Genomic DNA, 288,358 nt, shown 5'->3' with positions numbered 1-288,358 from the left:
GTGCTGTTCTGTCAATCTTCTGCCAATCTACATTTTTCGACGCAACTTTTGTTTTCAGGTACTCAATCACTTTATGGTACATGCTCATTACCCTAGGCGATTGTGCACCTCTGTCCCTATCTCTTTCTGGTTCACTTGTTGGCCAATCTACAGTCCTTTTACAATCTTCCCACAAATCTGCCAGAACTACAATTTAAAAAAAAGTATTCAGGTCTTCCCAAAGACATTTTGCAAGTTTCACAAATCTATCTGTTTGTTGATACCATTCGATCGGTTTCTCTCTTAACTTAGGGTAATCATCCGTAAAGGATTGAATATCGCACCTGTGCCATGGTACATGGACAAGTTTTCCCCCTGCTGTTTCTCTCATTGGTAACATGGTTATAAGCTCATCATTCTGTTGTACTTTCTCCTTCTGATCTGGGGTACTTTCTTTCTTCTTATCCTTTTTCTTAACCCACCTACTCTCCCACTTGTCTAAACATCTCCAAACCTGCGTGATTTGCAGTATCGCTTTAAGGTGTGTTTTCATTCCTGCAGACCTCATGTGTTCAAAATCTTTTGCCTCAAAGTCTAACCTGTAACTTCTGCTCAAGTGCTTGGTTTTACTAATGTCTATTTTGTGTCTGTCTGCAATTTCTTGTAACCTCCTGTGTATGCTGCTTACTTCTCTTGTAATTCTAGGGCAAATGTTTCTCAGCTCTTCTTCTGTGTATGATTCTAACCTGTTCAGACCCATCGTTCCCTCTACTAGTTCATCTGCTTCCATGCCCAATCTTATTCTATTCAAATATTCTTCTCCTTTCCCGCTGGGTGTACTCTGTGGGGAGTTCAGGCTGTTCAACCATTGCGTTAACTGTTGTGCGTTTAGTCCCATTAATGTGGCATTTACGTCTACTGCTACTGATGGTTTCTGTAACATTTCTGTTTTTGAAGTTAGCAGTACTATTAGTGGTGGACTTGACCTTACCACAGTTGACGGAGCACAAATTGGAATTGGACTAAATTCCAACAAAGACCCAGATCTATTTGACAGTGTTCCTACCGGAGTCGTTTCTTGAGTATTTTCTACGTATCTCCTTCCTGTCTCATTTTGTGTCATTACCCCTTGATCGCTTACACTTGGCTTTGCCTGTATATATAATGGTACTGGCGGACCTACAGTGATAGGCAGAGATATTGCGTCCGGATTCTGTCTGTTCCCCAAATTCTGTGGCATGTTAATTCCCACATTATGGTTCATCATTGCTGGCATGTCTAACTGGTTTTCTGCTGTTTGAATGTACTTCGGCACTCCTTGCACCTGCTTTTGAGGCATCAAAATTTGTGTTGATTCGGTTTGAATCAATGTCGGTCTTTGGTAATTCTGTCCTCCATGCACCATTAAATTAGAAGTCATTTCCAAATTATGCTCCTCATAATAGCGCCTTTGAAGCTGTGGCTGATAATCATTGACAGGTTTCATTTTAGCCACGTCAGGATATATTCTCTGAACTTGTGGTATTTCTGGTGTAAAAGGCATATCGGGACTACTTTGCCTCTGCGTTATTCTCAAATTCGTGGCCACAGTACCCTGTATTGGTTCCGGAGGGGCAGTACTAGTGCTTGGGCCATTTACGTTTTCCTCATATGGTGGTGAACGGTCATTTAGCAATTGCAGAATGAACTCCTCATCGTCCGATTCGTCTGACCTTTTCGAGTTTCTATTGTTTTCTCAATCTCTGGACTGACTCCTGTTTGTTTTATAGGTAGCTTTCTTTCCTTCCAACTCTGCTTCGTCAGTAATTGCTGGAACCAATTTAATTCCCTGCAATATGTCTGATCTCCAAACCTTTTGAGTACTATCCCATCTAGCATCCGCTAGTGTCTTTTCTACTTTTCTCACTCTTGTCTCAAATTTCTTTTGTAGTTGCTTTCTAGCCATTTGTTCCCAAATTGCTAATGCTTCAAACTGTGCTGGTCTTGGAGGTATTTTCACGTCATATAGCGCAAATCTTAAATTCTCCAAGATTCTTAGGTTAAACGTCCCATGGATGGGAAACGCTACACTTCCATGCTTTTCTGTTAATTTACACCATTTCTTTAACCAAAGACATGGTGCAACACCCTTTTCTTCAATCACGATGTAAGCTGGTGTACCCTCAGGCGGTGTTTCTTCTCCTACATTTGCTTTAATATATACATCTCCCCTCAAGGCACTCTTAAATGCTTTGGAAAATTTCATCTTTCCGTCTTTTATTTTCTCAAAATGTAATCAAGAAGTGACTTTAATTCCCGGAATACTCTTCGCTTGCCTTTCCCCACCAATTGCACTTCACGGACTGCGTACAATCCGTGTGCAACCCTTCTCACCAGCCAACCTATCCCAGCGCGGCTCCTAGTGGCGTCCCACCCACACACTAGGGCTGACAAAGTCTTGCGGCTTGTCCTCCTTTATTCAGCTTCACTCAAAACTAATTTCTGCAATATATATCGCGAGCACTAACCAAAAAGAAGAAAACAAATCTGTTGGTTTACTACAGGAAGGTAATACAATCGCTTCAGAAACCTTAGGGATTTTTCACTAGCCTCAGCAGTTATTCCATCTTTCTCGGTTTCCCACTTTCGCAAGCAAAATTTGACCCGCAAACTTTACTCTCAACTGATCAATTAACTATTCTCGTGCACCTTAGAATTTGTCAAATCTCAAAGTCGAAACTTTTCTTTCATTCCTCAATATTCATACTGACTCATTGACCACGCCCGATCCACCTATTAAATCGAACAAACTACAACATCAATAAAGTGTCTCATACACTTTTCAACATACTCCGGAGTCTCTTGACCTCGAAGGGCCCGTCTCAACATCAACAACCACGTGGACAATTTTCCCTGCACAAAGCGCTACACTCATATGAAGTTCGACGACTTCCCTACTCTCACACTTTGGAGTATCACTCCTCTAAATTTTGATTGGAGTTCGTAACCCCCTAAAATCCTCGCAAACTTCACAATTCATCTGCGGCATAAGCTGTGCAAGCGCGAAACCCTAACTTCACTCATACTGTCACTAGAAACACCGAAAACATTCTCACACCTCCATTTCCTCCATTCGCAAGCTCCAAGATTCCAGGAAAGTCATTGGGGATTTAGGGCATCATCATCTCTCCAACTTGTTTTATCAAAGAAAATTCTAACTTGAATCCGTCTATTGTTCGGATGGTGTCCCAAAGGACTAAACCATCAAACTTTGCTACCATGTACTGATAGCGCGTCCAATCCTTATAGATTACTTATACTCGGACACGCCAGAGGTCGGTGAACCTTTGGACCAAGTTGGGTTCTCCTCATCCAAGAATAGTCGGATCCCTCAAACCAATGATCAATAATCATTTATAATCAACAACCAAGACTCAATTAGTAATCCAACAACAAATTAGGAATCAATAGTAATCAGTAATTTGACACACCATGACTTTTCAGTCATGAATAATCACACCTGTTTATTAAAAGTTAGTAAGTTTATTTCCCTATATTAACATAGCTAACACAATATAAGTAAGAATTCAAAATCAAATGATATACGTATACGAACATTACTAGCTGTCCATAGCGACAGAAGAAACGCAATCTACACAAAATCTGGATTATAATGCACTCGGTTATAGCAATGCAAATCACTAATATAAGTAACTGAATTTGACTGATTGCATACATCGGTCAGCATAACAGGATTTCTATTTAGCATGGTGCATCAAATGAATACCTCAACTAACCTCTGATTAGCATTGGCATGTGGGGCTTCATGCAAAATGAATTTAGTCAACATAAATTTAGAAAACTTCTAGCTTGGATTCTGTCAAAATAAGCAGTTGGTACCTAAGAAGGAAAACACAATGCATAATACATTTTATCCTTTTATAATTACCAATTACAATCATCATTCAAGGTAAGTCTTCGTCCTTCAGGTACCGGTTCGATCAGTATGGGGCAGACTTCAAGGGGGCAAAGTTTAAGGCAAAGTTTTCCTTGCAGCAACAAGGAAAATGAGGCAAAAGTTATTGTATGGGCAAGACGGGGTAAAGTTAAAGTTAAAGTCTCTAGGGTGAGAATTCTTAAAGTCTCTCTCTCTCTCTCTCTCTCTGGGATAGAGAAAAAGCATCAAGGGGTCATCAAAATGGCTTCTTGTATTTTGCTTCAAAATGGCATCAAAGAAAATGGCTGACTTCTCTTTGTTTAATGGGTTTAAGTAAGAAACGTTCCAAATTCTTCAGGGTCTTCCATTGGAGGGTCCATAGGGTGGTTTCTCTTTGACCAATGAATAGTGTCTTTCTCTTAGCACTCATTTATGCATAAGGTGTCCTTGGAGTTTTGGAACACAAGTAGCAACAACGTTTGCCAATTATTTCTGTATCAGTGTCTTTATTGTCTGCACCTGCAGAAACTGACCTTGCTTCAAAGGGGATGAAACGTGCCTAGCACGAAACCTTGAGATAAGTGTATTAGTCATTCTACTAAGAAAAATACAGCCTTAAAGTTTAAAACACGTTTTGTTAATACGAGTGAAAACCACGCAGTTAAATTTGAGACCAGGCAACTAGGCCAAATCCTCTGCTAAATTTAAGCTAAGCATATAACAGTTTCAACAAGAAAATCATAGAATACACCTGCAATTATGACAGATTACTACATTGTCGATTCTTCATGATTAATTAAGCTCGTTTATAATAATGGCGACCTACTCCGTGGGCACATTTTCCCACATGCATTATTTTTCTTTGCTAAAATCACATTGCCTTATACGATTTTGTTACATGATATATGAATATTTGTTAGTCTTTCTTTTTCTGCTTCATCACTCCTCATCGAATTGCTGTACCACACATTGTCCTGCTAAGCGTGGCTGATACACTTGTCAGCTTGTAAGCGCGTTCATCTTGTGCATTTACTTCTGCCTCTTCTGTTCTAGATCGCAAGAGCAGGTAACCATCCCTGACATGTCCTGGCTCCTCTGTGAAGAGTTGACATACAGGGCTCTGCTGGTATCTATCAGAACTTGAGAGTATCATACTCATGAAACCACAAATTTAATTCCAACATATATGGTTGTTGCAGTTTAGAGTTCATCCTTGTCTCTTCTTCCTCACCCCAAACACTTTGTGGTGCATGACTTCAACACATGGTGTTTTTTTTGTGTGAAATTTATGGTGTTGCAAGTTATCATGGGCAAAGAGTTGACTTCAAGGCAATCCATGCCATTTCACATTCCTGTGGCCTCTCTGAAGCCACAGATGTTATGAATGTTGAATTCACTTCAATGTCTTAACCCGCACTTAATTATTGGGAAATATACAGTGGCCAAACAGTATTCATTGCACCTCGTTTTTATGGACGAGACAATGGCCTTGGACTGCATCAACTGGTCAACGTTATGGCAACTCCTCATCAAGATGGGAATGGATGTGGCACTCGTCATTCATTTGTACCAAAGGCAGGGTCAGGTTTGGTAAAAATGGGGAAGTGTCTGATGAATTTACCATTGGACGGGAAGTTCGTCAAGGGTGTGTGCTCACCCCATTGCTGATCATTTTATATATTAACAATCTTAACTCTGGGCTGATTATGTGCACTCCAATGTGCCCATGATAAATGGTGCACCCCTTTCTGCATTACTTTCTGCAGAAGAGGCGCGCTAATCACCCGTACACCCAAAGCTTTGCGCTTAATAGTTCAGTCTTTTGTGCAATTTATGGCAGATCTTGACTTGTCGACCAATTTTGCAATATCATTCACAATGGTTTTAAGCGCACACAATTGGCACCCATTAGATTTGGTTCAAACACCTTATTTAGCACAAGCACTTTTTCTTATTGGGGGTGACCTTAAGTTCGCCTGGTTCCTGGGCTCTGCACGTCCCACACAGTTCGGCTAAGCTATCTAGGGTAGTTGGCTCTCTTCTTAGTTTACCATTCCTGCCTAGTGGCAGAGCACTCATACCCCTGTTACAGATATACTCTGCCCAGTGTGTACCAATTTCACCTTAAGGGGGTAGAGATTTTCTGAATTGGTGATACTACCACATTCCAGCGGGAATAACATTGGTTTTTAGGAAAATTCTAATGGTTCCCATATCACCCCCCAGTTTATCTGCCATAAAGAGTTGGCCTTGATTTGAGTGACCGTATCCTTACCCGTCCTCCCCTTTTGTGGCTATCCATCTGGAGAACGGAAGAATCCTTATTCACTAGGGACATAATCTCTGATTGTCTGGCCTGTGATAAAGGATTTTCCATCTCTTGGATGGTGCATGTCAAAAGATCCCTGGAAGGTATTCGCCTAACAGATATCTTTTCTGATACAGCGTTAAGTGTTGTTCCAGGTAGGAGGCAGGTACAAGCTTTAATGTTAGGAAAACTACAATCAGAGAGGTTAAGCTTGGAAGCACAGAAATCAACTGTGAAATGTTATCTGTGTCTTAATGCTGGGATCGCTCCCAAAAGTTACTTGTGGACCGTCAACGGGGGGTAGGAACGTTCTTTATTATTTCGTTTTACAGCCAGCGCATTGAAATATTCCCTTTGTTTTCCACTGAGGTACAAGTACAAGCTTGATTTCAGTGTATGCCCCTGTAATAACACATCCAAAAAATCGAAATTAAATTTCCTCTTTTTTTGTGATTATGATACATTTTATGATGAAATGTTTTAAGTACCTTTTAGGAAGTTAAGAAATCTTAGACACTGAGTGCAGGTCTACCGTCTTTTACAAGGACTGTCTGATGATGAGACTTGTCTTTCTGTAAGCCTGTTTCTTCCTGCCACAGTAGGATCCAGAAGCACAATGCACATTGATTAATCATTTTTTTTATTGGCCTTAGAATAATCATAATTTTACAGTATTAAATAAAAACAAGATAGAGACAATACAATGCTGCCTGGACACGTGAAGCAACATCAATTAAAGAGATACATTATGAACAGAAGATTTCCAATTCCAAATAAGTAATACTATAGAAGTTGTGCCAAACATTTTTATAACTCACCTCCAATCAGTGTGAAACAACTGAAATGGTAAACCCTCCCCACCCCAACCACCCTCAGTCAGACTTATGTAATATGGTGCTTTGCACGTTACAAACAGAGTAATTAACTCCATTCTATCTAGTATAGCCTTTAAAAGTTAATTATTAGCAGGAACAGCTCATGGTGCAAATGAGGGGCGGGGTGCCATGCACGCAGGTGAGGGTGTGGGGGAAATTCATTAAAAAAAAAACTTATCTGAATCGTTGCTGCCGCCGTCACCACCTTGCTGCTCCTCTCCTGCAAACAGGCAGCAGGCACAGGATCCCAGCCTGCCCTGCGGCCAGTCCTGACGCTGCTCGTCACAGTCTGTGGCCCTGCCCCATTTACCAAAAAATGATAATAAACATAGCTTATTATTGTTTTTTGGAAAAAGGTTTGCAGCTGCTGCGGCTGGCGGAGGGGCAATGCTCCTCTGCCCTAGCAGAGGAGCCGCACCTGAGTATTAGGCCCATCAACACTGTCCTCAGTCTGTTCACAACCCATGATCATACAGTCTGTGTGGGGTGTATGCACCCCCTCAGCAACCTATTTCCCCACACATGCCCATCATCCTTACACAGCTATGGAGAACCCTCTTCCCCAAGCATGGCCAGCTTGTGCGACATTACGCCCCAGAAGAGAAGGTCTTCGGTTACCGTTTCATCCAGTCTTGTCCTTCTCAGACGTGGCTCTTCTGCACCTGCCCATTCAAATGCGTCTTTTTTCCAGGTTTTATCTCAGGCGCCGTGCACTCAACCAATGTATCGCCATATGCCTTTTTGCCACTATAAGGCCTAATTGAGCAAATTTCCTGCTTAGCTTTTTTCGTCCCCGTAATGCCAACAAACACTGCTTAAGTGTGAATGCAATCTCCCACCCTGTGATGGTTTTTATGTGCGCCAGTATTTCTGCTCAGTAAGTTTAATAACTGAGCAGTTCCATGTCACATGAAGAAAGTCAGCATTCGGCTGTCTGCAGAAAGCGCAGTCAGAAGATCTGGTTGGGTAAATATTGTGTAGCCTTTTCGGGGAAAGGTAGGTCATATGAACAAAATTATATTGAACCAGCTTAAACCTAGGGTTAAGCAGCGGCGGCTACTCAATGAGGGTGGAGTAGCATCATCCCCCTCCCGCCAGCAGCGGCAACTGCAAAACGTTTCCACAAAAACGATAATAAACTTTGTTTATTATCGTTTTTGGGGAAATGGCGCAGGGTCACGGGGGTGACGAGCAATGAGAGGGAGTGCTTAGCACTCCCCCTCAGAGCACATGTATGTTTGGCCGGCAATCTCAAGCCGGCCAAACACACATGTGCACAGGGCTCTCTCCAGCCCAGCAAGACGTTTTCTGGGCTGGAGACGCTGGGCTGGAGACAGCCTGCAGAGGCTCTCAGTCTGCCTGGGAGCACCCTGGCTGGGCACTCCGAGCCAATCCTGACACTGCACTGAGCAGCTTCCTGATTGGTGCAGGGCAGGCTGGGAACCTGTGCCTAGAGGCAGAGGTGAAGAGCAGCGCGATTCTTCAGGAGACAAGTTTTTTATTTTTTATTTCCCCTCCCCCTGCGCCCGCCCCACCCCGTCACTGTTGTGCGAGCCGTGACTGGTGTTAAGTGCAATACTTTGTAGTGTTTCTTGTATTTTACTCCACTCCTTGGTAGTAATAGGCTCCTTACTGGCTTGCCTCCAGACCTCATCAAGTTGGAGTGATGGCTGTGGCCTATCTGCCCATAGGGCAGAATATATGTGCATGATTAGTTTGGGACCTCCTGCCATGGTGATCAGTGTTAGCAGCATCTATGATGGTGCGGGAGCCTTCGGGAATGATGGCCACAGCTCTCTCGCAATGGCTGCAATCTTTGCATATTGCAAAAACTGTCCTCTACCCAGTCCAAATGTATCTATGGCATCTTGGATTGTTACAAAGAGTCTCCCTGGAAACAGGTCAGACAGCATTAAGCACTTTCCCTCCCTCCATCTTTCGATGGACATTGTTTGAGCAATCTTCACAAAGGAGCGTATGATCCATAGATCGAGCTCAGGGGTGAATGGTGTCCACCGCAATATACATCACACTACTCATTCCCACAGTGTACATAGCTGTCGGAATATGTAGGGAAGTGTATCACTTACATCTGCACCAACAACTGACCCAATTGGTGACCCTCATATGTACCAGCGAGCAGAGACCTTTCCCAGCTATTTACAGTGGGCTGTTTGTTGAATCTGAGAAGCCAGATAATATAGCTTGAGATCCGAGAGGGCCATGCCTCCCTTATCCAATGCCTTTCACAGAGTAGCAAGCCCAATCTTATAATGTTTACCAACTGACAGCAAGTACACCAGAAGTTTATTTACGTTTTTAAATACCTGGTGAGGAAGTTCGTAGATGGAGCAAGAAGAGCATACAAACATCTGTGCAAAATAGCCTTTTTATTAGGGCAACTTTGCCCATAAGAGACAGTTTTAGGGAGTTCAAAAAGGCTATTGATGGATGAAGGTTGAGGATTACACAGCCGATGTTCATCTCATAGGCCTATTGTCGACCACAAGTGACATAAATGCCTAAATATTTAACACTATCAGTTTTCTAAGGAAACCCAACCTCCGGCAAGCGGTGTGTGGGCGGAGTTTGCAGCCGCTCTATGGGAAATATAACTGATTTTGTACTGTTGACGTGCAATCCAGAAAGCTCACTCAATTCATCCATAACCTTTAGTAGGATAGGGGCTTAGCATTCTGGCTGGCAAAGATCCACCATATGGCCCACCTGTATTCCCCACCTCCTCAGTACCTGCTGTAGACAACAAGCCCGGGGCTCCATTGCAATAGCAAAAATCAAAGGTGTAGGGAGCTGGGTTCTGGTTGAAGTGCCCCCACGACACTTTTTGCCTGGTTTTGGATGCAACTTTGACTGGAAACCAGGTCCCCATTGCCATTGTTCCTTCCCTAAAACATGCCACCTGGTCACTCGATCCCCAAGTGACCGGGCCTTTCAGCCCCCTACAAGCACCTAGTAAATAGTACCCCTGGTTCCTGGGGCATGAGTATTAGAGAGGGCCCCTGAGAGCTGCAGCACAACTTGTGCCACTCTGAGGGACCCAGCACCAACCTTAAGCAAACTGCCATTGCGGCTGCGTGAAAAGGTGCTCCCAAATTTGAAACACGACATGGCACACAGTGTGTGTGCCATGTCTGCTAAACACTGCATGCAATATGTAAGTCACCAATATAGCAGCCCTTGTAGCCCAAAGGCAGGGTGCAGTATATTACATCTGAGAGCACAGCTTCCTGAGCAGATATGCTACTGCTATCTCTATGTCGATTTTCAGACATGATAAGTGCACAGGAGAGCCTCTCTAAATGCATGCCTTCTGCTGAACACTGGTCATTACGAGTTCCCCAGCTACATAATGGCTTCTCTGAATCTCTGGACATTCCAGGGCAGGGAGCTTCAAAGGCCATCCGGCTTTGTAATGCAACCCAGGTCTCTCCAGATGGTGGAGATGACCACCACCCTGTCCTGACCCCACTGTTGGCAGCAGCACAGGTGAGAAAAATAGTTAAATTAGGAGGAGTGTCCACTTTATTCCAGTCCCACACCTAAGGTGAACGAGCTGAAGTGGTCACTACTTTTAAATTCCTCTATGTTGTGTGCAAGGAATTAGGCCAATAGGGTTAGGGCTGTGCCCACCTCCCTAAGGAAGTGATCATAACCAGGATGTAGTCACCCTAAAGGGGAGTAGCGTATTGACTACCACCTGGCACTCCCTGTAACACCCCTAAATTAAGTAATTAGGTGGCATCCCTGAAACCTGAAATCAGATTCCTGTCGACCTAAGAAGAGCTGGACAACACAAAAGTCACCCTCAGAAAAGACTGAAGACACCAACTGACTTGGCTCCAGCTCTACTGGCTTGTCTGCAGCCGTCAAAGAAACCTGTGCCCACAAGACAACTTTCCTGCATCTAGGACTGCATCCTAGGACTATCTACCTTCAATAAAGAACAAGAACTCCTGGAGACAGCAAACCTGTCCAAAAGAAACAACTCAAAAGAAAAAAGAAGTCTACCGGAGGAACCTCAAAACCACCCCTGGAACCACCTCTGCGCCCAACGCTCACGGCCTGAGTCCAATTAGCCCTCCAGTCCAGTGAAGGTTCCCCAGTGCTTCTCATCCAGAGTCCACAGCAATGTCTGCAGCCTAAAACCGAGGGCCCCACTTGACGGCGACCTGCCCGGTAAGCAGTTTCTGATGCCAAAAGACACCCCTGCACCTGGAGCCCCTGGGCCTTGGGGAGCTAAGCATTGGTGTCCCTATGACCCCTGGCATCTACTTACCTGGGCAGCTGTGGGTTGACCTCTCCCAGCCCCCAGGCCAGAGCCTGCAGCCAGTTTCTGATAATGATTTCCTGAATTGAATAACACTGGGAGCCCCAGGCTGTGTTGATACACTACAACCGGCTGCCCATGTGCTGCTTTGTGGCCCCCCGGTGATTGCCTCACCCTCCGGAGACCAACGTCTGACACCACCTGTACTTACCTGGAGCAGTCCCCCCCGGTCTCCATTGACTAACATTGGGCACTGATTCCGACTTTTGCTGTGGGTGCACACTTGGTACCAACCTGAACCTTGCCCGGTGCTAGCCTGAAACACTGAAGACAGGGGTTGTAAGTTGTGTACTTACCTGAGAAACTGCATTTTAGTTTTCCTTCCATAGGATAACATTGAAGACTCTGAAAATTGCACTGTCGATTTTAGAAACAGCAAAGTATTTCTTATTTAAAAATTGCTTACCTTATAACGAAGTTCTTTGGTTCAAATTATATATAAAAGCAACTGTTATTTTTCTAAATTGGTCTCAAATTTATTCATTGAGTGTGTGTCTCATTTATTGCCTATGTGAGTACAACAAATGCTTAACACAACTCCTTGATAAGCCTAGTTGTTCTCAGACAAGAAAGGCATTATGCCTATCTATTTCTGCCTTTGCAAACATTTGGGGACCCACTGGACTCTCTGCACAGTGTACTTAATTTTGGTACACTATATAGAGAGCCAGCTTCCTACAAAAGGTGATATAGACCATTCCTGTCTCGTCCCGTGTTGTAGATGTACTTCCAACACGAATCGTCCTGTCCTAACTCTCGCCACTGGGTGTATGTATAATATTTGCGTCAACATCAAAAGGGGGACAGGGAGGTTGATGGTCCAGTGTACGATCTCCCAACTTACTAATTATACAAAAATGTGTACACTGTTTCAAGGGAGGGATAATCTACGGGAACCTTCAAGTTCAGGAGCAAGAGCCCTCACAATCCAACTGGATGTCATGCTTCATCATCGGGGTGCTCCTCGTCAGACCGCCACTGCAATGTCTGACGGGCTCCCCGTTGGGGGGCTCTTTGCCAGAGATCTTTTTAGTGGTGACTGCCTTGGTGGGAAATTTCTCAGGAGAATGTTACGGTCAGGCACTGTTACTGGCAGGAGAGCAAAAGGCTAAAATTGGTTCTAAACCCCGAAAACCAACACTGTTTATTGTACCAAAGAGAAGGGTTAGACCAAGATTAAAAACACAATGAAAGTGGTAAATTGAGAAATAATGCTCAAACACTTTCGTGGATGAGAAGGGACGGGGAGATTATCACGTATCCATTAAATACTGGTCAATGTGTTTCGGGTCCAGCGGTCTACAAAGATCCTATGACGCTTCTTCAGGACCATCATAACAAAGGGACTTCTCCTGACCCATTGTTAGAAAATTCACTAATAGGTCTAACTAAATACACAGAAATAATTTTTAGATGTATTAAAAAACAGTCACTTACATTGAGGTGTACTGTCAGTCGATCAAAAAAGAACAAAAAGTTCGCCCTAGGAAAAATCATAAATTAAAATAAACATAGGCGGTCATTCCAACTCTGCCGCCCGCCAGGCGGGAACCGCCAATCGGCCGCCATGCGGCCAAAAGACCGCTGCCGGCATTCCAACATTCCCGCTGGGCCGGCGGGCGCTAACAAAGTTAGCGCCCGCCGGCCCAGCGGGAATGAGGCCGCAACACAGAAGCCGGCTCCGAATGGAGCCGGCGGTGTTGCGGGCGTGCGACGGGTGCAGTTGCACCCGTCGCGCTTTTCACTGTCTGCTAGGCAGACAGTGAAAAGCTGGCCGGGGCCCTGTTAGGGGACCCCTGCTCTGCCCATGCCAGTGGCATGGGCAGTGCAGGGGCCCCCAGGGGCCCCAGGACACCCCTTACCGCCAGCCTCTTCCTGGCTGTGAAAACCGCCAGAAACAGGCTGGCGGTAAGGGGGTCAGAATCCCCAGGGCAGCGCTGCTTGCAGCGCTGCCCTGGCGGATTCGCCCAGCCGGGGCAAAAACGGCGGGAAACCACCGGCCCCGGTTTTCCGACCACGGCTTTACCGCCGCAGTCAGAATGGGCTTTGAAGCACCGCCAGCCTGTTGGCGGTGCTTCCGTCATTCTGCGCCCTGGCGGTCCAAGACCGCCAGGGTCAGAATGACCCCCATAGTTTGTGCCAACGTCACCCGTGCTAAACCAGTGAAAACACAGGGTGACATCCCATAATGCAATGGTGTAAGCAAGGTAATGTGCTTACCGTCCCCAGTCATAGGAAGGGCTCCTTGGGAAGGAACAGGCCTTGGACGGTCGCTACTAATATCAGAAAAAATGAGAAGACCAAACATTAATAGAACTATAAATCAATTTGAATAAGGTCAAGACAATGCATTACAGTCATAGGTATGTCAATGGCAGAACAAAACAAGGACTAAAAGCAATTGTTTGGAGGTGTAGGCATCTCAGGCATCTAGTGCTGCCTGTTGGTCACTATCCTTGCCTAATTATCTACATGATGGCTTCAGATAGTATCTAAAAACATATTGGGACTGCAAAACGCCAAGCGACTAGCACACCAGGGCTAGAATATCAACAGTGAGGAAGGCAAAAATCATTCATGTTAAAAGTGGAACACGTTAGTGATTTCTGTTTTATGACACCAACACGTGGCCGCCACAGGGGTCCCTGAATCTGCGCCATGCGGTGAGAAAAAACCGTAATTGCCGCAACTGTTCACAGATCGGTCATGTGAGTCAAAATGAAAGCCTCTAACCGGCTTAGAGATCATGAAAGTGTTAGTAGGAAATGCTCGTCGTTCTGGAATACATAAAGTCATCAAAAGTGCAGGTAAAGAAGTACTCACTTATGCGGTGACTGTCCCTCAGTCTGGAACCTACCCCGGCGTGTTCTCCCGGACTGAAGAACGCCGGGCGGCAGAGTACTTATTTAAAATATTTTGGGGGCGCGAGATTATCCCGCTTCCAGATCACGTGACATCATTAATGGAGATAGAGGTAGGGTACCTAGCTTCTAGCTCAGTCACAAAAATAGAGGAAGGACAAACATTACCACGCTGATAAGGCGGCCATGATGGAAAGGGAAAATAGCGCCCGATTTTGAAATACAAAGGGCGAATAGTCCCGCATTTCAATCCTAGAATCCTAATAAATTCAAAGGATAAAAGGGAGAAGGGAAAAAGGGGCAATGAAAACCCACCAGACAACCAGATCTGTGATAAACGTGTCATATCAACAGTGAGGAAACTAAATTAAAGTAGGCTCGTCTACCCATTTACAAAATTAGCAAAGAGGAGTTATATTGTGTAACATCCATACAGTATCAAGATGGATGACATGTGGCCATTCATGATCTAATAGGTCAAATGGGGATCATATGGGGAAACATTGAGTATGAAGATATATGGAAGGAAACTAACAAGAGTGTGGTCACTTATACATACTAGAGACCCAATGTGACTAGATATAATTATGAAGACAATGCAACCCAAGGGATGTCGTCATTCAATCCGTCTATATTGGTACGGAGTTTAAACACCCAACTTTGTTCAAGCCTGAACAAGGGATGCGAGGAATCATGTCTAAACTTAGGGGCATCTAGGATTACCCATCTTAAATCGTCAGGACTGCGGGGTGCTTCCAAAAAATGAGCACACAGTTTAGTGGTGACACGTCCACACCTGATATTACTACGGTGTTCATTTATTCGTGTCTTAACATGTCTGATAGTCATCCCAACATATCGCAAGTCGCAAGGACATGTAACCATATAAATGCAGTTTTTTGTATTGCAGTTGGTGTGTTTAGTGAGCCGCCATTGGCCTATTGGTTCCAAATCAAGACATTACAATGCCCACAAGGATAATGACCCACCACAGGAGGAAGATTCCAGAGTGTCGTTTGTGTATCAGTCTGAGGTCGAACTGAGGGGCGGGTATGTATGATTATATCCTTGATATTTTGAGATCGCTTGAAAGCAAAGAGAGGTCTTGGGATCGTTTTACCGCCGCTTGTTAAAATTGACCATCTCTTGTTGATTAATTTTTTGATGTCATTAGATAGAAGAGTAAAAGTAGAAACACAGGTCAGTCGCGTGTTGCTTTCTTTTTTGTTTACATGAAGTAGGGCTTCGCAGTTGTTATTCCTAGCTCTCTTACGAGCTTGGTTAACAATTCGCGGCGGGTATTGCCGTGCACGGAGTTTAGTTTGTAAGTCACCGGCTTGGGCTTCATACACATATGGTGAACTACAGTTTCATCTTAACTGTATGAATTGTCCAAAGGGTAAGTTGTCGCGTAAGGAGTTTGGGTGATGACTGTCGTATGCAAGTAAACTATTGCGGTCTGTGGGTTTGTAATATGTACAAGCAGACAATTTACAGTTGCAAATAGTGATCAGGAGGTCTAGAAAGGAGACTTCCGTGGTTGAAACAGTGGAGGTGAATTTCAGGTAAGGATTGAGTGAGTTGATCGAGTTAGTAAAAGAATCAATGTTGGTCAGGGGACCTTGCTACACTACCAAAATGTCGTTGATGTAACGACGCCACAGCTTAATGTGATTGAAAAAAGGATTGGTAGCTGAAAGAATAAATTGTTTTTCAAAGCTGTACATGTAAAGGCAGGCCAAACTCGGTGCAAACGTACTACCCATGGATGTACCTCTAATCTGGTGATAGTACTGATCTTCAAACTGAAAAACAAAATTCTGTCATGGCTAGTGTTGCACATTGCATTATGAAGGTAATCAGAGAAGACAGATTCCCAGGGCTTTCACGTAGTGCTGTCTCCACTACCTGTAATGTTGCCTCCTGGGGTATGTTAGTATACAGAGCCTCAACGTCCAAGGTAATCAAACCATGGACTTCCACTGTATTGTTAATGGTCTCAATCAAATTCAAAACATCTTTGGTGTCTTGTAAATAGGTGGAAAATCCCCTTACAGGAGGCTGAAGAAAATGATCACAAAAGATAGACAGTGGTTCTAAGATGGAACCAATCCCAGACACTATAGGGCGTCCAGGAGGCGGTGATTTGCCTTTGTGAATTTTAGGGAGGCAGTAGAAATACGGTACTCTCGGGTTAGCAGTGTCTAGAAAGGACGCCTCCTTGGGGGAAATCCAGGAATTGTTCAATGCTTCTTCAATCATGGTTCTAATCTGAGTTTGCAGTCTATGTGTAGGATACCAAGTATCCCCTATCCCCATTTCCTCTAGGACCTGCCAGATATAGCCCCATCCCACGGAGTCAAACACTTGTTCAATATCAAGAAAGGTGAGCGCACAGAGATCAGTCGTCACCTCAGGAGCATGTAACACATGGGTTCGGCGACATATATTATATAAAGTATTCCTTCAAGGGATAGAGCCGGACTGATTAGTGTGGAATAATCGTGCAAATATGGTAGTTACCTCGATGCCAGGACATGGCTAAGAAGTTTTTGATCCACATTCAACATAGATAGCGGCAGATAAGATTTCATCTCTAGGGGATCCTTCCCTAACTTTGGGATCATCACAATGAGTGCTTCCCTCATGATATCAAAGAACATTAGTTTCTCCAAGGCCTTCATATACAGTTTTACCAGTTTATCTGCTAAGAGCCCCACAAATGCCTTGTAGAATTCTGCCGGTATTCCATTGCCTCCTGGCGACTTGGCCGTCTTTAGTGCTTCAATAGAGCTCAACAGTTCCTGCTTAGTCAGTAGGGCTCCCAGAGTTTGCCGCTCCTCAGATCCAAGCCTGGAGAGGCACATATCCGCTGGAAGTCCGAAAGGTCAACATGATCGGTCTTGTGGGGTGTCTGGTATACACTCTGATGGTGGGCTGTGAAAACCTCATTGATGGCCTTTTAGGTGATGACTGTCTGTCCCCTGTCATCATGCAGCATTACAATCAGGTGAGGTGTGGACTCAGATTGAATTAAGCGAGCCAGCAGTTGACCCACCCGGTCCCCCTCCATATACAGTCTTCTACGCTTAGTATGTCGGATGTGCCTACCCAGTTGATCCCATTTCTGGCAAACGTGATGGCGCTCTCTGTCCCATGCAGCCATCCTGTCAGGGGTGTCATTTCATGCCTGGTCAAGGAGCACCAGTGTGTACTCTTCCTAAATTACTTATTTCTCCAACACCCCAGATGCCCACTGTTGCTGCCATACATTCACCCCGAACCACCACCTTGAAGGCTCACCATTCTGTTGCTCAATCCTCCCAGTCACCCAGTTCTGCGAAAAGTAACTACATCAGACAGTGTATTGTGGAAAGCTGGATCTGTCAAAGCTTCTGTCCGAAGCTGCCACAAGGGCAGCACAGGAGGTGAGTGTGCTAAGAAGTAGGTGAGCAGGAGGGGCGAGTGATCCGACACGTAACATCCCAGATGAGACAAATCCATTGCCTGGTCCGATTCTGTGGACTGAACCAAAAAATAATCCAGCCAGCTGTGTGTGCCGACCGATGGCGAGTAACACAAGTATGCTCACCCATGTGGGTGATGTACTCGCCAGGCTTCCACCAAGTCCATGTTTGCCTGTAGTTGTGCAAGGGCTGCCCTCATATTTGGTTGAGTATCTTGTATGGAGAGACCTATCTATTTCTCCCTTCATGACACAGTTGAGGTCTCCCACCAGTATCACCTCGGCGTCTAAGTAGTCACGAGCCACCAACAGCACCCTGCTAAAGAATGCACTATTGTCATGGTTCAGTGCACACACATTTATGAAGCAGAACCCGTGACCATATAGCATACCTGCCAATGTGACATACCTCGCTTCCGGGTCCATGTGTCTTTGAAAATTAGAGATATCTATATTAGAGTGCCTTGAGCATAGCCGGAGTATGACGCAGCATATACCTGCCCCCTCCATCTTCTCTTTAAATATTTAATACAGTCCCCCCCAAACTTGGGTCTCTTGAAGAAATGCTATAGACACCTCATATATTTTAAGATATGCATGCACTTGGGCCCTCTTCTCAGGTTTATTGAGTCCACTAATGTTTCATGAGAGGAGTTTAGAGTGTGTCCCTTTAAGTGATGCAGCAGACATGGGCCCAACATTCCAGCTGGTGGAAAACCACTGTTCAGTTGTTGTAGTTTCTGAAAGCACCAATAAGCATCAGAAGGTAAATCTCTAGAAAAGCTTGTGGAATTTAAATATTTCCCCATGGTACCCTCCCCTGACACTTACTCAGGTAGGATTAGGAAGACCCCAAGACACAACCCATAGTTGCTGGGTACCAAATCCCACCCCAAACTCCCTCCCTCGCACCCACAACACCCTTAATTAAACTGAATAAAGAAAATAATAAGAGAAAAGCAGAAAAGAAAGAAAAGAGTTAACACTTAAGAAAATAGAGCTAATATGGTTGTATTTACAGCCTAGGATACCAAGTCCTCCAAGAGTCACAAGGCCCCTGAAAGGGCCCCAGCAACCCCCAACAGGTTTGTTCCACAGTGCCACCCATCTGCGAAGCCTAGAAGTGCTGTAGTCCAGTTTCCTTCGAGTTTGTGACATTGCAGGAAGAAAGAGGACTGCCAGCCTGGGGCGATTATGCTTCAGGTATTCCTCACCTCTATCCTATTCAGTAGTTGAGGAGGATGTACTACATTAGAGCAGTACCTCACCAATGCCCAACACTGACAAACCTCCCCCAAACTATGATTTACCTTTGGGATCCACTTGCATTTGTGCTATCACAAAGTGTCAGCAATCTCTTGCAGTTGAGTGAATGAGTTCCATAGAGGGGCTTTCAATAGTTTTGCTTGAAACCTTCCATCCAGGCGGACCACGTATCACCGCCAGCAGAGAGCTCATCTCTATTGGAAGGTTTCCCTTTATTTCTGTTGGATCGACATTCATCTCGTCTTCATGGTTCGTGCCATTTCTGGGTCCACTCGCTGGAAGATAGTACCAGACCTTTATACTATTTAATTGCTGCCTGTGGGTGTCGTGGAAGACAACCCTACCATCACACTGGATCCTCAGCTTGGCTGGCAACATAAGGCTATAGCGTATTTGGTGCTCCCTCATCAGTCCTTTAATTGGCATAAAGCTTCTACTGAGTTCCTGCACCCGGCACGTATAGTCAGTAAATATCAGGCTTTGGTGATACTCAAACTGCGAGGTGGGTGTACATGGACATGTACATGTTGAAGTATAACATCCCGGTCTCTGAAATTGAACAAACAAACAATCAAGGTACGGGGAGGCATACCCAGCCATGGAGAGGTCACCACGGCCAGGTGGACATGCTCAATTGTGAAGAATTTGGAGAGACCCTTTGGCTTCAAGATATTGAAAATCCAGTCCTCAAGGAACACTTCTGAAGATTTCCCCTTGACCCGTTCTGGGAAGCCCAACAAACGTATATTATTTTGCCGTGAGCACGCTTCTGCAACTTTCACGTGTTACTACATCTGCGACGTGCTGCACTTTAGGCACAGCTGCCTGTGGTGACTAGACTTTGTTTATGAAGATGCTAATATCATCTTCTGTGGTTGTCACACTTTCAGATACCTTCCTCAGATCCAGACGGAGGTGGTTGACATCTAATGCAATTGCATCTATTTTTGATTCCAGGCCTGTCCCAGTGCCCTGTCCCATATTTCTGTTGTGGCCCTCACCTGGTTATCGGCCTTTGCTGAAGTCCTCCCACCCTGGGTTGACAACTGCTGTCCCAGTCCTTGGACCATGTAGTAATCAATCTTGTTGGCTTGTACAGATTTGTTGGTTTATCTTTGTCCATTTTGACAGGACTACTCAGTTGAAATCCTCTAACATGCAGGAGAGACTGGGAAATCACAAATCTCCTGGCACCCCTACATGCCTCAGAGACAGCTGTGCGTCCTGTAGCTGTAGTCTAGCAGGTCTGCGCTCTCATGTGTTCAGCAGCCATTTTCAAAACGTAATGGCCCCTCCTCGCAAATCCCACCAGAGTCAACGAGAGATGGGTTCTGGGGTTCAAAAAGGGCTTGGGGGTCCCCTCTCCTTGTAGGTGAGCATGTGGGAGGTACTGATGTGCCAATGTCCAGCCCTCCTGTGTGTAGTATCATATACCACCCTGACAGGACGCTTCGCAGACAATCCTGGGTGAGTGTTAGTGGGCGAGTAACCAGCTGGTCCAGGTGGCAAGGGGTCTCCAACACACACACGCCACCACCTCCAACCGTGGGGATACTGCTCTGCGTGTTTCACCTTCAAAGGTCTCCATGCGGTGCATGGTTGACAGGGGTGGAGATATTAATGCCGCCATAGAAGGAAAAAACATTGCTATCTTAGTAGGGACCGCGCATGTCCTCCGAGCGCATTGTTGGAGATTTCACCTCTGAGTCTGCTTCAGGCCCCCGTCTTCTCCTCGCCAGGATTGGTGGTCCCTGCAGCAGTAGGCCATGAGGGCCGTGAGACCAGCACCACGGTCCCGCCAAACGTGTGACCCTGCCCAACCAAACTAGGCCAAGTGGGCCCGTCACACACAGCCAACCTGGTCCGCAGTGTCTGACCCAGGCACCGGGGCAGAGCGCGCCTTCCTTATGGGTCCCGCCAGGGATCCAGGGCCCGGTGAGTCTCCGACTTATGTTGTGTTTTTTTTCTCTGTGTTAATAACTAAGAAGGGACCTAGCGTCAAATTAACACCCACCACCGCCATCTGCCATTTTGAGCTGAGCCAGCCAGCACTCTTCAAACCTCTAACACTTCTCCCTGCACCTTCTTACCACTGGGTTATAATGATGGGCGCCGTCAGGAAGGAAGGGGGGCCCTCTGTCAGTCCTCTGGTATGGTCACAAGGGGCTTCTACAGCATATTGCAGCAGGTTCAGGGGCCGCAGCATGTTCTGCACTCCCAGCCCTAAAGGACCCAAACACAGTCTTGTCACAGCAGCGATTGCCCTTGCCTCAGTAGTGCTGGGTGCCTCCAGGGTTGCAGAGCGTCCAGTTTTGAGCCCTCAAAGGCACCTGGGACCCAGGATGAAGCAGGATGTTTTGCTTCACTGCAGGAGGAGTAACAGGGCCCGTCTACTCAGCCATTTTGCCAGGCCATTCCCTGCACTTTGATTAATCATGATTGTTGAACTTTTAATTATCTGTTTTAATTGACTGATTTAATCGATTACATTGGTGTACTTTATTCATGCTTCTATGGACGGTTATCAGCCGAATAAAGTTGATTCTGATTCTGATGAATGCTGAATTGCTTTATTCTTTTCAGCTTGAGCCATAACAATTTAGTAATTAAAAATACTCAAATGTCAAGTTACTGTTAAGAAAAACCCAATTTCGTTCCTAGGGTATGCAACTAAATAACACTTTTACATTTTAAAATGTTTAGCATGTATAAGAAATTATGTTACTGGTTGACTGGGATGTGAGCTCTGGCCAAGCACTAACCCCAATCCTTATCAGGGTAAGGCACAAGCACACCCCAAATTCCCCTGTGTTCAGCCCCCTGGCAGATTGGCACAGAGCAGTTAGGCTTAACTTGGAGGCATGGTGGAGCGTATTTGTGCAGCACTTTAAACAGTAAAACAGTGAAAACACCACACACAAAGATCAAACACCAAGTTAGAAAATTAGAGGAAAATGTAGAACTGGAGTTATGAATTTTTAAAGAATAAAGTTGAAAATGTGCCTGAAAGCACAAAGGGGGTGATTCTGACCCCGGCGGGTCGGCGGGAGCACCGCGACAGGCCGGCGGTGCCCCGCAGGGCATTCTGACCGCGGCGGTTCGGCCGCGGTCAGATGCTGAAAACCGGCGGTCTCCCGCCGGTTTTCCGCTGCCCATGTGAATCCTCCATGGCGGCGGAGCGCGCTCCGCCGCCATGGGGATTCTGACACCCCCTACCGCCATCCTGTTCCTGGCGGGTCTCCCGCCAGGAACAGGATGGCGGTAGGGGGTGCCGCGGGGCCCCTGGGGGCCCCTGCAGTGCCCATGCCAATGGCATGGGCACTGCAGGGGCCCCCGTAAGAGGGCCCCACTTAGTATTTCAGTGTCTGCTATGCAGACACTGAAATACGCGACGGGTGCCACTGCACCCGTCGCACCTTCCCACTCCGCCGGCTCAATTCTGAGCCGGCGTCCTCGTGGGAAGGATGATTTGCCCTGGGCTGGCGGGCGGCCTTTTGGCGGTCGCCCGCCAGCCCAGGGCAAATCCCAAAATACCCTCAGCGGTCTTTCGACCGCGGAGCGGTATTTTGGTGGGGGAAGTCTGGCGGGCGGCCTCCGCCGCCCGCCAGACTTAGAATGACTCCCAAAGTGTTAACTAGCTATCCACACACCTCTGTTAATCTTTATTGCTCGATTAATAAAAACCATTGCAATATAATACATAAACCAAACGTTCATTCAGAGCAGATAAGATACAACCATGGAACCATGTGAGTAAATTACAAGGACAATAACTTCTTCAGATTCTGATGGTGCAAAGCTATCACTTTTTTTTTAAATTGATTTCACAATGGCTAACTTTACAGAACTAATTTCGTGAAGCGGGCGTTAAATACGTAAAACTTTTACTGTGTCGAACCTGACAAGCATTGGGGTCTACATGATCTTAAGATGCAGAAAGAAAGAATGAGTCACAACTCTAAGGGGGTTATTACAACTTTGGAGGAGGTGTTAATCCGTCCCAAAAGTGACGGTAAAGTGACTGATATACCACCAGCCGTATTACGAGTCCATTATATCCTATGGAACTCGTAATACGGCTGGTGGTATATCCGTCACATTTGGGACGGATTAACACCTCCTCCAAAGTTGTAATAACCCCATAAATGTTATAACTATTGTCCCAGATCGACCTTGGTCAGTTTCTTTTGAAATAGTTTTAAAAACTTTACCCCCCTGCAGAAAAATGGAATTGAGTCACCCATAAGCCAGATAATAACCGCTGGTCTGCAGGAACGGATGTGGTGTGTTAAAAAGGCAGATTTTAGCAGCTTCCTTCTCTCCGGGCCTAGTGCAGGGCAAATGCAAAAGGCATGCAGCAGTGATTCCTGATGGTGTCCACAAAGGCAGCAGTTCTGGTCGAGGTAGTGCTCTTTCCAGGATGGGCGAGCATCTTTGGTATAAAACAGTTCCATACGATATAGCAAGAATTGTTGTTTTATTCAGATGGAAAAATATTCAGTTAGATAGCCTTGAGGAGATAGGAGGGAATAGGATCCTAGGATTGCCCATGCATGCCATCTTTTGGCTAGGGAAGCTTTATCAGTGATGAGAGAAAGCGAGCGGACTGAGAAATTGACTCATCTCTTAAATTTGGATTTCCCTGCGCCGCTGTTCCAGACATCTTCCATGCCCAGGCTGTTAATAACTTGGTTTAAACAACTTCCCCAGGAGCCTTTTCTGTTACTGTTTTGTTGAGCCTGGACTTCTTGTCAGCAGGAATGGAGTATGGAGGTGTTCTCTGCCAGCCGTAACATCCATGATGCTTTCAGAAACGCTCCCTGACGCAGAAGATCTGATTTGTTAGGCCCATTTCCAGTCTTACCTGAGCAGGGGAGACATTTTTTGGTATGTTAAATACAGCCTTGTAGGTTCTGACTTGGCTACTGTTTAGTGATGAGATCTCCTGGCTCTGCAGCACTTCGGTCCCGTAAGAAATGGCTGGGAGCAACTGGGCTGACAGTTTTTAGAAGGTGTGACCAATTTGGACAATTAAGCTAACTCTTGAGCAGCTTGAAGCTGTAAGTTAATGAGTGGGTCTTTGCCTGGTTTGACAGCAAAGGCATTTCCATTTCAGGCGTGGTTCAAGATGGACTCCCAAATATTTATAAGATTGTACCACCTCCACTTTTTTGTCTCCTAGGAACCAATTGAAAGATTTATAATTGATCCTGAGGAGCCTCATCAGTTTTGTTTTGGCCAGGTTTATTTCTTGACCTTACTGGTCCATGAAGGTTTTGTGTGCCGATAGGCTCTGTTGCAGGCCTCATGGGGTGTGACTTAAAAGTAAAATGTCATCAGCATACTGTATTGTAGGATCTGGTTTTCTCTGGGCCGAGGGCTGGAGGAAGACAGTTTACGGGTGCCAAAACACTGGCGAGTTCTGCCAGGTATAAATTAAAAAGAAGTGGGGCCAAGATGCAACCTTGCTTTAGGCCTGACTTTGTGGGAATTCTTTTTGTGAGTCTTGTACCATCGCCGATTTTAACTCGAACCCAGGTATTGGTGTATATGTCTGTAATGGCCCTTAGCAAGTTGGGAGGAATGCCCCATTGAGTGACGTTGGACCAAAGCCTTTCCCAGGGGATCCGATCGAAGGCCGATTTAAGATCGAATAAGCATGTATAAAGGCTCAATTTCCTGTGGCTCGCCGTTTCCACAATAAGGGAGAGGGTGATTAGGTTTGTTGATGTTCCCAGGCCTGTCCTAAAGCCCGTCTGAAATCTTGGGAGGAGCATGTTCTCGTCAGCCCAGGCTTGCAGGTGATGTAACAGGTAAGAGCCGTATAACTTAGCTTCCACGTCTATGAGCGCTATTAGCCTATAGTTTGGGGTAGGGCCGGATTTCCAATTTTGAACATGGTATGTATAATGCTGCCTCTCCATGAAGCTGGAATGCGGCTGGCATGGGCCCTGGTAGTGAAAAGGGGCAAGAAGTACTGTTCCTGGTACTCTGGATGGACTTTGAAGAATGCGTTTGGGAGCCCCCTCGGATTTCATCTTCCTAATTAGGCCAGCTATTTGGTCTGGTTTCCAGACTAGATCCTGGAAATCCTTATCGGCGATGGCCACTGAAAAGCCCTCTGCTTGCTGGCCTGCTATGTTGTTGTATCTCGGGGCGATTGCTCCCCTATCCGTTTGAGTGGGGGGTTAGCTGTGATTCCACTTCCGCCTGTCAGGCCGTACAGGTTGCGGATATGACTCTCCCACATGGGCGGATTTATCCTATAACTAAGAAAACTTTTTTTTCCCAAGGCCAGGTCATTCACATGCCCCAAAAGGTTTTGCTGTTGGTCTTTTTTGCTCACCCAAAGTAGCTTGGACCATGAGTCTTCTTGAAAAAAATTCTTTGTGGCCCAGCAGTCTGCATGATACTTTTTTTTCATGGACCTCAGGGAGGCTTTATCACCTTGCGCACCCCGCCTAATGGCGTTTGCCAAATTCCAGGCCTGCTGCGCGATTTGTGTTTTCTGTATGCGCAACGCTTTGTTTAACTAGGATTGACTGTCACAAACCCTTTTGGAATCAAAGGCCAAGCGCTGAAAAGGAGCTTTGTGAGCGGTTGGAAATTTTAAAAGAAGCCCGCTGCTGAGCTCAGCCCAATCGTCATTCCAATTTCCTTTAGAAATTGAGTCCTTTAGGTGCTTGTCTGCTATGTTTGTTCTCTCCTGAAGAGACCCAGCTTATTGATACACCTCGTCCATCACAGCCGCTATCCCTGTTTGGCGCTATTTCAATCTCTTGAGGTTGAATATTACTGGGGCTGAGAATAGATCGTTCAAGGTTTGTAATTCCTAGCTATCTTGTCAGTCTGGAACAAGTCAAAGGCAAAGTTCAGGCTGACCGCAATAGAGCGCAATTCCGCTGAATTTTTATCTGCTAAAGTTTGGTGCCAAGAGTCCCATTTGCTTTGGAGAGGGTCGCGGGGAACAAGGAGGACTTTGGGCAGGTGTTGTCATAGTTGCGCAAAAAGCAGGCGAGGCATTGCTGACAGGTGGGCTGGAGCTTTGCATTGGTCATCTCCTGCGGGCTGCGAATGCTGCTGTGCGAAGATATGGACTGCTGTCAGCTTATGCTGATTTTCAGTGCGAGCAATGTAGTCTCAGTGCAAACAGCGCATTTGCATTGGCAAAGAGCCCAAATCTTGATTTAGGAGCCTGTGAGCCACAGCAAGGGTCCAGTACATGAGAGGCACCACTTGGGGGTTAGGAACTGGCCGCAGCCAGGTCCAGGAGCTGGTTGGGGATCCTTTTCTGTCTCTGAGGGTCAGATAACGAGGCAACAGACTAGACCTTGGAGTCACTCTGGGGTCCTGGGTTCAAGGTGGAGTTGCAGGTCCAGTTTGTCTTCCCCAGCAAGAGGGCAGCTGGCAGTAGATCAACACAGCAGGGCAGCAGTTCCTTTAGAGCAGCAGTCCAGCAGAGTGGCAAGCCTTGTAGCAGAACAGCAGTGCTTCTTCCTAGCAGAGTATCCCCAGGTCCAGAATTGTACTGAAGAGTTGGTGCCTGAGGCCAGTATTTATGATCAGTTGTGCTTTTCAAGTGGGGAGAAGCTTCTAGAAGTTTTCCTTTGAAGTCCCAGGCATCCTGCATTTGCTGCCCTGGCTCCAGAATAACTAGAGGTAGTAAGAAGCCCTTGACTAGGCCGTTGATTTCCAGTGGAAAGACTATCTTGGCAGTTGGGTGCATGTCCTTTGGGAAGCCCCTTGCCTGAGGTGTCATAATCTGAAGCAATGTTGCAGGCAGCAAAATGTAGCTGCCTGGAATGCGGACATTAGCAGGCCTGTCACTAAGTTTACCTAACACTCATTTGTCTCAGTCTGTTTCAGAGCAGGAATGCAGTTGCTGAAGACGTACTTGGGCTCTGACAACAGTGCAGTTTGCAGAGAGATAAAGATGGCAATTAGGAGATTCCTATTTTAGACCAGCACACTAACTTTCATGCCATCTCCTCATTTGACCTAGAAAGACACCACAAGGCCTGTTTTTTTATTCACAACAAACGTGGTTTAATTTTAAAGGGAAATAATTTCCCAAAACTGTGGTGCCTTTAAGATCACATGTTCAGAATCACTTGGATTCACATCAGTCGCTATATCTATTAATACACCAAATTGCGTGCCTTTTGTTTGACACGTTTACTTTAAAAGTGTGACCTGCAAGTGTGTGTGCAGTTTTGTGCAAGCATCTTTGGTGGTCACATGACATAGTACGCTCACACGTGCAAAGTCCTAGCTCCATACCCTTAAACAATAACATGTTTAAATAAGTAATTAAGGGCCAGATGTAGCAAAGGGTTTTACCCATTTTGTGTCTATGGGAAAATGTGTTCGTACATATGGCCCCAAATAACAAATGGAGGAGGCAAACATAAAGTGCGGCGCGTCGAACTGTAACAATGAAAGGAACTGGAAGGCCTCATATAATCCACAAAAATGTTGTTGAAAAGGGAGAAGGTGTGAGCTGCTAACTTTGGAACTGAGGACCCAGATTCGAGTCACGGTGGCGGCTCAACATCTCTTAATCCTGCTGTGCCTGCAAAAAATGATTATGTCCTTGTATAATATAGGTAGTTCTTATGTAAAGCCTCCATTATCTTTGGGTGGAGTTTGTGTGCATCTTTTGCTTGATGCGTCTACTTTAAAAGTGCGAGTGTGTGTGCAGTTTTGTGCAAAGCATCGGAGGCGGTCACATGACACAGGATGCTCACGTGTGCGTAGTCCTGTTTCATTAACATTAAACAATAACAGGGTTGAACAAATAATTAAATTTTAAAAAATGGAGGAGGTAATCATAAAGCGCGGTGTGCCGCACTGTCACAATGAAATAAACTGGAATGCCTCATGTGCTCCACGGAAACATGTTGGAACAGGAAGAAGGGGTGGCACAAACACTAAAGCTGCTGACCTTGGAACTGAGGACCAGGGTTTGAGACAGGCTTCAGCTCAACATCACTTAATCCTGCTGTGCCTACAAAAAATGAATATGTCCATGTGAAATGTAACTGGTACTTATGTGAAGTCTCCAATACCTTTGGGTAGAATTTGGGCTACTTAGCAAACCAGTAATTAAATAAACACACAGGGCTGGCACATTTGGTAAACAGAATCCAAACCAAGAAGGGGTGGGAGCCAGCAACAAAAGAGGGGGAAGAGCAAATGTAACCAACACAACAGCCTTGTTTACAGCAAGGCTGAGAGCAAGAATGATCTACAAATGAAAAGGGAAGCTTCACTGAAGAGGAGCAGGAAATGAGGAGAACAAAGTACAGATGAACACAACAAAATGCAATAATACAGTAGTTGGTCCTTGCTCCCAAATAGGCATGACTGATCACTAACAAGGCAGAATTTTTAAATGACACAGACATGAAAAAATCAAATTGACTTAAGCCCACAGAACAAGTTATACTTAATTATATACAATAGACAGTACACTTACTCTGGACCTAAAAAGATGATTTGGGTCTGGCAAAAGATTTATTTTGTCATGTCGAAGTGGCAGTTTAATACAGCACATACAGGTTCTTCAATGACAAGCTTAAGACATATTTAAAGGGCTACTAAAGTGGATGGCACAACAAGTGCTGCCGGCTCACTAGTAGCATTTAATTTACAGCCCCGGGTAGATGTAGAGGACCTATAAGGAAATTGGATATAGGCCAATGTTACCATATTTAGAGGAGAGATCACAAGCACTTTAGCACTGGTTGGCAGAGGTAAAGTGCACAAAGTCCTAAGGTCAGCAAAAACGAGGTCAGTAAAAATCGAGGAGGAAGGCAAAAACATTGTTTGAGGGAAGACCACCCTAAGGTTGGCAGGTCTAACACTATTAATACGAGATACGTGCAAAAAGGACAATGTCTGTGACCATAACAAACATATCAATTGCTTCTCAGAGTGAGCCATGCAGCCAAGATGTTACATGCTACAGGCATAAACATTTCAGGACGGTCTTTTCTGTAGCATAGGACCAATGCAGTAACGCATGATATGTAAAAAGATCTGAACAGTGCAACAAGGCATTTGTGGGCAATGGAACGCATCTTTGTGCAAAAAAGTAAAAAATGCATTACTGCCCCCACCCCCACTCTCCCCCACCCCCCATTTTCAGTTACAAAACACATTGCTCACAGGGCCTCTGTTGCACTGTGAAAAATAAGCTGTAGTTGGAAAAGTGCCTAATCTAAATGTAACATGTAAAGTGTGACGTGCATCTGGCTGGATATATTCAAGATAATGTACAGGCCCTGGTAGTTGTTTTATTAAGAGATAACTTGAGGTAATTGAGTCTGACATAGAAGACTTAACCATTCTCCTTTGCTTATAGGAAAAATGTTCTCCTTGGACTAGTATGACACATTCCGAGCATATAGTTGCAGGGTTAGCCCAAAAATGACCGAGTTAGCCTAGGTCCATAAGGATATTTTTAACATGTGGTGCCCCCAAATAGCTGTCAGCCCTGCCCTAGGATCAAACTTAGGTTTGAAATATATTTCCACATGACAGTTTCTGCTCTGTCGTAGCCAATACAGTACAGGACTGAGCGCAGTAATGTCGGAAATGGCATTAATGCATGAGTCCATGGACAAAGGCAGTAACGGAGTACCAGGGCCCAACTTAAGTAAAGACTGTAGAATGCAATTTGTGATTGCCTAGTCTTAGGGTAGCCCCAAAATTCAATATATTGTATGCTGCACCTGCTGCTTTCTGCCTGTACACTAAGAGATTGGCGCACAATTGTACGTTTAAGTCGTAGTACAGTATAATAATTGAAGCACGAGGCACACTTAAACTCTTGGCCATCTATTATAGAGAGCTTGCTCAAGGCGGGTGGAGGCTGACTTGTTTGCGTGTAATTCAGTTTTTCCAGAATTAATGATCAAGCCTTTCTCTTAACAAATCGATTTCAAGTTCCAGTTGTAACCTGTGCATAGAACTTTGTGTCGGTGAAAATACTTGAGCATCATTTGCAAAGAGGTGTATTGATATCTTCCTGTTGGGCAGTTTTGGTACGTTGGAATTGCTTTTATCGAGGCATTTCTCAAAATAATTCAGGAAATGACGAAATAAAAGTGCTGCCAAACAGATGTTATGGTGCTTCTCGCTTAATGCGGATATAAGTGCCTTTTATGGTGTAAAACGTATACAAATAACATTTATGACATATTTCCTAAGTATAGGGCAATAATAGATGGTGCGAATTTGCACAGCCGATGTAAGCGACTCTGACTTTATTTAACATTGGGAGCACTACTGCTCCTACGCCTACTGCTAATACTACTACTGCTACTGCTCCTACTGCTATTACTACTACTGCTACTTCTCCTACTCCTACTGCTATTACTACTACTGCTACTACTCCTACTGCTCCTACTTCTACTGCTTTTACTACTACTGCTACTACTCCTACTCCTCCTACTTCTACTACTCCTACTGCTACTACTACTAATGGAATTCGTATTCTTCTACTACTCCCACACTTAATAGTGGTTCTATCACTGATAGTGTTTTAAATCTATTATTATTACTACTGCCAATCTTAATTCTACGTGTACGATTTTTCTACTTTTACCACTGTTCTACTCTTCCTACTATTACTGTTGCTTCTACTATTAATAAATCTGTTGCTAATACGTCTACTTTCAGAATTTCTGTTACTATAACTACTATTCTTCTAGTACTACTGTGACTACCATTAGTACAGATTTTATTGGCTTTAGATTGCTTATTACCACAGGTCAGGTTTCAAACATGTTACAAGGGTACATTGCAAGCATTAGAGCTGATCTTTACACATCAAATAGTTTATTGTTTTTTTACCCCCAGCTGTCTAGGCCCTCGTCTGAAAGTTACCAATTACGTTAACATTTATCAACTACATAACAGAGTTCTATACACTAAACTCAATCAGTAAGAGGGCTAGGGATTAGCAGAGTGCACGTCTCGGCAGTTTCTTGTTTCGGATAAGGTATCATTGTCTATATTGGTCATCACATTATACCGTTTAATAGCTCATCACTATTCCAATCATGTTTTTCAGAACTTTTACAGTTTGATTGCTACAATGCAATTAAGTTAAAGCAAACCAAACTACCTTCCAGGGTTTACTGAGTTAGAAGACAAAACTAAAAGTATTTGTAGTGTGAGTCTCTCAATTGCATGTGCTGTTTACAGATTACTGGAGGAGTGGCTCTGAGGGATTACGCCTCTTGTATTACACTCCACACAGGTCAAGTGCAACTCAAGACGTCTGAAATGTTCTCCTCTTATAGTTAATTTGGCACAATTTAAGGGCCCAAGATGATCTATTATGATTATTAAGCTGAAACCTACCAAACAGCACAGCTGTCTGGTTTGCTAGAGACATCTTGGGGACCTTTATAAAGCTTTCCTGGGAATGCATTCTGCCCGTTGCTTACCATTGGCATTGTGGTTTGTAACTCACATTTTCTGGCTTTCTATTTGCTGATTGTATTTGCTTTAGGCGGTCTTGGTTCAGTTCATCCCTCTCGAGGAGCAAAGCCTTTTCATACTACCTCTCCTTGCATTTTTGCATGAGTGCTCTTTTCTGTAAACAGGCCTGTAAGTCATGAGCCTTATTTATGTAGTAGTTGTGTCGCTTTTGCACCATGCAATGGGTGGCAAGCATGACACAACTATTAAATGTGATTTATCAAGCCACGGAAGACCATCTTGCATGACCCTGAGTGGCTTGATAAATCCAGAGTAACACAACGCAGCACAAATCGCTGTGTTGCATTAATCTGCCCCAGGGAGCCATTCCATGGGTGGTGCATGCCATGCAACACCAATGGATTTTGACGCATTCCCAGATTTACCATAAGTTATAGACCTGGGAACGCACCATATCTGCTATGCCTCTATTCATGAGGTTTAACAAAGAGAAATATGTTATTTTTTCTTGTTTTTTCCTCTTTTTATGTATGCTGCATTTTGCAGCGCACACATGGAAAGAGGAAAATGCCTCAGGAGATTATTTTTGTGCAGGAAGGTGTCACTTCTTACAACATAGGCACCCTTGCACCATGGTGCAGGGGTGCCTGAGTTGGCGCTAGGCAGTACATTGTGTTCCAGCACTGGGAAAAGGCAGGAATGCACCATATTATTTTAAATATGACAGATTCCTGCCCTTTCTTTCTGTAAACTGGGAGTAGAGGAAAGGTTTTTTTTCTAGCACACAAAAACATTTAAATTAACTTTGCCAGTATTTCAGAATATATCAGAATTATCAGAGCACAAACAAAGTATATTTTTTGTTAATTCTGAAGTGTGTTTGACACAAATATTTTAATATGATCTAAACAAATCAATGCAGTAGGTGATGCCATTGCAGCCCATTGTTTTTGTGCTGTACAGTTGTAAAACAGCATGTCTGTGCAAGTGTAATGGTCATTTCAATTGAAAATGTGTTTTCTGTAATGGCCTCTCCACTCTACACCTCTCCACTCCGCTGCACTCTCTTCTGCACCAATCCACACCACTGCACTCTGCACCACTGCACTCTATTCCACTCTGCACCACCCCATTCTATACCACTGCACTCTACACTACTTCATTCTAAGCCTCTCGACTTTCCTCTGCACCACTATACTCTATGCCATTGAACTCTATGCCACTTTACTCTATACCACTGGACTCTTTGCCACTACACTCTACACCACTCCAACCTAGGCCACTCCACTCTACTCTGCACAACTCCACTCTATGCCACTCTGCAACACTGAACTCTACGCCACTGCACTCTGTGCCAATGCACTCTACTCTGTACCACTCCACTCTACACCCCTGTACTCTAAGCCAATCCACTGTACACCACTCTAATCTGCTCTGTACCACTGCACTATATGTCACTGCACTCTACTCAACCTTACACCATTACTCTATGTCACTGCACTCTTCCCTGCAAAACTCCACTCTATACCTCTTTACTCTGCCCTGCACCACTTCACTCTATGCCACTTTAAACTACTCTGAAACCATCTACTCTATGCCACTCCATTCTATGCGTTTTACTCCAAACCACTGAACTTTACGCTACTGCACTATATGCCACTGCACTCTACTGTGCACCACGGCAGTCTCTGCCACTGCTCTTTACGTCACACTACTCTAAGCAGCTGCACTCTACTCCAATACACTCCATGCCACGCTACACTACTGCACTGTATGCCAGTCTGCTCTGCAACCCTGTGCTCTCTGCCACTGAACTCTACATCACTCTACTCTGCACCTCTGCATTCTACGCAACTGCACTCTGCAACACCCCACATGGCTGAACTTACTCCTCTCTACTCTACGCCGCTGTACTCTACTCTGCACCACTCTACATCACTGAACTCTATGAAACTCTACTCTGCACAACCCACGCCACTACACTCTATGCATCTCTACTCTACGCCACTTTATTCTACTCTGCACTACTGCACTCTATGCCACTGCACATTATGCCACTCCACTCTGCACCACTCCACTCAGCACCACCACACTCTATGCCACTGCACTCTACTGTGTACTAATCTAATCTTCGCCACTGCATTCTATGATGCTGCATGGTATGTCACTGAATTCTATGATGCTGAACTCAACACAATTATACTGTGCATCCCTCTATGCCAATGCAGTCTACACCAGTCCACTCTAATCTACGCCACTCCACTCCATTGAATGCCACTCTACTCCACTAATCTACTTTGCACCACTTTACTCTGTGCCAGTCTATTCTAGGGTACTAATTGCTATGCCACTTATCTCTACACCACTACAATCTATGCCACTGCAATGTATGCCACTGCACTCTACGCCACTGCACTCTTCTCTGCACTACTATTCTCAATACCACTGCACTCTATGCCACTCCACTTTACACCATTCTACCTACACTACTGTACTATATGTCAATGCACTTTACACCACTCTACACCACTGATCTGTATGACACTCTACTCAGCAACACTTCACACTATGCCACTGAACTCTACAGCACTCTACTTTGCACTACCTCATTCTATGACAATGCACTCTACAACACTCTGCTCTGCATCTCTCTACTCTACACCTCCGAACTCTGCATCACTCCACTCTACGCCACTACACTGTATGGCACAGCACTCTATGGCACTATACCCTACTCTTCACCCCTGTACGCTACCCTACTCTGCACCATTCCATGCCACTCTATACCACTGCACTCTGACGCTCTTCTCTACAGCACTGCACTCTCCGCCACTCAACTATACACCACTCTCTAATCTACACTATTGCACTCTCTGCGACTGCAATCTGCTGCTCTCCAGTCTGTGCTTCTGCACTTATGCCTCTATACTCTATGCCATAATACTCTAATCTACACTACTTCACTCTACGATAGTGCACTATATACCAATGCACTCTATGCCACTGCACTCTACAACACTCCACTCTGCAACACTGCACACTATGCCACTGAACTCTACCCTCTCTACTCTGCACTGTCTGCATTCTATAACAACGTATTCTACTCCACTCTGAATCATTCCACTCTATAACACTGCATTCTGCAGCACTCCACTCTACGCCACTGCGCTGTATGGCACTGCACTCTATGGCACTATACTCTACTCTGCACCACTCTGCGCCACTGTACTCTTCACCACTCTATTTCACTGCACTTTATGCTACTTTCTCTGCACTACTGCATGCTACCCCCCTGTACTTTATGCCACATTGATCTACTCTACACCACTCAGCTCTGCGCCACTCCACTCTGCACCAACACTAACACACTCTACTATGCACCACTCTAATCTACACCACTCTTCAACATTGCATTGGCACTTCTAAATTCTATGCCACTGCATTCTATGCCGCTTTACTCTGCAACACTCAATGCAATTGTACTCTACACCAGCGCACTCTACTCTGTGCCACCCCACACTACTCCACCCTATGCAACTCCACTCTATGCCACTCCAATACATGACACTCTATGCCACTCTTGGACACTCTAGTACACTCTTCGCCATTCCACTCTACCACACTCCATGCTACTCTCCTCTACGCCACTAACATTTAGACATGATGAACAGCAGCCACGTTGGTGTACAACACAGATGAAAATACATTGGAAAAGACAATAGCTATTGCACAGGTGAGACCAATTGGCTTTGCCAATGCTTGTTGATATCTTTAAATATACAGACAGATCATTCCTTCAAAATACTATGGGAATTTCTGCATTCCTTGATGTTCCTTACAGCGGATCAATCAACTCTCCTCCGATCCCCAGACTTTGAATATTTTACACCATTAGGAGATGTGGGGAAGAGGGGCTTTTCCAAGCTGTGGTAATATTTTGTCTGGTTAATATTAACTACTAACATTGCTAAATCTGTCCTAAGGTGTTTAAAGATTCCACATAAGCGCAACTCTACCCCTAGCAGCTCTCTTACACCTGCATACCCTTTGAGGTGCATAGCAGATACTGTTACCAATACTACTTTAAAATTAATAATACTAATGCTGCCATCATTGACAGTACTTAGTTACTACTTACAACTACTAGTAAGCCACTTATTAGAGCTCTAACTTCCCTGTCAATGCCAGTAGGAGGGCTGCACACGCAAAAGCCCTACAAGGGCCCCGTGCCTCTATGGGCCTCACCCTTCCTCCGGTGTCTTCTTTGTCCCATCATGCACTAGCGGCGACAGTTAGGTCAGTTCTGTTTACCGGCTTCTGGCATCAGGATACTGGAGCACGGAGCTCAGTGTTTTTCAGGCCTTTTCTCATACTGTTTTTTCGAACCCGGTTCAATCCACTTTACCCAACATACTTTAGGACCAAGGAGGTTTTACAGCTCTTTTCTGACTGGAACCTGTTATTTTTCTTTTATGTTGAGACCAAAAAGACAGTCTCCACTGATGTTGAGACCAAAGAGTCACTCCCAAATGACACCCAGTGTCAGTTCAGAACCAAGACACTTTCACAATTTCTTTCACAATTGAGGCATTGGTTGGTTTTGCTCCTTCGCCTCATGCGTGCCACGATCTTCTGATTGGTAATATTGCAGGGTGTACGCTCCCACCAGATGTGTAACACCAGTGATTAGTGTATCACCTACTCCTCTGCCACCGCCAGTCTTGCCACATTTTTCACCAGTATCACCTGCTATTCCAGGTAACTCGATGTCAGCACAATGGCCGAAGTCGCCAGTGATCCATCAAGTAACATCAGTGCTGAACTTGTCTGCTCCTAAGAAGACTCCACAAAAAGAAGATCACGCTCTAGAGCTAGATTTCCTAAGAGATCTCGATCTCCTCCAAGACATCATAAACACCATAGTGGGCAGTCAAGTCCTTATAAAACTCCTACAAAAAATGGTCGCTCCCCTCCAAATACATTCTTTTCAGAGTATTACTCTGGCGGGGGCTATTCTCTGGCTTTATCTGGTTCTCCTGGTAGAATATCGCCTACTGAAAACATAAAAACATTTATTGGGGTATTAGGAAGGGGAGGAGCAAAAGTTACCCTCCCTCTATCGACACCTACCACTTCTATATCCGTAATTATTGAGACACTACATCACAGGTCTTTGTCTGGGCCCTTAGTGCCTTTAGTCTCAGAACTTTGGGAACCAGCAATGAAGCTGTTTGTTTCTCCAGCATCTGAAAACTATGTTTCTGATAGGCTGCAGTTTAAATACCAAGCTAATCACAAAACAAAGATGATTGTGGATAAAACTGCCACACTTACTACCATTCCCTTCAAGGGTGCCCCCGACCCCCGGTTAACCGTCACCAAGCACCAAATAGTACATATTTATATAAGAATGAGAGAGGCACTACAGAGTTGCAAGTCGCGGTCCTATCCCTTAAGTGTAGCCAGTGTTCTCCTTTTCAAATGCAGGTTGACGGTCCTGACGTTTTGTTTGTATTAAAAAACAGTCCACTCCCACAATGGTGGTTCTGTGCAAAATACATGTTCTTTATTGACTTTTGCAAAATAAACATATTATGAAGAAAATATGTTTTTTCTCAACACAAAGGGACTTTTTCAGAGCTGTCAATAAACACATCATACAGACAATAATTAAAACCCAGACATATTGTAATCCATCACCATAATATTAACACAGAAAGCTTTACCATTAAAACAATGCCCTTAAGCCAAGCCATACTATGCACCCTGAATTCTAATATTAACAGAACAATTTACAATCTAGGCCCTATAACAAGGAGGAGGCTCACACAGAGTTGTTGTGTCATACTGCTAACAGTTAAACATATATGACTGGGATGTCTGCGATCTTTCCCTGCTCTGTAAATCATTGCAAATACCAATTCTTTCTCTCTGTGTTTTAAGAACCAAGCATGGACCTTATTAATTCCTTGTTTCTATCGAATATGCTGAAACTCAGTATATTATCCAAATAGGTGGCACTCAACTAAAAACTGCTCTTTTTCTCTAACTGTCTTCAATGGGCTATCATTATGTCAAAAAATGCACTTGTTCTTTAAAGTCAAACACATAAACTCTGTCTTAACTTTGATGACTCCATGCGATTGGTTACCTGCCTGCATTTCACCACATTATTACACCCAAACAGTATTATGAGTAGTGATGCTTACCATCTTAATATGGGTGCTACCCTATTGGATAAATTATCTCCCATGTGTTCATGTTTCACTCAAATATTGTAGTTATTCTTTTGCCACCTCTACCTATTCATAAAACACTGGATTTGTTTGTTGGCAAATTATTGTAATAAATGTAATACGTTTTGTATTCATTCATAAGAAGGCACAAGACTGTAATGGGTTGTCATCTAATATTATATTTATAGAGTAAATAGGTGTCACCATTTTGTAAAGATCAAATGACTGTTATACCTATATAAGCGTTTTTGAGGTTCTTGAGTTTTGGGGGAAAATACTCATATCCTTGTGAGCACTAATAACATATGGTCAAAACAACAAGTGTGTGCCATGATCTAACTTTAACCTACGTTTAGGAATATAACGGAATATCAGACACAAGCTTATATATTCCAACCTTGTCGTAATATACACTAGATTAACCTGCTTTGTAAGGGTGAATATTCTGATGCGCAAATGTTAGACCTGACAGCCTTAGGGTAATTATCATCCAACGTTTTGCCTGCCTCTCTTCATTTCTCTGACACTGCTTTTGCTGGTTTTACGACTCTGACCAGTGCTAAAGGACATGTGCTCTCTCCCCTGAACATAGTAACCTTGGCCCCTACCCAATTGGCATATTTAATGTACGTATAAGTCCTTAGTAAAATGCACTACATGTGCCCAGGGCCTGTAAATTAAAGCCTACTAGTGGGCCTGCAGCACTGATTGTGCCGCCCGCATAAGTAGCCCCTTAACCATGTCTCAGGCCTGCAATTGCAAGGCCTGTGTGTGCAGTTTCAATGCCACTTCGACTTAGCATTTACTACTTGCCAATGCTTAAACACTCCTTTTTCTACAGATAAGTCACCCCAGATGTACGCCATAGATAATAAATAGGGTTGGGTGCTATGTAAATAAAAGGCAGGATATGTACTTATGTGTTTTACATGTCCTGGTAGTAGAAAACTTCCAAATTTGTTTTCACTAGTGTGAGGCCTGTTCGTCTCAAACTAGCATTAGAATTGCCCCATATACGTTTAACTGGTAGATTCTGATCTGGAAGGCTTAGCTCTGTCATGTTCAGTATGGCCGAATGGTAATAAAAAATCCTGCTTACTGGTGAAGTTGGATTTAATTTTACTATTTTAGAAATGCCACTTTTAGAAAGTGGGCATTTTTCTGCACTCACTACCATCTGTGCCTTACAGCCTGTCTCCAATCCACATCTGGTCTGTGCTGGTTGACAGCTCTCCTTGTGCATTCCACCCAGACAGCCATAAACACAGGACACCCAGCCACATCTGCATTCATCTGCATACTGAATGGGTGTCCCTGGGCACGAAGGCTGGAGGGATTCTCCCTCACACTTCAAAGACCAGTGGCCTGCCCTAACTCAAAGGACTGATAACCCCACACAGGGATCCTGGCAAGACCCTGTCTATACCAAAAAAATTCATCTTCTCAACTTTCCCCTCATGCTCAAGATTACATTGTAGGTTGAGAAGATGAAATCTTTTGGTATAGACAGGGTCTTGGCCACTCCGAGAGGAGGGGACAGAGAAAAACAATTGAGAAGATTGGAGTCTGAATATATTATTCAGCTTAATAGCCGTTATCCTTGGGGATTGAACAAGGACGAGGAACTTTCTGTTCATATTGGTTAATAGGATGATGTCAAGGCAGGGTCCCATTACAACAATGTTAGGTCAGATTACCTCTTATTGTTTGATTGAAAGGCCTACAAAAATATTTATTTGATGATTCATTGTGTTACAATAGTGGCTCATCCGATTAGTGATATGATTTTTGGTTAAATAGGAGCATTATACTAAAATGGGAAGAGTATATAAAATGGACATTTAAAATGATATTAGAATGTATATTCCTATGGACATATATAAATATACATATATTATAAAAAAAAATAAAAAAAATGTGTATATATAGATATATATCTTCTATGTCTATTGATGATGGTATATATAGCAGATGGGAGGGCCACATTTTTTCTGTTGTATAACTCTGTAAGAAGGGCCAAGGAAGAAGACCGTGAAGGTTGAAACGCGTTGCCCTATGTTCTGTTTTATGGATTTTTGAAATAAATGAAGGCCATTGTTTTGCAAGGAGTGCCAGATTTTGAATTGTTTTTGGCGTGGATTTGAAATGGGTCCTGTGCCCATTGACTGAGCACCAACCTCGATAGGCGAGCCCTGAAAGAAACACAGGATTCCCTCTTTGATGATGATATATATATATATATATATCTATATATATATATATATATATATATATATAACCCACTTGTGGTCGCCATTAGGTAGTTATAGTTCGGACTTAGTTTCCAAAAAAAAAGTTTTTGGACTTGCCTATATCTTTGGCACTGTTTTACGAATCTTCACAAAGTTTTCCAAAAACGTGTGCCCAAGAACCTTCATGTGCAGGGGACATTTCAGGTGATCCATTAAGCAGGGGCTGAGAAAAAGTTGGGGCTCAAAAAAAGTGCATTTCCCATGGTAGTTCTCATAGGATTTTTGAACAAGACTACAGCCCAAACCACTGGACGATATGAAACAAAATTTGCCAGAAAGGTAGCTTTTGGAACACAGATATACTTTTTGATATTTGGTGTAAATCCATTCAGCAGTTTAAGAGTAATTAAAGGAAAAACTAATTTGCATATCTAGAGGTGTGAAGGGTTCACAAATCCTCCTGATCTCATGCAGAGATCTGATTGGCTACCAACACTTCAACTAGAAAGTGTTGGCAGCTATTTTGAGACTCGGCTTCAGCCGAGTCTCCAAAAAAAAGAGAAAAAAAAGAGAAAAAGAAAAGAAAAGGGGGCAGGGTACTGTTACTCTAACGTCCTAGTCTTGGAACAGGGGTTCCCCCAGGTAGGCCATCGGAGCTAAAATGCATTTTTTAAAATTTAACAGTGAAAATCGTGAATATTCCGGAATTTCGCTGAGGATTTAAAAAAACAATCACAGTCTCAAGGACTTGCCTTTCATTTCCCCCCCAGGTGTGCCAGGTCCCGGTGGCATTCACAACATATAACAGGGCCTCCCTCCTAGGGCTTATCAAAGCCCCGGGGACTGCCACCTCTCCAGGGCAATTATTTGTTATGTAGACCGGCACCTCCCTGTGGCTATGTATGTAATGTATGCTGGGGGCTGGGTGACCCTTGTACCCAAGGGACCGCCACCTCCCTGGGGCAATAAATGTTAGGTATGCAGGGGGTCCCATGCAGCCCCGTGCTCTAGGGACCACCATCTCCCAGGGCAATGCATATAATGTATGCAAAAGGACCAAATGGCATCCCTCGTGCCCCAGGGACCATCACCTGCCCAGGAAAAACCATGCACCATGCAGTGGCTCGCACCACCCTCCTGCTGCACCTTGGGGACTGCCACCTCCCCGGTGCAAAGACTTGTAAATCTATGCAGGGGGCCCACACCACCCCCCAGGGACTACGACCTCCCTGGGGCAAATGCATGTAAATCTATGCAGGTATGGGCTGGAGCACCTCTCCCTCCTCCCACCCCTGGACTGCCACCTCCCCAGACAATGAATGTATAAATGTATGGGGGGGCACGCAGCACCCCGAGCCCTAAGGAACACCATCTCCATAGGGGAAATACAACATAAGTAAGGGTGTTGCGCGGCCCCCCTCTCTGAGCTATTTATGGCCCTGGAGACCACCACCTCCCAGGGCCAGCTCCTGCTACCTCCCGAGGTGCCCACCCTTGGGAGATAGCTGTTTGATTTTGTTTGACAGGAGCTGACAACTCCCACCTAGCAAAAGGAAACATAACTCCGCTTTCAGCAAGGGGGAGCTGTCAAACAACTCCCTCTTCCTGAAAGTGGAGTTTTCATCTCTTTACCTGCACGTTAACATGCGCTCAGGGAACAAGATGAAAACATTGCTTCCGCAATCAGGGAGCTGCTGTTTAAAGGTAACTATAACTCAAGCCTTCTTCATGCACTTCTAATTATCCCAGATATTACAGCAATCATTACATCTTTTATAATATTATTGATAATATCACTGTAGCATTTGTTGTAAAATTATTCATTAAAAAAACTGTGCATGGCAGGGGCACGAGTTATAGTTACCTTTGGGGACTAGTTATAGTTACTTGAAATAACTCCAACTACAACAGGCAAATTTCTATGTTTTTAAAATATGAGCCTAACTATAACGTCACTATAAGGTTTTTTTTTTTTTAAGTGAACATTTATATATCTATATATATTTATACCACTAGGTAGTTATGGTTAAGGTCATTTTTACCATAGACTGAGCATTTTTTGTTTTGCCAATAACCTTAGTGCCGTTTGATGAATATGCACGAATTTTTCAAAACTTATACTTTGGTCGGTTCAGCTGCTGTCTAGAAAGTTTCAGTGTGAACTGTCAAGTAGAGGCCGAGACAAAAGATGGGGTCCCAAAACACCTTTTCTCTATTCTATGTCAATGGGATTTTTCAAATTTTTGAACACAAATACAACCTGAAACGCAGAAAGGAATTACACCATATTTGGCAGACAGCTAGATCGTGGTCCCTAAAGCACGCTTTTTCGATTTGGTGTAAATCCAGTCTGTACTTTTGGCAAAATAAGAGTCAAGCAGGAAGTGTTGGCAGCCATCTTGTGACTCTGCTTCAATCGAGCACCAGGAATATATATTTTTTTTTTAAAAGGGGTGGCCAAGGTAGGGACAACCTGACCCCTTAGCACTACTGCTGGGGTCTCAGAGAAACCTCACCAGGGCTAGAAAGCATTTTATTTTAAACGTCAGAAAAATCTGCGAATCCGGATCCACAGATTTTTCCAACTTTTTAAAAGAAAAGGTTAAAAAAAAAGGGTGGTTTCCCGCCCTTTTCTTTTACTGAATCCCCTGGGTTGGTCAGGTCCCATGATTATGCCAAAAATAAGGAGGGGGTGCACGGGCCCCCCGTCTCAGGCTTGCTGAAGGCCCAGGGCGATTATTAGATTGCATATGGGGGAGCTGCACCCCGGGGACCACCACTTCCCTGTGTCAAAATGCTTTAGTTAATGGAGAGGGGTCCTGTGGCTCAAATTAAATGTAATGCGGGGGCTGCCTGACCCCCCGCACACACAGCCCAAGGGACCGTCACCTCCCCAGGCAAAAATTAAATGTAATGCGGGTGCGGCCTGGGCCCCTGCAGCCCCAGGGACCACAACCTCCCCGGGGCTCTAATAAAATGTAATGCGGGGGACTGCCCGGCCCCCCGCAGCTCCGGGGACTGCCATCTCCCCAGGGCTCAAGTTAAATGTAATGCAGGGGGCCACCCAGGTCCCCCGCTGCCCGGGGGACCGCCACTTCCACGGAGCTCAAATGAAATGTAATGCGGTGGTGCCACCTGGCTCCCCGCATCCCCGGGGACTGCCACCTCCCTAGGGCTCAAATTAAATGTAATGCGTGGGTGCTAGGCTCCCCCGCATCCTCGGGGACCGCCACCTCCCTGGGACTCACATTTAAATGTAATGGGGGTGGTGCTCGGCCCAGGCTGCAGCCCCGGGGACCATCATGTCCCTGGGCCTCATAATAAATGTGATGCGGGGACCCCCAAACACCTCTGCAGCCCCGGGGACCGCCACCTCTCCAAGGCTCAAAATAAATATAATGCGGGCCGCCCAGCACCCCTGGGACAGCCATCACCCTGGGGCTAAAATTAAATGTAATGCAGGGGGCCATGCTACCCCAACAGCCCAGGGACTGCTATCTCCACAGGGCTCAAATTAAATGTAATGTGTGGGGGCACCCAACCCCCTGCGTCTCTGGGGAACCCCACTTCCCGGGGATCAAATTAAATGTAATGCAGGGGTGTCTGCCCCCCTCACCCTGCAGTCCCAGGAACCACCAACTCCCTGTTGCTAAAATATAACAAGGAAGGTGTCCGCTTCGGACCTCCGGCCCTGGGGACCACCACCTCCCGGGGAAAATCCCAACATTGGAGAGGGGCCACCCAGTCCCCCCTCAAGGAGCCAAAGATGGCCATGGGGATCGCCACCCCCCAGGGCCGGCTCCTGATATGTCCTGGGGTGATATGTTTGGATGCAGACAGGAACATAGTCACTTCTGGCCTAATGGTCAAGGTCTTTTGCTGTCACTCATTAGGCTGAAGGGTCAAATTCTATTATCTAGTGTGTTTATTTACTAGCGTCTTGACTATTAAACTACTGATGGAACATTATGTTTCTTTCCAATCACATGCATGGGTTGACTGTCATAGGTATGTCTGGAAGCATCACAGTAAGGAGTCACCTATGGTCTAAAGATTATGGTCACAGACCCTCACACTGAAAGTTGAGGGTTTTACTCCAGGTGTGTCCATGATAGTTTTCCTTCTTTAATTTCTTTTAAACTTAAAAAGTTTAAGGTTCAAACTGAAAGGTGATCTCACTTTTTCAAACTGACAAATGTTTCTTTTCAATTTGTCCAGAAATATCTCATTCTAAGTATATCATTCACCAAAGCCTAAAATCTCTCTATTGCTCTCTCCCTCTCACTCTCTTTATTTCTCTCTCAATTTCTCTCTTTCAATCTTTCTCCTACTCACACACCCACTCAGACCCTTACACACCCACTGAGAGACCCACTCACTCACTACCCCACTCAGACCCTCATTCACCCACTCACAGCCCCAATTAGACCCCACGCACCCACTCACAGACCCACTCAGAAACTCACGCACGCACACACCCACTCAGACTCTCACACATCCACTCACTGACCAACCGAAACCTTCACATACTCACAGATCGACTAAGACACTGATGCACCCATTCTCACACCCAGACATTCACACAACCTCTCCCAAACCCAGATACACCCTCTCACACCTATTCTCACACCTGGTGAGACAGGCCTCGGCCAGTGATGTCACTGACCTTGTCATGAATGATGCAATATGTGAGGTCCTAAAAAGTGCTTTACGAGGGTGCAAGTTATAATTAGCTGAGGTAACTATAACTGCTGAATTTCACTGGTTTTGGATATGTGAAATGTGGGCCTAACTATAACATCCCTATAACGTTCATTTTTTTTTTACAGTGACTATATATATTTATATATTTCACAAGGCTATGCAAAAACCAAGACAGGTCAGACATAAAAATAACACAAAAAGCTTTGGGCCTACTTTTATATCTGACCTGTCCTGGTGTGAATGTCATCTGTCGACCTCGATCTCATTGTTACAAAAATGTTTACTCTTCTACACGGAGATAACAAAGGCCCCCGCAGCCACCATGGTGCGGGGGGTCCCAAGGTCCAGGGTGCCCCTCCGCATAGCACCTGGCCTGAGTGAGTCCGGAGTGGGCCCCCTCAATGTTCTGTGCAGGGGGACCACTTCCAGTTTTGTTACGCCACTGCTCCAACAGATGCAAAATAGTCACCAACCAAGCAGTCACCCCTGAGTTTGCAAGGGAGAGTACTCTCTGGGTGCACACTAGCACTTGAATCTTTGTTGTTTCTGGGTCAGTAACCGCCAAATAACAAAGATTTGCAAAGCCAAAAGGTCTCACTTTGCAAGATATTGGTTTTGCCAAGGTGTTTTAGCCATGTTGTACTCCACCGTGGCTGCGGAACAGGAGAGCTAAAAGTTAGTGGTGTAGAGGAAAGTGGCATGGAGTGTTGTATAGTGAAATGACAAACAGTGGAGTAGAGTGGAGTGGCATAGAGTGTTGTGCATTGGAGTGGCACAGACTGGAGTTGCGTAGAGTTGCTGGGATGGACTTTTGTAGAGTGCACTTAGGTAGAGTGCTTCAGAGTATAGTAGAGTAGAGTGCAGTGGCGTAGAATTCACCGGTGTACAATGCAGAGTCACAGATTGGAATGTTTAATAGAGGAGTGTAGTGGTGGAGAGTGGAGTGGTGCAGAGCAGAGTAGAGGGTAGTGAACTGGCATAGAGTCATGGTGCAGAGTAGAGTGGCACATAAAGCGGTGGCACAGAGTGTTGCAGAGTAGAGTGCCATAAGGTGGTGCGGAACTGTGCCATACAGTGCAGTGGCATAAAGTGTAGTGCTGCCGAATGCAGTGACATAGAGCAGACTGATGCAGAAGAGAGTGGTGTAGAGTGCAATGGCATAGAGTGCATTGGCAAAGAATGCAGTAGTGCATAGTACTGTGGCGTAGAGTCCAATGGCATAGAGTGCAGTGTTTCAGAGTAGAGTGAGTGTAGATTGCAGTGGTGTGGAGTAATGTAAAGTGCAGTGCTGTAGAGTAGAGTGGTGCAGAGTGCAGTCGCTTTGAGCACAGTGGTGCAGAGTAGAGTGCAGTGGTGTAGAGTTGGTTGGTGTAGAGTGCATTGGCATAGAGTGTTGCAGAGTATAGTGACAGAGTGCTGTGGCGTAGAGAGCAACAGCATAGAATACAGGGCAAACAATGCAGCATCATAAAATGCAGTGGCATAGATTAGAGTGGTGCATAGTAGAGAGCAGTGGTGCAGATTAGAGTGGCACAGAATGCAGTGGTGTAGGTGGCAGAGAGTGAAGTGGGGCAGACAGGTGCAGAGTGCAGTGCCATACATGTCAGTGATGCAGAGTAGAGAAGTGTAGAGTGCATTGGCTTAGAGTGCAGTCTTGCAGAGTAGTGTCATAGATCACTGTGGTGTAGAGTGGTATATAGTGCATGGGCTTAGACTGGGGTAGAGTAAGGTTGTGAAGAGTAGAGTGCAGTAGTGTAGAGTACAGTGGTTTAGAGTAGAGTGGCATAGAGTGGAGTGGTGCATAGTGGAGTAAAGTGAAGTGGAGTAAAGCAGAGTGAAGTGGCATAGAATGGAGTGGTGCAGGGTAGAGTGCAGTGGCGTAGAGTGTAATGACAGAGTAAAGTGGTGTACAGTGCAGTAGCACAGAGGTCAGTGGTGCAGAGTAGATTATAGTGGCAAACAGTGGATTGGCGTAAAGTGCAGGGGCATAGAGTTGAGTGTTATAGAGTAAAGTGCATTGGCATAACGTGTTTTGACACAGAGTCCAGTAGCATAGTGTGGAGTGTTGCAGAGTAGCTTAGAGTGGAGTGGCATAGAGTGGAGTTGTGCAGAGTAGATTGGAGTAGCCTAGACTGGAGTGGTGTAGTGTGCAGTTCCGAAGATTACAGGGGTATAGAGTACAGTGGCGTAGGAATCAATGTAAGAGTAGAAAAGAGAGAGGCTTAGAGTGAAGTGACGTACAATGCAGTGGCGTAGAGTGGAGTGGTGCAGAGTTGAGTAGAGTGCAGTGGCATGGAGTGGTGTAAAGAGGAGTGGGGGAGAGTAGAGTACAGTGGCATGGGGTGGTGCAGAGTAGTGTGGAGTGGCATATAGTGGAGTTTGCATGATGTGGGAGCCCACTCCCATTATAGACCAGACATTTACAATTGAAATGACCATTACATTTGCACATACAGTTTTACTAGTAAAACTACACAGCGCACAAACAATAATGTGTGGAAATGGCAACAAAAAAAGTGCTTCACTTGTGCGTTCATAACTCTAATATATTCTGAAATACTTGGACAGTTCATTTAAATGTTGTGTGCTAGTAAAAACCCTTTCTTACCCCCAGTATCCAGCATGATTGTCACATAAATCCTGTCACTTTGAAGTATGAGAAAGAAAAATAAGCACCAAGATACTCGGAAGACAGGGCATGACATTTGATTTCTGTCTTTGAATTCGCAGAAATGGGGCAAGATAAGAACAAGATGTACAGGCTTGCTTACAGAAAGGAGCACTTGTGGAAAAATAAAAGGGAAGTCGGTGTGAAAAGGCTTTGCTCCTCGGGAAAGAGAAACTCACCTTAGACAACCTAAAACAAATAAAGCCAGCAAACAGAAAGTCAAAAAATGTGGGCAACAAACCACAAAGCCATTAGTAAGCAACGGGAGGAATGTATCACCAGGAAAGCTTTCTGAATGCCTTCAAGATGTCCCCTATGAACCACACAGCTAAGCTGTCTGGTAGCCTTTGACCTAAAAATGGGCAAACCAGGCAGTCTTCAAAGTGAAAAACTGATAGCTACCAAAGAGCACATGCCTTCCAACCTCACGACATACAAGTAGGAACACATTCTTTACCCACAGGTCCTTCCACTCTCATCCCCTTCATTACAAGATGGAGAGAAATCTCTCCATGACAGAAAAAAGAACACGAGGAATGCTGTGTACCTACCCCGCCCCCACCGGGGAGTACATAACCATGTACTTACCCAGCATTCCTCCTGTTCTTTTTTCCGTGCTTGGCCTCAATGCAGTTCCAGTCTCCGGTCTTCTGCCGATGGGTGCTGTGTGGGTCCTTTGGTCGTCTCTTTGTGGCTGGGGAAGCACGTCCTCTGCTTCCGGGTTCCTGTTTCCTTTGGTGAACGTTCCGGTTGCGATGGAGCGGTCTCCATAATGTGCCGATGGGTGACAGGTATTCTGTTTTATTTTATTTTCAGTTTTCTATGTGTATTTTTGCACAGGGCATTTTATATTTAGCATTTTATGGCCCTCTTGCGGTGCATATTTTTTCTGGGACTCCTGTTAGGGGTGGAGCCTCAGCTGCTTGTCGTTTTCACCCTCTTTTTTTTTGGGGTGGGGGACTTTTTAGGCACTCCTTACTTTTTGCTCATGGTCAGTTGCTGGCTCCTGTCCTTGGAGGTGCTGCGTGTGTCAGTATGGGGAAACACACGTCTAAAAGAAGGCATGTGGAGTTTTCTCCCTTCTCCTTTGCTTCTTCCTCCTCCTCTTCCCATGGGCATGTTCAGAGGAGCAGTAAGAGGAATGGTGCCCACATGCGCAAACTTATTCGAGAGACCTTGTTGAAATTTCAAGTCGCTCCTCCTGTTGTGGTTCCGGCTGGGGTGGCTGCTTCTACCTCGTCCAGTTCTGAGTTGGACGGTCCTTCTCAGGAGGAGCAGAAGGGCAAATATATTTCCAAAGAATTGTTGCCTCCTTTGGTGAAACATGTTAAGTTGAACATGGACTTTCCTAATGTTGAGGTTCCTGACACTTCTTCTGGCTCTCTTTTGCGCCAATTTCAGAGTTCTGTGCCTGTAGATGTCCCTATTCATCCTTGTATTCAGGAATTGATTAAGAGGGAGTAAAAGGATCCTGACAAGATTATTCTTCCACGTTTTATGGCCAAGTTGTACACTTTGCAAGATATGGCCCAGGTGTTGCCGGAGTCAGTCCCAGTACTTTGGGTGGCTGCACGTCCTTGGCTGATCATGCTGTGATTCAGGTTTCGGCGGACAAAAAGCTGGATATGTCCCTGAAGAAAGCTTATGCTGGGACTCATTTGACTTTGCAGGCTGGCATTTATGGAACTTACGTTGCTCAGTGTTTACTGTCAGATCGCAAAGCCTTGAATAGTGCTCTGGATGGGTCCTCAGACTGCTCTGGGCTCATGTCCCTTATTGAACGTCAAGTGGAATTCCTGTCTGATATTTTCTTTGATGTAGTGCGGACATCATCTCCGGCAGAAGGGGCTTGTGTGTCTACTCGCCGGAATCTTGTTCTGTGGGATTGGAAGACAGGTGCTGCACAGCGTGCTTCTGCTTTGCGGCTTCCTTTCCAAGGCAATGTGCTGTTTGGGGCAGAACTGGAAGAGAAATTGCATAAACATTTTAAGGAGAGGAAGCATTCTTCTTTCTGGTCTCCCCTGGGAGATTGACGTTTGTCTCTTTGAAAGTCTCCAGTTCAGGCTCCGTCCAGGCATCAGTTTGTGATGTCACAAGGCCAGTTTCCACTCTGTAGGAGTAGGGACAAGAAGCACAAATCCCCCCCCTCCTCCTCCTAAGTCTCGTTCCTGACTATATGACTGTTCCGGGTCCCGAGGTCAGGGGCCGTTTGCAGCATTTTCTTCCAGCATGGGCTTTAACCTCCTCAGATCTTTGGGTTCTGGATGGTGTTTGCCATGGTTATCGGATCAAGTTTCTGACTGTTCCACTTAGTCCCAGGCAAATGGAAGGCCCTTTGACTGGGCATTGGTTCCCTGCTGCTGAAGAAGGCGATGGTGCCAGTCCCGACATCGGAGCAGGGTCGCGGTTTCTATTCCATAATCTTCTTGGTTCCAAAACATAAAGGGGGTTTCAGGCTGGTTTTGGATTTGAAAGCCCTGAACCGGTTTGTCCGCAATGTCCCCTTCAAGATGGAGACTTTACAGAGAATCATTCCTTTTGTCCTTCAGGGTCATTTTCTGTGCACCCTGGATCTTCAGGATGCTTACTACCATGTCCCAGTACATCCATCATCCCAGCAATATCTCTAGTTCTGTCTCAAGTGGTGTCATTACCAGTTCAGTGTCCTTCCATTTGGCCTCAGGTCTGCTCCCGTGTGTTCACGAAGATGGTGGCTCCCTTGGTGGCCTCATTGCATCTCTAAGGTGTCCATTTATAACTTTATCTAGACGACTGGTTGATTCACGCTCCCTCTCCAGCCCAGCTGGTACAGGACCGTCAGTTGGTGTGTTCCACTCTGCAGCACCATGGGTTTTTCCTGAACTGGGCCAAATGCCAGCTGCTTCTGTCTCAGGCTCTGACATTTATTGGGGCTTGCTTCCGCACAGATCTCAATTGAGTGCTTCTTCCAGTGTCCCGTATACATGTCTCGCAGTCTCTTGCTCTGCAGTTCCTATCACAAGAGTCTGCCCGGGTGTGATTGTGGCTTCGGTTGTTGGGTCTCATGGCTGCAGCAGTCTTTACTGTTCCTTGGGCTTGACTTCATCTCCGTCCTTTGTGGATTCATCTGCTCTCGTGTTGGGATCCTTAAATGCAACTGTACGAGCAGGAAGTTCCTGTTTCCTTGAGAGTTCACAAGGATCTACATTGGTGGACTTTCGGCTCCAATTTGGAGAAAGGAGTTCCTTTGCAACCCTCTCCTCCTGTGGTGTTGACTACGGATGCCAGATCTTTGGGGTGGGGGGCAACCCTAGGTAACAGGTCTCTGCAGGCCTGCTGGTCTCCTCGGGAGGGGAGGCGTTCCTCCAATGGAGGGAGCTCATGGATGTCTTCCAGGCCTGAATGGGGTTTCGTCATGCTCTCATGGGTCATCACTTGGTGGTTCATTCCGACAACATGGTCACTGTAGCCTACCTCAACAACCAGGGTGGGATTCGGTCCCAGTCTCTCAATCTGGTGGCGCAGCATTTGTTTCACCGGGGCAAGCGCTACCTTCAGTCCCTGGTTGCTGTGCATGTGAGGGGGGTGGGCAATGGTGTAGCAGACTCTCTCAGTGGGTGTTTTCCCATTAGCAGAAATTTCTCTTTCCCAGGAGGTGTTTCGCAGGGTGTGCGGGAAGTTTGGTGTACCCTACCTCGACCTCTTTGCTTCCTAGCTCAATGCTCAGGCTCCTCTTTTCTGTTCTCGAGTTCCTCAGTCAGGAGAGTGGGGAGTGGATGCATTGACGGTTCCTTAGACAGACAGGTTGTTGTGTGCGTTCCTGCCTATTTCCCTCATTACCAGGTTTCGGGCCCACCTGCTACGGGAGGACAAGTGTGTGATTCTGGTGGTTCCTTTTTGGCCTCGGAGGTCTTGGTTCCCGGTGGTCCAGTTGCTGTCTGTTCTGGGTCTTTGGTTTCTTCCTCTGCTCCCTTTCCCTCTATGGTCTGTTCCAGTTCTTCCTCTCTGGGAGCTTCAGCTTTCGGTGTGGAAGTTGAAAGCAAGGGTTGCAGCACAAGGGTATTCCTAGGCATTTGCGGTGGCCATTCAACAGTCCCTTAGACTATCTACTTTGAAATCCTATGCTCGGCATTGGGGTAATTTTCAGAAATGTTGTTCTCCTCTTGGTTTGTCTCCATTGAATTTTTCCTTGCCTATGGTTCTTCAATTTTTGTGGGAAGGTTTTGAGAAGTGCCTGTCTGTCTCCACATTGCGTGCTCAGTGGGCGGCTATTAAAGCTTTTTGGGATCCGTGGGGTAATCTCGCAGATTTGGAGGATTTGGTTTCTCGGCTGTTGAAAGGTTTTTCTCTTTCCCGTCCTCTGGTGAAACCTCTTTTTCCTTTATGGGATTTACCTCTGGTCCTTCGTTCATTGGTATCCTCCCCTTTTGAACCTCTGGAAGCCACTGATCTTAAGTTTTTAGCTTTCAAAGTGGTGTTTTTGGTTGCTATCACCTCAGCTAGGCGTATTGGGGAGTTGGGTGCTTTAATGGCTCGGAAACCCTTTTTGTCTTTTTCCGAGGATGGTGTTGTTTTGCGTCTGGATTCGGCCTTTGTTCCCAAGATGGCTTCTCAATTCCACCGTTCCCAGGAGATTGTTCTCCCTTCTTTGCAGGTTCAGTCTCCTGGGGCGGGGATCTGGATTAGTCTTTGCTGGATGTTTGTAGGGCTCTTTTGGTCTATCTTGAGAGGACTCGCCCTTTTCGTAAATCTGACTCTTTTTCTTTCCTTTGGTTCCTCTCCTTTGGGGGAAAGGGCGTCCTCTCTTTCCATTGGTCAGTGGCTGAAGCAAGTTACTGAGTTGGCCTATTCTTTGGCCGGGATACCTCCTCCCGGTGGTGTGCAGAGTCGCTCTACCAGAGGTGTGGCCGCCTCTAGTGCGGAAATTAAGGGGCTCTCCATCTCTGAGATTTGTCGGGCGGCAACTTGGGCTGTTGCTAATACCTTTGTTTCTCGTAGTCTTTAGGATGTGCTGGGGGTTGAACTTAATTTTGGGTTAGGGATTCTTCAAGCAGTTTGCTCCTAATTTGGTGTTTTCATTAAATCACTTTTTGGGCATGTACCTGTGGTTTGCCTCTGTGGTTATTCGATGGTTTTGTCTCTCAGGCTGTGTTTTTTCGGCTTGGGTATTCTCCATTTCGTAATGAAGGGGATGAGGATGGTAGGACCTGGGGGTAATGTCTAGTTACTTACCGGTAATCTTCATTACTTCTGGTCCTGTAATCCTTATCCCATTTATTACACCCCGTCCTTCTTCCCGGACGGTCGGCCTTCGAGTCGGGGCTTGGTAGTTCAGGAGGAATGCTGGGTAAGTACATGGTTATGTACTCCCCTGTGGGGGTGGAATGGGTACACAGAATTGCTTGTGCTCTTTTTTTCTGTCATGTAGAGATTTCTCTCCATTTCGTAATGAATGGGACAAGGACTACAGGACCAGGAGTAATAAAGATTAGTGGTAAGTAACTAGACATTACTTGGAACTGGTAGAGTTGTCTTCATAACATCTCTGGGCTATGTGAAATTTGCATCATTTGCTTTTGCCTAATTGGAAAAAAATCTGCAAAAATGATGTGAAATTACACTGAACGTAAAACCTGCATGTTGCACTATGTTTTGGGCAGTGCTTAATTTGTAAATAAAGCGGTGCCGGTGCTCAAAGCCCTTCTCTTAAACAGGAGGCTGCTGTAATTAAATCTGCCAGCACTGAATTTTGAGGCAGCTAATACTGAAGCCATCTCGGGCCTCTTCAATCCATTTACGACCACCCCCGCCCCTTCAGCTCATCCTGCAACTTTCTACTTTCTCCGTTTATGACGCTTTTTAGCTTTTTAGTTTTTCCTTCTTCCGTCTTTCCCATATGTGTCTTTTGCTCGCAGCAAATGCTTGAGGCAGAAGAATAAGCCCCGGCTCTCACAAATAAGTGCCGGTGCTCAGCACTGGAAACATGAAGCACAAATTAAGCACTGGTTTTGTGGTTAAATGCGTTCTTGTGTCCATTTTGGATGCATTTTGTGCTAAAAAAAATAAAGTGGCAGTGAAAAAAACAGAATTGCCAAGAACAATATTCGCGTTGTTCTCACGCTCCTGCGCTAACATTTTGCAGCAAACGAGGTGGAACTATATCACATGACCTAATGGCATGATTTCGGGAATTTAACATAAGCGGAGGTGAAATTTGCAACATTATGCCAGCCTAAAGGAAATTTCGCTTGGGTCTAATGAACACCTAACTGTGTTATTATACTTCGGAGTAACTATCGCTGTCTAAGTTTTATCGAGTCTCACGAACAAAATGTTGAAATTCAACGCGGACGAAGCACCCGCACCTTGTATTATGGAGCCATTGAGGCAGTGCCTGATAAAATACAGATGTTGGATCGTCGCGTGTTCCCAGGGATGGGCAATCCAAGGAAAATAAACAGCGCAAGCGAAAGACAAGCCGTAATGTAAACTTCCCCAAGGGCCGATAGGCAGTCATTCAAAGTGTCGTTCTATTGACGTCTGCAGACTGCCCTGAGCCAGAAAACTGAAGCCTGGAGAGCCTCGCCGCAACCAAACACACGGGCACCTTGGTACACGCGCACACGCGGTAGCAGCAGTATAATATCTACACAGCTGCGTGCGCAAAGAGACACGAGGAAGGGAAGCATTATACTCAAACCGACTCGAAAGAGGCGAGATCCAGACACATTTCATGTTGTGCGGTTCTTTAAACAGTGTTCACGCTGTCTTGTGGCTGTTTCCGGGTGCTGTTCATCGACGGATCAGTCGGGGAGGAAGGGAGACCGCGAACGAGTAGGAAAGAGACTGTCAGCTGTAAAACCAGACATCAGTCAGTTTTCAGTTTACAGGCCTCTTGGAATAGCTTTGCGGTATCGGCGTAGCCGTAGGACATGGCCAGCGGGAGAACAGGGGCAATTGAAGCCGAAACAGAAAAACTCCGAGCATGCACACGTAGCGGAATACATTTCAAACACACATAGAATGGGCTTTGGCTCCACCCGTGGGATACACTTCTGTCACATCTTGCAAAGGAGGTGAGCTGCTCTTCCGTGACCCTTTATCAGGTGAGCAGACTAGACCTGAATTTCTTCGGGGGGGGGGGGGGGGGGCACCAACCAGATTGGAGTGAACTGAGGTGGTTCCTCCATTCCAAGTAGGTCGGAGTGGCACAGTTACCACACCTCACTGATGGCTGATAAACAGGAGAAACTGAAATCTAAGGTGCAGTCATCAAATGATACAGGAGGAGGCAGTCACAGCATCATGTGCTCCTGGATTGTCAGTTGGTGCCTTCCGTGGCACAGGTCCACACCTACGGCTAGCATTTGACCTGCCTTGTATGTGTTATATTTCACCGTAATCCTGTTCATTTCCAGCTATATTATTTATTTCATGTGTTGCTTTTTATTTATTAAATAAATAGAAAGACCTTGAAATGTCCCTATAATCACAACAGTTACGCTTACATTTAGACAAAATGTAGATGCCCTTCTTACGATATCCATTTCAACTTTGTCTAACAGATTATTTCATCTGCATGAATCTACAAGAGTATTAAACACTTAAATCTCGGTTTCAAAAACCATGCATATATAGAAAACAAATGATGCAACTTGTTAGGAGTTAAAAAAAAAAATCTACCATTCTCTGGCCATTAATATGAGACTAGGAATTAAATTCACAAACATTTTGTATATGTACACTATGCAACACAGCTGTGTCTTAGTTAATGGAAAGCATTGCAAGCAATCATTTTTAACCAACGTAACTAAACTCACTTGATGTCCGGAGATAAATTAAATTAATGTATGTGAATCAATTAAAAAAACGAAAGCAAAGAAACCACATTGGAGAAAAACAAATGATGGAAAGCCAATTGTAAGGAAATACACTTAAAAGTAAATACAAATAAATAGAACACTTAAAGAAACATTTTAAAATAAAGATAATTTTTAGGCGAAATCCAAAATTGCATTCAACTTGGGTGAAGTTTATGACTAATGAGAGTTTTTTGGGTTCAGGGATGTATGATATTTAGGGGTGATAAGTGTTTTTTAGGGGTCAAGGATGGGGGCATTCAGGTGCAGAAAGGGGTTTGTAGGGTTCAGGGATGGGTGGAGTTTAGGTGTGGTGAGGAATTTTGATAGATCAGGAATGGGTGAAGTTTTGGCTGGTGAGGGTTTTTTAGTATTCATGGATGAGTGGGGTTTAGCGGTGGCGAGAGGTTTTTAGGAGCAGAGATGTGTGGAGTTTTTAGGGCAGAAATAAATTTAGGGTTCAGGAATGGATGCGTGTAGGGTGGTGGGGGGTTTAGGGTTCAGGGATGGGTGGATTTAGGCATGGAAAGGGTTTTTATCGTGAATGAATGTGGGAGTTTAGGGGTAGAAGGGCTTTAGGGTTCAGTGATGGATGGACTTTAGAGGAAGTACCTCCAACAAAAAGTTGCAACTATTACCATTACCCCATAAAAATAAAAATACAAAAGCACATTTTGGAAAAAAAGATAGTTTGGTTTCTTCGAAAAGGTAAATGCCACTCATCCTGAAAATTTCCATTAAACAGTTTAGCTGAAATAGACTCATTAATGGTATTCTATTAAATCTTTTTTCTATAACATCACATACAACCAAATTGTATTTGCTGTTTATCAAAACCATGCACTGTTGGCCCATTAATTGATGCCTGGACAGCCCCCAGTCGAAGTATTGCCCCCTAACATAACGGAAATGATGTGCTTAATTAGATTATGTATCTATTTATGATTTTCTATGTCATGGTTCAAACTGGTAAAAAAAAAAAAAAAAAAGAAATGTGCCTTCTAATTTACCAAAATCAATAGCAAAATCTAAAATAAGAGCAGCACAGCTAGGGCTGGACTTCAGAACCAAAAGCAGGCTAGACAAATGCTGAAAACCAGCCCTGCTCGCTTGTACTCCCACATTCTCTCTCTTTCCATCCTCTCTCTACTTCTCGCTTCTCAATCTCTTATGGCTTTCTATCTGCATTCCGTCCTCCTCTCTCCCTTGCTCTTTCTCTTCAAGACTCCCAGTCCCAGTCATGGACGACTCACTGCTAAGTCTGGGGGTGGTGAACACATTGTAAAGAGGACCCCAAGTGAAGAGGCTGGTGAGGCAGAGCCAGTACTGGATGGAGAGCAGAGAAGATACCCTGCTTCGAACCACAAAGTAAAGACACAGAAGGCAGCAGGCAGATGTTGCCAGGACAAAGGCAGCAACAATTGAACAGGGAACTGGAAGCAGACAACCCAAAGAGACAGCACAAACAGGTGCTATGGACCCTTCCCCCACCTATAACGCATACGTTCTGTCTCAGAGAAGCAACTGCTTCCTTTTGAGTCCAAAAGATCAGTGCTGTGCAGCATCTACTGCGTGGAGAACAACTGCTCCCGAATTCACACACCACTGGCATCCTGCTACCCCTTTCTGACAGGTGAGATGGCTGGTGCTTGCTTGCCTGTTGGTGTTTCTGCCTGAATGACCACCTTTTAAAGTGCCTGCCCTACTGCAAAGAGACAAGTGCAAGTACCCCTGGGACACTCTGAGCAGGCCACCACTCTGGATGACTCAGAGTTTCATGCAACAGATAAGATACCTATGGGCATCTTGACAGTGAGTCAGGAGTTCTTGGAAGCTGGAGAGACTGAGAAAGCCAAAGCACACTCAAAGTGTCTTACTCACTCAATGTCCTACTCTGGAAGGGTCACACCGGAATGCCCTGATGCAAGTCAAATTACAGGAACCTGATCAGTTTTGCTTCCATCTAAATACAGGTTGCTCAGCATTAAGCCCTAAGATACAAACGTCAAGCCTTCAATATGCTGCAAGGCACCTGGGGACACAACAACTTTGTAATGCCCTAAGATTCCCTTATCAAAGTACAAGGGAGTAAAAAGGCTCACAATAAGGTGACATTTAGGTCCCTGATGGCACTGTTCCAGCTACATGTCCTGCCAATTGGTTTAAAAAAATGCCTCTATCACCTTTTCAAAGGTTGGTGAATTCTGTCCTTACTGGACTGGCATATTTCTGTCACATACATATATAGACAACCGCATCAGGCAGCTAAAAATAGAGGGTGATAGACTGTCATATGTGATGACATCTTACTTAATGTCATTGCAAGAACCACTCTATGTCAATCTGCTAGGGTCCTGCTGTCAGCGTTAAGGTGCCTCTTCAAGACTGTTGCACAACAGCCGAAATGAGTTTAAAAAAAGACCTGTTCAAAAGTCTTGAATTATGATTGTCATACCCACTCCTTCTTCAAATCTTCCCACTCTGAAATAGTTTTGGTGTGGTCTGAGACTGTGAAGGGAGGGGCAAACCACTACTTTTTGGTGTACTGCTAAGACATCCTTCCTCCTGTACCATACATTCCCTTCTGTATTCATGGCTCGCTGTATTAGTTGGCTTGCTAATCTGACCAACCCTGTCTCTAGCCTGTGCTGAAGGCCACCACAAGCTACAACAACTGCTCCCTGATTGTTGATGAGTCTCCATCCAGGATGCCATTCTCTCTTCTGAACTGTGTTGTGTTTGTGTGTCCTTAGGCTTGGGAACCTGCAACATGCTGTTGGGGCTCAGAGGAATACAAAGGATAAGGCTGGAATGATTCAATTAATCTCAGCCACTGGTGATTACTTACTGCCACATCAAGTCCTGGGTTTTTGGATCATCGTGACACGTCAGACAGGCCGCAGCCATATGCAAACCAGTTTTGGTCCACTTCCCATCTGCACTGGTACACAATCAAGCCCTGACCAGTTTCGTCCTATTGAGGCCTCTTCAGTAGGGTGCAGCTTCGTTTCAGTGGCACAGTGAGCATGGGACCCATGTCTGGGCACACTCCTTGCACTTAGGGTTTTGCACTGAGAAATGCAAAAAAAAATGGGTGGAATGGTTGAATTCTCAGCTAATGGTAATTACTTGGGGATGCATCCAAGGCCATTTGTTCTGCCCATCATGCCACTTCAGACAGGACATAGCCATATGAAAACCACTTTAGGTCCTTCTCAAAAAGGAACAGACGGGGGCAAACTTCAAGACCAGGTCTTCTCTGACCCAGAACACGAGCAATCCCAGACTAGATTCTGACTATTTGGGCCTTTTCAGTATGGTGTAGCTTGGTTCTGGAAATTATTTGGGCCACAAATCACCCTTGGTCCTCCTACAGTTAGAACAGTCCCAACAAACTGTCAGCCCAGGTCTCTCTAAGCAACCCCAGGCCAGTTTAGGGCTGTTTAAGCATTGTAATAGGGTGTAGCTTGATTCCAGTGGCACAGTGAACATGGATGCGATAACAGAATTACGACCACTTCACAAAAATGGGTTTGTGCGGGCTTTGAAAATCCAACAAACTATGAATCAGGCCTTAGACATTATAACTGCAATATATATGCACCCTACACCACCTTCAGCTTAGGCCACCAAGTACACCAGCATCTGTCCCACATACTACCAGATACACTATCTACATCCCTTATCAACATCTACACACTCTACCACCTACTTCATAAATAACTTACTTCACTACTATTGATACAACATCCACTAGCACTACTTGCTTTCTAAACTTCATTAGTGTACGATAACTGTGTCCCTGTACCAACAGAAAGGAAGACAGAACTTTCCCTCCATCTGCCCTATTTCTCTCATTGCTCCCTATTGCTCCCGTCAGCAAATGGTGCTTCTTAAACATTTTTATTTTGTGACGCATATTGTTAATCAGGCCCATCAGTAAATGAGCATTATTTCTCTGCCATATTTTGCCCTTTCCTGCCCCAGTGCATGTTGGTCCTTTTCTTCATGACCCCATATGAACAGCTACAGATCTTTTTCAATAAATGGGATGAACCTACCTGGGGAGCAGTGGAACTACATTTTTTTCAAAAGATGTGTAAACCATTGAACATGATCTAATTTACACCAAGTGGGCAGGGTGTTGGTTGGGTGTCTTCTTTGTATTTTTCATGGATGATAGAAGTTGGGAGAATTCACCTAAATCACCACCATCTACATCCATGCCACCACCTTTAAGTGACACCATAATCTACAACAGTATGTCCTATGTCTTATTTACCCACCTACACTGACCTCCAGCATCTCACACCTGTATGTCCACAGGACTAATGCACTTGCTTGCCCGATACTTATGTGGTACATCATCTTATCCTATATCACTTACTCCGTTCAAAACCACTAACTCCACCACATACAATCTACATAGCCACCATAATTAAAACAGCAATGGAGTGCATATTCCTGTGCATGTAAAAATTTATAATTTGATTATATGTACACATCTAGATATGTATATTTCTTTGTACAGAGATGTATAACTTTTTTATCTTAAAATATATACATAATCTTTAGGCCTGTATTAACAAATGTATATTTTACTAACAGTTAAATATATATATATATATATATATATATGTGTGTAGATGTATGTATATATATATATGTATATATATATATAGAGAGAGAGATTATGTATAAGTGTGTATATTATTCTACACTTAACACATTCATAGGTCATCGCATAGCTTCTATATCAGTTTGATTAGCTGTTGATGAGTACCTGTTTTTATATTATCTATCACAATAGGTAAATGTTATCTTAACTATTTATCTACAAGCATTTCAATATTGAAACACTGAGGAAAGATAAAATAATGTTATGAAAGTACACAAATAAACTTCAAATACTGCAACTCTTGAAAGTCTGTGTTTATATGATACAACTCTAATCTCAATATTTTGCATTCCTTACACACATATACCCTTACTATGTAATCATATATCTATATATTTATTACTTTCGTTCTACTGTAAGAGAGGAAAAAACGATTACTCTCTTGAAAGTTTTACTGTGTCCCCATCACCCCATACCTCTATCAATCTATCTGCTATCGCCACTCTCTGACTCATTCCAAACCCACTCTACTACTATGATCTCCAAAATAACCCTTCCTAGACTCTTCCCTTCTCTACACCCCTGCTCACCCTAAACCTCAGTTTACTACTTATATTTTCTCCCAAACAATCCTACTAAATTCTCCCTCATTTATCTCTCCTTTGATTCATCACAAACTTCATTTAACTACTATGATCTCCCTAATCCCTTTCTACAGACTCTTCCCTCCTTCATCTCTCTTTTACTCATCCCAAACGTCATCTTTCTACTATGATCTCTCACTTAACACTTCTGGATTCTTCCATCCTTTCCCTCCATTATGCTATTCAATCCAACTAACAAACTCACATGTCATCCGCTCAAATTAACTCATACCTCCCTATGCTACTTCTAATACTGTACTTATATTTCCCTATACTATTCCACAATTAATCCTTTTGGGTTCCGGAGTAGGGAGCTACTCACCGAAAAGAGCTTCAATGTCTTGTCAGGAGTAGTAAGCGCTATATAAATACAATTACAATACAACACCTGCTTTCTACCACGTGCAACATTTTCAACAGCACTCCTTTGTCCCCACTACTTACAACCTACACATTTCATCACGCCTTCCATCCCTGCTCTACAGTGTCTACATCTTACACCATACACATATTCGCCAACATACGCCCTTCCTGATACTGCACCTCTGACCTCACCACCACTACTCCATCTATATCCTTTATCTACAACAGGCTAAAATGCCTACTCTTACATTTAATACCACCTCCTACCTCTCTTCATGCTGACTGTCCAGATACTATAAATGTACTGGCAACGAAGGATACATTAAAACACTCTGCACCATATTACCTGTTTTAATAAGTAATTAAAACAGTGATTTATTTGCATTTTCTTAATACTAGTTGCCACTAGCATTTTAATTAAACGTGGAATGCATAACTGTTCACTAAAAAATTCTCCTTAAAGTAACTGATATCATGATCATTCCCAGATGACAACAGATCAGTAATCATTAACATACTGCATCTGCCCTTCAACCTTCGTAAATTACAACTACGCAAGGGGGAAGAGCAAGAGTATTAAGAGCCCCAGTATAAACATGGAAATTGGACTCTAGTTGAGTACCATAGTAACTCCATAAATTATGGGGCAGGAAACCTGAACCCCCTTGTGCCCGATGTCAAGACATCTACTAAACTCATTATAAAGATGACCCTTAACTGCACGAAAGTTATTGTCCTGAATTTTGAAACCAGAAAGGTGTGTAAGGCTGCTCCTGACACAATATCTCTGGCCATCTCTCTCTTTTTCCATTTATTCATTTACCGCTGTGCATTATTTTCTGTCTTCCACATCATCTTTTTCTTTTAATTTTATAAACTTTTCACATTGCAGTAATTTATTAAGCTGTTTATAAACACTTTGTGAGTGTTTTTGATATAAATGTTTTTTCATGAATTGCAAATTCAAGAAATGCCATTGCTTTTCGTATTATTGTACTTACCTCATAATTGCTGATGCTGTTGATCCTTTCGAAAACCTTAGTAACATTTTTGAACAGAAAATAAAAATATGTCTGGCCTATCAGGACTTATGCTACTGACACGATCAGGGTTGGGACAATGTATGGCACGTGATTCATGAGTAAGTTAGAATGCGTATCAAAATAAAACAAAGTAAATGGAGGAGCTCAGCTACTGCCAATATACAAAAAAGATGGCGTTCCGCTCCAAGCCATTGATTGATCACAGTGGAGTCCTCATCCTCTGTTACCAGCATTGAACATATCAACCAATGGCGAAGTTGCAAGCTTTTAAACCTAGTCCCAGATCACATATACAGTTTAAAAAAACAAAATGACATGGGTTGAAAGAATCAATAATAACCTTAACTTTATAAAAAACGATAACATGACTTTTCAAAAAACACAAACAACTTGCTTAGTAATTAAATAACATTTAAATCAATTTCTCAAATTTCAGGAACTCGGTGAAAACTGGAGCATAATTCATGAATAGTATGTTGCATAAAGTGCCTGCAAACACCACACTCTCGTTTGATGCTCCTCAGCCACCCGTGTAGCCTCTAAAGAACATTATCACTGTGCATCAGTTCATCTCCAAATACAAATGAGGATTGAAACCGCTATTCACCTCTCCCAACTGGAGAATCCCTTAGGATTTTAAAAGGACGCTCACACACAAAAATTCACCATCATCGAGTCATTAGCCAGTGCATCTAATGTGTCTGGGTGGTTTCAACAATCCTATGGAGGGAGCTCTTACTAGAGGTATTGCAAGTAGGATCTGTATTATATATAAAATTACCTTAAGTATTTTAGTACAATTTATTCAGTCTGCGGTTACTTGGGCAACGTTTAAAAAAAGAAGATGACAATGGGGATGAAAAAATGATCCCTTGCATCTCAAACAAGAGGGGTCTACAAGTTTCTGCCACCTTCGCCCGGGACAGGTCTCATGGCTTTCCTCAGTACCGCTATGTGACAAATCCCTGTTCTCCTGAGTGTGGGGATAATACGCTACACTAAGTGGACACAGGTCCACTATTTGTGGTTTACAATTGTATTGTGTGTGGGGTGAGTGCATTCATTCATGCATGTCACCGTCTTGCACACCCCTCGGGTCCACTGGCCCTTAATGTACCTCAGAAAGGGGCACACAAAGGCCCAATAGGGTATTTAGAGGCAAGTGGACCCTGTAGTCACACATTCATCAAGGGAACCGGCCCGGTGTTGACCATCTAAGATGCAGAGCATAGAGGATTTAGCAGGTGCAACAGCCAGGCTGGTTTCCTTCATAAATGTGTAACTAGAGGGTCTGTCTGTTCCAGTGTAGCAAATTCTCAGATTTTTTAAAGTCTAAGCCTTGCAAATGTGTTCACTTTGGTTGAGATCAGATTTATCGACTTTGCACAATCCAAGTATATCAGGTGCCCCAGTTAAGCCATTTCCTGTATAGTAGGTGGCCAATGTACCCCAGGTTATCTCAGAAATTCCGCTGATAGTCATTATTCCTTGCAATAAATAGAATCTACCCTTCGTGATATTTCCACTTGGGAATATTTTCGCGTGGCCAGCAGGCCTGTTTAGGCATAAAAAAGTGAAATACCTTAGGCATTAGAGAGGCCAGCTAAGGTCTATGAAGGACAAAGTGGCATTCAAGTCAGAAAAAAAGGGAAGACTGTCACTGAGACCCAAGTGACCATTTTTATACGGTAAAACTGCTGCTGGTTCTCGCCAGAGGGCAGTGCTCAACAGTTTACTCACTGACCCCGTTAGGGCAAAAGAAACCTAGAAAGTGCTCTGGACTTCCAGAGTCTTTTAGACTGACATAAATTAATATCGCCAGCCAAAGATCAAGCCCATAGTAAGTCAGAGGACTGGGAGGGTTGGAGTATTGCTAGGATACTCGCAGTACACCATGTGTATGTGATGGTCTGTTCTAGGGGGTTGCGATGATATTGCCAGTGTCTAAACAAAAAAGGAATCTAGTACTTCACACCACTTACTGACCATATCGCATTGAATGTATGTATCTTGGTGGTATTTGCGTAGACCAAACCAAGCCGCAAGACATTGGTGCACTGAGACCGTATGCCATATAAGTGGTCTCACAATATTATATATGATTTCACTCATCAGTCTTACATTTAAATTTGGATTTATTTTTTTACCTCATCCTCCCCTATAGCCAGAGACCAGGGAGTGAGGGAGGGTTTGGGCAAAAACAGAAATGAGTATGCTGGCCAATGACTAGGAGACCCAGTGAGTAAGAAAGGAGGTGTGGGACATCACATTCCTAGGTCTGTTGTGAATAGGTTGTTTTTTGTAAAAGCCTACAATAGATTGGTACCTTTAAAAAACATGAAACCTACAAAGTCAAGTTCCTTGAGGTAATCGCCCCAAGTCCCTTTCCGCAGCTCTAAGTGGTTTGCTAGGCTGTCTGGGTGGTTGTCAGCAACTGTAATTTTCTGATGTGTCTGAGCTCATGACAAGTTAGCTTTCTCTTCGACAGACCTGTAGCCAAGGTAGGTATGCCTTTCATAAATAAAGTTTCATGTCACTGACTTGAAGATCATAGGGAAATGAATCTTGGATTGATCCTATAAAATTATCTAAGACATTTCTGAGCATGGCAAATTCCAGAAACAGCGAGTGTGCTGTAGTAATCAGGTGTGGTGCACATACAGGTACTACCAGGACAAACAGAACAAGGGCGACGACAAAAGAAAGAGGCAGACAAGAACACACAGCCTAAGATAGAGTGCCAAAGAAAGACAAGGACACTGATAACTCAAGACAGTCATTTTTCTGGTACAATATTTTATTAAATGTGTTCCGAATGAACTTTCTCATGGTATATTAGAAGTGGATGTCTGGAGCCAGCTCCATTTCTGGGCGTGATATGAGGCAGATCTCTTTCAATAGTGTCCAATCACAAACGTACCACCTTTTCATTGGAGCATTAAAGAAGAGGCTCATCGGTTCTTGGCACATAGGTGTAAAAATGGATAGCCGCATGGCATTTAGAAGGTAAGAGGGTGACCAGCACCCCATTACTCACCATATCACAGCATCTGCCTATGACAGCTTGTCCTGAACAACGTATGTATACACAAAGCAGCAGCATTCACCCTAGGGCTGCAATGGAGAGGATCAGAAGTGGGTGTGGACAAGGTGCTGGTAGTAGACCCCAGGCTACTTTTCGACTTCATCTGAGCATGCAAAATTGTCAAATTTAAACTAGATGAAAATGACAAAACATCTACAAATGTAACATCACAATATGTTATGTACAAGTTGTAGTATAATCTGTGTAACATATGATCAGACACGTTCCTCGAACTTTAGGGTTGCTTGCTGTTACATAGCGATGACTTTAATAAGCTGAAGGTTTTTCAATTTCCCCCAGACTCAGGCTGCTCCCTTATGATTAAATGGAAGATTTCGCCACAAACTGGAACATTGCTCGTCACGTGACAGGCAGCTCCTAGCATTGCGTATCCATCTGTGCCCTGCTGGCCCTATAAACTCACTGCCTAGTGCACACTCTTGCGTATCCGTGATAGAACAGCCGCCTTCTTGATCTGCCTAGCTTTATTCCTGAGACTCCCTAAAAAAAATGTGACCATGCCAGGCACTACAGTTTGCAGCCGTTTGTTGCTTGACAAATATAAGTGAACGTCCCTCTAAATATTAAAAGTCAGAGGCGAAGATGGAAAGATATTGGCAAGCTGGTGGGAGTCACTCTGGCAGTTATGTTCACATATAAAAAAAATGAGGATATCTGTAATGGCAGTAAGCCATCTCTGAAAGGGACCATGGTATTTTTGGTCAACACTTGAAAAGCATATAGCCCAATTGTCCGTGGAACACTGCATTAAACCTGCATTACCATTATATGGAAAACAGGAGAAAAAGAACCCATGAAACGTCTAAAATAATTCCTCCAGTCTAACTCGGAACTGAACAAAATTACAGCAAAGTTAATTTGAAAATTAAATTGATTGAAAAAAGTCCACACTCCAAAATCACGCCGAAATAAATAAGAAAAACAGGCGAGACCTAATTTCCTTGACCACCATATTTCTCTGGAATAACCTCAGTTTTGCTTTAAAAAAGATAGAATGGGTTAAGCCGTAAATGCATTGGGGTTTGCAAGCTGAAACACTTGGGAGCAATGTATGGGGCATTCTTATACTGAGACAGAATTACTCAATTTCCCAGTAGGCGTAAGCTAGTAAAAAAATAACAATATTAATATTTGTTAAAAAAAAACGGGAAACATTTGTATATATGTTACACTATATTCCATAGAGAGACTTTTTTTTTTTAACGTTTTGTTGCATTTTTGTCTGTGGAGTGACATGTGTGTGCCTCCCTCTCAGAACTTAGACCCGTGGCTCTGGTGGATGGAGCTATACCAGACAATCAGCTTTTCACAAACTACAATGCCAAGTGAATGAGAGCACATTCAGTGGGTGCGGATGAGGAGCTAAAAATGGTGAGAAAGCATCTGAGAAAAGCAGACCAAATCAAGTGGGGATTACATGGAAATGACAAAATTAAGAGTAAGTGAGCAAATGCAGTGGGGTGTGGTGTTATTACTATATTCTTCCGATTGTGCTGAAGTCAGTTCTCTATGCAGGTCTATGTTGAGGTCTCTCCACCACATGGATCTACATTGAGATGGCAACACGGTTCTGCACCTGCTCTGAGGTCTCTTTAGTGATCATGTGTCTTTGTTGACATTCCTTTGCTGCTCATGTATCTCTGATGGTGTATCAATGCTTGCCATGTTTCCATGGAATCTCTCCAAGGTCCCATGCATCTGTTGTGATATCTCTTCAAAGACCATGCATCTGTTGTGATATCTCTTCAAAGCCCATGCAACTGCATTGAAATGAACCACATGCCTTGACATTAAAACTGTACCACTACGCACATATCTGTGTGAGATCACACCACTGCCCATTCATCTGTTAGAGAGCTCCACATCTGATGTGTAGGTCTATCCATAGGGGCTTCAGTAAGAGGACTAGGCTAGCTCAAAGATATTTCTCTACTCCTGGAAAATGGAGAGGGCCAAGGTCTGCCATTTGGGCTCTCTAGACGTCTGTACTTCAGGGTCCCAGAGTCAGCTTGTGACCCAATAGGACTTTGTGTTATGGGGCACAGTTGGAAGGAGACAAAGACGACCTGTATAGGTTGGTGCTTCAGAGGTGACTCAGAACACATTTCAGCTTCAGGAGTCAGGTACATTTCTGTACTTCACAGATCTCCTAGGCTAACAGAGACCTCTTTGATCAAAGTTCAGGCCCATCAATCCTCAAAACACCAACTCTGAAAAGCAGCACTCATCTCTGTGTTGAAATATTGACCAAAGAAAATGTTTCTTTGTAAATGGGAATATTCATGAAGCATAGCAACATTAGGGCTGTTTGAACGGTCAGTTTCTCTCATGCTTTGGTGACTTCCACATAAAAATCATTATTCGAACCCTATAGTTTTAAATCAGAGTTTCATAAAATAGAGAACAGATATTTAGAGAGGTGAGCAAAGTGAAGTTTGGGGAAAACCTCTTTCAGAAGAACTGACTGGAGCAGTAGGGAAACCTAACCAGGAAGCCTGCTGGTTATGCAGGGAGACTTCGTAGGTTCAAAGAACAATTTGGATCCAGAAATAGTCCAAGAAAACTTGAAGCAAGATCCTAAATCCTTTTCGGCCCCTCCAGGGCTCACATTTTGTACAAGTAGGGAGTGAAAATCAACAGGCACACGGGCAGTAAGTAAACGAAGGCTGAGTAGACAAACTAGTTTCAAGTAACTCAAAGTCCTCAACGTAACATGGAGACCCTCCTCCACTGGTCTTCACAGCAGCGTCCCATTCAGAGGATTCCTCTGTACTTAAGACTCCTTGTTAAAAAAGAGGCGCTTTGTCTCTGTTACTGCACTTATAGATTCAAAATAAAAAAAATGGTCTTGATGAAACTGTTGCCAAAATATACACTTTACACACAGAAGGTCCTCTTAGTGCTAGATATGTACAGAGTCTAGCTTGGCCGCAGCCTGCCGTCATGTGCATGCCTTGTCAGAGGGCATGGTGTGCTTGTGTAGATCATGGCTTCGGACACTTGCCCTTCTTCTCACGGCGCTGCAGCTTCCGTAGACGTCGAGTCCACGTGTCCCGCCACTGAATAACCACGCTGGTCTTATCAGCTGTTAGGCCCTGGCGTTCTGGTGCACCTTCACCTGTACCCATCACCAGGTACTTCCGACTGATCTGGATCTTAGGGCACTTGCATGCCAGATCCTTCATATGAATCCACAGGAAGTTGTCTCCGCGCTTCACCCTCTCGTCTCGGCACTTGTAGACAGACAGCACATTCACAGTGAACTTTGCCCAGTTGCCAATGGTTTCCATGTCCAGCACATTCACTTGGACCACTGCAGTAAAAGGATAGAAGAAGTGATTAAGTGTGAAAAGGCGGCGCAAACTTCTCTCAGACTCAGAGCAGGGAACACTGCTTGCAGTAAAAGGAACTGTGCCCCTCACATTAGTTAAAACATGTATTACGTAGGCAGCAGCAATGCAGGCTCCCCTCAGACATGCAAGTTCAAGCCCCTGCTCGCATACAGAAAAGCTACAGGAATAGCTGTGGTGCAAACTTTCCTCACATTCAAAAGAAATGGACCATCGAGATTGCAGTTGTGTAAACAGAAGAGGCCACAGTGCAAGCTCACCCCACAATCATAGAACCTGTACAATGCAGGTAGGAGATGACCAGCTCTGGCACACAGATCAAGAACAGAACAAGAAGCAGTGCAAGCTCACCCCACAATCATAGAACCTGTACAATGCAGGTAGGAGATGACCAGCTCTGGCACACAGATCAAGAACACAACAAGAAGCAGTGCAAGCTCACCCCACAATCATAGAACCTGTACAATGCAGGTAGGAGATGACCAGCTCTGGCACACAGATCAAGAACACAACAAGAAGCAGTGCAAGCTTTCCTCACAAATGTGGAACGAATGCAACAGAGGCGGAAGCACTAGGGAGTTTTCGTCAAGCACACCCAGCAGGGGCTAGAGTATAGATAGCCATCACTGTAAACTCTCATCCCAAGAAAGACGATGTCACAGTAGGAAGGCACAACAGTGAAGGGCGACGAAGTAAGGGGGAAAAAAAGAGTTGTACGAAATAAGTTACAAAAAGAGAACGGTGACAGAAATAATGGGAGAATGTCAGGGACATGGATGTTTAAAATGAGGGCGAAAAAGAAATGTAAAAGATAGTTTAATTAATTATAAGCTAATCTAGTAGTAAGAAAAACATGTAAAAAAAGGAGTATAGGGACGGTGGGGAGATGCACCATACAGGGTACAACTGCGAGAGAGATGTAGGAGATGTAGTGTATTAGGGTGAGGGTTGCTAAAGAGGTACGTGTGAGGAATAGCGGAGTTTAATAAAGAGCGTGACACATTAAAATCTGATGGAGGTGTCATGTTAACCCAGACATAATCTTGTTATGGTTTAGTGCTGGTGTTCAGAGACAACACAGAATGGGGTTATCACACCCGGCAATGAAAGGAGATATTCCTTTAGCACCCTAGTGTCGTTAGTACATCGTTCAAGGCCTAGGTGTGCAATTGCACAACTAAGCACAGAAAAATTAGTCTCAAATCTCCAGCTCAGGTTACTTAGTCAGTGGCCATGACTGTCTGCACAGGATCACAGGCCACGCCAGGCAACCTTCTGTCTTTATGGACAACACATAGGAGAAACACAAGTATCTTGGCAGAACAGACTTGACCTAAGGATTTGGGCAACGATACCCATTTGGATCACATGGTCATACTAATCTGCATATTTTATGTCCCCTACAATTTAAAGTGAATAACATTCAACTCTGAGGGCTTAAAAAGAATAGTACCAGAAGTGAGGAATCAGAGGTTCAAGCCTTACTACTGGATGTATTTCCCTTTATTGACAACACCAACTGTTCACCATAGGATAAGAGGACTACAGCAGACTCTTTATTTGTGAACTACCAGTATTTCATGCTCTGTCCACGGCAGAGGCAGCTTATTCCTACTAACTACCAGGGGTAGCTAATAACCTCCATTGCCAAAGGACGTGGTGGCCTTCGAGGGGAATCTAAACACAATGATCATGGGACATTGAAACAGTCCCTGAAAGAGCCCAGTATTCCATCACCCTCACACATAAGCAAAAGGTCATTTTTGCATATAGGACTGCTGCACACGCTCACAATTTCACAGACATGCTTGAGAACTATTTAAACACAACAGAGAAGTTCATGAGACACGTGAGAGTAAATTGTTTGAGGAGAAAGCCCCAATTTTAAAGAACGAACGAGAGTGTGGTACCACAACATTGCCTTTTAAATGACAATTTCAGCTTGCACAAAATCACCATGATAAACAGATACAGAGTAGAAGAGGAACTCTATGTATGTCTTCCTTGAATATATTGTGTAAGTCGATAGCTTGCAGTACATACAGAAGTTATATAGCTCCCCAGGTGCAGGTTAATATATTGGATTTGATATTGTGCCATATACAAAAACAACCGAGCATAATATTTGCAGGGAAGAGAGCATAGGAAGATCGTAGAACAAAGACAAATTCCAATGCTCAACCCTGAGGTTCAATTTCCCTGTGGTTTCTCCCGCAAAGTCTGGATAGTGGTTGAGAACAAAAAGCAACAGCTTGCATTAAAAGCTACTCTTCCTCACCATAATCCTTCTTGCAGTATTTCTTCAGGTTGATTTTGTAGTTCCCCTTCGGCGGCTTACAATACGTTTCACAATCTAGGGAGACATAAGAAGCATGAAATTGTAAGAGAGAGACAAGTTATTCTGGAATAAGCTATTCTTGTAGGATAACGGGTGATGTTAATTGCTAAAAGGTGCTGCTATGGAAGCGCTTAGCTTTCTAGACTTACATATATGAGGGATCTTGAAAAAGGGACCATCCAGTGCTGCCCATTAGCCTGTCCTTGGACGGCTGCCACTGTTGACAAGATGGATTAGGCAAGATATGCCTGTCCCATCTACCAGTATTCCAGGGTGACATGAGTTTTCCAGTCACTGCTGTAGGCAAGTGTATAGAGGAAGCAACAGTTTGTGAGACCCCTGCCGAAAGCCGAGTGCCTGGCAAACACTTTAATGCCACGGATGACATCTCTATCAGGAGCAGTGATGGATAGATGATGGAGTGAAAGAAAGCCAGTGTGACCTTTTTTGTCTTTATTCACAATTAATTATAACACGTATAATGTCTTAAAACAGGATACTCCATGATGTAAGGGCCAAAGAGCTCCCACACATTTGAATGAAGCAATTTGTGTCTCAAACCCTCAAATCCCACATGTTAACAGTGTAGAGGTCCATGTCAAAAAGTACAATACACAAACGATTTCAACTTAGCAAGGTGGAATATGCAATAATATTTTGAATGACATACAAGATAAGTACCAAAAAAAACAGAAGAGTATTAGGAGGAAAAACAGAGAAGGACAGATTTGGCTTAGTGATCAGTCTTTGGGAAAGAATCCCTCAAAGGAGTGTATTTAGAGCGTTTAAAGCTGAAATCAAGCTTAGTGTGGATTTCTGAGATCACGGGGACAGTAGTGTAGGAAGTATCCTGTTAATTAGTGCTTCGTGGCTCTCAAAGGTAAGAAGCGGACTCAAAGTGCCCAGTTTCTGGAGCTGCTGACCTTGCAACACTTAATTTGGTTGATACGTTTACACCATACACAAATACTAGAAGGACCACTTCTGCAGTACTATTGAGCCTTTTGCTTAAGATGTTTTTTTTTATCTTACCCTAAAAACAAACTATGTTGAAAATTCAAAAATTATATCAAGGTTTTTTTTGCTGCAGTCCATCCTATCCCGGAAATACTATAATAGACAACCAACAAGTGATAGCAGCAACCCTGTGAATACTTAAGTATTACCTTCCTCAAAGTTCACTTAAAAGGTATTTAAATCCAGGATTTATCTTGGGAAAGGCCTAATATTTTCCTCAAACAGTCGAAATACCTAGAGGCACCTATTGAGTTTTTCTGGTAAGAAGTCGACACTAAGCGTATATTGTGTTTTATTTTCACCCTATGTATGGGGGACCACATCTGGCAACAGTGCTGTTGCCTGACATGCACACCTATTTTCAATCTATGGGCTAAATGACAGACCAAACCCTCCTGCATACCAACACGGGATTACATGCCATAAAATGTGATTTCTAAAGCGCATGTGTACCTGCAAGTTCTCACTGGACTCATTTCCAGAAGTAACGATGAGATGACCACATAATAAGTGAGAGGTCACTGACTGTGGTTAGGCTTTCTGGAATTGCGGGGTCTCTAATTTCTGAAGACTTTCGTCTTCAATAGTTCTCAACTGTTACTTCTAGAATGCAGGGGCTGAAGAATGTTCAGTGTCTCAACAGTTAGGGTTGGCGAACTTTGAATAGTAGGAAGGGTGGACTCCAAATCATAGAAATCTTGAAATACACTGGTATTTTAAACTAAATCCTTGGGACACTGTGAGCAAATAACCAGACAAAGATGCTCTCTGTCTTTCAGTCCATTCAAGAGACGGGATGCTGCGTTCCGCAGTCTCTGCAGATGGGAAATAAGATAAGGTGGCAAACCTAGGAATAACCCATTTGCATTATCAAAGTGGGTCACACCCGAGCAACCACTGTGTGGAAACACCTTCCTCAGTGGCCATGGAGGCTACTGTTTTCATTAAAGGGGGTCGGTCCTTCATGTCCTGATCATGCTTCACACTCTGCACAGCATCATGGTGTTTCTAAGTGATGAGCAGCAGGGGGCACGGCCAAGACTCCAGCGTCCAGCTCTACCCTTCGCTTCACAAAAGTTGTTATGGGTGCTGTGACGCTCATTTTAACATGATTGATCTACTGCAGTGCCTAAGCATGGTGTTGGGAGGCTATGGTTCTGGTGTGCTGTGGTAGACACCCTGGACACGCCGCACCTTCTTGTATTTCGTGATGCCGCACTGCTCGTGGCACAGTCATCTGTACACTGCAGAGACAAAGACTCCATCCCCTTCACACTCTGAATGGCTTTTGTAGATGCTCTTTTATTTTAAGGATTCGGTTTTGGGTTAAAATTCTATGGAACTGAGAAGATTCCAAACCCGCCTTCCAGGTCTGGAGTGCCACAGATTTCCATTCACGTCTTTTTTTTCCTGGACAACGGCACAGAAAAAGACCATCATTCTTGCTGTGTGTAGGCGTCCTTCCCGCCCTCTTCTGAAGGCCTGTATTGGCCTTTTGTGTGCAGGGTTTTGTTGTCTCCTTTTCTCTCCTTTCTTTTTTTCCCGAATTTGCGGCCCATCTTGGCAGCTAGACTCCCCTTCTGTTCGGACAGGGCAAGGGCCTTTGTGTGGAGAATGGAGGTTGGGAGTGATGCGGTGGGTAGAGGCCCTTCAAGAAAAGACACTGGTGCGCTGCCAGCTTTTCACAGACCGCCTGGGCTGTTCTCCCAGAGTGTGAGTGCGTGTCTGGGAGAGACAGGAGGCGTCTGTGTGCGAAAGAAGGCGTCTGCCCTGCTTTTATGTCACTGGGCAAAAAATGGTTAGCCATGGCTCATACATGTTAAACGTGGAAAAGAAAGGTATGTATACGATCGTTTTTTACCTCTTATTTGACCCGCGTGTGTATGCATGCATATATGTCTCAATGTATGGAAGTGTGTGTGTCTGTGTGTCTAGGTGAGACCATTGGTGCCGTGTGTGTATCTTGTCTGTATGTGTGTCTGATTATGTGGAGGTGAGACCATTGGTGCCCTGTATCCTTACCTCTGTGTGTAAGAGTATTTGTGTTTGTTTTTGTTTGTATGCAATAGAGTACTGTGTCTGCTTGCCTTCATAAGGCAGAAGGAGTTTTGCGACTGAGTGGGAGAGTGCCTCATCATCTGCTTATATGCAAGACAATATCTATGAATGTTTGTCTTTTAAACACTATGCATCTCTATATATAAGAGTGTCTAGGTATGTGTGTCTGAGCAAGACTGATGGTGTTTGCGGGTCTGAACAAGAGAAGGTGTCTGAAGAATCGCTTACCTGTGCATCTGAGTATTTGTGGGATGCTGGCTGAAAGTGCTTTTGTGAGACAGAATTCAAGTGCACCCGTCTGCGACTAAGAATTTGTATGAAGATGTATCTTCGCAAGACAATGCTTGCAAGCTCCTGGGTCAGACAGTGTATGTATACATACGTAGAGGCATGCGTCACTGTAAACATTGGAGAATCTAAGAACAAGTGTTTGTGTGCATGATTGTGCCTGTACATGTGTGTCGCATGCCAGGATGGCAGTTCTTTTGTTTCAAGTCCATGTGCTTTCCGAGGTTAAGTATGGTTCTGGTCCAGTGTTAACCACAGTGACACTGCTTTCTTCCATCCCTGCTGGACCTCAGCCTGGGCTGTCCATCATTTCTGTGGACAGTAGAGGGTGGGGTGCCGAAAGAAAATATTTCAGGATAGCAGTTCTGCTCATTTAATCATCCTATCAGCGTGTGTGCAACAATCCCACCACTGTAGTATGGAGGTCGTATGGCGCCATACTTCCTTGTCTGCTTGTGCACCAGTGAGTGATCTAGCTTTCTTAATTTCCTAAAGCCTGTGAAAAGAGCCTTGTGGCAGGCTGGCATTAACAACTTGAATACTGCTCAAATTTTAAAGATTTCCTGAAGTAGCTGATGAGGGCATTCACTGGGTGCAAAAGATGGAAAGAGATACTTCTCTCGGTTCTTGATGAGTTCAGGTGGCAATGTCATGTCGAGAAGGCCGCCTGTGAATGCTAGAAGGTTCTGAAGGGATGCCATACGTCAGCCAAGCTGGATGTGCCTTTTGACAAGAGCTGAGCCATAGCATTTGAAATCCGTGGCACTAGCTTCTGTCGCAGCCTAGCACAGCCGCTTCCGCTAGGCCGTCTTGGTCCCAAGAGGGGAGGTTGCCGACCGCCCGGCATGAAAGCTTTAATTCAGCTTTGGACACAAGGAGATTAGGGACAGACGGGCACATGATTGCTTCACCCAGAATGTATTGAGCAATGCGTTCTAGCCACTTCCAGCTCGGTCAAGCAGAATAAAGTCAGTGCTGGAACTGCTGTGTGCCAAGTGAGCCTGGGCCAGCCTGTCCCTAGATCTCCTACGACCCTCTGCCCTGGTGGCCCACGACTAAAAGAGCGCACAGGAGCATCAGAGTAAAGAGTGCACAAGAATGCGTGGAAAACACCAAATACAACTTCTACAGACCATCTTGACGCTTGTCAGTGAGAACAATGAGGATCTGAACACTATAATGACTGCCAGACTCAGAGTTTATACTAGTAGCACAAAAGCACTATCCAAACTCTCATAACATAATGCCAAACAACTGGTCTGTCACTAACTGTCTGCCAGCACTACAGAGGCGTTGACTTCACTGTCAATGCACGTCAAAAGAATTGTGCTGATGAGCCCCAAACAGGACTCTTGTGACATCACTGAGACCGGCTCTTTCTTGCTGACAAGCACTTTGAAGCACTAGTGCCTTTACGACAATGCTATTATTAGGAACGTTTGCTTGGAATTCCCGAAGCAAAAAGTCAGTGTGTGGTTGAGATTTTAACACCCACAATTTCGATAGGTGTTTATTTAGCTCTTGGGGTGAAACGTCCTGGTAAATGGGACGTTGAAAATATTGAGGCATGCTTATTTTCCCATTCTGTTAAAAGCCACCTGGTTGAAGTTTTGATTTCTATAACTGGGAGCTGATTTGTGTAGTCAAGCCGAACAGACTTGTCTCAAGTTGTGTCCTGGCGCACATGCAAGTACATCTGTGTTGTACCTGGCCCTTTTTACAGGGTCACCCCCAAACGTTTTGCCTTCCTCCTCATATTTTTCTGACCCTCTTTTTTTGGCTTTAGGAAACTGATCACTTTATCACTGCTGACCAGCACTAAAGTGCATGTGCTCTAACTTCTAAATGTGGTATGATTTGCCTACCCCTGATTGGCACCTTTAATTTACCAGTAAGTCCCTTGTACAGTGGTATCCCTTATACCCAGGGCCTGTAAATTAAATGCTTCTAGTAGGCCAGCAGCGCAGCTTGCGTCACCCACAGAAGTAGCCTTTCAAACTTATCTCAGGCATGTCACGCCTACATGCGCAGGTTACTGCCACAGGGACATTGCATCTAAATTCACTTGCCAGGCCTGGAATTCCCCTTTTTACTACTCCTAAGTCACCCCTAAAGTAGGCCCTAGATAGCCCTATAGGCAGGGTACTGTGGATGTAAAAGGTAGGACATATGACTTTATGTACTACATGCAGTAGTAGTGACAAACAGCCTATTTAGTTTCTCAATACTGTGAGTGCTGCTTCTCTCATAGGATTGTATGGGAAATGCCCTAATAAATGCCTCAGTGGTATTGTCTGATCTATGAGGGGTGGCATGGGCATGTTTGGTATGGTTTGAATGGTAGTGAGAAATCCTGCTTACTGGTGTAGGTGGATTTTTGTTACCATTGTAGAACTGCCACTTTTAGAAAGTGGACAATTCTCTGTGCTTATAAATGGTAGTTTGCAGTTTGATTTCATTCTACGTCTATGGCAGAGCGACTGCTGAGCTTTGTGCATACTTCGCTGACAGCCTGTACACAGGGAAGGTGGAGGTGTAACAAGAGTACATCTGCAAACTGAATGGTGTCCTGGGCGGGAAGAGGTAGAGGCGGGGCACACCGGCATCTGTAAAGGTTGTGCCCTGGCCTCACACAAAGGGCTTTACTCCCTACTGATGTCTTGAGCCAGTGCTGGGGGTGAAAGGGGACATTCCTGGAACCGTTAGTACTGGTTGGAAACTCTTCTACCCCTTTTGTGGAAGCTGCGCAAAATGAGTATAAGTACAGGGGCTGTCCCCTACACTTTTAGACATTAATGGACTAATGGACTGGGCACTGGATGCTGCTGGAAAGACCCGCCAGAACCAGCCTTGGGCCTGCTCTGCTGCTGTTGTGCTAACCTGTGACCTGGTAGGTCACAGATGGACTGTCACAGTCTTTGGGCCCTTGTGCTGGCCTGCTTGCTGGGGCCTTGCAGCCCTGTGTCCCCACTGCTGTCTTCAGGGCCTGGGTTGTGGTTCTAGGAGGCTGGCTTGGTTTGTAGTGGTACCTTGGGTACTTACACCTTATAGCAGTTCCAGTTATCCCTTATGAGTGAAATGTAGGCAGTGTTCTAGTAGCTTAGGCTGTCTAGATGTAGCTGTAGCAGAGAAGCTCAGGCTGGACTAGGAGTCATGCAAAGCTATAGTTACACAGTACTTATACACAATAAAAGACAATACTCAGTGTTACCAAAATAAAGGTACTTTATTTTAGTGACACAAGGCCAAAAATATCTTAGAGACAATACTCCTTCTGGAGGTAAGCATTATACACAATAGATACACTAAAGACCAAAATCAGGTAAGTGAGTAGTCACAGAATAGTGCAAACTGTAGAAAATACAATAGAATGCAATAGGCCTGGGGGCAACACAAACCATATACTAAGAAAGTGGAATGCGAATCACGAATTCCCTCCTAGGCAAGTGTAGTGTGTAGAGGGGTGCTGGGAGTGTAGGCAAACACCAAAGGTAAGTAAAGTACCCCACCCCAGTGTTGTGTAGCCATTTTAGTTATAGCTCCATGCACTTTAGTTTAACACACTAGGCCGCTGTGCACTGTGACCTAGATATATTTTATTCGGCTTTGCATTGTTATTTTTACAATAACCAGTTTTACAGTCTTGTTTTATTTTCATCTATCTAACTGTTTTTGCCTAGCCCAGCACTGTGTTCTCAAACAAGACATTCTTGATCACTTTGTGCTTCAGTCAAGGCTACAGTCTGGTACATTGTCGGAGAACGTGGTAGAAGTTTTAGTCTCCAACATTCGTAGAAAATACACATCCTTACGTAGGGACATTTTCTTAGAACATCAGCTGTGTTATTATAAAAACACTTCCTAGTCCCATTCCACGTTAAGAGGGAGATTCCAGCCAGGGAATCACGACTGTATGCCGATTGCTTCGCTGCAGATGCTAACGCAGACTACAGGCCTTTGCTCAGGTATGAGGGTTGATGTCCTCCCGGGGGAACCTGAAAGGCAGAATTAGAGCTTAACCTGCTGAGCTCAGATGATGGCTTAGATAGGAAATAGTCCATAAATCCTAGTGGCAATATGATTGCGTTATTCTTATGCTTCACTCTCCTCGTCACCATTTTAATATTGTCATGTTGTGTCGTCCTGGTTATTGCAGCTCACCCTCTGCTATCTAAAATGCAGTCATTTTATTAAACCAGTCATTAAAACTTATACTGCTTCTTATTGTCATTGTCATTTATATATGAGACCGAATTGTGAATGAGAGAACCGGATGCGACCTGATTGACCACGACTTCCTTGAGAACCCTAACATGTAATGCGCTCGGCTGCCCAATCATCCCTATCTTCTGGCAGAGATAAGGCACTGCTAGTTAGCTGGAGCAAAACCCGGATTTAGAGCGACAGGTGTCACCCACAGTGGGTCAGACTCAGTCTCCCACACCGTGGACGATCTTGCTGCTCAAAATCCAGTAGTCTCATTAGAATAATGAGAGCCTACGTGACACCAGAGTCCAACGAAAGTAGGAGTAAAGTACTGCAAGTTTCCTCAGGACACACTACAAGTCATGGTAAGAGAGAGATATTGCAAGAACCAAGCAAGACTGCAATCAACAAATGGTGGATTCCGGGACCTGAAGACCTGTGAAGAGAGGAGACTTATTCCTGAAGTCACAGAAGATTCCAGGAAGGACAGGAGCCCCTGCCAGCCTAGAAGATGGTGTGAAAGTGGATTCTCCAGTTAGAAGAAGTCTGCAGAAGAGCACCAAAGAAGATGGCTGCGGGTTCCGGCATGGTGCAGATGTCCCATGTCGAGATGTTGGATGCAGGCTGTTTGCATCGCTGGATTTGTCCAACAAGCCCTGGTTCAAGCAAGGTCGTGGTTTGTGTTAAAATAGTGCTGCCTGGACCCAGGAGGGACCTGGGGGCCTCAACTCAGACTGAGGAGGCAGAGTGACCTCCCAACAATGGAGAGAGCCCACAGAAGTTCCTTGCTACATGTACGCCCCCTTATTTGTTCTAATAAATTCTTTTTCTCCCCCCTGTATTAGGGGAGGCTTATCTATCTGCACTCTGCATGATGTTTAGGGATCCTAGGCCCTGAAGAATGTCCCCAGACCTTCCATGGCTCGTAGTAGTGGGCAGAAACATGTCGGCCGTTTTTTAGATAGGCGACCCAGTGAGTCCTCATTCTCACCGAGGTGTCCCGTCCTTGTTTTTAATACACCAGCAGACACCACTATTAAAAGTATAGATCACACACAGGTAACTGCCTAGGTGTTTTTATATTCCCGTAGCTTAGCTGGATCCCACTATCTCCAGATTAAAAATATATTTACGCATTCCCTCCCGTTCTTTTAACGGTGAGGTCGAGTCCGCCCAGGTGGCACTGTCCTACCTGGGTGGGGCTAGGTGGTCAAATGATGAAGCAGGACACTATATAGTGTGTGAGATCACCTAGTCCGTAAAGGAAATACCCCTTTCCCTCACTCACCCTACACAGCACCCACACCGCCCGTTCTTTACACCCAGCGAGATCTAGGAGCCCACGGATAATCTCTCGTGACTGTAGCTCCGAATCATTGGTGAACCCCATACTTTTCTGTGTTGACTTGATTCCACTTCATACCTCTTTCAACCACCACCACCTGACTCTCCCTGTGTCTTAATCTTGCTCTTTTAAGTTTTTCTTCCCTGCTTTCTCCCTTTAGCACTGCTTTTCCATCTTTCTTTTCCTCCTTGTTTGGTTTCACTCCCTTGCTCTAGGTGAAAGTCTGATGAGGAAAAATAAGTGCTTGACTCCAAAACTAAGTGCTGGTGAAGCCCTATCTGCAACCACCAGCTTAAATTAAGCACTGGCTGGGTGGGCACATTCAACATGGTAACCGCACGGCAAACCTTCAATACCTTCACTGGAGACAACATGGCAGCAGCTCCTCTGAAATCACAGAAATCTCCGCTTGTCTGGTAGAAATATCTAGTTATGGCAAGCTTGAGTCTCCCAGAACAGAAGAACACCTCCTTCCACTGTATAAGTAAGGACCTGAGAATTACTTTCAAGGGAACATTGCTAGACTTTCGGTAACTCCATAACCTTGCTTCTGCCCATGTAGCAAATAGAGAACACTTCACTATTCATCAATAGTTGCAGGTAAGGAAAGCGAAAGGTCTTCTTCCCATCTGCTAGTTTAGAATCAGTTTATGAAGGTGGGGCCTTTTTCAATTCAGTGTCCATTTATCCAAAATTCACTTGGAATAGGCCTTTGACCAATATCTTCTGTCAATGTCTTAGAACATCTGTGAAGACTTACCTTATTTAGACCTAAGTGTTTGAGTCCAACGTCGAGAGACCCCCTGTGATAGGTGCATTACAGGTCCTGTTACCTAATCATAACACTTCAGAATGCAGGATATTTCAGATAGGAACCGAGAATGTGTGTCATTTTTGTTGCATCCTAATTCTTGAAAACGTGTGACATCCTTAGTACATGATACTGCATTGCACAGTATATTAGTGCAGTATAATCCTGTTATACGAGGCGTGTGTGGTATGACCCACTGCTGGGCGCTTTAGCACTTGATATCTGGCTGTCATTAATGCACACACGACTTCTGCGTGCCCCCAGGACCATTTCTGGGCACTCCGACTAATAGGCCGCACTTAGTGTTGGTCACTCACGAGCCACATTTTTTATAAAAATTGGTTTTTGTTTCCAGATTTCAATGTCCTTTACTAGGCCTCTGTTGCTTTGGAGGTTGATAGCTTCTGTTTGAGAGCGAGCTGGGAGGCAGCACGGATGGATTTCCCACAAAACTCTCTGCCAGAAAATTAGAGCAAACAAATCCTTTTAGATCCGCGCCCTCATGTCTCCTATCCTAAAGGAAAACAGGAGGCCTGCGCCGAGGCACTTCCAGCACCATGAGAGGAAACTGTCCCCAAAGCCTGTGAGAGGAATGGTGCAAGAGCAGAGCCTGTCAGAAAAATGGCCTTGTCCTGTGTGGGAGGAATGATGTAAGAGAAGAGTCTCTGGCAAAGCCAATAGGTCTCACCTTTTGGACTTTTTGGCTTAACCAATGTTTCTTTTGCTATGCGGCACAGTATACCGAAGCTATGCCGGGTAGCTAAAAAATAACAAACAAAAAATATTTGAGAAGGATGTCTGCATTATAATGTAGTGCGCACATTGCACGTGTGCCCCCATAAAATTACACTGCCGCTTTTTTTAATCTGTTTAGTTAACGATCCGAGCTGGATCGTTAACTGAAAAGAAAAAAAATGCATAAGAGTTCTTGTTTTTTTTAAAGCTGGTCGTGTGAAGCAACACAAGTGTGTGTGGAGGGCAGAAGCAACACACGGCGGCTGGGGGGAATCAAACGGGTAAAAGAGCGTAATGTGATGCAGGCGGGTGAAAATGAAACCGGAGGGAGTGGGGGAGAAGCACAAGAGCGAGCGGTAGAACCACTAAGTTTTGCAGGGGGAGAAGCACACAAGACAAATGGTGGGAAACACATGCATTCTCGTGAAGTGTTTAAACAAAAAGAAAAAAGTAGCACATGAAAATGCAAGCAGTGGAAGGTCATAGTAATGCGTCCATGGTCCTGGAGCAGGACAAACATAAAAAGAGTAAGGATAGCCCACACACAGCTAATGATGACGAAGCAAGCAAATGAGAGTGACAATGATGCCACTAACTAGTGATAACCAATTGATTGGGTCTCAGTCCACTGTAAGATAGCAATAGGTCTTACAATAGAAAGCTCAAGCACTGTCTTAAGTGAGACCTAAAAAGGCCTGTGTAAGTGAGGGGAATGGGGGAAAAGAAGTGTCCCTCAGCAAAAATAATTTGTCCTGTTTTAGAGGGTAGAAATGGTGCAATTGTAGAGCCAGGCAATAAAAAAACTTTGATCTCTGTGCGTTTGTGTTAGTGCGTGGAATAGTGAAAGAGCACTCTCTGTCAGGAAAAAGATCTTGTCCAATGCAACAGCGAGCATGGATGTCCTAAAACAGAGGCCATCACATGTGTGGGAGGAGCGGTGCAGGAGTGCTGCCTAATAAAGAAATGATGGACTAGATTAAAGAAAACTGCTTGCTGCTAAACACAGACAAGACGGAAGTTCTGATCTTCGGCAAGGGCAGCAAAACATGGAATGACTCCTGGTGGCCTTCAGAACTAGAACTCACACCCACTCAGTTCGAACAAGCCACAAACCTCATCACTGACAACAGGCTCACCATGGAATCATAGGTTAACACTATCAACACCGCCTACTTCTTCACTCTCTGCATGCTACGTTAGATCTTAAAGTGGCTACCCCTCACATGTGATGCAACGTGTCACAGGCCCTCATCACCAGTCGACTAGACAACGGCAAAGCCCTCTATGTAGGAATCTCCTTGCAACTCCTGAAAGGACTTTAGACCATGCAGAATGCTGAAGTCAGATTCATCTTCACCCTTCCCTGAAGATCCTGCATCACACCACACCTCAGGCAATTCCACTGGCTTCCTGTGCAGAAGAGGTGCGTATTCAAGCTGCTGACTCATGCACACAAAGCTCCACACAACCAAAGACCCGTCTACATTACCCACCACATAAATTTCCACCGTCAAGAAGACTACGCTTCACCTTCCTGTCGCTTGCCCACACTCCACGCATCCACCAAAGCAGAAGTGGAGGATGTGCCTTCTCCCACATAGCAGCAAAAACCTGGAACAGCCTCGACAACACGCATCTCCGGACCATCACCTCTCATCCAGAATTCCATACAGCCCTCAAGACTTGGCTTTTCGAATGAGCCACTGAGACCTGCAAGTGCCTGGATACCCTTGAGGGTGATTGGTCATGTTTTACACATCATGTTTGATTGATTGAATTGTGTGTGTTTGTGCGAATGGAATAGTGCAGTATATTGGATGGTCTGCTGGGTTATGCGTGGCACAGTGCAAGAGAGCAGGCAAGATCAGAAACCATCTCGTGTGGGGGCAATGGTGCAGATGCAGTACCGGACTAGAACAAGGCAATGTTGTTTGTGTGTTCTGTGTGAGTGCAGGAAATGTTGCAAGATACAGCAAGAAGCTGCTGTTTATCTTCAGCACATTGAAGGACTGTGCCAGTTGTCCCAAAACGGAGACCATCCATGTGCGTTTGGGGATGGTGCATGAGCCCTGCCTGGCTATAAAAAGACATTGCGTCTTTGTGTTTATAGAAACTTATACAAGACAGTGATGAACCACTGCGTGTGCTTGGCATAGTGCAACAGAGCTGGTGGTACAGTGGAAATGACCATCTTGTGTGTGCATTTATACAATGGAACCTGAAGTGTACTACCTTTATTTAATAAAAAAACAAGGTACCACTTTCTGTGTGTGTGAGAGGAATAGAGCAAAAACGAGCCCAGCTCTTGAGAGGGGGGAATGGTTCATGAAACAGTGATCAGTATCAGTGTCCAGAAACAGGCCATTTTGCGAGTGTGCATGAGATTGGTGCAAAAGTGCATCTTTTCCGGAAACAGGAACCAAGCCCTTTGCCCAGGGGAATTAGTACAAGAGCACAATGAGGCCGTTTCTGGTCTGTGTGGAGAGCGAATGAAGATTACTGGTGACCCAAAGAGAAAACATCTCATTGCTTGCAATGGTGTAGGAGTGCTGGCTTTCTAAACGCAGAGTATGTGTGGTGCTATGTAAGGGCACTGGCACTCGGATGCCCTTTTGAAAGACGAAAGTGAATAATAATAAGGAAGAAAATTGTATTTAAAAAATGCAGACAGACAGGAAAAATGTAAAAAGCCACAGAAATGTGGTGTAAAATGTCGAACACAGGAAATGTGGCCTCCACCCAGGAGAGAGGGGGGCAGCACTGAGAGGGGAGCTCTCTAATGAAATAGAAGGCAAAGCAGGATAAAACAGAGCAGTATTTTTTAAAAAACAATCCAGCAACCACAGAAAGAAGATTGTACTGCAGTGCCGAGCTGGTGCCTGCATTAAGTGCCAGGCACTGTCATGCCAAAAGCTTAAGCTCTGGGTGTGACAGGGTCTAGTTTTTAATGCAGGCCCCATCCCGGCACTGCTACCTTGTTATCCTCAACACCGTTGTCTTTTTTGCCACTACCTTGCCAGTAGTTTAATTCCTCAAAAAATACCATCACCTTCATCATGCCAAATTACCCTACTACTAACGTTCTCACTAACCCTTCATTTAACCATTTCATTTACATTTAACTTAAACCTAACCTTTCCCTCACCCTAACACTGAACCCATTTTTTTACTTTATCCCTCCATAACTCAACCCATCTCTTCTTGTCACTTCCACCGAACCCATGCATTAACCCTATCCCTTACCCCTACTCTAACACAAAACCTAAACCTATCTAGTAACCTAATCGTTCCTTTAACCTACCATAACAACTCTAAACCTATCCCTTCTTGTTACCTGTGCCATGGGCCTAACCTTATACTTACCCTTCAACTCCCTTGATAAGATACACTTATAAGCCCAGGTTAAGTTCGAAAGCCAAGTAACTGCCCCGACAGTGCCTGCTACAATACTCAGCCAGCAGCAGGACCGAAGGTGATTCTAGAAGCACGGGCCACTGCTGTGCCCAGGACGTGTTGTGGCCATGTGGAACACCCCACTAAGATCCTAGCCACGGTTTTCTGAATGGAGTAACCACTGAAATCCCAGGACCTGCTACATGGCCCAGCACCTGCATTGCAGAGGGCTAGCTCTATCAAACCCCAGGAAAAAATAGAAGCAAAAAACAGAAATGTGATGGGTGGAATTATAAAATGAGCTTCTGCCAGTGGTCATTACTCAGGGCCACATCCTAGTGCATGATTTCGACCCATTATATCACTCCAGACATAGACAAACCATATGCTGGCCAGGATTGACTCTGTTCCAAACAAAACAAACACGCCCAAATTGTAAACCCAGGTTTCCTGTAGATGAGAACTCATTTAACAGAGACTAGCTTTTAGCTTTTTGGGTATTGCCAGCAAGGTGCAGCTTGAGGCGATGGCGCAGTAAGCTTCAAGCTACAAGGGTCAGCCACTCCTCGCCTCTGGCCTGCTGAAAAATCCTGCTACTGCATGGATTTGAGGAAATCTTAGCCACAACTGGGGACAACGGCCTTGTACAAAGAACAGCGACTACCAGACTCAGCGGCAGCTGAAATAACCGGCCTATTGTATTGTCAGAGTGTGCTAGCAGGCCAATATTACACTGTCCAAGCTCAATCCTTTTGAAGGTAAATCCCTCCTTGTCAAAGGATTTCTAGAAGATTCAGTCAGGCACAGCTGGTTTTAAGCAGTTTGGTGTGAAATGGCTGGAGGCCACCTACATTAAAAGTGAAAATGCAGATCTTGTCCAATCTAATTAACCAACCCAGAAAAGAGTTTCCGTCATTGCCAACCTGCTGCCAGACAGGAATGGGGCAGGGACCCACTGCTAGGGACAGTACAAATCTGCAGCGCAATCTCAGAGGGGAAAAAAGCAGATGTCGTTAACTTAGACTTCTACCATTTTCAGAATTGCCCAAAAAGTTTGGAAATTGTAACATTTGGCATATATTTTCTGTCTTTATATTAAATTTCAGGAAGATGTAAAGCCTACAAATGCAACAGGAAGGAAAAGGAATGATTGGAGCCAAGTAAGTCAGACCACAGGAGCAGTCAACTTAAATGAACAACAGAGCATGAACAGACAGAGGAACTTATTTATTAATAAGGCGGCATGAGTGAGTTGCAGAATGGGATGCGTGGTGGGCATCTTCACTGTGAATCCTGCTAGAATCACTCAGTCACCCTGTGGAAGTTTAATTCTACTATGAAAAACACTAATACAGTACACTTTGGAACTTTTTAGAGCGGTCCATAGCCACCGGTTGTAACTGAATGTGTCAAGCACTTGGGTGTTCTTGGGGGAACAGCATCAGCAGCGGGTTCTTGGATCAAGGTGAAAGAGAGTTGAAAGACCCTGGCATCAAAACTTAGGCTGACGAGATGTGTGAGGTAGGGATAAAGAGACTACATCTAGACACACAAAGGAGATGCGAGGAGTCGGGCAAAGAACCTTAAATTTTTAATTTGCTTGGTTTCTAAACCTAAAGCAATGCTGGAAATAAGTATTCTCCTAGGTCATTGTGGAGAAGGAGAAAGACATGCGGGAAGTGTGTGTGGGTAAATATCCACGTGTCTTGCATACACCCCTACAGTGCACCCTGCTGGGGAAGCCTAGCACTGCACTAACTGTGTACTCTGAAACAGTTCTACTCCCTGTAGCATTCTGCCTTCTACTGCTGGGGGGCTCAGACTGCTGCAATAATGTGCTTTCAAACAGCCAAACTGCTTGCACCATTCCCTGTAGCACCATCTGCAGGGGGTTGGGTGAGGGGGTGGCACTGCAGGGAATCTGAGTTTTAAGACCTCTTCATTGGAATAAAAAATGACATTAATACCCTAGAAGAGGACTACAATAATCAGTTATTCCACTCTGTTTATTTCATTGTATACTTATTTCTGTGGTTCTATCATAGGTTGTGAGATATAATCCCAGCCAACGTTTTATTAGTACTGGAAGACAGAAGGCTTGGGTGGTCATACAAAAATATTTAAGCTGTTCTATCTAAGACACTATCTTATATATTTAAGACATATGAATGAAGGAAATAGGGCTGAAATGCGGGTTGAGCAGCATTGGTAGAGCTAATAGTGCTGCCTTATACTGGACTGGCATGAGGCTCTGCAGGTTAGGATTGAGGGTGATTACGAGATCTCTGTAGGTCTCTACACTTTAATTACAGAGGCAAAGATAACTAAATGTAAGGTGCACTGCTAGACTTGTGTGTGGCTGGGTTTCAGTCCAGACTCTAGGGGGTTACAACTGAGGTGTGTGCACAGGCCGGGCCACGAATGGGTGTGCTAAGTGTCAGAACTGAGATGCACGGGTTGAGTCCTGGGAGGGTGCTAGTACTAGAATAGCAGAAGAAGGATTGATGTGCATTACCCAGTCTTGGCACCGCAATACTGCATAGTCTCTAATGTTCACAAGTACTAAACCTCTGAGAGAAGCTTTAAAAAAAAAAAAAAAAAAAATGCATTTAACTGAAAGGCTGCTCTGGAGTGAGGGCTGCTGGCAGGGACACTAGATCGCGGACAAATAAATCTTGGCGGGGGAAAGAGCCGCTTCAGGCAAAAGCATACGTACTAAGACTTTCTGTCAACTTTCCTGGGTGGTTTCCAAAAAATAAATGGGATTTTAAAACCTCATTTGCAAATATTTCTTTCTGTATTTTTTCCATTGTTCGTTTTCCATGACCAAGTTTGGAGATCACGAAAAAGGTGGTGTTGAAGGCCTGTCTCCTTCTCAGAGGCCCAGTCTGGGAGGGACATTTCAATGGTGCAGGTTCCCTGGGACAGTACCAAGACAAACCCACATTCAAGCCCCTTACAATCATGACTAGTGGCTTACTTGCTGGCTCCTCGGTGCTGGTGACTACAGGAGTTGTGATAATCGCTGGTATCTCTGGGAAGGAAAGAAATACAGCAGTCAGGTAGGAAATCCAGGCTAGCACTAAGAGCAGGTTGATAGAAGCAACTAGCTGCAGCAAAACAGTTTTTACACTGAAAGCACAAACATTCTCCAAGCAGGAAACAATATTCCTTACAGGAAAAATACAGAACAGACAAATGAATACTGCACTATAATAACATTTATATATTTGTGATTTCCTAAGCAGAGCAAGTCAAATTTCGATCATTATCACAGATGGCGGATAGCATCATCCCCACTACTAAACAAACAACTAGAAAACTCTATACTTTAAATATAAACACATGGACACACAACTCACTGATGCAGGGGGCCACAGGCGACCGACTTTGCTGGTAGCCTTTGGCACAACGGTTACAGGTCAGTCCCGTCACGCCATCTTTGCATGGACATTGGCCGGTGGTCTGATTGCAGGTCTTGCCAGCTGCACCAACAGGGTGACAGTCACATGCTGAGTGGAGAAAGGTCAGGTGATTACTTGTGGAATACATATTAGCAGACACATGCACTGTAAATATTTAATCTTTATTTTAAGCCATCAAATAGATAAGTAGATTGATTTATCAATAGGAGTTTCTCACTTTCTTTTTTGCATTTTGAAGGAACTATAGTTTACGTTGTTCTGATGGCTGTGGCCAGTATTTCACTATAAGCAAGGCCACTAAAATGATGGGATTCTGCTGCATTGGTGTTTTAAAAAAAAATATGCTCCTCCCCGTCTCATATATCTAGGGAGTTTGTTTATAAGCACTGATACGATTAGAAGAGGAGCATTTGGCAAGAGTAACTCTCTTTTCAATAATACGCATCCTCTTAAAAAGCAACATGGCTCTAGAGACTTCCATTTGCTCACCCTCTCAGCAAACCTGCATCACCCTCCCAAAAATGTTTTCTTTCTAGAGTCACTTTATAAGGACCTTCCGCTTAAACATCATTCGCGAGTCAACTGGTTTGCACTTTGCAGCAGGGGGTAGTTTTATTCTTGACGTTCCACAACGAGATGTCAGCACCTGGGAATGTGAGTGAGACATCCGGAGAATGACATTTTCCACGTAATATACTATTGGGGGCCAACGCCAAAGGGCAACTCTTGATTCGTGCATGGTGGGGTCTCTAAATCCCCACTGGTGGTCCCTCCACTGCAGCTCCGGGGGTAGCGTGGTGAGACCGAGATAATCTGGGATTTAAACCAACACAAACCCTGATTCTTTTCATGCAGTAACAAGGAACTGCTGCAGGCCCGCCTTTTTAAAAATAACCGGGTAAGAGGGTGCAATCACAAGCAGGGGCAAGGGGTGGGCTGAACGAAGCCCGACCTCGTCTTCCTCTGCGCTCCCCAGGTTAAGCTGCTATTTATTAGCGGGGCCCTGCCCACACAGCTGTCAGCCATCAATGTAAGGCCGGGACGTGCTCTCCGCCATTTTCTCCGTCACAGGGCGTGCTCTGCGGCAGCTGCTGAAGGCGGGGGAGGGGGCTGGCTGGAGCAGGCCGTGTGAAAAATGGGAGGAATTTTAAAGGGGGCTCAGACACCGCAGCTGGTCGTGTCAATTAGCCAGTCCCAGGCCAGGAAGGCGGGTGTGAGGAACGCTCGTTAAGGCTCATTAGAGGTAACTAATTGCAACCTTGCGAAAGGATAAAAAACAAAAAAAAATCAAACAGCGCGGGCCGGAATGGGTACCAGCGGTGGTTTGTTTTAATGTGGGGAAATTTGGCAAGGAGCAGAGCTTGTGTGTTCTCCACAGCTCCAAATCTTATTTATTCGGAACTTGCTTATAGCATTAAAACCTTTCTTAATAAACACTTACAATTGTGGCTAACTTACGTCTAAGCAGTCTCGATTTCAGAGATAAGGGAACAGGGTAAAGAAAAATAAAGTAACTAATTATATACACAGAATGTGGTCAAATGGAAAAGCTGGTGTTAGAACACAGCCCACCTTGATTCAAACCCTACAACCTGTCTACTAGGTAATATACTCACCTCATGTCAGGGTATGGTATGCTGTGTGGAAGTCATAATAATGCAGCATGGCCACAGGGGCTTTGAACTGCTTTAATCTCTTTAGGAGGGGGAAATATGAAGGAACATCTGAGGTGACTACTAACAGCAAGATTGCAGACTCGTAGGCTTCGGAGTGATCAGGGCAAGCAAAGTCAAGCGTTATCTCTAATTCCGTACCACACTATCGCTATATTTTCATGACTATTCATTTTATATTCTACATTTTTTTTTTTTATTACCGTTAGGGTCAGCTGGCGGAAACTAAGCAATAAACACCTAAAAAGAGGAACATTGTAGAAAAACCCAAACCTTTGGTTTATTGGAATATGAATTAGTACCACCTCATTTGCTGAGGAATTTGAACAATATGTATCTGGATTATAGGATATGTATCTGTGCCCAATAGAACCATGGAAACTAGAACCATGGAAAAATCAGTCAAGTATCAGGGTTTGACAGTGGTGTGCCTGACTTGTGATGTTATGTCAGATATTTATATAGTGCAGTGTACTGTGCCACCACCCTACATGATATTCAGGTCACCAGTGTGTTGTTCTTTCCCCAATATGTCAATAAAGGTCATGCCTTACAGCCTTCCATAGCAAAGGGACAGTGCATCCGCACCAGAGTTTATTAAGCATCTTTAAATCACACCCAGCATTAACAGCGATATTGGGGCCATCACAATAAATTAAGAAAACAATCAATAAGAATCGATAAAAGCAAATAATAAAATCCAGAAAAATAGAATGAACACTTCACAGAATGTGTGACAAATGTCATTTTGCTCCGTGTGAAGGTGAATGAAGCTAGCTACATCGCTGTAGAAATTGTGGTCACTGAGCCCTGCCAGTACCATCCAGTCTAATCCCCTTCCTGCCTATGCTTGACAACACAGATCCTACCTAGTGTCCAGTTTCACTCCTATAACAATCTGCGATCACTACAGCTAGAACAGTGTCAGTTCATCTATGAATTATGTTGCTGTTTACAATTCTATCCCACAACTGGCTCTAGGCTTCCTCCAAAGCATAGGTTTTTCATCATGCATGGAAACTAAGACATTACCTACAATTTACATAGAAGTATGCACCTACTCCTAGTAGGACTCCACTCTAATCCCTCTGTCTCTGAAGCAATTACCCTTATTGGTGAGAAGGGGCCATTAAAGGCGGCACAACCATTCAATGAGTTGCCTTGCTCCACAAGAGTGCATAAAGAAGCTGGGGCTCCAAGTTACTTGAAAAGCTATTTTGTTTTCCTCAGGCTTTTTAAAATAATTTGAAAATAATTTTTTAAATAATTATTTGAACAGATAAATAGTACAAAACAACAATAAGACAGAGGCTATGAAATGAAAACAATGAGGTGGCAGGTGCAGTACTTCTAAAGAAGAGAGGACTATACCTATCTAGTATCTCTTCAAAAAAGCTATGCTTCATGACGTAAGAGGGAGTTCTGTTCCCAACACCATCCAGACCACAGCCCCTACCTACCTTTGCATGCTCTCTTTAGCAATAAGGAGGAACATCTTCAATCCCAAAGTGCTTGCTCTACATTGTGACGAGGAACTCCCTGCTCAGTCCCTCATTGACAGGCCTCTTTTGAGGCACTGGGGCAAAAGTGTGTTTCTGGGACTAAGCCTGTTAATTACCAACCTGCTGTTTCACTTGTTCCCATGACAGAGCGCCTCCCTAATTTGGGGGGGGGGCGCGGCGCTTAGGACCCGAGGCAGCCGAGGCCTGAGCCCTGGACGCTGGTCCTACGTTTTGCTGGCCTGTCACTTCCGCCCTCTCGCAAGGTGAGGGGGCGGAAGTCCAAAATTGAGGGAGGTCATGCGCGTCACTTCCGGCCGCCGTATGCATTGCCGCATCCACTGGGGGGTACTTAAGTGCCCCCGGACCAGGCCTCAGCCTTGCGGTGGATGCGGTGTGGGCGGCGCAACCGGGATCGGCGTCAAACATTGGCGGTATGGAAAGGGGTCAGCAGGGTCCCGGTCTCCTCCTGGGCATCCTTTTTCTTGGCGGTATGGAAGTGGTCGGTGGGGTCCCGGACACCTCCTGGGCATCTTTCTTCATTGGCCAGTTCCGGTAAGCACATGGGGTATGTCGCTTCCCAGCGCGCGTGCTGCTGGGGGGGGGGGGCTCGCGCTAGTGACGGTTTTGGAAAAACCGTGTGGAATCTACGGATGTTTACTAACGTCTGCAAGGCTTTAATCGTTAGGCTCAATACCTTGCTAGAGCGAATGCGTGTCTGTGACGTTATTAGTATAAAAATGGTTATTACTTTGGCTTTAACTTCTGTAGGAAAGTACCATCTTGCCTGGCATGTTACCCCCATTTTCACTGTATATATGTTGTTTTAGTTGTATGTGTCACTGGGACCCTGGTAACCCAGGGCCCCAGTGCTCATAAGTGTGCCTGAATGTGTTACCTGTGTAGTGACTAACTGTCTCACTGAGGCTCTGCTAATCAGAACCTCAGTGGTTATGCTCTCTCATTTCTTTCCAAATTGTCACTGACAGGCTAGTGACCATTTTTACCAATTTACATTGGCTTACTGGAACACCCTTATAATTCCCTAGTATATGGTACTGAGGTACCCAGGGTATTGGGGTTCCAGGAGATCCCTATGGGCTGCAGCATTTCTTTTGCCACCCATAGGGAGCTCTGACAATTCTTACACAGGCCTGCCACTGCAGCCTGAGTGAAATAACGTCCACGTTATTTCACAGCCATTTTACACTGCACTTAAGTAACTTATAAGTCACCTATATGTCTAACCTTTACCTGGTAAAGGTTAGGTGCAAAGTTACTTAGTGTGAGGGCACCCTGGCACTAGCCAAGGTGCCCCCACATTGTTCAGAGCCAATTCACTGAACTTTGTGAGTGCGGGGACACCATTACACGCGTGCACTACATATAGGTCACTACCTATATGTAGCTTCACCATGGTAACTCCGAATATGGCCATGTAACATGTCTAAGATCATGGAATTGCCCCCTCTATGCCATCCTGGCATTGTTGGTACAATTCCATGATCCCAGTGGTCTGTAGCACAGACCCTGGTACTGCCAGACTGCCCTTCCTGGGGTTTCTCTGCAGCTGCTGCTGCTGCCAACCCCTCAGACAGGCAGCTGCCCTCCTGGGGTCCAGCCAGGCCTGGCCCAGGATGGCAGAACAAAGAACTTCCTCTGAGAGAGGGTGTGACACCCTCTCCCTTTGGAAAATGGTGTGAAGGCAGGGGAGGAGCAGCCTCCCCCAGCCTCTGGAAATGCTTTGTTGGGCACAGATGTGCCCAATTCTGCATAAGCCAGTCTACACTGGTTCAGGGACCCCTTAGCCCCTGCTCTGGCGCGAAACTGGACAAAGGAAAGGGGAGTGACCACTCCCCTGACCTGCACCTCCCCTGGGAGGTGTCCAGAGCTCCTCCAGTGTGCTCCAGACCTCTGCCATCTTGGAAACAGAGGTGCTGCTGGCACACTGGACTGCTCTGAGTGGCCAGTGCCACCAGGTGACGTCAGAGACTCCTTGTGATAGGCTCCTTCAGGTGTTAGTAGCCTTTCCTCTCTCCTAGGTAGCCAAACCCTCTTTTCTGGCTATTTAGGGTCTCTGTCTCTGGGGAAACTTTAGATAACGAATCCATGAGCTCAGCCGAGTTCCTCTGCATCTCCCTCTTCACCTTCTGATAAGGAATCGACCGCTGACCGCGCTGGAAGCCTGCAAACCTGCAACATAGTAGCAAAGACGACTACTGCAACTCTGTAACGCTGATCCTGCCGCCTTCTCGACTGTTTTCCTGCTTGTGCATGCTGTGGGGGTAGTCTGCCTCCTCTCTGCACCAGAAGCTCCGAAGAAATCTCCCGTGGGTCGACGGAATCTTCCCCCTGCAACCGCAGGCACCAAAAAGCTGCATTACCGGTCCCTTGGGTCTCCTCTCAGCACGACGAGCGAGGTCCCTCGAATCCAGCGACACCGTCCAAGTGACCCCCACAGTCCAGTGACTCTTCAGCCCAAGTTTGGTGGAGGTAAGTCCTTGCCTCACCTCGCTGGGCTGCATTGCTGGGAACCGCGACTTTGCAAGCTACTCCGGCCCCTGTGCACTTCCGGCGGAAATCCTTCGTGCACAGCCAAGCCTGGGTCCACGGCACTCTAACCTGCATTGCACGACTTTCTAAGTTGGTCTCCGGCGACGTGGGACTCCTTTGTGCAACTTCGGCGAGCACCGTTTCACGCATCCTCGTAGTGCCTGTTTCTGGCACTTCTCCGGGTGCTACCTGCTTCAGTGAGGGCTCTTTGTCTTGCTCGACGTCCCCTCTCTCTGCAGGTCCAATTTGCGACCTCCTGGTCCCTCCTGGGCCCCAGCAGCGTCCAAAAACGCCAAACGCACGATTTGCGTGTAGCAAGGCTTGTTGGCGTCCATCCGGCGGGAAAACACTTCTGCACGACTCTCCAAGGCGTGGGGGATCCATCCTCCAAAGGGGAAGTCTCTAGCCCTTGTCGTTCCTGCAGTATTCACAGTTCTTCAGCCTAGTAAGAGCTTCTTTGCACCAACCGCTGGCATTTCTTGGGCATCTGCCCATCTCCGAGTTGCTTGTGACTTTTGGACTTGGTCCCCTTGTTCCACAGGTACCCTCAGTCAGGAATCCATCGTTGTTGCATTGCTGATTTGTGTTTTCCTTGCATTTTCCCTCTAACACGACTATTTTGTCCTTAGGGGAACTTTAGTGCACTTTGCACTCACTTTTCAGGGTCTTGGGGAGGGTTATTTTTCTAACTCTCACTATTTTCTAATAGTCCCAGCGACCCTCTACAAGGTCACATAGGTTTGGGGTCCATTCGTGGTTCACATTCCACTTTTGGAGTATATGGTTTGTGTTGCCCCTATCCCTATGTTTCCCCATTGCATCCTATTGTAACTATACATTGTTTGCACTGTTTTCTAAGACTATACTGCATATTTTTGCTATTGTGTATATATATCTTGTGTATATTTCCTATCCTCTCACTGAGGGTACACTCTAAGATACTTTGGCATATTGTCATAAAAATAAAGTACCTTTATTTTTAGTATAACTGTGTATTGTGTTTTCTTATGATATTGTGCATATGACACTAAGTGGTACTGTAGTAGCTTCACACGTCTCCTAGTTCAGCCTGAGCTGCTCTGCTAAGCTACCATTATCTATCAGCCTAAGCTGCTAGACACCCTATACACTAATAAGGGATAACTGGGCCTGGTGCAAGGTGCAAGTACCCCTTGGTACTCACTACAAGCCAGTCCAGCCTCCTACATTGGTTGTGCAGCGGTGGGATAAGTGCTTTGAGACTACTTACCACTCTTGTCATTGTACTTTTCATAAGAGAAAAATATACAAAACAAGGTCAGTGTATATACACATAGCCAAAAAGTTTTGCATTTCCTCTTTTCACTCTTTTCTAAGTGCTGAAAAGTACTTCTAAACTTTCAAAAAGTTCTTAAAAGTTTTAAAAGTTTTTTCTGTCTTTCCAAAAAGTTCTGAAAACTTTTTTCTCTTTGTCTATCACTTTAACTCTCTCTAAAAATGTCTGGCACAGGCCAAAAAGTTGAACTGTCCAAACTTGCATATGATCACCTTAGCTGGAAAGGAGCAAGGAGTCTCTGCATAGAGAGAGGTTTGAGTGTAGGGAAGAATCCTTCCTTAGAACTGTTAATTAATATGCTTAGAGTACAGGATAAGGCCATAAGTGCCCAGTCTGTAGAAAAAGTAGCTAATGGTTCTCAATCTGATCCAGGGACTCCCCCAGGAAAAGGTTCAGGAAAGAAACTTCTCAGCCTGCCCATTACTAGACAGTCTAGCATAGTTGGTACAGAGGTTGAATCACATCATACTGATGATGTGCTCTCACATTATGCTGGTAGCCAAGCTGTTAGGGTGCCCTTGGTAAGGGACAGGTCTCCTTCTGTTCATTCCCATCATACCTCTGTATCTAGAAATGTCCCTCCCACCCACCCTGATGACAGATTGTTAGAAAGGGAGCTCAATAGATTGAGAGTGGAACAAACCAGACTGAAGCTCAAGAAGCAACAGCTGGATTTGGATAGACAGTCTTTAGAAATAGAGAGGGAAAGACAGAAAATGGGTTTAGATACCCATGGTGGCAGCAGCAGTATTCCCCATAGTCATCCTGCAAAAGAGCATGATTCCAGGAATCTGCATAAGATAGTTCCCCCTTACAAGGAGGGGGATGACATTAACAAGTGGTTTGCTGCACTTGAGAGGGCCTGTGCTGTACAGGATGTCCCTCAAAAGCAGTGGGCTGCTATCCTATGGCTATCATTTACTGGAAAAGGTAGGGATAGGCTCCTTACTGTAAAAGAAAATGATGCTAACAATTTCCAAGTTCTTAAGAATGCACTCCTGGATGGTTATGGCTTAACCACTGAACAGTACAGGATAAAGTTCAGAGATACCAAAAAGGAGTCTTCACAAGACTGGGTTGATTTCATTGACCAGGCAGTGAAGGCCTTGGAGGGGTGGTTACATGGCAGTAAAGTTACTGATTATGACAGCCTGTATAACTTGATCCTGAGAGAGCATATTCTTAATAATTGTGTGTCTGATTTGTTGCACCAGTACTTGGTGGACTCTGATCTGACCTCTCCCCAAGAATTGGGAAAGAAGGCAGACAAATGGGTCAGAACAAGAGTGAACAGAAAAGTTCATACAGGGGGTGACAAAGATGGCAACAAAAAGAAGGATGGTAAGTCTTCTGACAAGGGTGGGGACAAATCTAAAAATGAGTCTTCATCAGGCCCACAAAAACACTCTGGTGGGGGTGGTGGGTCCAAATCCTCCTTTAATCAGAACAAGGAAAAGAAACCATGGTGCTATTTATGTAAAATAAAAGGCCATTGGACAACAGATCCCAGTTGCCCAAAGAAAGGCACCACAGCTCCTACCACTACAACCCCTACTGCTACACCTAGTGTCCCTACTAATAGCAGTGGTGGTGGGAGCAAACCTACTAATAGCCAATCCAAGGGAGTAGCTGGGCTCACTTTTGGTAATTTAGTTGGGGTTGGTCTGATTAGGGAGACCACAGAGGCTACTTTAGTCTCTGAAGGGGCTATTGACTTAGCCACTTTGGTTGCTTGCCCCCATAACTTGGAGAAGTACAAGCAACTAACCCTAATAAATGGTGTTGAGGTCCAGGCCTACAGGGACACAGGTGCCAGTGTCACAATGGTGATTGAGAAACTGGTGCACCCTGAACAACACATACTTGGACACCAGTACCAAGTAACCGATGCTCACAACATAACACAAAGCCACCCCATGGCTGTTGTAAATCTCAACTGGGGGGGGGGTATCTGGTCCAAAGAAAGTTGTGGTAGCTTCAGATTTACCTGTAGACTGTCTATTAGGGAACGATTTGGAGACATCAGCTTGGTCAGATGTGGAGTTGGAGGCCCATGCAGCAATGCTGGGCATCCCAGGGCATATTTTTGCTTTGACAAGGGCTCAGGCCAAAAAGCAAAAAGGACAGGGAAGCTTGGATCCTGGAACAATGGACCAAGTGCTCCCTAAAGCTAGGGCTAGTAGAAGCAAACCACTTCCTACTATCCCTCCCTCTACAGTGGATTCTACTTCTGAGGAAGAAGAATTCCCTCCCTGTGCAGAACCTACACCAGAGGAGCTGGAAGCAGACACTGCTGAGCTTTTGGGTGAAGGGGGGCCTGCCAGAGAGGAGCTGAGTGTGGCACAGCAAACCTGTCCCACATTAGAGGGTCTCAGACAGCAAGCTGTCAAACAGGCTAATGGGGATGTCAGTGACTCACACAGAGTTTACTGGGAGGACAACCTCTTGTACACTGAGCATAGGGATCCTAAACCTGGAGCTGCCAGGAGATTAGTGATTCCTCAGGAGTACAGAAAGTTCCTCCTAACACTGGCACATGACATTCCCTTAGCTGGGCACCTGGGTCAAATGAAAACTTGGGACAGATTGGTACCACTGTTTCATTGGCCTAGGATGTCTGAGGACACAAAAGAATTTTGTAAGTCCTGTGAAACCTGTCAAGCCAGTGGCAAGACAGGTGGCACTCCAAAGGCACCCCTTATCCCACTGCCTGTGGTTGGGGTTCCCTTTGAAAGGGTAGGGGTTGACATAGTTGGCCCCGTTGACCCTCCTACTGCTTCAGGCAATAGGTTTATCTTGGTGGTAGTGGACCATGCCACAAGATATCCTGAAGCTATTCCTTTAAGGACCACTACAGCTCCTGCAGTGGCAAAGGCCCTCCTGGGAATATTTTCCAGGGTGGGCTTCCCAAAGGAAGTAGTATCAGACAGAGGAAGCAATTTCATGTCTGCATACTTAAAGGCCATGTGGAAGGAGTGTGGTGTAACTTACAAGTTCACAACACCCTATCATCCACAAACAAATGGACTGGTGGAGAGATTTAATAAAACTCTCAAAGGCATGATTATGGGACTCCCTGAAAAACTCCGCAGGAGATGGGATATCCTTCTACCATGCCTCCTTTTTGCCTACAGGGAGGTACCCCAGAAAGGAGTGGGCTTCAGCCCCTTTGAACTTCTTTTTGGACACCCTGTTAGGGGTCCACTCACACTTGTAAAGGAGGGTTGGGAACAACCTTTAAAAGCTCCTAAGCAGGATATTGTGGATTATGTACTTGGCCTCAGATCAAGGATGGCTGAGTACATGAAAAAGGCCAGTAAAAACCTTCAGGCCAGCCAAGAGCTCCAGAAGCAATGGCATGATCAGAAGGCTGTTTTGGTTCAGTACCAACCAGGGCAGAAAGTGTGGGTCTTGGAGCCTGTGGCCCCAAGAGCACTCCAAGATAAATGGAGTGGTCCACACACAATTGTTGAAAAGAAGGGTGAAGTCACCTACTTGGTTGACTTAGGCACTGCCAGGAGTCCCCTTAGGGTGCTCCATGTCAACCGCCTGAAACCCTACTATGACAGGGCTGATCTCACCCTGCTCATGGCAACAGATGAGGGACAGGAAGAAGACAGTGATCCTCTACCTGATCTCTTCTCTTCCACAGAACAAGATGCTCTTGTGGAAGGTGTAGTTTTGGCTGATTGTCTTACTGCTGAGCAGAAAGATAATTGCATAAATCTCCTAGGACAATTTTCAGAACTCTTCTCCATTGTGCCAGGCACCACTTCTTGGTGTGAGCACACTATAGATACTGGAGACAGTTTACCTGTCAAAAGTAAGATCTATAGGCAGCCTGACCATGTCAGGGACTGCATAAAGCAAGAAGTTCAGAAGATGTTGGAACTAGGAGTGGTTGAGCACTCTGACAGCCCATGGGCTTCCCCTGTGGTACTGGTACCAAAACCCAATTCTAAAGATGGAAAGAAGGAAATGAGGTTTTGTGTCGACTATAGAGGTCTCAACTTGGTAACCAAAACTGATGCTCACCCTATACCCAGGGCAGATGAGCTCATAGATACACTGGCATCTGCCAAGTATCTAAGCACTTTTGATTTGACTGCAGGGTATTGGCAGATCAAATTGTCAGAAGATGCTAAATCTAAGACTGCATTTTCTACCATTGGAGGACATTACCAGTTTACTGTAATGCCTTTTGGTCTGAAAAATGCACCTGCCACTTTTCAGAGGTTGGTGAACACAGTCCTGCAAGGGCTGGAAGCTTTCAGTGCAGCATATTTGGATGATATAGCTGTCTTTAGCTCCAGCTGGGATGATCACCTGGTCCACCTTTGGAAAGTTTTGGAGGCCCTGCAAAAGGCAGGCCTCACTATCAAGGCTTCAAAGTGCCAGATAGGGCAGGGTAAGGTGGTTTATCTGGGACACCTTGTTGGTGGGGAACAGATTGCACCACTTCAGGGGAAAATCCAAACTATTATTGATTGGGTTCCCCCTACCACTCAGACTCAGGTGAGAGCCTTCCTAGGCCTCACTGGGTATTACAGGAGGTTCATTAAGAACTATGGCTCCATTGCAGCCCCTCTTAATGACCTCACATCCAAGAAAATGCCTAAAAAGGTATTATGGACAGCAAACTGTCAGAAAGCTTTTGAGGAGCTGAAGCAGGCCATGTGCTCTGCACCTGTCCTGAAAAGCCCTTGTTACTCTAAAAAATTCTATGTCCAGACTGATGCATCTGAATTAGGAGTAGGGGCAGTCCTATCACAACTTAATTCTGAGGGCCAGGATCAACCTGTTGCTTTTATTAGTAGGAGGTTGACCCCTAGAGAAAAGCGTTGGTCTGCCATTGAGAGGGAGGCCTTTGCTGTGGTCTGGGCTCTGAAGAAGTTGAGGCCATACCTGTTTGGCACTCACTTCATTGTTCAGACAGACCACAAACCTCTACTTTGGCTAAAACAAATGAAAGGTGAAAATCCTAAATTGTTGAGGTGGTCCATATCCCTACAGGGAATGGACTATACAGTGGAACATAGACCTGGGAGTAGCCACTCCAATGCAGATGGACTCTCCAGATATTTCCACTTAGACAATGAAGACTCATCAGGTAATGGCTAGTCTTATTGTCCTTCGTTTGGGGGGGGGTTGTGTAGGAAAGTACCATCTTGCCTGGCATGTTACCCCCATTTTTCACTGTATATATGTTGTTTTAGTTGTATGTGTCACTGGGACCCTGGTAACCCAGGGCCCCAGTGCTCATAAGTGTGCCTGAATGTGTTACCTGTGTAGTGACTAACTGTCTCACTGAGGCTCTGCTAATCAGAACCTCAGTGGTTATGCTCTCTCATTTCTTTCCAAATTGTCACTGACAGGCTAGTGACCATTTTTACCAATTTACATTGGCTTACTGGAACACCCTTATAATTCCCTAGTATATGGTACTGAGGTACCCAGGGTATTGGGGTTCCAGGAGATCCCTATGGGCTGCAGCATTTCTTTTGCCACCCATAGGGAGCTCTGACAATTCTTACACAGGCCTGCCACTGCAGCCTGAGTGAAATAACGTCCACGTTATTTCACAGCCATTTTACACTGCACTTAAGTAACTTATAAGTCACCTATATGTCTAACCTTTACCTGGTAAAGGTTAGGTGCAAAGTTACTTAGTGTGAGGGCACCCTGGCACTAGCCAAGGTGCCCCCACATTGTTCAGAGCCAATTCACTGAACTTTGTGAGTGCGGGGACACCATTACACGCGTGCACTACATATAGGTCACTACCTATATGTAGCTTCACCATGGTAACTCCGAATATGGCCATGTAACATGTCTAAGATCATGGAATTGCCCCCTCTATGCCATCCTGGCATTGTTGGTACAATTCCATGATCCCAGTGGTCTGTAGCACAGACCCTGGTACTGCCAGACTGCCCTTCCTGGGGTTTCTCTGCAGCTGCTGCTGCTGCCAACCCCTCAGACAGGCAGCTGCCCTCCTGGGGTCCAGCCAGGCCTGGCCCAGGATGGCAGAACAAAGAACTTCCTCTGAGAGAGGGTGTGACACCCTCTCCCTTTGGAAAATGGTGTGAAGGCAGGGGAGGAGCAGCCTCCCCCAGCCTCTGGAAATGCTTTGTTGGGCACAGATGTGCCCAATTCTGCATAAGCCAGTCTACACCGGTTCAGGGACCCCTTAGCCCCTGCTCTGGCGCGAAACTGGACAAAGGAAAGGGGAGTGACCACTCCCCTGACCTGCACCTCCCCTGGGAGGTGTCCAGAGCTCCTCCAGTGTGCTCCAGACCTCTGCCATCTTGGAAACAGAGGTGCTGCTGGCACACTGGACTGCTCTGAGTGGCCAGTGCCACCAGGTGACGTCAGAGACTCCTTGTGATAGGCTCCTTCAGGTGTTAGTAGCCTTTCCTCTCTCCTAGGTAGCCAAACCCTCTTTTCTGGCTATTTAGGGACTCTGTCTCTGGGGAAACTTTAGATAACGAATGCATGAGCTCAGCCGAGTTCCTCTGCATCTCCCTCTTCACCTTCTGATAAGGAATCGACCGCTGACCGCGCTGGAAGCCTGCAAACCTGCAACATAGTAGCAAAGACGACTACTGCAACTCTGTAACGCTGATCCTGCCGCCTTCTCGACTGTTTTCCTGCTTGTGCATGCTGTGGGGGTAGTCTGCCTCCTCTCTGCACCAGAAGCTCCGAAGAAATCTCCCGTGGGTCGACGGAATCTTCCCCCTGCAACCGCAGGCACCAAAAAGCTGCATTACCGGTCCCTTGGGTCTCCTCTCAGCACGACGAGCGAGGTCCCTCGAATCCAGCGACACCGTCCAAGTGACCCCCACAGTCCAGTGACTCTTCAGCCCAAGTTTGGTGGAGGTAAGTCCTTGCCTCACCTCGCTGGGCTGCATTGCTGGGAACCGCGACTTTGCAAGCTACTCCGGCCCCTGTGCACTTCCGGCGGAAATCCTTCGTGCACAGCCAAGCCTGGGTCCACGGCACTCTAACCTGCATTGCACGACTTTCTAAGTTGGTCTCCGGCGACGTGGGACTCCTTTGTGCAACTTCGGCGAGAACCGTTTCACGCATCCTCGTAGTGCCTGTTTCTGGCACTTCTCCGGGTGCTACCTGCTTCAGTGAGGGCTCTTTGTCTTGCTCGACGTCCCCTCTCTCTGCAGGTCCAATTTGCGACCTCCTGGTCCCTCCTGGGCCCCAGCAGCGTCCAAAAACGCCAAACGCACGATTTGCGTGTAGCAAGGCTTGTTGGCGTCCATCCGGCGGGAAAACACTTCTGCACGACTCTCCAAGGCGTGGGGGATCCATCCTCCAAAGGGGAAGTCTCTAGCCCTTGTCGTTCCTGCAGTATTCACAGTTCTTCAGCCTAGTAAGAGCTTCTTTGCACCAACCGCTGGCATTTCTTGGGCATCTGCCCATCTCCGAGTTGCTTGTGACTTTTGGACTTGGTCCCCTTGTTCCACAGGTACCCTCAGTCAGGAATCCATCGTTGTTGCATTGCTGATTTGTGTTTTCCTTGCATTTTCCCTCTAACACGACTATTTTGTCCTTAGGGGAACTTTAGTGCACTTTGCACTCACTTTTCAGGGTCTTGGGGAGGGTTATTTTTCTAACTCTCACTATTTTCTAATAGTCCCAGCGACCCTCTACAAGGTCACATAGGTTTGGGGTCCATTCGTGGTTCACATTCCACTTTTGGAGTATATGGTTTGTGTTGCCCCTATCCCTATGTTTCCCCATTGCATCCTATTGTAACTATACATTGTTTGCACTGTTTTCTAAGACTATACTGCATATTTTTGCTATTGTGTATATATATCTTGTGTATATTTCCTATCCTCTCACTGAGGGTACACTCTAAGATACTTTGGCATATTGTCATAAAAATAAAGTACCTTTATTTTTAGTATAACTGTGTATTGTGTTTTCTTATGATATTGTGCATATGACACTAAGTGGTACTGTAGTAGCTTCGCACGTCTCCTAGTTCAGCCTGAGCTGCTCTGCTAAGCTACCATTATCTATCAGCCTAAGCTGCTAGACACCCTATACACTAATAAGGGATAACTGGGCCTGGTGCAAGGTGCAAGTACCCCTTGGTACTCACTACAAGCCAGTCCAGCCTCCTACAACTTCACATTGGTCGCAGAGACAAATCGCCATCTGGGCTAGAGCAAATGCGTGTCTGTGAGGTTATTTTTACAAAGATTGTTATTTCTTCGGCTTTAACTTCACGTTGATCGCAGAGACAAATCATCGTCTCTATGTTACACCGTTTTACTGTCGTGGGTGAGCTGATTCTCACGTTACTCTGGGCCTTTTTTTGCGGTGGTTAATCCGGCCTGGTTATGCGTTTGGTAGACCGCCTGCACCGTGGTAAGAATCTACGGATGTTTATTAACGTCTGAGAGGCTTTAATCGTTAGGCTCCATACCTTGCTAGAGCGAATGCGTGTCTGTGATGTTATTAGTACAAAAATGGTTATTACTTCGGCTTTAACTTCACATTGGTCGCAAAGCCAAATCACCGTCTTTATGTTACACCGTTTTACTGTCGTGGGTGAGCTAATTCTCACGTTACTCCGGGCCTTTTTTGCGGTGATTAATCCGGCCTGGTTATGCGTTTGGTAGACCGCCTGCACCATGTGAAGTCCAGGCACAGTGTTCTAGTTCAATTTACAGCATGTTGTCACAAGTAAAAGTATTGATCCCAAAAGCGCCCGAGGTTAACATGTCCAGTAACGAGAGGAACATGTCTATAAGAATTCTAATTCACTAAACTATCAACGGTGCTGTGTGCAGCGTATCGCTTTACAATGCAATTTCACGGAAGTACTCTCAATTACTATGTCAATCAAGTCTAATAATTCAGGGCCATGTTCAGGGGCAGTCTCCGATCTTGGTTTGTCTCCCACATCTAATGCTTCCATTACGGGCCCCGAACGCGTGCCTAGGCTTGGCGCGCTCCTTGGCCTGCGAGGTCGGAGCCTCAGCTGCCCTAGCAGCCTTTAGGAAGTATGGTGTTTGGTGTGGAGCGCTGTGGTTTGGGTCGCTAAAGCGCCTGCCTCATTATGAGGAGGTCACACCAGCTTGGGGGTTAGGGTGCCCAGATTGCTGGGGTGGGCACGGGGCTCACGCTCCTAGCCACCCGGTTGCACCCCCATGGCATCTTGGTGTTGGGGTGGGGGCGGAACCCTGTGCACGTGGACAAGGGACAGTGAGGTGTTGGGAACCGCCCCCACCAAGGATACAGCTGAAGTACGGTTCACCTGTGTGGTCCAACGGAGATCGAGACGTGGGAGGATCCTTGGTTGTGTCATCATTATGATTTATGATGAGATTGAATTTTGACTTACAAGATATGTTTTTTATGTGTCATGATTTTAATGAATTTACTTTTAAATAAAATTATTCCAATGCCAAAAACAATAAGACTTTGTTGGTTTACATTTGGCGGGTGTTGGGGTGGGGGCCTACTGGTGGCATCCGGGTTCTATGAAAAGATTTGATTTTAAATGTAACTCCAGACTGCATAATAACAGGTTACATTTGCAACGTTGGCTCACCGAAAGTAGAAGTGGCGAACAGGAGTCAGAGGGGTAGAACTAAGAAAAGCAATGGTTAACGTGAGTGTTAACTGGAATAAAGAAGTTGCTAACAAGAGAAAAGGAGTAGCTGACCAGAGTAAGTGGGTGGTGAAACAGAGTAGCTGAGTAGTGAATCTTAGTAGCAAACAAACAAGCAACAGAAGGCGATGGGAGCTGATGAATGAAATTCTCACTTTGGAAAGCCAACCAGCCAATTTCTACAAAGTTTTTTCACATGTTGTCCCCACACAGGCCTTCTGCCTGGCTTTCAATCGGAGAAAGAAGAGAAAAACATTATCCAACATAAATGAAGTAGTCTGAAACCAAAGCAGGACCAAGGGAAAAGTGCCCCCCAAGATGGGAGGGCGCGGCCCCTTAGGAGACGGGGCCGCAGAGGCCCAAGAACCCCTTCGCACTAGTTGTGTGTTGGGCTGGCCTGTGACTTCTGCCCCCATGCCTAGCGAGGCGTGGGGGCGGAAGTCTAGAGGTTTGGGAACGTTGTGGCTGCGTTAGCCGCCGGCCGGTTCCAGCCGATGCATACCGGTGGGGGCTACTTAAGCGTCCCCCCAGGAAGGCTCGGCCTTCTCTTCGGTAGCGCGGCGGATAGGCTGGTGGACGGCGCTCAGTTGTCCCACCCACCCTCTCCTCAATTTAGGTTGTGAAGAAAGCATTAGCGGAAAGTGAGGTATTAAAGTAACCAGAAACAACAGAGGGGTCCCCAAGGCCGGGGCCCCGGGAGAACACCAGAGATAGGATCCTGAAGTCCTGAGCCAATCTGCTGTTGTACACACCAGATTAAGGGGTAAGGGAGCCCAGATCGCTGGAGGGGCCATGGGGCTCCCGCCCCTGGCTGCCCCATTACACTCCTAGGCAGATTGGTGTTTGGAGGGGGGGGGCGGAACCCTGAGCGTGTGGACAAGGAACGGTGTAGTCAGGGCAACCGCCCCTCCTAGCTATACAGGTGAGGTTTGGTTCACTTGTGTGGTCCAATGGTGGTTCAGGACAGGAAGGGATCCTGTCATAAGTAAATGATTTATGGTTACCGAATTGTACCTCATGGATGTGACTTATGTTTTGTAAATATGACTGAAGTTTACTTGAAGTGATCTATGATTTAGATGTGTATAAAATATCATGAAAAAATTGTAATAAAACTTCTTCCGACAAGTAAGTTTGTCGGTCTGCGTATAGCTGGTGTTGGGGTGAGGGCTTGCTGGCGGTCTCCAGATTCTAATGCCCTCCTCCTACTCTCCCTCATTTTCGGTACCACTGACCACAGCATATTCTTCTCTATTGGTGAATACATTTCAACTCCAAGATACATCTTTCTGTTTCAACAGCATAATCCTCAAAGAGGTCTTATTCCTGCCCAAGGTTCACACCAAGGGCGCTGGAACTAGGGGTGCAGGAAGTGCTGCAGCAGCCCCCAAAAACCTTGCAGGAATTCAAAAGGAGATTGATAAATTGAGGTCCTTCACTTTGCTTTAATATTTTAGCATTTACGTGAATTTAAAGACAGGTCAGTTGTCAGACTATGTCTTCTGACAAATTACTGTTTTTTCTTTTTTTTAATTTTTTTTAATGAAGATTGGTGTTTAATTTCCCCTTCGCTTACTGCAAAATGAGTGCATTTTGCAATCTGTGGATCAGTGTTAAAGGAGAAGGCTGCAGTATGTCAAATGTTTTCTAACACAAAATTGAAGAACTTGAATGGCACTGAACAATTATTTCAAAATATATCAACAGCAGCCAGTAAAGAGCACACTGAAGGTAGGGCAAGTCAACTATTGGAAATCTATACAGTTGGAAATGAGGCATATTGTTATTTTCTAATGCAAAAATATGATGGGAACAAATATTGTAATAGGATCAAAACAAACCAAGAAACTTTAATTTTATAATAAATATGCACAGAAATCAAATTTCCATTCATTATGTTTTGTACACCTTGTAGGGTTAGAAGAAAACCGTCATGCCTGATGTGAATGTAATGGCCATTTCAAAAGGACATTTCAGTGAAAAGTGCACTCTTGGAAATGGGAGTACCGTACCACACCATGTTTTTTTCTGTGTTTGGGACAAAGTGCTTCACAATACCCCCAATGGGAATTATGCTACAATCCTAGCATTCTCTTGCTGAATGGATGTTGGCTCATTTGCTGCACTTCTCCTTCATGTACCACTTTGATTTACACAAACACTGTGACTTCAATGACAATATTGATGGAATCAAACACTTAAAATGGGATGGGAGGATGCTTGCATATGGTATAACCACTTGCAATCGCTGAGGGTAGAATTCCAACCCATCGTTCTTTTGTCCACCATGCCACCTTAGTTTGGACATAGCCATAGGCCAATCAATCTTGACCTTGCTCCTATACAGACAGTTCAGCCTGAACTGCCAGGCCAAGTCCTTCCTGAACTGCAACACAAACAACCCAAGACTGGTTTGGCCCTGATTTGTGATTTTTATTGTTTATTAGTGAAATTTTTGCATATAGAAGTAGACATTGACGTGGGTCATTTACAAGGCATTATGATAATGCACGGACATACATATAGTTCGACATTGCATATGCAGTGGGATTGAAGGTGCAGGAGCCACGGTAAACATGCAGTGGGAGCTGCTTGTAGTGTAACCCTAGCTACACTATCTCAGGGCAGCCTTACGTCCAAGTATGATTCCAGGCTAACTGTAGCATGTCCCAAACTGTGATCTGGGTTTCCTGCCCAACCTGACGGTAGAGCTGCTCAAGTCTCGGCTATCACTGAACGATCTCCCTTCAGGGTGTCACAGGCATCTCTGAGATCGCCTTCCAATGCATCGCTATTGTTCGTATTGTTTTGCACTATATATTAGTGTACTCCCAGCCTTGTATGTCTTAGGGCGAGGCATCAGGCTCAACAGGTATCTATCTCCTAAGCGTGTTGATGTGTTGTCTACCCATGATGCATGAGAGATATGTGCAGACGTTAGCCCAGAAGGAGCACAGTGCTGTGAACTGCCATGTCATGTGATAAAAGGCCATAGGCTCTATGCGACATCTAGGGTTTCACTAGATACTGTGTCACACATCCTGTGCAGACGTGTCGAGATCAGATATGTGCAGTAGACGTAGTCAAGCAGGTTCAGCCACTCATTTCTCGAGACCTGTCGAATGTGACTCAGAATCTTGTTCCTGTCTGCATCGGTCAAGCCTACCCATAGGTCATGACTCCGTCTGTCCTTCAGTCTGGATAACACCAAGTCCACTGCTTGACTCATCTCTGTGCACATTTGTGATCCAGCATCTTTACTGGCCCATGTGAATAACACCTGCAGTATGGGGACTGCATCAGGTTCTTTGCCCAGGTCCCCCACACCTCTCCAAGGGCTCCTGTAAGCAAACTGTCTGTCAGTAACTGTGCCTTAGGGACAGCATACAGGTCCAGAATGTCCTTGAATGAAAGGGCTGTCACCTCTGTGAACTGTTGAGCCAGCGTGAGGACAGAGGTGCCCTCCACTGGGACTGATGTGCCACCAACTGGACCCTAGTAAAATCATGTAAGCAGCACAGGGGCAGATCTAACGAATATGCTTTCTCCCCATGTCAGCAGTGCTGGACCCGTCCAACAATACCAGCCCTTGCAGAGTAGGAGCAGGGCCTACAGAACACGAGGAGCTGTCCCCTGCATGTCTCTAAGTATGCGTTCCCTCGTCTTGCAGGTCCACAGATAAACCGCTTCAGGCGGCACCTCCTGGATGAGCCATGTCATCAACCACTGCAGCTGGCAGGCCAGATAGTACAGCTTGTGGTCTGTATCCCCAGACCCCCACCCCGCTAACAGTAGACACAGCTTCCCCATGGTCATGCATCATTGACCCGTAGCCCAGATCAGATCAACGATTCAGCTCTTCAGGTAGTGAAACACTGTGTGGGGCAGAAAAAGGGATACGTTGGCTACCACATAAAGGAGATGTGGTAAGGTCACCATCTTTGCTATAGTCACATGATCCATGGTTGACAATTACAGCAGTTGCCAAACGGTCACTGATGCATGGAGAGAAGTGACCACTCTGTTTAGGTTGCCCTCGCGGACATCCGCCGGGTCTCAGTACACTTGTACTCCAAAATACTGAAATGTGGCAATCAGGACGTCAAAGGGTACAGCCTCCTCCAGTAGTGCAGAACACTGGTTCGACAGTGGGAAAAGACACTATTTTAGTACATTCATGTGCAGGTCAGACAATGGGGGTCATTTTGACCTCAGCGGTCTTTTTCCGCTCGGCCTATTATGACCGTTGGCAGCTCTCCGTCCTTTTACGGACAGAGAGCCGCCAACAGCCATACTGGCGGGCGGCGGGGAAGTGGAGGTTGCTCCACCTCCACCGCCACGCCAACAGAACCCCGCCCAGCGAATCACGTACTGTGATTCGCCGTGGCGGTGTTCTGTTGGCGGTGTGGTGTAGGCGGAGCTGCCCCCATGGCTTCCGTCCCCTCCCGGAGGATCGTCGGACCAGGTAAGTCGATCGTCCGCGAGGGGGGGGGTGTTGTGTGCATGCGTGGGGGTGTGGGGGTGTATGTAGAGGGGGTGTGTGAGTGCGTGTATGCTTGCGGGGGTGTTGTGTGTTTTGGGAATGAGTGCGTGTATGTCTGTGGGTATGTCTGTATGGATGTGTGCGTGTATGTTTGTATGAGGGTGTGCGTGTCTGACTGTGTGTGTGGATGTAGGCATGTATGTCGGTGTGTGTGCGTGCATTGGTGGTGTCTGCGTGCGTGTCGTGTGTGTGTGAGTTTTGTGATGTTGGGGGTCAGGGTGGGGAGGGGGGCCCTGCCACCTTTGGGGGGTGGCAGGGGTGGTAGGGGAGGGAGTCGGAGTGGGGGTGGGGGGTGGGGCTGACCCCTATCAGTGCCAGGGAAGGAATTCCCTGGCACTGATAGTGCTTACCGCCATGGATTTCATGGCGGTTCCAACCGCAGGAAATCCACAGCGGTAAGCCGGGTCAAAATACCGCCGGCGGTATAGTGACGGCCGCCGGGCTGGAGACCCAGGTTTCCAGCCCGGCGGGCGGAACGGAGAACCAGCGGATGACCATGGCGGTAACCGCCATGGTCATAATACAAATAAAATGACCGCCAGCCTGTTGGTGGTCATGCTGACGCTTCTCCGCCTTCCGCCAGGGTCATAATGACCCCCAATGTTTCTAGAGTCCAACAACCACAAAGTAGGTGCCAGCCGAGAGATGCTGTAATTCGCATAGATCAGGATGTCATAGACATAGAGGGATGCACGTCTGACCATCCACTGTCAGTCCGTGAACTTGCCCCCACCTGAGGCCTACACCCTTCACAGCGGCGGCTCCATGGCGAGAGCAAACAGTAGCGTTGACATCTAGCAGCCCTGGCAGGTGCCTCTGTGGAACTGCCACTGGTCCAAATACTCGAAGCTGATCTCTCGCCTTGCAGACTGAGTACACCACTTGTGTCCAGGTGAAAAGATCCTCTCCAAACCCCATGCGCGGAAAGGCTGAGAAGATGTAGGCCCATGATATACTGTTAGAGTCCTCCTTCACATCCACCGACACCACCACTGCTTGACGGAGATCTGTTGCGGTCTGTCCATTATATGGAATAGCTATGTAAATTCAAGGAAGTGCTTATCTTGGAGACAAGGCCACTTTGGTCTGGGTACACCAGGGACAGAAGGTGGGAAAGGATTTGGTTCATGTGGTTCATATGGCTGGGTCCAAACTGGGGTGACAGGGTGAGGAAAAGAAAAATGGATTAAACCCTGTCTGTGACTTGGGGTGAATGTTAGAAAAGTTTCAGCACTCCATCCTTCATACTTTTGTGTTGGTCATGATCATTTTCCTCAGGATCTTGCAGACAAGATTGAAGAGAGACAGAGGTCAGTATGTGCATCTATCCGTCGGTACACCCTCTGCTTCTGCAACATGATGATTCGAGTCTCTAAAGGGGACTCCGGCAGCCAGCCTGCCATATGCGTTGCCGCGTATATCTTAGCCATCTTGGGGCTTGAGGATCTCTACATGCCAACACTTACAAAATTCCAAGGGAGGCCATCTTTACCAGACATCTCCCTGTAACTAGCTGTTTAATTGTCCGTGCAATCTCCCCCTCTGTAATAGGTTCCTCCATTTACTGACTGTCTTCTGGGGCCAACCTGGACAGAGGTATATTGGCCAAGAAAGGTTTCATTGTGATTGGAGCTTTTCAGTGAGGTGTAGCTTGGATTCAGTGGCACGGTGAGCATGGGATACACATCTGAGCATACCCTTGCCCAATGCTCAATTTGTGCTTGTTGTTTCCAGTGTGGAGCACTGAACTTATTTTTGAGGACCGACATTTCTTTTTTTGCCCCAGGCATTTACAGAGAGTAAAAGACACCTATTGGAAAAACAGAGGAAGAGGAAAACGAAAAAGCCTCTGAATGGGAGAAAGCAGAAAGCTGCAAGAGTGAGCTGAAGGGGCTAGGAGTGGCTTTAAATGGATTGAAGAGGCCCAAGATGGCTTCAGGATTACGCTGCCTCAGTATTTCGTGTTTGCATATTTAATTGCAGTAGCCGCATGTTTAAGAGGGCAGCTTTGGGCACTGGCACATTTTTATTTGACAAATTGAGCACTGCCCTTGCTACTTAGGACCATATGTCAAACACACAAAAGGTGATGGGAGAAATGCTTGCAATAAGTCTAATCATTGCCATTCATTCGATGGAGTAGTATGCCGCCCTGGCGACTGCCAGCTGGTGGGATTAATTCAAGCATTCCATCCATCATCTTGTTGTTGTTGTTGTTGTTGCAGTTTATGCCCTTTGTGCAACTGGTATGCCCAGGCGCGGGTTCCTTGCTCACTTTGCCATTGGACATAAGCTGTACCTCACTGATGAAACCTAAGTAGATCGAAACTGGTCTGGGGTTGCCTGCGGTCCTTTCTGAAGGGACCCTTGCCTAGTTTGGGGCAGACTGTTCCAATGAGAAGCAATGTCGGTACTGATTTGTAATAAGGCAGGCCTTTGTCTAAGAGTGATATGGTGGACAAAAAAGGATGGCTAACAAAGTGCCCCAGAGCAACTGCCAGTGGTTGAGATTAATACAGGCATTCCCGAATTACCTTGTAGTTGTTGCAGTATGTTGATGGCAGCACCCTCACTCTGAAAATGATTCTACCACCTTCCCTAACTCTTATACCATCTGTGAATCGCAGAGGTACACATGGACCGGTTTCTAGTGGATCACTGGCCACCTGTTCATCTCAGACAGATGGATTAGGTACAAAGGAGCATTGTCAGCATTCAAGGAGTACTGCTCACCCTCTGATATGAAATAAATAGACTGCCTTTCTACAGCGACGGCATACTCAAAATGCCATGGCCGCAGTACACACCTGTGGCTGACACCCAGGTGGCATATCTCCTGATCAAACATTCACAACATGCGGGGGCAGCACTCACCTACTGACTGCAAGTTGGCATAACTTCAGAGAAGGCGCTGCCTACATGCCAAGTATGGTGCACAGCTGCTAGTCCAGAGAAACTAGCCTCCGACGTTCAGAATTTGCCTGCCGTACGAACATCAAGAATAATACAAAAAAAAAACGTTTGCATCCAAAGCACTGATGTGGCCTCGGTACAAAGTACAGCCTTGAATCTATTTTAAAAAAAGGCATTGCAACAGAATCGACAAATCCCTAGTTCTGAGGATGAATAAGACTGTAGAATAACAGGTCAGAATATTACTTAAACCAGGGCACTATGATGCTTCTTTTTCATGTGTAAATGTGGACTCTGCTGAATTTGTCTTGAGTTATGACGTTTTCTAGTACAGCAGATGGGAATAGATGTTTGTGGTGATGGGGGCATCTCGTGGTATAGGATATGAAATTAGTGGCAAGTATCGCAAAAGCGGAACCATACAAACATGAAAAAAAGTAATATTTGAAGGGTGAGTACATGAGAACCCGGTACTGTCTGGAATGTGAGTGCCCACAAGTCCCAACATCTATTCCAGATTTTCTGCCCATGGATATGTAATGCATCTCCTTCCTCTGGAAGCCAGACGCTTTGACAGCCGTACTGTAGTTTTGAGAAGAGGTGAGTGAGGAGCTGGTAGAGTGGGGAAAGAGGATTCTAATCTACATTTCATCAATGTAACAGCAAAAAGTTATTAGAAAAACAAACAAAGATTTTATCTTTTTCCTGATTTTAAACAGATGGAGTATCCTGCATGCTTTGAGCGAACAGCAAGGCGAGCAGCGTGTCCCGTGAGTAACACATACCAGATGGGGCCTTTCCAAGCTACATCTGCGGTGGACATGAAGCCATCTCCACCGAGGTTTCACAGGAAACATTTGGAGGTTGGGGGTATGTGTTAATAACTGGGTAGTTACACCGTGAGGGGACCTAGGATTTCTTTACCCATGACCTGGCCTGTGGTGCCAGTCCACTGCTCATAAAAACCACAGTCAAAGACAACCTTTCCTTTTTTTGCAACATTTATGTGATTGTGGGGGGTGTGTGGAGGCAAGTGCAAGTTCAGAAAGACAATCACCTTAGCCACAGGCACAAGCCAGTCTTCCTTCCCCATTGGCAGGCACTGGCATCTCGTTATTTGGGGAGCTATTGGAAACATAGCAAGTGCAAGATGTCAGTATCATCTTCATGACTTGGCTAATTTAGCATAGTGAATCCTCCATCCTTTCAGGTTCTGGTGTTGGTCATTTCAGAGCACTGTACAAACATGTCAGGTGTGGGCATTAGTGTTTTGTATGAAATAGTGATTTACCCTATTGATGATATGCATGATATACGAGAAACTGATAGACCTCAGCAAACAGCATTGTATCTAACACTTCCCGAATGCTCAAAACATAAACAAAACTTAACCAGTAGAATGTAGTACCCTCATTCACAAAGATGGAAAGTATACAAAAATGTGACTGTATCACTTCCTTGCCTCTTTCTCCAGTCCTTGCTTGAGCGCAGCTAGCGTCCACTGCAACAAATATGGAACACACCTTCGAACTGAACATACAGCTTCAAAGATTTATCCATAGGGCATTCTTTAATCCCACACTCTGCCTTTCATGCACAAGGAATGGAGTAGTCTCTCATTCATCCACATGGTGGTGCTTCAGGGCCTCAACAAGTGTATGGGGCACTATAAAGATGCTGCAATACTATACAGTATGCCACACCTCTTTACCTAGATCTTCAAATGTAGTCAGTTTTAACCCAGACTATGGTTTCAGGCCCAGACTACCTTACTCAGATTGCCAGAGAACTATTTGAGATGCCATCACAATTATTACCAAAACCTACCCTCAACTACTGCAGAGGGAGGGAAACATGGCACTGTTTGCATTAATTATTGCAAGTATTAAGTTAGAAGTAAACAACCACGTTTTTAAGGGCTTACAGAATTATAGATGGTTATTCAGAAGCCAAATAATATGATTGGTGATATTCCAGGGTTTGGCTGTCAAGTGTTTGAAAGAGCAGCTATCATTGCGAAGTTTGTAAAACTGAGAAACAATTAGAGAGATCTAGGAAGAAGATTTCAAAACCCCTAAATGGGATGTACTGATGGAATTTGACATAAATATGAGTTCAGTCTTATGTGTGGCCCTATATATATAAAAAAATGGAGGCTCTTGAAAATAGGGTTTTTAACAATTGGGCCCGGTGAAGAGACCGGAGGTAAGGAACATGTGAGCGCTGTGAGAGAAAAGTAGAGGAGACAAGCAGCTGTGTTTGGAGTTCTCTGGAGCCTTTCCAGAAGGAATAGAGGAAGACCCAGAGAAAGTGAATTGCCCTATTAAAGGCATGACAGTATGATGCCTGGGCAATGGTCCTGTTGGCAGCGCAAGGGAGAAGTGGGACAATCTTTCAAAGAACCCTACTGTAAAAGAAGCTGATAGAAATTACCTTATTAATCCATATAGAAAGGGACTAGGAATGATCTAATATGTAGCCTAGATTTCACAGAGGAGAAATGGAAGTGGGTGAAGGCCTGCGATCAGGGTGTCACCAAATGACAGATCAGAAGACAGAGGAAGATCACACAATGGCTTTGGTCTTGTCACTTGTCATTGGCATAGCAACCGTGTCATGAGTCCTGTTTCAAAAAAGATAAAAAAGGCTTCCACAAAACCATGTTAGATATTAGAAGACTGCCAGAATTCAGGTGCAGTGGGACCCTCAAATCCTTGGCCACTGGTGCCACTGCATCATTCCCTGCTAAGCTTCCATCAATGTTGAGTTTTAATCCATTGGCAATCATTCATCCATCTAATCATGCAATGAGGCGATTTTAATAATATATGGGAGCACTGGAGTAGAGATCATTATGCCTGATAGCAATCTGTGTGTCTTCAGTGTAGGTCAGGAAGATGAAGCCAAACGACTGATTAAACTGCTTGAGGGTGAAACTTATTTTTTTTTAAATGTAGGGCTCAAGGAGAAGCCGTACGGAAATCAATTTGTGAATGACCTTAAATTGGAGAGAATGTGAGGGACCGTACTTGGGAACAATACTGAGCAATTCAGCATAATGCATTGTCATTCATTGCTATTTGATGGTAGAGGAAAAGCAACGTTTTGTGTGCCAGTGTATCAAATGCTATGAAGAGGTCCAATAGGACAAGGGGCATCATGGCTACCCAACTCCAGATTGTCTCTTAGATCGTTAGTATGGTAAAAACAGGCTGTACTGTTAACAGGATGGAAGCCTGGGCGATCACAGTGAAGAAGATTCTGGTCTTCTAGAAAGAATGGGTTATTTGTCAATTTCCTTTTCCGGTCTAGTAGCCAAGTCCACAGAACGCATACACTTTCAGGATAATCCCAAACATGTATACAAAATATCCGTTGCTAGTCCAGAGGCATTTAACCCCTCTTCCCTACAATGTCACACCCACAATAATAAAAAAGTCTCACCATCAAAAACTAAGGCCATAACATAGGGCCTTGAAACCGATGTGATTTTGGGAGACCATGCTCTTTAGGGTGTGCCAGATCATCCGGGATCAGTGTATATCTGCGAGGAGTGACTCAGTGCCTCTATAAATTCACTAACCAAATTTACCTGGGACTCTATTTTTCACATAACGCCGTGCACAAAGCTGTTGCACATTGTCTCTGCAGAGATCACCATTATCACATCTCCATCACCCCGCCCTGTGTGAAACGTTTCCAAAAATATAACAGATTTCTGCTCCCACGCATTAGAAGGGTTTAGCAACATTTTCTCCTTCTCGCTTTTGAATGCCTTTGCATCCCTCTTAATTTCCCGTAATTATGATTCCCCCTAGCCATGCAGGATATTAACAGCAGAGGTTTGGATTGACCCTTATAACCGTGTGAAGGAATCGGAAATTCAAAATAAATCAGGAATTATAACTCCACAGTGCTGCAGGGGAGGACAGCAGAGTGGAAAAGGCGGGGTTCCCAAAAACTAAAGCTTTTGAAAGCTGTCCAAGACAGGAAGTAGGCCCGAGGCACTCCAGGCCTTAGCCAGAGAGAGGGCTGTTTGAATCTGAAAAACACATTTCCCGAAACCTTTATGGGAAAGGTAGTACAGTATAATGTAGAGGCTGTTCATAAATGGGTCAGACTTTGTTAGCTTGCCATTACTTCCTGAGCTGTCCAGCTTTACAGACAACAGACTTTGTTACTCTGCTACAATGCTAAATTGGCTAACAATAACAGTGACATGTGCTTTTACTCCTCCTGCTGAGACATTGTGTAGTTCGAATGTTGGTGCTTTGGGTCATGAAAGGGATGCTCTCAGTGATGTTGGGAGTGTTCATTTTTAGCAAAAGCTTAGTTTCTGGGAAAGAATGGAGAGGGCCAATTTTTTTCTTAGGCAGTCTGGTTTGCTAAAATACCATGGGTCTCTAGTTTTGATTCCATTACTTGCTTCTTTTTTCCACCACTGCACAATTTTAGTCTCTGTATCCCACTCTTGTGGTTTCTTTTTCCATCTCTGCTTTCTCCCTATATTTCTTTCTTCTCCATTTTACAACTCAATGTTCCTATGTTTGTGACAGAGTATTCCTCTCACCAAGATGTAAATCGGCCCTAGGTCTCCAAACTAAGTGCTGCTGTCTGCCACCTGAAACCACCGGCATAAATTAAGCAGTGTTGTTAGCCATCTGTGGGTATGTGTAAAACACACTAAGGGCAGCATCTGTTAGGGTATAGTTGAATACAAAGAAACCAAGTGAAGCAGGGGACAAGAATTATTTAAGCCACCAAATAGCATTTGCTAGAAAGGTGGCAGCACATGAACCTGACTGGGAGCTCTACCTATACCAGTGCAAATGGTTGTCTGTGTGCAGACTTACACATTATTGTAAACTAACGCATGTTGCTAACACTGAGAAAATTATAGTAACGATATTCATCTCACCAGAAGTGTGGAATGTTGGACTCACATTTTAAGCATGCAGAGCAGGTGAATGTACTTAGTGAAGTTTTCTGTGCATAAGTCATATCCGCTGCTTCTTCAACCGTGACGGTTGTGCGTGTGTAAAGGGACACAAAAATGTAACCTATCCAAAAGCTAACCTACGCAGCTGTGCCTTGTCTGAGAAGGAACCGCACAAGCTCTGGCTGCATCTTAGCCCTGTGAACAGGCGGTTCAGGAAGGGAGCAGCCAACAATGACGTGTCATAGGCATGACCGCTTATAGTTAGGCCGGCCTCAGCTTTGGGGAATAGCCTTAGCCATGGGGAAGTCATGGAGAACTGAATTTCCGAGAACTATCCTTTTGGCATCTCCTGAGGGATGGAGCGGGAAAGCAGGACTCACTACTTATATATTCCCAAAATCCATAGTTCTTTGAACAGTATGACAGATTTGCAAAAGAAGCTAGAAATGTTGGGCATCATGTTGGAACTCTGAGACCACAAATCTCTTTGGACTCCCTCTGCACCCACCAATAAGAAGGAGAAACGGCGTATGCAGCTGCTCCCCCAGTCACCTCATTCTCAGAAAGCTAGCATCCTGGCCTGGGTTTCCTGGAGGAATCAAAGCTTGCAGGTAAGGCCCGTAAGCAGCTGACTTCCTTTTGATGTTTTATTGGACAGCCTGGGGTAGTTTGCTTGGCCACAGGGGGACAAGGAGAGCCTTTTTTGTCTGGTCTTTTTTTTAAATTTAATTTTCATGTGCAGGAGACAGAAGTGTGGGAGGAGGAAGGAGCGGGTCAAGGTCGAGGACGTAACATCTTGGAAAACACTCTAAGCTCCTTTATGGACGTCGTAAATTACTTTCCTCTTGCACGCTATTTTCAATATTCACACTCTTTGAACAGCCCGAGGGCGCCCGGCTTCGATCCCGGAACACTCAGAGCGTCAGAAAGAGCGGACCCTCATTGCATCAGCCCCACATGTGAAGAGGACCCCCTGCACGGTCCCATTCCTCGCCACACCTCCACGCCATCGCCAAGGAATTCTGAACATTTTGGGAGCTATGTTTCCCTCCGTAAAGTTTTGCTAAATCATTCAAAGCAGCTGTGAAACTGCATCAGGTTGATCTGCACGTGCCCTGAACGGTTGCCTCAGAATTATTTTTCGCCCATGATCACTGATGCACACAATCCCTTCCACTTCCCACCGTGTCAAATTTGTTCCAGTACTTCGCATTTTGTGTAGCAAGTTTTGTCAATTATTGCAGTGATTCTCTCCTCCCCTCATCCACGATTGAGTTGCATCTTTCTGCCTAAGAAACCCTAGTTTGATGGTGTAACTCACTGCACGGATTCAGTGCACAGGATCATTCTCTTAACAACTAAGAGTAGGATTCACAGCATAGATTAAGCCTAGAACTTGCAATGTCTTAGGGCCTCAGTTAGATCTCAGTGGAGGGGTTACTCTGTCGTAGCGGTGAAGGATGGCATTAAGATTTTGGCGGATGGGATATCCGTCACCGTTGTAACAGAGTAACCCCTCTGCCAAGATCTAAATCAGGCCCTTATGCCTTCTGTAAAGATAGACTGGCACAGTCAGACAGGTGCCGGTCCAGTCTTCTCTTTTCTCGTTCACGTCTCATCCAACTACTTTAGCGCTAGCCTTTACTCAATGCATGCCACAATGGGATCATCCGGTGTGCCCAGTCATCTCATCAGATCTGCTTCCTCCCTACAAATACTACTCTTGCTCAACATTGACTCCTTTCTATTCTCTTTGGATCTCATGTTTCTGCTCTTTCCTCACCACAGAGTGCTCCTTCTGCTTGCCTTCCTCAGCCCCACAACCAGCCTTTTGCAATCCTGGAATCTTTTCTCTGCTTTTGCTCCTCCTTTTATATATGCCCCTCTGCCAAAGAGAAAATCTCCCTCTTTCTTGTCCTTGACTTCTTCCTGTGAAACCTTTGCACCCTTTAGTTACACCTCTCATGACTGCCGTTTAATGGCTGTTTGCAATTAGTTCCCTGGGGTTGCTCCCGCTTAAAAATTATGTTCTTCTCCCTTCCCTTTGGTACTCCCCTTTCTCTCAATAGACTGCTTCAGATTTTCCTTTATTTGTTTGTGTGTTCCCCTTCCCATTTTACTCTGTTGCGTCGCCTTCACCCCTTTGTATGTGAGCATCTCTCCCCTTAAATACATTTCATTAACTCCTTGCTTCCTTTACAGGGTCTTCATTACCATAATCACCCATCTGACCAGTAACTTGATTCTATCCTTCCCTCCAACCCAGTTAATTCCAAGCTTTGTTGACTCCTTTCTGCTTGTGACTCCTATCCGTTGTTATACTTCATGCTCCACTTAAATTATTTCCATGTTTCACTCCCACTAGTTACCCTCTAGTTGCTCAGCTGCCTCTTTTGCTCCTCTATTGACTGCTTTCTTCCCCTGTTCCTAAATACCCTTCTTGATTCATCCATCACTTTTTGGTTGTCCTCCATTAAATGTATCTGCTTTGCTCTCACTTGACTCCTTTCCTGTCTTTATCCTGACTTAGATTAGACTTCCCACTTTTTCTCCCCAAGATCTCCAAAATACCCCGCAAAAAATCAATTTTCTTAAGCAGCACTACAGTGATTGAAGAGTTCTAAAGTTGGAGGCAATGGGTTAGGTTTTACACTTTCCCACTGGCCAGTGCTAGACGTTGAAGTGATGCATAAAAGAGAGTGAGAAATATCATTAGTTACTGGGTAAGATGAGAAGATGTTTTTAGGTGTAGGGGTCCCTCTCAGCAAGCAAATAGCCTTGAAGAAGAGAAACAAGCCTATGATAGAGTAAAAAAACACCAAAAAAGGATTCTGCCTCACAAGCAAAATGCTGCTAATGCATTACATGTGCACAGGTGGCTGGGTATTGAGCATTTGTATGGATAAAAATCATCAGGTACTGGTCTTGGTGCCCACCACAGCAAATACATCAATAACATGTAGACTGATATCACTATTCACAAATTCACATGAACGACCTTCTAGCCTGACTAATAGCCGCACCTCTAATTTCCAAATATTATTAGTCTATGAGAGGCCTTACTTCAATGTTTATCTTCTGCTATTTCCTTGATGTGCCGTAAAATAAACAATGGTTTATGTGGATTTGTTTACATTAAACTTAGAAATGTTGTCAGATCCTTGACATGCTACTCAAGTGGAAACCATCCAAAAAGCACAATAATTGTTCAGCAAGTAGCAAATTATTTATATACAAATGTAAGTACAAATATATCCTTGATTCATGGTGCTCCAAAGAATAAAACTTGAGACAGTGCACTGCATGTCAGTGATGCTCAAATGGCACAAAAACAACTACCTTATAGAAAACAGGAAGCATTCCATACCATAAAGGGGTCAGTCCGTATATTTATCATTGTCAACATTTGGTTAACAGTTCGAGCCAAACAAGAACATTTCAACTCAAAAGAATAATTTTAACAGTGTCTTCATCTGGACATGTTAGGATCTACCCTACATACCAATGGAGTGTCTGCTGCCAACATACTGGGAATAAGGGAAGGAAGTCAATTCACTTCAACCAATATGCAAGCAAGGGATCCAAAGATCTCCACTGCAGGAACAGAGTCAAAGGATCCCCTGAAGTTCCAGCTCCTGCTCTCAAGACAATGCTGAGATCATGTGCTGGAATGTCAGGAGCTCTCTTGACTCCATGTTTAGACCCGAGGTGCCCATTATTGTATGTGATTCTTTCTATCATTTGCAGAGACGTCTTACGGTTCTTCTGAAAGGAGTTTATTATCTGTCACTTGGTCACCACACACATGCACTCACTGCTTTACGTTTTACGCTTTGGATCACCATAATTACATAATATATTTGTACCTACATGTGTATACAATTATAAATTAATCATTTACTACCTGATGGCCTGTGGATGTGTATTTGGATGCATTTCACTTGAGTAGCATGTCAAGGCTCTCTCACACATCCTAAGTTTAGAATAACCCTATTCACATGAACCATTGTTTATTTCACTGCATGAATCAACCAGGTTTTAACAAATATAGGGTCGCCCTATCAAATATTACTTTAAATGAGCCTCTTATTCAGGTTTTGCGTTTGCTCAAAAGACTGAAACTCTATGGAATCCTGACCACTACGTTGTTACTAAAAGCTAACATAAAGTCAGCCTTATCAGTGAGTGCTGTTATAGCGATTTATCCTAGAAGAGTGTGTAGTGGATGAAAGACTTTGTCTCAATTGTCAACCTGCCACCTATGCAAACCGACGTTCACCAAACCCAGGCAGCAAATCTGTACATGCAAACTCTAATAAGAGAGCACTCTCATTTGGCACCTAATCAGGACCAGGCCTTACCCGGACAACTGCTGTTCCACACATTCACAGTCAATCAGGGATGTGTACCCCCACAACCCAAGGACATTTGCTGGATATATATGGTGGATTGTAAAGTAAACACAAATACATTAACACCCTCTCCACAGTTACACATTAACTACTACAGGTCAGTATATTGGTTAGCCTATACATTCTTTTCAGTGCCAGCAGGTAACACAAAAGGCAACTGCCACCAGATAAATGGCTGTTGAAGCAGGGTGTATAATCTTCCCCACATGAAAAAAGCATGTTGTCCCCTCCCTACGGAAGACTAAGCATCCGTTGTTGAATGTTTTCTTACCTTTGCAGGCTTTGCGGTCTGTGATGGTCTTGGTCATGTCCCTGTAGAATCCCTCTTTGCAGTAATGGCAGTGACGACCCGCTGTGTTGTGCCGGCAGTTCAGGCACACCCCGCCGCTCTTCCTCCCTGACAGCTTATAGAGCTCCATGTTGAAGCGGCACCGCCGGGCGTGCAAGTTACAGTTGCAGGCTACAAGTAGATAAAGCAACAAAAAAAATATTTTTAATGCAATGAAATACAGACAACTATACACACTAAGCCACTGATAAAAAACATTTGTTCAATCCTCCTACACGAGGTCGTGCAGAAGACTCACAACTCAAAGATAGCTCGTACTATGCTGACTCACTTAGGGTCAAAACCCCAAATATCTTTGTCTAATTCTCTTCCTCTTAAAGATGACTCTTTCTTTCAAGAGGCTCATACAACACAGGCTACAGAGACCACATGTAGGAAGTTGGCTCTGTATGTACTATTTCAAAGTAAGAAATAGCATGCACAGAGTCCAAGGGTTCCCCTTAGAGGTAAGGTAGTGGCAAAAAGAGATAATTCTAATGCTCTATTTTGTGGTAGTGTGGTCGAGCAGTAGGCTTATCAGAGGGTAGTGTTAAGCATTTGTTGTACATACACACAGGCAATAAATGGGGAACACACACTCAAAGACAATTCCAGGCCAATAGGTTTTTATATAGAAAAATATCTTTTCTTAGTTTATTTTAAGAACCACAGGTTCAAAATTTACAAACAATACTTTAAATGAAAGGTATTTCACTTAGGAACTTTAGGAACTTTGAATTAGCAAAATAGCATATACAGTTTTCACACAAATGGCAATAAGCTATTTTAAAACTGGACACTGTGCAATTTTCAACAGTTCCTGGGGGAGGTAAGTGTTTGTTAGTTTTGCAGGTAAGTAAACCACCTACAGGGTTCAAAGTTGGGTCCAAGGTAGCCCACCGTTGGGGGTTCAGGGCAACCCCAAAGATACCACACCAGCAGCTCAGGGCCTGTCAGGTGCAGATGTCAAAGTGGTGCCCAAAACACTTAGGCTTCAATGGAGAAGGGGGTGCCCCGGTTCCAGTCTGCCAGCAGGTAATTACCCGCGTCTTCGGAGGGCAGACCAGGGGGGTTTTGTAGGGCACCGGGGGGGACACAAGTCAGCACAAAAAGTACACCCTCAGCAGCACGGGGGCGGCCGGGTGCAGTGTGCAAACAGGCGTCGGGTTTGCAATGGAGTCCAATGGGAGACCAAGGGGTCTCTTCAGCGATGCAGGCAGGCAAGGGGGGGCTCCTCGGGGTAGCCACCACCTGGGGAAGGGAGAGGGCCACCTGGGGGTCGCTCCTGCACTGGAGGTCGGATCCTTCAGGTCCTGGGGACTGCGGGTGCAGTGTCCTTACCAGGTGTCGGGTCTTTGAAGCAGGCAGGCGCGGTCAGGGGGAGCCTCTGGATTCCCCCTGCAGGCGTCGCTGTGGGGGCTCAGGGGGGTCAACTCTGGCTACTCACGGGCTCGCAGTCGCCGGGGAGTCCTCCCTGTAGTGTTTGTTCTCCACAAGTCGATCCGGGGGCGTTGGATGCAGAGTGCAAAGTCTCACGCTTCCGGCGGGAAACGTGTGTTCTTTCAAAGTTGCTTCTTTGTTGCAAAGCCGCTGTCCTCTGGAGTTCTTGGTCCTTTTAGATGCAGGGTAGTCCTCTGAGGCTTCAGAGGTCGCTGGACCCTGTGGAACGCATCGCTGGAGCACTTCTTTTGAAGTGGGGAGACAGGCCGGTAGAGCTGGGGCCAAAGCAGTTGGTGTCTCCATCTTCTCTGCAGATTTTTCAGCTCAGCAGTCCTTCTTCATCTTAGGTTGCAGGAATCTGATTTCCTAGGTTCTGGGGAGCCCCTAAATACTGAATTTAGGGGTGTGTTTAGGTCTGGGGGGTTAGTAGCCAATGGCTACTAGCCCGGAGGGTGGCTACACCCTCTTTGTGCCTCCTTCCTGAGGGGAGGGGGGCACATCCCTAATCCAATTGGGGGAATCCTCCATCTGTAAGATGGAGGATTTCTAAAAGTCAGAGTCACCTCAGCTCAGGACGCCTTAGGGGCTGTCCTGACTGGCCAGTGACTCCTCCTTGTTTTTCTCATTATCTCCTCTGGCCTTGCCACCAAAAGTGGGGCCGTGGCCGGAGGGGGCAGGCAACTCCACTAGCTGGAGTTCCCTGGGGTGCTGTAACAAAGGAGGTGAGCCTTTGAGGCTCACCACCAGGTGTTACATTTCCTGCAGGGGGAGGTGAGAAGCACCTCCACCCAGTACAGGCTTTGTTACTAGCCACAGAGTGACAAAGGCACTCTTCCCATGTGGCCAGTAACATGTCTGGTGTGTGGCAGGCTGCTAAAACTAGTCAGCCCACACTGGAAGTCGGGTATGGTTTCAGGGGGCATCTCTAAGATGCCCTCTGGGGTGTATTTCACAATAAAATGTACACTGGCATCAGTGTGCATTTATTGTTCTGAGAAGTTTGATACCAAAATTCCCAGTTTTCAATGTAGCCATTATGGTGCTGTGGAGTTCGTGCATGACGGACTCCCAGACCATATACTCTTATAGCTACCCTGCACTTACAATGTCTAAGGTTTTGCTTAGACACTGTAGGGGCATAGTGCTCATGCACCTATGCCCTCACCTATGGTATAGTGCACCCTGCCGTAGGGCTGTAAGGCCTGCTAGAGGGGTGACTTATCTATGCCTATAGGCAGTGTGAGGTTGGCATGGCACCCTGAGGGGAGTGTCATGTTGACTTAGTCATTTTATCCCCACCACCACAAAGAAGCTGGCAAGCAGTGTGTCTGTGCTGAGTGAGGGGTCCCCAGGGTGGCATAAGATATGCTGCAGCCCTTAGAGACCTTCCCTGGCATCAGGGCCCTTGGTACCACGGGTACCAGTTACAAGGGACTTACCTGGATTCCAGGGTGTGCCAATTGTGGAAACAAAGGTACAGGTTAGGGAAAGAACACTGGTGCTGGGGCCTGGTTAGCAGGCCTCATCACACTTTCAAATCATAACTTGGCATCAGCAAAGGCAAAAAGTCAGGGGGTAACCATGCCAAGGAGGCATTTCCTTACACCACATAAAATAAGAATCCCAAATGATCAAAGTGGTATCTTACAGATTCACTCACACAGCTTTCCCCAACATTGGCAGAGTCACAGTTTTTAGCAGTGCCTCTCATTTCTTTGAGACAATGCCTTTTGTAATTATCGAGGTTGCACAGGATAGTGTAATTAGGTCTTTTTAGGTCTTGCCTACCTGTTTTCCCTACCAGACAGCACAAACTGATTGGTTGTAAAAGACGGCTTCTGAACTTACTTTGGGCTTACATGCTGCCCCGCTTACGGCTGGTTGGCTTTATTGTCACTCTCATCTATTTGCTTCCTGTTCAATGTCTTGTCTTCCTCTTCTTGTGTTAGTCCCTCCCGTGAAGCATTCTCGCTCCACCATTCTTTTGATTGGCTGACTTATATCCTTCCACTGCTCACATTTAGGGAACTACATTTTTCTTTTTGGTGAAGCTCGCCATGAGGGTCCACGTTTTCCAGCTCTATCCCTGATGTTTTGTGATACATGCGCCTACAGAATGACGCAACCAGCAACAGTGGTAACATCATGGCATCTTTTTTCTTCTTTTTTATTTTGCAGAAACTGTTCAGCATTGACTAAAAAACAATTTGCTTTGGCATCCTGCATTGGCAAAGCCAATATGTCGAAAAGGCCAGAGCTATAAGCTTTTGCAATCCTTGTATATAATGCCCACATAAAAAAGCCTAAACCTGAGTCATTGAAAGAAATGCAAATTGAAAAGTTAGAAAAAAAAAATATTTGTCTCAGTATAGCACCGGGTATAACAATTGATCCAACCTCAGCCTCTCAAAAAGAAAACATTTCCTCTATGTGTTTATAACATTCACACATCCACAAAGTTGGGTTCTGAACTTTACTATGGCAATCGAAGCAAGTGACACAAATAGATTATTTAGCAAGGCGATTACGAGACTGGCAGTTAGACAATGCCAGGAACCTCTGCATGTGTGTAGAACCTTATATTGCAAAATCAAGGACTTCTGATATGGTGGCCAATAGAGTTCAGTCCAAACAGAAGAAACAAGCAGTTCTGCTTGAAACCTATTGGCTCTGCAATCGCCTTTTTCCTCATTTTGTAAGCTCTGTGCAAGGCAAGGCGGCCAGCTTGAAATTAATTTTAGTGAAGTGAAAAAAAAGTCATTCATAGATGACCACTGCTAAAGCGTACACACTCACAATGGCCATCACTGATTGATTTTTCTTTAGCTTTCAGTAAAATCAATATAAAGTAGCCATAATGCCTGCACATGCAAGGGCAGTGGCCTTCTTGAAATAATTTTTCTTTAAGCAAAAGAAAAATCATTCAAAGATGGTCGCTGTGCATGCACGTGCATACAAGCTGGTCACCTTTTTACTTAATTTTTTATTTAATATTCCAAAATGGCAGACACCCAGCTCAGAACGGTAAATTAAAAAAAATTAGGGTATGCGCGGGATGCTGAAGAAATGCGAAGAGCGAGCGAGCCGGTAGAAGCATGTAGATACTGGGTTCTTGGGAAAATAATAATAAAAAAATAAATAAAAAAAAAGAAAGGTGAATGGGGGCAGGTAGAAGTTGACTGCAAAGTAGTGGGGGTCTTCAAGAACAAACCCAAAAGCAAGCAGTCCAGGCGTGTGCATCTGCCTGGTCATTGTCAAAATAAAATACAATGAGGCATAAAGGGGGAGGTTGATGCGGTGAGCATTATGGGTGGGAGGAGCAAATGCCCTGAGAGCGATGCATTCCCTCTAGGTTTGAAAGGGCAAGAAAGTAATAGTCCCCTCTTCTTGCCAGTGGAAGGATACACGTCAATCAGTCACAAAGAAGGTGAAGAAGAAATGCTGCAAGGGCAGCCTGCAACACAGGAATAAAAAGTAAGGCAATTGAATAAGGAGCAGGGAAAAGAGAGAGACAAAAAAGACGTCCAATCAAGAACAAGATGTAGACTGAAAACCTACTCTGTATAGATATTAAATAGGTCTTCCTCGACTGACAGTAGGTTGAGAACTAAAATAGCACAAACTATAAAACAAGGACTGTTTAAAATACACTGATGGTCAAGTAAATGCCATCTCACAACTAAAGGCAAAAGGAGCATCACACGAAAAATAACATTATAGAAAGAAACTGAAATATTTACCAGAACTTTAGAATATTTAAAACAAGAAAACAACTATGCATGTCACAGTTTAAGGACCGTATGACAATGAAAGGAGAAATTTCAGTCTATAAATGGAATTAAAAACAGGCTGGAACATGTTAACGTAAGACATGTATAAGTCAATTGTGCTCAAGAGGGTATGGCGTTAGATACTGGAAAGCATTTTTGAACATGTTGACAGCATCACTGATAAACTATTTGATCGATCTCTGGGGACGAGAATTTACCATATGGATACATGAACATACAGGCGGAAACATGGATGAGCCTATCAAAAAATACCCGTCAGCCTCACTTCTATGCACTAAAAGAAAAGTTACTTAATGAAAGAAAGTTTGTTGTAGAATATTGAAACCTCTGACTCATATGATAGAATGGAGCAGGGTATCATTAGAGGGTATCACTAGAGGACCAATGGGGATGAGACTCATGCTACACAATCAGCACACACTTTATGCATAGTGTCTTCACACTACTGACAGTATGCTCATAGAGACATGCACATGGACCTGGACAGACATCTGTATGGCAAGCACTGCTCCTTTTGAGGAGGACTCATTATCTATGCAAAGTAAAAAAAAAATACTGTATCTTCACATACTCTCAATCCCCAATCCCCTATATCTCTCCCCTCTTCTACCCTAAACCTGCTCCTCATATCTGCATTAATTGGCTTTCCCCTCCAGTACTTCGTTTGGTGGTCTGATTAGAAACATCTATAAATTGGCTTATGTCATCCTTATTATCAGCACAACCTCACTTCCTCCCTGAAGTCTGCATCCCAGTTGTCGCTCACTGACTCCCTCATGCGCCTTCCTCAGCTGAACCTCATTGGGTACATATCCACCTTGCACAAGCCATGCATTAGTTTGAATGTTGTGTAACACGACAGCTTGTTACTAGGACTCTTGACACAACAGCAGGCTTTTCAGCAAAATGTTACATATGTTCAGGTTTATTATTGTTGTGATTTTTTAGTGACATATTTACTAACTGGGTCTTCATTAGGAGTGACAGCATTAATGAAGGATGCACACTCGGCCAATGTTATATGTTAACCATATTCCGCTCAGCCACAAATGGGTTCAGCACAAAGAACAGCTGAAGAAGACCTAAATGAGGGCAAGGCAGAAGCTAGAGACATTCACTGAGCAAAAGCTAGATACAATACAGATGATATGAATATGTTGCAGAAATCATAAACAGAAACGTATTGGCCTTCTAAGTAGTGAGTACAGCTCATCAATATGAGCATTGGAGAAGGCAGTGCTTGCCAAGGGGGTCTCCCCAAACAGTCGCTCTACCACTGCCCAACTCCTGTAGATGGAGCCAACCTCAAAGTCTTAGCCAACCCCACATAGGTAAATCCACACCAGGTTGATGGTTATTAGTGATGTAGATGGTCTAGTGCTATAAATACCCACATATGGCTTCCCTCCTTTGGAGGATTTGAATGTGCCAGTCCCTGCCTCAGATATGTATGAAAGGCAGCTACACAAAAACCGTAACTCTGTCACTGACATCTTCGAACAGTAAGGCAGATAATGACCACCAAGGCCATCCATGATGCCCAAATTACTGCCTAGCCTTACGTATGACCACCCAACATGTTCTACAGTTTCAGCCTTATTTATTCCATGTGATACATACCATTTTGTAACGCCAGCCTGTTTTTTCGAACCCATTTGTTTTCTTCAACTTCAGCTCTTCTGCAAAGTTGGTGTTTTATGAACTCACCTATAGATTTGCTCCGGCATTTGCCATTCTTTAATCTCGTGTAGTGACCTTGGGTTCTGGGAGTGACTTTCCAAAGACCAACGTTGGCCTTTTCTAGAGGAAAACATTACCTTATGAAAGCTTACATTAAGCCCCAATCCGCCTTCCTCCAGTTTAGTTTACTCCCCTCTTATTCAAGGAGGTCCTGTAGCTTAAACCAGTGGTTCCCAACCTTTTGACTTCTGTGGACCCCCACTTAATCATTATCGGAATACAGGGACCCCTCAACAATTCATTACTGAAAGCTAGGGACATAGGGGGTCATTCTGACCCTGGCGGTCATCGACCGCCAGGGCCAACGACCGCGGAAGCACCGCCAACAGGCTGGCGGTGCTTCCTGGCCAATTCTGACCGCGGCGGTAAAGCCGCGGTCAGAAAAGGGAAACCGGCGGTTTCCCGCCGGTTTTCCCCTGGCCATAGGAATCCTCCATGGCGGCGCTGCTTGGGATTCCGACCCCCTTCCCGCCATCCTGTTCCTGGCGGTTCTTACCGCCTGGAACAGGATGGCGGGAACTGGTGTCGTGGGGCCCCCTAACAGGGCCCCATAAAGATTTTCAGTGTCTGCTTTGCAGACACTGAAAATCGCGACGGGTGCCACTGCACCCGTCGCACCCCTTCAACTCCGCCGGCTCCATTCGGAGCCGGCTTCATTGTTGAAGGGGCTTTCCCGCTGGGCCGGCGGGCGGCCTTCTGGCGGTCACCCGCCGGCCCAGCGGGAAAGTCAGAATGACCGCCGCGGTCATTTGACCGCGGTACGGTCTTCTGGCGGTCGGAATGACCCCCATAATCTGTTAATAATATTTAATTTTCTAAGCAGTCGCAGTCCCCCTGAGGAGACTCTGCGGACCCACAGGGGTTCCCGGACCACATGTTGGGAACCACTGCAGAATTACCTTCAGTCTGGTTTTAACCATCTGGGGAGGGGACTATAACTGCACAGAGCACTCGAAATGAGGCCTAGTGCTAAATGTGGCACTCAAAAAACAGGCACAATACTCAGCACGAGGCTTCCGGAACTGGATCACAGGTGCATTTTTGTTAGGTTATGTTTTGCACGTTTACCCATTTTTGTAGTGTGTGAAGTTTCCAGGTTTTTGCCGCCCCAAAGTTGTTCGACCTGGCATGAGACTTTTTACACCCTGTCGTGAGAGGTATTACTCTAATCAAACTCAGTCAAGCAGGACAAATGTATGCTGATATTTTCTTTGCAATATTACCTGTGGTTAAGCTTTTGAATGCACAATGGAAAATGATCGCCAATGTTTTTTTTAAAGTTTACGTCTTGCAAAGTATTTTCATGCACAATGGTATTACTCAGCAGACGAACACTAAGGTCTTCATTCTCGTCCCTGGAATTACCAACCAGTAATTAGCGAAATGGGAATGCCACAGCATTCCGACTTTAACTCTGAATGTGCCCTAAGAAATGGGGGACAGCCAGGGCATCTATGGCCCCACACAGGATTCTCCTAGTAAATCTTTATATCGGGCGATTTCCGACCTGAACATTTCTCCAATTTTGTGCTGCTCAAATGTGCTGTGGAATAAGATCAGGAGTGCAATATTTGTGCACTATTCACATCCCACTCCAGCTGCCAAAATGATACTGAACCGTATTTTTTGTGAACTATACCTAACAGAACAATTATGTTAGCCTCATGTGTATGAGTATGGGGGGAAACGTCCTGAACAAAGCGTTGGAAACAACGCGGGTGTTTCCCACGCAAGCGTAACCACACATGCCAGAACGATTGCCTTTTTCTCTAACCACGCATGTGCTGAACTACGCATAGTTAATGCGTGGTTAAGGCAGGGTGGATCAGGAGAGGACTGTGCCAGGTAAGTGGGGTATTTTTTAGGGGTGGGGTGGACAGAGGGCTTTGGGGTGGGGTGGGGGTGGTTGGGTTGGGCTATTTATTTTTTAAGGGCGAGGTGGGGGTGTTTGGGATTTTTTTTTAAGGGTACGGCTTAGGGTGGGGGGGTTGTGCAGGATTAGGGGTAGTTTTTAGGGGATGGATAAAGGGCTTGGGGTGGGAAGGTTGGGTTATTTGTTTTAGGGGCAGGGTGGGGTGTTTTTTTTTTTTTAGGTTGGATCAGGGGAGGGTAAATCAGGCGGGGGCAAGGTTGGGGGGTAGTTTTTAGGGGTGGATTAAGAGCTTGAGATGGGGGTTGGGCTATTTGTTTTTTTAGAGGCAGAGATGTGTGGTCGGGGTTATTTTGTTTTTAGGGCTGGCCAGGGTAGTTTTGTTTTTAGGGGCGGTGTAGTTTTGTTATTAGGGCACGTGGGGGGGTGAGTTGTTTTTAGGGCAGAAGGGGTGGTCAGTGAAACCTTTAGGGCCCAGGGTAGGTGGGGGATGTCGAGGTAGTTCCGTTTTAGAGGCAGGTGGGGGGGGTCGGGGTAGTTTTGTTTTCAGGGTGGGATGGTTGTTTTTAGAGTGGGTGGGGGTCGGGGAAGGTTTTAGGGCTCAGGGTGGGTGGGGGGTAGTTTTGTTTTTAGAGGCGGGTGGGGCTCAGGGTAGTTTTGTTTTTAGGAGAGGGTGGGGGGTCTGATAGTTTTGTTTTTGGGGTGGGGTCGGGGTTTTGTTTTCAGGGGTGGGGGGTCAGAGTAGTTTTGTTTTTAGGGCTGTTGGGGGGGTCGGGAAGGTTTTAGGGCTCAGGGTGGGTGGGGGTGTCGAGGTAATTCAGTTTTTAGGGGCAGGGTGGGGGGGTCAGGGTAGTTTTTTTTTTTAGGGGCAAGGGTTAGGGGTGGATGTAGTTTTGTTTTTAGGGCAAGTGGGGCTTTGTTTTTAGGGCGAATGGGGGATCGGGGTAGTTTAAGTATTAGGGGTGGAGTACTTTTGGGCCTTGGGGAAGGTGGGGGTGGCATGATAGAACCACGCATGCTGTTCCCACACATGCCTTTACTAGGCATGCTTTTACAACGAAAAATCGTTGTAAAGGTATGCGTGGTAAAGGCATGCGTTGAAACAACGCGGTCATTGTTTCAACCACGTTGTTAAGGCATGCGGGGTTCCCGCATGCGTTGCTGCATCAAATATTCGAGCAAGGTATCAATTGTTGCAAAAGTTGCAAATTTCACGTGAATCTGGCAAAGCAAAAGAAGCTTTCTAACCTACGGAATCTGCAAAGCTTTCCTTTGTGGCGGTTGCAAATATATATAAAACTTCATACACCTCCAAAGTGAACCCAAACCTACTGACGACAGCTGGTAAACTGGATTGAATGCACCAAATTTGTCTTTCAGGTCTACCCCATGCAGCTGATGAGGCCTTCCCAGCTGAACACAGTACTTCCGATGAAGGTTCAGGAAGTTGAAAATACTCAAAACCTGGCCCCTTCAATAGTACAGAGGAAGCATTCAGAGTGGACCCATTAATCCAGGCGATGCTACCAGAACTAGGTACAGTCCACATGGGGCCTCCAAACCTGGATGCAATACTTTACAAGTGGCTTCTAGAACAGGAGGGAATATCCCCGATAAGGACTTTTCAATTAGCAGAATAGTACGACGAGGCCTACAAAAATGGACAGAACACTGCAGATGATGCTCGCTAAGGAAAGTGACAACCAAGCTCCTATTCACTGCTAAGTTAACAGCAGCACCTGCGAGCTCAGAGGCCTTTGTTTCCATGCTTGAAGTTTACATTAACAAGCTCCTGACTGCGCACTTCAGAACTTTGAAGTCTGGGAGTTTTAATTGGATTTGAACGGCTTGCCCTCCTGGGGTTTCCAGTTCTACAACATCACACGCCGTTCAGAGGATATGAACTGACCTGGAGGTGTCGCATTCACAGCCTGTAGCCTCCCTGAGAGTGGTGTGTGGTCACCATCTGCTCCTGGCCATTGAAAGAAGTGGTAGCCATTGCTGTTCTCTTCCTAGAAGAGACAGAAGCAGATTCTAGGCAAAAAAGACGGATAGAGAAATGATCTACAGTGTCACACCCTGATACGCCAACCACCTGACCACATTGCGTCACAGCATACCCATAGTATGACCAAATACAAAAAAACTTAAAATGGCAAGAGACCAAACCATATCACATTCTACCACATCACACCCAGAGCACACAACGAAATCCAAATTTACAGCACTACCACTACACTACATGCAATAGTGTAACACAAAATGATACTCTTCATCGCAGAATCTGATTGGGGCCATGCATTTCTCATATCAGCAAAATATGCATGGGCCTTAGATTTAATGGGGTCCCCATGAAGGTTGGGCGTTACACCCCTGACTACATAAGAACACGTTATATGCCATAAAATCAAAACACTGAATACCACACACACCAACCATACCACATAACACTACCACCATATCACACCATAGCATACTTATCAACCACATAATTTCATAATAAACAACATCGTACTACACCATGTCACAACAAACAACACTCAATATCAGAAACAACATACTGTTTCGCACCACACTCATGTACCACACATCATACATGTCAAAGGAAGTCATACAGACACACTCTCAAGGGGGTGTAAGGAGAGAACTGATAGCATGGCAACCAAACCTAATTAAACAACAGAATATTTAGAATCACAAGTATAAATCAAGAGTTAACGCTTCCCAGACCTGAGAGGCTCCGACCAACATATGTAGCCCCTTGCACTTGGTAATACTCTTGTGAAATCTTGAGCGTGGGGAAACTTGTCGTTCTGAAAGTGATGTATCTGTGAAAAAGCATTAAACCATGGGCACAACATCTAAACCATCCCATCACGCAGTATTATAAACTACTCATCCCACACCGAACAATACTCATCATCTACATGCAATAAACATACCTCACCACAAGAACTACGCCAAAAATCATGCTTTACCACATCATATCACAATGCGGTTTACACCACAGGACCCAACTTAACACCTAGAGTAAGCATAGAACATATCTTCAAAAATAATTTTACACCACCTAACACCTTTCCACAACGTGCCCCACCACCCCACACCATACAAGGCTATGCAGCTCCCCATCACACCATATCACTCACACCACACCATTTCACCCCATATGACTTTATACTAGAAAGGGAAACTCATTGTTACCATACTCTACTGTGCTTCACAATACAAAACAATCCACACAATATTGCATTCTCTATGGAGAGATACACAGTGCTCGCTGTAGGTGCTAAAATACTGAAAATATATCTTCAATGTGAATTTTCTACTTGGAAAATTAGAATTGAGGCAACAGTCAATGCCTGGAGCTAATTAGATGTAATGGCTCACAAAGGTCAGTCAGCAGCCCAGGCACAACCACTGCCAGCCATAGGCAAGGTCTTCCATTTTAATAAACCGGAGGTGACACTTGAAGGGAATGGCCACCATAACTTGGTGAGAAATTTGAAGCTGTTAGGGACAAGATGTGTCACCTTGGTCTAAAAACGTGCATAACGTTCCACCAAAGCAGGAAGACCAAGAGATTATAAGTGAATTTAGTCAATCTAGGGCCGACCTAGGGAACCTCAAAAGACAGGAACTGAATGATCTTGCACAAGTTGTATATCATGATTATTGAAGCAAGAACCACAGAAAGATCGTACCCAATGTGTGGTTTAAATCATGTGCTCAAATAGTATTTAAACTGCACACTTTCTATCAAGTGTTGAGTATGGCAAAACAGAGTGACTGCAGTTTTTGCATTGCCAGCTTAGTACAACTACACAAGTAATGGGAGCAACTCCCACATGTGTACAATGCCTGAGGGATTCAAATACACTGCACCATTTCTATTTAAGACTTAGCAGGAGTGCAGAAGTACACACACACACAAACATGCATAAAAATATACACATACAGTTAAGTCCTAGTCTAGTTGCATCATAGGTTCAGCTTAGGGAGACACAGAAACTATAAACTGCAATATGTACATATCATGCACTAGATAGGCATACAGAAGCATACTATTTATATATTCACTTAAAAAAACAAAGGTTACTAGGACGTTATAGTTAGGTTCTGAATTTACTTGCACAACATCAGAGAAATTCTGCTGTTAAAGTTAGATTTATTTCAAGTAACTATAACTTGCGGCTAATACAACCACCACTGTGGCCATGCCCTCTGGCCAACCCACCAAACCCCCACACTGTGCACAGCCTTTGGCCGTGCGCAGCATGAGATGGCCGCAGGGCTTGCCTCTCTGGGTGTAAGAATAGGTGTGAGAGGGATTAGTGTAGGTTTAGCGTGTCTGTATGGGTGTGCGAAGGTCTGTGTGGGTGTGAGAGTGTGTGTGATTGCGCTCCAATAGATGAAAAATGCATTGATCGCCATAAAGGATTTCAGATTGTTTTTCAATATGGAATGGCGGAGTAAACACACTTGCTTTGCCTTTGCCAGGCTCAGGAGTTAGGATCACCAATTTCAGACCCAAGGGCCGAATTTGGCTGGTGGAGGGCGACGTGCAACTCCCTTTCCCCACACTGGACAGTCAACCAACAAGGTGATTTTAATTTTCATCTTAATTGGCCATGTTGTTCCTTCTAGACTTAATGCACAGTCTTGGATTGACTCAGCTGGCTACTGCCCCATCCCATTCTGCGGGGCACAGGTTAGATGGTATTTTCTCTGATAATATATTTTTATCCTACTCCGAACTTTAACCCCTTATGTGGTAGGTCAATGCCGCAGTTATGTTAAATGTACAGTTTTGGAATAAGCCTCCAAAACTGCCATTGTCCTCTGTGAGTTCCTACTGCCGTGCTTGGCATAAAGTCGGCTGGACTTCGCTGGACAGCTTAATTCAATCCTCATCCCCTAGGGTGACCAACCATTTTGATCACAACACTCAGGCATACAAGGGTTGGCTTACCTCGGTCTCTAACCTGCTGGCCCCTTCTAAAGCAGTTTTTAATAGAAGACAACTCCTTCCCAACCTTGGCTTTCGGAGAAGCTTAAGCACTTAAAACAGCTTTGTAGACATCAGGAACGTCGCTGGAGGCTTCATTACGACCCCACTGGATATCCTTTTATAAACAGAAGCTCTTTGAATTTAAGATCCAGATTCTTGCTGAAAAAGCTGCCTATTTTGCACTTAAAATATCTACGGCCAAAAATTCTCCTAAGGAACGTTTTTCTATCATAAAAAACTTTTCTCATTTCAAGGAACAGGAGAAGACTGCCACCACTCAATCCCTTTGCAATGATATTGCACCCGTTTTCCAGCTGAAAGTGCTGAACATCTACAACACTTTTAATAGCAATCAGATACAGCTCCCTACCCCTCTGCTTGAGAGTAACACTTCTGGTTAGCCTCCACACTGTTCTCCACTGTAACCATTGTTTTGTTAGTGAATTTCTAAGGTTTGTAAAATTCTATTTTCTAACTATAATGTCCCTGTAACCTTTGGTTTTTGCAGTTTTGGTTTTTGTATACACATATATACATTTAGTATGACTGCAGACTCTGTGGCCTGTGGTCTTTCAAGACTGCCGTGAGTAACTTCTAAGTACTTCAGATTTAGACTGTCTGAGCTAACACTTCACCTAGCAAGACCTCAAAAGTTTTTCTAAAGTGACGGCCACAGAAGACACTTGACTATGCATCTATAGCTTGATCTACTGCATTATCTGAGAGCAGGTAGTCTGTGGCTCTTGATCGTGCTCAGTATGCTTGGGGCTTCAAGTTCACCAATGTGATACCAAACCTACAATGGCTGTACCAGTCCACATTGATCATGTGAGGAAAATGCATGGAGCTGCCATGCAGCGTATAGAGCTCACAGGTGACCTTCATCAGTACACATATGCTGTGGTTTTCAGGAATGTGTGCATGTCCATGTGCCCTACCCATAAATATCTATGTTCACCTGTTGAATTGTTGTAAAAATATCTCCCCAGAGAAAGAGGCACCTGCTTTGGGGCAAGTAAAATGTCTTTGTGCAAAATGTGCACCCATGAAAAGCCTGCTTTGGGCCCAATAAATGTAATGACATCACTCATGGAGCCTGGCAGCTCTCAACAACCCTAATACCTTACAGGTACTAGACTATACCCTCAAGAGGGTTAATTATTGTTTACCCACCTCGTTTCATGGCCAAAACGCATTGAAACAGCTATGCTTTGTATCTAAGTTAAACTCAAGCATGTTGTAATGCTTTCAATTGACTACCAATATGGATGTACTTTTCTTTTTCACTTTTCACAACACCTGAACCCCAAATATATGCCCTTTCTACGAAGAACAGTTGTAAAACCGTAAATAGATAACTGTGTTATGTTTTGACTCTTGATAGTGTGAAAAGTCAAAGCTTCAGCACTGCTCCTAGCCCAAACCCATTTTAGTTACTGGTCAAGCAATATTGCTTGATAGGTCTAAGCGACTTGCATGGCCCTTAAACCAAGGTTTTCGTGGCGTTGCTAATGCCACCAAACCCATGGTGGCAGGCCGGCTCATAATGCCATGGGCGGTACTATGTCGTTCGCCGGGCTGGAGATTGACATGTCCGGCCCGGCGGCTCAGACCACCATGGCGGTATGAGCGGAGAAGTGGCTGATTAGCTGCAGCCAAGCTGCCAATCTCATAATATGGCGGTATGTACCGCCAGCCTGTTGGCAGTCATACCGCCACATTATCCCTGGTGGTCAGAAGATCACTGGGTACATAACGAAGGCCTATATGTCCAAGTGATTGTTGAAAAAAACTGACGCTCACACCCCCCAATCCTACTGACCAAGCTATACCCCTGAGGTAGCTTTGCCCATTTGCACTTATCTCTCTGCTCTAGTTTGGAGGAAAATGACAACAGTGTCTCAATGAAGTGACCCCGATTTAACAAATGAGAGGCTGAAGCCCAAGCCGCTAAGGCTTTATAGCCCAATCTGCTTCCAAGTCTCCCTCTCTCTCCCAAAAAATCAGAAGCTTCACAGAAAAACTCCACACATCACGAAAACAGATGGAGCTGGAAGCTCAAACAAAAAGCAAAGCTTTTAGCTTCCTGTCTAGTGCAATAATGGAAACAACACTTTAGGTCTCACCTAAACATTGCGTACACTGTCTCCTTGAGAACTTTAGTTTTCTATCATTGACTTTAAGGATGGCCATTGCTTACCATTGGATCGCTACATTGTTCCTATCATTTGCTTGCTTCTTATTGGACAGCTGCTGTAGGCTTCCTTCCTCATCGTTAGTTTGTTCTTTCCCTGGAGTATAAACGCATTACTTGTGTCCTTCCACTGTTCATCTTTTAGGCAATGATATTTTCTTTGCATTTAAACACTCTACCAGAGTGTGTCTTTTCAGGTGGCTCCCTTGTGTACTTCTCACCCCTCTATGTTCCTCCAGATTCTGTGTTGACTTTCTGACACCCATCTTCCCTCCTTCTGCTGTCTGCGTTGCCTTGTATGTATTTTTATGTGGAAACCGGAACCAACCTCCCTCCCATTATCTGTGTTGGTTTGCCCCTACCCTCCCTCCTGTTGTCCACATTGCCCCACTACCTCTTCCTTTGCCCACGTTGCCTTGCTCCCACCCTTGCTCTTGTTGTGAATGTAGGCTTGCTCTGGTCTCACCATTCCTTCCATTGTCAGTGTTGTCCTGCAACTCTCCCTCCATCCCATTGTCAGTGATGACAAGTTGTGACGCCCCAATGCCAAAAAATGCACTATTGCGCAAACAAAGATAGTCTCCCCTGCCCCTCCCCCACCCCCCTTCTCCTTCCATTGGCCATGTTGTCCCTGCCACTTGTCCGTCCTCCCTCCAGTTTTTCGGGTTTCCCAAAACCCGCCATAACAAATAAAAATAGAACTATAATGCAGACCGAACCACCGGCCATGTCATAACGCTCCCCTCCACCCCCCTTTGTCACAGTTTGTTGTCTGTGTTGCCCCCTTAAATCTGCAATAAAAAACATTGTATGCTTTTTGTTCCTGGCCAGTTTGACTTATTGCCTCATGACCCGCCTGCTAGCAAATTAAAAAAAAAAAAAGCATTTGCAATGCAATGGGACTCTCGTTTGCTCGAGTTAGAGCTATTAGCGTTGTAAACTCCTTACCGGACTTTTCTTGCCACATAAACTGAAAATAAAAACTAATACAATTTCACATAAGGGAGCAAGAACGCACAGATTAACGCTCATTTTTTGTGTTGCTGAGTAAAATGAGCGGACATCACGCCTTCTTCCGACACTGGCTTTTGTTGTTTGCGCCAGGGTGTTTTTGTACACATTGTTTAGACCAGAGTCTAATCGACTATTCATGCAGACGTACTGAGAAATAGCAAGCAACAGATGGGCGCCTAGAGATGAATCAGTTCGTAGAATATAAACTACAAATCACTTCAGTGAGTAAAATAAATAAATCTCTTATGCCTGCACAGCCAAGTATCCGGCAGGAGAGCGCCGCCATTTGGAAGACATGCTCTAACCAGGAAGACGTAGCATGTACATCTTCCAATCACCTGCCCGAGGGAGCATAGATTGGTGAGTACAGATGTGCTCCTGGGGGAGAGCTCGGAGCCTGGGGCCGATCGAAACCAGCCGGTGCTCCAGTCAGAAGAACTTTACACCTTCCCCCAGACTAACTTTAGGGCTCCTGTGCCAGTGCCTGTCTAATCACAGAGGCCAGCGTTCACAGTGCGTCGGGCCTTTGAGGGAATGACATTATTCCTGTCTTTGGACTACTAGAACTGCTAGTTGAACTATTACCGCAACCTCAGATTAAGATAGGCAACAACACATAGATGCAGTGAATCTGCATTTTTCCGCATTTAAATATGTGAAATTGACGCAGAAGTACAAATTTTTCTATGTTCCAAAATTGTGTTAAATGCATCGAAACAGAATTTGCATACATAGCACAGGTTTTAACATCTCCAAACAAGCTTTAAGTGAAAGCGCAAATCACAGCTTGCCGAGGACTCCACCTCTACCACTACTGTTAAAATGCACACAACATGTATTTGGCCTGTTTCAGCACTAGCCCCCAAAAGGAGCTGAGGGCAAAATCACCCACACGTTCCCATTTTGCCCCGGCACTTACCACCATGTTCGTAACTGTAAGTGCCTATACTCTGGTGGTAGCTTGCAGACACAGTGTAAAGGTATCCTGTTAAGATCGCCACTCAGTTCACTGCACTTCATGCAAAGGGCTTTTCACATGAATATGCGTGTTACAAGTTGACATGGTTTACATACAGGTGAATTAAAAATTGCTCAATTATGTTTTTTTCCTCAAAAAATTATATAAGCCTCATTTAGAGTTTGGCAGGATGGTGGTACACCAGAAACCGGTGGTGATCTCACCACACCCAACTCACTTCCCCCATGTCATTTTGAGTCAAGGAAACTCAGGGTGTCTGACAGAGACTCAGCTGTCTCGGCCACTGGATTTCCTTGGCCACGTGTCCATGTCACCTAGGACAGGGTGACAGGCACTGATTTTCCGTGGCACGGTCTGGTCCCAAGTAGGCGAAACTAACAGTAGCACCCATGAATGGGGAGAAAACTCCTAGCTATTCAAGGTCATTGTTTTTGTTTTACTGAAACAAAATCCTGCTTTGCTAGTTTCAGTAAAGAGAAAAAAAAGACTGCACCGGCTCCAGATTCAGCTCTCCCTTCAAGTGTATCTGTTGCGCCATCACATAAGGCATAGCGATCCCCAGCAGGCAGATGGGGAGTTCCAAATGTAGCAAGGAGTCCAGCGAAAGTGGAGTGTAAAACGGAGCCTCCACCACCAACTGGAATTCCACCCACCACAGTATAAATGAGTACCTATATCTGTGATTCTGTTTGTGCTGGCATCATTGGAGTGTGCTGTGACCAATGCCTCTGCAGAACGTGCATTTACATGGGTAGCACCACTATGAATTAGGCCCAGCAGGACTGTGAAGGTGTCACTGCAATTCTGCTGCCCCGAGGGGCATTTTTTGACCATGACAGTCTAGGGTACTACAGTGGACCATCAGCTTCTGTCAGAAGAAGCAGCTGGATTCTAGAACTTGTGGTAGAAACTGTTACTAGAACAGGTTTATAAATAAGGACTCTAGTTTTCCGTTTCACAGAGATGAAGGTTCTTAATAAGGCTTACACAGCTTCAGATGTGCTTAGGGTTGATAGTGAAATGTTAATGCCTTCATTTTAGTGAATTGATTTATCATTTATCTGTATTAATGTCATTGAAACCTGTCAGGTGTACATTTATCTTTTAAAAAATGTGGAAATGTACTAGTTTCAGCATCATTTGTTCACAACTCCCCCAGCCTTCAAAATATGGTACAGACAGATAAACGTTGATAACAATGGATAAATAGAAGTGGAAATGTAAAACAATAAATACAATAAAACCTGGAGCCCTATTAATGAATCAGCAATAAGAAAGCCTCGGTCCCTTTGTTCCCACAAATGGGCTTTCTTGTGTTGCCTCCTGACCAGCCACAGTTCCTTTTGCTGCCCAGACAGATGCGTATTTTATTGGGGGGAGGAGAGGTGAGATTCAATATGGTATGGTTTAAGGAGATGTTTTTATTAAAGGTCTTTTGTTTTTGGCAGTTCATGTCCTGGAAAGGGGAATGTTACAGTGCAGAAGATGCTTATTGGTCGTATTTACTGATGAAGGGGTGGCAGGACATAATTATGTTTGGTATGATTCAAGCAAATACTTTTAACATAACAGCAAAGTAATATTTATATATATATATAGCTGTTTTGGCCTTTATGTTATTTTTCTTCCAGAACTGGTTGTATTTTCTACATGGTGGGAGGTCTGTTCTGGACCAGGTTGCTCAGAAGGTCTGCAGTTGCTAGGACTTGGCCCAGAAAAAAGCTGCTCGAGGTAGGTTTTTTGGAGCACTCGATATCCAATTTTCCAGCAAGTGAGAAGAAATGTTTGTAGGTACAAAAATTTAATTCAATTATAGTTTGAATTATTTATAATGAGAACCCTGAAACCAGCCTGAGGAACATGAATTCTTGTATCTCAAATAATTCTGTTGGACATTTGGCATGTTTTTTGTTCAATTCTTTTCAATAAAAAAAGTTATTTTGCGCTGACGCTGTCCAAAGTAGCCTCCTCAAGTGCCTACAGCTATAGTAAAAGCTTAATTTCCAAGCAGAAAAGCTTCTAGTTTGATCTTCACACCACACGAAGTGCACAAGTCCTACATGATTTTTAATCTCTACTGAAGTCCATCACAACATCAGTCTTTTGAACATTTTGTGCCTCAATATTTTGCCTGTACTCTGTTGCTTTTGTTTGAGAAAAACTTTTCTCAGACAAAAGCAATGGGGTACTGGCAAAATATTGCAATACATTCTTCTCAATAACTTGTCTGTTGCCAAAGCAAAGCCTTAAGAGAAAAACTAGTCCTATCCACGGTTTTGCCTCAGTTGCACCTGAAGGGTCATTCCCATTGGTCTACTCTCTGGTACCAATGCTATGCCCTGCCCAAACTCTCCCTCAACCAACCCCATAGCTATTAACACTCAGATGACGACCATGTCAAAGCTCGTAAAAAGGACTCAGGACTTATTACGACCTTGGCTGAGGGGTTTCCTCCATTACACATGTGGCAGATAGCCCATCTGCTGTATTATGATCCCATTATATTCTATGGAGATTGTAATACACCAGACCGGATATCCATCACATTTGTGGTGTAGGAAACCCCTCCTTCAAGGTCGTAATAAAGCCCAGAATCTATGCTCGTGTTGAGAGATCCCAGCACAAGGTGGAGTATAAAAAAGACTATAAGACACAGCAGAACATTTAAATTTGCTCTGAAAGAGTTGTGAAGTGACCTGCTGGCAGGTTGCTCTCACTTTGTGTATGTTTGGCTGTAGCTTTTTTCTGTTACCCACAATGCCTCTGAACACACACTCTTGTCAGGATCGTGATTGTAAAGAGAAGCATTCTCACAGTTCAGTGCTTTTGGTATTAAAGGAATCAGAAACTGCAGCATCCTAAGTAGTTTGCCACCAGGGTCTGTATAGCTTCCCTGGAGGAAAGAACCACGCCATGCAAGGATCAACCATATTCTTTGCCTACTGGATGAAACCAACCCACACGTGCAAAATAACCTCTGCTGCTATCCCCTGCAAGAGGAGGCTCTCAAGCTTGGTGTTCCTGAAACAGACCTCTGCTTCACCTTCTCCAAGAGGCTCTAGTCTAGGTTGTCCTTCTGATGCTTCGATTCCTAGGGATGCATGGAACTACTCTTGACCATCTCTGGTCCAATATAAAGTAGAGGAGCAAAAACACCTTGCTAGACTACAATGGGACAGCCCATCACAAGTAAACCTATTGCGCGGAGCAAAAAAATTCACCCTCCCTTAAGTACACTGCTCTTCCCAAGAACCTAACTTTAACTTCTTTAGAGGACCGTAGGCGGGGAGGAATTACTCTTTTTTAGGGAGTGGTGGATTAATTCTATACACTATAGAGAGATCTGGGTCAAAAATCATCAGCAGCGCGACTTCTCGTCTCTCAGTGAAAATCCTCGCAGAGTGCAAGGGGCCCGGAAGCTGTCTGCATCCATACCCCGGGTGTTCAAATTGTACATTTCACGCCTGTTAACTACATCGTGATGGTATGTGGTGGTGGGGGATGCGGTGGGTTCGAAATGCACGTGCAGAAGATAAAAGAAAAGAGCCGGCTAGCTCCCTGCTAGCTTTTTAACACCAAGTCAAATTAGAACAAGATTTCGCTTCAACACAGACCCGGCGCTCCTCAACTGCCTCCTCCCCTCTATCGACGCTGAGGTGAGAGTTTTTCCAGGCGTGCTGGGAAATTCGTTAACATGTCAGACAAAGATTTAACTTGCCAGCCGGGCAGCTCTGGGCTAAAAGGGAAACCGGTTAGCCCTAGCCATCCATTCGTCACCCTTAAGGCCATCAGCAAGAGAGACCGCCCCCGAAAATAAAGTGGATTTTATATTAGATAACAAATGGAGGCAGAAAGGCACACATTGATATCGAGGGGTTGGCCTTATAAAGGCAGGCAAGGGTGGGGAAGATTCAATCGCATGCCACGCGGAGGCTGGCAGCCTCTTTGGAGGTGGAAGCGGTTAATCTATGCCAGATTGGTTTTTTAATGTGATTTATGAGGTATTTATAGCTAGGCCAGGTGGACTCCAGACTAGACAAGGGGGGCGATCGGGAAAAATGAATTTAAGATACTCTGCAGGTGTTGCACAAGCCACCAAGGGATTGAGTTTTTAAAAGCCTCTGGCCTTTATTATTTAATATCCCACAACTGGCTGCACGGGCACCGCAGAATATACGGTCCTTTTTATGATTTGAAAGAGTTGTCGTCATTGGCGAAGCTCTCGTAGTGGCTGGGCACTCGCACCTAAGTGGGGTTTTATTATAGAATGGAGAACTGTCAACGTTGTTATTTACTTTTTTAAAGTTTTAGTTGATTTTTGGTGATTTGTAAGGCATGCGTTTTTAGTCTGGGGAAGTGTGCAGCTTTTACATAGACATCTTCAAATAGACATTTTAACTAACTAGTAACCAATGGCCAGCCTTATGAGAAAAACAAATAAACAAAATACATTTGCATATGTAGAGAGGACTGAGTAAGATCACTTCATTCATTGTTCTGTTCTGTCCTCAACATTTTGCCAGCCTCAGCATGGAGCAGTGGGTCGGCCCACTTCAATCACTAATTAATTTCTGGGCCAATTCCTTGTCAGTATTTTGTTTTTCTATGCTTTGTTATTCTTTGCTCATCTTTTTATGATTATACTATGTCTTCTGGTTATAGAAATTCTATCCAATAGTACCTTTTTCGTTGCAGCAATAAGAATAACACTTTCCAGCGATGTTCATTAAAAATGAAAGGTGATCAAAGTACGCAGGCCGGCCAGCATGCATTTATATATTTAAAACATTTATTACAAGCACATCCACCAAATGGAGCATTTTTGCCCATGTTTGTGGCATATGTTTGCGATAAATACATTTTTCAAACAGTGCCTTTGCCAATGCTTGTTGAGCTTGTGTGTCGTGTGGAAGGCCAATAACAAATTTTAAAGGAAGTAAGGTTGGAGAGGGTATTTGTGTAAGTGTGCAAGGCCTTGAACCCTTGAAGAAAGGATCACTAGAGAATTTTGGATTCTTGGATTAGATTCGAAACGTTATGTGGAAACTGATGGGGAGGTAGTCCGTCCATTCGTAGCTGAGGACTAGCACTTGGAATAGTTTCCTGGTTTTGACCAATAGCCTATGCTGGAGATATAGAGGCTCATGCTACAGAAGCAGATCATGCACACTGCGTGGCAGTTCGCAGGCGTATGACCAGGAACATATCATCCTTAACATAAAGTTCAGATGTGTCAAGCACCAACTCTCACTGGGGTGACAGTGAGTTCTCGACCCAGGATCTACAGTAGAAAGCATCAGATTGGCATTGACGTGTACCTAATGAAAATCTGGCTCCTGTTTCTCGTTCCACCACAATAAAATGCTGGTACGTTACTATGATGTCAGTGGAAATTGGGCAGAATTTTCTCTTTCTTATTGTGGTAACGATTGAAGGGAGCACAGGCAGATTTTCCTAAGCTGGATGTGCGGGAGCAAAGCTGCAGGCAATATAGCGACACTTTCGAAGAGCTCTAAAACTGGCTTGCCGAATCTCAGGATGGGTACCCTTTGCTGATATCAGTGACTAATGGGATAGTGCTGAATGGCAGAGGAGTGTGCAGCAAGGCTAAAAGGTTCTGCTGTTGCCAGGAATCTCCTGCAAGCAAGCATTTGTGGTGACTGGAAGAGGCCCATGCAGGTGGCAATGGTGTCAAATGGCGGAACTGGGGCTGGGATGTCCACTTCTGGTGCAACAGCTGGTGTGAGAGGTGTGCACTTGCATTTCACGACTCCTATTTCCAAAAGCAGATTGTGGCTAAAGAGGCTTCTTCATGTTGGCAAAATGTGGGGCAGTATAATCACAACTGGTTTGATTGATAAAAGCTAAGCAGCCATTTGGGAAGGAGCAAGTGATAGAGTGCACATGGAAGTGGAAGTCAATGTTCATCTGATGTTTTTTTTTTTTTAGTTGCTACTAGGAAGCAAAGGAATTAGCAACCAATTTACAATTTGGCCTTCGTTGAGCCCATTTGGCCACACAATGAGGACCAGGAATCGGTATGTTAAGTTAGGTACATTTATTATAAATAAGAGAGCAATCCAATATAGGTGCATATCATGATTATATTATAAAGAAACAGACTCAGAACTGGTAAGCTGAAGAGCCAGCATAAGTTCAGTCTAAGTAAAATAAGGCATACAAAGAATACAGTCACAGCAATACAGATACTAAGAAACAGAAATTGGTGCTACTTAAAGAAATTCAGATCAACCTTTCTAAACATGAAAAGATTTAAGGGTCATCTAATCCGGGCTCTAAGTTAGAATGTGAATGTTTAGAATAGAGGATTCAAAGGATTTGAGCGTAACAGAAGGAAGGTGTCAGCATAATGAAGACTCCAGTAGAAGTCTTCTGAAATGGGAAATCAGTGTTTAGCATGAAGCTATGCACTCACAAAGACAAAAGGAAGCAGAAAGGTTTGTACCTCTCAAAGTCTAAACGGAATCTGTTGTGTGTCTAATGATGTGAACACTAATTTAATACAAAAAGATCCAGGAGGATCCTTATCTCTCAACAAGTCACCCAAAAACCAATAACTTAATTTTCTCACATTATGTATCTGCAACATCTATTGATTTTTCCATCTGACATAGCTCAAACGACCAAGTTAACCTTGAACATCCTTGATCCTGATACGCGATTAATGTGAGGCTTCTTCTGCTCATTAAATCGTCCTGTTGTTGCCAAGATTTCCCTCCTCAAGGTTCCCTATCTTTAAAAAACAATACTCCTTTCGCTTAAAAGGAAATCATGAAAACGCACCTGCCAAGAAAAAAAACATGCAGAGCAAGGAAAAATACATTTCATGTTATGAAAAAAGGCCTAGTCAAGCAACGTTAGTCAATTATTTTGAATGTGCACTGTGAATGCACGGTTACATGTGCACGTATAATGTCAGAATAAATACAAAGCGTATATAAATGAATTCATGGTTACGTATGTATAAATGCAATATAGCTTGAAATACAAATGTAAATGTGTATGAAAACTCTGTCCCTCATTACAACATTGGCGGGCGGCAACCGCCCGCCAAGTTGTAACTGCGGTGCGGCCGCCAATGCGGCCGCACTCCATCGGTGGCCATTAAGACATCCCCGCTGGGCCAACGGGCGGAAACCTAGTTTCTGCCCGCTGCCCCAGTGTAGATGTCGGCTGCAACACAGGAGCCGTCTCCAAATGGAGCCGCCTGTTTTGCAGCAGTGCGACGGGTGCAGTTGCACCCGTCGCGCTTAGTGAAAAGCTCCATGGGGCAGTGGCAGGGGGCCCCACGACTCCCCTTTCTGCCAGCCTTTTCATGGCGGTTCTTACCGCCATGAGAAGGCTGGCGGGAGGGGGACTCGTAATCCCCTGGGCTGCGCTGCAAGCAGCGCTGCCCTGGGGGATTAGAACCACCGGGACCAACGTGGTGGTGCAACCGTCGAAACAGCTGAGGGCCTATATCTTCATGTGAAGCTAAGCATTAGAACACACATGCACATATATAAAGCACACTAGAAGGAGGACATATTTGAGCCGGGAGTGAGGAGAAGGAAGGAGCCAGAAGAGGACCGTGCCTAAAACAGCAAAAGGAATTGGTTATGGCCTTGGAGGGTGTTATAAAAAAAGCTGCCTAGAACTAGTCATTAAGAGTAAAATTTGGTACTCATCTATAGTGTCACAGCTTATGATTCAAGTCTTCTGTGATCTGAAGAAGTTTCCCTGGGGAGACAGATCTAAACGCACACGAGAAGACTGTGGAAATCACCATTTCTATGGAATGTGCATGGCTTGAACATGCTATGACAAATTGTACTTAAAATTGTTAAAATGACCAGAACACTTTGACGCACAGATAAGTGTTTCTACGGATGTTGACTGTGACCAAGGCATGTGATATGAAGAAGGTGTATGTTCAAATATCTTTTGTGTCTGTAGGGTCCTGAAAGATTGGAGCAAGTCGCATTTCTTTGCCTGTGTTTAGGTCTGGACTTGAAACTGCAGCCTTGTGTAAAAATCATAAACAAACAAGGCTTGGCAAAGCCAGTAGGTCACACTTTTTTGGCTGCCACTAACAACTTATTGGCCAATGTTTTTTGCCAATGCTGTCCAACACTGGCAAAAAGAAAAGAAGTGCAGTGGCAGCTACAAGACATTAAGTATGTGCGCATGAGTCATGATGTTGCAGTGGTCCACTATGATGATCGATATGCACACCTGCATCACCACACAGGTACATAAATACAGCATGAAGCGTCTGCCATTTTTTTCTGTACTGTTCCAAGATGGAGGACTCCAATCTTGGAGCAATAAATAAAAAAATATTTATAAGTGAGCAAAAATGCATTTTGCTTCACTCTGGTCTTGATGTAGCGATGGCCTCTCGAAAAGGGTGAAGTGGAAGTCACCGGCAGCCCTACATAGCCCCCTGCCATTGCCACATCAGGAGTGGAAGTGGTGCATTAATTGGGTTTTAGGCATCCTGGATCTCGTTCCACTACTAAAGAGACAAGGACCAGGAGGTTCCTGCCTGTGCTATCTACCGCCTCCCCTGCCTCAGGCCAAAGAGCCCTAAGAGCAGGGGCATGAGGCCGAGGATCCATGTGGATCCCCAAGTCTAGTACTAGGCTCAATTCATTTTTTTCCATTATTGTACATTTAAACTACATATATAAAATAAATGTACATTAACATTCAACTAATTAACTATTCAAAATGCCTCTATACTCTAATAGGGTGACCTCTGCCCTGACTGCAAGTGTGCAGGTCATCCAATATGATTGTCTCTACAAGTAGGAACTTCACTGTCATATTTGACATGTTCAATGACTTCACCCCCCTTTCGGGGTGGGGACATGTAGGGCTACACTTTGTGTAAGTGTAAGAGTAAATGTACACAGGTAGATTTGTTCTTATGCAAGCTTACCTTAGGCGGTACAATTTTTTTTAATTCTTTATTCATTTTTGAGAATCCTTGTGTATTTAAACTACGTCTTCAGGGTACAGTAATTCATATTCAGTAGTATCTTTTGCTTAAACCCATACAAATCATATTTACTAGAGATATGCATTGTAACTGAAAATGTGTTCAACACCTGTTCTAAGTAAACCTACCTTTTACAAGTATCCTCATTGTTCTATTAAAACTATAAATGGGGTTTATTTTTTTATTTAAAGTTGTTATTGCAAGCATGTGTCCACGATAGCTAGGCAGCATGCTTTTGTGGCATAGAATTGCAATAAAAAATAATAATTACCATTCGTCCACCTTGCCTGCGGCAGATCGATTAGCGTTGCCACAGCTGGTGTAATAGTTGCATACAAGAATGCCAAAAATTTGTCAGTCTGGGCTAGGAACAATTCAAGAAGCCTTTTTTTCTGGTTACTGATCTACACTCTCTGGCGACTTTTGTAGATGAATGTATACAAAGCAGTCTGTGAATTTACATTTTTCTTTTAATTCCCTTTTGTTCAGTCAAGAGACAAGAACATTTAAATACAGAGTGGAAGGCAACCCTAGAAGAGGTAAAATGTCAGCAAATCTGATTATTAAAAATACCTTCTGGAACGTTCCCAAGTGAAAAATACATTAGTCTACCAGGTAACTCCGTGATTTGTAACATATGTAGAACTTTGATGATTGTGGATAATGTGATGAAATGTTATTTTTTAATAGAACCGCAAAACTGAATTGAGTGAGAAGTATGCTTTCTGTACAAACACCAACATTATCCCACTGCCCAATATTGTTGTGTTTAAGGAATTCATTTTCTATACAAATTGAATCTTCTCTTTATTACCACGTTTATTTGTTCAAATAGAGGTTATATTCACCATACCAATATGCAACCCATTCTCTTTCCCGATGTTGAGAAAATATTTAATGCAAACCCACACAGCCATTCTGCAGTGGAAAGTTGCAGAAAGCATGTTGCAGAATTGTACACTGTAAATTCCCTTATGTATAGCCAAGTTAAAATTTTATTTTAGATGTTTCGAGAGGCCAATTGTGTTTTTTAGAAACTCTGTTTAAGGACAGACTCCTTTAGGGGAGGGGTGGCACTGGGATAGTCATTATCAAACAAATCACATAACGTTTCTATGCGAGTCTTTCTTTCAAAGCAATGGTCAGTTTTAGGATTAGGGCAGAGTAACAGAAATTAAGCGATTCTGCGGCCACAGCCTTTTCCACATAATTATGGATTTGCTGCACTAGCCACATAATCCATCATTTTCAGCACAATTTGCAAATTCTTACAAAATTGTATCGAAAGTTACTAAAAACGCTACAACATGTGTTGATGCATAGAGGTAGGCCTTTTGTGCGCAGTCAGTTCTTCTTTCAGTTGCTGTTCGCTTTATTTAGATGTTAAGCAGATATGAATGATACAAATCTTTGCTCATCCAGTGTAAAATGATGTAAACTTTTACAAATATTCCACGTTACACGCTTTGGCTTGTTCTCACCGCATAATTCAGTCAACCTTGCTGCATAATTCCAGCGGTCCTGGATTAGAGGGGTAGAGCGCTAATAATTCCGATAACAATTCCATTTTGAAAGACATCGGAATTGAGATGAATGTAAACAGGGGGTACAGAAGTAATAGTCAGAGATGTAAACAGGAGTACTCTAAGCAAGTTGTGCCCTGTTATCGGGCCATCAGTTCATTAAGCAGCCGAAACCCCACACATACTGCAGTTTATTTTCCAGAAAAGTGGGGTAGGATGAGCAAATGGATGAAGGATTATAAAGAAGAACGGTTTGGATAACACCAGATTTTACCCTAAAGAATAGACCACTGAACGCTGAAGACTGAGTTATCAGCCCCTCCGTCACCTGGACGTTGGGTAGTTCTAGAGCTATCTGCCTTACTTTGATAGGAACGTGTTTTGGTCCTACTTGGATTCACCTTCCAGGATTCATCCGTCATCGGTGTGAATGCTTCCCTTTGGCTGCCTTGATATAAGGAAATCCAGCGTCATGGATCTTTGGGACATGGACAGCAAATGATACACCTTCATTAGCTTTAATTCAGCACTCGTGGGTTACTGAACCACTACCAGTATTAGGGCTTTCTGGCTTCGTGATTAGGCCAGTCATCTAAATGTTACGCAGTCCCCTACTCCTGCAATTTATTAACACAGTGTAGGTGCTGGGCACATAAGCCAGTCAAATCTGTTGTTATGCGCAGTTGGCCCCAAAAAGAGTACCTCATAGCCTTATGTCGAACAAGGACAGTTGATCATATTTCTTCCAGCAGCAGAGCTATACCTCCCTGGGCACTTCCCATGCTTCACGTAAGCTGTATAATTGTAAATGTGGGTTAAAGCGTGGCATGGTGCAGTACTGTTGGGGCCTGATCTATATGCTGCCCATCTAGATCACTAACATTTTCAAAGTAAAGACCTAAACTATGTGTTCTGGTAGAGGTATGTCTGCAGAAGATGACATACTTATGGGGAGAGAGCTCACAATTGACGTCCCCTGAGTCACAGTGATGCCTATGATGTATTTCTGCACCCGGCTAGGAGTGAGGAACTTATTCATGGGTGGGGAAAAGCAGCTGCCGTGCCAACTGGCCAAACTGTATCTATGCACAGCTCCTGCCAACAATGCCCCAGCAACAGTGTGCCCTCTTCAGCAGTCGCCTTAGAAGACGAGGTAACGTTGCTCTTCCGTGTTGGATGATGGTCTGCTTCACGATAGTGGATCACCGGGCTCACAAGATACTGGTATACAAGGGGAACGGGAAGGGGCAAGGTAAGAGGTGGGAGCAGAAGTTCTACAGTGGCAAGAGAAAGGGAGGAGGGAATAGATGGGACACAAAAAGAGGAGACTGCAGAAATTATTCAGAGAAAATAAAAAGAGAAGGACAGAAGGAACAGGAGATGGGGACAGGAGAGCACGATGAGGAGTGGGAAGAATAGGAGGAATAGTGAAAACAAGAGGAAGAGAATGGCTGGATGGAGGTGAGCGGAAAGGGAGAGTAGAGCAGAATAAGGGAATGGGTAGAGAGGAGGTAGAGCAGAATAAGGGAATGGGTCGACAGGAGGCAGAGCAGAATAAGGGAATGGGTAGACAGGAGGTAGATCAGAATAAGGGAATGGGTAGAGAGGAGGTAGAGCAGAATAAGGGAATGGCTAGAGAGAAGGTAAAGCAGAATAAGAATGGGTAGAGAGGAGGTAGAGCAGAATAAGGGAATGGGTAGACAGGAGGTAGAGCAGAATAAGGGAATGGGTAGAGAGGAGGTAGAGCAGAATAAGAGAATGGGTAGAGAGGAGGTCGAGCAGAATAAGGGAATGGGTAGAGAAGAGGCAGAGCAGAATAAGGGAATGGGTAGAGAGGATTTAGAGCAGAATAAGGGAATGGGAGGAGAGGAGGTAGAGCAGAATAAGGGAATGGGTAGAGAGGAGGTAGAGTAGAATAAGGGGATCGGTAGACAGGAGGTTAGGCAGAATAAGGGAATAGGTAGAGAGGAGGTAGAGTAGGATAAGGGGATGGGTAGAGAGGAGGTAGAGCAGAATAAGGGGATGGGTAGAGAGGAGGTAGAGCAGAATAAGGGAATGGGTAGACAGGAGGGACAAAAGAAGAAGAAAATGATCACAAAAGAGGAGGGGCATGGTGGGAGGAGGGAGGCATGGGAAGAGCGAAGAGCCCTACAGTGGCAAGAGGAATGAAGGTAGGAGATAAAGGTCGAGGGAACTGAGAGAAAAGAGGGAGAGACGATAAGCTACTCAGATGGTTGAGGAAAAGCCACAAGGAGGAGGATTCCCAAAACGTAAGAGGGGTGAGAAGAAAGGTCGGATGAAAAGCCGAAAGAGCCACGAGGATAAAGAGGCAGGAAGGGCCTGGAAGGAAGCTGTAAAAATGTCATAAGGAAGAAACTGGTGAGGCAGTGACACAAAGGAAAGCTGAAAGCATCAGGCCAGCGCTCCAGTCAGACAGCACTCCTTGCCTATAGGTCCTCGGGTCCTTGAGCAGTGCGTGGGTGGAGGGGCACATACTAGGCGCTTTGCAGAGCGCATCCCTAAGCCTTACTTAAGCCGTAGCCAGCTCTCTGGGGGCCGTGTCTCACATACGGTTCGATTGGATCGATGGTTTGTCACGGATGGATAACACATGACGCATGGGACCATTTCCCCTGTTGGAGGTCATCGAGGAAGGGCGCATGGAGCCTCACTGCGATTGGTGGACTGCCATCATTCTTCATCCCTGGGGCAGGAAGGATGATTGGACTATGAAGGTATTGAGATTCATTAGTCTTCAGTCATCTGAGATGTTACTTGATCTACAGCAGGTCTATTTGAGGGGATTTATGCAGCATTATTTGCTGCAGATGAGCCCTGCGAAGCTATGCCGACCTGCAACGACAACAGGCATTCCGCACATTAACCACAACCCTACACCCAGTGCTGTAATGGGCCGTTACTATCAGGTACTCGGTACTCAGTCCCTTCGCTTATTTAGTTTGGAAGGGATAGTACCGGCACTGCTCAGCATCAAATCGGTACTCTAGGACAAGGAGTACCAGCACTTCTGTGTTTCCATTGCAAGTACTGTCTACAACCCTGTACAGCCTGTGCCACCCCGTCTTTAAAGGGAGGTGGAAAGGGGTGCTTGAAACATATGGAGGATGAAGGGGTTCGACTAAACGAGAGACAGAACCGTTCCCCTCCAAATAAGCGACAACAACTAAGGATCATCCCACTCTGAGTACGCAAGCACGGTAGCATGAATAATCGCGCGTGGAGCTATCTTTTATTCACCACCTGCTTAAGGGCTCCTGCGGTAAGAGCAGCATCCACCGATCACTCCCAACACCAAAACACTCCCTAAATAGGACACACCGCATCATGCCTTATAAGCTTAAGCATCCTATCTCACTCAGTTTCACTCGATTCCATGCAGAGGCGATAGCCATATGATATAACATAAGAGCACAACTCTGATCTTCACGCATGACACTAATGCATCTCACACATAGGTCAGTCACCGAACCAACAGATTTCCAACCCAACATATCCAGCAGCCATGAACGAGGTCCTTCTGCACCGTGTTAGGTTCATGATGCGCTGTATGGGTGAGACTACAATATAATATAGCAATATGATAAAGCCTCATAAAACACAGATATGCAGTGGTGGAGTTAAGCTGCACAATTTAGTCATCCAGCTTCTGGTGCTGTCTGGGGCACCGAAGAACTCCACTGCTGCACGATCCTGCTTCCTCCACTGAGGTCCTTCGCTGAGTCTTATGAACCGGAGCACTCTCACATTTCATCTGCACCCATAACCTCTTTTCGACTTGACAGGGTAACAGCCTTCAATTGGTTTCGTATTAGCAAACACAGAGTCCAGTGGTGTTTCGTCTGCATCAAAAGTCAATAAAATTAGTAAACCTCCTCCTTACTGCACTCTTAAATGACTCCCCTTGACCAAGATAACTCAGTTTAGTCTCCGGCCACCGTCCAAGCAAATCCACTCTTGCTGTGCACCTTATATTCTTATTTAATTGAAAGTGTTATATAAAGTTGTTAGCTCATGAATTTTTCACAGCGCTGTATAGATGGAGTACGAGATTCAACCTGGATCACAATGTCTTCTCTACCCACAAATCCTGAAAAACTCCTGTACTCAAGAGCAAATGCTTGCAAATGGTGCAGATCCAGACATTTGCAACCAGTCAAGGGCCTGAACTCACCATCCACTAGGGGATCACCTCAGACTTTGAAAAGCCCTGTTCAGGCCAAGCTGTTCAGTGTAATCCCATTCACTTCCCAGCCCAACACATTTCCTTATTGCATCCTAAATCTAGCGCCCTGAGGTCATCCATGAACCATGCGAGTTCGTTAAAAGTTAAGATATAATACAACCATAATATTACTGTTTATACAGTGAATACCACATGCTCCTCACATGCTACGTCTTGGCATCTACGTGATTGGCCTATTCATTATCCAACTTGACAGTTCTAATTTAATTGACCTAGTATTTTGAAAAGCTGAGTTAGCACTACTGCAACTTGAACTTCTGACTCCAGGTTATACATAGGTCTCTGGAGAGAACACTCAAATGAATGAGCTGCATTTCTGGCTGTCACTCAGAGATGTGTGCACGGACTTCACAAGCACAAAGTGGATTAGGTTTGTTTTTGGGGGCATTAGGGCTTTTTTGGTCAAATCTTTAAATGGTTTCACATTTAACAGGTAAACATAACAGACAATAACATGTATTCAGACTACAAAGAGCACACTGTATAAAACACTCTTCATCACTGGTGCATACCAGTAGTGTAACAAAGGCCCCCGTAGTGCGAGCAGACCGCTAAGCTCCAAGAGGCCCCCTTAGCACAGTACCCTGGCCTCAGGATTCCTGAGTGAGTTTGGGTACTGTGCAGGGGAGCCCCCTCAAGTTTTGCTAAGTCACTGGTGCATACCCCTGGTTTTAATAGAATCTTAAATACCAGTTATGGATGATCATTCAATCATGCCTGCATCTCATGGTCTTACTGGTTTCTTTATGAATCCAACCTAGACGAGCATTCTGACAAGTTAGCTTATTGAGATCAAACACTTGGTGCACAAATCTGTGAGCAACGGAAGGTTGTGCACTGAATCTAGGAAAAGCCCATCTGGCATCATATTATTCTGAGCCCAATAAGCAGTGCTTAATTTGTAAAATAATATGTGCTGCTGCCCAAAGTTTTTCTCAGAAACCTGCATCCGGCACTAACAAATATTAGTGTGCCAAATACCTACGGTTTGTATTCTTGATTCCACCTCATGCCTTTCTTCCCCCACCACCTCCTTTGTTTCACTCTTGCTGTTATTTCCTATCCCTGCTTTCTCCCTTTGTCACTGTTTTCCCCATCCTTCTCTTCCTCCTACTTTTGTGTTTTTCTCTTTCTGGTCTCACTCAAAGTCTGAAGAAGAAAAGTTAGTGCTGGTCACTAAAAAGGAGTGGCGGTAGACCCCATCTGCAACCACCGGCTCTAATTGAGCACTGCCAATAAGCACCTTATGACAACAGCTATGAACAGTTTGATTAGTTAAGAACACTACATTTGTGCTCCGATTAGAGTTATTGCGAGTACCACAAACCACAGCATTCCACTTTTACATTGGTGTTCACTGTTTCGGTGTAGTATTCTGATTCCATTGCTAAAGGACCTCTCAAAATGCCAAATAGTTACATGTTTGGTGCTGTGCTATTACTGTGGACCACCTCCAAACGGTACATATCTTCATTTAAAATGAGCCACTTGTACTGCTGCTCCTCGTGCATTGGTGCCTCGGTCCTCGGGTGTGACTCTCACGCTGCATGCAACCTAATACACCCCAACTCGGGAGTAATGACGGGCACTGCAGGACAGTGATTCTTTGATGAAAATGTATTCAGCCAGATAAATGAAAATAAACAGACGCGTTTCTGCTCCATGGCCTTCATCGGTGTTGCAGAAGAATCACTGTCCTGCAGTGCCCTTCATTACTCCTGAGTTGGGGTGTATTTGGTTATTTATTTTTTATATATATATACATACACACACCACAAATATGTATAAACAATTTTAACAAAATAAGTGATAAAGCAAGGAGTTGCCTCTCAGCGGGTGTGATAGAGCAAAAACTAGTAAAGGAATTTGTGAATGCCACGGACAGCAACACAAGTGAATAGGAGTCAGAACCACAAATGCTGGAACCACGCATGCCTAAACAACAATTTTTCATTGTAAAGGCATTCCTAGTAAAGGCATGCGTGGAACAGCATGTGTGGAACCAGCGCGCGACTCTCCCCACCCCGACCCCCCACCTCTAAAACAATTGTACGCCAACCCCCACCCACACCCCTAAAAACTATTCTACCACTACCCCGCCCGCCCCTAAAACTACTGTGACCCTCCAACCCCCCAAAAACTAAAAATACCCCAACCACCCCACCCCTGTACCTAAAGCTACCCGGACCCCCCACCTCGCCCCTAAAACTTAGAATACCCCGACCCCCACCCTGCCACTAAAACTACAGTGACCCTCCACCCCACGAACTACCGCAACCCCCACCCCACTAAAACCTAAACTACTCCGACCCCCAACCTGCCCCCAAAAATTAAAAATACCCCGACCCCCACCTCGCCTCTAAAACTACAACGACCCCCCACCCCGCCTCTAAAACTACTGCAACCCCTCACCCTCCTAAAACCTAAACTACCCCGACCCCCCACCACCACCCGTAAAAACACCTAACCCCCCAAAACCTAAACTACCCGAACCCCCACCCGCCCCTAAAAACTGAAAATACTCTGACCCCCGCTAAAACTACAGTGACCCCCACCCCACCCCTAAAACTACCGCAACCCCCACCCCCTATAACCTAATATACCCTGACCCCCCACCCCTAAAAACTAAAAATACCCCAACCCCCGACCCCGCCCCTAAACCTACAGCGACCCCTCACCCCTGCCCTTAAAACTACTGCAACCCCCTAAACCCTAAACTACCCCGACCTCCCACCCCACCCCTAAAAACTAACAATACCCGACCCCCCACCCCGTCCTTAAAACTTCAGCGACCCCCCACCCCATGAACTACCCTGACCCCCACCCGCCCCTAAAAATCAAAAATACACCCCGACCCCCACCACACCCCTAAAACTACAGCGACCCCCCACCCCACCTCTAAAACTACTGCAACACCCACCCCCCTAAAACCTAAACTACCACGAACCCCCACCACTGCCCGAAAAAACACCTGACCCCGACCCCCCTAGACCTAAACTCCGCAACCCCCACCCACTGCTAAAAACAAAAAATACCCTGACCCCCCGCCCCTAAAACTACTGCGACCCTCCACCCCGCCCCTAAAGCTACTGCAACCCCCCACCTTCCCTAAAACCTAAACTACCCGACCCCCACCCCACCACTAAAAACTAAAAATACCCTGATCCCCCACCCCTAAAACTACGTCCACCACCCCTAAAACCTAAACTACCCGACTCCCCACCCCACCCCTAAAAACTAAAAATACCCTCACCCCGCCCCTAAAACTACAGCGACCCCCTAAAACCTAAGATACCCCGACCCCCCACTCCACCTCTAAAAACAAAAAATACCCCGACCCCCCCACACTGTGCCTAAAACTACAACGACCCCCCACCCCACGAACTACCGCAACCCCCACCCCCTATAATCTAAAGTACCCAGTCCCCTAAAAATTAAAAATACCCCGACCCCCTACCCCGCCTCTAAAACTACAGCGACTGGCCTCTAAAACTACAGCAACCCCCACCCCCTAAAACCTAAACTACCCGACACCCCATCACTGCCCAAAAAACACCTGACCCTCCCACCCCCTAAAACCTAAACTACTTCGACCCTCCACCCGCCCCTAAAATCTAAAAATACCCTGACCCCCGTCTTGAAACTACAGCGACCCCCACCACCCTGCCTCTAAAACTATCGCAACCCCCACCACCTAAAACCTAAACTACCCCGACCCCCCACCCCTAAAAACCAAAAATACCCCGACCCTCCCGCCCCAAAAAAAATACAGCGACCCCTCACCCCTGCCCCTAAAGCTACTGCGACCCCCCTAAAACCCAAACTACCCCGACCCCCCACCCCATCCATAAAAACTAACAATACCCCGACCCCCCACCCAGTCCCTAAAACTACAGCGACCCCCTACCCCATGAACTACCGTGACCCCCCACCCCATTAAAACCTAAAGTACCCCACCCCGCCCCTAAAAATTATAAATACCCGACCCCCCACCCCACCTCTAAAACTAAAGTGACCCCCGCCTCTAAAAATACCACAACCACTGCCCCTAAAAACAACTGACCCCCCACCCCCCTAAAATCTAAACTACCCCGACCCCACACCCACCCCTAAAAACTAAAAATACCCTGACCCCGCCCCTAACTACAGCGACCCCCCACCCCGCCCCTAAAGCTACCGCAATCCCCCACCCCCTAAAACCTAAACTACCTCGCCCCTAAAAACTAAAAATACCCCGAACCCCCACTCACACCCCTAAAACGACCCCCACCCCCTCTAAAACCTAAACTACCCCGACCCACCCACCCCAAAAACTAAAAGTACCACCACCACTGCCCCTAAAACTACAGCGACCCCTCACCCCTGACCCTAAAACTATCACGACCCACTTAAAACCTAAACTACCCGACCCCCCACATCACCCATATTAACAAAAAATACCCCAACCCCCACCCTGCCCCTAAAACTACAGCGATCCCCACCCCACCCCTAAAACTACTGTGACCCCCCTAAAACCTAAACTACCCCAACACCCCACCCCTAAAAACCAATAATACCCAAACCCCCCCACCCCTGCCCCTAAAACTACAGCAACCCCCTTAACCTGCCCCTAAAACTACCCTGATCCCCCACCCCTAAAAACTAAAATACCCCAACCCCCCACTGCTAAAACTACTGCAACCCCCCACCCACTAAAACATAAAATGCCCAACCCCCCCACCCCCACCCCTAAAACGCCCCCAGCCCCACTTACCTGATCGCGTCCTCCGATGACAAAGAAGCCGACTCCCTTCTTCTGTGCCTTAACCACCCATGTGCGTTGTCCAGCACATGTGTGGTTAAGAAACAGAACAACAAAGTTGTGGTTAACTAAAGCGCTGTTCCGCTTTCGTTGTTCACAACTTCGTTGTTCCAGAGTCATGGCTGGGGATGTTTCCCCAACTAAGTAACTGCAGCATGAGAGGCTTTGGCTGGTGCTACATTAAAACAACTGCAGACAGTTGCCTTGGGGCACTTACTTGAGCGACCACAAAAGGGTGTTGGGTTCCAACAAATTGCCTATACATGTCCTTGTTGCTAGGTGAGGGAGCTCTTCCAAACAGCAAAATGTGAATTTAGCAAGGCCCCAAAAATAATTCCACTGGCGGAACCAGAGACAAGTAGAGTCTGAGGTGGCATAAATGATCCTAGTCTTTCCTTTACTTCTTTAGACATGTATCACAAAGAAAGTCAATATCAGACATGCAGGGCCACCTATGTCATAGCCATGCTGCAATATCAGGCCCATGCTGAACCTCCATGGCTCAATCGGATATTTCATGGACATGCAGCTTCTTATAGCCTGACATACTGTGTTGAATCCATACTATGATTCCAATGATCACCCTGCAGCCTTGTGTCCAAGATGCACTTCCGTGGATTGTCACACTGTTTCATGAACATGTTGTATGGTCATATCCATGCTGCACCTACTTGGTCCACCAGCTTATACAACACCCTTACAGTGAGACGGTATTTTGTGTCGCTACCTGCAATGTCTTGCATATGCTGCTCGATAGAATACCACAGTGTGTCAAACAACCTGCGACCTCATGTTGATGTTGCACTTCCGTGGCATATGACAGAGCGCCTCCCCAAATTGGGGGGGTGCGGTGCTTAGGACCCGGGGCAGCCGAGGCCTGAGCCCTGGACACTGGTCCTACATTTTGCTGGCCTGTCACTTCCGCCCTCCCGCAAGGTGAGGGGGTGGAAGACAAAAATTGAGGGAGGTCACGCGCGTCACTTCCGCCCGCCGCCTGCATTGCCGCATCCACTGAGGGGTACTTAAGTGCCCCCGTACCAGGCCTCAGCCTTTTTGTGGATGCGGCGTGGGCGGCGTGACTAGGATCGGCGTCAAAGGGCCGCAGGCGTGGATAGGGGTCGCGGGGTCCCAGACACATCCCTGGGCATCATTGGCGGTATGGAAAGGGGTCGCGGGGTCCCGGACACCTCCTGGGCATCTTTCTTCATTGACGGTATGAAAGGGGTCGGCGGGGTCCCGGACACCTCCTGGGCATCTTTCTTCATTGGCCCCGTTACGGAAAGCACATGGGGTGTGTCGATTCCCGGCGTGTGTACTGCCGGGGGGGGGGGGGGGGCTCGCGCTAGTGGTGGTTTTGGAAAAAACGTGTGGAATCTACGGATGTTTACTAACGTCTGCAAGGCTTTAATCGTTAGGCTCAATACCTTGCTAGAGCGAATGCGTGTCTGTGATGTTATTATTACAAAAATTGTTATTACTTCGGCTTTAACTTCACGTTGGTCGCAGAGTCAAATCGCCATTTTTATGCTAGAGTGAATGTGTGTCTGTGAGGTTATTATTACAAAGATTGTTATTACTTCGGCTTTAACTTCACGTTGGTCGCAGAGACAAATCACCGTCTTTATGTTGCACCGTTTTACTGTGCGTTTGGTAGACCGCCCGCACCGTGTTAAGTCCAAGCACTGTGTTCTAGTTCAATTTACAGCATGTTGTCACAAGTAAAGTATTGGTCCTAAAGCGCCTGAGGTTAACATGTCCAGTAACGAGAGGAACATGTTTATAAGAATTCTAATTCACTAAACTATCAACGGTGGTGTGTGCAGCGTATCGATTTACGGAAGGCAGGCACACAGGTGACTAGTTTCGCCGAAAAACCAACAGCGCCATATGTTGCAATTTCACGGAAGTACTCTCAAATACTATGTCAATCAAGTCTAATAATTCAGGGCCATGTTCAGGGGCAGTCTCCGATCTTGGTTTGTCTCCCACTTCTAATTCTTCCATTACGGGCCCCGAACACGTGCCTAGGCGTGGCGCGCTCCCTGGCCTGTGAGGTCGGGCCTCAGCTGCTCTAGCATACTTTAGGAAGTATGGTGTTTTGTGTGGAGCGCTGTGGTTTGGGTCGTTAAAGCGCCTGCCTCATAATGAGGAGGTCCTGAGGTCAAAAATCTCAATGGTTCCTTGAGTATATTCTATTTTATATAACTTCTTTACATCTATATGGTTTTAATTCTGTACCTTATCTGCAGGATTCTAATTATTGCATCACGGGAGGGCGTCCCTGTGAGGTGTAGGGTGTAGGCGGCTATAGAAGGATACAGGTGGTGGATAGTTGCATGTGTATTAAGTTGGTTGGTTTTAGGCAAATGTTGGCATGGTCCTCACATGGTTACTGTCATAGTGGCTTTTAATCATTGCTTGCTGATAACCTTATGTGTGTAATGGGTGCCGCCAGGGATCCCTCACAGCAGTCGGGTGGCTGAGCCGGACTAGGCTGGGAGGGTGTTATGACTGTTATTTAGACAGATACCGGTGTCTAGGGGTACTTGGTGATCGAAAAGGAGCATGTTGTGGTATTTTTATGGTTATACCAACCCGAAGGAGCGCATCTTTGCTGTGCTACATCGCCCTATGGTGTTTAGTCTAAGGGGCTGAATTAGTCATGTTCAATAAAAGTGTTGTAGCAAACATGTGGACACCCAACTAGGTGGTGTACCTGTGCTGTGTTGTTCGCTAGTACACAGCACGGTATGGTTGGGCGACCAGTGGCCCAGGGCAAAGGACCCTGGGCCCCTGGTCGCCCTTGTGGCGGGAGATGAGATAATAAATTCACCCTAAGCAACAGAGTGGTACCCAAGGCAGGGTACCCTGGATAACACTGAAGGTAGGATCCTGCAGTCCTGAATCAACCGGCGGATGTACACACCAGCTTGGGGGTTAGGGTGCCCAGATCACTGGGGTGGGCACGGGGCTCCCGCTCCTAGCCACCCGGTTGCACCCCCATGGCAGCTTGGTGGGGGCGGAACCCTGAGCACGTGGACAAGGGACAGTGAGGTGTTGGGAACCGCCCCTCCAAGGATACAGGTGAAGTACGGTTCACCTGTGTGGTCCAACAGTGATCGGGACACGGGAGGATCCTTGGTTGTGTCGTTATTATGATTTATGACGAGATTGAATTTTGACTTACAAGATATGTTTTTATGTGTCATTATTTTAATGAATTGACTTTTAAATAAAATAATTCCAATGCCAAAAACAATAAGACTTTGTCAGTTTACGTTTGGTGGGTGTTGGGGCGGGGGCGTACTGGTGGCATCCGGGTTCTATGACAGAGTGCCTCCCCAAACTGGGGGGGGCACGGCACTTAGGACCCGGGGCAGCTGAGGCCTGAGCCCTGGACGCTGGTCCTACGTTTTGCTGGCCTGTCACTTCCGCCCTCTCGCAAGGTGAGGGGGCGGAAGACAAAAATTGAGGGAGGTCACGCGCGTCACTTCCGGCCGCCGCCTGCATTGCCGCATCCACTGGGGGGTACTTAAGTGCCCCGTACCAGGCCTCAGCCTTTTTGTGGATGCGGCGTGAGCGGCGCGACCGGGATCGGCATCAAACCCACCCTCCCATCCCTTTAGACATGAGATTGAGGATAGTGTGCGTTGGTGAGATGAGATAATAAATTCACCCTAAGCAACAGAGTGGTACCCAATGCAGGGTACCCTGGATAACACTGAAGGTAGGATCCTGCAGTCCTGAATCAACCGGCGGATGTACACACCAGCTTGGGGGTTAGGGTGCCCAGATCGCTGGGGTGGGCACGGGGCTCCCGCTCCTAGCCACCCTGTTGCACCCCCATGGCAGCTTGGTGTTGGGGTGGGGGCGGATACAGGTGAAGTACGGTTCACCTGTGTGGTCCAACGGTGATCGGGACGCGGGAGGATCCTTGGTTGTGTTGTTATTATGATTTATGACGAGATTGAATTTTGATTTACAAGATATGTTTTTATGTGTCATGATTTTAATGAAATGACTTTTAAATAAAATTATTCCAATGCCAAAAACAATAAGACTTTGTCGGTTTACGTTTGACGGGTGTTGGGGCGGGGGCGTACTGGTGGCATCCGGGTTCTATCACAGAGTGGTATACACACACTGTAGGGTCAGGTCCATGCTGCACCTCTACGGTTCACCACAGCCGGGTCAGATGTCAGTTAGCCGTTATCGCTGGATGGCACAGAAAATGTAGTTATGGAATTACTTGTTCACTAATTAAAGCCGAAGAATTCAAGTTACTGATTCAGCCAGCCCAATAACTATACAGAGCCAATTATTTACCTGCTCTCTCACCCCTGACCTGACCTACGCCATCCACAGTCTAAGAACATGGACGGGGCTGCAACAGGTCACCTATTCTACTTTTCAGCCTAATTGGCCCCTTTATTTAGTTCAATTCTCCCCTCCCCTTCATCTTGCCTACCCAGATACAGCTTGTCTCTCCTGTTGACGCCACTGCGGCCCCTCCTTCCTTTGCCTTCCTCCTCGTCTCGCCTCTCCAGTTCGCCGATTGCTGACCAATCTTTTCCTCCCCATTTCGGAAACTTTTCATCCCTCTCCTCCTATGCTCATGTCCACTTTGGCTGCCCCATCGCCTCTCTACTCCTCTTCCTCTACGTCTTCCTCCTTACCATCCTCTCATCTCCCCTTTCATTGTCGTCCCTATCACCGCCGCTTCCTCTACTCCCAGTAACCTTCTTCCCACCAATTTCTCCAGAAGTTCGACCCAACTCGTTATGCCTGTTCTTTCGTAGCAGGTCCTCCCGCTTCCTCGTCCCTTGACACTAACCAACCTCTGTCCTTACCTCCCTGACACCTCTGCCCACATCCTCTTATGAACTCCTTTCATTTACGCGCTATCCTAATTTTTCGTTACCTTTCTACTTTTCCCACCGTCCCTGACCCTTAAGATTCGCCATTACTTGTCCTTTTTCGCCCTTTCCTCCCGCTCGCTCTGTCAGACTTGTGCTCTTTCCTGACAGGCACATGCTGGTGCGACCTGGTCTCCAATTGAGAACCACCAGACCGAGTGAAGGATTTGCCCGTCTGTGCCGCGGGTCTCATGGGCTGTTCTCAATCTCACTGTGACGCGGCACAAGTCTACGCAGCGCTCATCATCCCCGCCAAGGGAGATTCCAACGCGGAGAAAAAAAAGAGGGTGTGTGTGAGATGAGTGAGGCATTAAAATGAGTCCACTGTCAGGAAGCACTGGAGCTACCGACCTTTACCGTCGCCCACAATAACCCCCCACCCTCCCCCTAGAATCATCCAGCCACTAAATACGGTTTCGAGGGGAACGGGGTGTGAAGTAGTGGGCATTGACGCCATCTCTTCATCAGTTCGGTAAAAAGGCTGATAGAACCTGTCACTCAGCACCACCTGGCAAAGCCCAAGAACGATTTCTAGTAGTCTTGGGCAGCAAGTTTGTGGTAGATTAGACAAAACATGCACTTGTAAACAGTGCTTGAAATGGAAAAATTAAAGTGCAGGTACTCTGTGCCAGAGTACCTGCTTGTTTCCCAGAAGTGCCGGTACTCTCCAATTAAAAGTATTACGTTTTTCTTGAGATGTGCCGGTACTCTCCCTCTCAAAATAAAAAAGTGCTGGTACTCAGTACCGGACACTACCGGCCCATTTAAAGCACTGCTTGTAAAGACAATAACTCTCGCCTCCGATAGATACTGGCTTTGTCAGTACTGTTTTCAGTCATGCTGTACAGCAGTATGTGTAAAAGTTTTTCCCCATTATAGCTGGAGAGCCGGAAGAAAGAACAGGGTAGGAGACAACACTAAGGTCATGTGTATGTTGGGGGGGGGGGTGCTTACAAAGGCATGTCTGTAAAATAATGTGCGAAGGCACTGCTGGGTGATAGTCCGTTTTTGTGTGTGCATTACGAGGCGGGAGGCAATGGGAGAGGAAAGTGGGGCAGGAGGCAACAAGGAGGGAGGGAGAAACACATACAATGACAGGTCAATTAAAAACATCGTATTATAATGGAGCCAGGGCTGGCCGCTTCGTTGCGTTTTTTTTGTACTGCATCGTGGGAGGTAACATGGAGGGAGGTAAGATGAGAGGCAGAATGGAGGCAGAAGGAGAAGGAGGGAGGGAGGCAACAACATGGACAGAGAGAGGAGAGGAGCAAGCAACAACACGGCAGCAGGTGGACTAAAGCAAGAACATGGACACTGGGTAGTTGCAAACAACAACACCGACAGCGGGTGGGGGCAGGCAACAACACAGACAGGGGTGGGGGCAAACAATAACATAGACATTAGGAGGTTTTAAGCAACATGAGCACGGAGGGGCAGGGGCGCCTAATCCGGTTTAGCCCAGGAGCGTCACCCCCTGCTCAGGCAGGCAGCGGCAAATAATATTATACTAAAACAATGTTGTTATTTTATTTGCCGCTGTGTGTCTTACAGCTTCGAATGTAGGGCAGTGGTGGGCAGTGCAAAGTGTACATGTCTGTTTGTCCGGCCTTCTGAGGCCGGCCAGACAGACAGGTCGGCGAAACAGACATGCGCACTTAGATTTCTCCAACCTGGCTGTGTTGCACAGCCACGCTGGATAAATGGAACAGGCGCCATGTGCCTGAGCGAGCGTCAGACTAGCCCGCTCACGCCAATCCTGGTGCTGCTCTCATGCTAGCTTTAGCATGAGAGGAGCATCTGGATTGGGAGCCTGTGGTGACTGCTGGGAAGAGAGGAAGCAGGTGGCAGCAGGATCAGGAGCAGCGCGGGAGGAAGTAGCAGCGGCATGTACGTTATTTTTTCCTAGACCCCACTGTCACCCCTGTCTGATTCCCCCACCCCAATACCTTTGATTGGCGGTAGCAGCCATTGGTGAGGAGGGAGAAAGCAATAACAGGGACAGTGGGAAAGGGCAAGCAACAAAACAGATAGCGGGTGAGAGAAGGTAGTACATGAGGGAGCCAGCATCCAAACAAATACACTCTCAAAGGTGCTTCAACAAAAAGCAAAACGGGCCCCCAACAACGCAAGCATTGGAAAGACATAAGTACTTTGGCCATGCTCCAGGGGTGGGTGAAACACAAGAACGTGAAGACCGCATGTCTTAACAAATGAGAGACAAGGAAATGAGAATGACAATGAAGCCTGCCAATTGTGAGCAATGGGCAGGCTCCAAGCTCAGTGTAAGCTAACAAAATGTGTTGCAAGCAACCGCACATATACTGTCTCAGACAAGACCTAACAAGTATTGACAAAGCCTCTAGAGTTCCTCTATGAAATCAATTGGCAAAGCCAGTAGTGCAAATATGCCTTATAAATGAAAACTGGAGTAGATTGCAGGGACTGGGGAAAGGAAGCTACAAGGAGGGTTGGGGGAAATCGACGAGCAGGCGGTGGTATAAAGCAACAGGAAAGTAAGGCGGGGAAAAAAGCAAATGGAAGAGGGGTTGGGTGGAGGGAGAACTATGGGGAGGGCCTGGCAGAAGCTTGACGGAGGGAGGTGGAGAGCAGCACAAGTGCAAAGAGAAGGCCACAGCAAGAGGCCAGTGTGGAGTGCAGGTGAAAGAAGTACACGGGGGAGAAAGTAGATGGGAGGCACGAAGGAAGCAACCAGGGCTTGCATATCGCAGACATAGGGCGCAAGGGAATTAGACCAAGAGGGAGCTGGAAAAGCTCGCAGACAGTAAGTCTGTTATTACAACACATGCATCCACAAGCAGAAGACAGATGGAACAACGAACCTATTTTAGACTGCCCACTCTGTCGCTTGCCATTTTTTGTGACTTAATCTAACATAAAACGGTTTATGTTTAAACGAATCCAAAGTGGAGGTGCTGGTGTGACCAGCAGGTGTCACAGCTACACCACCAATACTCATGCCACCGACCTAGGGCCCTAGCTCTAAAGACAACAAGTATCAGAGGTAGAGTTGACCCACATTTCTTGCTAAATTTAAACGTGAGCACCATTTGCAATGAGCCTTTTAAGTCACCTCACATGCTCAAAAGGTCTAGACTTTCAGAATGTGGCATTGTGGCCATCATTGAGATCAAAAGTGTACTACTTCAATGCCCTGTGCGACGTCCAGCAGAGTAAATAATCCCAAAGTTGTATAGGACACAGATTTTCAGGATTACACCATTTGCATAATGTTTATCTTTGTATTATGATGGTTCCTGCTATGATTGCAAGATGTACAATATTACGCTGTTCTAGGGTCCGAGCTCATTCAACATGCAGGTTATATATTTTTTTCATTGGTTGCTCGATAGCCAGTCCCTAGAATACCTTCTCAGACAATGGGTGGCAATGACAGAGGAGCTTGTCGTGCCTTTGGAAAGCAATTTAAGAAAACAGGGGAGATGTTTCTATTACATATAAGAAGGCTGAGAACAACTTCAAATTTATGGTGAGTAGATATAACTGGGAAACGATTCAAATTTGGTATACACTGTGAAACATAATTTCTCCATTTGTTATCGTCAACAGCCGTGTTGGGGGGCTGTTACCACCCAATCAATCATGACTAGAAATCGTGTAAATGCAAATTTTAAAAGGAAGCCCATTTTTGACCTTCACGTTTTCTATGCAATCGCTCAGAATAATGTTGGGGTTGTCACTTTAAATGTGGTTTTGTCAACTAAAGACAGACATCTCCTTAATGGCAGTCTGAGGTGGGTGCATAGGGTGTCACACAAAACACAAGAAACAAATAGATTCTGTCAAGGCAATGATATATTTTAATGAACCGCTGAAAATAAACAGATGTTTTGTATATGAGCTTTCCGATGCGAAACGCAAACTCATACGGCTTTGCAATAAACGAATGCACGACAAATCAAACACCTATATATGCATTCACAGCGATTGTCTGTTCTACTAAGCCATCGCCCTAAAAACTAACGACGGACATCGATTCACCTAACCGCCAGAGGAGGAAGATGTGGCCCTATGAGCTGGCCTTCTGTTCACCCCTTACTCCACCAACGGCTACCCACTTACTGAGGACGAGCTGGGGGAGGAGCAAGGAGTAGAACAGGTCTCCTGGGACCCTTATACTTTTAGTTTCTGACGAACTTTTCATGACCCTTGAGAAAAGACAGCAAGGGCTCTGGCTACCAAACAACTAACCTGGGGTAGGATCGGCTACCCCCTGACTACCCTCAAATGACCACCATTGTTGACTTGTTATGGTAGAAGGTGCAGTAAACGTGCACCCAGGCCTTCCCCTGAGACCACAGTGATGGTGCACCTGCGCACTCCGGAGCTGCTGTGGTATTAAGGAAGTCCCCTGTCATTTACTAGTCAGTCATATACAGGGACCCACGCTAGTGTCACCTCCGCCGCTCTCCGGATGCCTAACCAGCATTCTCTTGCTCGTCTAACGGAATGAGATTTCCCGAGTTTAGTAGGTACCAATCAAGAAATCAGTTGCTGTCGGCGGTCCAAAAGTGTGCATGAAGTACTAATAATTATAGACACCTTTCTAGCGGGTACCTCCACAAGTGACAAATTAAATTGTTAATTTGCATTCTATTACTGGTAGGGTAATTAACCAACTAATAGCACTCACGAACACGTGCTTTATCCCCCTTGTAAGGATGAACTGCCATGTTGTTCCGAGGAGCATTAGAACCTTTGTCGGGCAAATTACACGCAGTTCTCAGCAGTGGGTGTGTCACCCATTCAGCTATTTTACTACAGACCACTCTACCAATGTTTTTAGATGTTCATTGAAGTAAGGAAAACCTCCCCCATTTTTAGATCTGGCTTGACAGCACGGCTGTGTATCTGCACCACATATTGTTCCGATTTTTTAAAAATACAGTATTGGGGAATTGGAGGTCCCTCTGAATTCCCGGTGCCAGCTCTATATACTAATACTCGTTTACATGCTGGTTTTCTAGTTTGTCACTCTTCTGGTGTCCAAAAGGATAGTCTGGCTGTACATGCCAAGGTTAAATCATGCCCCCACCAAAAAAAAAAACATGAATTTAGATCAACTTGCATAACACCAGCTAGAGATGTGAGGCGGTAAGTGTGTAAAGAAACATTCGCTACAGGTTTTTAAAAGCCCCAAATTGGTCAGACCTGGCAAACGCTGGTCGCGTTCTCGCTGATAGTTATAATGTTCCACTATCACTCACATCACCTTTGCAACAAGTATAATTTTTTTCGGCCTCAGCGCTTGCAGATCTCCTTCATTTTTTCTTTGTCAGTCATCCGCTCCGTGAGGACCAGTCTCAAGGTGTAGAATTCCATCCTGGCATCAAACGTACCAACAGGATTTTAATTGGGGAAAGGCTCACTCATTATCCCACATTTACACTCCTACCCAATTCTGCCAAAATGCGTCTGTGGCAGATTACAAAGTTTATTTGTTGTACCCTCTAAATCACTCATTAGTATGTTGTACAGGCAATGATGAGGCAAAGGCCCTTTAATGCCCCAAAGCTGCCTAGAAGATGCCACGTGCTACATTCCAATAGCTGCAGCCTTGAGGATGAAAGGGTGGGATGCTGAACCCTCCCACCTTCCCTATCGATACAAATACTTCCAGGCACTGACTGCGATTTCATGGCGAGAGTGACCTCTGCCCCTGCACGCAGCACGCACACACACACACACACGCGCGCGCGCCTTTCTCTTTCGCTTGCTCTCTTCCTGCGGCGGCGTAAGACGAGGCTCCTCGGGGCAGCCACGAGGTATTTCAGTCATTACGGAAGGAGGGGTGGGGGTAGACTGAGCACTTCTAGTCACTGGCCACGTGTTGACCCTCAGCTCTACGTTTCCAGCATTCATAACCTTGCAAGATAATCTGCATGTTCATATTCACAGCAATTAGAAAACGACAGCACTTGCAGACAATGGTTCATTCACAAGAATGCTAGGTTTGGCGGATACGACATCAACTGCCCTTTCTCCCGTTGGCATCACATGGATGGCTTTTTGTCCTGCCTTTGTTCGCAGCCTCCTCTGAAGGGCAAGAAGTGAAAACTTCTTTGCCTGCCACTACCTTGGGACCCATACACCAAGGGGAGGAATGCCAATGCCAATGCCAGAGGAATGTATTATGGAACAACTAATGCAAGAACCACGCATGCCTGACAACGCAGCCGGAACAACGACAACGTGGTTACCACACATGCCTTTACAATGATTTTTCATCGTAAAAGCATGCCTAATGAAGGCATGTGTGGGAATGGCATGCATGGTTCTAGTATACCATCCCCCACCTGCCCTAAGTCCCAGAAGTGCCCCACCCCTAAAACTAAAACTACCCGACCCCACCAACCCAGCCCCTAAAAACGAAAGTACCCCAACACCCCCCCTACACACCGAGTCCTAAAACCTTCCGAACCCCCACCCACCCATAAAAACAGAACTACCCTGACACCCACCCCCAAAAACAAAGGCACCCCAATCCCCCCACCCCACCCCTAAAAACTAAACTACTCAGACCCCCCAAAAACAAAAATACCCTGATACCCCACCCTGCTCCTAAAAACAAAAGTACCCCAACCCCCACCCCTAAAAACAAAACTACCCCACCGCTCACGCCTAAAAACAAAGCTACCTGACCCCCCACCCCACCCCTAAAAACAGAACTACACTGCCCCGCCCCCTAAAACAACACTACCCGCCCCTAAAAACAAAATTACCCCGACCCCATCCCCTCCCCTAAAACAAAACTACCCACACCCCCACAACAATACTACCCCGCTCCCCACCCTGCCCCTAAAACAAAACTACCCCGATCCCCCACCCCGCCCCTAAAATCCAAACTACCCCGATCCCCCACCCCTGCCCCTAAAATCCAAACTACCCCAACTCCAACACCCCGCACCTAAAAACAAAATTACCCCAATCCCCCCACCTCCACCCAACAAAACAACCCTGACCCCCTTACTGGCCCCAAAACCAAAACTACCTGACCCGACTCTCAAAAACAAAAGCACCCCAACCTCCACTCCTAAAAATAGAACTACTTCCACCCCCCTCCCTGACCCTAAAAACAAAACTACCTTGACCCCCACCCCACCCCTAAAAATAAAACTACTGTGACCCCTACCCTACCCCTAAAAAAAAAAAACTACCTCGACCCTCCACCCCACCCCTAAAAACAAAACTACCTCAACTCACCCTCTCTGCCCCTAAAAACAAAACTACCCGACCCCCCCACTTCCGCCCCTAAAAACAAAACTACCCGACCCCCCCACTTCGCCCCTAAAACCAAAATTACCTCGACCCCCAAAAACAAAACTACCCCGATCCCCCCATCCCGTCCAAAACCCTCAATCCATCCCCACACCTAAAAAGTACCCCCAACCACACTTACCTGAGCACGTCCACTCCCAATCCACTCTACCCTGACCCCCACAAACAAAACCACCCCGACCCCCCACCATGGCCCTAAAAAACAAACTACCCCGATCCCCGCACCCAACCCCTAAAAACAGAACTACCCCGATACCACTCCTCCCCCAAAAACAGAACTACCCCGACCCTCCACCCTGCCCCTAAAAACAAAACTACCCTGACCCTTCACCCCGCCCCTAAAACCAAAATTACCCCGACCCTCCACCCAAAAACAAAACAACCCCAACCCTCCAGCCCTAAGCCCTTAATCCACCCCACCCCTAAAAACTACCCCCAAACCTGCCGTAACCCCACTTACCTGACCGCATTCTCTCCCGATCCACTCTGCCTTTTTCTTTGCCTTAACCACTCATATGCGTTGTTCAGCGTGTGCGTGGTTAAGGCAGAGAAAAAGGCAGTAGTCCCGGCAAGCGTGTTTACGCTTGCATTGTTCTCAGCAACGTTCTTCCAGAGTCGTTGAGGACTTTTACCATGCCAGAGAGTCTAGAGGCCAAGTACAGGGTAGAGACAGCTATCCCTTACCACTTCTAATTGATGTCCATTCTTAGGGAGCACAAGAAATGAGCCACTAAGTAATAGATGGTGACGCTTCACACTTCACTCTTGCCAGAAGAATATAATATGCACACGGGGTAAAAGGGTCTCGAACGTGTTGGAGTACTTTGATTTCCCAGACGAGGAGCCTTGTTGATTTTCCCACTTCCCATCCGACACTTGCATACCGAACATAACACACTCCCTCAGCTAAAACAACAAATGCAGCTGGGAAAGGGCTGTACATCAAATTAATTATGCAAAGTGTTTAAGAGGAGTAAGTTTCAATGTAAGAACTTCTGAACAAAACAAAATACGCATATGGCCCAGTTAGAACTCCCAGTCACTGCATTTGCTTCAAGGCCCAGGCTGTATGGCCAATTCAAAAGACGTTCATATTTGGCACGACCTTTGCCCTAAAGCGCCACATTACCATATGGGATCAGCAGTCGTGTCAATGAAAAAGACTGTGCCATCTAGCAAACTAGATTGAAGATCCTTAGATTCTCCCGTTATAGCTGCGATTGGGAGTTGCCTGAACACAATTTCTCAACCACGCCTGCATCTTTCATGCCTCTAGCTTCTCGGTTCTTGAGAAGCGAATTCAAGCTAAGACGTCTCAAAAGGAGGGTGGGCCACCCTGCTCTACAGTTGCTGCATTAATATAACTTACACCCTTGGTGTTTAGTTTTGAATTGCATTTTCTGCCAGGATAATGGAGAGTTCATAGGACTGCTTGACAGATCGGAACTATAGAGATACATGCTTGCGCTGCAAAGAGGTATTGTAAGCCCAATTATTAGCATCAACACAAGCGGTTTTGGCGCTAACATAAAGGAAGCAGAAACTCATGTCAAAAGGGACTGCAACATGATGCAGAGCACAACAATAAAACAGGGCAACTCACCAAAGACAGGATATGTGAACCACAGCAGGTAACATAGCTCAGTGAACTAACAGCTGGATCTGAATGCTGACAACACAGAGCTGGAAATGGACAAGAGCGTTCTTACGTGACAGCATTCTCAAGCCAGGTAGTCATGAGGTGATATTGGAGGCTGAACTTTGGTACCTGGGTCAACTGAAATTTAATTGATAATAAATGAATAAATTCCCTCAACATCGCCGAGCCCAATGGGCTACTCAAAGTATCTTGGCAAGACTAGGAGACTACAGCCTAACCTTGCATCTGCACAAGTGTGACTTTCTAAAACAAGTAGTGCAGTTCTGTGGATACACCTTGGCAGGTGCCAGGATGGAAGCCAAAAAAGTGACCAACATCAGAGTGGTGTTTGTGTCTGGCAACAAACTGCAGCAGGTTCACCCCAACCTGTCAACCTTCTCAGAAAGTCAGAGAGAACTGGCCAAAATTAATATAAAGTGGGAGAGGGGAGCGGCCCAACAGCAAGCATTTCAATCGAACAAGGACTCTTCGCACAATGCAACTATAGGGTATTTCAACCCCACCTGGACACTAAACTAATAATGGATACCAGCCGAAAAGGGTAAGGGCAGTCCTGATGGAGGACCAAGGCAGGAGCAAATGGAAACCTATTGCCTTTGCAACATGAGAACTCTCAGATATAGAGCAGGGAAGCTCCCAGATTAAGAGAGAGAGAGGGGCAAAGATCAAACAGGGTTGAACTCACTTTCACCTGTACTTCTATGGTACTCCTCCAATGTGATCGACTGCCACAAACGACTTCTGTCTCTCTCTTATTAGGCACCATGTCCCACCAATCCCTTGCCATAATAAAAGGGGCACTTCAACTCCAGAAATACAGGCTCTTGCTGGCTTACAAACTGGAGTGTAACAACCCGACTGAATGTCTTTCTACACATCTATGTCAGAGTGTCATTTCTGAATCAAAGCACAACCACAAAGCGGACGATTACTTGAACTACAATGCCCAAGCTAATTGCCTTAAGGGGCTGTTGCTGGAAGACATTGGAAGTAATACCCTACAGGACAACTTCTCTCAGCAAACAAGAGAGGCAGCACTTGCAAACTCCTGGAAACTTCCCGGTGGGGGCCTAAGACAAGAATGAGATGTACCAAGCACATCCCTATGGCCCTTAGAATCTGTAAAGAACATAGCACCACAGATAAAGTTGTCCAACTACAAAATTATCACATCATACTGAAATTCCTTCGCTATCATGCCATCAGTCTTGGACACCAAGGACAGCAAGCTGCGGCCAAGAACAAAGCCAGGTTAAAAGGAAAGGTCTAGTTTCTCCGAATGGATACCCTGGTAGACCAGACAGCGATCAGTGATGTGTTATTACAGAGGTCTGTAAACATCCATCATTTACAATTAAAGAAAGGTGCTCAGTACAATGAAAAAATATCAGCGCATACTTTGGACTGCCTCCAAATGGGAGGCATATGCTTTTTATGACAAACACTTGCACAAAGGTCTTGGTTGTGGAACTAGTAGCATCCATGGCATTTGAGCACCCACACCGAAACATAAGAAGATATGGGACACGTTTGGAATACTGCCAGCATAAAAACTGTAACGGGACACTTTTTCGAGGTAGAGAGTTGTAGGAGTATTTCTAATCGTTAGGAAGAATAAATTAAAAAAGCTCTCCGTGGTGGGCATAGCATAGGCCATTGGGATAGCAGAAGCCTGTTGAGAGCCTTGAAAAAAGTTATCAGAATCTGGATGGAGCAGAATGGTAATGTACAACTAGCCATACATGGCTTGCAAATGTATAGCACCATGGCAGATTGTCCTAAACTCTGCACCACTGCTAGGTTGCAGTTTGGTTTTTGGTTGCCAGACACCATCCAGCTGTCTCCAGACTGGTACCTAGCACCATTGGACCGTGACCTAAGGTACCAAGTGCAAAAAAGAACAACAAAGCCACAAATCGTGCAATGAGCCCAGCACATTGACCTAACGTCAAGTGAAGCCATTCTACTCAGAATTCAATACCGGGCAGTACTTTTGACATGCTGTTTGAGGGAGAACCCTGGATAGTGGTTGACCTGTAGAGCACCATGGCTGTGCTCCAATGAGAACATGAGAGAAAGAACTGTAATATCTGGAATATATTATTAAAAGGTGGCAGAGGGCTGAGGGTAGAAGCAACAGAGAGAGAGAGAGGAGACCGTAGACCAGGAGGAAGCTGAGTGGGATGATTGGAAGCCCCAACACCAGCAATTGCCTGACAAGCCCCGCTGTTAGCCCAGATATTCGTCATCAAGGAGTCAAACAACCGATGCTCAGCACAGCCAGAGCGTGTTGGAGTAGTTACTATTCCTGCGCAGGCAGCAGGGCAAGGAATAATACAAAAATAAAGAATGAAAAATGTTTTTCCACCCATAAACATGTTTTGCTTGTGGAACGAAGCAACACAATGTCAAGTTAAATAAACAGATGCGGATTTGGGAGCAGGCCAGGCAAAGCAAGGTTTGGGACTGTGTCCCTGGCAGGGACGGGTGACAGGACTAACATACTGCATCTATGCGAGCTGCCTGTAGGCATAGGATTCCTGTGTCTGCAGCCTGTGTGCCAGAATGCATGTGTATGCTGGGTTAATGCGCCTACTGAATTCGAGTATCAGCAGCAGGTGTGTATGTGTACGCATTTTATCCGCACATGCATCCTGTATGCATGGAGGATTCCTGTATCTGTAACCTGTGTGTCAACCTGCCTAAATATACAGGATATCTGCCTCTGCGAGCTTGTGCGAGTATGCAGGATCATCCAATCCAGCATTTCCTGTATAGTAGCTTGTGTGTTTTCAAGATCCCTACAACACGCAGCATAGGCTGAAGTAGGCTTCTGCGCCTCCTTGTGTGTCCAACATTGTGGTCACTCCTGCATGCATAGGACCTATCTTAATGTCAAGTGTTCCTGTTGCCTCATATTGTGTGTACAACTGCCTGGGAATCTAGTATTCTCTTATATGCAACCTGAGCTCACTTGCCTGCAAGTACAGCATTCCTATATATGCTCCTCGCTCTCTCTCTTACTTTTCACAGTCTCTGAAATTTGTCAGTCCAAGCTAAGCTGCATCCAACGGAATTTAGGTGCCCCCAATTAGGTGTAAAGAGGGGCTTAGTATTGACATTCCATTGTAGTAAGCAGTATGTACGTAACCCCTTCTTTCCAGGTTCCAGCATCTGTTATGCCCGTTATACAAGAAAGGCCAGAAGGTGTCAAGCAGGGTATCTTGGGATTTTCTAATCTGCTGGGGGTGGGGGTGGTTGTACTCCATCAACATGTCGCTTCCTGGATTAATCAGGGTGAGTACTGAGAAAGGGATCACACAGCATGCATTCAGAAGCCTGACAGGCTGTGAAACCTATTGTCTTCCCTCATCAGGGAATCCCACTGTAACTGGCTGATGGTGCTTCCCAGGATGTTACATCAGGACTGGAAGAGCATACAGATCTGTGGTACTTATTTTTATGCAATCATTTCCTGGACGGGTTAGCCCATGGTGCAGTTTTTACCGTCTGGGCCATCAACTCACCTGACCTCTCCATAACCTCTTAAACATTGACGTGTGTGTGTGGGCGTGTATGATTATTAAGAGAGCAATCACACTTCAGAGGAGTATGGTTATCTACTTATATTATCGGCTATGACACAAGTTTATCAGTGCGTTGCGAGCCCAAGAGACCTTTGTCATGATAGTCCATACGTTGCCCTCTTTCCTAGTGCCTATAAGATGACCTCCACCATGAAGCCATTAGGCGTCTCTCATATTACAAGTATACAAACGGGGAGGGGGTGTAAGTCAGTGAATGTGGTTAATAACCTGTCACCGAAACATCACCAACCCCACCTCCTCATGAAGGATGAGCATCAACATAGAGCTGCAGTGTTGCTATGGCGTTCCCTGCTACTGTACTGGAGGACAGCCACGATGGATCATGGCATGTCAGGATGTTGGACTTCTCCTTCTCAGGACCAAAACTATTTTTAAAAGATGTCCATGTTAGTGGGATAGGTAGAGACAGCTTCCGGGTACATATAATGTACCCTGAGGCTGTTCCCTTACAAAGTGCTGCTTATGGACATATTGTATAACTGTTGTAAGTTGCCCTCTTATTTTCCCTATGTGCCTCTGAAATGTGCCTGTTTCTCCTTGCCCAGGGCGGAAATGGTCACACATACGCATCAGTAAGGAAGGAGGATTAACTGAAGGACTGCCACTTTCGTACGGTGATGTAAGATAGCAGCTTTAGAGCGTCGCCTATTGGTGGTGCCAAAGTAACTGCAAAAGACCGGGGATTCTGCATTTGTAAGTGTTTGTGGAACACGCTTCTAAGCAAGTTTCTTTTTCGTCTAGAGCAATGCAGATCGATACAGCATTCATAACAAACAGGCATGACAGCAGCAGCAAATGTATTAAAAGCTGCAGTGAGTTACATGGTGGGCTAAGTGATTGACAGCATGACTGTGAGTTTATGAAGAGAAACCACCCAGGCAGACTCACCAAATCATTCACTGGAGGCTCCTTGCTACCCCCTACAGAGGCAAAATGCACTGCGCTGCTGACAATCTCTTGACACCGTGTTAAGTGAGTGTATTCTCAGAGATTCACAAGCAACACATGAACAGGTTAGAGCTAAGGTGTGTGAAGAAGCAGGAAACCTGGTATTAGAGTAGAAAGGCTCAGACCTAATCTGACACTGAAAGAAATTTGTCAACAGGACAAATAAATATGGACAGAAAAAAGGTGTGCTTTGAAGGAGGGAGAGATACTAAGGACTTACTCGCTAAGGAATTTTTGAGTATGTAATAAAGTCGGGCTGTAGAGCTCTTCAACATACTCTTACATGCCTTTGTTTGTAGTACCCAAAATATCTAAAATTGAGAATATTCATCATCAATTGCTACATTGTGCACCACTACCAATAGAGTTTTGATGTTTCAGACTAATTTACTAGCGCATAAGGGCACAGAAAATAGTACTCCCTTGCTACTACTTTCGATACTCAAATGCTTTTGTGAATAGGCATCAGATCTGTTTATGTAGCATAGCTTGCTTTCTAAACATTAACAAATGTTGAAAATAATCGAAGCAAGCGCTGGTCAGTGTTATTTACTTCATTATGTTTATATTGAAGAGAAAGAGAAGAATGCACATTTTCACTAGCGTCTGGGGAGATTTTCCTAAATCCAGAGATTTTACTTTTTCACTTACAAAGTAGAAAACTGCTGTTAGAAATGTAATTTATTACTTGAGTGAATTGCAGCCCTAAACAAGTACTAAACTCACTTCTCTGTTAGGTATAGGAAAAGGTTTCAATAATTTCAACCTCGGGTCAACCCCTGGCACTAACAGCACAGAGCAAGCATGCTTAATTTATTTAAAATGTGTAAAGAATTAATAATTACCACAACAGTTAAAAAAAATCAAAAACACAACACAATAAAAACCTGGCTACAACTTATAAGGAAGGAATATGAAATAAACAACATTACATAAAAATGACAAAAACTGGAACTGGAAATATGGTTTTAAATGATTTAAGAGAACATCACAAACAAAAATTAAAGTGCAAATAGAAGGATACTGTTGGCATGTAACCTTGTCCTAGGTGCCATTCCAGGCCATCCTCAATAGAGCACTGGTCAGATACACCAAGAAGGTTTGTCCCAGTCAAAGATTTTACATTCTGACGTAATCTCAGAAATGGAAGTCAAAATCTTGCAGTGGTGCAAGGTTAAAGACTGTTTCACAGAAAATACTCTCAACGCCAGCTAGGCATTCGGATTAGGTCCTGCTGAAGCGGTTAGTTTTGGCAGTTTTGGCAGAAAAAAACTCAGATGGAGAAAAGTTCACATTTCAGGCTTACAGAGGTCCTCTTGTTGGCTGGATACTTTTCCTTCCTTTGCCTGGTCAAGATTTCTTAGTTTGAATTTAATCTCTCTCTTATTAAGCTCAGAATCCTTCAGCAAGGCAAAGCTGCAAGCTGTATACAGGAAGGATGCACCAAAGTCAGATACTCCTGCCAAGCGGATCTACTGAAAAGGTTTTTCGAGGAGCAAAAGGTTCTGAGCAGGAACAACTTCACCGGCTGTGGTCGAGCCTCAGTGAGATTGGTTTGACTTGAGTGGTAGGTCCAGGCCCTCCAGAGTCTAGAACTCCAAATTGATTCTAAGCCCCATCTTTTCAGAGGGTGTTTGAGAAGTCCAGGTGGACACAGCTGTGGGGGGGGGGGCGACCTCATAGACAGCACTTGGGTGTCAGTATTTACTCTAGCAGAGGCCACAAGCAGAGTCCAGTCCATGACCAGTTGCAACTGGTCAGATGGGCACTTCAGGGAAAAATATATCTTGAAGCTTGTTATGGCCTTGTGGCCGTAAGGAGGTCAGCCAACTTACCCCTGCGTGTCACTTCTTCACCCTGGGTGCATGTGGGAGCAGGACCAGCTCCTCTGGTCTCCTCACAGGTCTCAAATATCAGGTGCAGTCCTTCTTCTGGTCTTCCACAGGTTCAAAAACAGAACTGGTGGTTAGTTCCATTTTTGTACAGCTCAGTAGCTATTGGATAGGGGTGAGTCCTGGACACTCCATAATCAATGAGGAAAGAGTTCCCAAGAGCAACCATACCCACTTTTGTAACACATCCTGTTTCACTTACTGCAAATGATCCCTGATTGAACAATTCAAATGGAAACCCAAGTCAGCACATGCTTTCTGCCCGTGAAGGGCACCTGTGGGAGAGCCTGGGGTGTGTTTATGGTAATGAGCAGTTCAGCCCCCATCACTACATCAACTGGTTCTGTGGCCAGTGCCAGTCCCACTGTGCTGGTGCCCAACTTCCTACCTTGGGAGTAATGAATAAATGCTGTCCCTTCCTCAGGTTTACTCTTATACTAAACTAGGAATGACAGCCTTCACCTAATGAAGTTCCTGGAACCACCTAAGCTGCCCTTCCTGAGCAGATATGTATCACTTTCCACATCAGCTAATCCTGTTGATGAGACAAAGCCGTTATCTCTGCTCTGGGAGCAGTTTTCACAAATCATTAAGGTCAGGGATTGGCAGGGCAGCTGCTGTCAGGCTAATGTAAATTAGCCTTGAGGCGCTTGAGGAAGGTAAAAGGTAACCTTCCAGAAGTTATTTGTCACAAATATTTATTGAAAATCCATCTTTACTACTGAACTAGATGTTAATAAATGTAAAAAAAATGAGTGGTTGACCATATCCCTAGCTTGTCCGAAACCACAAATAGCAAAAATAATATGTTACTTGACTCTCTGGTTTTAATCATAGGACAACCAGAGCTTTCCACAGTGAAAGTATTGGTGGACTTGTCACTGTAGGGGCATGGTACCTTTACAGTTCGTCATGTCCCACTTTTAAATACCATGCTCCCAACCTTTTGGGCTATATGGCCTACACAGAGGTTCCTTGTTAGTATTTCAAAGGGAGGTTTTTCTCTGTCAAAAGGGGTAAATTGGACAGTACTAACTATACATTGAAACCGCAGCAGTCAGGCTGAAATAGGCTTGAGGCCGTGTTTTCCTTGTTACATTAGTGGTTGGCAAAATAAGTGCTGCAGCTTACGCAACACATTTAAGTTTCCATGCTAGGGATGTTGTTTTTTCACCATATACTATGGCCTTATAGTGGATATAAATATGCCATTTAGGGTTAGCCAATTTCTACCCGATTTAGGGGTCTAAGCACATACAATGGGCATTAGACAGCAATGCAGTGACAGGTGTTCCATTGTGGTTGGCCTGAAATCACACCTACGTCCAGCTTACATGCTAATAATGTGTGGAGTCTAAAACCCAGCAATAAAATTCAGCATAAAATTGGTGTGCCCAAGCAAAAAGGGCATTTTCTTGCAATTACCTCAACAGATTTTTACATATTTATTCAGAGATTGATTGATTCTATTGCTTGACTAAGTCCACCATGAAGCAAAATTGTTTGTAACATCCCTGTACTAAATCCAAAAACAGTTGACCCCTTAATCTGCATTTGCTCTGCATTATTAGATTTGAACAAAAATATATATGTTCAGTTTTAGCTATAAAAGTCAGCTGATGAGCTATTCAAGGTGCTTTCGATAAAGCTGGTGGTTAACAACCATATAATTCGAAATTCAACATTAATTGGTAGGACATAGAATTTTGGCTTTCATAGATTTTCTTATCTCTTATTCATATTATTTTATTTATTAATGTGGCAATTGATTTAGTATTTCGTATTAAAATCAAATTCTAAATACTGCACTTTGACTATATACAATAAACTTATTATGACGTACAAAACATATATGTTCATAAAAAGAAAGGAATACAAAACTAGAATCTAGAGAGTACTTCTAAGATGTTAGAAGCAGCATGACTGACTGGATGGGAGTGCCACATTGCCAGAAGACGAGATAATGAACAACCCCTAAAAAAGTGTGTCTCAGAGAGTCTGCACAAGTTGGAAGAAGCTGAGAGACAGGACCATGAGCCTGGTGTGATGCTGGAGAATGGACTTAGATGCATACAGAGGTCAGTAGCCTATGGAAGCTAAGGATGGGATCAAAGCTACATGTGAGATTTGTGAAACTGACGTTGCAAGGCCCAAGAATAATTCTCTTAGGTACACACAGCTCTCAGGTCACTGCATGGCTACATGCTAGTCCGTATACATATCTGATGACTGCCCACACACGATCATTTTGGATGATTTGAATTGATAAAGCATTGTGCCTTATGTAATTCGTTCCCATTAAAGGTCTAAGCTGACACTGTACAAAAACTATTCTATCAATTACTTACAAAATACGAGCTTGATCCCCAACTTTACTAGGCTGTAGCTTTGTGCAGAAGAGAATATACATCTTTAATAGAAAGCTTAAAGTACTTGTTTTGCTTCTGTAAACACTTTCATTCCCCATGATTAGATCAAAGTAGTTTCTGTATGTGTGTGCAATGACATTACTGCAGCCATGTCACACTGTAGAAATTCCTCTCAACCAATTGCTGTAAACCTAACATATATCTACAATGTTCTATTTTTGCCTTTAGCAGAGCAGGCGAGTTAAGCATAATCCATTCAAGGGAAACTACACAACATACAGCAAAACCCCTAAAAGTTTTTTGTGAGCAGCCATTCGTATTTGAGTATGTTTCCAGTTTAACTGTTGTTTTTTTACAGTAGAGCAAAGTTCATGCATACTTACTTTTTGCTGATTTTTGGCATTAATCAAGTTTTAGTAGCAATATTGCAATTTTCTTTTTACTTTGTGTACGAATGGCAGCGTGTAGAAGCTATTCATATTATTGTCTCAAAAGGGGCACCACCCCAATCCAACTTCCATTTTGGGTGTCCAGTACCAGCAGGTTTTAGGCCCTTTCCATAATGGCCTTTTTCATTTCAAGATGGAGGGCTGGTCCAACACATCCCGAAGGCTCTGCCCATTTTCCTCTAGCTGCTGTGAGCTGAAGCCACCTAGCTGCTATAAGGAGAATAATCCTGCTGCATGAAGAATCTAAAATCTGCATACAAGTAATTGAGGTAATGACCTGTCTGATGCTGAATCTAGGTAACCCAAGATCTCGTGACACTTGCAGTCCTTGTTAGTTTTCTTGAGACTACTGCAAGGTGCGCCAACCATTACACGACAAACAACTGGACTCACCGACTATGGCCTTCAGCGCCGTCATTCTGCTTCCCAGAACACGAATGCCCAGCATTCCCACTGAACTAAAAAAGATTCTCTCATCAATGTTATCTGCTAATGAGTAACACACATATGAAACATGCATTTCCTGTAAATTTTGCTTCCACACCACTACTCCACAGAGATCAGATTCCCCTTTGGGTCTTTGTTCTTATTGTTCAGAAAGTCACACCCAGGCTACCAAAATCACCCCCAATGCCATGCCAGTGTCAGACTGTGCGCTATTCAAATGTGAATAAGAGGACATGTGTGGCAGGATTACACAGCAACATAAACTATGAACTATGGTGAGCCATCGGTCCTTGGTTCCATAAATCCTACCCATTTCATCGCATCAGTATTTCTTTTCCCAGTGCTGGCTCAGAGTTCATATTCAGTACAATCCCAAAGAATTTACAAAGGGGTGTCCAAATCATTCCCAGTCTAAAAGAAAACATTTTTCAGCTTTAACTCTCAAAACATTATCCCTGTTTCTACAAATCCAGCATCCTGGGATTGGCCAAGTGTCTAGTTTTTCATCCAAGCTTTCTCCCCTTGTCACTGTTTTCCTAACTTTCTGTTCCCTATACTTTCTTTCTGTGGCTGAGGGTCAAAGTCCGATGGTGGAGAAGTGACCTCGGTTCCCTAAAAAAGAATGTGTCAGTGTTCACAGTCTGCACAAATTAAGCACAGATCACCCTTATAAAAAGAAATAGTTGCAAAACTTAAAAACTATAAGTTGCAAACATGGTTAGCTAAAACTCTTTCATGAATATCCGAATAATCGTAATATAAACAAATGGGTTTACTGAAAAACAAGATTATCTCAAAATCAGTCTTTTTACATGGGCTCAGTTGACTGCTATGTTTTATCGAGCAGAAGTCAGTGAGTGTCGTCGTCCAAGGCACGCCAACCTGTGCCAACAATGGAGCCCTGCCACGAGCACATATAAACAGGTCTGCAGTGCACTAGTGGGCTATTTCTGTTCAACATTATCTGTTTCTATTTTTGCAGTGCTAGTGTTCCTCTTGGCCGCATGGCCTAGCCAAAGAAAGCAGCCTCGCCCGCTAGGACATCCGGCAACAACTTTAAATTGGGTACCTACTCCTTCTGCCTGGCTGATACCAGGACTTACAAGAAGCCTTCACACTAGTAGCAACGCAATAGAACAATGTGGTTCTTTAACGAGCACCCAGACATTTAGTGTCTGCTCCGTGGGGTTCAGGGAATGCATAATTCATTTATTTGCGCATTTGTAGAGTTCGGTGTATCAAGAGTGGTCGCTTGAAAGCGCAGTATTGTGTTCAGTAAGGTTATCATATGGCTCCATGTCTTGTTTTATTCAACCCAGTGGGTTCTGGGAGTTCAGGTGTCAATCACTGCAGTTGGGCTTAAGTTGTAGTTTATACTGGTTTGTAAAAGAAAAACATGACTGGAATGCGGTGAAGCTGATTGGCTGTCACCTGACAACGTCAGTATTCCCAGTCCTGGGTATTAACAAGCCCATCTGTCCCCTTACTTGGAGTAAGAGACGTACACAAATGTTATGACTTTTTTTCCATTCTCTACCTCACATCAATTTCTTTGTTATTTCAGTTATATGCTTGGCATTATATGGGTCACTAAACCGAACATAAGTGGATGGTCACACCTTATCCACCTTGCTGGCTTTCACAACTAATGCACTGCTGCTCTGAGCATGTCAACTTGTTCTGGATTGCAAGGCTCAGCAAGCTCTTAATGTCACAACTTACAAGTACAAAAATACAATACAAATTTTGAAAACGAAATAAATATTCCAGGAACGAGACAAGAACTCCATTCTATTTACAAGCAAAGTGCTAGCACTTATATGTGTATATAGTGCGATACATCTGCAGTCATGCACTCAAAGGGTATTTTTCAGACTCTAGGTGCTTTCGGAGACAGGGATAGGCAGCTCATTCACAGAAGTTTAGAGTTTTTAATACTACTGTGACATCGGTTAGAGAAATGTGATCAGGTATTTTGCTGGAAAAGAAAATACATCAAAATGGAATGGCTGCTTCGCTGACACGCTGCGAGTTAACTTGCCTTCAGCCAACTGATTTTGGTCAGGAGACCGCTCCCCCACGTCCGCAGTACCACCAAGCTGTTCCCCTGTCCTTGACCCTCCACACGCTGCCAATCGCGCGTTCAAGGCCCTCCTCCACCCGCAGGCATCCACCTGCGCCTCATCCCTGGTGTCTATTGGGCTCTGGTAAGCGTCACTAGACTTGTGCTTTGTACCGTTTTAAGTTTTGTGACTTATTCTCTGTGGCTTGAATTATTGTGCCGTTCATGCCATTGTGACTTGTTCTCTGTGCCTCGAATTATTGTGAATTACTGTGCTATTCATGCCGTTCATGTTATTGTGACTCGTTTTTTGTGCCCTGTATTGGTGTGCCGTTCACCCCTCAGTTTCTCCTTCTGTGCCTTTTTTCCATTTTTTTCCGACGCTTTTGCCCCTTGTGCGCTCCCCTTGCCGCCGGCTCTCTCCGAGCCGCTTTCCCTGCCACTGCCTCCCTGTGGCCCCGCCCCCTCGTGCCCCCATTCGCCGCTCCCTCCCACCTCCCAGCTGCTTCTCCCTCCCCCCTCCCTTCTTAATGGCGGCCGCTGCGCATCCGCGCAGTTGGCGCGCCAGAGGCGCACCAGAGACAAGCCCGTCTGCGCCCGTCCGCGCCTGGACCGCGCCCAGCACCACCCCCCTGGTCTGCGAGACCCCTGCACCTCCAGACGCCGCTACACGGCCGACCAACTCAACGCCCTCAATCCCGGTCGCATCACAGCATGCTCCCAGTCCTCACCAAGGAACACCCACAGACCCTTCGCATGCCGCACCTGCAGATTCACCTGCGACAGAACAACGAAACCAACAAAGACCGAAACTAACCACCTCCACTGCATACTCCTCAACACCCGCTCCGCACGCAAGCACGCCATCGAGCTCTGGGACCTGCTCGACTCCACCGCCCCAGACGTAGCCTTCCTGACCGAAACGTGGTGGAACGACTCCTCGGCACCCGACATCGCAATAGCCATCCCGGATGGCTACAAGATCATCCGCAGGGACCGCAACAACGGAATCGGAGGAGGCATAGCCATCGCCCACAAATCCTCCCTCAGGGTCGACACCCAAACTGATGACTCCCTCAAGACCGCCGAACACCTACACTTCCGCATCCACACCGACCCCAACACCACTCTCAGAGGGACGCTCATCTACAGACCACCAGCACCATTCAGCAATCCCTTGCCGATCTCACCAGCACCCACGCACTCACCTCAATGGATTACATACTCCTCGGGGACCTAAATTTCCACCTGGAGAACAACAACGACACCAACTCCACTACTCTAATCGACAACCTCACCAACCACGGCCTCAGACAACTCGTCAACACACCAACCCACATTGCCGGCCACACGCTTGATCCCATCTTCTCCTCAAGCGCCCACATCACCTTCAACCATACCACCGTACTCCACTGGACCGACCACCACTGCATCCACTTCACCTACAAGAAACATACCAAGCCCCATTGCACCCAACAACCACCACGCCGATCCTGGAGCAAAGTTACGGAAGACCAGCTTACCAACACCCTCGCCCAGAACCCACCCCCCGACTCCACCGACCCAGACACCGCCGCCCACAACCTCACCCTGTGGATCAACGACTGCGCCAACACCCTCGCGCCACTCAAAAATCCACCGACAACCAAGCCAGAAGAAAAGCCACCTGGTTCACCGACGAACTCCTAAACTCCAAACGCGACTGCCGGAAGCTAAAGAAGGAATGGCTCCTCAAACGCACACCTGACAGCCTCACAGCCCACAAGGACGCCACCCGCAAGCACCACCAACTCATCAGACAAGCCAAATGATCCCAATTCAAAGACCGCCTGGACAACAACGCACACGACAGCAAAGAGCTCTTCAGCATCGTGAAAGAACTCTCCAACCCCAGCGCCAACGTCAACGACAGCCCTCCATCCCAAGAACTCTGCAACGCACTGTCCACCTTCTTCCACCGGAAGATCACCGACATCCACGACAGTTTCGACGCCACTCCCACGCCAGACCCCACCCCTGAACACTCCACCTGTGCAAACCACCTGACCTCCTGGACCAACGTAAACGACACAGAGACACGCAAGATCATGAACTCCATCCACTCAGGATCTCCGTCAGAGCCCTGCCCCACCACGTATACAACAAAGCTGACTCCACCATCGCCCCCCAACTACGGAAGGTCATCAACATCTCCTTCGAAACAGCGACATTCCCTGAAAAATGGAAACACGCCGAAATCCGCGCCCTCCTCAAGAAGCCCAAAGCAGACCCCAACGACCTCAAGAACTTCAGACCTATCTCCCTGCTCCCTTTCCCAGCAAAGGTGATTGAAAAAATTGTCAATACACAACTAACCAGCCACCTTGAAGACAACGACATCCTAGACCCCTCCCAGTCTGGCTTCAGACGAAACCACAGCACCGAAACCGCCCTTCTCGCCGCCACAGACAACATCAGACGCCAAATGGACAACGGCGAAACATCAGCCCTCATACTGCTGGACCTATCTGCCGCCTTTGACACAGTCTGCCACCGCACCCTGAAACCACACCTCCACGAAACCGGAATTCCAGGAAAAGCCCTCGACTGGATCATCTCATTTCTCTCCAGCAGAACCCAGAGAGTCCGACTCCCCCTTCCGCTCCGAAGCCACCGACATCATCTGCGGCGTCTCCCAAGGCTCATCCCTCAGCCCGATGCTGTTCAACATCTACATGGCCCACCTTCCGACAACACTCTCACCTACGCCGACGACACCCAGCTCATCTTCTCACTCACCAAAGACCCGCGCACTGCCAAAACCAACCTCCACGAGGGAATGAAATCCATCGCCGAATGGATGAGAAACAGCCATCTGAAACTGAACTCGGACAAGACGGAGGTCCTCATCCTCGGACCCACCCCCTCCACCTGGGACGACTCCTAGTGGCCAACCGCACTAGGAACCCCACCGACACCGTCCGACCACGCTCGCAACCTGGGCTTCATCCTCGACTCCTCCCTCACCTTGTCTAAACAGGTCAACGCAGTTTCCCCCTCCTGCTACAACACACTCCGCATGCTCCGCAGAATCTACAAGTGGATCCCAACAGAAACAAGAAGAACAGTGACACATGGCCTCATCAGCAGCAGGCTGGACTACGGCAACGCACTCTACACAGGCATCCCAGCAAAAGACCTACTACGCCTCCAACAAATCCAAAACGCCTCCGCCCGGCTGATCCTCGACGTACCCCGCCATAGCCACATCTCCCACCACCTGAGAGACCTTCACTGGCTCCTCGTGGACAAAAGAATCACTTTCAAGCTTCTTACCCACGCTCACAAAGCGCTCCACGACACCGGACCAGCCTACCTAAACAACAGACTCTGCTTCTACACCCCCACCCGTCAGCTCCGCTCCACTATCCTCGCTGTCTTCCCCGCATCTGAAGAAAGACCTCCGTCGGCAGATCCTTCTCATACCTCGCCGCCAAAACCTGGAACACCCTCCCCACCAACCTGCGACAGACCCAAGACCTACTCACCTTCTGAAGACTCCTCAAGACCTGGCCCTTCGACCACTAACAACAGTTCCCCCCCCCCACCCCCCCCCCAGTGCCTTGAAACCCTCACAGGTACGTAGTGCGCTTTATAAATCCAAGGATTGATTATAAATCCAATGATTGAACCACGTTCACTAAAACATAAAGTAACCAAGTGTCATCAAACTAGGGCAAGCCCATCCTAAGCTCCTAACAGCAGTCAAGGGATGACAAGACCTATGTCATCACATATAACATCATTATGACATAAGCGCTCCCTTATGACTAGGAATCCTAGGTAATTAGAGAAAGGATATAGACAAGGAAGTAAGAAGGGAAACTATGCTGCTTAAGGTGTGAAACCTTGTCACTAGAAAACCATAAACATCAAACCAGCTTGGCTCCAGATGTTTACTGCAGACCATCCTTTTTGGATCTGGCTTTCCAACACAGCCGTAGGTCTATTGTTAGCAATTCTATAAATATACATGGAGTGGACCTTTTGCTCCACCCAGATGAGGATTCATCTCTCACCTCATGGTATTGTTTATTTGGTGTATCATTTCTTCCCCTAGGAAGTGCCTTCATAGGAATTCATGCATGAATATTTTTCTCTTAAAATTTAACTCAATCATCACACCATTAGTCACATTCTATTCTTAATGCCCCCTACATATGCTGTGCATAAAACAATACTTTTGTAACTTTTTTCTCCAGCAATGCTAAAGCAATTAGTTCTAGCTTCTATGTGAACAACAGCATTTGTGCATGCATGTTTTTGCATGCCTTATCTAATTTAGTCAGTCCTATTAGTGTTTAAAAGAATGATACAGGTTTCCACCAAAAAAGAAAAGTGCATCATTTCATAGCTCTCCACAAACTGTGTAGGCTTTATATGAAAGCATCATATCTGTACACATTAAAATAAACTGACACCAAGCCATCCCGTGTGGCTTCAATTGCTCCGGCCAGGTTATAATCACAAATGAAATCAGAGGTGCAGTAGTGAGAAATAAAGTATGTGTGTTCTTCACTTACCCAAGCATTCATTGGCTTCCCGACCGCTTGCCCGCTGCCATGGCCGGTCGTAGTGGAAGGGCTTGCAGCGATCGCACTCTGGCCCTTCAGTGTTGTGCTTGCAGTCACAAACCAGCTTGCCCTCCTTTTCCTTGGAGCAGCGGGAAGCATGTCCATTGCACTTGCAGCGGCCACCCACCTGGAACTCACCCACAGCGTAGTAGTACGAGGAGAGACCTGCTGCCTCATCCTCATCATTGTCACGGCCTCCCAGCTCTCGGAATAAATGTGGGCGGCTGAAAATGACTCGGATGTCTGTGGCGGTCACCCAGTCCTGCAGCACGGGGCTGTTGTCAATGTCTTGGGCTGAGGGGCGCCCATCAAGCGTGCTGAAGGCTATAAGCCCACCGGTCAGGGGGTATAGGTCCGTATGTCCATCGGTGCAGAGGGCCTCCTGTTCATTTTGCTTGGTCACAATGGCCTTGTGAGGCTTGCCATAGATCTTCCGGCACTGGGAAGAGTAGTACTGGTAGGGTACCCAGGTCTTTCCATAATCCATTGACTTGAAGATTGCTACAGACTCAGGTCGTGGCGAGCAAAACTGCAGGCTGACATAAGTGATCTCAAATTTCTTTCCCAGTGACAGCGTGAGAGTGACATTGTGTGGCGAGTGGTGAAGGTTCTCAGATCTCCAGCAGGTCATGTTGGTGGCAGTATTGAGGTCTGTGAGGTAAGAGGCAGGATGGGCCTTGCGGGGATCGGCAGAGTCACAGTAGCGGCTGGGTGGCCGGCCACATGTGCTGGAGACCTGCACCTCCTTACCAAAGGCGGCGTTGACAAACTCAGGGATACAACGACGGGGAGCACCACTCTCCTCATAGCAGGGATCGGGGAGAGCCTGTTGTGCAGCAAATGGGTTAGCCGCCCAAGTGACTGTGAAGATGCAGACCACTATGATAAAATGTAGTATGTGGAAGGAATCCATCTTCGCCAGCACTCAAACTACACAGGCAGCCTCGCTCTATGTACCTGAGAAAAAATACAAATTGGAAAAAAATCAGAACCACATTGATTTTGAAGCTTATTCAAGTCATTGTACAATAGGCCAGTATACATTGTTATCAGCCAACTAAAATAGTTCTCTTTATGTATCGAATAATCCTTTTAGGATTGCACCGCTTGTCACTGGCATCCTTTAGCTATACTTGGAACAGAGATGATTGTTTTTTAAAATCCATTTTTGTTATATATATATATATATATATATATATATATACATAGATCATTGTGCTTGTATTTTTTCTGCCTTCTGAGAACATCTTGCAGAGGTAAGCATTGGCCTTGGCCACACAACTATGCAACCATGTGGAATGTCTAAAGGTACCTCACACAAACTTGACCTAACTCTACTAGTGAATAGCTACAACTGGGTTTTAAGGAAGTTTGATGACAGTGTATGAAAACAGAAAAAAATAGTTACTCGGGCTCCTAGTGTAAAAGTCACACAAGCACAGACATTGATAAGGCATGGATAAGACACCAACAGACACCCGTAACACACAGGACTTCCAAAGGACTGATGTAATGGATGCCCACATTGAGGTATTATATAGTTCTTTCATACCCTCATGGATCCAGATCACGGATTCCTATCCAGAAAAAACCTCCCAAGACTTCCATCCTTGGGGCTGGGGATGCAGGCACAAGCCCAACATCTAGGACTGTCTCCAACACAACTAGACAAGGGTTTCTATATGAGTGTTGGTTTCCTTTCTACACTCAATGGTTTCCGACCCAGTGCAGTTTAGGAAATCCCACTCACACAGGTACAGATGTCGCTCCAGACCTCATTTCAGTTTTTTCATTTTCACTTCAGCATTTCACACCACCACATGTGGAGCAGAGACAATGAGTCACAGAGCATTGTCAGAGCCCAGCAATCCCCAGTTAGAGACACCCTCAACTCACAGGAGCACTCTGTGAGCAGTGCTTTGCAACCCACTTTATCTACTTCTTCCATGTTAGCTGTTGAGAGGTCACTGCTTTTGGTTTTCCTCATGAGACCCTTCACGGTGAGAGGAAAGTGGTACTCTTCTGTCCTTTTTTACTTTAAAGTCTCTTTGAACAGCATTCTAGAGCTGCTGCTTGGGGTTGAGATGTGCCACAGGTAACAATACTACTAGTGCACCCAGTCTATGCAAACCCTGTTGTCATTTCAAGAGCTTCACAGAGGTTATGGCATTAAGCGATACCTAGGTGTACACGTTTGCTCCACGTGCTGGGCCAATCATGTCTCTATTATGGTTGCGATCCTCAATAATCATACAATTTCTGGCCCAAAAGTTTCAACAATCTTCAAGGATTTAAGTAGCCTATTCTGAGTAAGGCAGGGAGGGAAGAGAATGGAGCATATTAGGCAACCTAGCTTAGAGGTGTATGAAGTAGACAGATTTCCCTAAGATTAGGGGTGGGCGAAGAATTCCACTAGCAGAGTTTGCAGAGTTTTCCCCACAAAGTGACGCAGAGTTTTTTCTCTCGCTTGTGCTCGCCAACATTAAGTTGGTGAGCGCAGGCAAGAGAAATGGCTAAGTTGGCGAGCGCAAGCGAGATTTCTGAACGCGAGCTGTCGCAGTAGGCCGCAATCGCTTGCGAAGAGAAAGCTGTCACTCATATTGAGGAAGCTGCCACTCAAATAGAAAATCAACTTGAGCAGCAAAAGGAAGTTAGTGCCCTCTGGCGCTCCGCATGATGCTCTTTGCACTAATATTAAGCGCTGTCACAAAAAAACCAGAGCGAACAGTGCACCTTACCCAAAGTCCACTGCTCGCAGAACTCCGCGTAGGGTGCAGAGTTTTTTGGCACTTTGAGGAGTTCCACGTAGCAGCACTCCGCGAACTCAGCCCAGGCCTACCTGCGATACAACCTGGCAAAAAATTCATGGAACCGAGCATCAACTGGTACCAGAGTGTTGCTCAACGTTTTGACAAAGGAGTCGTAAAATTCCATGCCTCTAATTAATTTCAATTCTTTGGAAGTGTAACTACAACTATAAATACCACCGTTAGGAAAATTACCTCAGTGACAAAATAATAAAAGTCCAACGTATGGGACAGAGGAGAAGGTCACTGCAACCAGAGGAACTCTGGGAGTTTAAAAAGGGAAATAAAACCGACGTCAACCACTTATGTATACTTTCAAAGTTCCAAAGCTGAAATTCATATTTTAAACAGAAAATAGGCTATGGAAATCTTTATCTTTTTTGGTTGTATTTGCGGATACTTTTCAGCGTTTTCTGAATCTAACACCACCTAAAAAACGGTTTAAATGCAGCGTTGCCTGGTAGTACAACTGTGTGTCCCGTTCTGCTTCACTCCTGAAATTGTATGCTCTTCTCCATAGCAGGAGGATTGTAAAATAATGTATTATTATCACGACATTGTCGCTGCACATGGAGAGTAAAGGGTGGTGACATTGGAGTGCGCTGCTGCCCAGATCTCCTCCGGTGTGTGGTCATTACTGGCCGTGGACCCCAGATTCAGCAGCTACAACCCTAGAGGTGCTTGTGGGGAGGGGTCGGGAGAATGAGAGGGAATTAATTTATTCTTAAAGCTGTTTGAGCCAAGAAAAGTCTGGAGCAGAGAAGAGGCCAACTGTGCGAGGGGAGACGTCTATAAAAACACGAACAGGGAAGAGGATAGGACCACACAGCAAAACGTGTAGACGGGAATGGCATTGTAAATGTTTAAACTAAAACTAGGGAACAGAATATGCGAACTAGAATCACACGGCTAAACGTATGAACTCTGACCTTACGGCTAAATGTACGAGCAAGGCAACACGGCTAAACATCTAAACTAGAAACATCACTGAATGTATGAACTAGGCCCACACCACTAAATATAGAAGCTAGGACCATACAGCTAAATGTATGATCTAGGACCGCATAACTGAATATATGAACTAGAACCGCACCACTAAATATAGGAGCAAAAAAACCATACGGCCAAATGTATGAGCTAGGACCACATCACCAAATATATGAGCTAGGACATCTTGGTTAAACGTATAAACTAGGACTGCATGGCTAAATGTAAGAAGTAGGACCATACAGGTAAATATGCGAACTAGGACCACACAGATAAATGCATGAACTAGGAACGCTTCAATATCTGAACTAGAACTAGGTGAGAGACTTTGAATTTTAGTCCGCACGGCTGGATGTATAAACCAGAACTATATGGATAAATAGTTGAACCAGGGCCACCAACCAGATTGTTTGAATTAGGATGGCACTGCTGAAAAGCTGAACTAGAGAAACACATGGTGGAATGTCTATACTAGGACCACAGGACCGAACGTGTGAACTAGGACTACATGCCTAAATGTATTCACTAGGACCACAGAGCTACAGATGTGAACTGAAACCTCAAGGCGAAGCCCAAAAACTAAGACCACACAGTTGAATGTCTGAGTTTGGACTGCACAGTTTACCAGCTGAATTAAACAATGTCTGAACAAGACCACAGGACAGAGTATGTGAACAAGCATCACATGGGTGTATGTCTGATCTATGGAAAGTCACAGCTCATCTGAGACCATGGGCCAGATGTAGCAACCCTTTTGCGAGTCGCAAACGGCGAAAATCGCTGTTTGCGACTCGCAAACGTGGGTTTGCAATTCACAAATGCATATTGCGAGTCGTTACCGACTCGCAATATGCATTTGCGACTCGCAAATAGGAAGGGTTGTTCCCTTCCTATTTGCGAGTCGGAGTGGTATGCAACTCCATTTGCGACCGCGTACGCGGTCGCAAATGGAGTCGCAGTTACCATCCACTTGAAGTGGATGGTAACCCACTCGCAAACGGGAAGGGGTCCCCATGGGACCCCTTCCCCTTTGTGACTGGACCCCATATTATTTTTTCAGGGCAGGGAGTGGTCCAAGGGACCACTCCCTGCCCTGAAAAATCCGAAACTAAAGGTTTCGGATTTTTTTTAAATGCAGCTCGTTTTCCTGTGAGGAAAACGGGCTGCACTTAAAAAAAAAAAAAATGCTTTATTTAAAAGGCAGGTCGCTAACATGGAGGCCTGCTGACGTCAGCAGGCCTCCATGTTAGCGAGTGCCTATACTCGCAATGGGGCCGCAATTTGCGACCCACCTCATGAATATTCATGAGGTGGGTCATTGCGACCCCATTGCGAGTTGCAGTCGGTGTCTCAGACACCGTACTGCATAGCAATTTGCGAATTGCAAATTGCGAGTCGCAGGGATTTGCAATTTGCAAGTCGCAAATTGCTTTTTTTGTACATCTGGCCCCATATTCCTAAAAGTATGGACTATGACCTCATGGTTAAACATGTGAACTAGCATCACATGGGTAAACATATGAACTAGGACCATAGGGCTGACTCCACGACTGACTGAACTACAATCACCCAGCAAACTGAATTAACTAAAATGAACACCGTAATGAATGTCTGAACTAGGCCTTCAGTACTAAATATCGAAAAGACCATGACCAAACAACAGAATGTATGCACCACTACTGGGTTTCACAATTGGGCAAAATGGCTGATTGTATCAATTATGACTACAGGTCTGGATATAAAGACAGAACTTTAAAGATGATTGTACTTACTGGAGCCACATTCGGTTGAGTGAGCTCTGAGAAGACCTTCACATGCCCTTGTCCAAAACAGCCAGAAGTACTGAGATTGCCGCAATAAGTGACACCCTCATTTCCCTATCACAAGCCAGATCCACCCTATAACATCCCTAACATCTTCTCCATTCTTCAATTTATAATAATTTGCCACTTTCCCAGTTCTCAGCCTGTAGCCCTCCATTAGCACCCAAACTATAAATAAGTCCAGGAATCTTGAGTCTGAAATAACAAATGAACTCCTCAGTGGGAAGCCTCCGGAAGACTTCATCCCTAGGGTTCAGCCGTAATGCACCACCAAAAAAATGACTGATTACTGCCATCAGTGAGCACTCTCTAAATCAAGGGTTGAGAAGAGGTGAGAACAAGCTGTAGAATGAATCATTTTGAGGTCTTACTGTTCCAGAAGGCTTGGTAATAAATAACTGTGAGGTGTAGTTCAGGACATGAGCAAATCATTTCTTGTAAACACGGTTATATTTCTGTTTTGGAGAAACTTGGATATTATGAACTGTATGAATGTTAAATAAGTATTTTGGCCATTATTCAAATGAAAAAGACCAGTTGAGATTTTTTCCACAACTTTATTAACTTGGGTATGTTCTTCATGGAGGAGTGAGACTTTCACTGTATCAGCATTCCACGACCAAACATGGGAAAGATGGTACAAACAGCTACAAACTTTCAACCCTACAAAGTAGCGTTATATGTTACTGTAAGTATTAATGAAACTACTTTGTATACTTTTGGCTAGCTGCTGTATGTGGAACATTTTAGAAGATTATAGCATTGCAGTTTCTTTCCTGTCTGATACTATATGTTACAACAGAAAGGATATTCAAAACCTATTTGGAATGAAGGACCCAGAACTTCTCCTGTTCAAGAGGAACCGAATTTAAGATGGAGAAGATAGTATTGTTTGAATAAGGGGAAAGAGGCAATTATGCTTAGGATCTTGCTGTACATTCCCTATCAGGGGTATTGTCTCCTCGCTGTCAGAGATACAGTCTGCTGCTTCGAGTTGGTTTATTTAAGATTAACGTAGGAACAACTTTCGTTGGCCTCCCCGTCTTATGTTTTCCAACAAATATAATACAAATACATACATGGGGGGTCTTTTGGCTGGCCCTCCATTGGCCTGTTCAAGTGTCATTCACATTTTGTGTCCACCAACCACTGCATACATCATAGGCACTAAGTCATCCTACTCATTCATTGACTATCTTACACTGTTACGGACAGCATTTTGCCTGATCACATCTGCACAGCCACCTGATAAGAGTATCACTTTCATGTCTAGGTGGTGTAGCTGGGCTACCCCTTTATTTTTGCATTTCTATTTTTTTTGCATTTTGCATATGTTTGCACACATAAAAGAAATATAGCAGTGGCAAGGTCAATGGGTCTCGTCCAAGATATCCTTTGCTTTGCCAGTGATTTTTTACCTTCAAATTGCTGGGCTGTGTGTGCGCTCAGTACTGATGCCCATTCTTGAAAGAATTTTTATTAAAGGAAGAGAAAAATCATTCAAATATATCTACCATGTTTTCACATAGAGCAGACATTTTTAAAATGTGTTTTTTTGTTTAAAAAAAAAAATCTTTACAAGATACCTGCCATGCATATGCAGGCTAGGCAAAATAAAAAAAATTCAAATATGGCTGCCACACATGCACACACACAGGGTGACCATCTTTTTACTTGAATGTAACATTCCACTATGGCAGACGGCTATTGCGGAATGGTAACATTTAAAAAATAAATTATGCATGGGATTCCATGCCATGGTGCAGACGGAAACAACCAGATAACAATGCACAGCTCTCATTCCCTTTCAAAATGAAAATAAAAAAGAATGAAAAAAATGGGAGTCGGGAGGTGGGGCAGTTGAACGCTTTGGGAATGGAGTGTGAAGGTAAACAAATGGCCAAAAGTGAGCTACAGCATAGCAGGTGTGCTGCTCCTGAGACCAGGCACAAAGAAATGAAATGCTAAATCAAACAAGCATTTACAATGCAGTGGGTTTTGCATTTGCTCGAGTTAGAGCTATTAGCATTGTAAATTCCTAACTAGGATTTTCTTGCCACATAAATTGAAAATGAAAAGTAAAATAGTTGACATAAGCAAGCCAATTCAAAGCACCAGGGCTACCATGAGCACAAAGGAGAGACACAAAAAGGAAAAAAAATGTGGTTGCAGTGAAACGTGTCAGCAAACGCGCAATTATCCATGTATCAGGGTTGATGGCCAAGGCGGTAACAAAACTGCCCCAATGAGGGACAAACGTAAATCATAAACCAATGATACCAAAGGATTTTTGAAAGGCAAGCCCATGAATGAGTGATAGTGATGGACGTGCAGTGGGCGAGGTTTAAAAGCCCACAGATAGATTAGAACAGGCCAGAGTTTTTGCACGCTCGACCTAAAAATAAAAGGGGAATCTTAAAGAAAGTGAGGAAACTTATGCATTACCTTAAAGTGCTGACAGTCAAATTTAATATGAGCTACTGCCCTCTTGAGCAGCAGCGAAAGGATACAAGTCAACCAATCATCTTGCCTGCAGGTAAAGAACAATGCTCCTTTGGTGGGACAAATGCAAGAATAAGAAACAAATCAATTGAATAATAAGCAGGGTAATGAGATGAACAACAAAACTATACAATCATGACAAGGGACTGACCCTTGTACCGCCCTGCTATTCAAATTTTGATAGCCTGGGGACCTCAAGCTGAGTTATCTAACTGGGTCCGCAGGTCATTGTGCATTGCTGGATTTTCTGTCACTGGTTAGTTCACGGTCAGTGAAGCCACTACTGAATTCAGAGATATCTGGGTCATTGAGGTGAGCGTCCACTACAAGGGATATACCCGTCGGCTAATTAACTCAATAAAGGATATATATATATATATATATATATATATATATATATATATATATATATATATATATATATATATATATATATATATATATATATATATATATATATATATATATATATATATATATATATATGCCTCCCTATAAGCACAAGTGTGTATGTCCGGGTCATAATTATACTGGCTTATAAATTATATCACTGTCTCTAATCACCACTTAACAATTTATCTGCAACCATTTATACCAACGCGTACCCCCGGAGCGGCAAGTGACGTCACTAACCCGGTTATGCATCAATCCTGCACTGGGCAGTGATCTTGAGGAAATGCAGGTTTCTCTTCTTTTTTTTTGGGGGGGGGAGGGGGGGTAGGGGGGCCGAGGGAGGGGGAGTCGGGTGAGGGTGAGGGATTCATGCACAGTCTCTCTGCTGAATTCGCTACATTCGTCTTTGCCAAAGGTACAAGTACCGCTTCTGGGAGGGTGCGGGGGTCTTCCGTCCCCTTTCTCGGTGTCTGCGCTCTCCGAGGACTCCTTGCCTTATTTGGGTTTAGTTTGCCTATGCCCCTCCCTTCACACCCGCGCGCCCAGCTCACACTCCAGGCCTGATTTATGGTGTGTTTACTTTCTCTGCGGTAAGCGAGGGCCGCGGAGCCAGAGTCACTCAGGAGAAGCTGACAGGGCTCAGGGTGAGTTATGATGATGATGATACTCGGGCAGGAGAAGGAGGGGGGGGGGGGCCGCTGCGGCGGGCAGACGCGAACGGGGAAGATGGAAGGGAAGACACGTATAGGAGAAAGCAAAACGGGAGGACATAGGGAGACGAAGAAATGAGTGTTATAATTAGGATGGGCAGAGGGGAAGATACAAAAGAGGGAGGAGGCAAGACATAAGGTTGAAAGAGAAAGGATAAAAGGGATAGGTTGAAAAAAAAATGTTGAGAGAGACGAACTGGGAGTGAGAAAGGATGAGGAAATAGATGAGCAGCGATGGGTAACAGTAAGCAGAAGGGGAGGAGATGAAGTGAAGTGATGGAAGGAGAGGAAGCGATAGGAAGGTCTGTGGGGAAGGGATGGGTGGAGTGCAAAGACTTGACAGAAATAAGGAGTGAATGGAAAAAGGTAGGGAAAATGGGTGAAAGAGGAAGACAGTGGTTATACTGACCAGAGGACAGGGAAGAGAAGAAGAGAACGTAGGAAGCAGAGGAATAGGAAGTTATGGAAAATAGGAACTGAAATGGTGGAGAGAGACATATATGAATGATGGCAGTACAGAAATTAAAGAATTCTGTGAGCGGTGGAGAAATGATGAGGAGTGAAAGTCAAGGAATCAGGAGGATAAACAATGTAGGAAAGCAAAGAATGATGGGATAAATGAAGGAGAGATGAAGAGAAAATAGGTGGACATGTGAAAAAGAATGTGGGAAGTGCAAAAGTAAGAAAAATGTCGATGAAGCAAAGTGGTGAGCATGAGAATGATAGAAAGAGACCAAGAAGGGCAGAGGAAGATAATGTTCAGAGGGAGAACTAAGAGAGTGTCGGTAGAAAGATGGAGAAGACTGAGATATAGAAAGGATGGTGAGACAGCGGAAGAGGTAGACTGGCCCTGGATGTGAGACGTTGTGGGAAGTAAGAAAGAAAAACATGCGATTTAAAAAAATTGAAAGGCATAGACGGAGAAAGAAAAATATAGAGAGGAAAATAAACCATGTAGAGGGGAAGGGAGTATAAAATCAAGAGTTTGGGGAAAGAGGGTGAATAGTAGTTAAAAGAACAAATTAGGATGGACAGACGAGGAAAGGTAGGATGAAATGAAGTTAGAGTAAAAAAGGAGTGCAGTACGGGAAAGAATGGGAAGAGGCAGGGTACAAACTAGAAGGAGAAGGCAAGAAAATGCAGATTGCTGAAGAGAGAATAGGAGACAAAATAGGGAGAGACAGAAAGTGAAAATAGGGGATTGAGAGAGACAAAAATGAGGAGCAAGAGGGGGTGTGTGAGAGGAAAAAGACAAAGTAAAAGGACTGGAAAGGGTTTGTGACAAAGAAGGGAGAGATGGGGAGAAAGGATTGTTAGAAAGTAAGACAGAACAGGTGGAGTACAAGGGAAACAGGAGAAAATGATAAGACAGCGACAGGAGGGACAGCAGGAGACAAATGGTTGGAGTAATAGAGAAAGATGAGAATGCTAATAGCTGGCGGATGCTAGATGAAGAGATGGAGAATAAGGAAAAATTAGAAGACATCGTAGGCAGAGACATTGAGAGACAAAGGCTGCCATTCAAAATAGACCCTTAATTATACACCCGGGCAGGAGATGTATACCGACTGGTGTCTCCACTTCAATTACTAGCAATTCTGGCTTACAAGACCCAAAATGAGGAACAGCCACTTTAAACAAGGAATTGCCAGCTCCAATTTTGCACGTTTCCCCCAATTCCTGTCCCAGATCTTGCTTTCAGCAGGAGGAAAATGTGCACAGAAACATTTGTTTCTACCACGGTCATTCCTGCACCTGGGAAAAGTTGGAATTGACTGGGATGGTGACTCCATGGCCATGCAAATCTATCTGATTTGGAATGGGACCCAAAGTCTGCAAAGAGACATGGTGATAGAAGAGGCAGTGAGATGAATTAGAGACTAGGTAGAAATGCAGAGAGTCAAAAGCCCGTCAGCCAGACATTCCATGGGCTTGTTCTATCCTGGACTCATCAAGCAAGGGAGACAGATTGAAGTACCTCAAATCCAATCTTAATATCCAGAGTGACACTGCAAATCAACCCACTAGCTTTACAGGAAGATATAGGTTTCAGATTATGATTCCGGAGCCAACATTTACCAAGCTCATGCTAGTCTGTTGAAGCTGGGCCACTGCAATTCCATCATAAGTTTCTATTTGACCATACGCCTCACAGTTCAAGCTCGGCTAAGATATATAGGATGCTGAATCTCCAAACAGTCGAAGTCTCCTGAATCAAAATGTGTTATGAACTGAAACACTTCTTTGTCGAAGTGACTTCACCATGGAACACTCTAGCCATTGATATTGGAACCAAATCCTCTCCTATAACCTTCTGGAATCATCTAAGAAGTTACACCTTCCACCTCTGCCTCTACTAACACACACCCACCTCCCCAGCATCCTCTTTCTAAATTGATAATTATTTCTTCAGTTACTACGTTTGCTCAATTTTTGTTTACTGTTTGTTGTAGTTAATCTTCTTTTCAGATTGGTTTTATCTAAAGCACACTAACATCCTTTGTACTGAGTGCAACATATATAAATATGTTAAATATAATTCTGATTAAAAAACACATCTTAGACACTGTTGTAGAAACTTATCAGGCCATGCCAGAAGAAACCTTTGCTCTAAGGACCTGAACATGCGGGGCTGCATTGTCCTTGCCATAAAACCATATAACCTCTTGGAGTTCACTAACAGAACCCCAGTGCTGGTATCTGGCCACTGCAAACTCTGCTGATCTCCCCACCTCAGCAGACACACAAATCTAAAACATACAAAAATAAGTCTTGAGTCTTCACACACCTGACACAGGACGTTTAAAGAAGCAGTTACATTGTGCTGCTTAAAGTGCACCAGGTTACACCAACATACTAGAGTAAGCCATGTGGTTAACTTAGATCACCTCATACGTACAAAAATGTATTCACCTTGGAATTGGAGACAATGACCTGATCAAACAGCCACACTACCAAATGTTCTGCTGGTGGTTCAAAGGAAGAGTGTGTACATGTTCAAATAGCCGTCTGCTCTAATTTACTGCACTTCTTTTCATGATCAGCCTCAGATGAGTCCCAGCCTCATTTAGCAAGCCATCAAGCAGACTAACCTGACTAGAATGAACCTTGGACATCTTTAAACAAGAAATGTCTTCAATGCTACCTCCAATGACGCCTTCTTTGTGACCATAACTTGTCCAGACTATTAAATGAGAAATGAAGAACATAGCATGTTCTCTGTCAACATGTCTTGGCTGCTCAAAGAATGAAGATGAAAGAAGATGAGCACATATGGTTTATCCTTGAAAAGGGCACTCTAAAAGAAACTCTGATTTTATTGAAAGGGAGAATTGCCAACCCCATTAAAATGCAGCAAGCTCTTGGCGTCACAAAAAAGATCTCACCGCCAAAAAGTGTATGAACAACTCGGCTTCAGTCTCACAACTACTTCATGATGGCCTGTGGCTAAGAGCTATGTGCCAAACGCCTTGCAGCACAAGGATGCCATCTGCTGCTACTGGAAATATATATGAAGAGCGACACTCTCAAACTAGCGTTCACCGGTACTGATGTTACACGAGAGATAGTGCAGTAGTGTTACTGAAGTAATGAGAAATTCTGTTCCCTCTTTGAAGCTAAAACAGCCCAGTAATTAGGGCATGGATCATTAACCCATCCAACAACAAAAATCAGTCATGCCTTCAGAGCTGCGAAAAAGAATTATAAATAATAAGTCGTCTATGAATTCATCAAACCCAAATTAAATTATTTTTATAAATATTCATTGTGGATAGCTTAAAAACCTATATGGATAGTAATATTTAGTGGCTCCATGAGCCAAGGCTCCTCAAAACATCTCCCCTTGCATCCTGGGTCACGACCCCTTTAGAAAAATAAGCACTCTCCTCCTGGAGGGAGTTCCACATCCCTCCTCTCCTAATCTAATTCATTTGTATGGATGACAGGTGACTCTATATCAGAATATCATTGGCAAAACTATCATCTGACAAAAATAATGTGTCTTAAACACTGTTTACGAAAATATCTTGTCACTGGGTGTAGATTTTCTATTATTAACTGCCATGTTTAACATTTTGCAAATTATATTTCGAACATAATATTTTTGCCCAACAATAGTTAGTCCTCAACATTTTGTTATCATATCTCCCTGGAGGTTCCTTGTCCAGTCCAGGCTCTTCTCTGCTCATAACCCTAAAACTGTGCTGTCCCTCCTGTATAATGGGCTGAACAAGTTCTTCAACACAAATACTTGGCTCTCTCTGACACAACCTGCCTTATTATGCTTATTTGTCACCTAGGATCAGCAGCAAGGATTCTTAACTCAACAGTGTTTTGTTTCAGCTTCTTCCTTATGGAGAGATCTGAGATGATTAATATGAAGAGGACAGGTCAACAGACAACTAACCCGCTTCCTCAAGGAGAACAGCATCTAGGACCCTTCCCAGTCTGGATTCCGCAGCAACCACAGCACCGAAACCGCCCTCATTGCCGCCACCTACGACATCAGAACCATTCTGGACAGTGGCGAAACCGCGGCCCTCATCCTCCTGGACCTCTCGGCAGCATTCAACACCGTCTGCCACCACACCCTACGCTCACGCCTCAACAATGCTGGATTCCGCGACAGAGCCCTGGACTGGGTTACCTCCTTTCTCACTGGCAGAACCCAGTGTAGGAAAGTACCATCTTGCTTGGCATGTTACCCCCATATTTCACTGTATATATGTTGTTTTAGTCTGCGTGTCACTGGAACCCTGCTAGGCAGGGCCCCAGTGCTCATAAGTATGTGCCCTGTATCTGTTCCCTGTGTGATGCCTAACTGTCTCACTGAGGCTCTGCTAACCAGAACCTCAGTGGTTATGCTCTCTCTGCTTTCCAAATATGTCACTAACAGGCTAGTGACTAAATTTGCCAATTCACATTGGCATACTGGCACACCCATATAATTCCCTAGTATATGGTACTGAGGTACCCAGGGTATTGGGGTTCCAGGAGATCCCTATGGGCTGCAGCATTTCTTTTGCCACCCATAGGGAGCTCTGACAATTCTTACACAGGCCTGCCAGTGCAGCCTGAGTGAAATAACGTTCACGTTATTTCACAGCCATTTACCACTGCACTTAAGTAACTTATAAGTCACCTATATGTCTAACCTTCACCTGGTGAAGGTTGGGTGCAAAGTTACTTAGTGTGAGGGCACCCTGGCACTAGCCAAGGTGCCCCCACATCGTTCAGGGCAAATTCCCTGGACTTTGTGAGTGTGGGGACACCATTACACACGTGCACTGTACATAGGTCACTACCTATGTACAGCGTCACAATGGTAACTCCGAACATGGCCATGTAACATGTCTAAGATCATGGAATTGTCATTGGGGCATTGGGGTGCCAATTCCATGATCCCCCGGGTCTCTAGGACCGAACCCGGGTACTGCCAAACTGCCTTTCCGGGGTCTCCACTGCAGCTGCTGCTGCTGCCAACCCCTCAGACAGGTTTCTACCCTCCTGGAGTCCAGGCAGCCCTGGCCCAGGAAGGCAGAACAAAGGACTTCCTCTGAGAGAGGGTGTAACACCCTCTCCCTTTGGAAATAGGTGTGAAGGCTGGGGAGGTGTAGCCTCCCCCAGCCTCTGGAAATGCTTTGATGGGCACAGATGGTACCCATCTCTGCATATGCCAGTCTACACTGGTTCATGGATCCCCCAGCCCTGTTCTGGCGTGAAACTGGACAAAGGAAAGGGGAGTGACCACTCCCCTGACCTGCACCTCCCAGGGGAGGTGCCCAGAGCTCCTCCAGTGTGTCCCAGACCTCTGCCATCTTGGAAACAGAGGTGTTTGTGGCACACTGGACTGCTCTGAGTGGCCAGTGCCAGCAGGTGACGTCAGAGACTCCTTCTGATAGGCTCTTACCTCTCTTGGTAGCCATTCCTCCTTCCTAGGTAGCCAAACCTCCTTTTCTGGCTATTTAGTGTCTCTGCTTTGGGGATCTCACCAGATAACGAATGCAAGAGCTCACCAGAGTTCCTCTGCATCTCCCTCTTCACCTTCTGCCAAAGGATCGACCGCTGACTGCTCAGGACGCCTGCAAAACCGCAACAAAGTAGCAAGACGACTACTCGCAACCTTGTATCGCTTTATCCTGCCAGCTTTCTCAACTGTTTCCAGGTGGTGCATGCTCTGGGGGTAGCCTGCCTCCTCTCTGCACCAGGAGCTCTGAAGAAATCTCCCGTGGGTCGACGGAATCTTCCTCCTGCAACCGCAGGCAACAAAAGACTGCATCACCGGTCCTCTGGGTCCCCTCTCAGCACGACAAGCTTGGTCCCTGGAACTCAGCAACTCTGTCCAAGTAACTCCCACAGTCCAGTGGCTCTTCAGTCCAAGTTTGGTGGAGGTAAGTCCTTGCCTCCCCAGGCTAGACTGCATTGCTGGGTACCGCGTGATTTGCAGCTGCTCCGGCTCCTGTGCACTCTTCCAGGATTTCCTTCGTGCACATCCAAGCCTGGGTCTCTGACACTCTAACGTGCAGTGCACAACCTTCTGAGTTGTCCTCCAGCGTAGTGGGACTCCCTTTTGTGACTTTGGGTGGACTCCGGTTCACTTTTCTTCTAAGTGCCTGTTCAGGTACTTCTGCGGGTGCTGCCTGCTTCTGTGAGGGCTCCCTGACTTGCTGGGCACCCCCTCTGTCTCCTCATCCAAGTGGCAACATCCTGGTCCCTCCTGGGCCACAGTAGCATCCAAAAACCCTAACTGTGACCCTTGCAGCTAGCAAGGCTTGTTTGTGGTCTTTTGCGTGGGAACACCTCTGCAAGCTTCTTCACGACGTAGGACATCCATCCTCCAAAGGGGAAGTTCCTAGTCCTCTTCGTTCTTGCAGAACACCAAGCTTCTTCTAACAGGTGGCAGCTTCCTTGCACCCTCAGCTGGCATTTCCTGGGCTCCTGCCCACTCTCGACACTGTCACAACTCTTAGACTTGGTCCCCTTGTCTTACAGGTACTCAGGTCCGGACATCCACTGTTGTTGCATTGCTGGTGTTTGTTCTTCCTGCAGAATCCCCCTATCACGACTTCTGTGCTCTCTGGGGGTTGTAGGTGCACTTTACCCCTACCTTTCAGGGTCTTGGGGGGGCTATTTTTCTAACCCTCACTGTTTTCTTACAGTCCCAGCGACCCTCTACAAGCTCACATAGGTTTGGGGTCCATTCGTGGTTCGCATTCCACTTTTGGAGTATATGGTTTGTGTTGCCCCTATACTTATGTGCTCCTATTGCAATCTACTGTAACTTTACATTGCTTGCATTACTTCCTTTTGCTATTATCTGCATAATTTTGGTTTGTGTACATATATCTTGTGTATATATCTTATCCTCATACTGAGGGTACTCACTGAGATACTTTTGGCATATTGTCATAAAAATAAAGTACCTTTATTTTTAGTACTTCTGTGTATTGTGTTTTCTTATGATATTGTGCATATGACACCAGTGGTACAGTAGGAGCTTTACATGTCTCCTAGTTCAGCCTAAGCTGCTTTGCCATAGCTACCTTCTATCAGCCTAAGCAGCTAGAAACACCTCTTCTACACTAATAAGGGATAACTGGACCTGGCACAAGGTGTAAGTACCTCTGGTACCCACTACAAGCCAGGCCAGCCTCCTACACCCATAGAGTCTGTCTCCCCCCATTTCACTCGGAGGCCACTGAAATCATCTGCGGATTACCCCAGAGTTCGTCCTCCAGCCTGACCCTCTTCAACGTCTACATGGCCCTGCTCGCCAATATCGCCTGATCCCACAAACTCAACATCATCTCATACGCTGATGACATCCAGCTGATCCTCTCTCTCACCAAGTACTCCACCAAGACCAACCTCCAGGTAGGAATGAAGGCCATCGCCGAATGGATGAAGAGCAGCTGCCTCAAACTCAATTCCGACAAAACGGAAGTCATCATTTTCGGCTCCACCCCCTCCGCATGGGATGACTCCTTGTGGCCTGCCACTTTCAGAACTGCTCCGACTCCCACCGACCACACACACAACCTAGGACTCATCTTGGACCCCTCACTATCCATGACCCAGCAAATCAACGCCATCTCCTCCTCCTGCTTCAACACCCTCCGCATGCTCTGAAAGGTCTACAAATGGATACCCACAGAAACCGCAAGAACAGTCACCCAAGACATCGTAAGCAGCAAACTGGACTACGGCAATGCCCTCTACACAGAAACCAAGGCCAAACTCCAGAAGAGGCTGCAACGCATCCAGAATGCCTCCGCACGCCTTATCCTGGACATCCCCCACTAGTGCCACATCACAGACCACTTGAAAAATCTGCACTGGCTCCCAGTCAACAAGAGAATCCCCTTCAAACTCCTCACCCACGCTCACAAAGCACTGCACAACACCGGACCAGAATACCTCAACAGACGACTCTCCTTCTACACCCCGACCTGTCATCTCCGCTCCGCCGACTTCGCCCTCGCAACCGTCCCACGCGTCTGCAGAACTACAAACTGCGTTAGATCATTCTCGCACCTCGCTGCCAAAACATGGAACACTCTTCCCACCCACTTGCGCCAGACCAAGGACCTCCTTACCTTCAGGAAACTTCTCAAGACCTGGCTGTTCGAGCAGTAGCAGCACCATACCCCTCCTCTTGTCACCCCTCCCCTCCTCAGCACCTTGAGGCCCTCACGGGTGAGTAGTGCACTTTACAAATTCCTGATTGATTGATTGATTGACAGTGGCAAAGGACCACTTGCTTTTCTGGAAGCCTCACATCATGAAGAATGCTGAAAGTTTCTATACTACCTTTTCTTCGCTTACGAAGCTGGATGTAGACGGACTTTCAAAGTGTTCTAAAGTTTTTTTTTGTGTTTGTGCCCAGCATGGCACTTCGTCTGTGAAACCCTCATACATTAACCAGCTAAGACATGTTGTTCCTCTTTGCTAATACTGATAAAGGCGCCTTCAGCAGAACTGCGGTGGAAGTCAAGGCGTGTGTGTTGTTCTTTCGGATATAACCACAGCTTTCTCTACAAAAGCTGTTGACCCACTTGACAATAGGTCGGGCAGCCTTATCCTTTGTGGGAACCAATTACTGAAGACCAATATAGTGGGAGAAGCTTCCTTGATGAAGATATGGATCTCGTCTACTACCAGCTCTACTGAATCAATGACATGGCTGAAACCACTAAGTGTGGGTACATAGAGGTCATGTTTTATCTTACCAAAAACATAACATAACATCTGAGAAACAAACCTTAACATTTGGCATTTTACTTTTAAGATGTAGATAAACAGTTATCAGCACACCAGCATATTCAGATCTTATAATCACAATAAACGACACACTTTGAGCTAGCCTAGGTTCACCTAACTATGTACACCCATTTTAAATGTCTGGTTGCAGGATAAATTAAAAAACACAAAAAGGTATGGGATTCACTTATAATGAGGAGCTGTACCCAAAGGAGATTTTCCTGGAGCTCCTTGACCTCACTGGGTGTCTGAATGTAGAGTAAGAGCTGTGAAGTGGTGGTGGGGGGGGGTGTTTCCTTTACAGACTAGGTGGTCTCACACACTATATAGTGTCATCCTTCATCAATCGACCACCTAGCCCCACCCAGGTAGGACAATGCCACCTGGGCGGACTCAACCTTACCGTTAAAAGAACGGGAGGGAGTGCATATATATTATTTTCTTGAATTTGTGGGATCCAACTAAGCTAGGGAAAGATATAAAAACACCTAGGCAGTTACCAGTGTGCAATCTACACTTTTAATAATGGTGTCTGCTGGTGTGTTAAAAGCAAGGATGGGACACCTTTGTGAGAACTAGGACTCACTGGGTCACCTATCTAAAAATGGCCAACATGTTTCTGCCCTCTACAATGAGCCAAGGAATGTCTGGGGCCATTCTTCAGGGCCTAGGATCCCTTAAAGTCATGCACTGCAGAGACAGACATCCAACACTCAGTAAGAGAGTGGGTAAAATAAATTGAGAATTGATTTGGCCTACCTGAAGCGAAGAACTACCTAGCACAGGCCCCAAATCTAAAGACTACTTGCCCCAGACTCCAGGAGGGGGGAGTGTCCCCTTATAGTCACACATGCATCAAAGGAGGCGCGCAGTGTGTGCCTAATCCGTCCCCTCACTGGACCACTTGCAGGATAAATTATACAGCACTCATTCACGGTTTTTAAGCCCAAATCTACCTTGACCACATAGGTGAAATGACCTCTGCTGCATTGAACACCTGCTGAGAACCCGCTGCTCCCCACCGCCAGATAACAAGGGTCTACATTTGCTCTCTTCAGGCATCCAGGATACCTCTGAAGCCAGACGGAATTTTATCTTTGGTTGCTCTGCCTTCATCGAGCCTAACCTTAACTTTTGCCCTGAAATTTCACCCTACCTTACCTTTAGCAAGTCTCGGCTGACATTTTCCTCCATTCATAAATTGGGTTGTGAAGGAAAACCTGGATGTCCATTGGATAAATTTAGAACCAGAGTCAGTTGGAAACCTCACCAAGTCCTGGACCAAAATTCGCCCCCTAAGCCCTTCTCGGTTTAGGGATGGCTGATAAAGTGTCTAAACTATGGGGGGTCATTATGACCCCGGCGGACGGTGGAACACTAGCGGTAATACTGCCAACAGGCTGGCGGTGTTCCGCCAGCGTATTATGACCGCGGCGCATTCGCCACGGTCATACCACCAGGCTTCAACCGGGCAGTCGTAATCCGCCAGGGCTGCGCAGCAAGCAGCGCTGCCCTTGGGATTATGAGTCCCCAACCACCAGCTTGTCCATGGCGTTAACACCGCCATGGAAAGGCTGGCAGCAAGGGGGTCTCGGGGTGCTCCTGCATGGGCACGGGCAGTGCAGGGGCCCCCAGGCACAACCCCATTGCGCATTTCACTGCCCGAAATTCGGGCAGTGAAATGCGCGACGGGTGCTACTGCACCCGCTACATATCAACATTACCACCGGCTGTATTACGAGCCGGCTTCAATGTTGTTGGGACTTTTCCGCTGGGCCAGTGGGTGGAAACGCTAACTAGACATGGACAATTTTGATTTAATTCTTGCAATGTTTGACGCTGATACCCAAAGTCGCATTGGTTATTTTTGAGTTGTTTTACTGATTGTTTTTGCAAGGTGCACTGAATTTATTTGTTTTTGAAGAGCAGAATTATCTAAATCATACATTTTAAATTCTATACAACTGTGAGTTATTTAATGCAATTGATTTGTATATGGATTGAATTATCAAGCCTCAAACTTAGTAAGTGCTTTCAGTAAGTTTGTCTCCTAAAACTACTGGTTTAGAGCTTGGTGGACTACCATGACTCGCCCATGATTGCCTCTTGGCATTTCTTTTCTAGCTGCTGCCATCGACAGTGTGCGTCCAGTTTTAATGTTTTTGACCGGGCCTTTTTGGTTTTCCTGTACACCCTCTGTAGACTAGTGTAAATTAAAATATTGAGACCAGGAAGACATCTATCTAATTGAAGGTAGTTGAGGGAGCACTAAGATGTACCTTGATTATGGAAGGAGAGGAGAGAAGTGTGTTGAGGGCCTGAAATTCTACTAGAAAGTAAAGCAACCCCTCCCGACCACCAGCATTATGACCACCAGCGCATTAAACCCTGGAGTCAAATCTGAATCTGACAAGACTTAGCTACCACAAACCAAACAATATTGTCAGATTGGGCTTCTTCTAAGAAAACTCAACCACATCTTCTGCCTTTTATCTGCAGCTGGCACGCTTTTGTAAACACTGGCCATAAACTCTTATCACTGAGACGCAAATGCCCCATGATCCAAGACCACCAGAATACTGGCCTTTGAGAATGCCTGGTCTGCCTTCCCTGCTGCCAAAAGAGATCTTATCACTCAGACAACAATCTTTGGCAAAGCCAATCGTTTACACCTGTACAAGAGTTATTGGCTTGGCAATTTGTTTTTGCCATGATGTACACCAGTGTGACTGCTGTTCAGCATGGCTAAACGTTAGTAGCATAGAGTGTCACAGGGTAGCGTGGGGGAGTAATATCGTAGAGTGGATTGTTGGAGAACAGTGTTTTATAATGGAGTGGGGGAATAGCATGTCGTAGAGTTGAGTCAAGTTCAGTAGTTTAGTGGCAGAGAGTGTCTTAGAGTGTAGTGTCGTAGAGAGGAATGGCGTAGAGTGAAGTGGGGTGGAACAGTGTGGAGTGGGTTGGAGTTGACTGAGGTAGAGGGCTGGGTTGGATTGGAGCAGGGTGGGGTGGACTGGGGTAGAGTAGAGTAGATTGAGTGGACTGGAATGAATTGGAGTGGGTGATTGAAATGGGGTGAATGAATTGGATTGGGGTGGATTGTAATAGGGTGGATTACATTAGATTGGAATGGGTGCGCTGAATTGGAGTGATAGGACTGGGGTGTGGTGGACTGAATTTGAGTGGGGTGGAGTGGAGTGAGGGGATTAGATTGAACTGGAGTGGGGTGGATTGGAGTGGGGTGGATTTGATTTTTTGGATTGGAGTGGAATGGTTTGGGATGGAGTGGGGTGGGTTGAACTAGAGTGTGGTGGATTGGACTGGAGTGAGGTGGATTGGACTGGAGTGAGGTGGGACTGAACTCAGGTGGGGTGGGCTGAACTGAGGTGGGGTGGAATGGGATAGAGTGGGATAGATTGGATTGGAGTACAGTGGAATAGATTTTAGTGGGGTGGACTGAATCGGGTGGATTGGATTGAAATGGCGTGGAGTGGGGTGGATGGACTGGAGTGGGTTGATGGGGGGCGGAGTGGGGTGAAATGTATTGGTGTGGAGTAGGGTGGGAGGAGTGGATTGGTGTAGGTGGATTGGAGTGAGATGAATTGGAGTTGGGTGGATTGGATTGGAGTAGGGTGTATTGGACTGAGTGGGATGAATTAGTTGGGGAGGATTTGAGTGGGTGGGCTGAAATGCGGTGGAATGGAGTAGGTGGACTGGAGTGGGTGGGGTCGATTGGAGTGGGAGGGCTGAAATGGGGTGGAATGGAGTGGGTGGAATGGAATGGAGTGGGGTGAGGTGGAGGGGATGGGAGTGGGTGGATTGGAATGGGATGGATTGAACCGGAGTGTGGTGGACTGATGTGAGTGGGGTGGATTGTGGTGGATTGGACTGGAGTGGGGTGAACTGTCTGGAGTTGGGTGAATTGTAATTGCAATAGTATTTATATAGCGCTTACTACTCCTGACGAGGCGTCAAATCACTTTTCGGCAAGTAGCACGCTACTCCGTAACCCAAGAGGAATTGGTGGTGGATTAGTTTAGGGAAATATGAGTACCATTTTATTATTATTATGAGTTAATTTGAGCAGAGGATATGTGAGTTTGTTAGTTGGGTTGGCTAGCGTAATGGAGGGATAGAGGAGGGAAGAATCCAGTAGTGTTAATTGGGAGTATAGTAATAGGATGAGGCTTGGAATGAGTAAAGGAGAGATGGAGGAGGGAAGAGTCTGTGGAAAGGGTTAGGGAGTAGCAGGACAGGTTTTGGATGAGTTAAAGGTTAGATAAATGAGGGAGAGAGTAGGGTTGTTTGGGAGATCATAGTAGTAAACTGAGGTTTGGGGTGAGCTAGATGTGAAAGAGGAGGGGAGAGCTTAGGCAGGGTTATTTGGAGATGAAAGTAGTAGAATGGGTTTAGGGTGAGTCAGAGTGGGGATGGAGGATAGATTGATAGAGACTTGACATAGGGGAATGGGTAGACAAAGTAAAGCTTACAAGGGAGTACATTTATATTATTTTTATTTATATATATATATACATATATATATATACACAAACACCTTCTTCATCATTATTTTTATTTTTCTTGAATGTATTTATTCATTATAATTATTATTCACTTTAATTTATTTATAATTCTAATTGTATTTATAGATTTTACTTTATTTCGTTTTATTTCATTTTTCTCTAGCACAGTAGGACTAAATAATAAATAGAAATGTAAATACATAGGAAGGGAATATATATTCAAGAATATAATAATGGGTATAATAATATGAGAAGAAAAGTAGTATTGTATAAACACAGACTTTCAAGATTTGTAATATTTGAAGTTAATTAGTAAGTGTACTTTTCCTACATTTATTTATCTTTCAACAATTTTTGAATAGCGAAATGCTTATGATAATAAAACATTTGATCAGTGTGATATAAAAACGAGAGCAGGGATTCATAAGTATGTATAGAACAACTTATCTAGGAGCTATACAATGACCTATGAACATGTTAAGCATTGAATACCATACACATATATATGTATATACACACACATGAATACATATACACACACGTATATATATATTTAACCGTGAGTAAATATACATTTGTTAAACAGGTTTAAACGGTACATGTATAATGTATTGTTATGTCATAGTAGCGATACATATTTCCTAAAGAACTATACATATCTAGAATATACACATAATCAGATAAAAAATATTTATCAACACAGGCATATGCAGTCCATTGCTGTTTGAATATGGTGGTTATGAAGGAAAGAGCCAACTCTTGAGTAGTCTTCTGAAGACAAGATAGTTATCCGTGGATCGTATATTTGGGGGTAATGAATTCCATAGTGGCTGCTTGAACGGAGAAGGATGTACCACCTATAGTCTTTTTCTTGTATTGGACTCGAGTGGGTTGGGTTAAGGTAGTTTGGTGTGGGGTGGCATGAATTTGGAGTGGGTGGTTTAAGGTGGACTGGATTAGACTGGAGTGGCGTGGATTAAGGTGAACTAGATTGGAGCAGGATGGGTTGTAGTAGGGTGGGTGGATTGGGTTAATGGACGTCATTTAGGAAAGCCCTGTAAACCCTGACATTGCCTTGCGACCCCTGGCATCAGAGGTGGCAAAATCAGTGCGAGAAACACAGGGGCATCGCTTTGTTAAGGTCGCGGGTTAGGGCTTCACTTTCCTTGTTTTCTGTTATTTGTTTTTATTACACTAATAGTGAATAATATTAAATTGCTAACTATTAGTTTAATAAAACAATGGAGTACAATTAGATGAAATATGACCCCAACAGGCAGCCGAGGTAAGTAAAAAATGCTTTCAAATATATGTTGTGTGTGTGCTTATGGGTGAGAGTATGCTTATGTAAGAGAGAGTGCATATGAGTAAATTGTGTGTGTATGTTTAAGCATGTGTGACTGAGTGAAAGTAAACATTAAGTGGCTCATTCCGACCTTGGTGGAGGGGATTACTCCGTCTCAAACGGGAGGGATATCCTGCCCGCCGTATTACAAGTTACTTTATATTCTATGCAACTTGTAAAACGGCGGATGGGATATCCGTCACTTTTGGGACGGAGTAATCCCCTCTGCCAAGGTCGTAATGAGGCCCTAAAAGTTATGTTGTGTCACTTCTGCTACCTCTGGCATTTTGGTGAATTGAAATCCATGATTGGGTTGTGTTGGATTGGATTGGAGTGGAGTGGGGTGGATTGGATTGGAATGGGGTGGGATGGATTTGAGTGGGTGGGCTGGATTGGACTGGAGTGGGGTCGGTAGGGTTGGATTGGAATGGGGTGGATTGGAATAGAGTGGGGTGGATTGGACTGGAGTAGGGTGGATTGGAGTGGGGTGGATTGGATTGCGGTTGGGTGGGGTGGGTTGGACTGGAGTGAGTTGGATTGGACTCGAGTGAGGTGGATTGGAGTGGTGTGGATTATGGTGGATTGGATTGTTTTGAGATGGACTGGATTGGAGTGGGGTAGATTGGATTGGGTTGGAATTGGGGTGGATTGGAGTGGGGTGAATTGGAAAGTAGTGGGCGGATTGGATTGAACTGAGATATATTGGATTTGGGCAGATAGTTTTAAATTGGAGCGGGCAGATTTGTTTGCATTGGTGCAGATTCTTTTTAATTGGAGTGGGGATGAATGGAGTGGGGCAGATTACTTTGGTTTAGAAAGGGGCAGATTATTTTGGATTGTAGCAGGGCAAATTGAAGTGGCACAGATTGTTCTATATTGGTGTTGGGCAGATTGTTTTGGATTGGTATGAAGCAGATTGGGGATGGACAGATTATTTTGGATTGTAATGGGGCAGATTGTTTTGAATTGGAGTGGAGCAGTTTTGAGCGGGGTGGGTTAGGAAGATTGCAGTGTGGTGGATTAGGGTGAGTGCATTGGCCTGAAGTATGGTAGAAAGGATTGGTCAGGGTTGATTTGATTGGTCTGGCATGGATTCAAATGATTGGGGTGGATGGGTGTGAGTGAGGTGCCTTGGATTGGAGTGGAGTGGAGTGGACTGGATTGGAGTGGGGTGGGGTGGATTTGGGTGTACTGCAAGTTTGAGTGTTAAAGCATTATTTCAGAAATTACGTATAAGAAAGAAACAATGTCGCTTTGCAATATTTAGAACAGGATAATCATCATCTTTTGAGAACAGTGTCCACAAGGTAAAACAAAACATGTGTATAAAGTGATAAAAGAGGACTTGGCAAAATAAAAGAAACAAGTTAACTATAGAAAATAAATCTTTGTGCTTTGGTCATCCTGCTGGGCGAGTTTTTGCCAGTCACACACCTTCTGTTTCCAGGGCCGTAGAAGTTCAAAAGAAGTACTTGCAGTGGCTTGCCCATCTAGGGGAGTCGTGCCTATGTCGGTGACGCAGGGCCTGAACCGGGGGGGCATGGCATTGGTCGCCACGTCCTTTGAGGCAGGGTCAGGTAAGGGATTGGTTAATTGGGAATTGGCGCAGCATTCGGAAGCATTGTAATGCTTCCAAGGTCGTTCCCAGTAGCGCAGCCCCACCCTTTTAAAAGGTGCCGCAAGGTGCGGGTGGGGCTCTTTCCCTCTGCCACCTCAGACAAATCAGGACCTTGCGACTCCCTGGCATTGGGCCAGGAAAGGTATGCTCCACTGCTGCAACTCTGCAGCCACAGCCCTTGTTTTTAAGTTGATACTCCCAAAGAGAGCTTGTTTTGTTGCCTGACTGGAGTTTCTTCTGGGTCTCCTGCAATCAGTGGCGGCTTTGGAGGTCCATCGGGCTGTGGAGGTAAGGAAAAGGGCGAGGGGGTCTTTTTGTGGTCATGGCAGCCAATTTCTAAATTATGGTCAGGACACAAGACACTTTTGCGCAGTTATTTTTTTGAGCTGCCGGTTGATGAGTGAGTTCGGAACCTCTTGGCTCTGGGGATAGGATGTCTGGGGGGCTTGGCGAAAGGCATGGTTTCATTGGCTGTCTGTCGGCCTGTATTTTTATGCCCTATGCGCATTCTGCCGATTCTGAAATGTAGGTGGTGCACGGGTCAGGTGTGATTGTGGGCTGGGTAGTCCACATAGAGCGAACGTCCCTGCATAAGGATGTGTGTTGAAAGAATAGCAGGTTACTGGTCTTGCCAGTCCCAGCCAAACTCACTGCCAACAAGGCCCTTGCCTGCTGTGTGCTTTTTTCTCTGAGTGTGCTGTAACCTGAGTGCCCTTGTGAGGGCTTGACTTGCCAAAGTGTTGGGCTCCCACAAGATGAGGCGGATTTATTTATTGTTGCAGGTGTTTTCTGACATTTGAACGTGCCTGTGTTAAAAAAAAAAGTGTCACTAGTTACTTAATATTGTCATTCTGGTGACATGGTGCCACATGCTGCATAGGGCTCTGCCATCAGATTGATTTCCTCAGCCCACATGCACTCCCCCCAAGATTGCACATGATGGCATTGCAAGCCTTGCTTGGTGGACCTACTGGCCCTCACACTGCCCCACGCTAACCGGTGAGAGGCCTCATACAGAGTTGTCCGGCATGATGCCCGGTCCACATGTGCCCCTAAATAATCCGAGGGAGGCCTCACGCAGAGGAATAACAGTTCCTCACCTAAGAGGTCTTGTGTGTTGCCAGGTTGGCATGTGACACTCAGGGCCTGATTTATACTTCTTTAGTGCCGCATTTGCGTAATTTTGTGACGCAAAAGCAGCGCAAAGTTACAAAAGTTAATTGAATTTGTAAGTTTGCACCGCTTTTGCATCAAAAAATTACGCAAATGCAGCACTAAAAAAGTATAAATCAGGCCCTCAGTGATTTGCCGAATAATGTGTGCATCCGGATGCATGTCTGTACTGTGTATATATTCTAAGATTAGTAATGACGCGTGTGCATTAAAACATTTTTGTTTAGGTGACCGAAACAAAAGTATAAAGGTCTTTGTGGCTGAAAGCGAACCAGGTGGGCAGATACCATTATGTGTATATTACACTTCTTGATCTTAGCGCACACGCAGTGACAGGCCTCGAAAAATCATAAAATTTTTACTAGACCTGCAGGCAGAGTAAGTTGCATAATCTACTCAACCATAACTGAAATGTACTTGACCTGTACGGGTCTCAAATTGTGTGATCCTAGTCAAATATTTCAGATTACAGTCGCCTTTTTCTTCATTATCACATGTGAGGGTATCTTCAAAAATGTGAACTTAGCATTTCTGCAGTAAAAAAAACACGTTTTGTTTGATTAAATAGCCTAAATGTTTGCTCCATGTATAAAAAGAATCTAGCCCACATACAGGGTACACATGATCCATTACTTGCCTCTTAGTTCACTAATAGCATTGCCATCAGGGCAGGGATGTTTCTCAGTTTTTTCTTTAAAATGTCACTTTTAATAAATATATTACTAAAGCATGATGTGGTTGGGCAGTCATTTACAAACAGAACATTTCTAAGAAATGTCCAAAACCCTTCTCAATAACTTACAGCTTTACTGGTAAAACTATACAATGTATTAACAATCTGTGAAAATCGGGTTTCAGAAAACATATTTATTCTTTGCACATAACCAAGTAAAGTGTTCTGATTTGTTTTCATCCTATTAAAATATTTTTTTCATCACACAGAAGTATAAACAATGGGCTTTCACAACTACTGAAATATATTTTGGAAATTATTGTATGGCTGACTTGGCTATTTAAATGTTATGTATTAGGAAAAAACTGACAAAATCCTGGAAAGCTGCAGTGAGAAGGAAAATTAACTGCAAGACAAACTAACTTTTGACCTCTGTCTCTGAACAGAGTAAATATGTGACAAAAACAAGATTTAAAGGAAGGCATCTTCATTTCTCCTCCACCTTCTGACTAAAGGGGACACCTGTTCTTTGTCAACTCACCAAAAGGGCGAGTAGGTCCTAAATATAGCTCCACCTGATAAAATATAACTCGCCATAGCGGGTTGGTTAGTGCATTTTGAAGCCTGAGTGGCATCTCTGGTGATTTCACAAAATATATTTTCATGAAAGTGCTAGACCAAAGTCGAAATCTTTGCCATGGTTTTCACTAAGAGAGATCGGTGTTCCGTGCTGCTTCCGGATCGCTTAGGCCAGGGTGGTGCAGCCCCTCTAGTTTCTGCCAGGCTACACTGAAAGACAAGTCTTGCTACTATCTTTAATGCTTACCTGCATTCCAACTCGGATCCCCACACTCCCTCTTTCTAGCTGATGGCAATAAAAGCGCATGTCACTTCAACAGGTGTTTGATGGGTAGGTAGGTGTTGGTGCACCCAGTAGGGTTTATGGCTCTTACTCAGCATGTAGTTTTGCTAACCAAATGTTGTGCCCCAACAGCCATTGTGAGTGTGGTATGGCTCTTACTGGGGCATGTCATTTTGCTAACCAGATGTGCTCCGATGACTATTGTGATCTAAACACCAAGCATGGATGCAATGCTAATGAGCAGATGCGGAAAACACTGGAAAGTGTTTTAAGCACGGTTAGTAGAATCTGCTACCATAAACTGTCTATGGGGACACTACAAGCATACTAAATTCCAATAGCGCATTAAATAATGCTGTTCACTTTCACTGTTATACGCAATTAGTTAATGACAAAACGGTTATAATTACATGCTGCCAGGGGTAACTGCAAAAAGATGTGCAAAAACAAAAGTGATGGACGGAATGGTGAACAATGTCAAACATTCACCCCCAGTACAAAGATCTGGGGCCAAAATCATAATTTTTTTGCTACCCATGCTATTCCAGTTTGGACTCAGCCATATGCAAATCAGTCTTCACCCTGTTCCCCATGGGAATATTTCAACCCGAACTGCCAGGCCAGGTCTTCCATGGACTGGAAACCAGAATCCTGGGACCAGTTTCGGGGTATCACCCCTCCTCAGCCAGGCTAGCCTGAATCAGGGAGGACCTTGCCTGGCAGTTCGGCCTGGACTGTTCCCATGAGGAACAGGGTCAAGACTGATTTGCATATGGCTAGTTCCAAACTGGGGTGGCATGGTGAGCAAAAGAACGATGGATGAAACCCAGATCTGTCACTGGGGGTGAGTGTTTGAAAAGTTTCAACACTCCGTCCATCATCCTTCTGTGTTGCCAGGAGTATCTGAGCATTTTATACTGAACTGTAGTTTTGATGACCCACTGCTGGCAGCTGTGTTCATGTTCAGAAGAGATGTAGTAGGCACTCCCATAGAATGTTTTTATAAATCTGTAAATCAGACAATGAACCGTGAAGGTGTAGGGAGTGGCTTATGCTACCAGCACCAAGCGTGACTCATGGCTCGCTGTCTTGACCTTGAGGCCAGAAACCGTTGGACCTAGTCCTTGGGTGTCACAGGCCCTGAAAGTGAAAGGTGCCTTATACATTATAGGAACAGAACAAGGTGGTGAGGTAGCTCTGGCAATGGTGGTTAAGACAGTAGAGCCAGGCAGGATGTGCCCTTGGATACTAGTGTAGGTTAAGGAGGTGTTGGCTTCACATTAACAGCTGTGTTTAAATTTTCATGGGAAACAGGTGAAGAGAGTAGTAAATTGAGGACTGGACAAGGCCAGTTGGGCATCACGTTCCTGGCATATGTTTCGATTTCTTGCATTATTGCCATTTGATGGATAGTTTCAGAATAGTTGTTGCAAAAGCTCAAGATATAGTTGCTGAGCCTCAGCAGTCAACCTTACTTAGCTTTGTAACCTTTTGAAGTTCCCACACAACACTGGTGACAGGTGGGTTCGGCTTGATCTGAGCTTTTGCAAGCTCTCTGTGTCTTGAGCTGGCCTTAGCAACACAAAATTGATGCAACATAAAGGGAAGGTAAATAACTAAACCCTTTAAACAAGAAAGACAAAGGACCAATGGGATAGAAGTGACTGTTTTCAGCCATCAACATTCATTTTCTTCAACCAACCAGAACCCTCTACCACCGTTCAGTGTGCTTCCATCCTAACGGTGATTGTGCATTTATTGGTGCACTATCTCACTGACCACGGAATTCACTGTTGCACTCCAAATGTTTTTGAGAGGTAGGCTCCATGCAGCGTTCCTCAAGCATATGGTTTCCTGTTCAGCTCTGTTTAAGTGAGGGCAGTGGGTTTAACCCTTAAATCTGGGTGGCAACAAAAAGTGTACTGGAGAAGTAGAGCCACGGGTTAGTACATCTCCTGCGCTATGGTGGGGGTGGAGGTCACATAGTAGGTGAACTATGCTGGCCTGTGGCAGGTGAGTTCAGGATTGGTGGGACAGTTCGGGTCCATCTAAGGCCCCCTTTTAGACTGAAGTATCAGCAACATCACTGAACCCTCCAAGGGGTGCCGGCAGCAAGTCGAAAGAAGGTAGAAGTGGCACGGAGGTGGTTGCTGATACGCGGCCCTTACCTCGCACCCACCAATGCATGCCTAGTGGGCACAAGCTAGCATAGGCTCTTGTGGGTAGGAAGTTGGGTGTAGGGGTGCCCGAGGGATTATCCCAGCAGGCAGATGGGCCCTCTGCACAGTCTTTCAGTATGGAAGGTCAGGTGGGTAGGGTCCTCCCATCCATGTCCAATTGGTATTAGATGTGGGGATCTAAGAGAAAGAGTCCTGGAACCAGTCATGATCTCACTCGGGGAAGATGTTGGTGATGGATGCACAGGAACAATCTTAGTTATGGTTAGGTAACTCCCATGTATTAGCGACTCTGTTAAGGTTAGGATGTAACTCTGTAAGCAAATAGGTAAAATTATGGGTTACTGTGCATAAAAGTGACAAAATGTGCTTTTTCCTGTTTATATGTTTTAATATATACATCTGGGGGTTTTCCGACCCCTAACCCAAAGGACTTGATTTTGAACCTGGTCTCTGATAATGGGTGTGAAGGCAGGGATTTGGGGGAAAGGTGTTCCTAAGGGAAATCGGCGACTACCTGACCACATCAATAACATTGGGAGCAGCGGAGGGGCACTGAATAAGTTAAATCAATCAGTGCTTTGTCCCTTCTCCAAGACAGGAACGGAAATGATGCTAGGCCTTCAGTGACCAATTACAAAGCTGTAACGGAGATTGCTGTGCATGCCATCAAATGGTAAGCAATGGGCAGCCTCTAAGCCCACTGTAAGATTACAATAGCCTTGAAGAGACAGTGCATGCGATGTCTAGCCGAGACCTAAAAATTCTGGGCATTTGTTGCTGGTTAGGACTCAGTTTAAGATATACTGTTATGTGCACAAGGGGGCAACGTAGGCCACAGCCCCAAATGCCTTCCACAACCACAGGAAGACTGACTTAAAGGACAATCTTGCGTCTCTTAGCAACCTATGAAGGACTGCAAAGGCCAATGCGGTGTCAAGGTCTTGTCAATTTTTTAAAAGCCTAGGTTTAGAGGCTGACATTTTGTTTACTCTACAAAACAGATGCCAGCTCCGAATACGAACTGACCCTTTTTTCAGATTTAAAGACAGAAGAGGTGTTGTTCTCTTACTAACATCATAAAGAAGACGACGGTGGGTGTGGGTGGTGAATGTGTGGGCTACCAGCCGTATCTTCGACCAGAAAAAAGATTGTTCTGGTTGACAACCAGCAAGATTCTTGCATTCAGAGGAATTATTTTCAAATGTGTGTAGAGTTCCCTTTCAAAGACACTAGGGTCAGTTCATGAGTTTTTAGCGGTTTTGACTAAAACAGAATTGTAAACCAGGAGGTTTTAGGTCACAGAAAATTACCAGGTGTTGTAAAAGCTGGGCAAATTCATAAGCAAATTGAATACTTGGCTGGTAACTTGCCCAGTATTGGGGGGAACTATGAGAAAGCTAATAATTTAGCTCTGCATGTTATTCCGCATTCATGGCCAGCAAGTCACAATTAAGCAGGAATGGTGAAGCAATACTGCAGGTAAAATGTAGTTTGTTTGCAGTTTTAACGTACTACCATAACCATGCATCTCCTAACTGGGCCCAAAGTTGTTTACAAATGTCAGAAATGTTTGTACAAAAGATATCCTATCAATTGCTAAGCGGAGTGCTAGTCATTAGAAAAAAATAGAACCCAAACTTCCCACATGACTGCTCACTTATCGTTCCAAACTTCTGTATCTGATTACTGAAAGTAATACTATACTACAACCTAATAAACCCTACTCTGGATAGCAGTGGGTGTGCCAGAGCTGCTGGTCTAGCTATGCCTGCCAATGTCAGGGGTCTGTTTCTACCTACATACTATGAATAAAATCAGGAGAGGCAGAGGTAGCCGAAAGGCTTAGGAAGTAGACTAGTGGTATTTGTTTCTGTTGATAAGATGTACCTTTTCGTTACAGATCATTTATTTTTCACAAAGAACAACGTAATTTAACATAGCTTGCATCTCTATGCAGTCACGAAGGGTTGCCACATTCACTGATGGGTTTGGCTAGTAGACATGTAAATAGTGTAACTCTGCTGAGCCACGGTGACTCAAATGTCGACAGCAATACGAAAGTTTGCTGACTGCACGAATTTGACTGGGGCGCATTATAGCACTCTGCAGTCTCTTCAGTGCACAAACCAACCCTCAAAGGCCCAAGGGTGCCTGAGAAGGTATTCCAGACCTGTGGGGAAAGATAGCACTAGAAAATGCACCCAGGCCACTGCATTTCTTTCATGCTATTTCAGATGCAAGGAGTAGTACAATTTCACCATGAATACTTACCTAGATTTCTCCTTGTTGTCTATTTAAGAATGGTGTTGCATAGTTATTGTTCCTAAAGACTACTGTAATGGTATGGTGTTCTGTTTATTTGTTCAGCATGGCACCTTGTTGAGACATAAGAAGGCTATCTCCCATAGTTACTGTACGAAACCAGCAGAAATTGTACCACAGAAGGCTCAAAGATAATTTCCTTTGTGTGTCGGGCTATCTTGGACTGGGTCTCAAAGAGAGGTTGAAAGCCTCGAAAAGCTATTTGAGAAGGATATTCCTATAACTTTTTCCATGTGTGGCCAAGGATTGAGGTTTATGGGTTAACTGCCATATCTTCTTGAACATAAGCAAGGTCTCGTTTGAGGCACATGGACTTGCATTATGGTGGCCAGAGTTGAGGTAAAGAATGCAAGACTCTAGAACTTCTTCAAAGGAAGATAGCCAGGTTTAGAATGATGTTGAGGGAATGAGGCTTTAGCATCATTTATCTGCAGACCTCTGTGCAATGAAAGCCCAAGACACCTCCACCCTTTTCGAGAAAACTGTTGTATTCTGCTTGTTCCTAATCTCAATGCTTCCTTCCTCAATGTGTTGGATTCTTCCACATTCTAATTTTGTCTTTGTCCTTTGGCAGATTCCTCAACTACATTTTGTATTCACCATGTGATTCTCTTTAATTCTCTGTTATCTCTCTGTGGGCTTTAATTTGCCTCAGTTTATCGGGTTGTTAATTAACTGGCCTTATTTGGTCTCTTCTTGGTCTGCAATGAGGGTCTTTGGCTTGGACTACCTCAAGGAACCTACAATGCATCCTTCTCTGGAGAGACGGTCTCACAGCCATGGCGTCCTGCAGACCTGGAGTTGTCCCTAACAATTGTTGCATGCAATGTTTCTTCCTTCAAGTTCCCTTTCTTTTTCTGTCTATCAATATTTTCACTGTTGCCTTCCAAGTACCTTCAATTTCATTTTGGACAACAGGATACCATAGTTTGCACTGATTTCAGTCTGCAGCTAGGCTTGCACTAGTGACATGGTTCTGGTCTGACGTGCTCAGAGCACTGCGCAACCTGTTACTCATAGAGTTTTGGGATTGAAGCAATGTCTCTTGTTCCCCATATGTGATGCCCTTGATACTGCTACATGCTATCATCCGTTCAAGCCAATGATTGGAGGGGAACTCTAGAAGGATGTGTGCATAACCTTATCTCTGAGGGTTGGTGTTTTTTTCAGCAAGACATAGGTGCCTGTATTTACTAGACCAGAATGGGATTCTGCAACTAGGATGAAGTGGACACTCATGGCAGGGGATAGAAAGTGGAACTAGATAAAATGGTGCCTTGCTTCCTGGGGTGGTTTAATGCACACATGGGTGCTACCACCTGCAACTAAGGACTTATATGCCACATTCTAAGTAAAATATGGCAGAGGGGATTGATGTTTCTGATATACACTAATATACTACTGTACTCCTAGCAGACCATCAACATGGCCTTAGAAATGTATTCTACTTTTATGTTACAAGACAGCCCTTGCCATGAGAAAAACCCCACACTTCATCCGCTGGGGAATGTGGTTGCCTATCAGTTTAGAAGATGCCTAAGGTACTGGCAAATCCTTTCGGCCTCGAACCGTTAATAGTGTAATCACACAACCATAGCTTAGTGAATACAACAAAGACACATAACCGGGAATATAAACAGTGCACAATACTCATATCACATCATTACAAGCTGAATATGACCCTAGGCTGCGACTGTAAACCTGGAACCAGCAGAAAGCACAATGGTGCCAAATCTATCCAAGGCAGAACTATGCGCTTCAATGGCCAATAATATAGCATAACAACATTCTTATTGAAAAAAGCAGACTTCAAAAGGCTTGCACATCGTTACGACGGTCTGTACTGTAGACAGGAGAGAAATGCCTCCCACTTCCCCAATTTACTCGAAACAAGAGGAGAAGCACATCCCTTAGACCACTGGACTGAAGAACACCTGCTGACAACCACACCGCCACTGAAAACTTCAATGCTACTTCAATTTATTGAACCGTTAGTCTATGGGCCAGGTGTCTTCACAATACTACCCAAGCACGTAGATACCCAGCAGAATGTATGAAGATAAACTACTCCCAAAGGCGTATAGAAACTATTTTTTGGAAAGGGGCAATGTAGAAAAATAATGTAAAAGTCCTTTTAGGGTCTCATAACTGCGATGGCGCCTCGCAAAGAGGAGCATAAGTGCCTTGGTGCACGAACATCTACTTAGTTAGTAGATTCCCCTGCAAACTGGAAAACAGCAGGAGAGTTCCAGCCTGGTGCTTCTGGACAGTTAGAAATGTGGCCGACTCCTTCCAGCCCTACCAGCCTTTCAGAAGGAAATGCCCTCAGGGATTTGCTCAGTGGGAGGCACGTAGTTATTATTGGTGCCGCGGTACTGGGGCTGAAGGTTGTGGGGTTGGGGTGGGGGGCATTACACACTAATAATGGCCATGTTTTATTAACCAAAGAGGAGACGGGGTACTTATTCTGGTTGCATTAGGCCCTTGGCATTTTTTTCCTCGCCACACTGCTCGATTGCCAGTTGTCAGCCAGTCCATGCTGGCGGGTGGTATGCAGTCTGCAGCCTACCGACTGAAGCAAAACCCACCTGCGCTGCAGTGTGGGAGAGATATGCTTCAAGATATACATCATTAAACTGTCCACACAGCATTACCCATAAACCTTAACCCACTAGCAAGCAAAATCTCAATGGAGCCTCCTGGGGAATATGCATAGCGTGGTAGAACAACGCCTGTGCTAGTACCCACACAGAGACACGCCACACACAGGTCTCTGACCACCCCTGTGGGCACGGCTCTCAGGCCCGGGAGCAGGCCCAAAGCCTTGGAAGCTCGCGTCACCGCAGGCCCCGGGAGGCGACGGCCACGCGGCCGCAGCTGTTCGCACTTCACTCACTATCAGAGCAGGATTTTGTCGAGAAAGTGGCTACTTGTCCATATTTCCTCGTCCTCGTGACTCAGACGAAGGCTTTTCGCGTGGGGGTGGGAGGTGCCCACCAAAAGGCTCATGGTGCGGATGCGTTCTGTTTATGTTGGCTATTGCCCGGGTCTTTCTGTTGAGGCTGCAACTTAAAAATGTGGAATTGCACATTTCTTTCACCCCACGCCCAAGCTGTGAAAGAAATAAAACTACTCCATTCATGACTGAGGGCCTACCTACACTGCTTCTCCGAATACTTTATATGGTAAATAAACGAAGCAGAGTTACAAATGTATTTCTGGAAGTTAGGAGACTCAACTGGTTCACACTCTTGAATTCACATTGTTTATATGCGCGTTGTTCTACAAGCAATATTCCATTTATAGCCAACACTAGAGCTTACAGGAGAAGAAAGGAGTGCTCTTCTGGCATCACACTTAGGATTGTAAGTGCGCCCCTCTGCTGGCACTGAACATGTGTTAGCAGGCACTTCTAGTATGAGAGAGACCTTTATAAGGAGACTCTTTTGGCTTCAAAGCTATGTTTATAAACGTGCACTTCGATCGTGGAGCTAGCTACACGCGTGCTCATGTAGTGGCAAAGAAACAGCTGCGTGTGTGCATTTCCAGCAGAAGAGATAACCTTGTGAGGCATCCACTGTGAATTCAGAGTTATCATTGGAAGAGTGCACTTGGGGTACAGTGCTACTCTGGGGGAACAGATACACTTATGACCGCATTAGCACCCGCCTTATACATTTCCCCCTCTGGTGGTAAGACAAATTTGGTAAGTGTGCTCTCCCTGCATCACAGTTTGTTCTGCAAGAGTGCTTGCCTTTTGGTACATCTTCTGCTATGTGTATGTTAGTGGCACTAGCACCCTTTATAAGTGTCTCAGACTAGTTCTTGAACTACCCTTACACATGTCCCTTCCAGTCTCCTAAGTGTGCCCCTTTGTTGTCAGAGCAACATATGTGTGCACTACCAGCAATAAAAAAAAACATTAATGTGAGTCTTTCTAGTGTCGGTGCTCCCCTTAAAAGTGTGACATTCAGAGGGCTAAGGTAAATGTGTAAGTGTGTTTTTGTGGTATGTAAGCTGTACTTGTAAATGTGCCTGTCCTGCAGCAGACATAGCATTGCAAGTATGCCATTCTGGTAACAGATCAGAAAAGATGCTTCCATCTGATACCCAAAGAGCCCTCATGTTCTTGCATGCTTGATTTTAAAAGAATGGTGATTATAAGACTGCGATGGCCACAGTGTGGAAGATGCCTAGTGCTTAGCTCTAGGACAGAGGCACAATCTTTGCAGCATAATATACTGCACACACTGGAGTATGTGGGATGTGGAAAGTGTGGTACAACACCAGTCCACACCAGTGCACACCAGTCCACTTCTGGCCTCCCGGCCCTCTGTGAGGGCCTTGCATGCCTTTCTCCATGTATCCAGTAGCCTTCTCTGGTCAAGGCACAGTATCTAGCCTTCACCTCTCTCTATATAGGCAGTGTCTTCACTTGACCCAATAGCTGTGTTGTTCGTTTTTGTTGCCACTAGAATCCCAAAAATGTTAGAAGGTTAAGGGCACTGCTTGAATTCCAGAAATACAAATCAAAGCCACAATGATCTCTCCAAACCTATTATTTAATTTATGAGGGAAACAACTGTAAATGACATGTAATGATGCAAATGGTAGGAGACCCACAATCAACAACCAATGGATTTAACATCTTAACATATGCAATCATCAATCCAGTTTTAATTTAATCTCTACTGGCAGTAACAACTCGGATAACAGACCCAAAATGCAGCAGCCATTTTAGATTAGGACTTTTGAAAAAATCCGAATGAGGTCTATTTTACTTGCAGTTCCACAAATCCCTCTGCCTACATCCTACTAACAATCTACTGTGTTTTTTTAACACATTGCTGGATTCTCGGAGTCAGTGAGTCCCTTTGCGCTTGGAGGTACACCTTACATATGTATCAACAAATGTGTAGCAAGTCAACCGAAGTCAAGAGCTGCAGCGGGCAGGCCAATTTTTCTGATTTATAAAAAGGCTAAAGATGTTTGGCACCAGGTGCCGTGGGTGTACGCCATTCTGACACATTCTTTGTGTTTTGACGCCTCCTCAGAAGTTTGTATCATACTGCAGTTCCCCTTTTATGTATATGCTTAGCAGAGCCATGCTTTCATTATCCCCGAACACGCTGAGCTGTGGCGGGAGAAGAAAGGTGGTGAAAACCCATCCACTGTTTAGTCTACAGTGGGAAAAAGCAGAACATTCCATGTGACCACTTACACACCACACACCAGTTCTGCAGCTTCCTTTCTGGAACGGCCTCCCCTAGAAAATCAGCAACTTTTTCCCTGGTGCAAAATGCTCAACCACGTCAAATTTATCTTCCGGTGGGACCCAAACAGGCATGTGTGTCTACATGTGTGGGAGCTTCAGTTTAGCATCTTGGAAAGCTGACTGTCTTGCCTGACAATCAGATCTAAAGTAGGACCGTGCTAAGTTTTTTCTACCCATGAGGTATTGCAAACTTGCAGATAATTTGCCCTTTCTAAGTGTTCCGAATTAAGATCGCTTTCAACCCTGTAAAGGCTCCCTGAGTGTTGAAATGCTAATATTCACAGTAATAAAAACCAACCAAGATTGAAAATGTATTCAAATTTATTGTGTACACTGTACATCTTTACATTTTGCATAGTTTTTCTGCGCACCTGGGCGAATTTATGCACGATCTTTTTCCCGATAGTCTAATGTTCAGAACACAAATTGTTGCAAAAGTTAAGATGCTCATGTAAAGCTGTACAAACATGAAACTTCATATATCTGCAAGGTTTTTCATTGGACTTTGGTAAGATTGGAAAAAATTCACACACTGTAAACTGAGAATATCCTTTTCATTATGACAGTATTCTGGTTAAAAATTAAGTGGGAAGAGTTCCTCAGTCAGCATGACAACCCACGGCTTCTAATAGTGCCTTGACTCTGAGGTAAAAAGCGTTAATACAAAATGGTGGAAGGAAGCCATATGTGGCAGTGCGTAGTCATTTTCCACTACAATCTACCTTTTACAACAATAATCTGAAATTTACCACACGTAAAAGACTGGACAAAGGTTATGCTATTTACCTGATTTATTTGTGCAACAAGTAATTTTCAACTGGCTGGCAGAGAGGTTGTTTGAGACATAGGGCTTTCTCTTGGGAGGGCTGTCATCCATTACTGTCCCCACTATTGCCTTACTTCGCCACTCTTTTAGGAGTTGTTGATATCAATGGCATATGTGACCCCATAACGTAAATAAGCAAGCTCAGCATTTGGAGCCTCTGTTGTGATGGCAGTCTAAAGGAGCTGTTCCCTGAACTTCAGGAGAATGTCCCCCAGCACCTTTGTATAGTTTGGTGCTGGATAAGCGTGGCACATCCAGGTGTACCAGCACTGCAAGTGTGCCATGGAAGAGGGCTCTGAGCCTGCCAGGGCACTGCTCTGTCTGAATACTAGGCTTTTGTCCTCCTCAATTTGTTTTCCGTGCCAGAGAGGCTCCAACTTGCAGGTTGGTGAGAACCTTGGTGGTCCACCTTCAGCTTTGAGTTTAAGTTTAATAGGACTTCATTAGAGCGAGTTCCTCTCTGTACTTTAAGTATCAGATGAAATCACCACCAGAAAGCCATTTTGTACACAACCCCCTCAAAAGAAAATGGCTTTGTCTAACAGAAGTATAGCTAGAGGAACGTACAGAAACAGTGAAATAACTTGCAGCCCCTGATATCATGCGAGTAGGACGCCTACCAGTGTATACTAGCCAGACACTGAAGGGAGGGACACACAGATGCTATATAAACTGCACCCCTACTAGGCATAAGACATTGGTCTCTTGGTAAGGGGGAAAGTCAACCGAACAGTAAGCACTTGTATGTGAGTTTATGCACTCACCCTCTTCACCATCAAATGCCAGGGTAACTACTAAGCTCTGAGCAAGAGCTCACCTAAAAGGTGAATTGCTTCAAGCGCTGTTTATCAAGTGCGCTGAACTATGGTCTTTCAGTAAATTATGTCTTTGTAAACAGTAGCCCTAAACCCAGGTCTTTTTTAGGTCTGGCATTAGCCAGGCCTTTTGGTTTTGCTAAAATATTACATATATATTATAAGAGCTTTAAGCCCCCGCTCTTATTCCACTGGTTCATTATTGTTTGATTATGATATTTAAATTCCTCCCACTACAGTATTGGGTGATGGGTCATCCCACTTGGATTACCATGCCAACGGTGCTTTTGAGACCATAAGAATATTTTTGCTTTTATCTAATGCTTTTTTTTTAGTTGACGGTGCCCAGCAGCTTTCCGAACAATAACGTTTTGCAAAATCCATAACAAAACAAAACAAGCATTGATATAGCTGTAAGGCTAACTCTTAACACCAGACCTATTGGATTTGCCAATAATTGTTTTTGGCTGCACTGTTTGGCTGTATATGTGTATCTTCATTTGTATACCAACCTGCCATCAAGCAGATCCTGGTTGCAAGGCTTTGCATTACTGCATCAATCTCATCAGGCCATGCCTGTTACCGCCACAAACTATTGTGAAAAGTCACTGCACTGAGTAAATACTTGAGCACATTTTGAGCAAGAGCTGGAACTCTGAAGAAAGGCTTACATTGAAACAACTACTCTCAAAAAGTGAAAATATGATTTATCTACAATTTAAGAGGGCTTGTTTCCTTGGCTTGGGGCTGCCCTGCATCACCTGCAACCTCACCTTGGGTGTCTCTGTGTCTGAGGTGCAGAGCTTCACCACTGAACCACCACAGCTGTGCAGAAGGGTAGGCGCTATTGCCACGCATATAGTGCTGCCGCTCCTCCAATGGCGCAGGAGGTTTCCTTGGCTTGGGGGCTGCCCTGCATCACCTGCGACCTCACCCTGGTGGGACTCTATGTTCCAGGGTACACAGCTTCACTACTGACCCACTGCAGCTGTACAGAGGAGGAGGTGCATTCACCGTGCATGCAGCATTGACTCTCGGCCAGCTGGACGGGCCAAGGGCGGGCCAGTCCATGCCCGTTGGAGCCCGAAGGAGGCTAGGCTGTGCCACCCATCTTGGTTTAGGGTACTCGGTTGATTGCCATGGTATACAACAGGTACTGTCTCCAAGCAGTAAAATACAGTGAGTTCAAAGGTCTCTTTGGAGTGGGTCAGTTCAAATGATTTCCAAATAGAACCAAAACTGGTGATACCGGTCATGTACTCGAGTAGTTGGGGGCAGGGTCCAATGTTAATGTATGAAGCCATTTCAAACTGAGGAGAAGCATCAACATTTGAATTGATCTTGCATGCTATATGCAACGCCAGATTGATGGACTAAATACGATCTAACGTCACCTAGATTGGCACAAATGTAGGCTCTGCTATTGTATTGTTTATGATTTTGTGGAATTGATTGGTTCTACCACTATATAGAGGCGATCTATCAGAGACAATGCAAAGTGCAAATAGCAATGGGGAAACATTAGACTACTGAAGCACCCTCTGGCAAGGGGAAAACACCGAAATTAAAGAGAAAAACGTCCGACAACGTCAGAGTAGCAGATATCTGCAACCTCATAGAAGAGGTTGAAACTATGCTAGAAGAAGATCCTAAACACCCCAAAACATCACTAGTGAAAATAACCTCCTTTAGTGTTCGAACGGAACCAGGCCACTCAAGAAGAAGAATACAACACAATACTCTTAGGGAAGATCTGTTAGAGAGGCGCGTAGTTCCACCCCAAGCTGTGGCCCCTATTGAAGTAATCATAACAGTAATTTCCATCCAGCTGAGAAAAAAATCCAATCTTGCATGTGCCACAGAGTAAGGAAGGAGGGGGAAACGTGGGGCTTATTTGTACAAACAGGTTTGCCCCTTTAGCAGCTGAAGAAATTAAGACCGCAACTCATAATTCTAATTTGTGTGACCTCGGGGAGGTAACCCAAACTACTAATGGGAGGGGGGAACCCTCTCAACCAGTGGGAACACAGGCATGCACACACAACACTGGAGATTGGCAGGGATTACTGTTATTAAGAAAGTATGCCTTGACTAAGGAAGTTGAGGGTCCGATGGGCTTAGTAAATTCCCTGATGAATCAGTTGCAATGTAAAGAGAGTGCTCCTTCCAATAGACTAACTGGAATGAGTAAAGATCTATCTAATGTAGTACCTCTGCATAACGCGAGCCTCCCCCACATACAAGATGGAGTATCGTTGAATAGGGCAAGGCCGAAATCTAAAGGAGCTGAACCACTTCCACTGTGCAACAGACGTGAGCTTGAGGTGAATGAACTAGTACCCAGGAGGAGTAGGCCCAGGAATCAAGAGGACCTAGGCGTCACCATAGTATCACCTTATCCCCCACCAACGTGGTTCGTACATGCCCAACCTTCTAAAAGATATTATCTAGGTAATGAAGGTATATTGTACGATAAATCCCAGAGGGAGGGAGATCATAGTCATGAATATACATGCTATACCAACGAAATCCTGAATGTGCCTAGAGGACACAGAGTGTATTTAACCAAAGTCCCAAAGTTAGATAAACGAAGCTGGGAGGATGAAGAGTCCCTCAAAAACAAAGTTATACACAGGAATAGGTGCAGGCGGTAATGTTTTTCGATTGTACGCTCAGACATGGTAAAGGTATAACACTTGCAGGAAGATATTGGGAATTGTGATACCATTCGGTTGACCATCCCAGACAAAACCATTGTGGATGGTCTAATAGCAATGGATTTAAGAGTTTGTTCTAAATCTCACTCAACAATGAGGTTTAAATTGTGTAGACCCACTTTGAATCCAACTTGCCCATTCAGAATAGTGATTCTTCAACAACTAGAGCACTACCAAAGCACGATGTACAGGACTTGGAAGCAGTAGACTTACTGAATAAAATAATTCAATGCGATTTAAATAGAGGACTGTCACTGGGGCGGGGGTGGAACTATGAGGAAATGCAAGTTATGAGCCAAAAGAGGGCAGTGAAACAGGTAAATGAGGATGAGAGTACCAAAGAAACAAATGAGGATGAGCTGAAGCAAGAGGTTGATGAAGGTGCCCTTGGATCACAGGACCAAGAATGCATAGCTATGGTGTCATGGAATGTAGCAGGGCTAAACATAGGTTGCTTGACCCTGATTGGCACAGTTATATAGAATAGTTCCATCATTACCTCTTTCAGGAGACCTGGTTAATGGACCCACCATATAAGCTGGGATACAAAACCTTCTATATTAATGCAACCCCCTTCCAGAGAGGTAGGCCATCAGAAGGGTTAGCTTTGTGGGTAAAAATTACCTTAAATGTCACAATTAATGTCCATCATATAGACTCGCACGACATCTTGGGCGTAAGCTTAAGTACCTGGAATAAGATCTACTTTCATTTATTCAATGTAAATAACATGCCTAACAGAAGTGATTTAGAGTCTCAGGATACAGCCACACTGAATACTGCCCTTGAATGCATAGCCTCCAAGGATACAGTAATTGTAGGTGGTGATTTTAATAGCACCTACAGGCTGATAGTCAGCTTGGAAATTGTGCTGAGTGAAGAGGATATGATGAGGGGAATCCCACAGTTAGACGTTGGCTCACAGGTCCCCTGTACTATAGGAGCAATGCAATTAAAACATATCACACTACAGCATGATTTAAGAGCATGCAATGGCAGAATTAGCACACAAGACAAGGGTAACACTGATATGCATATGTTTAATAGAGGCAGTGCCTGAACAAGGATGGATTACATTTTGCATAGTATAAAAGGCTGGCATATGATCATTGCTTTTAGAAAAGATGAAAGAAAGGATAGCGATTATCTCCCTCTGTGTTTAGAATTGATGGGTTGCTCTATTGAGCAGCGATTATCCAACAAAAACCCCTCATTAATGGAGCCACTGATTAGAAACAATTACCAGACAGTTAAGTGGCCTTGTATCACGGGCAAATCAGAGATGATCACTAGCATTTATCATCCTTACACTGAGGAGGTCGGTATGTATGTTGAACATGCTCTAGCTGTATCCTTAACTATGGCTACGCACCACTCACTTGTAGCAGCCTTAAGGCCACTACTAACGAAAAAGACTGACGATAAACACAGCAACAGGGCACAACACATGTTAAAGCATGATCCCTGGTTCACATTGCACTGTAAACAGGCCAAAAAGATACTATTAAAGTTTTTGAAGAATGGCAGTGCACAATTGGTAAGGGAATCTAGGGCCAATTGCAAGAAAGTACTGGCTAGTGCCCACAAAAGATGGGAGGAAATGAACTGGAGCGATCTTGCCCAAGCGTCAAAATCCAAGGACACTGCTAAATTCTGGAGAATAAAAGGCAATAGAAATAAAGATGCAATTACTCAAACAGAACACTATTTCGATCCAACTACATAGGTTGAACACTTCACCAACTTTTATTCTGTTCCTGGGGAGCCACTGTGCGAACTTCAAAATCCTAAAAATCCTGTGAATTATACAAAATATCTAATCTATTTTAGTTTAGAAGAGACCACATATCCAATTGATACCATCAAGCCGGGGAAAGCCCCAGGCTTGTACAAGCTCTCAGGGCATCTTTCTAAACATGACAAGGATGTCTGGGATCCCTATGTCCATATGGTTATTAATGTGGTTGCTTCATGAGCGCCAATTCCATCAACATTGATGGGGGCTGAAATAGTCCCCATACACAAAAAAGGGAGCAAATAAGAACCAGGGAATTACAGGCCCATCAGTCTCATAGCTGCAATGCAGAAACTCTGTGCAAGACAGATTTTAAATAGAGCGAATACATGCCTAGGTGACAATTACATTTTAACTGTCTATCAAGCAGGGTGTATGTCCGGCATGAGTACGATGGATCAAGTTTTTAGTTATGTGCATCCTATGGAACTATATTAAAATAAAGGGTGGCCATATTTACATCGCTTTTATAGACCTAAAGACAGCGTTTGACCTGGTACCAGAAGGGTCTCTGTGGGCTTCATTAGAGAAGCAAGGAGTCTCTGAAGATATTTTGAATCAGATAGTCAGGCTGCACCAAGGTAATTACGCTAGGGTGCATTGGGTTGCCCATGGCAAAGTTACGATGCCTATCCCTCTAAATAGAGGAGTGAGGCAGGGATTTGTGCTTGCACCCATCCAGGTCTCATGCTATATTATTGATGTTGCAGATCATCTCATAAAATGTAAGCACGATTCCCCGAAATTTAGGGGAACCCCTGTTTGCACGTTATTATCTGCGCAGATGATACCATCTCGATCATGCAGACACCAAGGGGTCTCCAAGATCTATTGGGTGACTTTAAAACATACTGTAATGAGAATGGTCTGGAACTAAAGGTTGGGAAAACAAAGTATATGGCGATAAACCCCCATAGGAACTTTAGGAGGAATATTAACGTTGGTGAGCAAATTCTAGAACATGTATCCAATTTTGTTTACTTGGGTGTAACACTTGACTCCAGGTTGTCATGGAGCCCAAAAATAAATCAGGCTAGCACAGTACTGACATATAGGTTAAGCGCAGTTCTTAATAAATATAATGCATCTGTGAATAAATTGATAACGCCGGCCATAGAAATCAATAGGAATAAAGCTCCGGCGGCTGCCCTTTATTTTTCGGAGCTGTGGGGTACAGGCAATGTTAAACAGCTGATACTTGGAGAGAACAGATTTATGAGAGTATTACTAGGTCTACCAATGGCGACACCTCTAGTCCCCATATATAGTGATCTGAATATAAAGCAGATAGAGCACATTATAAACCTGCTGCCATTGCTTTATAGGATTAGGTTATGGACGACACAGGAATTGGTCCTTTACAGAAAGGCAACTGATGAATTATTGGAGCTTGATGAAGCATTAACCTTGCCATGGCTTAGGCATGTCCTGCAGTGGCTAAAAAAGCTTGGTCTTTTTTCTTATTGGACCATGCCACAATTCTTAACACAGAAATCAAAGCAATATTTAAAGCAAGTGTATTGGGAGTTTGTTTTACATGCCCTTAATATCAACCCAAATTTAGGTAGGATCACTACTCAGTTCCTCACTGTAAAGCCAGTTCCATACTTCGAAGATACCATCTAACCACACAAGGTGAAAATTCTATATATGAAATTTCGTTAAGGCATATTTCAAATCAAAGTTCATACTATGAACTGGGAGTTAAACAATGAGGCTACCTGTACTTTATGCACTTTGGGTCAAACTGAAAATATTGCACATATTTGATTTTTTTGCACAGCCTATGAAAATATAAGGAAGAAATGGATTCACTCACTGTGTAAAAAACTAGGGTTTAGGAAACATCAGGTAGCCTAAAGGGTAATGAAGAGTGACACAACTCCATATAAAGTTTTTAGCTTGAGTAAATACCTGTTATCAGTATGTTTTGTAAGAGGTATGATGGGCCTGAAATGGTAACGATAATTGATTTGGATGTTAAATGTGGATGCAAATTAAGAACTGTACGGTCGGGATTTTTTTTATAAAAACTGTATATACACATTATGGAGTTTTAAGAATTTTAGGTATGAAATGTGATTTTAATGTATACTTTTTTAGTTTTTTAGGGTTTCTTTTTAAACCGAAATACACGTATATATATATATATATATATATATATATATATATATATATAGGGATTAAAGGCTTGGTCTTAAAAAAAAACAATACTGAAAAGCTCTTAGCAGTAACACTTTCAAATTAGATTAATGCTTTTTGAGATATTAGCTATCAAATGATACAAATTTGATATAAAAAAAGTAATTTAGCATCTTCGAGTATAAGTAGGTGTGATAAATTACAGGTTGCATAGAGAAAAAGATTTTTTTAAAGGTCATTATCCCATAATACCGTAACAGGGATTTGTGTTATAGTTCTTTTCTTTGTACTTTGAGAATTTTAATGATAGAACTCAAACTAGCCAGTCATGCCTCATTGAATGCAATTTATGCAACTTCCAAGTTACATTTTGCAGAGTACATTTGCGCATTTGTTTTAGCATAAAACACGGATTGTTGCAACGTTGTAACCAGTGCTTTAAATGGGAAAATTAAAGTGCAGGTACTCTGTGCCAGAGTACCTGCTTGTTTCTGAGAAGTGCGGGTACTCTCCAATTAAAAGTATTACGTTTTTCTTGAGATATGCCGGTACTCTCCCTCTCAAAATAAAAAAGTGCCGGTACTCAGTACCGGAGAGTACCGGCCCATTTAAAGCACTGGTTGTAACCAAAGCCATGATATCTTAAAATTGACCCCCCCTCCTCCAAAACATCCATAAAATTGACACAAACTCATAAAATGCTGCTAAAATTGTAATCCGGGTGATGAAAAACAGAACATTTCTGTTCAACGCAAATACAGCGCACACCCTTCTCTTTCAATAAACAAAGCAAGTCTGCTAGGCACCTATAGGTTTAGGATGTTGTTTAAAATGTTATATCTTCTTAAATGCCCCTCCTGTATAGAAGTCACTCAGTGTCTCCAGGGGCACATTGCAGGACGTATCACTGCCTCGATGCTGGTAGTAATCGCTCCCACGCTGGAGAAAGGACCTCAGTTACCCATGATTGCCCAGGTATTCTCTACCAGTAGATTACTCAGGGATATTTGATGTCGAAACATTAGGGGGATGCATACTATATCAAAACGGTATAAAGTGTCTTCTTATCTCAATAGGTGGGTAGTCCATATCGCAATGTTGCGGGAAACCCACCTTACAGCTAAAGAGGGGGCAGCTTTACAGAGGAGGTGGTGAGACAGGTCTACCACACTACCTACTCAGCTTTTGCGAGAGGAGTGCTCATATCTGTACACCTGGGGGTCCCCTCCCAACACACTGGTGACCTGATCGATCCGGCGGGCACGTTTGTGGTGGTAATAGGTCACTGCGCTGGATGAGACATAGCAATAATTAATATCTATGACCTGAATACAGACCTGGGGCATTTCTAGAGGACTTTTCAAGGATCCTAGCCCCCCCAAATGTTGCACTCTGTCATTATGGGTAGGAGACTTTAACTGCGTAGGGGACCCTACTCTACTCCAATCCCTGGTTAACATGATTGCTTGTTTATTTTGGAATTGGCTAACCAAATGGGGACTAGTTGATACCTGGCACCACATGCCCTCTGACTAGGGAGTACTCTTTCTTTCGGGACTCCATCGCCTCCATGTGCACTTAGACACGTTCTTCTGCACCCCAGATGTTCATGGCTTAGTGCATAAGTTTGAATATCTTGCCAGAACCATATCGGACCACAACCTGGTCCTCCGGGAGCAGATGCAGCCTTATATCCCTACTTGAAGACTGAAGCCGGGTCCTTAGAGGATCCGGTCTTTCAGGACACTGTTAGGGATTATATTCGGCAATACTGGCACGGCGCCTTTCCCGCAGATGGAGTGGGACACTTTTAAAACAGTGACTCAGGGGAAGTGCATAGTGGAAATATTGTGTGTTCGTCATACATTGGTAACTGAAGTCTTGTCCTCAAAGGCGGAATTGAGGGACATAGAGAAGCGTAGACCGGGCCACCCAGAGCTACAAACTATTGGACACCAAAGAGCGCTTGCGGGACATGTAGAAAAGCTCAGATGTTATGATTCTACGGAGTACATGACTCGGGCACATGCAGAACATGACTGGACTGGCTCCTTATTAGCTTTGCTAGATAATCTCTCTAAGCGGAGTTCGGTGATTGTGGAACTAGAGGCGGACCAGGGGACCCGGCTCTATAGCCAAGCAGATATGAACCAACATTTCAGTAGGTATTCTTCTGCCCTCTGTACGAGCGCTTCCACACACACACACACAGACGTTACCTTTACCAATTTCGTAGCACCTTTAATCTTACCGGCTCTTACCCCTGAGTCAGCTGAAGGGTTTAGCAGAGGTATCACGCCACAGGGAATAAGGGCAGCTCTAAAGAACATGGTGAGGTGGAAAACACCTGAGACAGACTGATTCCCTGTTTAGTTCTACGCCACATGTGCGGACACATTAAACCATAAACTGGTGATCTATACAAGGCAGCTAAGGACACAGGCCATCTCCCGCCTTCCACGTGAGAGGCCTTAGTTGTGCCATTGTTGAAGCTGCAGAGACATGCACGTGACTGCACAGCATACAGGTAGCTATTGATTATAAAATCCTTAGCAGGGTCTTGGTAACTAGACTCCTCCCCTTTGTGATGAAATTGGCACACCCAGATCAGGCAGGGTTTATCCCTGGCCGCAACATGGCAATTAACATCAGGATTCTCTTGACATTGTTAGAACCCGATACCTATGACCCTGAGGGTACAGTAGTATTTGCAGTAGATATTGAGAACGTTTTTGACAGCTTAGAATTGGACTTTCTCTATAGCATGATAGACCGCCTGCAGCAGGGGTGCAGTTTCATGCCCTGGACTCGCCTATTGTATTAGAACCCCATGGCTAGAGTTAAAATGGGGCCTACAAGTGGGCCGGGGGACGAAGTATGGTTGCCCTTTATCGCCTCTGCTCTTTACGCTGTCGATGGAGACACTGCCCAGCTGTGCTAAATCTGGGGATGGTTACTGGGAAATAACAGTTGTTGGGCAGCAACATCACCTTGCCTTAAATGTAGATGACCTCTTAATATTCCTTTGAGACACACCAGTGGACGTTGGCTGGGCCAGACAGCTGTTAGAGTATTTTTGTGTGCTGTCAGGGTTACGGGTAAACTGGCAGAAGTCAAGACTGTTCCTGACGCTTGAGAATCATGGTCCTCCTGACGGACTTGTGCTACTGAAATAGGAACTCAGATGCGTACAGTACCTGGGACTCAAAATATTCTATGACCAAGCTGGTTTATCGGATGAGAATGTTGGGAGGGTGGTTTGCATGCTCAAAGCATCTACTTAATTTTGAAAGACTCCCCTTTCTATAGCCGGTCGCATTGCCCTTCTTAAAATGGTGGCCCTCCCCTGGCTGTTGTATTTTTTTGTAGTCTTGTCTATATGGATCCCTTGGGCAATATTCCATGAGCTAGACTCACTGTTGCTTTTCTCTGGGCTGTAGACTGCAGAAGAGTAGCAATACTACAACGCCCTGTTGGATGGGGAGGCATAGCGGTCCCTGAGTTTGAGGGGTATTACATCCCAGGGCAACTTCAGTAGCTCACCCAATGGTTGGCAAGAAGGCTTACCCCAGGGCGTGAGATAGGTCAGCACCACTGACTGTTAGGGGTGCTCCTGAAGACTGGCCACCCCCCTGTTGAGAATACCACTGAATTCCGTGTGGTACAAAATAAACACACACATGAGTCCCGTATTCATCTCACATGCCACTGGGTATGTTGGGCATGATGCCACATGGAGGAGATTGGCAGGGCTTAGCAAATTGGGTAGCAGCAGGTGTGATGCGGGTGGATCACCTGTTTCGAGCCGAAGAAATTCTCCCCTTGAAGATTTTCAATTGGAATTTAAACTGCCCCTTGGACACTTTCTGCTCCACAGAGCAATGATGGCGGTAGTTAGAAAACACTGGGGAGCAGGCATGATGGAACCACCTCCTCATAAGATCTGCCAATGCATGGTCACATCACCAGGCACTTTCAAACCAGCTACATGCTTGTATAAGGTGATTAGGGAAGGCATGATGCAGCCCCTCAACTCTTTACGGACTCGATGGGAGGAGGATCTAGGGAATAAAATACCCGAGGGTGATTTGGTGACTTTGTTGGAGCGGGCTCCCAAGGTGTTGGGGAACACCCGATTCAAATAGATCAGTTTCTATATATTCCATAGGGCATACCTTACGCCAAGGAGAGTAAATAGGTATTTCAAAACAGTTGTGGGCAACATGCTCGAGATGTGGGGTGGTCAAAACAGGATTCGTACATATTGTCTTGGACTGCCCATCTCTAGAGCCCTATTGGGACGCCCAAGATCACTGATATAGAGAAGGAGGTCCCCCGCTCTCCGGGACATTTACTATTGGGCTGGTTTCCACACACCGCTAACACCAAGGTCACTGGCAGGTTCCAAAACGTGGCCTTCATTCTGGCAAATAGGGAAATTACAAGAAATTGGAAGGCTGCCAGGGTACCCTTGATTGCGACTTGGCATAAGGAGTTTGAGCGGTGGGCGGGATATGAAACTGCAGTGGTGCTCCAGGAAGCTAGATGGGAAGAGAACTCGCTGGAAGTAATCAGGGCCTAGGAGGAGTTAGTGGATTGTTTGAAGGACCCTGAACTCCCATCCCAAGTGGCATCTCCTGCCGATCCTTGACTAGGGCTGCTGCTAAGTTTGTGACCCTACCCACTGCTGTGTGCTCCACTGTGCTGGTTCCCCAGCACGATCTATATACCTGATCACCACCTGTCCATGCTGCATAAGACACTGGGACATAATGACTTGAAGTATTGAATTGTGGGTGCAACTCGGGGTAGGGGGAAGGATTTGGGTGGGAACTGCTTGGGACTGTAGATGGGTATGTGCTGATAGTATGCTGACGGATTCCACTTTGTGACCTGTTGTTCATTGCAGCTTTGAAACTCAATAAAATCGGTTTAAAAAAATATATATATATTCAGGAGCCACTAAAATGATGTGTTTATGGAGCTCCTGTGTTATCCGCATAATTGGAAATCTACAGCACATGCAAAATAATCCATCTGCAGCATAATATACAGATTTTTAAAAAAATATATTTATCGCTGAAACGGATCTAAATTTACCAAAAAAGTGGCACATGTGGAGTTGCGCAGTCGCAGACTTTCAAGACGTTTAACTGGTCCTCTTCCTCCTACTGACTGCTGAATCAAACGTGTTAAACGCATACTACTGATGTGAAACGTTTGCCCAGACTGTATTAATTTACGGTAAAATGACAACATAATGTACCTGAATATGCCGCATACATTGACTGCTCTTGCCGCATAATTTAGTCAACTCTAACGCATGATCTTGCCAGCCATTGTTGCATAATTGAAGTACCCCTAAATGCAGTGACACTCTTTCTTCTTTATCTGCTCAAGTCATGTATATATATGTACAACTCTCTCTGTGCTCACTGCCACATACGGAGTGAACTTGTACCATTTCATTGCCTTTGAGAAAATTAGCTCAGACAGCCAGATGTTGACTGTTGAATAAAGAAGCTGTTACACTGAGCCAAATATGAGGTTTTCTTAAATAAGGATTTGGAAAAAGTTACATTTCACATGCTAATCTAGAAAGCCCCATGTCAGCCGCTTAGCATGGAATTTCAATACCGAACTAGGCAAACTAAAGGCACGAGTGGCACTGATTTCTTTGCGTGCGATTACTGAAGCAATAAATACATAAATAATGTTACCACTTGTTGTTTAAGTCTGTGACAAACCCCTTCTACAAAGATTTGCTGCAGGCAGTGGCGTAACAAAGGCCCCCGCAGCCCCTGCAGTGCGGGTGTCACCGACCTCCAAGGGCCCCCTCAGCACAGTAAATTGTGCAGGGCGGCAGGCCACTGACTGGGTTCTGCGGGGAGGGGACCCCTACAGGTACTTTGTAGGGGGTGGGGCATACATTTCGTTAAGCCACTTGCTGTAGGCTTTGCGGTAGGGCATTATAGTCCGTTGTCTTTTTTTTCGGCTCATTATTTCGCTGTCATATCACCGAGGTTGTTTTTATTTATTTATTTATAATGTGTGGCACTTATACACTCAGCGAATGTGGTGGGCGATGGACCAGGATCCTCCACCCGCCCTCGATAAAAGTGAAGTTGAAGAATCTGATGACACAGCGGCCTCTACTGGCCAGTCTGAGAGAAACATGAGAGAACCTAAGCGAAACGTCACAGGGTCTGGGAACAGGTCAGTGACATTCGTTCAGTCTGGGCCTCTTCACGGATTCCGAGTATATGACAGCCATTTCAAAACTGCACTGCAGGAAAGCGAAGGCCTGAGGAATAAAATAGTACACCTCTAACCTCTTACGTCTGTATGAAAATGCACGTGAAACCCACAGAGTATTCTGAAGTTCTTATCTTGCCAAAGTTTGAAGGTAGATTTTTAAGATAGGGGTCGGCTTCATTTGAATCACGAGCATCATGACAGATGCTGCGGTAGATAATTTCGGATATTGCATTAGTTTATTCAACACACTAAATTTGACGAGGGCAAAGTTGACTCATTTGCAAAAGTGTGACCCCAGTGCAAATGGCACAGTCCAGTTTGCCATGCCTGGCCTTGGAGTCGCCTCTGTAATACAGCGGGTGCACTTTTAAAAGCGGCTGCACGTGGGAATGCAAATAAGCCCGACTCCCCACTGCAAGAGCACACGTGTGTATTAAAGTGTACCGCCTCTGTATGGTGCACAAACATACCACTGCTAGCAAGATCTTGCGGCAGGAAAAGTTTGTATTGTATTTATAAAGAATACAATGGTGTTCATCGTAATTACGGACGTGCCAAGCCTAATGCCCTAGTAGTTAAACGGCTTGTGTACTTGGTGCCACTGCATCTCTGGGCGCTGCAGTGCAAATTGACTTTGGCACTAAAACATGAAAAGTTGATTTTGAGCAAGAAACAACATATCTGATGGGAGGGTTCTGTACTTAGCAAGATGGAATGTAGTTGCGCGTAGATGTGTTCATTTTTCCTATATATACATTTGGTTAACGTAGACCACGCACAGGCAATAGGCAATTGGTTTGTATCAAATAGCGTGAAAGAGAATTAGTATGACAATTCTTTAAAATAATGTATCTGCAAAAACAATTATATTGAACAAACCATAACATTTTTTACTTTAAAGCCATTAGATTAGGACTGGAGGAGGGCTTGAACCAAAAATGAGGGCTATGGAAGGAGGAAGGTCTGGTTATGGGGCAACAGTACCCCCAGTTTCTACAAGATCAGATCCTGTATCATCAAAAGGTTCACATATCAAATTGATTTTTCGCAGGTCGTGGGAACAGCTTTTAAACCGCAAACACGTTCACAAGTTAATTGTAGCATGGTGCTTTATTTCATGTGCACTACATATTTAAATTGTGTATGCGTGCAAAATATATTAACGCATTTGCACATACAAAACTATAGAGGGCACCAATGACGAATTTCCAAGATAATAAAAGTACGCTAAAATGTGCTGCAGCATATACAGAAAAGCCGGCTATTATTTTGCAACTACTCACATCTTTCCATGACTCTAACCAACAATTTGGACAAAAGTCATATTGAGGCAAACTGATTGACTTTAATTTTAACTGCAATTGTGAACTAATTGCAATAAAACAAACTGCAATATAAGCTGAAACTATTATAACTTAACATAGTATGCACGAAAATGGTGTTGTTAATAAACTGCACATATTTATTCCCGATATTTTCCGCAAAAAGTCAAGAAATTATTCTAACTTGATGTGAAACCTCAATTAGACGTATGCCTCATGTGATGGAACCCCTAGTGCCATCATGAATTCAGCAGCATCATGCTGTAATGTTCCAGAAAACAAATAACTACAACTTTGGACTTTGAGATATGGTCTGGTGTTCAAAACCCTAACTGTAACAACCCTTACAAGTACCTATCAGGAAGTACTTGGTTCCAGAATAAGTTAAGCATAACCAATAAAATGCAATACAGTGAGCCATTTTTCACCACCAACAGCCCCAGCCATAACTGTGAACCAAGGCAAGCGACGTGGCACAAATGTACATCTAAAAACTTGATTGGAAATACTACAAAATCAAGCAACTTTATTTTCGTTGTGGGTTTTGGGACACTGAAGTAGAAACATAACCTACCTTACTATCTTAGAAACACTGACAGAGTGCAAAGGAGCTCTTGAATGCAACTGGCTGAAACACATGTATGATTTCTATTTTCTTTGTAGATCAACTGGCCAATTGACAGACAGAATACTTGTAAACAGAAAAAGACACTGCCTCACGAAGACACAGACCAAGAAGACATAGCTGAGGTTGTGACTCAAGTGTTTGAGTAACCGTAAAGCCTACCTGTTTGTAAACATTGCCCAAGTCTATATTTATAAATATATTTATATGTATATATATATATAATACACACACACATACATATACCCACATATGTATACACACATACATATACACACACGTTAGCCACCATCTTGTTTTCATCATTTTAGCTATAAACTTAGTATGGGGTCATATCTCAGCAACCATAAAGAGAAAGCACATCTGGTCTTCCCCATTGTTTCTCATTTCATCTGTTCCATTGATCCAATTATAAACTCAAGGTAGATTCCTTTCAAAAGAAACACCACTGACTGGACATTGACTGCCTCCAATGAGGGATAAATTAAACGAATCTTCACAACACAACCGCTGAGGAAGCTAAACCACTCTGACACACCTACCACTGCAGAATGGAGGAGACCTACACCATCTAGGTTCACTTTCGTAGGAGAGACTATCCAGCAGTCAAGGCTAGTAGGGAGAACATGTGGCCTCACCATTGCTAAGATGCCCCTACATTCAACAGCATCTGCAGAGAGAGCCCACGAGAGGCCATCTGCTACAACGCACCAACGGACTAGATAAATAAAGCTATGTTGTGTATAGACTAAGGGTCAGAAATATTTTAAAGAGTTTATTGGTTGGTAATCATAAATGAGTCTGCTAATTTCTGGGTGCTGTTGTACTTCTCATCAGTTTGCCTCAGTGTGGTTGGCTAGAATGTTCCGGCCCCATTTTACCCAAGTATAAAGCATGAACTTCACCAACCAAACAATATATTTTCCATGCGGAGGCTTGCTCTTGCCTGAATCTGTGTTCGTGATGAATCCAGTGGTTTGTGATTCAGGAAGAGCCAGGGTGTCGACAAAAAGTCTCTAGATACGCCACATAAGTTTTTACCAAGCAGTGCTGAGCATTCAACAGACGTTATGCTTATAGCGATCATGACTAGCCGATGAGTGCTAGTTGCCTGAAATTGAGGAGAAATCACCCCACAACCTCCAGCAAGGGGCTGTGTACATTTTCATGATTGGGTGTCTTATCTCTTCTAATATATATTACAGTGTACATTACCGTCTCCCACGTGATGCTAGCTCTTTTGGGTTGTGTAGTAGAACAGAAACAATTTCACATGGTTTCCATATAGGAAAATTGAAGAATAGAAGACACTTCATAGGTGAGTTTCAACCAACCCTTAGCTTACCCATTTTCCAATCAGAAAGAGACCTCCTTCGTCTGAGAACCTACAGCAAAACGTCCAGATTCTGTTCATAGTGGAGGGTCTAGTTGGGCGCAGGTCTGTAGGTCTACAGAGAAGGTGGAAATTTTCTCAGCAGTGAAAGTCAGTGCGCAGCATGAATACAGGCGGTGAGAAAGTGCAGGGGACATGCAGACCCCGTGGGAAATTCACAAGCAGAGAGAAGGGGCAGGGTGACAAAGAACACATCTAGAGAGACACAGAGAGCAAGACGTAACAAGGACAGCTGAGCGGCAACCCCTGAGAAGAAGAGCAAGAGAACACAGACAGGCATGCTCCTCAAGCAAAGTCACAAGAGGGACAGAGGCATCAGAGCGTGAGCAGGATAAAAGGCGGAGCCTCCGGGGTAAAATGTGCGAGAGCGGAACCAACCCAACCGTAGGGATACATTTGTAAATGTTTTTTGCAAAGATATAAAGAAAAATGATTCAGTGCCAGAAAGAGATGCCATGTTGGAAAACATGCACAGACACGAGGAGACTGGAAGAGAGAGCGGCCCATCGGAAATCATGTGAGAGAGAGTGGAACGTCACCAAAAGAAGGCGAAGAGAGCTAAGGTGCCACGTGTGCTCTAGAGAGAACCTCACGTGGGAGTCAGAGGCACGGCAAGCACGCTCTTTGGGGGGAAAGTGCTGTGTTGGAGGTTTCAGCTGCACCCGTCTCTCTCTCTGGCAGCTGGTGACACCCACTGGCCAGAGCCCTCCATGGGGCATAGGTCATAGGCCGCAGCCCCTTCCCAGGGAACCCTGAATGAGGCCTTCTATTCAAGCTGCCATTAACCCTTTGCAAGCCTGAAATACGAGCAACATGTGGGGGCGACCGCACGCATAGAGCGCATCGACGTGGGCCCCAGCCTCCGCACCTGGGCTGGAGACTCCTCAGTCCCTGTGCTCCTGAATCAAGAAGCTCTCACCTGCTCCCTGGGGTTTGTGACTCGAGGGTCGAGCAGGAGGGCGATGCTACCCGGAAGTGATGTCAGGGGCCTGGCTGATGTCAGGTAAAGAGCAGAACTTCGGAACCAAATAATGTGGCAGAGTTGAGTGAATTGTGTGGCATAATGCAGCACATTTTTGGATATTATTACCTTATTATTTTGCCATTTGTACACACGTAACATGCTCAGGGAAAAAATGTCACGTTATTAGTACCAGTTTAATACCTAAGCTTAGCAATAAGCAACTGAAAGATTATTAGTCAGCCTATGAGAGGAATCTTCGCTGCACAGGAACACAGGTTACCATGTTCTTTGTAACTTTAGATACATTTGAGCTAGAAATATTTTTGTTAAACTCTTCAGATTATGCAGCAGATGATGGATTAATGGGTAAATGTGGCATATCCATACTAAATCTGCCACATTTGCCCACTAAAACGCTGCAGCCACAGAATTGCATTATTCCTGTGGCCCAAGTAGTTACCAAGTGGTCACATTCAAGTAGCTGATTCAAGGCTAGGTATGGGACGGCTCATTAGCCACTGTCTAAATTTTTTGTTAACACATACTTTTAAGACCAGACCTTAAGGAGCTCCAGTCATGTGTTGGGCTACTCTTGTCTGCCTCGCAACACTGGTGCTTAATTTGTGCCTGTGCTTGAAGGTGGCAAGCTCTGGCAGTCATTTTTTTTTAGACCAGGAATTAATTATTTTTCATCCTCAAACTCCGATGCAAAGCAAGAAATGGAAAGAGACAAAAAGAAAGAACGAGGAAGAGGAAGATGGAAAACAGTGACAAAGGGAAAGCAGTGATGGTAAAGAACCTACAAGAGTGTGATAAAGAGAGAGAAAGTGCAGGGTGAAGGAACCAACAGACTAGTGAGCCTCGGTATTTCTCAAGCTACCCATTTGCAGCATAATTGGTATGCTCCTATTAAACAGTTTGATTCCATACACTTTTTGTTTCAAATTAAACTCTGCCATCACTCTGGCTTTATTGTAGTTAACGCAGTATAGGTTTTTGGTATATGACAAACTCTGTCCACAGTTTGTCAGAGGCTTATCTCTGTAGATATTAACTCTGCACCTTCCAATTTATTTGTCCCTGCATAGGCACCTTTCTGAGAATACATAAATGCAGCCCATGGCTGTAGATTCAACTTTATCACTAGTGACTACTAGGAAAACAAGCATTTTCAATGCAACTGGTCTCGCATTTGTTCGAGTTAGAGCTATTAGCATTGTAAAGCAAAATAAAAAACACAGCGCAATCGCGCTATGTAAATTGCAGCGCGATCACGCTGCGTGGAAAATAAACAGATAAAGTAGTCCGGACTCCAGGCTGAAAACATCGAGCCTCGTATGTTTTTGGTACTTTACCGCTGCTGTGTCGGTGGATTAAACACCGGAAAAGGCATGACGTATGCATGCCTTTCACAAATTTTAAAGGCAAGCCCACGAACCATTGTAAGTGACTGACATGGCATGGGTGTGGTTTGAAGCCCAAAGAGAGATTACAGAATGGACGGAGCACTTTATGCTCGCCCATAATAAAAACAATAGGAAGGCAAAAACCCAGGCAAATTCACCTGGCAGTTTAGACAGTGACATAGCAAGTACGCCATAGGCCCTAACACAAGCAGGGAAAATGGACCCCCTTCCCCTTGTTTGGTGGCAACAAAAAAAAAAGAAGTTAAACATTCGATTTCAGCGAGACCCCTAAATCCTGGGCTATGGCACCACTGCACCAGCTGCAATACTGGTATCTATGCCCCTGAGTTTGAAGCCAAAACGTGTCCTGGCTTCGAGGCAGCAAACTTCAGACTGTTCTCCACCAAACTAAAAATGCCAACCCCAAATTCTTACTGTGGTCTCAGGGGAGAAATTGCTAACAAACCAGTTTTCTCTGTCAAGACCTCTCCCTTATTTATGAGCATTCCCCTTTTCCGTAAATATTGTGTTATTTTTAAAAAAAAATTCATAACAAACCAAAATAAAAGAAAAAAAGAACGATTTCTGTAATCCAAGGAAGACTGATTTCACTGTATGTATTTACGCGATGCTTTAAGGTGCATAGTAAGGTGACCAAGTGAAAATGTTTCCTTTGCTGGTGTAGTCTGCAGTATTTTTATGTATGTAGCGCTAGCGCCTCGTATAGTGATTTTTATACTGCGAGGAGAGTGCCTAGTAGTATGGGGTAGCCGGAGTTGCCATGAGGAGAACCGGGCCACTAGAATTATGTGTTTTTGCGACTGCCACATTTTCCACATAAATACAGATTGGCCTAATTTACCACATAAACCATTATCTCTTGCACAATCTGCAGACTTAAAATTTTTTTGATTCTAGTTCAAAAAGATTAAAATTGCTAAATTACACTATCACATGTTGCTGTGCAGTGGAACGCTCTTTAGTTGCAAGGAGGTGAAACCTTTACCCATTTAGTGTCATCCTGTGTAAAATTGACCAACTAAGGAAGTAACACTACCACAAAATGTGCTTAATTATGACACAATATTTGCCTTTTCTTGACATATCTGAACCAACCCTGCTACGTAGTATGGTCCTCCACCTCCACATAATTCCAGTGGCCCCACAGGAGAATGACTCAACATGAGTTACGAGGAAGTGAATAGGTGAAAAAAGCTCCAGGACTTGTGTGTTAGAAGTGAGTGATGAGAAAGGCTGGTGCCAACAACTACATGTAATGTTAAAAGTTACAGAAGACAGGTTATCCCTGAAAAGGAGAGTGACTGGTGTCAGGATTAGAAGTGTGTGATTAGCACCTCTCCTCAAGTTAGAAGAAGGGAACGAGGAGAGTGACTAACACCAAAGGGTAGAAAATAAATATGGGTTACGGCTGATGTCAGTGGTTGGAAGCTTGAACTGCGAGTAGCTGATGTCAAAGGTAAGAGTAATATAAACGATGATGAGTGGGGCTAATACCAGGAGATTTGGGAAGAAGTGACGGAGTGGTTGATATCAGGAATGAGATGGAAGAAACAAGGAGAGTGGCTCATAGCAGAGGCTATAAAGAGTTGATCATGAAAATGGCCGGTGCCAGCGGCTGCAAGGAAATGACATGAAACGATGGCCAATCCTCGTGTTAGAGTTAGAAGAATGCTATGCATGAGGCTGATATCAGGAGTACAGCGAAGTTGGGAGCTTGACTGATGCCAAGGTCAGCCATTGATTATCTGGGGAGTGTAACTTTTCCTGGGTCTAAATGGAAGTGACAGGAAGGATGTCTAAAAATACAGGTGGGGGACCATATCGCTACCTCCAACCAAATTGCCAAATAGTTCACACTGGTTCCCATCTATGATCCTTTCACCTGGAGGAGCGTACTTGATTTTTACAGTAAACAAAGCAGACTGAAACCTTCCTGCGATAGAGAATATAACAATTCTCAGGCTGTGTTTATTCACAACCACATAAACACAACGTAAAAAACATCATCACATTTACCATTTTTTCTTTCATCCTTAATTTTCAATATTTATTTACAATGTGCATCGCAAGTCGTAGTTGAGATTCTTTAAAAGGAGTCATGGTTGTCCACCCGCCAGTGACCTGTGGCATCGACTGTAGACTGGGGGTCGTGCTCCCCCCACACAAATTACGCTTCACAAGGCGAGACTCACCTGCCCCCTAAAGATAGAGGGGGCGAGGGCCAGCATGAAAACTGTCTTCCAATCCAACCATGCCAGAGCTAACCCTAAGCAAGGGAATCCCCCCTGGCACCCGATGGGGATGGTCCTGGGCAACCGGGCCATACCTTGATCCCCTGGAGCAGTCTCCATCCCCCAAATTCAAAATTCCAGGGCCATGTAACGGAGTACCATGGGGGGAGCTATGGACATTCGCAATATTGGTCATTCCGAGCTCCTTTCCTACACCTAGAGCACCGCCACCCTGGTTTGAGGCAAAAGGCTTCTGATACCGTCTTGAGTTCACCTGCACTAGTATTCTTGATGCCAAGGTTATTCACCTGCTTTGTGCCCAAACATGACTCCTTCCCTCCTAAGGTCTTCCTACTCCTGCTATTTTTTGGGGATAGGTGGGCGGGAAAGAATTCCTCCAGTCCTCTGGAGGTATGCACATGATCGTCAGGGGCAGCCAGGGTCAAGTAAACAACATAACCCTGAGGGACTTGAGACCCCTTTAATCCTGTTCTGGCTGCCACTGCCGGTCACCCCAGGAGCCCCCACCACACCCCCTTCAACCAATCAGCTCACCCCGTGGGGTGAGCGCGATTTTCTAAATTTGTGCGGCACCCACCGTTGGGCCGCCGTCCGGGACCGGTCCGAACCGCACTTGTCCTGGGGGCGCACTATGCCTTGGTGCGCACCCCCTGCCCAGAAGTTAGAAATAACAAGGTGGGAAAAGTAAGAGATTCAGTGGGTTAGTTAGTAAGTGTAGTTGAGGAGAGTAGCTCATTCCAGAAAAAAAGAAGAAAGAGATGAGTGGAATAACCCAAAGATTCTTGGTAAGGAAAATTGGAGAAGGAGGAAACAAATTGTATGAGATTGTAGTAGGCAATGTTGAATCCAAAATATCGATGGGTCACAATATCGCAAAGGTAAGTGCATAGAGGAAGGTAATAATTTGCTATTCCTAACTCCACATCTACCCGCCATGAAGATATAGATCACGAAGATACCTATATGTGGAGTTAAGTTTAGAAAATGCGTATAAACCTACCTTTCTATATTCTGACCCTTGATATTGTGTTCATATTGATATTGTGACTCGTCAATATTTTGGATTCCATAATCCCAGCCTTTACCTCGATGAAGGATGAGACAAGAGATCTGGAAAGAATGCCTGAAGCAGTGCGAGACAGCACTGTTGTCCAAATCCAGGACACTAAAGACACAGAGATTACTGAAAATGAGTCAATATATTTTTTCAAGTGGACTGCATTCTTTAAAATGAGTCTGAGTCTTTAAAAAAGGTTCCTTTCACATTTCTAAAAAACATCTAAATTACTTCATAATAGCTATGAGATGATGCCAGACTTTTCTGAAGATCCTGAAGACATAAGGAGAATCAGGAATATAAAAAAGTGACCTTGCATATGTTCCCACTGACCAGAGTGCTTCTGGACTGAGAGGGGAAGTTACCCCCAAACCTTCATTAATTTTATTTTTAAGCTTATTCAGGCAGTGAAGGCCAAGCTCACGGGAGGAGCTGTGATGGCCAATCAGATAAAGTATACTTCAGTTAGATAGCACAAAACAAAACATATCAATACTAACTCAGCCCCTGATTAAGGAAAAAGTTTAATAAAAACTGTAAAATGGTGGTACAGTAAAATGAGAACAAATGGTGCAAGTCTAATATATAGACATTAAAGAAAACAACTTCATGGCTATGGCCTAAATTTGTGGTCTAAGAAATAGCTTGATTTTTTCCTGCTATTTATTTATATGTATTTTATAAATATTCTTAATCCGCATTTTTTGGTCGAACAGATCTCATTGACTATAATTTGTGAATATTATGCTATGATGTTCACCAACGTGCACAGCCACGGAGCTGTCCCAACTGCTGAAAGTTTTTAGTTAGGACTAGGAGTCGAAGGAAGTGCCACAGTGTTACGACAGCTCACTGGTGGGGAAGGGGACGGAATTGTGATGGTGCATTCAGGGTGAGTTTTCATAATCCATTTGGGCTTTTAACTTGATTGCCAGTATTTTTATGAACGAATCCCAATTCCATTTTTTTTTTAAATCATCTCTGAAAAAAGGTCCATTTATCATTGGTCCACCAAGTTGTAGTAAAAAATGACTGCTCCCCATCGTGGTACTAAGATGACCTACCTTTCGTTAAAATCAAGAGGTCTCTAATGGAACAGCAAATGAGCTACCACTTGTAGTCAAAAGACTCCAGTGCCCCAGGACAACAATTGATATAACACTTAAAAACCACTGATCATGAATGGAAAACTTTCAATGGTGGTCCTCCATTGAAAGTCTTGGAAATTGTATAACTGGGCTAGGGGGTCCTCAACATTCAGACTACAGCAATTCCACAGTCATAGGGTCCAGTGGTGCATTGTCATTTATGAGATCCCCTTTGCTGTTGCATAATGCCAAGAAAATTAGTTCTACTCCTGACCAGAAAAAGGTGCAAAGGTAACGATGGGCTGTGCAGTTCCACTGCCAAACTCTGGATCTGTGGATGCAAAGGCCAGCAAGTTAATGGGCCTTCTGACATCCAGCAGCATCCAAGGATAGGTCCTCAGGGAGTCAATACATGTTCTTCTTATAGCCAATGACAACAGTGATCTGACCAGCATTCAGAAAATATGTGGCTGCTGTACAAAGAGGTTATCTTCCAGCATTCCTGTCCGTTCAAGGGTGTGTGACACCCCAGAGCATGTTACCAGGAGAGGCCTGTTCGCCTGCACATTGGTTCTCCTGCAAAGCTCCTCAGTGGCACGATGGGGCAATCACGAGATCCATGGCACTTTTGAGTAGGACCAATGTTGATCTGGATCGATTGTCAAAAGCACCCCTGCTCATAAATAAAAACCTTTGGAAGACATAGCAGCTGAGCAAATTTGGTCCCAGCTTTAGTGGAACCCAGAGATCAGCATCCTGGGAGAACCAGCAAAGAGCCACATAGATCCAAGATACATTTAAAGAGGTTTTTAAGCAATGGATTGCATGTGGTCAGTATAAATTCAGTCCTATTGCAAAGGCGCTGGACAGGAGACCAACTTCAATTGCCAGTGGAGCACCTGTCAAGGTTTTGGATAGCAAGCTTTCAAGGGAGAGACCAGGTACATTTATCCACAGTCTGAACTTCTCAATTCTGGTTGTAGGGGTTCACACAACAAGGTAAAACAGATGTTCCCCTTTCTCCATACTAGGCTTCCTTTGAGAGATCCCTGAAGCTGATGTCTGGGTGTTCCTTTGGATTAAGGGGTCATTAGTATGTCTGAGAAAGGGAGCCTGAAATGACTAATAAGACAGATGTGTTTGGACATTGTAGCAAACAGCCAAGCTCTTTGGTCCTGCAAATGCTTTTGGAGGGACCATAAGCTTTTTTATAATGAAATCACACTTCATCCTTGCACACACACACACACACACCAGTTCAACACCTATGTCAGCTATGTGTGTTTTTATTTTTTATAGAAGTTCCCCTTTGTTAAGCACGCCAGAAGCCCCCCTCACATTCTTTATCTCATACATGCATTGCATAAAAATCAATCCATTTGGGTTTTGTTTTTCTTTTCAGAAGTGTTTGGTAAATGTTTTTTAATCAAGACTCAAGAAGCAAGTTGGACCTGTTGGCAATGTTTCTGCAGTGTGCCATGCATTCCTGGCACAAGACTGTCCCTTGTAAGCTCCATGGCCTATAATGTCTAGCAACAATTCACCGCCTGAGGAAATTGAAAGTTTCCTTGGGCGCAAAGGAACGCCCAGTACAGAATGGCATATGGAAATGCGACGTCACCCACCGATGTTAGTAGGCCCTCAGCAATATAACACTAATAAGGTGATTTCTGTTATGAGGAATCTCATTTGCATGAGAACGTGTCCCAGGACAACAAGGGTCATACTGGTCTCCACCGCCACCAGTCGTGGATGTGCGTGTCTGTGGGTCTGGGTGGCGGATGTAGGTGTTGTGAAGGGTGGTGGGGAGCCGATCTCATTGGGTCGCCATATTGACCCACTGGCATCTGCCAGCCGGCGGTAACAGAGCAGTCTGTCCAGACTTCATGCAGCGCGTCACTGTGGCCCCCATACCCCCGGCACCACACCTCCATAAACTTTGACAGGGACCTTCAGACCACATGGCCGTGACGTCTGACAATGACCCTCAGGCTCGCCCTATCCAATTGATATAATATTTGCAAATGACACTTTCAGCTGGATTCGGCTTAGTTAAGGAGTCGCGAGAGACTCCATCCCAGACCCAACGTATCGCCTATGACCTCTGACCATGACCCTCAGAAGTCTTCCGGCAGTGAACCCAAATGACACCGCCGCCCCCCGACTCACCGTCCTATGTTTCCATCTTGTTTACAAATAGCATTGTCAACTATCCGCTCTTAGCGCATTGTTGACACCGCATGCCATGATCCAGAACCTTCACCTTTGACATTTGACAGTGCCCCCCCATCATATTTATAATGCACATTTTCCGTTCTATGTAGTTAGACGAGATTGGTGGAGGCTTCACACCTTACCCTACGCGTCGCCACTGACCTCTGACATCGGATTCCCGAACAACCTAACATTTGCCAGTGACCCTCAGTTGTACGTCACGGTGACCTTCCACTCCTCGCGCCGCTTCATTAAATACTCAGGTATGGGTGTGACCCCATCTCCACCTCCTCGTGACCTGGCATGACTCCCCGCAGAAATCCATCTGATCTCCGACAATGACCCCCAGCTGTACCCCGACTTGGCAGTGACCCCCAGCAGGACACTACCTGACGTCTAATACAAACTGACAGCAACCCACCATCCTGTCTCACCCCGCCTCACTGTGGACCCCAGTCCCCAGGACAAAAACACTGAGTGCCGGGCGAGTTGGGAACATCCGTACTGAGTCAGTCCAAATGTCTCCGGTGTCTATTCCATTCCATTGGTTTATCGCTTCGTGCCACTGTTCAAGTGACCGGAAATATGCAAATCAGCTTGAGGCTGATATCTGACAGCATACCGCTTACCGCTTATCACTCTGAAATCACACAGCGTGCCCCTCTTCCCCATAGATCAGACCGCCTTCACCTTACCCCGAAATCTGACACCAACCTTTCCCTCACCCTGAGAACGGACACCCTCACTCTCCCCTTTACTTCACATCCAAATCTTGCAGGTTACTTACTTCCCCACCACGCACACACATCTGACATAGCGCTGCCCCCACAAACCATGCTGAGAACTGAGACTGCTGCACACACCGTACCTCACCCCAACATCTGAGCACCGGCTACCCTACCTCTGATTTAGGACACCGTTTTCTCGTCAGCAGAACTAACAGCCTACTACCTAAACCTCACTCTTAGAAGTGAGAACTCCCAGCCTGCCACCTTACACCGCAAGCCTGCAGCGTCACACCTATCCTTTTGAGAACTGAGAACCACATCTCTTCCAACTCACCCTGAGAACTAAGAGCCTGTCGCCTTATACCTCACCCGAGAACTGATAACCGGCTTCCTCACATCTCATCCTTAGGACGGAGAAACTTGAGCCTACCTTATGAGAACTGTCACCTCACTCTTAGCACTGACAGCCTGCTGCCTCACCCCTTACGCTTAGAACTGACAGCCTGCTGCCTCATACCTCGCCCTTAGAACTGACAGCCTGATGCTTCACTCCTCGCATTTCGCACTGACAGCCTCCTGCCTCACATCGCACCCTTAGAACTGACAGACTTCTTCACCACTATTCAACCTGAGAACTGACAGCCTACCGATCTAATATTCCTGCGTTCTACCTCACTCTCAGAACCAACAGCCTGCTGCTTTATACCTCAACTCAGACTGACAGGCTGCTACCGCACACACCGCCCTGACAAATTACACTACGAGCTTGAGAACTGTGAACCTTTCACCTCATCCTGAAAACCGACAGCCTGCCCCTCACACTTCAACCTAGGAAATGACAGCCTGGTGCCTCACTCCTGCCATTCAGAACTGACAGCCTGCTAACACGCACACCTTACGCTGAGAACTGACAGTCTGCGGCCGGACGTCTCACCCCGAGAACTTACAGCCTATCGCCCCACTATTCAACCTGAGACCTGGAAGACGTATGCCTTCCACCTTACTCTGAGAACCGACAGTCACCTGCTTCACACACATCCTGAGAACTGAGAGCCTGCTGACCCACTACTGAACCTGGGAACTGAGAGACGGATGCCTTCCGCCGACCTCACCCCGAGAACAAGCAGCCAGCTCATGCCGGAGCCCGAGAGGTGACCGCGTACTGCCCCGCCGGTGACTGAAAACTTACAGACGTGCATCCACTACGTCACCTAGAGAACTTGCAGACTGCTGCCTCACTCTGAAAAGTTGGATCCTTAAATCTCTCACACCTCACCTTGAGAACCGACAGCCTCTCGAGCCATGTCGTCTTGAGATCTAATGCGCAGCTTCGAGGTCCTACCTTCAGCTCCTCAGCCGCACTCAAGGTTCACCAGCAGATCCCCAGGGACTAATGCCAATGTACTTGACTGTGGTGCGCATCAACATAAGTGATGCCACAACTACGCGTCCCTCTTCAGGGCCCTGTCGTGCGCACGGCGCGCCGTGTCACGAGGCCATCGTACAAAGCATTAAAAAAAGGAGTTGGACGCGATGCCCCAAGCCCTGGTCTATGCAGCAGGTGTCTCCAGTCTGCCGTTGCCCTGGCACACTGTCGTAGCAAGGGTGCCATGGGGCCGGGGCAAGCAAGGGAAATTACCCAATGTACTCAAGTACTGAATTACAGTCACAATGTGGGTGCATTAGTGCTGCCCCCCCCCCCCCCCCCACTGAAACCCGGTGCCAATGCGCTGGTATTCTACTGATAGCTCTACCACTGGACTGTCAGACCGATGCTCCTCTCGGGTGCCAAGGCCACTCACAGGCCGAACGCCTGAGGAGCAAGTGTGCACGCTGATGAGCCATTGAGGGAGTGAAAAGAAAGTTGTCCATCTCCAATTGCGCGCGCATCACCTCGGTGCGAAACCTAGAGTAGGGCTCCCCTCCTCGGGTGGATCTTACGGGCACCCCATGTGAAGTACCAACCTGGTTGGTACTTTACACGAGGAGCGCACCCTCAAGCGTTAACCCCTTTGGAGGGCCTACCTGCGAAAAGCATTGGCCTTATTTTTTTTTGGGGGGGGGGGGGCGGGTTCCGGTCCTTCTATCCACATTTTGGAGGTGTAAATTAAGTAGCTCTCCCAGCGAGGTGAGCCTGAGGGGAAACACCCGTCATGCGGCTAAATACGGCTACCTCTCCTCAATGAAGACACCCATTACTTGAGGGGACAGCAGAAACACCGGGGTTTTGTGTTTGTGTTGGGGCGTGTGAGCATCTCTCACACTCCAGTCTAAGGAGCCCCACTGCCTCTACTGTGGGGGTGCGAGTATGGGTGGCATCTTGACGGGGTCTGTGTACTGGTGGGAGTTGATGGGTTTCTCTGCAGCTGACTACTGAAGACTGCTGGGGGTATGGCAACAAATTTAAAGTTTGAGGCAGGACCCCCGATTTGTTGTGCCGGCGTGAAGCTAAGAAATGCCTACACTAGCCACTACTTTCTAGTAATTTGGAAGTGAAGGGCGCGCTCAGACTCCAACACCCCACTCCCCCTTACCTCACCCTCCCCCCCTAAACACTTCCTCTCTGGAAGGAGCAGCCAGGTGCACACCGCTAATCTAAAATAAGGCGAGCACTGAAACAGTAAGATATTGTTCACACTCACGGCTTCGTCCCACCCACCAGGACGCAAACCACGCGGATCTAATACACACAGCGGAAGGCGCAAAATCTGGACTCACCGGGGGCAGGTGCAAGGTGGGGGGGCCGCACGGCGGGGCCCCGGGGCTCCGCTGCAGGAAACGGACGGCTGCGCGTCAACTCCAAATTCCAACAGTGATGGGGGGAACCCAGACACAGGCACCACCGGCAACACACGGGGTGAGAGTTCCCGACGTAGGAGGCAGATCCTGGGGCAAGAGGGCAGATCCTAGGGCAAAAAAGCAGGTGACGGGGTAAAATGGCAGGTTCAGGCTTCAGAGAGATCCATGGGGATAGACGTGTGTGGTGGAATACCAGGGCAGTTTACTGGGCCGGGGCAGTTTTCGTTGCTAGGGCAGATGATGGGCAGGAATGCGGACGCTAAGGTAAAAGGGCAGAGGAGCAGCTCTCGGATGGATGTCTTCAGACAGAATGAAGTGGTTCCAAAAAATCCACGAGTGAAAAGTCGGAGAGGAGAGAAAAAAATGCAACTCCACCTCCGGGAAAATACGAAGCAGATCTGGGAGAGAGTTATCCCGGGCCACCGGTGTGCGCGGAGCTGTGCCCTTGCTGCGCTGAGCCAGCCTCCATCCAGGGCGAGCCCTCCCATCCCTCCTCTCCCCATCCAGAGGAGACCCCTCCCCCTGCTCCCACCAGGGAGCCCTCCTCCTCCTCACCCAGGGCGCCCTCTTTCCCTTCCTCCCTCCCCCTCACCATCCAGGGTCCCTCCCTCCATGTGTCCTGCTCTCGTCTAGCTTCAGTTTTCTGCGGTGCTGTGAAGGCTAAACATTCATCACTTAAAAAAAAAAGAAAAAAAAAAAGAAAGGCGAGAAACAAACATGACAGGGTTAATTGGTGGCCCGGGGGTGGACGGCGAAGTGCAAGTGAGAATAGCTGTCGAGGAGCGGGACGGGCGTGTTTAAGGGAGATCCCGCTGGTATTCATGCTTGGGGATAGGACCCAATTGGGCTGGGAATCGCGAATATCGAGAAGGGTGTCACCCCTAATGCGTGGGGCTGCGCGTCGATGAGCCCTCAATGGATTAGCTTTATGTATGAGTGTGTGCACGCGCATTCGTAGATTGTGTCAATGTGCTGTGAGTGTGGGCTCGTGTGTCTAACTGCTGCTGGCATGCACCTTGTGTCAGGGCTCTGCAGACCTGCACCTCGTGTCAGGGTGCTGCAGGCATGCAATATGTGTCAGGGTGCTGCAGGCATGCACCTTGTGCGCACTCTGTCTGAGTGTTGCGGTCCCGCAGTGTGTTTCAGGGTGCAGCAGCTCTGTACTCTATTTCAGGGTGCTGCGGGTCTACACTGCGTTTCAGGGTGTTGCTAGTCTTAACTGTGTTTCAGGGTGCTGCGGGCCTGCATCGTGTTTCAATGAGCTGCGGGTAGACACTGCGTTTCATGGCGCTGCAGTTTTGCACTGCTTCAGGGTACTGAAGATCCGCAATGTGTTTCGTGGCGCTGCTGGTCTTCACTGTATTTCAAGGTGCTGGGGGACTGCATTGTGTTTCAGGGTGCTGCGGGTCTGCTCCGTGTTTCAGGGTGCTGCGGGTCTGCGCTATGTTTCAGGGTGCTGCAAGTCTGAACTGTGTTTTAGGGTGCTGCGGGCTGCTCTGTGTTTCAGGGTGCTGCGGGCTGCACTGTATTTCAGTGTGCTGCGGATCTGCGCTGTGTTTCAGGGTGCTGCTGGTCGCAACTGTCTTTCAGCATGCATACAATGGGACTGGGCCCTTGGTGCTGCTGTTCAGCAGGAATGTGCTGTTTGTTTCAAGGTGCAGGAAGGCCCGGCTGTGTGTTTCATGGTTGGGAAGGTGTTTGCTGTGCGTCACGAGTGGCATCAGGTCAATCTAGTGTGTCTGAATTTCTTGTTGCAGAGTGAAGCACAAGTAGGTGGCGTTTTTTAATGGTATACTTAGGGGGAAGATGTGCCCTAAAGGCCAAAGCCGGAGACACTGGCATGCTCTGCTCTATTTTAATCTTTCTTGCAGGTTGGTTTTCATTTCTGATTTCTCCCATTGTCATTGCTTTCCCTGATTTTTCTTTCTCCTTCTTTGGTCTTTTGTGTTTTTCTCTCTCTGGCTCAAAGCCTGATGATGAAAAATAAGTGCAGAAGCCAAAAAATACTTCTGGTGGGCTCCACCTGCAACCACCAGCTCCAATTAAGCACTGTTAATCTCCCTGTGCCTAAATAAACAAAAACATCTGACCTTGTGCAGTGTAATTTGGCATTTATGTAAAACGCCCTGATGCCTTCGAGTTTGCAAAAAAAAAAAAAACACAAACAAAACAGGTTTTTGCTTTGCGCGTGAAGACCCAACAGGTCTGTGCTGTGTGTTTGGGACTACAAAGAACAGATGATAGGTGGAATGCTAAACAAATCCAACATTCACCATAGTCACTGATCAGGGTTTCATCAATCGTTTTTTTGCTCACTATGCCACCACAGTTTGGGCACAGCCATCAGCCAATCAGTCTTGACTCTTTCCCATGGTAACAGTCCAGCTCGAACTGCCAGGACAGGTCCTCCCTAGACTGGAAACAAGCATCCTGGGACATGTTTCAGGGTATCACCCCACATCAGCCAGGCTAGCCAGGTTCCAAGCTCGCTATGCCACCGGGTTCAAGCTAGCCTAGTTGATGAGACATGAGACCCCAAACCCAGTCTCAGGATGCTTGTTTCTGTCTAGGGAGGACCTGGCCTGGCATTTCGGGCTGGACTGTTCCCAAGTGGAGCAGGGTCAATATTGATTTGCATATGACTGGTCCAAACTGGAATGGCATGGCGAGCAAACATAACATGGATTTAACCCAGATCTGTGACTGGGGTGAATGTTTGATTTGTTCAGCATTCCGTTAATCATCTGTTCTTTTTTGCTTTGTTGCTCTAAGGGTGAAGAGTATGTCCAGACATGGGTCCCATGCTCACTTTGGCACCAGATTCAAGCTAGCCTCGCTGATGAGACGTCATACCATGAAACTGGTCCTAGAATGCTAGTCTCTGGTCCAGGGAGGGAATGGCAGTTCGGGCTGGACTGTTCCCATGGGGACCAGGATCAAGACTGATTGGCATTTGGCTGGGCCCAAACTGGAACGGCATGACAAGCAAAAAACAAGAGATTTAAGATCTGTGACTGGGGGTGAATGTTTGATTTGTTCAGCATTCTGTCCATCATCTATTCTTTTTGCTTTGTAGTCTTAAGTGGGAAGCGTATGCCAGACGTAGGTTGCTATGCACAGGATTCAAGCTAGCCTGGCTGATGAGAGGATACCCCAAAACCGGTCCCAGGATGCTTGTTTCCAGTCCAGGAAGGACCTAGTCTGGAAGTTCGGGCTGGATTGTTCCCATGGGGAGTAGGGTCAAGACTGATTTGCAAATGGTTGGGCCCAGACTGGAATGGCATGGTAAAACAATGGATTTAACCCAGATCTGTGACTGGGGGGTGAATGTGTGATTTGTTCAGCATTCCGTCCATTGTGTGTGTGTAGCACATCAGCTCCCTACTATCTTTCAAAGTACACCAGGTATGTGATGCTCGTTTTGAGGCGCATCCCATGAATCCCCAAGGGTACAGGCTCAGTTACTGGTTCAGGAGCCACAGATCCAGATAGTATGTGCCAGGCTGTAGCCTTTCTGTGTCATTCGCTTCAGGCTGAACCACAGGCAGGGTATAGCATCTCTTCATTGTGTTAGGGTGCTGCAGAACCCATATCTTCAGAGTGCTAGGGTTAAGGCTGTTTAATGGGGTAGTTATAAGGTTTTAGAGATTCACACACCCCATGTCATATCTTGGCTATGAAGCCATCCCTGTTTAGGCCTCTCTCTCCCTTTGCTTCTCACTTCAGAGACTCTTCGCTGAGCCCAGGACATACAGGGTAACCTATCCATCTTTCCCTGGGTGACGGAACCACAGCTCTCACTAGTCCCAGATCCGTGCTCATCTAGTCAAGGTTTTTTCTTTGCATTGTGGGACTTGTAGTCCTGATTTTATAATGGACCAACAGTGCTACAAATCAAATAATGGAAATATAAACCTTGGACTGCGTGAAAGGCTCACACATGTGACTAGGAAGCATGAGAGCACTGCAGCACCCCCCTCCCTGCCCCAACCACCTGATGACCCCCCTCAACAACCACATCTCAATAGGACTCCCAGGTGGAACCATGCCTCGAGTGACACTGTGATGGAGTTCTGACTTTGGCCACTGCTCTCGTTTAACCAGTGGGTCCGAGCTTACTAAGGGGACGTCTAGACCACAGGAACCAATGTGCTGTCGCATAAAAAGCGAGGGTGACAGTGGCTCACTTGTGTGGCAGAAGCATGGTTGTCAGAACTGCAGCAGGTGTGGTGGCACCATGAGCCAGAGGTCGGAGGGGATAATTTCTCTCCAATTGTAGCTGTTTTTGATTTTGTCAAACCTGGTGGTGGATGGCGACCGTGCCACGCTACAGCCACTTCGCAGTTCTACAGGGTCTGTAATTATTAGAGCAGATAGCCACCACAGCGAACAACACCCCCTTCACAACGCACAGCTGGTGCACTACACAGTAGAGTCACTTCTTGCCTTCTCAGCTTGGTGACTGTATTCTTTAAAAGAACAGGTTAAACAGATTTCCTTTTTCTGACCTTGATGTGGAAGCTGTTATCACTTTTTCCAATATCTTACGACTGAACGTAAGCCCTCCCTTGGGTGTTAGTCTCTGAAAGGTTAGCAGGTCAGCACATGTCTCCGTGGACTCCATGGTCTAAGCCTGGGCGTTCCTATAATACCCCAAAAGGCATTCTGGGAGTTAGAGTCGCAGTTCACTTCTACAGGGCTAAATTCAGGTGGCTAAACTGCAGGCTGGGCTGGAATATGGTGCTCCTGATGACCAGGAGTCATCTGGTAAACCCGGGTCTAAAAATACATCTTAGTGCCTGCTGCCCTGGACTGCGGGGATTAGGGTGGGAGGTGAAACTCCTCTTCACAGAGCGATACAAAGGCTATTCCTACAATCAAAGACAGACACTCAAAGTTTCCTGAAAAAGCCTAAACATATACGAAAACACCCCGGAAAGACGACAGTTAATCCAAATCTCCCAGAAATGGATGGATTACCATTATCAACTCTTCAATACTACTGAAATAACTTCTTAAAATATACCTATATCCCTAAAAGTGGTAATACCAAAACCTCATTTAAATCAATGTAGCCAAAATACATTCCCACGCACAAAAATAATTATGACTAAACTTTCTAAAATCTGCTCAATGGTGGTCATGAGACCCCTTTTCTGGGTTAGATAAAATAAAAAGGCCGCTCTATTTAAAACAGGTGCACCTAACAATCAAAAACCCTAGGCCTTTGCTTCACAAAACTAACAACCTCACTATACATATAATTTACCTCCAACACCCCCCACCACTACCCTCCACTCTCAACCGCTCCCCATTTTTAGTATTGCAATCCTGTCCTCTTTCTTTTGTAGTTGAGTGATTGCTGTTTTAAAACTCATTTCCAGATGATACTGCTCTGCAACTGTAACTAACATAACTTTCTGCCGAAACTTAAACAACCTGACTCATCCAGGGGGAGTCCAGTCTACGCTCTCCTTTCCCACCTGGGCTGCCGCTTTCAAGCCTAAAACTATGCAAACCCTGAAAACTTGACCTGCCCCCGCCACCACAAGGCCTAATGGGCTTTTTTTGCTCCCCCCACCACATCTTGGCCACCTTAGCTGACCTGGAGCATGCTATGTAAATTGTCCTTGATATGCAACAAGCATAGTTCCATGCCCATAAAGGACATGCAAGCCCCACCCCCGAAAAATACTGCCTCTGCCAGCCGCAGACCCGGGTGCTCCAACTATGTGATACCCCTCTCTCCACAAAAATTCCTTCATCTCCGATTATTTTCCTCCTCGCCTGATCAATCACATCCAGATGTCTTGCACTCCGCCAGACCATACATGGTACAAATGCTGCCCAGATTAAGTGGCAACCTGCCCATTGCCTCTGTACTTCCTTAAGATCTCTCTTCATGTTTTTCAGAATCTGTAGCCCTTTTTCATAAACTAAGTCGTTCTCACCTAGGTGTACTCGCAACACATCTGGTCACTGGCTCCTTGCCATCAATTTATTTAGATATGGTAATAGCTCTGTCCACTGCAACCTCCATTTTCAATGCCATTGCAAGCAGAACGCTGCTGGGTCTAGGCCCAGATTGACATTGTTGCCCATCTTACAAAGGAATGGCCCACCAGCCAAACTGACAAAACCTCGTTCACCGGCCTGGCTACCGAACCTGTAAGAAACAAACAACAGAAGTCACCAACAATCCAACTAATATGTTACTCCCTCCATGCACACGTACCTCCGAAAAGCATCAGATACCCATCTCCCTGCCCTCAAAATGCACTCCCTACACCAAACTCTTCTACCTGCCTCTGTAACCAGGACTATTCTAAAAGAGTGGGTACCAAAATCTCCCTGGGAAAGGCCCAAGGGCTGGGCCACTTTTCACAGAACAGACTGCAGCTGGAAATAATTAACACTGGCTCCACAAGAGCTCCCCGCCATGCCCATAACCTACGTCCCCACGCTACCAGGCATATGCTCATCAGTCTAGGCCCTCAACTGACCACAGATGCCCTGCCCACTTTGGTCCATTTTAGACCTACTAAGCCAGACCCAGACAGATTGCCTCCCAAAATGAATATCCTGTCACAGGATAACTCATTGTCTCCGACCACCCAGGAGTTCAGAGACCCTAAAGGCCTCAGAGAACATCCACATCATGAATGTGCTAAATAACAGATATTCTTCTCTGTCAAAAAAGATTGTGGGCAGGACTGGAACCAAGGTGGTAAGTAGCGCCAAAGTCACCAGTCTCCTGGCTGTCTGCCGGGTTCCCACCTCCCTAGCCCAAGCCTCTCACATGCGCTTCCCCAGCTCCCCTGCTGGTGGAGCACATCCCCAGCATAGCTTCCCCATGAATACAATCCCTGTCAGTTTGCCTGCTATTGTCACACTGGTTTGCCCCCTTTCTATGGGCATCAAGATGTACGGCACTATGTCCTCAACCCTCTCCCGCTGCTTGCAAGCTCAGTTCTGCAAGAATTCCTGCCAGGCATGTGAGTATGTCTGCTTGCAAATTCAAAACTAGCAGAATCATCCTTTGTCTCCCATCGGCCACAAATCTGGAGGTATCTGCACTTTTGTGAGCTCCGCGTCCGTGGCCAGACGAAGGAACCTCTCCCACTGTGAACGAGACAAAGCATCTGCAATATCATTGTCCACACCAGGAACGTGGCTTGCTCTGAATGATATATCATGCCTAAGACAGAGCAGTACAAAGACGGGCACCAGCTTGGTGACCTGCACATCCCTTGAGGATAGCTGGGTGACCACATGGACAACTGCCAGATTATCAATCCTGAAACATACCTTCTTGTGGGGCAATTTGTTTCCCCAAAGTGTCTACGCCACCACCAAAAGGAAGAACTCAAGAAAAGCAATGCCCCTCCTGCCCCATTTCCACTACTGAGGCCACTCCTTCGCACAACACCTGCCTTGCCACTATATGCCAAAGACTGCCCCTCCTCCTGCATCTGAAAAGATTTGCACATCCCAGTCCTTTTCCCACCATTGCCTCTTGTGGGCTTCAATAAACGCTTCTAGGAAGATCTGCCACATGGCTGTCAAACACACATGATAGTGAGGCCCCTGTCTACCTGCAGAACGTCCTCCCTGCTCTGACGACCCTGCACACACAATTTAGGTGAACTAACAGGACTTGGAACTCTCTCACATTGACTTTGTCTTTTCTCAGCATGTTATCTAACAAGTTTATCATTGCCACTTTCTTATCTTCAGGCAGGTGAGCTTCCATTGCCACTGCATCTATTTCAATTCCCAGAATCAGAGAAGTGGAAGGTCCCACTGTTTTCTCTGGTGCCAGGGGAACCCTTGACTCACCCATCGTTTCCTGAAACGATTCCAATATTGTAAGACATTGCGGTGACTCTGGCTTACTCACTATGAAAAAGTCATCCAGATAGTATGTGATCATTGTATGTCCCGTCCGTTTAAATACACCCACTGCAAAAACTTACTTAAACTGTCAAAAAGTGTGCATGACATGGAGCAGCCCATCGGCAACACCTTGTCCACGTACCAACAGCCCTCAAATTGTATACCTAGGAGTTTGAAGTCATTAGAATGTACCTTCAACAAAAAGAAGGCTGATTTGATGTCACTTTTTGCCACGAAGGCCCCCGTCCGACCTGCTCCACTAAGGAAAATGCTACATCAACCCAGGCAAAGGATCTTTCCTGGGCACCATGCCAATAGGAGATATTATGAAATTCTGCATCGGCTAATCTGAAAAAGGGCCTGCCATGTGACCTTCCTTGATCTCTTTTTGTAGTTTGTCCCCACCACCTGCTTGTGAGTTACCACTGATTTTAAGTTGTCTACCCACTGTCACTCTCTAGGCTCTGTGTACCCCAGTTGAAACCCTCATGTGAAGCCCTCTCGTAGCTGAACCGCGTCATCTGGTCTATTGTACTGCGTCAATCAAAAAAGCAAGCTATCCATGTTAATTGGCAGAGGAGCTCTTTCCCCCAGTCTCCTGTGAGCCTCTCCCACCCCTGGTCATGTTTGCGGAGAACTGTTGGGGCCAAGTGCCGCTTTGCTGCGCTGGCCACTCGACTCCTGTGCCCCAGGAGGTATGTCCCCCGTGAAAATTGATGAGCACATGTCTGCCTGCACACAGAGAGCATTTGTGCTGGAAATGGCACACTGTTGTGCATAGGCCCCTGTTGAAGTCCCAGCATGCCGCCAACTGTCCAGTACTTTGTCTGCTACTCTGCCATTTTGCTGTAGTCCCAAACTTTCCTCTGGTGGGACATTCCCAAAAGGGGAAGTAAAGTATGGGAAGGCCGCTAGCTGTGAAGATGGTCTTCCTGAACTTCGCCAGTCCCACAGTGTGTTGCCATAAGTCAGCATCAGTCTCACTCCATTGCACTTCTGGGTCTACCTCCATGAGGCCCTGAAACTCCACATCATACTGGACCCAACCATACCCCCCATACCTTAACTGCGCCTTTCTGATCACATCCATATATGTCAGGAGAGCAACCGACCTCTCTGGGTATTTCTCACAACAAATGCTGGCAAAGATCAAAAACACCGCCCTCCAGTTTTCAATCGTGATCGGAACCCAAGGTTGTATGGTTAGCTCAATTTTCTCCTCTTTGGAACCCTCCTTTGTCCTAGGTTTCCTGTGTAGGAGCTTCAACATTTCAACATACTCCCCTTTCCATATTTTTTCTTTCGTTACTAGCATAAGGTGAACCCCTAGAGGTTTAGATGTCACCATATTTGGAAGTTTCTTAACTTTAACCTCCTTACTCTCCAGACCGTCATATATGTCAATCAATCAATCAATCACTGCATTTCTAAAGCGCGCTACATACCTGTGAAGGTCTCAAGGTGCTGGGGGGGGGGGGGAGGGAGGGCGCTACTGATTGAAGAGCCAGGTCTTGAGAAGTTTTCTGAAGGCCAGCAGGTCCTGAGTCTGTCGTAGGTTGGTAGGGAGAGTGTTCCAGGTCTTGGCGGCGAGGTAGGAGAAGGACTTTTCTGACTAGTTCTCTACTGCTGGCCCCCGTCTGACCCTGAGCCAGTTGCTAATTGGTATCAGTCTTCTGGTGACATTCCAAATTCTTTGTTGCCTTACACTTCCCTTGCTATTTCCCTTCATCAGTGCCTACGTCCACATCTGCTATGTACACACCTTTCCTGAAACTGGCATCTCCATCACCTCCCAACTCCATGGCATCAACTGTCACCGATACTATAACTTTTGGGCTCCCCTGCAAGAGGTTACCTGGCGTCAAAGCTGGTGCCTGGCAGGACTTCATGACACACTGGACATATGGTCAACAGTGTCACGTGATTCCCCCCGCCACAACCCTTGATCGACCTGCCACCTCACCTCCTCCCTATGAGCCATACCATCCTCTTCCCGCACTTTCCCCTCTTCCAGGTTCTCCTCATCATAATCCAAAATTGTATGTCCACTCAACTCAACCGTCATTAACCCTGATGGCCCTGGTTCCTCATTGGTATACATGTTTAGGCCGGTGTGTTGCCGTTCTGCAGCCACCGGTGGGTGCTGAGGGGCTGTAAAATGCCCTCTCTCCAACCCTACCGCTGAACCTGCTCTCCATTGCTGACCTGGGACACTGTAGGTTGCCTGGAGCCTGCCTTCTCTCTGCACCTCAAAGCTGATGCTACGTTTTGCTGCACCATCTGCTCCAGTCCCACGTTGCTCTAGCTAGCTGCTCCGGGACCTGCCTTCTCTTTTTCTCAGAGGTAGCAAGCTGCACTGAGCTCCCTCAAGTCTTTCTTGGTCCTGGGTGCAGAAGCCTGCAAAACAGAAAAGAGGCCCAGTGTGCTGGTCAGGTCCGTACCTACCCACCCACCAGTTTCCCAGGCATGACCCGTCGACACCCTCGCCACTCCTTGACCGCCCCTGCTGAACCCCAAAACCTCTATACTCCCGGTGCTGTCCCTACTCCACCTCCTATCCCCACCATTGTGCTCTACCCATTGACCCACCCCGCAATTAAGCCCTGTGCTGCTTCGTCCACCATAAGACATTTCACCCCCTAAAGCATTGACATTGAGTTTGCCATATCCCTTAGTAGGAGGCCTACAATGCCAGGCCCCATCCCCTTCTGCCTTCTCACCGGAAAAAGATTCTTCCCTCTCTGCCTCCTGTCCAGGAAAAGCCCTTTGTCCACCAATGTAATCCTCCTTGTCGCTCCATTCCAACAATGCAGCAACTAGAGAGGAGGCAGGGCCCCTCTCCCCCACCCGCTCCTGAGCCCCTTGCACCTGTGTACCCTGCAATGGAATTGCCTGGGGCTCATGTCCCTCCAGTTTGGTCCTGGGGGCTTGCATATACTTACTACTGCCCCTCCACAACTGCTTGGCCCCAGGGACCATATATCCGTACTCCTCCCCTTCCATAGGCAGATCCAATGGCAGGGCTTTGCCGGATTCGGGAGGGCCTCTCCCACTCACCTGACCTCTGTTCCTGGACTCGGGCATGATGGCAAACAACAAGCGAGCACCGCCTCTGCTATCCCCGCCGCCATGCGACTCGTGGGCTGTGCTTTTGAGAGCGTGCCCGCTGAAAGGAGATCCAGCCTGCCCACCTCCTCCAGGAGCTGCATGGCCTGCCACACTTTTAATTCTGCCATCGGTTTGGTGAGCGATATTAACTTTACAGGAATTATATAGAGATAGTAGAGTCATACTGTAATCTCATGCACAATTCCTACAACTTTGAAAGAACCTTGACACCCTCACTTGTGACCAACTACCATGTCGCCTTGCCAACTTGGTGGCGGGTGGCACAAAATGGCCGGTTATATAACCACTGCTCAACCGAGGAAGCCTAAGTAGCCCAAAGGAGCCCAAGCAGTCTTGGACTGCTCCATTTCCCCAATAATACCAGGGGGGTGGGGGAAGACATCCCCGGGGTCAGCTATCCCCAAAAACCCCAAGTCTGGCAATTGTCAATTACAATTATTTCTAGCAGTCTCCCATAATTCCGCTTTGCGAACGTGAACAGTCTTAAACACACCTGTGATGGAGTGGGGTCACAACAGGGAGGGTTTGTGAGAGCAGGGCATGGCCTGGCTTGTGAGAGCAGGGTATGGTGCTGATCCTGGAAGTCCTGCTGCCTCATTCTGCTCCTACTGTGAGGTTTTTAGAAGGGATGCAGAGTTTCCTCTCTAACACATTCTACAGTCTGGAGTACCAGTAAATGTCCTCCAGATGGTGCAGCTGGAATCTCAATCCTGGTGTTTCCTAAACCTGAACTGAACATTTGTAAAGCGTGAATACCGCTCCCAAAGGAGCATCCTGGTGCTATGACAGAGAAAAAAACCTTAGCAACACAAAAGGATGATGGACGAAGTGTTGAAACTTTTCCAACACTCACCCCCAGTCACAGATCTGGGTTAAATCCATTGTTCTTTAGCTCACCATGCCACTCCAGTTAAGACCCAGTCATATGCAAATCAGTCGTGAATCTGCTGCCCATGGGAACAGTCCATCCTGAACTGTCAGGCCAGGACCTCCTTGGACCGGAAACAAGCCTCCTGGGACTGGTTTCAGGGTATCACCCCTCATCAGCCAGGCTAGCTTGAATCCAGTGGCACAGTGAGCGCGGGACCCATGTCTGGGCATACCCTGGTAGCTTGGGGCACCAAAAACGTGCCAAACCCGAGTGAAATAAAGTAAAAAATCTTCTCTCTGATTGTCAAGCCACTTAATGCTGGCCTCGGTTTAACCAGTTTCTGCTACTAATTCATGTTGTAGGTGGACAAGTGAGGTAAACATTCGCTGCTGCTGCTGACATGGTACTAGAATGAAATCTGAATTATCGCAAGAATGATTGAACCTTCAATTCTTCCGAGCGCAGTAAACCGAGAATGTTAAAGCGGATTATAGTAACATATGCCACTTATAGTGTGAAGAAAGTGATTTATTAAATAATCATTACCAAATTCCATAGGTGCGGTTGATAAACTGATGAGATGCTTATTACTTTTTTATTGCAAGCATAAGCAACACAAATAAAAAGGCCACCGTTTAAAAGTGGTCTCTGTATAAAATAATCTAATAGTTTTGAAAGAAAAGTATCTGTGCTTCATAGCAGACACTCATACTAAGACCTATTGACACTCCTTTTATTTTTCGATCAGATTAAATGAAAATATAACTTACATTGGTGCGAAGGAGGCACATTTTCTTTGAATTGCAATAACCTGAAGTCATAGTTTAAACACACCAGGATATCTCAAAATAAATAAAGGATAAAAAATAGATAAAAAAAGCATTGGCAATGTAAAGTATTAAAACCACAGCAGTGTAATTGAAGTACACTTCCTTTAAGGTAGATGTGCACATGTGATCAAAGAATATGTTCTTACAGTGCAAGAGAGTCAGTGGCTAAAGTGGACTGACAAACTCTACAGTGTGTTACGTTTTGGTTGGCAGAAGCAAAATGTGAATGACAATTGATCAGACCAATGGGTGAAGTAGGCTCACCAATAGCTTTTCTATGTATGCATACATAATTGTTATTTGTGTTTTTTTTCTTTTTTGCTTACAAGAGGCTGCAAAAACGGTTAAAGCAGTCACTAAGCCAGACCTAAAAATGAAAAAGAAAAGGAAGCAGAATATATTCCACCAACCATGCCACTGAAGTGGACTATTTTGTATGCAAAAGAGCACAGACGAAATACTGTCACAGTGAATAAAACCAGTGGCTGAAGCCCGGCTGATTGATTGCCCTGTTCTGTATGCTGTGGTGAGCAGAAGCAAAAGGTGAAAGACACTTCAACAGACCGATGGATGAAGAGGGCAGACAGAAAGTCCCTGCATGTATTCATATTTTGATTAGGATTTTTATTTTTTTAAACATGATGCCAACAAAACAACTTAAGGTCAGACCTAAATCGTTGATTAGTAAAAATGGGGTCAGCTTCCTTCTAGTAAGTCTTTTTTTCCCCAGACATGCGGAGTGATGTGCATGGATATAGTGATTTTCTTAGCCTTGACCCTGACCTCATGAGAAAGAAGATACATCTTCCAGCAGAGTAATGTATTATACAGACAGAGAGATGCAAAAAAAGATCTGTTCCAACTAAACACAGATCCAGATTTTATTTCTTATGGTTTTGATTCACTGCTTGTAAGTGACTGCATGTCATGTGCAACTCCTTTACCAGTCCTGGTTTTATTTTATCTTTTGGCCCAACAGCACTTTGCATTTAGGAACTTGTAGTTCCCATGCCTACCACTGGTTGGTTTTAATGTCACTTTAATTTGATTGCCTCTTATTAGGTGGTGTGCCTTTCTCTTCTCATGTTTGTGCTTCCACTGCAGCACAGACTCTTTAGTTTACCTTTGCTTGGCTGACATATAATTTAACTGCTCACATTTAAGGAACTATTTTTTTCTTTTGCTTTCAACATTCCATGAGAGTGACTTTGTTGTTTGGACTTGTTTAGTAGAGTCCTTTGCTCACTTCCTCTTTCTTTGTCCCCCTTCCTACTCATTTATTTCTCACCAAACTCTTGGGGTCTCTGACTTTTTTCATCCATTCTTTTGAGTGTCCAGTAATTACTATTTGCTTCTGAGTTGCTCCGCAGTACAGAAGGCGCTTTTTTGGGCAACCAAACTATATTTTTTATATATATAGATATTTTTTACTTATCCATATGTCATCCTCCATTTTGGATCAGTAAATAAAGAACTCACATTGTCCCCAAGATGTGACCTTGCTTGGCGATATGTTTGCACGTAGCACACTAGGCAATGAAGCAGTGGTTAGCAGGGGCTAGCAGGGGCATTATCACTGTGCCGTTGTATCTTTACTCTTAGGATGGTAAGCTTGCCCTTGCAACATACAAAGTTCTAAGGGCTAAAAAGCTAGGAATGGCTGAAGGTGCTGCAGTATGGTAGTTTTGAATGTGAACAACATGTAATCCCTCATGCAGTTCAATGTGAACCCTTGAGTGGAGCTGGAAAGAAAGGCCCAAAAGGTTGAAGATGAGAGATGAATAGTCTGCTGGGCAGCCAAGACACGACTGACAAAGCCTCAAGCTAATGGCTGAAAGAGAGTGCTCTCAAAGCGAATGGTTGAAATGGGAGTACCCAAAGCGTCTTCTGTGAATTGTTAGTTATAGAATTGCCTAAGAAGCTACCCAAATGACTGAAACTTGTTTCAGCGCCATATCAATGGTTGATATTCTGCTACAGAAATATAATGTAAAAGGTTAAAAGGTGGCACAGAGTCACAGAGAATGCAGTAGTCTAAGTAGTCCAAGGAATGTATTTAATAAATCACTGGTCTCAGGGATATTTGTTCAATTGAACCACCAGAACTTAAACATGACTGCAGCTCCCAGGATACATTAGGATATTAGATACACTACAGGACTGTAGCACTAGGTCAGTCCAGCCAAGTTTCCCATGTCCACTGGTGACTAGCTGCCCCAGTTGAGTTTTTTTCTTTGAACTTTGGGACCTGTATTCTTGCTTGTCCCATCATAAAAACAGGAAAAGTCCCAGAATTCAAAGAAAAGACCTGGACTGGAGGAGCCCATTATTAGTGGATTTTGGAAACTTGGCAGCTTGATATGTCCTTGGTGACGTGGAATTCGCTGGTAACCTTACAGATAAGAAAAAACTTGGACTGGTGCAACACATCATGCATGGACCTGGAAAACGTGCCAGGGCCGTATCCAGTGCTTATTGTGAGCCGGCGGGGTGCACGGGCACCAACAGGTATGTTATCGAAGTCGCTAATTAGGCTCTATAGAATGGTGTTCTGTAAAGAGGAAAGGCGAGGGGCGGTGCCTTGATGAATTTGCATATAAGGACAAGGAGTTCAACCCCGGGAGAACTGTGGTGTACTACGAATCTGTCTAATATCTCTGGGTTAACATTTTTTTAAGGGGGTCATCCAGTGAATGAAGCCACTGTGCATCACAAAATCCCAGTTGACATCAGCATATAAACCATCATTCTAGGATGTCTGTTGTTGGGGACGGTTGGAAATACATGGCTGGATAAAGAGTACTCTTTTTTTTTTCTTCTCTCTGCTCTGGGTGGCTCGTTTAAGACAAGCTATTTTAATCGAATTAATCTAAGGTCTCAGGTTTCCCGATTTCATACGTTAGCAAGTCTCAGAGCCTTGCCTTCTCTAAATAATCATTTTGTCTGTAGTCGTAAAACCATTGTGGAGGAAACAGAACTAAAGGTACCTGAATACAATGTGTGTAGAAAAATATATAAAAAACACAGGAACGGTTAAGAATCGGTAAAGTGCTGTTAAATTCTTCCATAGTGAGACAACGACTTTTATACCCAAAATAATGGCTTTTTTTGAGGGGGACCTTGCGAATCCTTTCGATTTGCAATTTTTAAAATCCGGGAGCAAAGTGAAATGCCGAACGGTCAATATATAATATATAGGAAGGCGCACCAGTCTGGACGTACACTTGCAAGTGTACGTACACCTCTCCCTTTTTCTTCTACGGATTGTTTGATATATCTTCAACACTGGAAAGAAAGCATGTTGCAAACCTCGCAAGGCACAAATTACAAGTCCCCAAGTATTTAAAAGGATGTAAACGCAGGAAACACGCGTTATGAACGTATGTCCGAGCAGGCGCATTAACCCAACGAACTACCTCACCAGCCTAGATCGGTACGTCTTGCACCCGGATATGACCAAATCCCCGAATTCCACACGCTGCTAGCTCCTCTTCCAGCTTTTCCTTTCAGCCCAGCGTCCTGCCTGCTGGCTTAGATCACCTGTGAAACAGCCCCCTCGCCCCTCCTCCCGATGATCCATACAACTAAAGAGGAATCTCATTCTATCAGCTAATTGGCCACTTGTCTGGTGTTAAGAGGTCAGCAGCTCCCCCGAGACTCTCCGCTGTGCTGAATGCACATTTCGGCATTGCACGCTGTGTGAGAGAAAAGGAATGCAGATTTCAGCGGCCACCTTCCCAAAGACTGGATGTTCGGGCATTGTGAGGCTGATTGGCAGCCTGCAGGGGAAGGAAATGAGAGCTCGAAGCCTCCCTTCTCCATACTCAGAACTCTTCCCAATGAACACTAGGCCTAGGGCATGTTTCCTCACGGTTTGGGCCCAGAGCGGGTTTGTCCTTTACCATTATCCCGGGAAAAAATGTAAGCGCGTCACTAACCCCTCGCCCCCCCCCCCTTTCCGTTTAAAACATTTCTGAAAACAGAAAAACGTGTCCAAAGACATAACATTTATGGACGTCAATTCACCGAAATGCCAGGGGGTCGCAGAAGTGACGTCACACGCCCTTTGACCCCCCCCCCCACCTACACACATCCACACAAATTACCACGTACATACACTCTAGCACATAAACACACCATCATCGGCAAGCAGCCACACAACACACCTTTTAAAAAAAAATTCCTTCCCTCAACTGCCATTGAAGGGCGTATTCTAGCTAATTTGACTGCATTTTTATCACACTAACAGTGATATGTTAAGATTCACTATTAATATAATAAAAATGGCAGAAAAAGAGTGGAGTCCCAACTGACCATGTGGACGAGCTGCCACTGAAGTTGCCACCTCTGAGGCCAGGGGTCGCAGCTGCGACCCCTAAATGACGTCCATGATAACATTGTGACAGAGCTCACACGTTTCCTAGAACCACACCATGAATAGACCAATCAGCGTAGTTTGCATTGTATTCTGGGACTTATAGATATTTTTTATTGTGTTGTGGGATAAAACGGGACCACATGTCCAACAAAATGTAAAAAGTGAAACGCCCAACAAGATGAGCTACTCATGCATAGAACTGGGAAACTTGAGTGTGTTTTCATTAGGGGGAGGGGCACCTTACTAAATGATAATATGGAGGCTGTTTCCAATTCTGAACTCTCAGCTGACAAGTCATTGCTTTTAAAAGTGGTTTAACAAAGCTCCCCCCTTGCAGTGAGGAGGCCAGCTCCAGGGGCCCCCTCAGCACTATGAGGGGGGGGTGAATCCCTCAAAGTACTTTGCAGGCCCCCCTCAAGTTTCGTTACACCACTGGCTACCCGGGGTCAGTCTATTTTATTTTTGTGTTCAATTCTTTATTAATTTCATAAACAGATCTAAACATAAATTGTTCACTGACTGCATAAAATGTACAATAAATAGTCCAAAAGTCCAAGTGCGCCAATAAAGACTTTCCATAATCATTCCATATTAAATAATAATAAGAGAAAGAAAATACACAACATACTATTAAGAAACATTTAAATGATTTTCTGTTTCAGTATACTTTCCCAGCACATACTAAAAAGAAAAAGAAATGGACACCATTTAGATTACAAGAAACTTATATAATAGTTTGATAAATAAGGTCTAAAAATTAAGTATTTCTCATTGAATCATCATAGAAATAAAAAGAAGAACACAATTATTCTAGTAAAGAGCCCCAGATACTATCAAATTGTTTTAAGTTATTGTTCAGTTTACATATCACTCTTTCAAACTGTGCAATTTCAAACATATCCTTCAACCAGGATCGGACCGTTGGTAAAACATAATATTTCCAAAAACGTAATATATTAACTTTTGCCAGACTGATTGCCGTAGATAAACATCTGAACATTTGTGGAGAAATTCTACCCACTCCACAAGTATCATGTAATAAACACAATCAGGGTGATTGAGACGAGATATTAGGTACTATTTTTCCTAAACGGTTTGTTATTTGGGTCCAAAATTGCTGAATCTTGGGACATTCCCATAAAATATGTACAATATCGCAATTAGGTTGATGACATCTCCAACAATCTCAGAGTTTGGACTAAGTTTAGCAGAGTAAAGTTTATAAGGTGACCAGCGCCACCGATGTAGTATTTTAAAGTAATTACATTTTAACCTTGCATCACAAAGGCCCTGATTATAATTCTCCAGAACTTTAGCCCAATCTTTATCTGAATAAGTAATATTAAGTCGATAGACCACCATGTTTTTAAAGTTTGAGATGTATCATCTGAAAAAGATCTATCGATTGATAAAGAATATAACCCAGATACCGTGCCTTAGTAATTTTTCCATATATAAATATAACAAGCAATAGATGATTGTATTATAGGATCTATATTCAAGTTTGTTTTGGAGTTTAGAATGGACAATATCAGAATATAATTATTAAACTGTGATTTCAGAAGTTTATACGTCTCTTGCAATTGTGACAATGATTTCAAGCGTTATTCCATGTGTATAATTCCAATAGAGTATTCATTTTATGATTTCTCCAGACAAACCAATTAAGTTCTTTACCCTCATAAATAATTGCAGAATTATTCCAAATTGGAGCGTTTAAGTGAATATAGATGTTACATTTTATAATTTTATGGGCTTTTTGCCATGCTAATTGAGAAGAATAAATGATTGGATTTGAGAATTGTGAATATTTTGGACATTTGTTATAATAAATAGCCATGGGGGTAGTAGTTTCCAATAAAAATTGTTCCAATTTCACCCATAAGGGTGTATTATCATTTATGGATATCATATATGTTGAATGCGATAACTGTTGTGCTATCCAATAATTTTCTAAATGTGGGAGCCTTGGACCTCCTTTTAAGGAAGATGAATGTAATTGTCCATCATAATATGCTTCAACACAGTATTAAGTAGAATCCCAAGATATTTAAGATGTGAAGATTTCCATTTATTTTTTTTGTGTTGTCATTCTTTATTCAAAAACCATTAAGACATTACACAGAGCCTTCCCACAAGGCAAACTACACGAGTCTGGTGGCTCAAACACTGCAATACAGAGATGCAAAAGTACAGAGATAATTAGGTATTCTGTCAGGTGCCAATAAACAAGAGGCTCTAACATGTCCTGTAGCAAATCTGAAGCTCGATGAAGCAGCGGGTGTTGTTGACCATTACGCAGTGTGTGACTCCGCCCGTATCCTACCCCATGCCCAGTCTGAAGTGGGTGCAGGACCTCTGGGAATATGGGTAAAGCACTTTCAACTGTCCCTCCTCAGAACCACCCAAGACTCCACTGTGTTTTGTCTAGGCCTGGATGGAATAAGCATGGCTAGGGCAGGTTAGGAAGGAGGAATACCTCGAGTTGACACTGTGTCCCTCCAGGATACTCGAAGCCTCCACATGCTGAGAGAGATGATGGGGGGGCATACATGTATGTCCATTAAGAATGATGTTGCAATACCACTGACCTCGAGGATGAAGGATATCAAGCTGTGATGGGAAGAAAGAACCAGGATGGTAGAAGGGGGGGCTTGAGGAACGAACAGGAGAAAGTAGGAAAGAAGGGAAAATGGGGGAGGGGACGGGAGAAGAAGAAGGGAGAGTCAGCAGACTGCACGCAGGGGAGTGGGGGTAGAAAGGAGAGGAGAAGGGTGCATGGGAGAGAACCAGGATTTCGGGGAGCCGGGATGAGTCCAGGCGGGGAGAAGGGAAGAACTAAGCAAAGGATATGGGCCGCGGTGGCGACATCATGTGCCACGGGTATGTACCAGAGGATGACACAGAATACAGTGGTGACAAGGGAGGGTGGGAAGGGGGGGGGAGCAAAGAACATTTGCGAATAGTAGGAAAAGGCAAGAAAAATGTAGTAGTAGAGGTGGAGGTGACCGAGGGGGTGATAAGGGGGGTGGAGGGGGGGGGGGAGGGGGAAAGGGAAGGTTGGGGGAGTGCATTTAATGGAAGTGAGAGAGAGAGAGAGAGAGAGAGAGAATGGGGGCAAGAGAAGGGGAGGAAGGAGAGGGGAAACCTGCCAGTGAGGAGGTAGAGTCAGGCCCAGACGCAGATGTGTGTCTATATGTAGCTAAGACATAGCGGGTGGGGTGGGTGATGCGTTGGTATGTGTGGGTGTGTGTGTAGCCCCCGAACAAGGGAGTTACTGCAATGCACCCTGGAACGAGTCGTTAGTAAGGGAGCATTCAGTCCTCCAGTGCTGAGAGGAAGGGGGCCCACGTCTGAAGAAAAACATCCACCTTATCCTGGAGGCTATAGATAATTTGTGCATGAGAGGCAGCTTGATACATTGCAGTGATCCATTCCCCAATGGGAAGGGGCAGTTTCTGAGCACCAGTGTCTGTGGATGCACACCTTGGCCGTGGCCAGTGCTGTGTGTAGTAAATGTTGCTGTGGTCGGGGAAGGTCGTACAGATCCTTGGTATCATGCAGCAATAAAAGAGAAGGGGTGATAGAAGGTGGTAAGGGTAGCGTTTCCCTAAGGGTACATCCCACCAATCGTCAGAAAGGTTGAATTACAGTGCAATCATGCAAGATGTGAGGTAAATCGCAGTGGGTGTGGGGGCACTGCTAGCAGGATGCGTGAGATAAAAACCCTGCAGACCGCAGTTTCTTGGAGTCCAGTACCAATCGTGTAGTGTCTTGAAGAGACTAAATTTCAAGCGAGCCTCCCGAGCCCCGCGATCCCTTGCCTCGATCAGTTCCGCCCAGTCCTCCAACTCATATTCTATCTGAAGGCACTCCTGCCACTTGTCTTTGAGAGAGGCCAAGAGGGGAAGGGAGAATAGGCAGTGGTTCAGTAGGACATGCATTCCAGATATGACTCCTCGGAGGGATCCACTCCCAATAAGCGGTGCGCTTGCCGCCAGGAGTTCCCCATGGCTCTGGTCATGGGATTGATTGGCAGAGGGAGGGTAGGCCCTGTGTTGTAGAGCACATTAAGTCCCAGTAGGGAGTGCAAGAGTGTTCGTTCCACCTTTACCCACATCGGCGGATCTCGGACTCCCAGAAGAAGGAAAACCAGTTGCAAGAGGTGTAATGCAAGGGCTTAATGTTCTACTGAGGGGAGACCCAGCCCCCCGTACTCACGGCGGGCGAGGAATGTAGCCCTGGGTAGCCGGGGACGTACCGACTCCCAAACAAAGGCTCGGATGCGCCGATCTATCTCTCTAAGGAGAGTTAGGGGGATCTGTAGGGGCAACATGCCAAGAACATAAAGGAATCTCGGCAGGGTCACCATGCGCACGGCCTGTGCTCTACCCCACATAGAGAGACCCAGATGTGCCCATTTGTCAAAATCCCTTTTCATACTGGCAAGCAGCAGGTCCAGGTTGTCAGCCACCATTTTCTCCAATCCTCTGTTAATGTAGATGCCCAGATATTGAAGACATGACTGCTTCCACTTAACTGGGAAGCCCTGCACGGACGCGCTTACTGTCACATGGGATAAGGGCAACGCTTCGCTCTTTTCCCAGTTGATCCTGTAACCCAGAAGATTTCCATTTCAATGGGAAGTTACCTAGTGAGGCTGGTGTAGTATTATTGTTCATTGGTAGGGCTTCACCTTTAGACCAGATAATTTTATATCCGGAAAATATCGATAATAGATTTAAAAGGGTAATCAAGGTTTTAACCGAAGAGTCCGGGTTAGATATTGTTAGTAAAATATCATCTGCACAATAAAAAGCTTTTACCTCTCCCAATGGGGTAGCAATACCTTGTATATTAATATTTTGTCTAATTGCAATAGCTAGAGGTTCCAGAGCAACAGGAAGCAGCAATGGAGAAAGTGGGCATCCTTGTCTGGTACCATGAAGAATTTTAAAATAAGAAGATGTGAAACCGTTACAAGTCATCGCAGCAGTTGGGGATTGATACATTCCCTTAGTTAGAGTAATAAAGTCAGTACCAATACCGATTCCTTACATGGTTCAAGAATAGGTATCCCCATTCTAATCTATCAAAAGCTTTTTCTGCATCCAGGGACAGTATAAAATTTTCCTCTGATTTATTTGTGCCATGATAAAGGTAGAATTGTTCGAAGATGATTTGAAGAGGATTGAGATGGAACAAAACCGACTTGAGATGAATGGATAAGTGATATATGATGACTGAAATTAAGCGAATCACAAGTATTTTAGCCAAAATTTTAATATCAGAATGTATTAGTGAGATAGGTCTATAGCTAGAGCATTCTAATGGGTCTTTGTCAGGTTTAAGAATTACAGTAACACGTGCTTGTAAAAATTCTGGGGAAAAATTACCCTTTTTTAATGCTTTGTTAAAAAAGGTTTGTAATAATGGGATTATTTGAGCTTTTATGATCTTATAAAATTCGATGGGAAAACCATCGTCCCCGGGAGCTTTAGTTGTGGCTAGATAGTCAATAGCTTTTGCAATTTCTTCCGTTGTTATGTTCCCCTCTAATCTTAATTTCTGTTCTTGGGTTAATTTTGGGATCTTTAAATTAGTGAAAAAGTCATCTTCCTCACTAGTATCTTCACAGTTCAGTGATGTATATAGTGTTTCATAATAGGTCTGAAATTGTGCCAGTATATCTGTTGGTAGTGTAAGTAAATCATTTGAAGAATTTCTAATAGCAGGTATTGTTCTGGAGGATTCCTGTTGGCGTAGTTGATATGCCAGAAGTCTTCCAGCTTTCTCCCCCTTTCATAATTACGTTGGCGAATTAAAAATAGACATTTTTCTGCATGAGAAGTATAAAAATTATTAAATCTGAATTTGGCTGAAAGTAGATTTTTTAAAATCTAAGGCGATTCGGTTTTACTGTAAGCTTTCGAGAGTTATCTAACCTCCTTTTCCAGCAATATCCTATCACTATTCAGTTTTTTTTAAAGAATATGGGGGTCATTCCGCCGGGGCCAGGGTCGGCGGGAGCACCGCCGACAGGCCGGCGGTGCCCCGCAGGGCATTCTGACCGCGGCGGTAAAGCCGCAGTCGGACCGGCAACACTGGCGGTCTCCCGCCAGTGTACCGCCGCCCTTTTGAATCCTCCAAGGCGGCGCAGCTAGCTGCGCCGCCGAGGGGATTCCGACCCCCCCTACCGCCATCCAGTTCCCGGCGGTCCGCCCGCCGGGAACCGGATGGCGGTAGGGGGGGTCGCGGGGCCCCTGGGGGCCCCTGCAGTGCCCATGCCACTGGCATGGGCACTGCAGGGGCCCCCGTAAGAGGGCCCCTACAAGTATTTCACTGTCTGCTTGGCAGACAGTGAAATACGCGACGGGTGCAACAGCACCCGTCGCACCTTCCCACTCCGCCGGCTCGATTACGAGCCGGCATCCTCGTGGGAAGGGAGTTTTTCCCTGGGCTGGCAGGCGGTCTTTTGGCGACCGCCCGCCAGCCCAGGGAAAAACTTAGAATACCCTCCGCGGTCTTTCGACCGCGGAGCGGTATTTCGGAGGGGGGAACTCTGGCGGGCGGCCTCCGCCGCCCGTCAGGGTCAGAATGACCCCCTATATGTGTCTCTCATATTCATTCCTCTAATGATTGCTTTGCCAGCTCCCCATAGTATACCAGCATCTGTGACTGAGTCCTTATTCTCATCAAGGAATTGTTCAACATGCTGACATAAGTTTAATTTGGCTTGGGGTGTTCTATATAAAGATATGTTGAATCTCTAATTAGGTTTAGGAGTCTTTGTTAATCCATGATTAATATGTATATCTATTAAATCATGATCTGAAAGGCTACAAGAAATAATTCCTTTATGTGTTATTGATTGTAACATTGCGAATGAAGTTAAAAAATAATCTATTCTAGAACAGACTAAATATGGACAAGATGTGAACGTATAATCTCTATCATCTGGATGTAACAAACGCCATGGTTCCTGTAATGCAAAATCTTCTATAAGATCTTTTAAGATATGTCTGTCACTTGGATGATAAATGTCTGGTTTTCCCGATCTTATAATGAATGGGTCTATGGCAGAGGTCCTCAAGTGATCCCAGGGGGGCGCCAGGCTCTAGCCAAAAGAAGTATTATACAGATAACAGGCCTTTGTTTTAAGCAGAAGCATGTTATTGCATTTTTTAAAAAGGTAACAGTACTTAACTGCAATGTTTAAATAGGTCTAGACATATTTAAACATTGCCATCTTTATAAAATAATTGTGAAAAATTCTGAGGGGGGCCCAATGATTTTTATTTTTCAACCGGGGGGGCGGCATTAAAAAGTTTGAAGAACACTGGTCTATGGTAACATTCCAATCTCCCCTGATTATTACTCGTGTAGTTCCAAAAGAAGACAATAACCTACTAATCTTAGAAATAAATATCATTTTGGAATCATTGGGTGCATATATCGTGCATCTGATTATAAAAGAATTTCTAACACGGATTTTAACAAAAGCATATCTGCCATCATCATCTAACAATATTTGAATAATTTTATATGGTAAGTTTTTATGAAAAAGAATAGCTACTCCACACTTCCGAATAGGTTTATCATCATAATTAGAGTTATTCTGGGCTATGCTAGCATGTAGAACTTGACCAATCCAGTCGCTTTTAAGATGTGTTTATTGCAATAAGGCAATATCTGTTTTTTGTTGTCCAAGAAAATTAACTATCTTCTTTCTCTTAATACAATGTGTCAAACCGTTAACAATCAGGGATATAACATTCAAGGGTTTCAACTTATAAACTGACATATTTAGACTAGAAGAACAGAATCAATCCAAGTTCTAATGGTAAGAAAGAATATAAAATAAAGATAAGAAAAAAAAAGAGATTATAAATTTCCAAATGTGTCAGTATGTATGAATGTTAGGAGTGAATTCTCAAGTCAGTTAAACTTTTATAATAAATCAAATAAGAAATGATAATTTACCGGAACTATCAATACAAAGTAAATTGTCCAACACAAGTGATAAGACAATTATGTACACTTAACAACTCAAACTTTAATCTGGGGAGATAAACTGATGTGTTTTGGAGAGGTGAGCAGAGAAGAGGGTGTTAATACCATTTCAAGTGTAAAATAAAATATCCAAAATCATAAACAAATATGGTCATGTAATGAAATATGTGTTAGGAAGGAAATAGGTAAAGCATCATCGTCTATGATTAATATTTCAACTTTGATCAAGGTTTCAAGGGTGATCTAGATTTATCTCTTGGTTGATATTTTTTCCAGGCATTAAGTTTACCACCATGTGTCCAATGACACTGAACAGTCTCTCATTCACCTTGATCCGCATGATCTGGAGAGGTAGATGGAGAAGATTCTTTTGTTGGATGAAGAAGAAGACTTATGTTCCATCTGTGAGTCCTTTTCATCTAAATCTTCAAAAAAGATTCCAGGTCATGAGGATCTGAGTATTCCCTGGTTTTCACTTGAAAAGTTATAATCATAGTGGCTGGCTCCAGAAGACCATATTTTATTTCTCTTTTCTTTAGTCTAGCGCGTAGATTTACAAATGGTTTCCTTTTGAGATTAGTATGCGCCGAAAAGTCTGCTGTGATGATTACCTGAGATTTTTCATACTCATGTGGACCATGTTTTTTAGCTGCCATGATAATTTGATGGGTTTGTTGATGTTGTAGACAGCAGGCTAGAATATGTCGAGGTCTTGTAGAGTGGTCTGTTCCACGTGATCGAACACGATGAGCCTTCTGAAATTCTAAAGGCATTGTGAAAGTGATGTTCGTCAAGGTTGGGATTAAAGTGGTCAATGTAGGAGGCTGGCCTGGCTTATAGTGGGTACCTTGTGGTACTTACACCTTGTGCCAGGTCCAGTTATCCCTTATTAGTAGAATAGAGGTGTTTCTAGCAGCTTAGGCTGTTAGAGGTAACTATGGCAGAAGCAGCTTAGGCTGAACTAGGAGACATGCAAAGCTCCTACTATACCACTTGTATCATATAGCACTAGATCATAAGAAAACACAATACTCAGAGTTACTAAAAATAAAGTTACTTTATTTTAGTGACAATATGTCAAAAGTATCTCAGAGGATACCCTCACTTAGGAGGTAAGTAATATACACAAATTATATGTACACAAACCCAAAATAGGTAAGTAACAGTAAGAAAAGTAGTGCAAACAATGTAGAACCACAATAGAATGCAATAGGTAGACACAGGCCTAGGGCAACACAAACCATATAGTCCAAAAGTGGAATGTGAATCACGAATGGACCCCAGGCCTATGGGAAGTTGTAGAGGGTCACTGGGACTGTGAGAAAACAGTAAGGGTGTCCAAAATACCCCACCCCAAGACCCTGAAAAGTAGGAGTAAAGTTACCCTACTACCCCAGAAAGACAGTATAGTCGTGATAGGGGATTCTGCAAGAACCACAACTGCTACCAAAACACTGAAGGCGGATTCCTGGACCTGAGGACCTGTATAGGAAGGGGACCAAGTCCAAGAGTCACGCAAGTGTCCGGGGGGCAGGAGCCCACTAAACTCTGGATGAAGGTGCCAAAGGGCTGCCTCCGGGTGGAAGAAGCTGAAGATTCTGCAAAAACGGAAGGTGCCAGGAACTTCTCCTTTGGTCAGAAGATGTCCCACGGTGTGCTGGAGGATGCAGGAGTGTTTCCACGCAGAAATTCCGCAAACAAGCTTTGCTTGCTGCAAGAGTCGCAGTTGAGGATTTTGGGTGCTGCTGGGGACCAGGAAGGACCAGGATGTCGCCCCTTGGAGGAGAAGACAGAGGGGGCGCTCAGCAACTCAGAGAGCCCCCGCAGAAGCAGGCAGCACCCGCAGAAGTACCGGAACAGGCACTTAGAAGATCTGAGGACAGCAGTCGACTCAGAGTCACAAAGGAGGGTCCCACAATGTAAGAGTCCAACTCAGCGAGTTGGGCAATGCAGGACGGAGTGCTGGGGACCCAGGCTAAGCTGTGCACAATGGAAGTCCTGGAAAAGTGCACAGAAGCCGGAGCAGCTGCAAATCACACAGTACATAGGTTTGCTGTCTGGCGTGGAGAGGCAAGGACTTACCTCCACCAAATTTGGACAGAAGGGCCACTAGACTGTGGGAGACACTTGTACCCAGCTCCTGTGTTCCAGGGACCACGCTCGTCAGGATGAGAGGGGACCCAGAGGACCGGTGATGCAGAAGTTTGGTGCCTGCGTTGGCAGGGGGAAGATTCAGTCGACCCACGGGAGATTTCTTCCTGGCTTCCAGTGCAGGGTGAAGGTGTAGGAGGCTGGCCTGGCTTGTAGTGGGTACCAGAGGTACTTACACCTTGTGCCAGGTCCAGTTATTCCTTATTAGTGTAGAAGAGCTGTTTCAAGCAGCTTAGGCTGATAGAAGGTAGCTATAGCAAAGCAGCTTAGGCTGAACTAGGAGACATGTAAAGCTCCTACTATACCACTGGTGTCATATGCACAATATCACAAGGAAACACAATACACAGATATACTAAAAATTAAGGTACTTTATTTTTATGACAATATGCCAAAAGTATCTCAGTGAGTACCCTCAATATGAGGATGCCAAATATACACAAGATATATGTACACAATACCAAAAATATCCAGTAATAGCAAAAGGAAGTAATGCAAGCAGTGCAAAGTTACAATAGATTACAATAGGAGCACATAGGTATAGGGGCAACACAAACCATATACTCCAAAAGTGGAATGCGAACCACGAATGGACCCCAAACCTATGTGAGCTTGTAGAGGGTCGCTGGGGCTGTAAGAAAACAGTGAGGGTTAGAAAAATAGCCCACCCCAAGACCCTGCAAGGTAGGTGTAAAGTGCACCTACAACCCCCAGAAAGCACAGAAGTCGTGATAGGGGGATTCTGCAAGGAAAACCAACACCAGCAATGCAACAACAGTGGATTTCCGGACCTGAGTACCTGTAAGAGAAGGGGACCAAGTCCAAGAGTCGCGACAGTGTCGAGAGTGGGCAGGAGCCCAAGAAATGCCAGCTGAGGGTGCAAGGAAGCTGCCACCGGATGGAAGAAGCTTGGTGTTTTGCAAGAACGAAGAGGACTAGGAACTTCCCCTTTGAAGGATTGATGTACCACCTCGTGAAGAAACTTGCAGAGGTGTTCCCACGCAGAAAGACTGCAAACAAGCCTTGCTAGCTGCAAGGGTCGCGGTTAGGGTTTTTGGATGCTGCTGTGGCCCAGGAGGGACCAGGATGTCGCCACTTGGATGAGGAGACAGAGGGGGCACCCAGCAAGTCAGGGAGCTCTCACAGAAGCAGGCAGAACCCGCAGAAGTACCGGAACAGGCACTTAGAAGAGTAGTGAACCAGAGTCCACCCGAAGTCAGAAAAGGGAGTCCCACGACACCGGAGGACAACTAAGAAGGTTGTGCACTGCTGGTTAGAGTGTTGGGGACCCAGGCTTGGCTGTGCACAAAGGAAATCCTGGAAGAGTGTACAGTAGCCGGAGCAGCTGCAAATCACGCGGTACCCAGCAATGCAGTCTAGCGTGGGGAGGCAAGGACTTACCTCCACCAAACTTGGACTGAAGAGTCACTGGAGTGTGGGAGTCACTTGGACAGAGTTGCTGAGTTCCAGGGACCACGCTCGTTGTGCTGAGAGGGGACCCTGAGGACCGGTGATGCAGTCTCTTGTTGCCTGCGGTTGCATGGGGAAGATTCCGTCGACCCACGGGAGATTTCTTCAGAGCTCCTGGTGCAAGAAGGAGGCAGGCTTCCCCCAGAGCATGCACCACCAGGAAACAGGCGAGAAAGCCGTCAGGATGAGGCACTACAATGTTGCTGGTAGTCGTCTTGCTACTTTGTTGCAGTTTTGCAGGCGTCCTGGAGCAGTCAGCAGTCGATCCTTGGCAGAAGTCGAAGAGGGAAGTGCAGAGGAACTCGGGTGAGCTCTTGCATTCGTTATCTGAGGAATAGCCCAGAGGAGAGACCCTAAATAGCTCAAAAAGGAGGTTTGGCTACTGAGAAAGGAGGCTTGGCTACTAAGAGAGGTAAGCACCTATCAGGAGTGGTCTCTGACGTCACCTGCTGGCACTGGCCACTCAGAGCTGTCCATTATGCCCCAACACCTCTGAATCCAAGATGGCAGAGGTCTGGTACACACTGGAGGAGCTCTGGGCACCTCCTCTTGGAGGTGCTGGTCAGGGAAGCGGTCACTCCCCTTTCCTTTGTCCAGTTTCGTGCCAGAGCAGGGCTGGGGGATCCCTGAACCGGTGCAGACTGGCTTATGCAGAGATGGGCACCATCTGTGCCCATCAAAGCATTTCCAGAGGCTGGGGGAGGCTACTCCTCCCCTGCCCTTCACACCTATTTCCGGAGGGAGAGGGTGTAACACCCTCTCTTAGAGGAAATCCTTTGTTCTGCCTTCCTGGGACCAGGCTGCCCAGGCCCCAGGGAGGTAGAAACCTGTTTGAGGGGTTGGCAGCAGCAGCAGCTGCAGTGGAGACCCCAGAAAGGCAGTTTGGCAGTACCTGGGTTCTGTGCTAGAGACCCGGGGATGCATGGAATTGTCCCCCCAATACCAGAATGGTATTGGGGTGACAATTCCATGATCCTAGACATGTTACATGGCCATGTTCGGAGTTACCATTGTGAGGCTACATGTAGGTAGTGACCTATATGTAGTGCACGTGTGTAATGGTGTCCCCGCACTCACAAAGTCCGGGGAATTTGCCCTGAACAATGTGGGGGCACCTTGGCTAGTGCC

The 288,358-nt window shown here is 45.3% G+C and overlaps 1 protein-coding gene across 2 annotated transcripts; it reads right to left on the bottom strand.

Annotated features, from left to right (window-relative positions):
- Positions 1-64,584: 64,584 nt before the first annotated feature.
- On the bottom strand, positions 64,585-258,907 carry NTN3 (netrin 3). 2 transcript variants are annotated; one of them, XM_069210506.1, is made up of 7 exons: positions 258,412-258,907; positions 189,566-190,573; positions 121,648-121,836; positions 87,827-87,976; positions 87,445-87,498; positions 70,552-70,626; positions 64,585-68,236 (listed from the first exon to the last, which is right to left on the bottom strand). In XM_069210506.1, the coding sequence occupies exons 2-7, from the start codon at positions 190,527-190,529 to the stop codon at positions 67,908-67,910; spliced, it is 1,761 nt and encodes a 586-aa protein (XP_069066607.1). In that variant the 5' UTR covers positions 190,530-190,573; positions 258,412-258,907; the 3' UTR covers positions 64,585-67,907. The 2 variants fall into 2 exon arrangements, with proteins under 2 accessions (XP_069066607.1, XP_069066608.1); XM_069210507.1 differs by lacking the exon at positions 87,827-87,976 and having other exon boundaries at positions 258,412-258,538.
- Positions 258,908-288,358: the final 29,451 nt, after the last annotated feature.

This window comes from Pleurodeles waltl, chromosome 10, assembly GCF_031143425.1.
Source record: "Pleurodeles waltl isolate 20211129_DDA chromosome 10, aPleWal1.hap1.20221129, whole genome shotgun sequence".
In the NCBI taxonomy this organism is placed as follows: Eukaryota; Metazoa; Chordata; class Amphibia; order Caudata; family Salamandridae; genus Pleurodeles; species Pleurodeles waltl.
Note: the sequence above shows the minus strand (reverse complement) of the source record. Positions and strands in the feature narration are given on the sequence as shown.

Bases quoted from the DNA above. Each gene is read 5' to 3' on its own strand.
- NTN3 (XM_069210506.1), bottom strand. From the start codon at position 190,529: ATGGATTCCTTCCACATACTACATTTTATCATAGTGGTCTGCATCTTC. The intron at 121,837-189,565 runs GTAAGTGAAGAA...ATCTACTTGTAG, and splicing joins GGAAGCCAATGAATGCTTGG to CCTGCAACTGTAACTTGCAC. The intron at 68,237-70,551 runs GTGAGGAAGAGT...CTTTTACTGCAG, and splicing joins ATACTGCAAGAAGGATTATG to TGGTCCAAGTGAATGTGCTG.